The 210,519-nt window shown below is 53.1% G+C and overlaps 10 protein-coding genes and 1 long non-coding RNA gene across 21 annotated transcripts; 5 read left to right on the top strand and 6 right to left on the bottom strand.

Annotated features, from left to right (window-relative positions):
* Window positions 1–2,995: 2,995 nt before the first annotated feature.
* On the bottom strand, window positions 2,996–29,799 carry FKBP15 (FKBP prolyl isomerase family member 15). Of its 5 annotated transcripts, none has more exons than XM_080355934.1 (29): window positions 29,691–29,799; window positions 28,221–28,330; window positions 27,850–27,940; window positions 27,139–27,208; window positions 25,820–25,894; window positions 24,644–24,742; window positions 23,599–23,748; window positions 22,583–22,651; window positions 21,190–21,333; window positions 20,584–20,729; window positions 20,054–20,102; window positions 19,292–19,411; window positions 18,938–19,037; window positions 17,825–17,928; window positions 16,318–16,411; window positions 15,400–15,509; window positions 14,655–14,765; window positions 13,927–14,021; window positions 13,155–13,257; window positions 9,958–10,129; window positions 9,388–9,524; window positions 8,899–9,054; window positions 8,075–8,227; window positions 7,746–7,838; window positions 7,213–7,323; window positions 6,631–6,738; window positions 5,677–6,422; window positions 5,195–5,285; window positions 2,996–4,740 (listed from the first exon to the last, which is right to left on the bottom strand). In XM_080355934.1, the coding sequence occupies exons 1-29, from the start codon at window positions 29,744–29,746 to the stop codon at window positions 4,666–4,668; spliced, it is 3,738 nt and encodes a 1,245-aa protein (XP_080212060.1). In that variant the 5' UTR covers window positions 29,747–29,799; the 3' UTR covers window positions 2,996–4,665. The 5 variants fall into 5 exon arrangements, with proteins under 5 accessions (XP_080212060.1, XP_080212061.1, XP_080212063.1 ...); XM_080355935.1 differs by having other exon boundaries at window positions 27,850–27,937; XM_080355937.1 differs by lacking the exon at window positions 7,213–7,323.
* A 161-nt stretch (window positions 29,800–29,960) lies between these two features.
* Window positions 29,961–57,231, top strand: SLC31A1 (solute carrier family 31 member 1). Of its 2 annotated transcripts, XM_080355882.1 has the most exons (5): window positions 29,961–30,017; window positions 50,309–50,451; window positions 52,400–52,472; window positions 52,868–53,036; window positions 53,689–57,231. In XM_080355882.1, the coding sequence occupies exons 2-5, from the start codon at window positions 50,350–50,352 to the stop codon at window positions 53,888–53,890; spliced, it is 546 nt and encodes a 181-aa protein (XP_080212008.1). In that variant the 5' UTR covers window positions 29,961–30,017; window positions 50,309–50,349; the 3' UTR covers window positions 53,891–57,231. The 2 variants fall into 2 exon arrangements, with proteins under 2 accessions (XP_080212008.1, XP_080212009.1); XM_080355883.1 differs by lacking the exons at window positions 29,961–30,017; window positions 50,309–50,451 and adding an exon at window positions 51,423–51,654.
* Window positions 30,687–33,376, top strand: LOC308047422. 2 transcript variants are annotated; one of them, XR_013923014.1, is made up of 3 exons: window positions 30,687–30,811; window positions 31,400–31,530; window positions 32,858–33,376. It is a non-coding gene; the product is annotated as an uncharacterized lncRNA (long non-coding RNA). The 2 variants fall into 2 exon arrangements; XR_013923015.1 differs by having other exon boundaries at window positions 30,802–30,906.
* A 1,458-nt stretch (window positions 57,232–58,689) lies between the features above and the next one.
* CDC26 (cell division cycle 26) lies at window positions 58,690–59,265 on the bottom strand. The gene is made up of 2 exons (XM_080355687.1): window positions 59,106–59,265; window positions 58,690–59,029 (listed from the first exon to the last, which is right to left on the bottom strand). Exons 1-2 carry the CDS (start codon window positions 59,184–59,186, stop codon window positions 58,853–58,855), a joined length of 258 nt encoding a protein of 85 aa, XP_080211813.1. The 5' UTR covers window positions 59,187–59,265; the 3' UTR covers window positions 58,690–58,852.
* A 179-nt stretch (window positions 59,266–59,444) lies between these two features.
* Window positions 59,445–67,571, top strand: PRPF4 (pre-mRNA splicing tri-snRNP complex factor PRPF4). The gene is made up of 14 exons (XM_080356155.1): window positions 59,445–59,687; window positions 60,363–60,540; window positions 60,885–61,071; window positions 61,286–61,373; window positions 62,155–62,234; window positions 62,498–62,591; window positions 63,290–63,384; window positions 63,689–63,747; window positions 64,346–64,469; window positions 65,606–65,695; window positions 66,508–66,630; window positions 66,748–66,855; window positions 66,944–67,062; window positions 67,231–67,571. The coding sequence occupies exons 1-14, from the start codon at window positions 59,616–59,618 to the stop codon at window positions 67,422–67,424; spliced, it is 1,611 nt and encodes a 536-aa protein (XP_080212281.1). The 5' UTR covers window positions 59,445–59,615; the 3' UTR covers window positions 67,425–67,571.
* A 1,334-nt stretch (window positions 67,572–68,905) lies between these two features.
* WDR31 (WD repeat domain 31) lies at window positions 68,906–75,237 on the bottom strand (the record flags this gene model as incomplete). Its single annotated transcript, XM_080355891.1, has 9 exons — window positions 68,906–69,066; window positions 69,722–69,884; window positions 70,749–70,890; window positions 71,702–71,769; window positions 72,307–72,407; window positions 72,491–72,635; window positions 73,518–73,592; window positions 74,479–74,599; window positions 75,191–75,237. 9 exons carry the CDS (start codon window positions 75,235–75,237, stop codon window positions 68,906–68,908), a joined length of 1,023 nt encoding a protein of 340 aa, XP_080212017.1.
* Window positions 75,238–78,112: 2,875 nt separating this feature from the next.
* BSPRY (B-box and SPRY domain containing) lies at window positions 78,113–87,883 on the top strand (the record flags this gene model as incomplete). Its single annotated transcript, XM_080356177.1, has 6 exons — window positions 78,113–78,166; window positions 78,930–79,028; window positions 79,610–79,840; window positions 81,246–81,271; window positions 82,433–82,557; window positions 87,357–87,883. The coding sequence occupies 6 exons, from the start codon at window positions 78,113–78,115 to the stop codon at window positions 87,881–87,883; spliced, it is 1,062 nt and encodes a 353-aa protein (XP_080212303.1).
* A 1,477-nt stretch (window positions 87,884–89,360) lies between these two features.
* Window positions 89,361–90,302, bottom strand: HDHD3 (haloacid dehalogenase like hydrolase domain containing 3). The gene has a single exon (XM_080356129.1). It carries the CDS (start codon window positions 90,296–90,298, stop codon window positions 89,582–89,584), a length of 717 nt encoding a protein of 238 aa, XP_080212255.1. The 5' UTR covers window positions 90,299–90,302; the 3' UTR covers window positions 89,361–89,581.
* Window positions 90,303–90,623: 321 nt separating this feature from the next.
* Window positions 90,624–99,012, bottom strand: ALAD (aminolevulinate dehydratase). Its single transcript, XM_080356128.1, has 12 exons — window positions 98,975–99,012; window positions 95,572–95,704; window positions 95,370–95,420; window positions 94,501–94,597; window positions 93,997–94,132; window positions 93,461–93,544; window positions 93,109–93,197; window positions 92,738–92,793; window positions 91,980–92,067; window positions 91,202–91,288; window positions 90,862–90,991; window positions 90,624–90,753 (listed from the first exon to the last, which is right to left on the bottom strand). The coding sequence occupies exons 2-12, from the start codon at window positions 95,682–95,684 to the stop codon at window positions 90,677–90,679; spliced, it is 1,008 nt and encodes a 335-aa protein (XP_080212254.1). The 5' UTR covers window positions 95,685–95,704; window positions 98,975–99,012; the 3' UTR covers window positions 90,624–90,676.
* Window positions 99,013–100,037: 1,025 nt separating this feature from the next.
* On the bottom strand, window positions 100,038–104,307 carry POLE3 (DNA polymerase epsilon 3, accessory subunit). 2 transcript variants are annotated; one of them, XM_080356070.1, is made up of 5 exons: window positions 104,234–104,307; window positions 104,039–104,114; window positions 103,073–103,158; window positions 102,254–102,372; window positions 100,038–101,775 (listed from the first exon to the last, which is right to left on the bottom strand). In XM_080356070.1, the coding sequence occupies exons 2-5, from the start codon at window positions 104,102–104,104 to the stop codon at window positions 101,615–101,617; spliced, it is 432 nt and encodes a 143-aa protein (XP_080212196.1). In that variant the 5' UTR covers window positions 104,105–104,114; window positions 104,234–104,307; the 3' UTR covers window positions 100,038–101,614. The 2 variants fall into 2 exon arrangements, with proteins under 2 accessions (XP_080212196.1, XP_080212195.1); XM_080356069.1 differs by having other exon boundaries at window positions 100,039–101,775; window positions 104,183–104,302.
* Window positions 104,308–115,621: 11,314 nt separating this feature from the next.
* On the top strand, window positions 115,622–190,063 carry RGS3 (regulator of G protein signaling 3; the record flags this gene model as incomplete). Of its 4 annotated transcripts, XM_080355996.1 has the most annotated exons (22): window positions 115,622–115,706; window positions 122,310–122,360; window positions 123,550–123,608; window positions 124,576–124,670; window positions 125,523–125,591; window positions 126,434–126,494; window positions 128,366–128,530; window positions 133,448–133,529; window positions 134,196–134,301; window positions 134,573–134,912; window positions 135,153–135,192; window positions 139,508–139,698; window positions 141,173–141,256; window positions 147,659–147,770; window positions 153,895–153,935; window positions 166,250–166,372; window positions 179,407–180,060; window positions 184,039–184,112; window positions 188,129–188,230; window positions 188,942–189,003; window positions 189,623–189,789; window positions 189,878–190,063. In XM_080355996.1, the coding sequence occupies 22 exons, from the start codon at window positions 115,622–115,624 to the stop codon at window positions 190,061–190,063; spliced, it is 2,949 nt and encodes a 982-aa protein (XP_080212122.1). The 4 variants fall into 4 exon arrangements, with proteins under 4 accessions (XP_080212122.1, XP_080212123.1, XP_080212125.1 ...); XM_080355997.1 differs by lacking the exons at window positions 115,622–115,706; window positions 122,310–122,360; window positions 123,550–123,608; ... (2 more) ...; window positions 126,434–126,494; window positions 128,366–128,530 and adding an exon at window positions 131,085–131,138; XM_080355999.1 differs by lacking the exons at window positions 115,622–115,706; window positions 122,310–122,360; window positions 123,550–123,608; ... (13 more) ...; window positions 179,407–180,060; window positions 184,039–184,112 and adding an exon at window positions 185,347–185,378.
* Window positions 190,064–210,519: the final 20,456 nt, after the last annotated feature.

Raw genomic sequence — 210,519 nt, 5'->3', positions numbered from 1 at the left:
GCGCAGCGCTGTGCTGGTTTGCAGCCGCCCTTTGCACAGCACAAGCACCTGATGCCATCGGCGCGTCCCTGCCCGTCCGGCTGACCCCAACACCGGGTGGTTGTCCCAGCTCTGGTGTGAAATGGGTGCACGGGGGCTGCTGTTCCCCACTGGTGAGCTAGTCCTAAAGAAAAAAACATAATAACACACGCATTGTGCTTGGAAAATATTAACATAATGGATTTGTAAGGGGAAAGGGGAGGAACAGCAGGATTTGGGGCAGCACGTTTCGTCGGGCACTGGAGGAGAACGGCGCCAGCCCAGCGCCCAGCGGGCACCCTGGGGCCAGGCTGAAGTTCAGTGGGAGGGCGGCCCCTGGTCCCCCCCACGGCCACCGCCCGCCTCCCGCTTTCAAAAGCCGCACGGCCGCGCTGGGTCCCAGCCATGGCGGTGGCGCCGGAGGCCGGCGGGGAGTGCGGGATCTGCTACGAGGCGTACCGGGGCGCCGGGGGGGTCAGAGCCCCCCAGCAGCTGCCCTGCCGCCATTCCCTGTGCCTGAGCTGCCTGCGCAAGCTGGTGTGCCACGTCGCCGCCATCGCCTTCGTCAGCTGCCCCTTCTGCAGGATGGTGACGCTGGTGCCTGAGCTGGCACTGGGGGATCCTGGTGCAACGCCAGCCTCGGGGACCCCACACAGGGAGGAGGAGGAGGAGGAAGGCAGCAGTGTCCCCCCAGACACCCATCAAGGCTCGGTGCGCTCTGTGGCCATGGAGGTGGCGTGCGCGGCTCACGCCCCCGTCTTCGCGGTGAGCGGGATGGTGTCCCCGTGCGGGCTCCGCCATGGCCCTGAGCCACCGGGCGCCTTCGTGCTGGGGCTGCCGCGGCGGGGGCTGCTGCTGGACGCACAGCCCCCCATTGCCTCCATGGAGAACCTGCGCCTCGGCTTCGCCGCCGGCATCCTCGTCCTCATCGTCTCCACCTTCTTCCTGCTCGTCTTCCTCAAGTAGGTGCAGATGGGGTGAGGGGCTCCTGTCCCCCCCGGGGCAGCCAGGACGGACCCAGCGGCGGCTCAGGGACGTCTCAGCCCACGGACACTCAGCCCCAGTTTGGGCAGCAGGAGAAGTCAAGGCTGGGGCTCAGCACCCCCAGGGTCCAGCCCAGGTGTGTGGGGGCTGCAGGACACTCGAGACCCAGCAGACAAGCCCTGGAGCATCAGGCTCCTTAAACATTAACTGACTGCAGAGCTTTTCTTCACCCCTGGGGTCTGGCTGCGCTCGTGCCGTGTTTATCGTATTCCTCGTGCCGTGTTTGTCACGCTGGCAGCTCAGCGGGAGTCGCAGCGTGGGGCCGGGCACCGTTCCTGCTGTCGCAATCCCGGAGACTGGAAAATGCTCCTGGCTGCGCTTCAGTCCGTCGATGGCAACAGGCGGCTGGGACGTGGTGGAATGGGAAGGGTCCCGAATTGCTTTTCCATGGGTGAAACTGTTGAAAAGCAACTAAACCAGCCCTTTCTCCAGAGAAGTGAGCCTGGTGCGGTGCCCACAGAGGGATGTGGCAGCTGGGAAGGGCACAGCCCCGCAGGGACACGAGACATTAAAGATGGACGTTGGCCCAGCACTGTCTCCGGTTGTTTTCCTGTGCTCTCGTGGCAGGGCCAGTTTTGCAGAGAACAAGGTGCCACTGTCACTCTGGGCAGGGGGTGACAAGCAGGACCCAGGTGTGGGGGTCCCCTCCTCCCCCAGCCCCGGGGGGAAGCAGCTGCACCCAGCAATGGCCGCTCGGGCACACCCTCAGGGTCCCTCCCTCCGTGGTGTCCCCGTGCTGGCACCTGCCCCCTCCTCAGGACGGGCCAAATCCTCTGCTCCCAGAACCCCTGTCCCCCTGGGAGCCCAGAGCTTTTCCAGCTTCACCCGTCCTGCACCCACATGGGCACAGAGGAAAAACGTGGTTTATTTTAGGTCCTTAGACAGATAAAATCTGGGTGCTACAGGCCTGGCTGAGGGGAATGGGTCATGAGAGAGGTTCTCCTGCCCCTCTGCTCTGCCCTGGGGAGACCACACCTGGAATCTTGTGTCCAGCTGTGGCCCCTCAGTTCCAGCAGGACAGGGAACTGCTGCAGAGAGTCCAGCGCAGCCACCAAGATGCTGCAGGGAGTGGAGCATCTCCCGTGTGAGGCAAGGCTGAGGGAGCTGGGGCTCTGGAGCTGGACAAGAGGAGACTGAGGGGGGACTCATTCCTGGGGATCAATATGGAAAGGGGGAGTGTCAGGAGGATGGAGCCAGGCTCTGCTGGTGACAACCAGTGACAGGACAAGGGGCAATGGGTTCAAACTGGAACACAGGAGGTTCCACTTGGAGAAGAAACTTGTTCCTGGTGAGGGTGTCAGAGCCTGGCCCAGGCTGCCCAGGGGGGTTATGGAGTCTCCTTCTGTGCAGACATTCCAACCCGCCTGGACACCTTCCTGTGTAACCTCATCTGGGTGTTCCTGCTCCATGGGGGGATTGCACTGGATGAGCTTTCCAGGGCCCTTCAACCCCTGACATTCTGGGATTCTGTGTCCTGCTGTGAGAGGGACAAGTTTCCCATCTCAGCTCCCGCACCCCAAACCCTGCCCGGAGCCGAGCTGGGACCGTCCTGCATGCAGGAGGAGCTGAGGAGGGACCTGACAGCTGCAAACCCCAGTGAGATGCCCCATGTCCCACTACTCTAAAGTGCAAGGCAGGACCAGGCAAGCAACCCCCATACCTCAAGTATCTTTTGTATTTTGGCTTCTCACAGTGACACAGGACCATGCGAGAGGTTGAGGAGCCACAACACAGAGACTTCCCCCCCTTCCCCAGGACAAGGGTTGAACAGAACAGTTTCTAGATAAAATTATTCCTGATTTGAGGCAGGGCTAAGTCAGTTTTCAAGTGCATAGAAAGGGATCGGGCCAGACTAGAGTAAAACCCATGCAAGCAAAGAGCATAGGTTTAATTGCACTTTATTTTTCAAAAAGTGAAATGCAAACCCCTCAGTTGTCCATCTGTGGCAAGAAGTGGAATTTGTTGGTATTAGCAAGGACCTCAATGGGACACAAGCAGAGCCGGGGTCCCATGGCCAGGCCAGGGCCCCATGGCCAGGCCAGGGCACCCACGCTCAGAGCAGCCCCGGAAAACCCGAGTTTCACCCACAGCACAGCCAGCACTGAGTAACTATCTGGGGCTTCGAGCTCTGGAGCTTCCCCAGGCAAGCCCGGCTGAGCTCCCGCTGCGAGGCAGCGTCTGCCCGGCCCCGGCGCAGCTGCTGCACAGGCACTGGCCTCTCCCACCGTTTTGGGTGCGTTTGGCGATTTACTGCACTGAGGACACAGTGCAGGGAGCCCCTGCAGCGCCGGAGCATCCACTGCTCTCCCACACCACGAAACTGCAGCGAGCAGGACACAGATAAAAGTGTTCAGAGATGGTACGAGTCAGTTGTAGAAACTAAGCTAGGGTGGAATTATTTAAGCGCTTCTGTTTTATTAAGTTAAGGGGGGGTTTATTGGTTTTGAAGATACTAAGACCTGCTCCTACTTTTAAGCTGCATTAGTGCCGGTGGGTGTAGAAGCAAAAGTGCCATGAGAGATCCATCTGTTTGCCCAGCTGTCCATCCTCACCCCCTTCCCCTCTTGCTCCTCTTAGACTGAAAACTTCCACTGTGCCCCCCTCGGCAGATCCTGGGGAGGTTGAGTTACAGCTTCTGTCTGACCATCGCCAAGTTTTCACTCGTGCCATGATCATCACACTTTAAACAGCAGCAGAGAAAAAGGCACAGGAGTGGGCTCGGCTGCCTGCAGCGCCGCACTCGCGGGCCAAGCAGCACATCACGCATCCGTACCGCTGCTGCCAGCGCCGGCGAAACACAACCCCGCACAAAAACCTCTCAGTTCTGCACAGGAGCAGAGGAGGGGAGCTGCCTGCACCCCAAATCATTCCCATGAGGCCTCTGCGAGCCTCGGGGCCTCCATAAAACACCAGCGATCGCTGGGTGTCTGTGCTGGCAGCGCTGGTGTGACGGAGCCCTGAGCCTCAGTACTGCTGACGGGCGCCCCTGCTCTGCGGGTGAGCGAGCACCCCATGTGCCGCAGCTCCGAACGTACAACCGTGCCGAGCTGAACCGGCTCCCCACGCCACCCCGGTCACAGGAAACACCATCTGGGGGGTCTCATGGCCGAATCTCACACCACATGCTGCTAATACCTGGTGATAAACCAGCACAGAGTCCCCAAGAACTAAGAGGAATCTCCCAAGGAGATCTCCACTGGCGAAGGAGGAGAGATTGTAGTCTGTTGTTTTAAGAAGTAGTCACCTGCTGCAGGGTCCTGCCAGGCTTGTTCTTCTGAAGCACTTGAGGAAGTTCATATTTGCATAAAGGTTCAGATTAATGAATCAACGGTTCACAGAAGGACAGCGATACAAACGTGCAGTAAGACCGGTCGGTTCCTTCAGCTCATCCCCAACCTCTGCGCAAGTCTGTCAGGTCAGAGCGACAGGTCTGAGCGCCCAAGAGCGCAACAAGAGCCTCGCGCTCTCAGGCCCCATCAATCTGCAGCACAAGAGCCTGGGAAGTCCCTGGTTGTCCCCAACTGTCCCACGTACGCAGCTCGTTAAGTGCCAAGTGCACAGGAAGAGGCTGTGCCCAGAGGAACAGGCTCGCCCGCCAGCTCTTCATCCCAGCCAGTCCAGATCATCATCGTCATCATCACCGAAGAGCGGAGCGGGAGGGGGACGCCCCTTCATGCTCTGGAAGTAAAACCAGAGGGAAACTTCTCAGTCTGAGCAGCTTCCCAGTATTTAGGAATCGCTACACAGTTCTGGCTGCGAAATCTCCATCAGCTTTAAGGAGGCGATATCAAGCAGCCTCGTTACTGTTGTTTTTGTACTTCTCATACAATGACTTAACACTCCAGGAGAGACGCCACAGGCTCCAAGGGGCAGGAGAGGATAAGACACTGAAACCCTTCCGTTAACCTGGCAAGTCTCACCCACTTCATGCCAGCAGGAGTTTGTCATCACAACCTCAGCTCAGATGACCCCTCCAAGCACGAGAAGCAAACCCAGATACTCCTGATTCACACAGAGAATGTATGGGAAGCTTCAAGCCAGGTACCCCCACAGCCATGGGAGGGTTTCAGACAAGCTACAGGTTAATGCCCAAACCAGTTTAGGAGTGGAGAGATATTAAACAAACACGTACCACTTCCTCCTCGTCCTCCTCTTCAGAGGGAACCTGTGGCCTCAGTGGTTTATGAGATGCTGTTTCAAAGAAGTTGTCATCCTCAAAGAGGCTGGAAGAAGATAAAGAATTAACAGAGGATGGGATTTTGGTTTCATAAATTCTATTGAAGAGCGATGGAAACATTTTGTCACCAAGGCAAATTTTTAAGGCACGCACTGTTCACCAGCGCAGAACATTTCAGCAACAAGACCTGGCAGCTGCTGATATCAGAGCCCAGAGATGGCACACGCTCCTCTGAGCTCAGCAGGGAGCTGTGCCCGGGGGTAATGGCACCAGAGCCCCCACCCAGACACTGGGCTCACGCTGTCCCAGGTCGCCACTGAATGGAGCTGTGGCTCTGCACGCATCCTGCCCGCGGCAGCACGGCTGTACGGGACGCGCTGCTGGAGCGGGCTGAGCTGAGCAGTGGGGCTGCGGCTGCCCCCACGCTCACACCTCACCTGGAATCTTTTCTCTTGGGGCTGGAGCTCCCATCCTGCTGTCCTGGGGATGCTCTGGTGACAGTCGAGCTCTGCTCCGCTGTGCTGGGTATCGGCACAGGTTCCTTCTCAGAGCTACTTCCATTTGGGGGGTCAGCGCAGTTCCCCCCCTCACCATTCAGGGGAGGGGGCTCTAAACCTTTGACAGCCTCTGCTGCCTTTTGCTCCTCGGCTGGCTCTTCCGGAAGCGCTGCCACATCCGCCGCTGCTGGTTTGGCTTCTTCAACAGAAGGTTCTGCAGCTTCTGTCTGCAAAGATATTCTGGAGGGACTGCGCTCAGTCTCAGCTTTCCTGGTGCGACTGCTCTCCTGCCTCGGCTCAGCTGGGACAAGGTGCTTGTCCACCGCAGGAACGGGCTCTCCTGCACGCGCAGGACCCGGGCAGGATTCAGGAGAGAGATGCTCCTCCTGGACCTTCTCATCTTCCGACACCACGTTCCTGTGCGTCACCTGCTCGTCCCCGGGAGCTCTGGGCTCGGCAGGCACAGGAGCAGACTCGCCTTCCCGCTCGGACACCGAGGAGCCTGCGGTCGCATCCCCCAGTCCGGCTGGGAACGCAGTGCCCTGCGCTGGGCTGTGCTGCACCGGCCCAGCGCCGTTTTCCTGCGCTCCACGCGATCCCTCCTGCCTCGCTGCTCCAGGTTCCTCCTTGTGACTGTCACCATCTGCTCCCTCCTGCTGCTTGCTGAGCAGCTGCAGTGTCACTGTCTAAAAAATTGAGCAGAGAAAGCACAGGTTGCACGCTAAACATAAACCATCACAGGTCCCTGTATCATCTGCCACTACTGGGCTGCTTTTGTCACCCTCAGCGAATTTCTGCTTCACAGTTATTTCAGACTCACGATGCAAATCTGTGGTTTAGCCCAAGACTCATCCTCTCACACCAATCACCTTTTCTCTCTTACCACTATCATACCTTAATAGTGTTCATGACAACACCCAGCACTGTCCTGCCACTGTAGGTCTCCTCCAGCTCAAATTCACCCCGAAGAGATTGAAATACACCATTCATTATCTTCTTTACCTGGAAAAGAGCAAGACAGGAAACAAAGACGTGATTCATTAACATGTGAAGCACTGGATTCAAGATCAGATACTTCTCCGGGTGAAGAAACAATAAAACCAAACATACAGTTTTCAAATTACCCACTTTTCTAATGAGAAATTCCAGTAACGAAGCAGAACACATCACACCATTTTAATTAAGAATGAATATAGATGCACCAAACACATCTCTTCAAAACTGAGGCAGGTTGCAAGACTACACTTACTACTTATTCTTTCAATTTATAAATTAAAACTTCAAATGTTAAATTGAATCTAAAATCAAGCAAGCAGCAGGAACCTTTTCTTCCTCTGTAGATCCTGCTACTAGAAACACAGCACTTCTATGCAGAACACGACTCTTTTCCTTCTTATCTCTGCTCAGAGAGAAGTAATTAAAGGCAAACACAATAGATTTGCTTAGTAAGGGGAAATATTGGATAGTCAAGCTCACTTCTTCCGTGAAGCCTGCAGGTGAAGGTCTGTCCTGATCCCTCTGCAGTTCTCGGATGCGTTCTTCATAGCGAGCCTTCAGCGCCCCGAGATCAGACTGCAGGGCTGAATACTGCCAAAGGGAAATCAGAACTCAGAGCAGCCCCACAGACACCTCCACATCGAACCCGCCGTGAGGGGGTATCTGTAAACAGGTTTTTAGTGAGGGGGGTCAATTGCCGAGTGGAGTTTTGATCAGGGCTTTGATAGGGAGTTGCAAAAGATTTGGTTGAAAGTAACAGCACCAACATAAAGATACCTGACCCAGACAAAGCCTTGGAGACCTAGAACTGTGTCATTAGTTCAAGTGACACCAGGAATGGGCACAGCATGACTGAGATCCCAGTGAACTGAGGGCTGGGTCTCGTCACTAGACCTGCTCAACGTGGAGTTATTCCTTCCCTCCCATGCTCTGGAACTCATGTTCTCATTACTCTGGACACAGGTAGTTATCACACTCCAGTTCACATTCAGCTGCCGCATTATCCCCTTTACCTTATCTTTGATAGGCTCTAGTTGCTCCAAACGTTGCTGAAACTCAGACGACTTTTGCTCCTCTGCTTTTTTCGAGTGTTTTGCAGCTGCGAGCTGAAATACAAGAACCCGACCATCAGTTTACAGCCCCTTTCAGCATCACCCGCTTCACTCAGGACAGCACAGACAAGCAGAAGAGATTGTCGCTGTTGCTTTAGTCTGAGACAGGACCAAATTCCATAACAGTCAAGCAATTAAAAAGTCAAATCACACAGAGGCAGGAGAGGACTGCTGGCTACAGTTTCTGGATATTTAGCGTTACGCTACAGCAATATGGAACAGCCCTTTACCTTCTCTTCCAGCTGGGACACCTGCTGCTGCAGGGAATCTCTCTGCTCACACACCTCCTGGTACTGCCTGACGTGCTGCTCCTTGGCCGAGGCCAGCGCACGGTCACATTTGGCTTCCCACTGCGATTCCAGCTCTGCCTGGATGAGTGACAGCTGTCCATCACACAAGAGAGATCATTAGGAACACACACACACAATCTGTGTTTGCATAACAAGTGCCTGGGGCTGGACAACGTCCCCTGCCCTGGGCTGGGATACCCACTCTGCAGTTGTCACCAGCTCCTGCCCACACCCCCCCAGTTCAATTCCAGCCACAATCCCTCAAGCTGGGCTGAGGCTCTGGCTCAGATTTTGGGTCTCTTGGCAGATCTCTGAGCAGCCTTTCACTATCAGCAGCACTGGATGCTTCTCTGTGCTACAAACTCCTTTCGGAGCCTTTCCTTTCCTCAGGCTGACACTGTTTTTAACAGTGTGAATCTGATGCCACGTGCCAGTGTTCACCAAAACTCCACAGCCACACCAGTGCTGTGGGATCTGAGTCGGAGAACGACTAGAACATCATGGGCCCACTGCCTGCTCAAACCACCCACTTCCTTAGAGACATCTGTGTAAATCCTGAAGTCAGAAGCAAGGCCAACAAACACCAAAGATATTAAAAAAAACACACCCCAAAAAGCGAACCATGTGTTAAAGTGAACCCCTAAGAGCAAGTGGGTAATGTTTTCATTTTTTCACTACCTGAATGGTTTCAATCACTATTTTTTAACTCTAGGTTCCTCCAAGTCCTCCTGACACCTGCTGGAGAAGCTCCTGTGACTCCTCACCTGCTCTGCCGCCGCCTGGTCTGTTGAAGTCCGGGCCTTTTTCAGCAACTGTCGAAGCTTGTCCAGCTCCTGCTGATACGACCTGCGTATTTCTTCCATCTCTTCCTCTGCCTGAGCTCTCTCCGAGAGGGATTTCTTCTTCCTCTCCGCAAGATTCTGCAACACAGAGCAGGACTTAGAATAGGCCAGACCGCACCAAAGTAGCTCGTCTTCCTTGTGCACAAAGAGCTTCCATGAGCAGAGAATCATATCACTCAACTCAAGCTGAGATTTCTTTCATAGGCAGAAAGGTTACCATATTACTGCTTAAGATATTAAAAAAAATAATAGAAAAAAACAGATGAGCACAAAGGATCTACCAGCACAGGGATTCCTGCCTGCAGATAAGTCAAGTTCACCCAACTTGCATATTTACAACAAGAAAGGTGGGTTAAATTTCAGCAATAGCTGGAACCCTGCACCTCTCTGCAGCGCTAGCACCGGCCTTACCCTTTCCAGAGTCTCCTTCTCCACTCTTAGGTCCGTCAGCTCCTCTTCCAACGCTGTGATCTTCATGTCCAGCTGTTTGCGGCTCTGCTTCTCAGCTTTGAATCTGGTCTGAGTGTCCTCAGAGGCTTCTTGGAGCTCTGCAAAAACACACTTTACTGTAGGTTTCAGTGCTACATATTTCGGATGAGCGTGCTTGGGGGTTGACAGGAATAAACAGTGTTTGATGCACAATGATACCAACCACACTGCTCGCACCTACAGTGGCAACTAAAATTTATCAAGAGCTTCTTCAATGCTTGTATCTCAACTTTTAACTTTTCAACCACTGGATAATCTCTGGCTTCTCTACAAGATGTTAGACAGTAACGCCAAGAGCTTGTTTCTACAGAAGGCATCCCTGCGACAGCACGATTTTGTCGATTGATTCAGTCTGCTTTCAGTGTCAATGCATTGCTATCCCTCTTTGATACCCTTGTGACCAACCCTAGGGAAAGCAGGGATACTCCAGAAGGAAGGAAAAACCCGTGAGGGGAAAAAAAGGACATAAAAGAGCTCTTGTGGAACACAAACCTGCCAACTGTGCCTGCAGTTTGCTGACTTGCGCCTCGTGTCGCTCTGCATCCTGCGCGGCAGCAGCGAGCTGTTTCCGCAGGTCCATCTCCTTCTTCTGCTGGGCAGTCAGCTCCAGCTGCAGCTGGGAAACCTGCGCCGTGGCGGCTGCCAGCTCCTCCGTCACCTTGGCCTGGAGCACAGAACCGAGTGCGGAAAAAGGGGAAAGGGACACGTGAGTGCGAGGAGGCACCAGAACTGTTCTTACAGAAGAACTGAGAAGGTGATGCAGACCTTGCAGGGGAAGTGCTGGGATCCAGCACCTCACACATATCTCTAGAAGTAACGATAATTTTTTTGCCACATTACTGTGAGTTGTTTGGCTGTACCCTGCCCGGACTGACTAGAAAGCTGCACAAGGCCAACAACCTCCTCACCGCTTCAATTCACCTCACTAAGTTTTCCTGAAAAGCTTAAATGTGTTTTTAAGACTGGTACCAGAACCTGGTGACTCTGCTCAGAGTTTTCAGACTATATTAGTATCTACTCAAGTAAAAGCTTGGGCTCAGACATCTAATTATCTTCAATAAGCTTACAAATCACTGAAAAGCCACACAAACACAGGCCTGTTCCAGCCAGAAGAGCATCCTCCCTCCAGAGCACGCAACACATCATCACCCTGAGGTGCCCGCGCAGGTAAGCCCGTCACTGGAGCACCGTTCTCATTGTAATTTGTTGGCCTGTTAAGACCTGGAGCAACACTAACCCATGGAAAACCAGGTACTAATAGAGCTTGTCAGACAAGTTGTAACCAATATGTCAGGAGAGGCTCAAGGCATCAAGACAAAGACATAAAGTCACATTCTCTTCTGACTACGACCACCATCTTCTGGCTGCGAGCAAAATTGTTCCAGCTGTGGTGAGAATGAATATGTGCCGACCTTGAGCGCTGGGATATTACACTGTTAATTTTAAAAGGAGGCAGCATTTTGACAGAGACTGGCTAAACCCAGATCTGCTTTCCTCTTAGGTTTCTGTAAATACCTCATTGCAGTTCAAGATAATAGCTCCTAGCATGCCGCAATAAAAACAAAACCCATGGCGCAGCTAAGGGTTATTTAACACTTGCCTTTGTCTTTAATAGCACATAAAGTGAAAAGGAAATCCTATGCCAGGAAATGTTACTAGAACTAAGTTTCTGCAGTGAACGTTTCATGTCTACACTGGCTCAGCTCCAGCCTCCAGCTTTCAGGTACCAAGAATCTTATGTGATCTGTATCTTCTGACAATTATACAATGATGTCTAATTTCCCCCATGGGGGAGGTGAAATGAGGAGCAATGCGACAAAGTTCTCTGAAAGGGCTCCCCAAGAAAGAGGGAGCCAATGGCTGCACTGCCACTTGTAAAGCCCTTTGCCAAGCGGAAGATTTGTGCTAATTCGAGATCTGAGGCAACTCTTTGAAGGTCAATGAGCTGGTTGAGGAGGAAGCTGGGCTGGCACTGTCTTGGGGACACCGCTGTGTCACCTGCAGTCAGACACACTGCCTCACCTGGTCCCAGCCCCGATCCGCTGGCAGCGTGTGCTGGGAGGAGAAAGCGGCGACAGGAAACAGGAACGGTTAAGAACACAACTTGAAAGGCAGAGGCATTCATCATCATCAGAAAAGCAATTATAGGAGCCTACGGCATGCAAGAGAAGCCCTTCAATTATTCCAAGAACTCTAAAAGCTTAGGTAGAAAGACGTAGCGAAGCTCAGCTCAAAAAGAAAGAGGCTAAATGTGTTTTTACAGGTACACCGCGCACACAGATGGAGGAACGGTCCTACACCTGACGACAGTTCCACTGCACTGGTTATGGAACACGAGCTGTGATGAGCTCTGCCAGGGCTGCAGATCTATAACCCAAAGCTGCGGGCTACTAACGTCTCTTCTCAGTGATCCTGGGTACGGATGCCTGGCCTGTATCACAAAATGAATGGTGAATCTCAATTTTTAAGTAAAGAATACATAAAATAGCTTAAAATTCTCTTCCCTGGTTCTGTCTGTCACTATCTCAGCCATTGCAGTCACAGAGCAAGCTGGGTGAGATAAAAGGAAGGAATATCAGCCTTCATATTTACAGTCAATACTCTCACAAAATGAGGGGAAATCTTCCAGAGCAAGTGACGGCTTTTCTGGTCTAGCCCTGAAGAGGAGGCCCAAAAGACTCCTGAAGATCCTATCTTGTACTTCCAAGAGATGCTTCTTCCTCAAGTTACTTATTGCACAAGCTGGATGTTTTGTTCACTGACAGACGGAAATTGTATAAATTATTTCAGTCTGACTTATTCCTGGTCAGAATCTCTCACACTCCCTACATATTATGGGTATGTGACCCAGGCACTCACTGGAAAAATACAGTCCCTGCTTTACTGTCTGTTTACACCAGCATGAATTATAGAATCGTTTTGGTTGGAAGAGACCCTTAAGATCATTGAGTCCAACCACAGCCTAAATCTAGCACTAAACTATGTCCCTAAGAACCTCATCTATACGTCTTTTATCAGCTGTATATTGCTCTATTCTTTAGCATACTTTGGAAAGCTGCAGGTTCCCTTATTTTTAGGTGTGCCAAGTTATGGTTACGAAACAGAGCAAGGTTTTATTATCTCACATTTGAATTAGAGAGATACACGACTTGGCAGGGGAGCATGAGACTGAACGTGGTGTAATTGAAGAAGCCAGTGCTTGAGGAAGCAGAGAAGACACGAGTGCAGAGCTCAGAGCTGGCCTTAGCTAGGTCAGGCTCTCACAAGTGAACATTATAGCCACATGTAAGCGCTTTTACCGGCTTTGAAAGCTATTTGCCAATAGGCTCTTTCACAAAAGCACAATACGTTATTAGTAGAAACAATGAGCTTTGGACTAGTATTTAAAAAAAAAAGTGTAAAGAAAGTGCAATGAAGAAACTCTAGTCCAGGGGTGTCAAACTCATTTTCACCAGGGGCCACATCAGCCTCACGGTTGCCTTCAAAGAGCCAAATGTAATTTTAGGACTGTATAAATGTAACTACTCCATTTACAGATTCCTAAAATTACATTACCATTTCTTTCCCAAAACACCTTCCAAAACATGAGTTCAGGACTACAATTGTCTTGTAAGAAATGGCTTAAGGCTTCAGTGTGTTTTAGTGCTACAAGCAGCCCCTTCCCTGGCTCTGCTCATCATCACCATTACCTTCTCCTGCTCTGCATGCAGCACTCTTGCCTGTGTGTTCTCATTTGTTGTTTGCAGCGAGTGGTTCCTCTGCTCCATCAGCAAGTTACTTTGTTCGACGTACCTGTGAACGGGGAAGACCGCGTGAGCACTTGTGTGAACACACGACCCAGAGCGAAACGCTGACAGAAAAGGTGATGCTTCAAAGCAGTTCTCATCACGACAAGCCCCAGACAATTTTCTGTGATGTCCTGCACTAAGGGCCTGATCTCCAAAGCGTGGCAGGGCTGTGCCTGGCACAGCACATTCTGGCAGTTTGGATAAGCACTTTACCTTTGCAACAACTCTAACGTTCCTATCACGTGGTTAAGAGTTTTGATAAAGTGATACCCACTGATTTTTGCCATTTCCCTAAACAAGTTATTCCCCTTCTTAGACTGAATGGAACACACACCCAACAGTGAAACTGGGGACACCACATCCCCTACAGTTTCTTCCACCTTACTAAAAAGCCAGCACAAGTACAGTAACTCCCAGAAGCAGAGCAAGATAGCTCAAAGATTGCATGAGGTTTTTTTTCCCCTTTTACACATTCATGTTTACTGTAAAACAGTTTGAGACAGGCCCTGCAGAGAGAGGGGGAGAAAATCCCAGCCTTTTAATGCCTTAAGAAAAAACACAATACCAGGACATGTCTCTGTCCTACAGAACACCCCTCCTAGTTGTGCCCAACCAAGTGTAAGCTAGAAAGGCTCCACGGATGCAGTCAGCCTGTATCCTCCCCACTCCTTACCTCTGGTTCCGCTCAATCAGCTCGCTGATCTTCTCATTCTGCTCCTCAATCCGACTGCTCTTCTCAAATATCTCTTGCTTCAGTCTCTCATTCTCCTAAAACACAGCCCAGCATGAACAGTCATCTTATTCGGGCTTCCCTGAGGCTGTGCCTAAACCTTTGTTTTGCACAGACACAGTACAGCAGTGACTTATCACCTGCTGTGGTATAATAACATCACAGGAGGGTGTCACGCTACATTTAGCAGGAATCCTGGCACAGTACAGTAGTTACCAAACCACATTCTAGAGAATATTGTGTCTGGTTGGCATTTTCACCCACAAACCCCAAGATCGTAAGGCTGCTGCCTAGATAAACTACAAAGCATAAGACTAAGTGGTGAAAACCAGAAGTGGTTTTTTGCAACATGGTACTTCAGCTGTGAATCTGCTCTACAGAACACTGTGAGTTAAGTCCATAAATGCTTTAAGAAAAAGCTGAATTTCTCTCACATGACCCTTTTGTCAAGACTTATTAAATACCAATAGACCAACTCTTGGAAAGTACCCAAACCACAAAATCACTGTATGTCTCATGCTCTTACCCAGGCATCTGGTTTTGGCCACACAAAAATAGAACCCATGGGCAGATGGACACTTGGGCCAAGCTAGTAGAGTTGTCCTCACTAGTAAAAACACAGGGGGCTCCAGTTCCTAGAGAAGCAGTCAAGCAAGGCTGGCCACGCTCACCTGGATTATGCGCTGGATGTTGCTCATGATCATGGAGGCTTCCATAGTGACAGAGGAGATACCAGGCAGCAGGGAGCTGTTGCCAGCGTTCTGTTTCTTCAACTCCTCCACCTGTGGGGATAAAGCCATTCTTGAGCCAAATGAAATGAATGTATGGCTGTAGGGAAGAGTCAGATATCTGCAAAGATCTGGTTTGCTGTTCCATCTGACCAATTGTAGGTATATGCTACTGTATCAGCTGTGACACCTCTCGACAGGCACAACACACAACATATGATATTTAGGACACTAAGAGGCAGCACCTTCCCCCAAGGCCAGTGGTTTTTTAGAGTAGCTGAACTGCTACCACTTCAAGGTCTGATAACAGCTGAATTTTCACTAAGTTAGTATAGAATCATAGAACGTCCTGAGCTGGAAGGACCCAAACAGATTGTGGAGTCCAACTGCTGTCCCTGCACAGGACACCCCACAGGTCACCCCGTGTGTCTGAGGACGTTGTCCAGTCTCTTCTTGAACACTGTCAGGTTGGGGCCGTGACACCTCCCTGGGGAGCCTGTTCAGTGTCCAGCACCTCTGGGTGAAGAACCTTTTCCTCATGTCCCACTGACCCTCCCTGGCACATCTTCTCATTCCCTCAGGTACATCACTTACAAACTTACTGCTGCCATTTAGAGCCAACTCCTCAGACTACATTTGGTGAACAAATAGCAGCAATGTCATTAACAAACCTTAACATTAACATTACCTTGGCAGCTAGATGATCCATTTTATCTACTACTTTGCTAACGGCCATTCGGATCTCGGTGTTATGCTGCCGAGCTTCTGTCATCAAGAAGGAAGTAACATCCCCGGGTGCTTGAATGGAAAGAAGAGAGATCTCTAGTCATAAGGGGAAAATTCCTGCACACAGACATACCAGAAGTGATGCTTTGCAGTTTGAAGCCTGTCAAACAGGACAGACATTCTCTCCCCAGAATAAAAAGGGACATGGTATCTGGAAAACTAATAATGTAGGTATTTCCCAAATAACATGAATAGGCAGGTTTATGACTACAGGAAATTCCTGAACCACATGACAGCACACAGGTCACCAGGAGGGAAGCCCCAGACAGAACAGCAGAACGCAATGAGGTCCAACCTAACAGCAGGAACCAGGGTTGGCTTCTGAAACTGAACTGAAAAAAAATGCTCCAAGAAAGGTTTGGCTGTACTCGGTCTTCACCAAGAGGTATTATTACTTAAATGGTTCTTTAAATGCCTTTGGTCCTTCCTAGGTTATACATTTTCTTTGGTTATGTCCTCTCACTTAGCAAAGTCCCCTCTACGTACACGTCAGTTCCCTCCCTGGCTGGTAGGACACCTGCTTACTATTACAGTTATATTTATAACTGGAAGCACTAGCTATAAAATGCCTTTAACAATATACAGCCTTGGGAACACACCTAGAAATTCCATCCATTTACACACTGCACAAAGTTCCTTGAGAAAAACACAGATATTTATTGGGAAGTGTTTGCCCTCATTTGGCATTAAAAGGTAAGAATTTGTGAAAGAGTGTGGCGTTTCAGACAGAATAAATGTGTGCATGCTACTTTTGCTACCTAAATCATCATTATGAAGTTTATTGCAGCCTCCTGAAAAGTAGATACTTGTTTAAACATACCTTGGTAAGGAGCAGGATACATCTGTCCTACAGGCTGGAGCTGAGAAGCAGACGCAGCAGTTTGTGGATAAGCAAATGCCACACCTGGGTACGCCTTGGAAAACAAGTTCCATAGGTTAGAATATGTTTCGATACTTCCCCGCGCTCACACTTAAGTGGTTTTCATGTTTTTTAAGCTCAAGAGCTTACTTTGGAAAGTAAAAAAACACAAACAGAATTAGGGAGCAGGAGGTCAAACTACACAACAGTCATAGTAGAGGGATAAAACCACAAATCCACCTTTCTTTCAAGGCTTAGATACGTGTTCAAGTTACAGCAGCTTAATAAGTTACCTTCTTCACTGAAGTTGAAGCAAAAGTGTGTTTGCTGGAGGCAGAGGTCAGCGTGTGAGCAGCTCACAGCAGCTCATTGCGTTTCCAGTTACGGAGTCATGCTGACTTGAACAAAAAGCTACTCCTAGAAACGGCTCAGAAAATGCAACTCGACTGACTCAATTGCAACTTTACTGCTCTGTGCCCATCAGAAGCAGTTAAACATCTTGGTGAGTGCATTAAATGCTACGAGTACCTCACTCAATTTAATTCTCTCAGGCAAGGACAAAAAAAAATTACAATTCAACTTGGGTCAAGTTTCTAGAAGAATTCAGAACATCAGGGTACAGCTTTCAGAAAAAAACATTATGTCCAAATCACTGTCAGATTAAAACTTCAGTTTAATGACTAATTTGTATTCCATCAAACAGAACAGCCTATGTTTATCTCATTACTTGCCACAACTTCCTCATTCTCAACACAAAGAGAACGCAGAGTCAAAGTAATTCACCAGTTGTGGGTTTTTCATCCATAGTGTTTGTACTTATTATCAAATATTTTCTTCCTCTGCCTGGACCCTTTAAAAAAAACATTGACCGGCATAAGCCACTGTTTGATTTCCAGACTCTCCAGAAAATACGTTAAATGAAAATAACTATAGAAACCATAAGATAATAAGCTTGGGTTTAGATTTCTTGGAACTGTTCGTATGACAGCTTTGCACTACGTCTTCACTACCTGATGTGGCAAAACCACTGTGTGTTAAGCCCCCAAAGCTCCCTTGTTAGCAAGTAGATTACATCGCATTACAGGAGCAGCACCACTAACTTTTGAAAAGGATTATTCTTTTGCTGGATGAAAAACCACAACCCGCAAACACACCAAGTGTGCAAATGAGCTCTTGGAAAAAAAGACCGAGAAAAACCTCAACTAAAATGCTTTTGTTTTTACCTGCTCTCGTTAATTATTACTTCAGCTTGAAGGAGCCATCAGCTGGCAGAAAATTAGCCCTGTTTGATTAACTTCTAAGAGGCATGCAATAGAAAGGTGAGAATGCCAAAGAGTCCCAAGAAGGAGCCTGGAATTCCCATCCTCACATGTTGCTACAGAGTCCTTGCTCCCAGCCATGGAGAAGACAGTAAAACATCCGAGAAAGGACAGAATTGTCAATATTCTCCTCAATTTGGTTTTGGTACCTGAAAGCCTTGTGCTCCTCCAGGCAGAGCTGAGTGGGGCTGGATCGTTGCAGGTATTAAAGCAGCAGAAGATACAGAGGGTGTAGAACCAGATGCCTGAGGTACTGAAAAGGAAGACAGACATTCGGCATGCCATAAAGCAGCTAGAAATAATTTAACTCCGTCAGAAATGGCCAAAAGGTCACTAAATGGAGAAAAATTTACCACCAGCCTGTCTGCAGCCTTGTGAAAATCAAATCCAGCCAAGTGAGTGGTAAAAGGTCAAGTAAAAAGTCACAGAAATGTCAATTCTAGCTACATTTAGACAAGCGCTTTTCATTCAAACAAAGGCGGCTCTGAAGATACTGACACGAGATGTTACTCAGGCTGAGTCTAAAGCTCAGCTGATCCACTGCTGACATTACTGTTCCATCACGGGGGGACAGCTCAGGCCCACTTCAGAGCTGCCAGCCCTTTGATGTCCTTTGCCATTATTTCCATCATTTTCAAACTAAAATAAAATCTGTTCAGTGGGCAAGGATTTGTAACAGTTACATTTACAAATCACACGTCCTAGATATCTTAGTGCCACCCCAGCACCCACAACGACAGAGCAGCTCGGGCACTGCAGCACCTTGTCCTCAAGCAGTAATTGTGTGCACAAGATCACAATGAAGACACACGCCAAGGGAAAGGTTCTTCACCCAGAGGTGCTGGACACTGAACAGGCTCCCCAGGGAGGTGTCACGGCCCCAACCTGACAGTGTCCAAGAAGAGACTGGACAACGTCCTCAGACACATGGGGTGACCTGTGGGGTATCCTGTGCAGAGACAGGAGTTGGAACCAATGAGCTTTGTGGGTCCTCCCAGCTCTGGACATTCTGCGAGTCTATTACTTCAGCCTTGTGCTTTCTGAATTACTCTACCTACAGAGCTTTGGATCAGCAAGACTTATCATTTTGGTTGGAAAAGACCTTTAGGATCATTAAGTCCAACCATTAACCCTTCCAAGTCCACATCTAAACCATGTTCTATCTATCAGTTCCTGCGAGGAATCCTCAATTCCTACAGCCCTTGAAGCCTGCAAATAAGTGAAACTTCTCTACACCAGCCCCAGGCTCAGCCCCGTATTACCTTGTGTAGACACTGTGGGCAGCACTGCGTGAGCTGGCTGCGATGGCCTTCCTGAAGATGAAGCCACTGGTTGCGCCGTCCCTCTCAGTGTATTTGGATCCTAAAAACATTTCCACATATTACAAGGAATGCTAAAGAACGAGTGAACAATTTGAAACCAAGATCACTTGAGAGTAGGTGTTATCCAATAAACTAGCTGAACTAGACAGAAACAATGGAATCATTAAATGCTTTTCTGTACAGAGCACGCTTTCCCTGCACAAAGGGAGAGTTATTGCTATAGACTTCACTTTAAGGGATTCACACTGTAGAAAAAGCATCAAAGAAGCCACACTTTTGCAATGGGTGATGTACCTCTATTTCCGAGTCGCTGGAGTCGAGCTGGCTGCTGGCTGTCCCGGCAAGGAAGGGCAGCATGGGCTGCCCCATCTTGGCCATCCGAGAAATGAGTTTTGCCTTTGCTACGTCTGGATTCTGAAAGAAATGTCTGCAGTTACTCTTTGTCTCTCAGCACAGGCTTTTCAGACATTAGAGACATCTCCCAAGATTAGACTCTTCCATGACTGCATGAAAAACTGATTTTCAAGCACACAAGATAACACTGTGGATTTGTTAGTGCGGTTTGCTTTATATACTCTATCTCTTTATACATCTCTTTATGTATCTATCCCTTTATGTATCTATCCCTGAACAAAACACAGCAACAAGAAGAAAATGTGTTACTTAAAGAAGCTGCTTAGCAGCTTCTTCTACCTTGAGGCACACACAAAAAGTCTTGTTCTCAGGTAGCTATATAAACTTCCGCTGAATGTCCCAATTACTCTTTGTTATCCATTTTAAATTTATTCACATATTCAAGAAGACAACTAGCCTTCTGAGTACCCATACGGTCACGGTAACCTCACATTTAAGAGCGGGAATTGGCACTGAGGTTCCTCATGTTCTGTTAATCCCTTCCAAAAGAAGACCCTGATCTGCTATTAGTAAAGTGAACATTTGAGAGTGTCTTGCTTGCACAATGCTCACTTTATCTTCAGCAACACCGAATGCAGAGGTGAACCCAGCCAAGCTTTCCTACTTCAGGCTTCAAATGAGTTGGGAAAAAACAGCACTTACTGCAAGCTGTTCACTGATGGAGTTTGACTTGGCCCGAACAGCTGGTTCCCTGAAAAGCCAAACAGTTGTATGTTGATATCGGAGGTTAACAAAGATGAAATTGCACTCCCTAAAGAGTCTGACTGATCCTTTTCATTAATTTAAGCAACAAATGACAATGTAAAATTTGCAATTAAACAAATGAGCCATTACCCAAGACCAACTTATGACTCCACTGCCACCTGAGATGTGAAAGCTGTTGTAGCAGTACGCACACAGCTTAATCATGTTAGGCCTCAGCAATGCTGAGAGAAATGACTTCTTTCATCTGTGCCCGCTTCACTGTCTCTAAATCTGAAAGTCAGCATTCAAAGAGAAAATTTCCTGCACGTCTCGTTAGCGAGCACTCCCTTCCCACACCAACGGCCCCGAGCTGGCACACAGAGAACCCCCATCTGCCAAATGATGTGTTCACACAGCATCGTGCCAGATGTTAATGAGCGTTGCCACCTTTTAATCCAGCAAGTTGTTTTAACCGCGCTGCTTCTTACCCAGGCTTCGGAGGTATCGTAGATGGGGGCAATAAACCAGTGTCTGTAGAGAAGCCATCGGAACTGGGTACCGGAGAAGGTGCAGGAGAATCCCTTGAGCTGACGCTCTGTCCATCCGAACCAGAGCTTTCCTTTACCAGCTTCACCTTAAAAAGTATGTAACAAAAAGGATTATTTTTCTGGGTTCCCAAAAATGTTTTCAGCAACTTGTTTACTGCTGATGGCTACTCCTTTGTCAAGACCAGGCACTTCAAGGAAGACCATACACCTGATTGCAAACTGGAGAAGCTGAGTCTTTAGATCCTGTCATTCCTCACTATAGGTATTTGGTTTTCCCAAGTGACTCACAAATAAGACATGGAAAAGACCCCAAGACAGTTAGAACAGACTCATCTTAGTAAACAGCCTAGAGGGATTTTCTAGGTTTAGGGTTTTGTGTTTACTTTCTTTTTTAATTAAAGATATGTATCTTCCTGAGGTGTTCAGCTTATAACAGTTTGAGCCGCAGTTCCCATGCCTACAGCAGGTTTTCACCTTGCAGACAGACGCTGCCACCCAACAGCCACAAAGTGGATGGAAAACAAACAGCTGGCAGGAGACACTCACCCGCCGAACTTCCACCTCAAACACTAAAGTAGAGTCTGGAGGGACACGAGCAGCCACTCCCTGAGCCCCATAGGCCCATGCTGGAGGAATGATGAGATATCTTCGGCCTCCTTTCTTCATCCCCATCATTCCTTCTTCCCAGCCCTTTGGTTTTCAGAGATACAACAAAAGAGAAAGTTTAATCAGTGACACTATGGTTTCTCTTAATTACATTGCTTCAGGCGCCAGTTATAGAAGATTACAGAACACATATAGAGAGGTTCTTGTGAAATCCTCTTCATTTTGAGTCTGCACCACTAAACCTTTGTCTTACAACAAGTCACAATGGCAAATTATAAATTGCAACATTAATTTAAGAATAAAGATGCAGCTCCCAACATGTTAATACTGAAATAAAACACATACAGCAATCTCTAGCGTGAAGGCTGAAGGCTTCCAGATCTCTGTATAGTTACAGATACCAGGTTCAAGTTTTACGTTTCATAACTTAAGAGGCTGCACAGATCACACTGATATCCTGGAGAACAGGACTGCGTGCTGTGCTGCACACACAAATTCAGCAGTTGTAGGTGGCTTGCAGGCTGCCAACTTGTCTCAGCATTCTGGGAACTCCACATCATCGAGAGATCACTTTCGAATTGCTACGGTTACATTTACAAAGCGCCCACAGAGAAGAGGTGCAGCCAAGGAGATTTAGAAATCAGAGCAATGCAAACTGTCAAATGGATGCCAGTGTGGAACAGGATGGCTACTACACCCAGGCAACGTTAATAAGAAGATCCACATTAAAAAGAAATAAAGTAGAAAACCAGCACATCTTCAGTAAAGGACAACCTGTAACAGGTCACCTATCAATTACTCAGGTAAAGGAAGCGACCTGAACAAAACCATCTCCAATTCACAACCTGTTTTTATAGAATAACATAAGGGAGCACCACACCACTTGGACTAAAGAATTATTACAGTCAAAACCCTACGATTTGACCACTCCAAGCAGTATCTTTTACTAGACCATCCAGTCAGTTGGCTTCACCCTCCCCTGCCCTTCTCCCAGGTGCTGTGTCGGAGTTATCTGACGACAGAGAGAGGGTTCCCTGAGAACAAGGTAATCCATCAAGTGACTTCCAGAAAAACACCCCAAAGCCCCAGCTCTTGAAAACAGGAAGGTTCCTATTTACCAAACAGGACAACTTCATTCTCACACTGCCAATGAGAAGGAGACTTGACTGTACAGTGCAAATTAAGAAGAAACAGTTTGAGTGAGTCACTGTTACAGTGTTTTCTATCAACTGAAACATGCAACAGAAATAGCATATATAAATCCTGAAGATCTTCAGTAATTCAAAGCTTTGATACTTCAATTATATTACAATGAAAGTGCTAGAAGTTCTACCTTGATGACTTTTCCGGATCCCAGCTTTAGGCGCAACAGCTTGTCTTTGTTAACATTTGAGTCAAACACCTGGAAAGTCAAACAAAACCACAAAATACACAAATTTTCCAACTATTGCAAGATTCCAAACACAACTTTACACATTCCATAAACACAATCTCCCATTTGCTACTTCCAAAATTAATTCTCAGACCTAAGACAGAGCACGGCTAGAGATTCTAGTCCATTGCACAGTACAATTCCTTAAACTGAATAATAGCTCAGACTTTAAAACAGGTTTGAGCTTAATGGATTGGACAAGTAGAACACTACACAACAAGATGTATCAAGCAGCAAACAACTGTCTAGAAGTTTTGTATATTAAACTAAGACATAAAGCTGAACAACTCTTTCAGGAGACTAGAAATAACTCTGCTTTGTACCACTGGTACATAGAGAGAAATGTGCTGGGCAGACCAACCCCTCGAGATGAAAACCAGAAAGCCATTTTTTTACAGCAAAAAGATTCAAATGCAGATGGATGCAAATGCAAAACCCTTTGCCATTCATTTTGCAAACAGTTAAACCTGCAGAAGTGTTTTAAAGGTAATGTTTGGAAACAACAAAGCATTTCTTTTGCTTATCGGCACACTGGATTTGACACAGCTGCAGAGGATGTAAAAGTCATCTTATCCTGATAACATTTGGTGATGTGGTTAGAAGGGTCCTGTCTGACACAAAGCAGTTCCTCGAGGCATTTCCAAAGGAGCACAGTGAGCTTCATTGTCCCTTCTCACCATTTCCATTGACATTAACACGAGTGCCCATGGAAGTTAAAAGCATCTCAATCACCTCCTCCTGAACAGTAATGGAAACTCTTACTGTTCTCCAGGTAACACATATGACCTCACTCATGGTGCCATAAGTGACTGAGAAAATACCTTTACATCAGCACAAATACTATCCTGGATGTGGCTGGTTCCTTCCTGGGACTATCATGCTTACTCAGTACTAGGAGGTGGCGGAAATGTCTTTACCTGTCCAAGCCCGTTGTTCTGGAACAGCCAACCCGTGTAGGCGACCTCCAGGGAGTCTCCTCCTTCTGCTCCCTGCCCTTCCCCGAGCAGCAGATCCTGGCAGAGGACAGAATCGAGCAGAGGGGAGCTGTTCCATTTGGCGATGCACACCTGCAGCCGGAGAGCAGAGCAATGTTCTGGCCATTAAAACAGAGCAGCAAGTTCCACTATGACAGATTTGACCCATTCACTAATGTACTGATCAAGCCCAGGTTACAGAGGCACTTCAGAGACGTTCTGTGTTTCCTTGTGCTGAATTTTGCTGAGCTATAGAAGTTAGAATCACAGAATCATTTCCATTGGAAGAGACCCTCAGGATCATCGAGTCCTACCATAAACCAACTCTAGCACTATACCATGTCCCTGAAAACCTCGTCTAAATGCCTTTTAAACCCCTCCAGGGATGGTGACTCCAGCACTGCCCTGGGCAGCCTGTTCCAATGCCCCACAGCCCTTTGGGGAAGAAATTGTTCCCCAGATTCAACCTCAACCTCCCCTGGTGCAACTTGAGGCTGTTTCCTTTCATCCTCTCACTTGCTACTTGGGAGAAGAGACCAATACCCTCCATGCTCAAACCTCCTTTCAGGTAGTTGTAGACAGCAATAAGGTCTCCCCTCAGCCTCCTTTTCTCCAAGCTGAACAGCCCCAGATCCCTCAGCCGCTCCTCATCAGACTTGTGAGCACAAGTTATTCTCTGCTCTACAGAATCATTGGTCTCACAATACTTGAGCATCTCATTTAGAAATCCCACCAGAAGTAACAAGCTCCCCATCTCGAAGATGCCTGTATGGAATGAACAAAACTCAGCCAGGCTCATTTTGTAACCTCATCTGGGTGTTCCTGCTCCATGGGGGGATTGCACTGGATGAGCTTTCCAGGTCCCTTCCAACCCCTGACATTCTGGGATCACAGATGCTCAGTCACCATCACGCAGATACTCAAGATACACCTCGATGTGACTGTTGTTCTGAACAGTCAGCAGGTCACACCTGGCACAAACTGTTACCTGTTTACTGAAATCCATTGCTGCCTTTTCTGACTCAAACATGATGGACCAGTTTTGCCTCTGATCATCATAGAACGTACTGTAATTGTTGGGTTGAACCTGTGGGAGAGGAAATCAGTCCTATGTTAGACATGAAAAGATGCATTCAAGTCAGAAATCCACATCCAAAACAAGTTTAAAGAGCTACTGAAATTCAGCAGAGGCAGAATCCTGCTGTATTACTACTCAAGTTCAGAATGTGCAAATTAGGATTTATTTATGTGCTTGTTGTTGTGGAAGATTTATTGTAACTCAAATACTTGAGCAAATATTAAGTTCTTCATAGATGTTGCAGCTTTCACAAGATGGTGAAAACTTTCACAAGCTAGGTTCTATAATATATAGGGAATTTTTTAGTCTAAGTAATCTCCTTTTTCAAAAGTATTGATTATATGTAGACTTCCAGAGTAGACTGGGGGATCACTCTTTCTTCACTTTCTGAAAATCCACGTCACCACTAGCTGAGTACATAACCCACCAATCTTTCAAAACGCACTTATAAAACTCAAGAACAAACCAGAATCCTGGTCAGAAATTTGGACTGAAATACTATTTCAGAGTAGGATTTTGACCTATCAAATCAAGACGTTTTATGTCACCTGATGACAAGCTGAGAGCAGCAAATCAACACACCAATTTTCTGTGAAACTGGCAGAAATCAGAACTTCCTGAGAGATCCCATTTTAGGACTTACAATGCTTCACATTGTTCTTATCAGCAGGAAAATGCTGATTGTCCCATTTCTGAGAGAAAACATTTCCTTGCTATCATTTCCTTCTGCTTGCTCAGTTGTTTTGTCTCAGTCACTTAGCTACAAATTATTAGCGAGAGCAATTTTGTTCTCTTCCCATCCATCGCAGGGCTGCAAAACTCAAAACATCTCCCCTGTGACCCAGAGGTAATAACACACCTCCCGCAGTGCATAACGCGCGTTACGAAACCTGCTGCCGCGGTTCTCTGCCAAGGGCAGGTGCAACATCCCTTGTGCAACAGGAGGAGGAGCAGAACAGCTCAGTCTCTCGGTAGATGTTTGATGGCAAAAGCTATAACCCAACACTTCAGAAAGCATTTCAGGGTCACTTCCTATCTGCTGTGAGCACCACAGATCACCGGATAGTTTCTCATCCAGGGTCTTACCGTGAGTACGAAGCCCGGATGGATCCTTGCAGTTGTGATCTGCTGCTGCTGACTGATGTAGAGGATGATCCTGTACTGGATTCCACAAGGAATTGGGCAGGGAAGAGGAACAAACAGCAGAAACTCAAAATATCTTCAATTCTAACGTGCTTTGCCAAACTACGAGCCTAAGGCTACAGGGTTTATTTGCAAAAAAGACCTTGCAGCATTTTTCACAGCAAAAAATACCGTACTTAACACAATTTTATAACACCTATTAAAAGCCTGTGAAAACATGCAAGTGTTATTTAGCGAAAGGAATCAAGCAATTAAAAGTAATTATTTTGCAATAAGCAAGATGCCCTAACTAATTCCACATTTTTCAGTTACTGCGTGAGAAGTTGGTGTGCTAACCCTTCAATACATCAAACTCACAATACATGGTGTACAGGCATAAACTAGCGTTATGGATGGGGTAATAACTTGGAGGGAGCTTTCCAACTACTAAACAACATGGATATAACATTATATTGACATATTGGCTGTACTAGACATGATCTACTAAGGCAAAGTGCTTCCCTTTGTGCACTTGCACTCAGCACAGTTATTTGGTGAACTGGGAGTGACTCACTAACTGGTGCCGGTGGTGCAGGTTGTGATATTGTACAGACAGCCTGAGAATGGCTTTAGTAGCTTCTTTCTGTGAGCCCTGTTCTTCCCAGCTTCCCCACAAATGCCACACTTGAACACTTCTCAGATCAGAGACTCGGGATTTAGTTTACTAAATTACTATTTCTTTTGTTCTTGCTAGAGCAGAAGTAACTTAGTGAGACAACCTGACTTGGGGGATAGGAAACACCATAAATACCAACATCAAGGACAGATCAGAGTATCTAAAGTATCTTTTAAACACAATCTAATGGGCACCCCTGTGCTGCATTCTTAGAGGAATAATTGGGAAGGAGAGACACTTGTGAAAGCAAAATAACAAAACTTAAGCAAAGCGTTTCTGTACTACTGGACAAAAGTTTGCTTTATATTGATTTCCACGGCACAGATGTCAAAGAGATTCTGAACCATCATCAGAATCACTTCCACAAACATTAGAAAAGGTGCAGTGCCCGAAACATCGCAAAATAAGTTGTAAGAGATCTTACAGAGTCATGGACCATGGAAAAGAAAGTTGCTACCAGGGTACATAGCTGAGCCATAAGAAAAGCCAGGATGGCAGGAAAGCACAAGCATCAAATGCAAAGATCTTCTGGTGAGCTCAGAGAAATGCAGCTGCACACCAGCGTGCTCACAGAATGAAAATGTTAAAGAAGTGAAGTGTTTCTCACCTCTTTAGTAGTGTGGTTCCCCACGACAGCTGCTCCATACTTGCCTTGCTTCACGTACTGCCCATTGGTACTGGAAGACAAGCGAGACATTCAGCTGCAGAACCTCTCCTGCCTCAGATGTCTCTACTGTGGCTGAGCTTTTCTTCTTTAGCCTTCAGGTCCCTTTCCTCATGCCTAAAACGTCAGGCAGTCTTTCTTAGCTTGAAGACACTACAACTTTCTTGCCTCCCACTGACTGCAGGGCCACACATTATGCACTTTGGGTTGTAAAGAACTCTTTTCACAGATCCAAAGCAACTGGGTTTTCAGATGACGGCAGTGTCAAACGGACAGAGAATTGTACTGCCAGTACTCTGCGCTCATGCCTCAGTTCTCCAGGAGGAAACATATGAGACATAAGCATCTGACATTGCTGCCTGGAAAAAGGGTCAATGTCAGGCCAGCACCCTAGGATGGAATTCCCTGTAACAGCCAAATCCAGAACTTGCTAATTTTTTTACAATCATGTAACCCCAAACTGCAGCACAATAACCAAAACTTTTTTTGAGCAGAAACTTCCATCAACTTGTGGCATTTGTACCATGCAGACACACGTCTATGAGCAACGGTCTCTTCCCACTCATCCAAAACAACCTTCCCTCTGTGATTAAGTCTTAAGCTCCCAGAGACACAGACTCGAGCAGGTCGCGCAGGAACCCCCGCCATACTTACTATCGATAAGCATGAACCGCAGTGGCCACAAACACCGAGGGTGCTCCCGAAGCTGCGGGGGCCACAGGGGCCTTCGGGGCTGCCGGACCTGCTGGGGAATAAAGAGCAGGAGAACTTCTCCGTGATACAGAAATGCCACAACACATTCTTTCCCTCAAGGGAAAAATAACTCCAGAAGAAGATTAAAATATAAAGAATGATATTCCAAAGTCACTGAAGGCCTCTAGAATAATGAGGGCACCAAAGGAAGGGAATATCATTAAAGGAAAGCCAGGTTAATTATTTGCGCTGCTGTTCTTCACAACAGCCTTCGTTCTCCCAGCCAGACACACGTTGCAAAGTTTGTTCCCCACACTCAAACAGTTACTTACCAGCTGCCGTCTGACCCTTCTTAGGCTGCTTCGGTGCTGTGTACTGGAAGAATTCATTGCCGTGGCTTGAGACTGTTTGATCCAGACCAAAGAGAGAGGCCAGCCTAGCGCTAGAAAGAGAAACTCATCAATTCACCTTGTTCAACACGGGCTTTATAATAAGGAATATAATTAACCAGAAGTTATATCAAATATGAAGTGCTTACCGGCACTTCAGATAAAAACAAATGGAGGAGTGTTAAGAAGCTCTATACTTAGCCACTTAATTTTGAATAAGCAGAACCTTTAGATTAAGAGGTTGGGGTGAGTAGTACAGTTGTGTTTCATTTCCTCAAAAGCGACTGTAAAGAACATACTAAGACTGAAACTACAGCGAAAAAAAGAAGTAACTTCAAAGCAACGACTAGCAACACCCTTATATGAAATAGTTGATACCAAAAAAGCATGTGACAACAAAACAGCCACTATTCAGCACTAGGATTTTTTGTCTTGAAACGCCCAGGAAACACATTGTGCCATTAATTTTTAAAATGGCAGATGCTCTCCTGTCAAAGGGCGGAAGGTTTAATGCTGCAGGTTATTCCTGCCAGATATTTCATTTATAGTTTTACTGCTTCAAGCCCATTTCAGCTCACCTATTCTTGGTATCATGGGACAAGCAAATAATTCAAAGTACGAAGGAGAATCCACAAAGGGCAGCACACTGTCAGCAGAACCGTAGCATCTTACATGAGATGCTTTTAAAAAAATAATCATTTGCTAAAAAGAGAGAGGGTTCATTTATGAGACTCTTTAGAGAGAAGCTCACTGAGGACAGGTGAGCACAGCTGGAATCACAGCTGGAGTCACAGCTGCCCAGGAACCTTCGGGGGCCACAAGTGACACAATGTAAGAAAAACTGACCATGCTACACATTGAAATGGTGTCAACAGAAGTTGTAAACTGTTGAACCTGCTTGAAGTGTTTAAAAAAAATTTTTAAAATGCCCCAATCCGGCATTTTCAGGAATTTGTGCTTATGCTCGAAGTGAAAGCACCTCATTTCCCATCTCGCCAGCCCGTCCGCTCCTCAGGCAGCAAAGCCCGAGCGGCTGCTCCTTCGGAAAACCCCGCCCGGGGTCCAGGAGCCCCCGGTCCCAGCGAGGGGCTGCCCCGGGGCCCTTCCCGGGACACAGACCGGGGCTAAAGCCGCTCACGGCCGCGCAGCTCCCGCCCCGGGCCCGACCCCGCCGGGCGGACCCTCCGCCCGGAGCCGCCCCCGCGGAGCCAGTGGTCGGGAGGGCCCCGCAGGCCCCGGGCCCGCCCGCCGCTCCCCGGGCCGGGCAGGAGCAGCCCCAGCCCCGGGCTGCGCAGGGGGCGGCCGCCTCGTCCGACCCCTCCCCACCCCAATGGGGCTCCCCCGGGGCCGCTGCCCCACGGCCCGTCCGGCGACGGGGAGCGGGGACCCGACTGCGCCCCGCCGGCTGCTCACCCGCTGGCGGGGGACAGAAAGTCCGCGTCGTCCTCCTCCGCTGCCGCCCCGAACATGGTCTCGGAGCCCCCGCCGCCCCGCGGTGTCGTAAACGCGCCGCCCGGCAGCGCAGCGCTTTCCGGCCGCGGCGGGACGGGACGGGACCGGCACAGGGAGGGACGCGGAAAGCGGAAGAGGAGCCGCGCGGGGGCGGGGCTTAGCGGGCACGGCGGAGGGGGCGGGGCTTAGCGGGCACGGCGGAGGGGGCGGGGCTGGGGAGGGGGCGGGGCTGGCGGCGCGGGGCTGGCAGGCGAAGCGGCGAAGCGGCGCTCTCGTGGCGGTCGCGCGGTGAGTGACGTGCCGAGTCCGGGTGGCCGCGCGCCCCCCCTCCCCCCCCCCCCACCTCCCGGCGCCTGACGGACCCGCGGCCGCCGCCCCCGCTGCTCCTGGCGGGACGCGGGACTCGGGCCGGGCGGGGGCGGCCGGGCAGCGGCGGGGGCACCGCGGGGATGCCTGAGGGAGCAGCGGCCTGTCCGTGGCCTGGGGGCGGCCGGCCGGGCTGCGGAGCCCGCTGAGGCGCTGAGGGGCGCGGGAGGCGAGACCCCGGGGCGCAGGGAGACGCTCCCGGCGGAGCTGCCGGCCTGGCTGTGCGAGCGGGAGCGAGTGTTCCCAAGGTGACAGCCGGGTCGCCACGTCCCTGCCCTACCCGTGCGCTCGGGTGCCGCCTCAGGGCCGGAGTAGCCCCCTCTGGCTCCAGGGGCAGGTTCGATTTCGTTCCTCTGCTTGTGCGGCTTCGTGGCGACCCCGCGGCCCCGGGGGCGGGAAGGTTCGGGCACACGGGCTGCACGTTGTGCTCCGGATTTCAGCTTCTCGTAGCTCTGAGTTACCCAGGGCGGACTGTCACTGTGTTATGCATTTTCTTTTAGCACTCAGAAGAGTTTCTTGGCTTTAAAAACATCTGAGCTGGCCCTTGTTAAAGCAGTTTTGCACCTTTGCCTTATAGCTTGAGAAATACACCTTTTATTTCCTGTGGAGCAGCTGGTATCTCCGGGTGCTTTGTGAGACCTTGTCTTTGAATTCAGGACTTTAGAACCGGCTGGTGTTGAAATGCAGCAAAACTGAATGCAAGGGAGCGCAAAATGGTAATAAGGGCTGAATGATTTCCTGGCTTTGGATGTTTTCTGGCACTGATTGGAAATTTTTTTAGGACGTTGGAGTCTGGGAACAAAATTCCGAGGTCTGTGTTTGCGATAATATGGGGGTTTGATTGCAATACAGCATGATTGGGGTACCGGTGATTTCACTTCTAAAGGGAAAAAGTGGAGCATTAAGTAGCTTTTCCATTGTGCAATGTGTTATTTTTTTAGAATGAAACCTGCAAAGGGTCAAAAGCCTTGTTTCTGTTTAAAAAAAAACACATAAGAGTGCACACACACAATAGTTGTACAAGAATTTGATGTAAATTCCTAATGGGAGCAGATTGTCCCTGGCTCAGTACAGCATATGGACATGAATGCGAAACAGGAGGTGTGGTTCCTGTGTTCCTTAGATGAAGAAATAAGTTGTTGCTTTTCCTCCTGTATTTCTGTCCAATTGGCAGTCAAGATACGTATTTTAAGCGGTAAAGACCTATGTGGTTACGTCCCAGTGTTGCATTCAAATTTAGGGGGTTTTTTTAGGCAGAGGTAATGCTATGTCTGTACAACCTTTTCCTTATTTTTACTACAAAGTTTAAATTGGAAACAAAAACTGAGCAGTCCTGACACAATCCAGGATTCCCGTCCCGTGAAGAACCTCTGAGCTGAGCACCCATCGTGCTTCCCCACTGACAAGTCTCAGCATCAGTGAAGTGCCGGTACAAGTACGTACTGCAGTGCTATGGAAAGCATCACCTCTCAGCCACTTCGCATGTTTTTGTTTAAGCTTGGTTTTGATTTAAGCCATCTTTTGCATTGGAGTTTGCACTGAGCTTCCGGCTCCACAGGACTTCGCAGTCACAGACCAATTTTTCCTGTTTGTGCTCAAATTCTAAGCTTCGGAGTGCTTAATAGTGTGGCGTTTTGTGCAAAGGTGGATTCAGCTCTCTTCACAGGTATTTATTTAATTTACTTTTAATCTATTTGATCTTGACTTGCCTCTGCTTGAGCCTGAGGTAGATAAAGCTTTTGCAGTATTCTTCACGAGTAACAATATGTGATCTTACAGGGTAAGCTGGCGTTCAGTTTAATGGTCCCAATTCATATAATTTATGATGTAATATTTCCCGAGGCTTTCATCAAGCTTTGGATTCTGCATTACTTTTTTTCCCACTCTTTATTAAAAAGGGGGCACTGGAAAGAATGTGTAAATATTGCCATTTAAATGCATGTTGGCTGCCTAACAGTGTGGATGTGTCGGTGAAGCTCTGGCTGCCGTGCTGCACAGTACAAAATTAACGTGTCTCTTTTTGCTACAAACACAAAAGGTTCTGCAGTGAGCAGGTTTGTTCTTCTCTTTCCCTCCCTCACAAACAAACAAGAAGTTTGAAAAGAATAAAACTAGCAGGAGTTGCAGCCTCCCACAAAACTTCGTATTGAGAATGGAGGATTTTTGTATGGCTGCTTTCTGCTGAGTGTTTGCTGCCCGTTGGAAGCTGTATAGCGTTATTTTAATTTCATATCAGATTTCTAATCTAGACCAGCCTTTTAACTAGGCTGAGCATTAGAATAATTTCTGCCAGTAGAGAGGAGGAATTAAATTAGCTTTCCAGGTCACGTTTGCATTTTTGCATTTTTGGTTTAAAGGTGTAGTCCTTGCCTCATACTCTGACTTGCAGTGCTACGAGGACAAGGTTTGTGTTTTCTTTGTTTTAGCTTTTAATTGTTTTTTTCCTTTTTGGGAGAGAGGTCTGGGAGGATTCTTCTCTAACACTTTGCATTGTAACCTCACGTTTTGGATTAGTGAGACTATCCCTGAACAAAACGTTAATGTTCGAGAAGGGAAGGTGTTGAGAATACTAATCTTTAGCAGTCTTTTGGTACAAATAGATGAGAAGATCTGCCATATTCACACCGTGAGTTTTGAGTCGGGGTCCTAAGAGCTTCCTTTCAGCTGCCTTGTTTTCCAGCCAGAGCAAAGACTTTTTGTTCTTCGGACTAAAACGTGATATTTTCTCCTTTTCCATTTGGCTTTCTGTGTTTGCTATAAAGACCCCCGTACCCAGGAAGAAAATTTCATGGCTCTGTCTTCTCCACACGTGACCGAAGGTCGCCCTGAAGTTCGCAGTAATCTGCATCAGAATTGAGTGGAGCTGAAGCCAACTGCCAGCATCAACCTCTCCAGAGCTCTGCCAGGAAATCACTGGGAGTCTCGTCAGTGTTTTTTCTTGGAGAAGGATGAAAAAGGCTCAGTCTAGTTTATGTTGCTTTTCTCTGGGAAATCCAATCTTAGTTAATCTATTCCATTGCCTTTTGTTTCAATCTAATTTTCTGGAAATGTTCCCAATCAAGTCCCGGGGACTCGAGACCAATGATTTTTTTTTTTTTTTTAGGTGAAATCTGCTAATGAGGAGAATAACGGGACTAGTTATTGTCAATAAATTAAATTCCTATTTTGCTGCACTACAAATTAACTTTCTAAAACCCTTCATTTGTTGGTCCTGGAAATAGTGTTCTGGTTTAAAAGCCAATCTAGAAGAACGGGGCTATGCCAAAATACCCCCTTTTTATCCTTCTCTGTTTCCACAGCCTTTGATATCACCTTCCCAATGCCTCATTTCTTCCCTCTGTCTCACCAGTCCTTATTTCCTATGGTTCTGTTGATTTCCAGTAGCCGGTGAGTACCTGCAATCACCGACTAGAGCAATTGCTTGTGTGGAAAATAGTTTACAATTTACTTTTTTGCTCATTCGCTCTGCATGTATATAATATTAGAAAATCCCACAGGCATTGTTGTACCGCAGATGCGAATGTCATTTATAATCTGTTTAAAAAGCTGTACACGCATTTAATCTGTTCACTTGAATGTTTACCTAAATTAATATAGCAGGCCATGGTAGCTCTAGATCACAGGCCAAAATGTTTTAAGTGATTGGACGTCTTCTCACTGGATGTCTCGCACATCCTGATATCAAGCCTGAGAAACTGGGACAGAACTAGGGAAAGAATACAGCTATTTTACCATGAAAGTAACAGCAAGCACACTGAGTTCTCTCCTGACACTTTGTGAGAGCCACGTCACTTCACCTTCTTTTTCCACACATGCTCATTGCTTATCAAGGATTCAAATCTTGTTCCTCTGATGAAGGTACATGCACTTGCACTATGAGCTTTGTGATATCTTTAGCTGGTCTTTTGGCTAACCTAGCTAGGAGAATGCTTGACAGTTGGCCTTTATTTTCTTTTTTAAACACTTAATGCGTCTCTTCCTGGTGGAAGGAGGGTGTATGGTAAACAGACTTTCAGGTGCTTTTTTCATGTTAGAGGAAATTTGATTGGAATTGGATTTGTCAGATTAAAAAGCACTTTCAGGCCACCTCCAAGATGCAGCGCACACTGAGCGTAGGAGCTGCAGCCTGTTCCTGTGTGAGCCTGCAAAGCTGCTGTTTGGAAGGTGTGTAGCCTCCTGAGATGTGAGTCCTTGGGACCTGACCTGCTCCTGGTTTGGTTTCTTTCAAATGATGAATGTGCTCCGCGTGGATCCCGGAACAGCTCTGTGTGGATCCCGGAGCAGCTCCGTGTGGATCCCAGAGCAGCTCTGTGCCATCGCAGGCCCACCGTGTGCCTGGCTGTGGTGCAGCTTGCCAGCTCCCCGCGGCTCCTGGCTGTGTTCCTCTGCATTGTGTCTGGACGGAACGCACTGCGAGCCAGGGATCCGATTAATCAGTTAGTGCCTAAGTTCACTTTTCCTGCTCCGAAAGGCGTTGTACTAAAGAGACTCGACACTGTGTTGTCACAGCTTGACTGCGTTTTCAAGCTTGCATCCTTTACTTGGGAAAGAAAAACACTAACAGACGTGGAGCAGGCTCAAAGCCGATGCTCCCAGCAGGCAGGTGATCCAGTTCGTTCTCCCCCAGCCCTCGGGAAGCGACCGCAGCAGCCGCTGTTGCTCAGTGAGAGGGCAGTGAGGTACCTGTACCTTTCCGATATCGCACGTCAACCCTTGTACATCAAAGTGATAAGGGAAGTAGGAGCACAAGCTCCTGAGGAACACACCCAGCCCTGGAATACTGTGGGTTCAGAGTGCTGGTCTGGTTTTCTCAGTTGCCTTTTTTTATGGTCCCCTTGTTTATCTAAGCTCCTGGTCTAATGGATTTGGCAAGAGACTGAGTCGTGATTTCATGGTTCTCTGCCAGGAGAGTTCTACACAAATCAAGTTACCGTTGGCTTTGGTGCCCTTCATTGACTTGGGATAAGATGTTATCTCACAGGACATACGGAACCTTAATGTTTAAAGTGGTGTCAGGTGAGACTGAAGGATGCTGGAGGAAAATGTTACTGGTACAGTCACATTGAAGCCTAAACAATCTAAAAGGAAGATAGTTGGGAGTTTTACAGCTTCCCTCATGTTCCTGCTACAGGTTTAGTTGAACTTGTTAAGCTATTTTTGTGTTGCTCTTTCATATAGAGCATAAACAGAGTAGCATCCTTGGCTATAAGATGTCCTGCTACATGGATAATAGAGCCTAATATGCTTTATTCCAGCTATTTTGCTTCTTTGGTAGGACATAGTAGTTTAAAAAACCTTTTGGCAGTAGCATGACTTTCCTTCATGGGCTGAATTCCTTAGTAAAACCCTCCAGTACCTCACGATAGTAGGATCATGTGTAGTTGGTCCCTTTTTGTGCAGCTCTAGCTTTTGTTCCTGCTTGGAACCACTGCCCTTACGATGACACTGGGCTTGCAGAGCACGGTACCTCAATACTTCCTGCACTTTTTCTCCTTTCTCATGGTTTTTTCTTCTATAGCAATTTTTGATGCATCTTTCCCATCAGAGAGGTCAGAGAGCCAGCTACCCCAATGGGGTTTGTCTTGTACACATTGTGGAAGAATCTCTGCACAATTTATAATATCTATGCCTCATTATTTTTTACCACTCTGCCAGCTTCTAAAAACTGGCCTATAGCTGTGAAAATGTCACATTTCTTCATTATGGGGTAGATACTAAAGGAAACTCGACTTGCTTTGTTACAATATCCAAAAGCAAGCGGAACGCTAATTTCTCTGACAGAAATTAATGTTTGAAATCTTGTGAGGGAGACTCGGGAGTCACTTTTGCTATTATGTGGAGCTTTATGCGACCATTCCAATCCTTGGTCTGGTCCAAACATGACTGGCTTATCCCTTCAGTGGGCTACTTAGTCTGAGCAGTAAATATTTATCTTGCGTCAGATGAAATTTTTGGCTGTAACAATAGGGACTGACAATGTTTTGTGAGGGAATAGATGCAGAAATCCCTGCTGCTTCAGCCCTTCCTTGCGTTTTGTACAGCTCAGAGAAACTGAATTCAAATATTTTCCTACTGGCTGAATTGCAAGTAATGGGTCTGGTTTGAAATAGGCTGCAAGTCAGGCAATAAATAGGCTTAAAGTGGAGTAAAAGTGATCATAGCTAAATCCCAGCAGCGGTTAATGATTAGCCTTTGATAGAGATAATGATGCGCATTCTGCTTGTCAGCGTTATCTGAAAGTTTAGAAACTTTGATCCGTCTCAGACGTGTTGGCTGTTGGGACAAGGCTGCTCTCCTGGAGATGGAAAACCTGTCTCTGGAATAGTGAGTACTCAGCTTTTTTTAGCTCTGAATCATTTCTGCTCTGGGTTAACAGCTCCGTGGCGGTGCGAGGGTTTGAAAGCTTGCTGAAAAAGGCGGTGGTCAAAGCTTTTTCTCAGAATGGTTTATCGTCATTCATAACTACAATTAAAAATGTGCTGATTGCTATTTGTGGTAGCTTTCCATGCCTCAGACATAGTCCTGTCAGAAGAGCGTCATGAGGCTGAGGCTCTTCCAAAGGCAGATTCTTTCTCAGAGCCTGGCTTGATTTGATTGTCCTTTCCTTCTTCTGGATATCGCGGGAGGTCTTATACCTCGCCGAGCTGACAGAGAGCCAAGGTAGGATTGTATTTTTGCATTTCCACTAGTGAAAATGTAGAGGTGCTCTGTTCTCTGGGTTAGGGCTATGAGTTTCTTTGAATTCTTACAAGTATTTGCATTCCTACCTGGAAACCTTACTCCCATCTTCCATACCATTGCTGTTATCCAAGATCATGGAAAATGCCCCTGGTGATGTATATTATGATCTTATCCATCAGCCAAAACAGAGATTGACTTTCTGGGCTTAATTAAAAACACTGTGGAATGGATTTTGCTCATGGTGACCTATGTTCTACCTTGTATTTTGCTCAGAAACAGCTTTAGGCTTCTCAAAACAACAGGTGTTTTGAACAATTGAAGTACAAAAGAATTTAATTCTTGGCTGCGGTAGAACAAGCTTTTGTTTTGAGGGCCGTAGCTGGTGATGCAAAATTAAACGAACACGCATTCATTTCCCTTCTGCAAGCAGGGAAAATGTAAGTATTTTTCTAAAAGTCAGTCTTGCCAACTGTTGGGTGTTTACTGGACAGCCTACGTTTAACAGGTGACCCTGACACGCCAGAGCTGGAAGTGCCAGCGTGTTCCATAGGAGCTGACATCAACGCGCGGCGATTGCGGCAATGCCCGGCGCAGCCTGGGCCGGGACAGCTCCGGGGAAGGTGAATGGTTGCGTGGCCTCCTTAAAATGCTGTGTCTGCACGTGGACACACATCTAAGGAGTAGCTGTGGACAAACAACTACTTCAATATGAAAAGAAAGGAGTGAAACGTGCTCCTGGGGTTGTTACTCAAATAAGTTTTCGTGGGTGGTGGGAGCTGGTGCACAATGAAGATGGTTCCCTGTGATGGGTGTGTGGCGATACTGGAGATGGGAAAACTTACACAAATTGCTTAAACCGGTATGTCTCGTGTCATGTGTGTGGAATGGATTCCTAAACCTTAATTAATGAGGAGTTCTGGAAGGTGGTTTTCTTCCAGAATTTGTACAAATGGGCTAAGCCTGGTTATGATGTGTGAGGGGAAAAATGATCTTGTTTTCTGCACGTGCAGGTTTGTGTTCATGGCTGGGGTGTTATCAGCTGATCCATTAGCTTAAAACCACCTTTGTTAGCAGCACACTGCGGTGCCTCAGGCATTGCCCCAGTTCACCGCAGGGAAGGTTTCTCTGCCAAAGGATTCACGGGGTGAAATGTTGAAGAACAGGAGCTTTTTAGTGTGACTGCAGGACCTGGGTCTAGGTGCACACGTTACGGCCTCCAGAGCACACAGCAGCTCCTCACCATCCCTGCAGGAACTGGTGAGTCTGTGATGTGTGTGTGTTATCATCACGCTCAAGGGTAATGGGAGCTGACTGAGCACCTGCTCTAGCTGAGCCTGCAGGAGCGGGGAAGCTGGACCAGGTGATCTCAGGAGATCTAAACCTCAGTGGTTCTGTGGCTGAAAATTGAACCGCAGGTCATCCCGTGGTGACTCCTGGGACAAGGGCAAGTCGGGTGAGATCTTGGAATCTTCTGTGAGTCTTCTGAATCATCTGTGTTGATGCATTTCAGGCTCCTTTTTATGAGACCTCTAATAAACCGATGCCATCCATTTTACTACCCTCAGCATTGGTTTTATTTGCATGAGACAGAGGTATTTATGAGGTTGCCAGATAGCAGCTGTAATCTCGCACCTGTATTAAAGCCCAGGTAAAGCACTTTTAGGGCACATTGAGCCACATTGTATTTTTGATGAAACCCCTCCTTCCTTACTTGCTGACTCTGGTTTCTTTTCGTGTCTCCTGAGGTTATTTTACAATCTTACAGGGTTTAAAGCTGGAAGGCACCATTTGAAATAAATCTGGTCAGAGCTGTTTGTAGTTTTTAGCCTGGCGTGTATCCTTCCCACTTCAGCAAACCATGTAGCAATGGTTTATCAGATCTTAACTTGCAAGTAGTACCTTGGCTTGCATCCCAACATGTCTGGCGTTCCTTATAGGCTGAATACTTCTGTGGGTGTCACAAACATCAATCTCCTTACCCTCTGGACAGAGACAGCTTTTTTGTGTGAGACGGGCTGGCTCCTTTTCATACGTACCAGCGGTGCAGGTGGTGTGAACCTGCAGGAATTAGTGAGCACAGTGAAGAATCTTGTACACACAAGTTCAGTTTTCCCTTCATTTTAAAAAAAGTCTGTAGGTAGAACAATACATGCTAGAAGCTCTTCTTCATTAGGGCATGTAAAATAGGAACACAAATGCTTCACTAGGTATGGGTTTTCGAAGGAAGCGGAAGGTGTGTAATCTTGCAGGATATGTATCTTGCAAGATACTGCTCCAAATGCTCATTTCTTTTACTGCTCCAAGTGCTAATTTCTTTTTAGATGAAAAAAGATTCTGAAGAGTATCGCAAGGCTCAGGACTCTGTCCCTCTCGTTCCTCAGTGTATGGTGAGGCAGCTTTCTGGCTGTATGCATCATATCCACATGGATCACGTCTCCCTGGTCGCCGTTCCTGTGCTCGGTTGTGTAATGTCTCCGCACAAACTGCCACGGAGGATAAGGAAGTATCTATTTATTCAAGAAGTTACGTAATCTTGGAAAATACTAATCACATGGCACTTCTTTTCCATCTCCTCTTCCCCACTGCTGTCCTGTTTCCCTCCACTGCTAAGGAGGGTCAGGCAGGTTCTGCGGCCGACAAGCGAGCGCTCAGCGGTTTTTAGCGAGGGGGTCCTGGGGTGATTTCTGGGTGAGCGTTGTGCATGGTAAGCAGACGGTAAGCAGGCAGCATGTTCTTGCATCCCACCCAGCCTGCTGGGCCACTGGGATTTAAGCTGTTCTGCTTTATCTCTGTTTAAACACAGCCCCGTCCCTGGGGGAAGGGAAGGCCCTCAGGTTCCTCCTCCCTGAATGCTGGGAGGGTATTCTGTGAGTTCAGTATGTATTATGTGTTAGTGTTTCATACCCTTGATGATTTGGGGAAGATGAAGCTGTGATAAAGTGACATGTCAGACCGCGGTCCTGGGAGAATTGCTTCAGAAGTCTTTGACATGCACGGGGAGTGCTGAGGTTCTTCTCTAGATGCCTCCCGGGAATTGCCTTTGATGGAAACTTGTTAGTACTAGCTCTGAATTCATGCTGATGATGGCTATAAGGAAAACTGGTGTCTGACGTGGTTTTGTAGGAGCCCTTTCACCCTGGATGTTTTATAAAGACATGGTAATGTAGCATTCTCTGTCAGTTGTGGCAGCTCCAAGGCCGTGCCTTTCCCTCCAGATGTGTGCCTGAGTCAGCTTCGGTGTGGCAGCTTCTCTGCTTTGGGAGCCGTGGGACTGGTGTTCGCTCCCCAGATCTTGGATATTCTGACGTGCTTCAGTTCTGCTGCTCTCCAGAAAATTCTGTGCTGTTGGGTGAGAGGAAAGGGGGATGACTGTATCGTATCATCCATCCAGACACAAAGGAGCACAATAAACAGTGCAGAGCAGATATAAGATCTGAAGGGCTTGTGGCAGAAGAAATAGAGAAATGAAAACAAGGAGGGGGAGAATACTGTGTGTGTACAGAGTGGAAGAAATTGTGCTCGTGATGGGCTTGAGCATGTCAAGTTGCTACTTCAACCTTATTAATGTTTACAAATATGTAAAGGGTGAGTGTCAGGAGGATGGAGCCAGGCTCTTCTGGTGACAACCAGCAGTAGGACAAGGGGCAGTGGGTTCAAATTGGAACACAAGAGGTTCCATTTAAATTTGAGAAGAAACTTCTTCTCAGTGAGGGTAACAGAACACTGGCCCAGGCTGCCCAGGGGGGTTGTGGAGTCTCCTTCTGTGCAGACATTCCAACCCGCCTGGACACCTTCCTGTGTAACCTCATCTGGGTGTTCCTGCTCCATGGAGGGATTGCACTGGATGAGCTTTCCAGGGCCCTTCAACCCCTGACATTCTGGGGATTCTGTGATTCTGAGTGCAGATGTCAGGTCTGTAGAGCTGATCTGCTCTGGCCTTGGCACTTGCAGGTCCGTGTTGTCTGTGCCTGGTGAGAGGAGCTGGCTGGGGGTTCGTGCTGTTCTGCTGGAGGTGATGTGAAAAAGGGGGAAGTTTTGTGATGCTCAGGGGTGAACAGGCAAACTTTGAACTATTCTTGAAGAGATCCCGGTATCACCCTTGTCACAGTTCGAGTTCACTGTCTGCTGGTGTAGCATCTCACCTTTGTGCATACTGACTCTGTTTATTGGCGTTTGTTAGCAGTAAAAAACCAAACCAAACCAAACCAATTTGCTGTTAACATGTCTGTTCCTGGCCTTCTGCTTCTGGTCAGCAGGTGGGCGGCTCTGGGCCAGGCGAGCTGCGCTTTGTTCCCTCAACTGCACTTTTGATTTGCTCAGCTTATAATCGTCTCTCCAACTGGGGTTGTCAAAGACAGCCGGGGTAGGATATGCTCAGATCCTTTGAAAGTGTCCCACTGGGGACTTCAGGTTAATTTGGGATCAATCAGGTTGAAAGCATTCGTGTTTTATCAGGATGGTAGCAGGTTATTGCTGGTGCTTCAGTTCACATCATTTCTGATGTGGGTTTCTCCAAAACTTGTTTGCTCTGTCCCGCCTGGCCATTCTTCATGTGGATAAGAGCCCTGCACACATAGTTCACCGACCATCGTTGGCTTCATGACAGCTTTCAGCATCTGTCTGTCATTCAAAACTAAGTCCCTGGGGCCACCCTCTGTGACAGGCGTGTGCTCAGCAGTGCTGCGGAATGGGAGCACTGGGCTCGTTGTGCAAGCCTGTGCCTGGGGTGTTCGCAGGAGCTGCCAGCTCCGGTTCCCGTGTCATTCCTGCTATTGTGCCCTTCCCGCCGCTTTGTCAGGGGGAGGCCTGTGTTGGATTTGCAACGGCATGAAATGATCTAGTCAGATGTACCCGCTGCGTTCTGAGCACGAAAGCCGACTGCACACCTCCAAAAACCTTTTCACGTGTAGCACTGTACAGGGAAAGCTAAGAAGCAGCTTGTTGCTGCGGTGCTGAAGAGATGGTGATATTGTCTCATGTCCTGCCAAGAGCAGGGCAGCCTGGAGAGCGTGTGGAGGTGGGGACTCCAAGATTTGGCCCAATGAATCAGTCTCTAAAATTGCTATTCTTCTTTCAAGGGAAAGCTCGATGTTCACTAGTCAGCGTGGGAGCGTGTCCAGGATTCTCTTGTAGGTGAGGGGAGTTTCTGCTGGTTCCTGTGCTGATGTTGTCCCTGCTGCATCACTGACTTAGAATTTGTGAGAAAAAGAGGCAAACCAAGGAGCGACGTGTTGGTTCTGTCACCTCTTGCTAAAGGTCGATGTGGTCATTGTGGAAGTGATCTTACCTGCTCTACTGAGGCAGGGATGGAGATGTGCCAGCACAAGCAGAGAAACTATTAGAATAAGAATAGAACAGAATAGAATTAGAATAGAATACTTAAATTGGAAGGGCCCTACAACAATTGTCCAGTCTAACTGCCAGGTGAATGGAGTTGGGGACCCTTGGGGAGACATTAGCTGGATCTCAATGTGAAGCTTCGTGTGCGTTCCAGGTGCTTGTCCCTGAGCTGTACATGTCAGGCGTCTCCCACAGAAATGAGGTTCCAGCCAGGAAGACGTTGGCAAGGACTCCTCAGTTTTGCCAAGTTTCTCAGGAGCGTCCTTTACTTACTCCTGTAGTTTCATTGTCGCTGAGCTTGGCTGGAGAGGACTCCGCTTGTTGCTCAGCCTGCCTACCTCACCATTATTTCCTCCATCCGTACAAATCTCTTGCCAGCATTTCTCAGCCCGTCCTCCGATGTTCTCAGTCTCGCAGTCTGAGGTTTTTTGCTCTGCAGGATTGTTTTCTGCTGCCTGTTGCTTCATTTTGCGCGTTAGTAACGACACGGGCTGGCGTGATGCTCCGCTTCATGAAGTTCAGCGCATTGTCCTGTAAAGAACAGCCTGTCCTTCGTTATTGTGTTGTTGTTCAAAGATCTAGAGATTTCCTGTGGAGTCTGCAGAAGCTGGAAGATTAGGAATGACCGTCCGCTTCTAGGGAAGCAGATCAAGCAGGGTCTCTAACAGTGGGTGACCAGACAAGTTTGCTATGAAAATAAACTCCATCAAAGGGACGCGATTGTGGCCGTGCTGAGAGGAAGAGCTCCAGCCCCTCTGGTAACAGGGACTGAGCTCGGGGAGGGTGACCAGCTTTGCCTTCGGTGTGTAGCTGAGCGTTGCTTTGGTTCAGAGCAAAGGACAGGACCTTCAGGGTTGAACCAGCCTTCAATACTTCCTCAACTTCTTTTAATCTTCATTTTAATTAAAAGTTGATTGATGTATATAATTGCACCGAGCTGCCAGATCAAGACGCGCAGCTCCAGGAAGCCTGTGTGAGCCAGCAACCCACAGCCTGAAATTAGACCCATTTTCTTTTTCATTATTTTTGTTCCGTGTTGGTGAGTGCTGTGCGATAGTCACAGGGGGGGTGCAGCCTGGCTCCTGGGGACAGAGCAGCCCTATCATGAGAAGGACAAATGTGTGTTGGTACAAGTCTGGAACGTGGGAAAGAAACACAAAGATTTAGTAAGAATGAAATAAGCAGACAGCGGCAGCCAGGAGCCCTGAAGGACAGAGCTTTGCAGCTCAGATAAGACAGAATAATGACTCCACTTGGTGAAGATCTGGTCTCCACATGCTGCCAGCCTGGCTGTGCCTCTGTCTGACATCCCTGCTGGCTGATTCCATCTCTGCGTGTCTGTCTGCCCGGACATCATCCTCTTTTGAGCCGGACACAGAGCAGCCCTGCTCAGCTCTTTTCTTGCCCATCATTCTCCACTCTCTGGCATCTCAAGCTGCACATCGCCCAGAGTACCTGTCTTCTTCCTTCAAAAGCCTCTACAACCCACCTGTGTAAATAGCTCAGCCGTGTCCCTTCTGCTCACAGGCGGAGAGGAAGATGTACCCACTGTCACACTGTGTGTTTTTCTGCTTGACTCCGCTGATCTGCTTTGAGTCGATTTGCAAGCTTCTCTGGTCACGGACAAAACCCAGGAAATACAAACTAATGCAGCCTGACAACCCTCAGAGTGCACTGGAGCTCCTCTCCTGAGCTGCCCCTTCTCCTTCTGGCTCTTTATCTGAGCCCCTTTTAGTGTGTTGAGCTTTTAGGAAGCCTTAAACTTCTGGTAAAGGCTTTTGGTTGGGACTCTGAGGTGGTGACGCAGTACCAGGCCAAGCCAGACAGTTCTGGGACCTTGCAAACATCCCTTAAATTCTTAATATAGCACTAAGAGTTCTTTCTTTGGAGTTGCGCAAGGGAAAAATAGAGGTGTGCTGGGCACAGCGCAGTGTCTGAGTTCAGCCCTGGGGCTGCTGAGGCTGCTCGAAGGAGCTCCGAGGGGAATTTTGACATTGGAGAACAACAGTGTATCTGTAAAACACGTTATATTGCATTACTGAAGAATGATCTATTTGTTCCCTGTATCTTTAAAATGTGTCTATATAGCTTGACCCTGGGAGGGCTCTGGCTGCTGTTGCAGGTTACTCCTAGAGATGAGCAGGTAGATGAGCCGTCCCTGGGCTGTGTGTTTGGGCAGCTCTGGAGCTGAGCCTGGCATCCCGGAGGAGCCGCCCCAAGTCCACGCGTTTGGAAAGGAAGCGGTTAAAGTTGTCCAGTTTGCCAGGAAACTGAAGAAACCAGCAGCAGTGCTTAGGTCTCATGATGAGCAGCCCAGCCCGGTGAGCGGCCGCAGCTCCAGGCAGGAACAGAGCTGCAGTGTCTGCAGGCGCCCGGCTCCCCCTCCCACTGCACTTTTTTAAAAAAGAAAAGGATTGGGCTTGAGACCACAAGCTCAGAGCCAGCGGAGCTCACAGTCTGCCAGCTGGACTGCTGTAAGTAGAGCACTGATCCCTTTTGGTTGCCTGTTGCATTAATTATGTATTTTATATGTAGCATTCCTTTGTGTCACGCAAGACTCAGACATAGCTGATGTGCAAGCCTTTCCAACTTGCTCTTTTAAATCTTTTTCCCTTGGATTTCTCTCAGGAGCTTTCTCTTGAATTCTTAGTAAATCTTACCAGATCTTTTTCAGTTCTTCAGGAGAAGAGAGGGACCGGTTCTTGCTGCCCAAAGTGCTGGTGGAGGGACCCTGGGTAAGGATCGCTCCAGCTGTGCGAGACAGAAATGTGGAGCAGGATCTGTCCCCGTGGAACTAATGTAAAAGAGGCTGAAGAGGTGTTTTGTAAAGCTCCGGTCCTTTTGGGCAGAGCCAGTGAAATTAATTTCATTTCTTGCTTTTTCAGAACTGGCATGGGAAAGGTGAGGCACCGTTTTGAAAGGAAGAGTTTGCTGCTCTAATGGGCATTGATTTAGGGTTCCATTGTTAATCCTGTTAGATTTTGGATTTGGGAAGAGGCTTCATTCCTTTTGAGTGTGACTATGAAGCTCTGTTTGCACACGGTGTTTCAGACCAAGCTGATTTGTAAAGTACTTTCTGGGAGCTTGGCAGATCCTTCCCATAGCCCGTTGTGTTTCTGCATTAAAGGTGTATCTCCCCTGGGTGTCTGGCAGGCTGTTTGCCACAGCAAAAAACGTGATTTGCTGTGGAGTGGCAGGATTCTGGATTAACGGGAGAAGCAGTAGGTTGGGAAACTGCTGGAGGTTTTGGCAAGCGTGGCCGAGACCTGCTTGAGAAAGCGGCTTTCCCTTGTTTCTGCCGTGCGCTGGCATGAGATACCTGTTCTTCCTCCACTTCTCCGTGCCCTGGAGTTGCAAACGTGGCTGCCTTGTGTGTGTGAGATGGGGCAGCGCTGGTGAACATTGGTGGAGGGTGTAAGTGCTAACAGAGAAGCTGAGCTAACAGTTTGTTGTTGTCGGATCCCGCTCCTGGCTGCATCTCCCTGACGCCAGTTGGTTTGCTGAGCGGCCAAGGTGGCACTGCGGGGACAGAAGCCTCTGAGCAGAGCCGGCTGCCTGCTGGCCCGGCCCCGCTCCGGCATGACGGCTCCAAGTGAGCAGTCCTGTGGCGGCTCTGAGTCCTGCTGCTTTCCTTGGGAGTCTGAGGGGTTGTGGAACGGGGGCTGTGGTGACAGCCAGTGGGGACTGGGGTGACAGCAAACAGAGGGGGAGGGAGGGAGGAAGGAAGAAAAAAGGAAGAAAGGAGGGAGGGAAGGAAGGAAGAAAAAAGAAAGAAAGGAAGGAAGAAAAAAGGAAGAAAGGAAGGAAGGAAAGAAGAAAAAAGGAAGAAAGGAAGGAAGAAGAAAGGAAGGAAGGAAGGAAGGAAAGAAGAAAAAAGGAAGGAAGAGAGGAAAGAAGAAAAAAGGAAGAAAGGAAGGAAGGAAGAAAAAAGGAAGGAAGGAAAAAGGAAGGAAGGAAGAAAAAAGGAAGAAAGGAGGACAGGAAGAAAGGAGGACAGAAGGAAGGAAAGGAAGAGAGAAGGAAAGGAAGAGAGAAAGAGAGAAGGAAAGAAAGAGAGAAAGAGAGAGAGAAAGAAAATAAAGAAAGAAGGAAAGAAAGAAAGGAAGAAAGAAAAAGAAAAGCCCTGGGGAGAGTTTCCTCATTCGTCTCTCCTGTCCCACCCTGTTTGTTTTCTTACACCGTAATCTGTCACAGAGTACAAAAAATCCCAGGGTTGTGCTCAGGAATCCACCCCAGTGCCTCCTGTGCAAACCTGCGGAGCGGGCAGCACTCGAGAGGTCAGGCCGCCCATTCAGACAAAAATACCTGCTGCTGGAGTGCAGGGTTTGTACAAGGCTAAACCTAAATTCTTTAAAGAATTTGCGATAATAGAAGCTTGTGTGTGTGGATTTTTTCTGCCAGGTATAGAGTCTGACTTGTTGAAAACAGTGCCCTTCTTCTCACAGTATGGACAGCTGCGGGCCAGTCAACTTGTCTCTGCATAAAAAAGAGTCTGCAAAAGCAAACCAGAGATTTGCAGCTTGAAATATTAAGGTTACGCAGCCACTAACCTGCTGCTGCCCCAGATTCTGTTTTTTACCCACAGGCACAGGTAGAGGCCTCCAAAGTTGTAACTGATTGTTCTAGGCTGTTCTACTGGAAGTGATTTATTTTTAAACAGAAGTTCCTCCATGTGTTGTTACCTTTAGCAACACAAAAAGCTGAAATTGCTCGCTATTGGTTATTTTGTCTTGTGCTGCTTAATTTCCCATCCTTTTCAGGATCTCAGAAACGTCTTTCAGCGCTGGGTAGCGGCAGCAGGGGTCGGATTTGGCGTTGGAGCGCTGGTGTGACAGGGTCCTACACGTGGGAGCACCAAACGTGCTCTTCATAACCTGTACCGAACCTGTACCAAATCCAGCCATTAGTGAATACTTGACCTTGTTTGCTCATACACTGTAAATATCTAGAGAACACATGGGCTGTTTCTCCCTTTCTGCAGACCAGTGATGGTAAATTACCAAGATGGACACAAGAAGAGCAACACAACTGGTGAAGGGACTTGAACACAAGCCCTATGGGGAGAGGCTGAGGGAGCTGGGCTTGTTTAGTCTGGAGAAGAGGAGGCTCAGAGCTGAGCTCAGCACTCTCTAGAACTACCTGAAGGGCAGTTCTAGCCAGGTGGGGATTGGGCTCTTCTCCCAGGCATCAGCAATAGGACAAGGGGCCATGGGCTTCAACTCTGCCAGGGGAAATTTAGTCTGGGTATTAGAAAGCAATTCTGTGCAGAGAGTGGTCAGGCATTGGAATGGCTGCCCAGGGAGGTGCTGGACTCACCAGCCCTGGAGGTTTTTAAACTGAGATTGGGCATGGCACTTAGTGCCATGATCTAGTAAACAGACTGGAGTTGGACCAAGGGTTGGACTGGATGATCTCTGAGGTCTTTTCCAACCCAGTCGATTCTGTGATTCTGTGATTTTAAGCCAGTGAACAGCCAGGGCTTCTGTGGAGCGTATTGGAACCTGCAGTTTGACAGGAGCATGAGATCCTAAAATGAATGAATCATGGCACTGGGCAGTAGTCGCTCGGGAGAATGTTGCATCCAAAGCAAAAGCAATGGGTCAGTCAACTGAAAGAAGAAGAGGGAGGAGACGAGGTTTTGGTTTTGGTGGGGGAGAGGGGCGGTTCTCCCCTCACGTCTTTCCTCTTGCAGCACATCTCTTTGATCCCGGGGTGCAAAGCTCTCCGGCTGTTCTTCCTTCCCCGCTGCAAAGGATGATTTGAAGTTTGTGTGTCTTGGCAGAGGATTCTTTTCCCGAGTGTTTTTATTTTAAGACTTCAGTTCTAGGGCTTGAACTTTTAATCTCTGAAACAGTATAATCTTAAAAGCACATGAAAGTCCCGCTGTTGGTTCTGCAGGTGCCCTCTGGCAATGCTTTTCTGTGTCATAGGAGCTGCTTCTTGCATTAGTCTCTTCTTTCTTCCCCCTCAACATTTTTCTAGAGCTGTTTTTCTGGTCTTAATTTTTAAGCACAGTTTGGAGACAGGGAGAGCTAAATAACAGTAGGAGAAATACGGACAGGGAGTATGAACTGCTTTTAGCCGGTGCCCTTACAAGTTAATTTTCCAGGGGGGTTACTGTGAAGTTGTCTAATGCATTAAGTGGCTACGAACTTCACCTGCACGGAGATGCAGAAAATACCTTTGCTGTGTGCAGCTGACTTGGGTGCACACAGGTGCGTACTTGCATTGATTAACTCCCGTGTTTGCAAGGAGCGTTAATTCCTTCTCTTGAGTTCCTGCCCAGCACCGCTGACTTGCTTTCCTCCTTATCATCCCAAATCTTTAACTTCTCTCACTGCTCTTTTTAAATTGACCTCCGAAGCCTTTTGAGATCACCCCTGTCACTGATGCTGTCACTGTCACTGACAAAGGCTGCATGTCCGAGGCCACCGGCGATTCCTGCACAGCTGTGACAGAAGGCCACTGTCACAAACTGAACCAGCTCCAGCATCACCTGGCTGCCATTTGGGGTTTTGTTTGTACTATTTCAGGTTGGAAAGCTCTTCTAGAGTTTCAGTTCCCCTCTCCAATCTAAATATACTCCTGCCTATCTCTTCAAACACCAAATTGTCTTTTAGCTTAAAAAACATTTGTCCAAGTTGTAAACACTCCTGATGATTTATCTGGAAGGACGTACGTCTCTTCTCTTTTTTTAAAAATAATTTAATTGGATAAGTGTCTGTACTTTGTTTTTTATTTCATTTGGTTTTGAGTGCGAGACTAGACTGGGAGGTTACACAGTATTGCAGGCAGGGTCTAGTACAGCAGTGTCGGTACTTACTTATCTTTCATAGACTAATAGAATCATTTTGGTTGGAAAAGACCTTGCGGATCATCAAGTCCAACCATAACCCACCCCTGGCACTGCCCCGTGTCCTGAGAACCTCATCTAAATGCCTTTGAAAGCCCTCCAGGGCTGGTGACTCCAGCACTGCCCTGGGCAGCCTGTTCCAATGCCCCACAGCCCTTTGGGGAAGAAATTGTTCCCCAGATCCAACCTCAGCCTCCCCTGGCGCAACTTGAGGCCGTTTCCTCTGCTCCTGGCGCTTGTTCCTGGGGAGCAGAGCCCGACCCCCCTGGCTCCAAGCTCCTTTCAGGCAGTTCAGAGATCAGAAGGTCTCCCCTCAGCTCCTGTTCTCCAGCTGAACCCCCCAGGTCCCTCAGCCGCTCCATCACACTTGTGCTCCAGCCCCTCACCAGCTCCGTTCCCTTCTCTCAACCCGCTCCAGCACCTCAAGGCCTTTCTTGTCGCGAGGGACTTGGTCTGTTCCAGGGTTGCCTTTGCCCGGCTCCATCATGCTGACAGACGCTCTTGCTTCAGAACTGTCTGGTGTTCCCAAGTTGTTCTTTCTCCTGTTGCTGTTTCTACCGGGTAACTTTTCATTTCACACCAGAAATTGTCCCCGGTTCCATCCCGAGTCCTGCTGGGTGCAGAGCACAGAAGCCATGGCCACATGGGGTGTATTTTTATTTTTAATGAGCGTATCCAGACATACCTGATTTGCAGTAACCAGATTAGGCATTTCGACCGGCAACCTTTTGAGTGTTTCTCATTGTGTGTAATGTGATTAGAGGGGAAGATGTGACAATGTAAAGCTCATGGAAATGAAATGGGCTTGCCTGGGGCTATTGCAGACCTTTGCCTGGTGATACGTTTTGTACCACCTAACATAATTTCTTCATTAAACATGTTCCCAATAAAATGCATAACTGTCAATTAGGAGAAATACTGTAATCTGATCCTTTAGTATATGCAATTTAAAATGGGGCTTGAGATACTTTTGTCATGACTGTGATTGAGAAGAGACTTGGTTTATTTCCTCTTAGAGATAAGAAATGTTCCTTTATACTGAGCACTTGTCCCCATGTGCTGTGGCAATCGGATTAGGCTGCCTTTCTGGCGAGAATGTTTAGGATGGTGCGGCAATACGATGATGTAAAGCTCAGGGACACAGCTCCTTTAAACCGTCCCGCTCGCTTTGCTGCGCGTTCTCTGGCGTCGGAGCGCGGGACCGTGAGGGCGCTGCAGGAGTTTATCCAGAAGCAGTTCTCAGTGGCTTAGAGTATTTTCTCTTGCAGTAGCAGCAGGGGAACTATCTCCTGTTTAAAATAGTGCTGCTGTTTATTTTGTTTTTCATTTATTTTTTCAGGGTCTCTTCTACGTGCCTTTTTGAATATCTCCGTTGCAAAGATGTCTCACCACGGGAACGGCTCCATGTCGCCAACCACGCATCCTCCCGCACATCACCACTCAACGGCAGCCCCGGGGTCTGGTCACGACATGATGATGATGGTAAGTGGAAAAGTCGTCATTAAAGAGAGAGATTCGCCTTGTCTGTGGTTCAGAGTACTTGTCGTCTTGAAGAACATGGTCTTGAGGACTGGAAATTAAACTTAGCTTTGGAAGGCAGGAATCAATCCAGTTAAAACACAGACCCCATCGTGGCTCTTCTGAAATGAGCGGCATGAAGTGATGCGCGACACTAAACGTATTTCAGAGCTGGAGATCCTTTGGCAAAATGGTATTTCCTTGCAGAAACCTTCCTAGCAGCCAGGCTGGTATCTGCTCTCCAGCCAGCTAAAGGCAGAAATGAAAAGTAAGCATTTTCCTGCAAGAAACGGAGATGGCCAGAGTTTTCCAGGCTGTTAATGTTAGAAAGACCCTTAATGGACACTGAGAGGGTTGCACAGTAGTGGGGTGGATTGTGCTGACCTGCAGGGACCAATCTCTGAGCCCTTTCCCTCCTGAACTTTAAGTACATGCTTCATTTGGGGACCACGGTGCTACCAGGGCCCATTGCCACAGTGTTAGGGCCGTGTTGGTCTGAATTCCTGCTGCTCCGGCTAACTCAGATTTAAACAAGTTCAGACTTGTGCATGTTGGCATCACCGGCGCTTTGCAGAGATCCTGGCCAGAGTTGCCATGGAGATGACCGTAGGATCTGTGTTTGTGTGTAGCCAGTTCTAGGGAATTTATTTTCAGCTTTTTCTCCCTTTTCTAAATACTTTTGAGTGAGTTTCAGGTTATTAAAACATGGCTCTTCATGGTTGAATTTTGAAAGGAGAGGAGAGAGTGTACATTTCAGTTGAAAAGGAGCAGATTTTGCAAGGCTTCAGTTGAAGTTTCCTGCCAGCCCTGTGCCCCAAGGAAGGAATTGAGAATCGCTGCTTCTACTTATGTTGCGAACAGTGTCAGAGCAAGAGGGGACTAGAACAGCCCTTCCCCTTTGTGAACGTAGTGAGTAGTGCTGGTGGAACCTGCGGTCCAGCATTGTCACCCATGTCCTTGTGAAGCTCTTCATACAATCTAACAGCTCAGTGTGGGCATTCTCTGATCTCTTAATTTCCATATAAATGCTGTTTCTTTACAAGTGACAAGTGCTCTTACCATCAATGGACAGCTTAAAGGACGCTGCCTTACCCTGGAACTGGAAATGGTTATAAATTGCACAGGATTTGGAATTAGCATTGCACTGTCAGGGAAGGAAGTAAATAGGTACATTTTGATATGTGCATATTCCCATTCCTTGCTTGCACCACGTAACAGGCTCTGTTTCACCTGTGGTTTATGGAACTAGGCTATAACGCTCTTTGGTTTGTGCAGTTTTTGTTTGAAATGTAAGAATGTTAAATTTATTAAAGAAATGGAAGCACTGTCTAAAAGATATTTTATAGTAATTTCTGCTCTGGGGCTAATGAACGTCTGCTGATTCTTAGGGATGCTGAAATTAATCATAATCCTGATCTTTAGCAAATAACTGTAATTAAGCAAAGTGCAGAGTTCAAAGAGAAGTTCCTCTAGCTCGGTGAGCACTTTACGTGTGAAACCGCCGTACGCAGCTGAGCTCAAGACACGCTGAACTGCGCCTTGTTCACCTGGGTGGGAAGATGATGTGAACCCCAATGGGCCGGGGATCACTGACATCTCCTCCCACCGCATTCCCTGTGTAGGTTCAGGAGCAGGGGAAGCTGTGGTCCTGCTTATATGGAATAGTCCTTCTTGTACCTGAATTTAGGCTTCTGTTTCCCGTAGGAAAGAGCTGCCCAGCCAAACAGGAACCCGGAGCAGCTTTAGCCATGTCTCGTGTGTGTGTTACACTACATTTACTGAAGAGTTTCTTCGAGTCTATCTAGTGACCAGCTGATGTCGCAGTACAAAAGCCTTTGTTAACTCTCGCTGTGAACTCCCTCTCGTGATGAGCTATTTGGGCTCATCTTGGTGTTCTTTGTGTTTTGGGCAGGCTATGACCTTCCACTTCAGCTATGAGAATGTGCCATTGCTGTTTTCTGGACTTAAAATCAATTCTCCTGGAGGTTAGTAAAACTGTCTTGTCCAGTCCAAATAAAACATTTGAAATTGATGAATATTTCAGGAATAACCTTGCTATTTATGCCAGACATATGCAGGCATGCTGCGTTGAGTCTCTTTCAAATGGCATCTGTGGGGTGAAAGAAAAAGGGAGATGTTTGTATAATTGGAGAATTTGACTGGTCGTATTAACAAAAGTGATGGCTGGTTTCACTTCATGGGTGAAATTCCAATTAGTGTGGGTGAAAATCACATTTACCATCTGTAGATGTGCGCGCACAGCCCGGCCACAGCTTGTGCGGTGTGAGGCGCTTGTTGAATGACACGGTGTCTCTTCTGACGTGTTTTGAAGCAAACGTCTTTTGCCGCACAGATACAATGATGTTTCCTCTTTTGTCAGAAATGGCTGGTGCTTTTGTGGCCGTCTTCTTCCTGGCCATGTTTTATGAAGGCCTTAAAATCGCCCGAGAGTGTCTGCTCCGGAAATCCCAAGTCAGCATCCGCTACAACTCCATGCCAGTGCCGGGTCCCAATGGCACGATCTTGATGGAGACACACAAAACCGTTGGGTAAGAATTTTGCTTCATTCTAAGACAGATTTCTTCAGCAGGTGACAAAGGCAAAAACGGAGACAGAAAAGACTTTATTCAGCCAATGTTACTCTCTGCAAAGTGCATTGGCTCCAGATTGGGACACTGCTTGACGCTGGAGGACACCGTGCTTGAGTCACTTGGCCGCTGCGTAGGATGGGGGACAAAAGGAAGAAAGCAGCAAGGAGTCAGATAAACTTTTTGTTTCTTCGCTAGAGCAGTAACAAACACATTTGGGGAGTTCTCAGGAACAGAATTTGGGTGTTACAGCGAGCAAGCCTGATAGAAAATATTTAGGATCCTTCTGTTGATGGGTAGTCAAAGTCTCTACTCAGAAAAGCAGCCATTCTGTGTTTGAGTGCCGGGTAAAACACACTTGTAGAAGTCTGCTGCTCAGCTGAAAGCTTTGTCCTCCAGCGAGTACCGCGCTTGCTTGGTTATCGGTCAGCTCAGTGGGGAAAAGCCCAGTTCCAAGTGACAGCCGCGTGCAGAATCCTGTGCCCAGCCTGCTGGGTTATCCCCTGCTGTTTCACACGCACCTTGGCATCCTGGCAGTCCAAGAGCTGAGTTTTCTCTTTGGAAACGTGCGTTTTCCCGCCTGCTGACCGTTCTCTGGGTTTTGTGTTCTCAGACAGCAGATGCTGAGCTTCCCTCACCTCCTGCAGACCGTGCTGCACGTCATCCAGGTCGTGGTCAGTTACTTCCTCATGCTCATCTTCATGACGTACAACGGGTACCTCTGCATCGCGGTGGCCGCAGGGGCAGGGACGGGCTATTTCTTCTTCAGCTGGAAAAAGGCCGTTGTGGTGGATATCACGGAGCACTGCCATTAGCGCCGGCGCTGCCCAGGAGCCTCTGCACCCCGCTGCTCTCTCGAGGCGCGGCCGTCACCAGGACTGGATCATTCCTAAGCGGAAAGAGAAACAATAGAAAGAAAATCAGCTGGAGTTCACAAGTTCCTCGCTGGGCTGCAGGGATGGGAGCGGCTGGGGACGCTGCTGCCCCTTGCTGCGGGCTGGCAGCAGGGTTGGCTCCCCAGGCTCCCGTCGTGGCCATTCTTGGCTAGGATTTGCTTTATTCTTAGATTATGCCGTGATTGAAATTAGTTGGCTGACAGAAATGTAGACATTATTCTTTTATGAAACGAAACATTTTATTTTTAAATTGTAAATGCTCATCTCTGAGGGTTTTATGAACTGTAGGTAGAGAGCAAAGTTGCCAACAGAGCCTATGTGTGCGAATGGCTATTTGAATTTCCATTATTTTTTCAATATGTACATAATGCCGGGGAAGGGATCTCCTGGCATTGTGGCTTTTGGGGCCAATGACGCCTTCTGTTGCAGAAGGACTCAGCCTCTGAGGAAGACTTGGTGCTGCACATCAGACACGCTCAGGTGTGTCCTGGCAAGGAAATTAGTGTGTGACCCTTGTGCTTCGGGGAGTCCAGATGAATCTGTCCCCAAGCCCGTGAATCTGTCCCAAGCCCATCAGAGTACCGTGAGTGTTGTTAATCCTCTGGTGTATCCAGCAGCTTTTCTCAGCTTCAAGTGATAACATTTGGGTTTGGCTGCTTTCACTTCCCAATCATGGAAATACACAGAGCAGATGCAGGACAATTGGGTATTTACAGGGCAAAAAGACTTTAAATAAACCATTGAACCCGAATTTATGTCACGTTGAATCACACCTGGATGGATCTAGAGCTAGAATTTGATTTGCTACAACTAGTTCTATAAATGAGGCAAGAACTAACTAATGACTTCACGACACTGAAGGCCGAAATGTCTGAAGAGGGTGTTCCGTGGTTGAGATGAAGTAAAACAACCATGTTCCTGTAAAGGAGAGACTTGGGGAAGAGAAGGAAGAGCAGATTAGACTACAGCAGCCTTTGGTCTCAGGTGGGATTTGGAGTAGCTTGGGCTGATTAAAAAGTGTTCCTAACCCAAGTGCCTCCTCTTTGTCCTGATAGTCTTGCTCTGACCTTGTTAACTCAGAGGTGTGAGGGTGATTGGTACCAGAGGTGGACAAGTGGTGTAGAACAAACACCTTCCCACTCTGTGCTGTCAGCTCTGCACATTTCACAGGGAGAACAGGCTGTGAGATGGGGACAACCAGTGTCCTGCGCCTGTGATGCCCAGAACGTGCTTAGTTTTCTAGGGTTCAGCAATTCTGCTTCTTGCTGTAGGGAAGGCGGTGCAGAGCGCTGTGCAGAGCTGCAGTCTTCGTTACGCCCGGGATGCCCCGTTTGTGCCAGCGACTGGCCGAAAGGGAGCACAGTGGGGTTTTCCAAAGGGCTCAGACTGGGACTGACGTGTGGGATGTGCCGTGAAAACAGGGAATCCTTTTGAGATTAAAGTATCTGGGCACATGTAGCAGCATTTTTTTTCTCCGAAGATGCTACCTGGATCTGGAATTGCACCACATAAAGCTGCCCATCCCGGGCTGATGCCAGGTATTTATCTGGACATCTTGTTTTCTTTGGGCAGGGCAAATACGGAATAAAAGGAGACAAAGCAGGCTTGGGTTTCTAAAGAGTTTCTTTTGGTAGCAAATTTGCATCTGGGTGACAGAAGCGAAGGTTTTTTCATGGGAAACAGCCAGCTCCTGATGAGGGAGAGGAAGAGGTCTTCCCCAGTCTGATCTCTGCAGGGCGGGATGTCTGACAGGCTGCAGAAGGACAGACTGGTACCCTCTCTCTGCATCTGTTGTGAAGGTAAAATCTGTGCCCTCTGTGCAATGGTGCCTCTCTGAGAGCAGAAAACAGACCCTTCCGACCCCTGTGTGAGAGCGGTGAGGAAATGTTGGTGTTTTTCAGAGAAAATTGAAGCAGTTAAGCACTGGAGATGGTTGGTTGTGTTTTGAAAGCTTCCACTGCAGGGGCTCAATCGCTGACAGAGTTCAGAGCCCACATTGCAGACACCGCTTTGATCGGTCTCTTCAACGAGTTAGAGGTGTTGCTGTTCTGGGATGTCTGGTTATAGGGTATGGACACGAGTGGCTTTGCGTGGTGACACTAGTTACTTTACAGACCTCTTGCTGTGTCTTACTCTGAAATAGAACCTCTGCTCGGACTGATCTTGCTGTTCCCTTGTAGCCACTTTTCTTGTATTGAAGTGACCAGACTTGAATTCTTGGATTGAAGTACTCAGAGATGGATGACTTGACAATCAGGCTTTTACGATATAAATTCGGTTCTCGTGTTAGTTTTTCTGCATTGTTCTGTGTGTAGCATCTGTGCCCTTGAGATGGTTCCCTGAGGACGAACACCTCTGCCTTCAAAGGCTTCTCCTGCCCGCGCTCACACAGGAGGGCACGGAGGTTCCTCCAGCGTGACGCTGACCTGGCACTTGTCACCTGGGGAGCAGGAGTCGGGCAGAGGTCCCCAAGTATCTCCCATGCACCTCAGTGACCTTCCAAAGCCTGTCAGGGTGACAGGTTGAGCACTGGGGAGCAGCCCAGTTAGAATTGGGAGCCCAGGCTGGGCGCTGGGGAGGTCTGAGGGAAAGATAGTTAAGGATACAGCATGGAGGGCTGTGACCTCTGAGCTGAGTGACACAGCGAGGCACAGCTGACACGGGGATGTGTCCTGGCCGTGTCTTGGCTTTTCAGCTTCTTTTGCTTCAGCGGTGACAATCCAGAGAAGCCACCAGCCTCCCCTGGTCCACCCGATGCCACCGGTTGCCACGTTCCTGGCCCAGGTTGCTGTTCGCTTTGCCAGAGTCTCAGCAAAACCTGCGCTCCCTCCTGCCGACGGCTTCTGGGGCAGTGTTGCCTTCCTGCTGGCCGGGTTTGAACTGCTCCTGATAACACTAAACCCGCATTGTGGTGCCTGGGGGGAGGCGAGGGCTGTAAGGGTTTTGAGACTTGAGTACATTAAATTCCTATGTCAACACACATGTAGCATGCTTGGAATGTGACGTCCTGTGTCTGTACTCTGATGTTTATTCTCCACGCGCTGTGCCTCGGGATTATCATCTTGGAAGAAGTGCACAAAGCATCCGGGCTGCGTTCAGCTGTTGTTGTTTTCCTTCGAGTGCCTTTTCAGTTCATCTGGAGCCAGTCCCACCAAATCCAGCAGGATTTCTAGTTTTGTTTACAGTGGACTTGTCATTTTGGTTTTTACTCTTGCTCTTTGTGGAGGTAACTTGTCTGATATTACTGTGAATATCAAAGAATCTCCTGTATATAATTAACCAATAAACTCGATTGGATTTTACTGTGGTGGGTGTGTTTTTGAAACAATCCTCAGTGCAGAGACTGCAGCTGAAGGGCAGGCTGGGGAGGTGATGGAACGGATCCTGCTAAAAGCTGCACTGAGGCCCATGGGGGACAGGGAGGTGATTTGGGACAGGCAGCATGGCTTCACCAAGGGCACCCTTGTGGCCTTCTGTGATGGAGCAACTACCTCAATGGACGAGGGAAGAGTCAGGGATGTCATCTGGACTCCTGTAAAGCCTTTGACACATTCCCCCACAACATCCCTCTCTGCACTGGAGAGATATGGATCTGATGGGTGGGCTGTACAGTGGGTGAGTCAGTCTGGACGGTCACACCCAGAGAGTCGTGGTCAGTGGCTCCATGTCTGGATGGACACCGGTGACACATGGTGTCCCTCAGGGGTCTGTCCTGGGACCAGCACTGTTTAACATCTTCATCAATGACACAGTGGGATCGAATGCACCCTCAGCATGTTTGTGGTGACACACCTGAGGGATGGGAGCCAGCAGGTCATGGGGGCAATTCTGCCCCTCTGCTCCGGTGAGACCCCCTGCAGTGCTGGTCCAGCTCTGTGTGCTCAGCACAGGACACACATGGACCTGCTGGAGAGGGGCCAGAGGAGCCACAGGAATGATCCGAGGCTGGAACAGCTCTGCTGGGGACAGGCTGAGAGAGCTGGGGGGTTCAGCTGGAGAAGAGAAGCTCTGGGGAGACCTTATTATGGCCTTTCCATAGTTAAAAGGGGCCAATAAGAAAGATGGGTATGGACTTTTGAGCCTGTTGTGATAGGACAAGGGGTGATGGTTTTAAACTAAAGGAGGGAGATTCAAGCCGGACATGAGGAAGAAATTGTTGTCCCTGAGGGTGGTGAGAGCCTGGCCCAGGCTGGCCAGAGAGGTGGTGGATGAACCATCCCTGGAGACATCCCAGGCCAGGCTGAGAGAGCTGGGGTGTTCAGCTGGAGAAGAGAAGCTCCGGAGAGACCTTAGTGCGGCCTTTCTGGACTTCAAAAGGGCTGATAAGAAAGATGGGGACAGACTTTTGAGCAGGGCCTGTTGTGATAGGACCAGGGGTGATGGTTTAAACTAAAGGAGGGAGATTCAGGCTGGACATGAGCAGAACAGGCATCGCCTGTTGTGCCGAGTCATTATTCACAGACTGGTATAATGCTCCTCATGCTCCCCAGCATCGCCCGAGCGGGTCCACCAGCTTGTGGGGTAAACGTTTAAATGTGCATTCCCCAGCCCCCATTTGCCAGGTTACTAAATCAAAAGGTCCCAGGGCAGAGGAGGCGTTTTACCTCCTCGCTGTACCCGAGCACACGCGGGTGAAGGAATCCCCACTGTTCTCGGTGTTCCAGCCCTGCCCGCATGGTCTCCACGACCACTTAAAGCAGCTCCTGTGATTATTTTTACTTTTTTTTTAAAAAAGACGTATTTATTTAAAACAAAACACTTGGCCAAGGGGCATTCCCAGACGTGTTAACCAGACAAACTCAGGAAAACAAGCAGACGGGGAGCGGAGGGGGTGAGGCGGGCCCGGGGTGGGGGCGGCCCCCCCCCCGTGTCCCGCCGCCATCAGAACTCGAAGGTGCCGAAGTGGGCGGCGCGGCCGCCGGCCTTGGGCTGCGGCTTGTACCCGATGCGGTCGTTGATGAGCTGCTCCCGGCTCTTGTGCTCGCTGCCCAGCGCGACGGGCGCCGGCTCCTCCGCGGCCGCCGCCACCTCCGCGTCCTCCCGCTGCTTCTTGCGGCTCTGCGGGGCGAGACGCCGCGTCAGGCCGCGCGGAGACAAACCCCCCGGGGGCCGCCGCGCCCGGCCCCGCTCGCACCTCCAGGTCCTTGCGGATGCTTTCGAACTCCTCGATGTCGTCCAGCTTCAGCTCCAGACGCGTCGGCTTCCGCCGCAGCATCGCGGCCCGTCCCGCCGGCCAGCGCCGAGCGCGCCCCCTCAGCGAGCCACACCTCCCGGCGTGCCCCGCGCGGCCTGCCGCTGCCGGGAACCGCGCTTCCCGGCATGCCCCGCTCCACGGGCCACACCTCCCGGCATGCTCCTCTCCCTGAGCCACACCTCCCGGCGTGCCCCGCGCGTCGCGCCGCCGACAGGCACCGCGCCTCCCGGCATGCCCCGCGCCCGCCTGCCCAGCCACACTTCCCGGCGTGCCCCGCATGTCCCGGCGGTAACGGAAACTGCGCCTCCCGGTATGCCTCGCGCCCCCCGGAAGTGGTCGTGAGGCGCCGGGTTCCGTTTGTGGCGCGTCGGGTCTCCTCACGTCTCGTCTCGTCCCGTCTCGTCCCGTCTCCTCACGTCTCGTCCCGTCTCCGGTCCCTGCGCGGCCGCTATGGCCTCCGTGCGGCCACCGGCAGCGCGCGGCGGCGCCCGCCCCCCCGTGAAGCCGCCCGCGCCCCCGGAGGTGGGTGTTTGGGGCTGGGGCAGCTCCGGGCCCGGTGCCGCCCGGGCGGGTGAGGAGAGGCCGCGGCCCGGCCGGGGCTCGAGTTCGCTCCGGGGCTGGCGGGGAGAGGCCGCTCGGGGACACCCGGGCCCTTCACGGCGCCGCGGCCGCAGCGCTCGCGGGATTTGGGGCGTTTTCACGGGTCCCGTTGGTTTTAATTGGAGGTTTGTGCTGACGCGGCTCTCCGGGAGGCCGGAGCCGTTCGCATTCCCGGGAGGGCACCAGGGGCTGGCGGGCGGGGTCGGTGCTGCCAGCCCGGGGCTTGTTCAGCGCCAGCAGGAGAAGCTGCATGGCCTAAAGTTGTTTGTTTGTTTGTTTGTTTCAAAATAAAAACAAAACAGGACCAAAAAAACCCACAAACAAACGAAAACAACAAAACCCCAAATCTCAGAGCCTTAAAACCCAGGTCCAAATAGATAATAAACAAAAAACAAAGTATAATTTTAAGCCAGTTACTTAAAATGGCATTTTCCTTTTGATCTCTGCACTTGGGGCGCAGCTGCTAGTCCAGATGCAGTTTCAGGCATTCCTTGTGGTGCACACACTCTAACACAGCAGCTCTTTCTTGCACAAACAAGCTATTTGTTGTGTCCTTTTCAGCCAAAATGTACTTAAAATTTAGCCTTTACCTTCCAGGCCACGAAGAGCAAGCCCGCAGAAGAGAGCGATGCTCCCCCCGCCAAGAGAGCCCCCATCTTCTACGGCAGCTTGGAAGAGAAGGAGAAGGAGCGTCTGGCAAAGGGAGAGTCGGGGCTGCTGGGCAAAGAAGGGATGAAAGCTGCCATGGAGGCTGGGAACATCAACATCAGCAGCGGTGAGGATATTTCGTCATTTTGCCCCCTCTTGCTCTGAAATCAAAGAATCATTTTGGTTGGAAGAGACTCTTAAGATCGTCAAGTCCAACCATAACCTAAATCTTCCAACCATAATGTAAATCTAACACTAAACCACGTCCTTAAGAGCCTCATCTCTGCATCTCTTAAGCTTCTCCAGGGACGTGAAACTTTCAACAGTCTCTGATCAACTTTGAGTGTAATTTAAAATATAAAACATGAACCCTTTGCCTGGAGCGTTGGCTCTTTGTTCAGATCTTCCTCTTTAAGAGAGATCTCCCGTCCGATTGTTGTTTTCACCCTGACGGTTCCTTGTCTCGCCCAGGCGAGGTGTTTGACCTCGAGGACCACATGAGCGAGCGGCAGGCGGAGGTGCTGGCCGAGTTCGAGCGCAGGAAGAGAGCGCGGCAGATCAACGTCTCCACCGATGACTCGGAAGTCAAAGCGTGTCTGCGAGCGCTGGGGGAGCCCATCACGCTCTTTGGGGAAGGGCCCGCGGAGAGGAGGGAGAGGTGGGTGCTGTGGCTGCCCCGAGTCCTGCAAACGGGGAATTTATCCAATTCCTGATGTTTTCATTGTAGTCGGGGTGCAGCGAGTGCCTCCAGTCAGTAACACCATGTTCCAGCGCAGCGGGAACACTGCAGAAGGAACAGCAGACAATGGTTATTTGTCAGGTTAGGCGAGAATTCACTGGGCGAACATGACTTGTTGTGATTTTTTTTCCAGATTAAGAAACATCCTTTCCGTGGTTGGCACAGATGCATTAAAAAAGACCAGGAAAGATGACGACAGGTCTAAAAAGTCCAAAGAGGAGGTAACGGTCTGTCTTGTTCTCTGGTGCTGTGGGGTACATGTGCCTTTGAAGTGCCTTATTTTGATGGTCTTTGCTGTGTCCGGGGCTCGTGGTTTGGGTCAGTCTGTGGGTTCTCATGTCACCCCTTTGTGCTCCTTCTGTTTTGCCCATTTTAGCAGAACTGCACAATGTTTTATCTAAATCAGGAGCATTAAGCCTGGCTTGTACTTTCAGGCCAAATACCATGTGGCATACGGTGTGTAAAACAGACAAGCAGAGGTTTGGGCTGTTACTTAGCAAGTCCTCTGTTGTTGTTTATCTTCATACTTGGAAAGAAAAACAACCTGTTCCTGCTACTGCATCTATTTCTGCCTTTGATTCTTCTTTCTTTCTGCTTCTCCTGTCTCTTTTATGAGCCCATTTTTTCCTTATTATTTCTGAGGGTTGCTGTGAGAAATAAGGACAATTTCTGCAGCTCTGGGCTTTATTTTTACTGGGGGATGTGTAGGGAAGGAGGGAGCTGGACATCATTAAGTAAAAATGAGTTTGTGTTCAGCTGGAATATTCTGGAGTGAAATGGCAGCAGGTCAGGATCTGATCCGTAGGGCAGAGAGTTTGACCTGTCCCTCTTAATCCCTTTATTTTAGGGATTATTGTTATGCAAAATGCCTTTAAAAGAGGCCTTAACACAGCAAGATTTAAGAGCTGATGTGGTGGCACTTATGTCCTAAGAGGGGCTCATCTAAGGTGGAAGAGCAGTATCACATTGTCTTTTTCTTCCGTTTTGTTCTTTTTCGGACAGTATCAGCAAACCTGGTACCACGAGGGGCCGCGCAGCCTGAAAACAGCGAGGCTGTGGCTTGCTAACTACTCGCTGCCCAGGTGAGAGAAAACACACAATGAAGGACAGAAATGAAACCGTTTGTGAAATGTAGCTGCTAATCCCCCTGTGGGTATTTCAGGAAATTTGAGACCAAAGGAATGGGGAGCATTGTTGTGGGCAAGTCCCATGAGCTTAGAGCTTGAGTTCTCCGTGACTGGATGTAGCATTAGCCCAGTTTGGGGGAAGAAGAGGGAAGAGAGAGTTTCCAGCAGCAGCGCAAGGAAAATGTAGGGGTTTGTTACTCCATGTCTCCTCTTTGCAGGGCAGCAAAGCGGCTGGAAGAAGCCCGGCTGCTCAAAGAGATTCCAGAGGCGACCAGGACGTCGCAGAGACAGGAGCTACACAAATCCCTGCGGGTAGGTTTGGCATCTGCTCAGTTTTACAACTCTGTGCTGATTCCCCAAAGAGCTGGGAGGCGATGGGCTGCCTGGAGTTGCTGCCCAGCCACGGGGAGTTTTCTGCACCGTCTTGGAAAGCTTAGCTTTTCTTCTCTTTCCCTGCAGTATTTATAAAGTGTTTTCTAACTCTTCAGTGATTCAGAGATGTACTTTAGTTGTCGTCTTGCATGGCAGAGCGATGAAGAGATGCCCCTGCTTGGCACTGCTGATTGTGCAGCTAAAGGCCAAGTGCAAGGTCCTGCACCTGCGATGGGGCAGCCCTGGTGTCAATCCAGACTGGGGATGAAGGGATGGAGAGCAGCCCTGCGTGGGGGATGAATGTTTGGCCATGAGCTGGCAACATGCACTTGCAGCCCAGAAACCACCCGTGTCCTGGGCTGCACCCCCAGCCCCATGGGCAGCAGGTGGAGGGAGGGGATTGTCCCCTCTGCCCCGCTCTGTGAGACCCCCTGCAGTGCTGGTCCAGCTCTGGGTGCTCAGCACAGGACACACATGGAGCTGCTGGAGAGGGGCCAGAGGAGCCACAGGAATGACCCGAGGCTGGAACAGCTCTGCTGGGGACAGGCTGAGAGAGCTGGGGTGTTCAGCTGGAGAGGAGAAGCTCTGGGGACACCTTATTGCGGCCTTTCATTTATTTTCTTTGTGTTTGGTTACAGTCCTTGAATAACTTCTGCAGTCAGATTGGAGACGATCGCCCGCTGTCCTACTGCCACTTCAGCCCCAACTCCAAACTCCTCGCTACCGCCTGCTGGTGGGTTTTCTGGCACAACAGTGGCTGTGGGGCTAGGGGAGCACAGCAGGAGTGAGGAGGGGGATGTTACTGGGGGCTTGTGGGTCATGAGAGTTCAGAAACGCTTTTTCTTCCTGCTCTGAACACTCTCTTCATTTTAGAGCCTGGCAGAGATTTCAGTCTGAGTCCATTAGTTCCTGTGGCTGGTTGTGCGAAGTGTGTTGGTGTTTCAGCCATTGCTGAACCCCCCCGGGTGGTTTTGCAGCTCTGATCCATTCTTTGATGTTCCTGTCTATGCTTGACACTGATTTCTTGTCTTCCACAGGAGCGGATTGTGCAAGCTCTGGTCTGTGCCTGACTGCAACCTGGTTCACACCTTACGAGGTAGAGAGCGACTTCCATTGAGACTCTTTGGTTCTTTTGTTCCTCTCTGGGTTGAGTTCCCATATCTGAACTACTTTGTGACTCAAAATGTTACGTTCTTTGGGCAGATGTCAGTCTAATGAGAGCATTGCTCAGGCTTGCAGAGCATGGGCACCTGTCAGGCAATTAAGAGGAAGTCCTGGCCTTTCTCTTGGAGCTGAGACTCGAGTTGGTTGTTTCAGAAGGATGTTTTGTTTTGTTTCAAAACCTCATTTGAGTTATTTTGAGCCAAATATCAGCATTTTTGGCCAGGTCACTTAACAGCAGTGAGGTTCTTACAACGGTGGTCACAATTTTGACTGAAATACAAATGTGAGGCCAAACCTCTTTGATTCATATGTTGAACTTTCACTACATTTTAGGGTTGCAAACCTTGGATACTCCTAAATTTGCTATGGGAGGTGCAGTTCAGCTGTTTATGGGTTTCACCATTGTGGGAGAACACAGTGAACGTGTTCACTGGTACCTGTATAATTAGTGACAACGAAATGCTGTTCTCCTGAAGAACTGGCCGAGATCACATGGCAGATGATCAATTTTTATTTTCCTTTCTCTTCAGGACATAGCACCAACGTTGGAGCAATCGTTTTCCATCCCAAATCCACCGTCTCCGTGGACAAGAAGGATGTTAACCTGGCATCTTGTGCGGCTGATGGCTCCGTCAAACTCTGGAGCTTGGAAAGGTCAGAACAACACACACACCTGCAGCCTCGTTGGTTTGGGGGTTATTTTGTGTTACTAAACACTGGACATTGACCATCCTCCTGCAAATATAACCTTTTCTTGTAGTTATACCAGTGCAATTCCTGTGCCACCTCCTTCAGCAGGAAAAGGGATCACCCTGATTAGGGGAATCAAGGTGAGGGGAAACAGTCTGAAAAAAGTCAGAATTGCTGCTGGGCGTTGGTAAACGGCTTTGGGCGATGGATGGAAGATTTGGAGGTTGTTTCATTATGACCTTTACTTTAGGAGAAAATTTCCCCTCTTGGATATTAAGCAATGAACTTTTGAGTTATTGGAAAGCAGCAGTATTGGGAGAGGCACTAACCAAGTCCATGACTCTGCACAAAAGCTTCAGCCTGTGCTGAGCACAAGTGTCTCTGTTGTTGCATGGGGTAGGTTTGGAAGATGGGCGGCAGCTCAAGCCTGTGAGGAAGAGGACGGTGTGGCTCCTGAGCCCTGGCACGGGCTGCGTGTGAGAAGTGGGGCCCTGCGGTGCACCCCAGGAAGAGTCAGGCAGCTCTGAGATCCTCACTTGTTTATCCTGAGCTCAAAGTCACTGTTTCTAATTGCAGAAGCGTAACTATGCAAAGGGATGGGTTGTTCATTGGTCCCATGGGACCATGTCTCTTTAATTGGCCTGTTGGAAAGAGCTAAATGCTGTTCAGCTCTTCTGCTGAAGGAGAATAAATATTCACTTTATCCTGCCCCCCTGCAATTCTTCAGAGCAGCTGGACTTGCCATAGTTCAGGATCTGTTCTGTGTAGTCACACTAAAACTGTGAGTCGGGGACTCCGTGTTCTGTTTCTGAACTTTCAAAGTGCTAATGACAAAGGGCTTTGTTAATTCAGGAATAATAATAATCATCATTATTATCCCAGGAGAACTTTATAACCAACGTGAGTGTGGATAAAGGGGATTCACTTAGAGCTTTAGCTGTGTGAACAACAGGCAGAATTTGGAGTGATTAGTTAAAACACTGATGTTCCTGTCTGGCTTACATTTAATTAGCAGATCTTCATGTGATCAGAATGTTTACAAAGGCCTGGCTGGAGCCAGCACCTCTCCCCAGTGCTGATGATTTGTTTCTGTTTTGCAGTGATGAACCGGTGGCAGATATTGAAGGACACAGCATGAGAGTGGCCCGTGTGATGTGGCACCCGTCGGGGAGGTTCCTGGGTACCACCTGGTAGGAACATGAGGTTCTTGGCTGTGAGATGTGACCCTGAGCTGTCCCATGGGCACCAGGGCTTGTCCTGCAGAACTCAGCACAGGCGAGGGTGGCGATTCTTGGCAAAGGCCGGGCTATTGCAAAAGAAATTAAAAGCAAGTCAGGACTAGAGAAGTGATTGTCCCCTTGTACTGGGCACTGGGGAGGCCAAACCTCAAATGCTGAGGTCAGTTTCAGGCCCCTCATGCCAAGAAAGGCCTTGAGGTGCTGGAGCGAGTGGAGAGAAGGGAACGGAGCTGGTGAGGGGCTGGAGCACAAGTGTGATGGAGCGGCTGAGGGACCTGGGGGGTTCAGCTGGAGAACAAGAGCTGAGGGGAGACCTGATCTCTGAACTGCCTGAAAGGAGCTTGGAGCCAGGGGGGTCGGGCTCTGCTCCCCAGGAACAAGCGCCAGGAGCAGAGGAAACGGCCTCAAGTTGCGCCAGGGGAGGTTGAGGTTGGATGTGGGGAACAATTTCTTCCCCAAAGGGCTGTGGGGCATTGGAACAGGCTGCCCAGGGCAGTGCTGGAGTCACCATCCCTGGAGGGTTGGACAGATGGACATGAGGTTCTCAGGGACATGGGGCAGTGCCAGGGGTGGGGGAATGGTTGGACTCAATGATCTTCCAACCAAAATCATTCTATGATTCGAAGTCACTGGGATTCCTTTCTCTGCCCCTCACGTGAGAGCTGTTGGTCTCCAGCTGGAAATAAAATGCCCACAGAGTCAGTGGAATATCCCATATTCTTCTTGGAGATACATTCAGTTGGACAAATTCTTTGTTTTTACAGCTACGATCACTCATGGCGCTTGTGGGACTTGGAAGCTCAGGAGGAGATTCTCCATCAGGAGGGGCACAGCAAAGGGGTGTACGACATCGCCTTCCACACGGACGGGTCCCTCGCGGGGACGGGGTGAGTTTGCTTTGCTGGATGAGAAATGTTCTTGAGGTTTTGTTGCCAACTGCTCCAGAGATTCGTGCTGGTGAGGCTGAGTGTGCTGTGGGTGACGCTCGGGTTCTCTCTTCCCAGAGGTCTGGATGCGTTTGGCCGGGTGTGGGACCTGCGCACAGGACGCTGTATCATGTTTCTAGAAGGCCACCTGAAGGAGATTTACGGGATTAACTTCTCCCCCAATGGGTAAGAAAGGAGCTTGTGTGGTTTACATGGGAACTCCAAGTACAAACTGCAGCTTCCAACGACATGTTCTTCCTCCGCCCTCTGGCAGGTACCACGTCGCAACCGGCAGCGGTGACAATACCTGCAAGGTCTGGGACCTCCGCCAGAGGAAGTGCATCTACACCATTCCTGCCCACCAGAACCTGGTGACCGGCGTGAAATTTGAACGTAAGTGTCTCCCCCGTGATGTTCCTTATCCCCGTCTCGCCTGAGCTGTTGTGCCAGGGGATGGGGCAGCTCAAAAACACATATTCAGGCCTGTACCGGTCAGGAGTAGATTTGTTATGTTTTCACTTGCAAATCTCACTTCTCCCTTTGTCTCGTCCTCTGCCGCAGCCAATCACGGGAACTTCCTGCTCACGGGCGCGTACGACAACACGGCCAAGATCTGGACTCACCCCGGCTGGTCCCCGCTGAAGACGCTGGCGGGGCACGAGGGGAAGGTGATGGGACTGGACATCTCCCTGGACGGGCAGCTCATCGCCACCTGCTCCTACGACAGAACCTTCAAGCTGTGGACAGCCGAGTAGCTCAGAGGTGCTGCTGGTGGACTAGAACCAAGACATCAATGGCTTTGGACTTAAACTTGCTTTTTTTATATGAAAGAAAAAAGAAATCAGCTATTGCAGCAGCAGCCTGGTCTCGGGTTGAGGTGGTTTTGGAGCATCTGTGTTTGCCAGGGCTTAGAGTCACATCTTGGGTGATGTTTTTCCCACTTTTTAGGACTATTTTTTTTTTATACTACAGATAGATACTGCTTTGTGCTGCCATTTGGAAATGATCCATATGCCTCCCCCTTCTCCACGTCAGGCTCACAGGTTTTCTCTGTTCTGTGTCTGTAGCTGCCCAGCACCTCAGCACTGCTAACACCCTTCGTACCTTCCCTTTTCCAGGAGCCTTTGCTGGGACTCTGCAGCTTCAAACTTCATTTGCATTTAAAGAAATTAAAACAAGCTGTCAGAGGAGGTTCCCCTGGGTCAGCAAAGGTTGTCTCTGAATGAGGAGGTTAGTGCCCCCTCTGTGTTCACTCACAGTGGATGTTAAAGGCCAGGGGAATTTTTCCTTTCCATGTAGCATCTCTTGACCTCGAGCTGTTTCATGAACTGGGTGTTTCAAATCCACGCAGGCATCTCCTGGTTCAGTGTTTGCTGTGTCTCACCTGAGATGATGTGAAGGCGGCGGTTTCAGTGTAGGATTGTCACGTTCTAACACCATTGGGAGTTTTCTTATTTGTTGTTGAAATTCAGGTTTTGCAAATGTGTTCTGGAAAATCAAATCATGTTTTGAACGTGCCTCTGGCTCTGCCTAAGGAATGGAGAAATTCCCGGTACTTGCCAACACAGTTTGTTTGTCTGCTGTCATAAAAACCTCCAGGAGAACAGCGAAGACCGATTCCTCTCCCCACTGTTCCTTGGGCATGCGAACATGATTCTGTTTGAACATCTGCAGTGCAGTTGGGGATTGTGTTTTAAGAAAACAAACAAACAAATGTGCTTACAAGTTACTGTTCTCTAGCAGAGCATCGGGGCCTTTCTCCTTCCTCCCAAGTAGCGCAGTGGCTCTTTCTTACTCACAAGGAAAATACTCTGGGCTGAGAGGTCAGCGAGTAACAGAGAAAAATCTCAACCACCACAGAAAGCTCTTTAATTGCAGTCTCTTCTTGAAGCCAATACCTGACTGTGTGTGCTTGGGTTGGTTCTGGATGGCCTGAGCCTGGTGGCTTTGCAGCCAGGACAAGCTCCCCAGGGTGTTTCTCAAGTGGGGGTCAGTCCCGGCCCAGCCATCCCCCCGCGGCCCCCACAGCTCTGCCTGGCTCGGTCAGGAGCGAGAACAGGTCTCGAACGCATCCAGGATTTGTCCTCTAGACGGCTCTTGTGCCTTCCCATGAACAATAAATCCCCCGCCCCGCTGCCCGCACATCCCTGCTCTACGGGCACCGGGTCCCCCGGTGCTGGCAGTGGGGGCAGCTCTGGGGCGGTGTCCCCTTGCAGGGCGCTCTCTGTCACCGCGGTCAGAACGCTGCCACCTCCTCCAGCGCCGGGTCTGCGCGGTCGCTCACCCGCAGCACGTGGATCCCCGAGTTGAGGCCGGCGCAGAGCAGCGTGGAGCTGGCGCAGGCGGCCAGCGAGGCCAGCGGGCCCGAGCCCGGCGGGCAGGAGGTGGCCAGGCAGGCTGGGAGGGAGAGAGGGGACAATGGGGACACTGGGTTTGCTGAGATGAGACCACCCCAAGCTCCTGCCTCTGCCCGCGCACGTCCATCTGCTTGCGGGTGAGCTGCGCTCTGCGCTATCCCAGAGCCCCGCACCCAAAGGCATCGGGAGGTGCTGAGGGCAGGACAGAGCCGTCCCTGCGTCCCCCAGCACGGAGGGTGAACCCCAAACGCCCATGATTCCCCTGCAAGAGCACGAGCAAAGTGCGGGCGGCTGCTGACCAGCCCTGTCCTGCTGCACAGCTTCTGCTCTTTACGGCTTCTCGCTTGTATCTGCAGAAAGCCTGGCACTTCCCCTGGTCTTTTCCATTTTTATCATTTGTCCTTTCACTGCTGAACTTGGATATATCTCTAAAAGCCACCTCACCTTTGCTTGCTTTAATTTAGGAAGGACACATCATTGATGTTACGCACCCAAAAAAACCTCCTTGGCTGGAAGACAAGTAGAAACCCCTGGGTTTACTCTGGGACAAATTTCCTCCCTGCCCTACAGCTGGATTAGGGTAAAACCAAGAGGTTTCAGGCTTCATCGTGCCCATCATCACCGGGATACAGTCCCAAAGGAAGCAGTTTTGTGACCCCAGGGTAAGGCCCACTCGGGGCAGGACCCTCCCCTACCTCCAGTGTCTCGGTCCCAGACCTTCACGGTGCCGTCACACAAGGCCGTGGCAACGCTGGGGGTGAACGCTGGGCTCTGGGGCAGGAAGACGCATGAGGTCGTGGTCTGGAAATGCCCTTTGTACTCACACACCTGGTTCCGCGTCTGCCGTAGGTCCCACAGCTGCAAGACAAGGGGCAGCGTTCAGAGCTCGGGCTCTACTACTGTCCCCTGCCAACACGGAGCTGTTTTACAATGGAAGAAAGACCGTTTGGTTAAAGAGCCTTTGTCCCCTGCTCATGCTCACAGTCCTGGATGACTACAGACTCCGAAGGATTTTCACTGTCAGTGGCTATTTGAGCACATTCCTGCACCATCAGAGCTGCTGAGCAGATAACCACGCCTCCAGGCTGCCCCGTCCCCAGCCCTGCTCGCCCTGGCTTGGGTGGACTCAGCCTCTCTATGCTCCCGCATGGGGCTGGGACCTCGCAGGGCTGAACCCCTGGTTTGGAAACACATCAAGCCAGGGCTCCCTCACAGCCCTTCTGCCAGAGCCTCGTGCTCCTCCATGCCATCGCTGCAATACAACCCCAGTGCTTTCATCAGGAAGAACATCTGCTTAGATATTCTCTGAGCAGAAGAGTCACCAAAGGGGAAGCAGGAAGAATCACAGACCCCCAGCCTGGTTGGGGTTGCAGGACCTCTGCAGATCCCCAGCCCAGCCCTGTTCACGCAGGGTCACAGAGCAGGTCACACAGGTGGGTCCAGGGGGTTTGAATGTCTCAGAGCAGGAGACTCCACACCCGCTCTGGGCAGCCTGGGCCAGGCTCTGGCACCTCCCAGCAAACAAGTTTCTGCTCATGTTCACATGGAGCCTCCTGTGTTTCAGTCCATGACACCAACCTCTGGCCCTGCCCGGTGACACCAGCATAAGGCCAATGTGGTGGGAGCAAGCAGATCCTTGGAGTACTGACCTGCCCTGTGCTGAGTGCTGTGAACACTGGGGAAAAAACAGAAAAAGCAGAACTTGCAGCCCAGTGAACTCACGGTGGCCTCGCCGCCCTCCCCGCCGGAGCCGCTGCTGCTGCTGAGGCAGAACCGCCCGTCCTGGCTCACGTCACAGCACGTCTGGATGTGCCGCTTGGCTGGGAACGTGTGTGCCACCCGCAGCTCCCGGCTGTCCCAGACCCTGCAGGCAACGAGGGTGGGGAACTCAAACAACATCACTGCTGCAATGGGCTCCCCCTGTGCCCTCCCGCACACCCTCAGCTTTGCCCCTGCTGCCATCCCTTATGGAATCATAGAATCACAGATGGTTTGGGTTGAAGGGACCTCCCCAGCTCCCCAGTGCCCCCCTGCCATGACAGGGACATCTTCACCAGCTCAGGGTGCTCAGAGCCCCGTCCAGGCTGGCCTGGGATGTCTCCAGGGATGGTTCATCCACCACCTCTCTGGCCAACCTGGGCCAGGCTCTCACCACCCTCAGGGCAACAATTTCTTCCTCATGTCCAGCCTGAATCTCCCTCCTTTAGTTTAAAACCATCACCCTTTGTCCTGTCACAACAGGCCCTGCTAAACGTCTGTCCCCACCTCTCTTACAGGCTCCTGCTCAGGATGCCCCTACAGGGCCATTCCTCTCCTTCCTCCCTGCACACAGAGCTCCCAGAGCCCTCACCACATCCTTGCCTTTATCTGTTCCAGATCAATCTCTACCCAGAGCAGCTGTGCTGACCTTTCTTTTGTTATGAAGTCTCCTTTTTACCTCCAGTCGATGCCCAGTGCTGCTGACAGCCACAGGTGTCCCCATACCATCCTGCCCTGGCACCAGACCAGGCTCCAAGACCTGCCGAGCTGGACGGTGCCTTCCAGCCACCCAGCAGGGTGCAGGACACCAGCTGCTCATGACAACCAAAGAAACAGCCCCTTGTGCACGGGCATCTTCCACAATCCCTGTGCCCCGGGCTGTAACTCCCATCTCTGTGGCCACATGTAGAATTTACCTGATGGTTTTATCCTCGGAGGTCTGGATGACATAAGGCTCCCCAGGAACCCAGCACAGATGTGTCACCTGTGGAGAGGGAAGGATGAGCAGCAGCCTGGCCCATGTCTGCCCCCGAGTTCTCCCTCCTTGTGCTGGGTGGTGAGCAGGAAACACTGGATGAAGGTTTTTTCTGCTCCTGACCAGCGCTGCAGGTTCAATCCCAGTGTGGTTACTGGGGGTTATTTGCGGGCAGGGAGGTGCCAACAGCTCAACGGGACACGGAGCCATGGGAACAGAGGAACCACGGCAGCAGAGATGGTACCTGTACAGCTCCACCGGCACAGAGGCAACGCGGCCCCCACTGCACAATGTGCTTCCTAACAGCTCAGCCCTGAGTTAGAGCATTAATTAATTGCTGTGTGTCTCTTGGGGTCTTTGTGCTGGCGGATTTGCTGTTACCTGGAGAACAGAGTAAGCAGCCTGAACCTTTAATCTCGCTGAGTGCACAGCGGCTTCTTGCAGCACCAGGCTCAGGGCAAATTCACTCTACACGGCTTCACATGCAAAATAACCAAGTAAGCAATGAGGTACCAAGATGGGATGCAAGGAACCAACAGCTCCTACCAGATTCCTGGAGATAGCGGCTCTGCCCAGACACTCTCCGGTCTCAATGTCCCACTTGCACACGGTGTTGTCTCGTGAACCCGTGCACAGCTGGGACACATCTGCAACCACAAGGTAATGTGAAAAAAAGGTCAAGAAAAGTTGCCAAGAAGCCCCTGGAGAACAGGAGCGTGTTGTTCCTCACCCGGGCTCACTGCCAGGCCAGTAACAACCAGGTTGTGTCCTGGGAAGCGCTGCCTTGGCCCCGGAGTCCCGTGGAGCTCCCACATCATCACTGTCTTGTCCCGGGACGCGCTGAAGATTCTGTTGGAGTCAAGGGCGCAGGTGACCTGCCAGGGACAAGACAGGAGAGGCCGGTTCATCTCCCCGGCACGGGGAGAGCACAACACTCCTGTGTCATGTCAAAGCCCAAGATGTGTGGAAATGAGACTGGGGAGAGCGGGACCTTCCAACTGGATGTGCAGCTGCTGTGCTGCTGTCCTGCTGTGCCGGACCCCGACACGGGGCACTGGGGGAACCAGCCAGCCCCAGCGCGACCGCTGCAGCCCGTGCTGCGGCCGGGGGGATCTGTCCTCAGAAACCTTGGATTTTATGGGAAAAACTGCCTTCAAAACTCAGATGAGCCCAGTGTGCAGTTGCTTTGAGCACTGGGATGGAGGAAGCCCCTTCATCCTGCCAAAACTCACAGCCCAGGGGCCCTGGGGACAGTCTCAGCCGGAGGGGCTCCAGCCACGCTGTGCACACAGCAACAACCCCCACACGTTTGCTCTCCCACTGGTGTGTTTGGCTTTGTAATCAGGATGCCAGAAGGGAAACTGAAGCCCTGCTGTTCCCACACATGGCTGATTTGTAGAATAATGACGAGTCTAGTGGAATGAGACCTGAAGGAAATGAATGGCATCTCTGAATGAAAAACTTGACCTAGGTTTTGCTGAGTTTTTGCTACACAGTCTCTTGGAGGGGAAGAGGAGCACATGTCCAAGCCTCTTGGAGCCCTGTTTGGTCTGGATGCAACTTCGTGCTGCTTTCCTGGACACCAAATATCAGCTGTGACCTTGGGAAAAACTAACGCATCCTAACACCCCGGTCCCTCTTTCTGACGGAGCACGGCGAACCCTCTGCTTTGACAAACTCCTGCTCCGCCATTCCCGGTTCCCCAGTTCCCGACAGGACACAGCAGACCCCACCGCACCCCATCCCTTGTCACCCACCTTGGTGACCTCCCGCTCGTGCCCGAGGAACCTCCGCAGCACAGCCCCGGATCTCCAGCTGCAAACAGCCACGCTCTGCGGGGCGGGGGGACAGGGATCAGCGGGGGGGCAGCTGAAGGAGGGACAACTATGCACCGTCTTGGTTACATTACATCAAGACCCCTGCACAGTCCAAGCTTGAAGAGGGAGCAGATTCCTCTGGTTTTGAGCTGACACAATTTGCTATTTTGAGCAAATACAACTGTCTTTAGAGCCTGTTGGTTGTCAGATAACAAAAGAAAAGGATCAGTCCAGTGATGCACCAGTGACCGGTGAGGGGCTGGAGCACAAGTGTGATGGAGCGGCTGAGGGACCTGGGGGGTTCAGCTGGAGAACAGGAGCTGAGGGGAGACCTTCTGATCTCTGAACTGCCTGAAAGGAGCTTGGAGCCAGGGGGGTCGGGCTCTGCTCCCCAGGAACAAGCGCCAGGAGCAGAGGAAACGGCCTCAAGTTGCGCCAGGGGAGGTTGAGGTTGGATGTGGGAACAATTTCTTCCCCAAAGGGCTGTGGGGCATTGGAACAGGCTGCCCAGGGCAGTGCTGGAGTCACCATCCCTGGAGGGCTGGACAGACGGACATGAGGTTCTCAGGACATGGGGCAGTGCCAGGGGTGGGTTATGGTTGGACTCGATGAACTTGAGGGGCTCTTCCAAACAAAATGATTCTATAATTCTATGATCCCAAGCCTGGGTGAAAGCATTTGATGTGATCTGAGGTCTGGAGACACTTTTTTTGATTCAATGTGCTTCGGTGTGTGCCCTCACCCTAAGCTCTTTTCTTTCTAAATTCAAGACCTGACAAAGCATTTACCATTCACAGACATGTTTAGAGCTCACATTTAAACCACATCAACTTATTTTCTCCGTGTCAATACATTCTCCTGCCTGTGACGTGCTCTGTGCCCCATGGCGGGGGTACCTCACCTTGTCCCCTCCTCCTGACACGCACAGGTCTGGTTCGAGAGCAGCCACAGAGGTGACGCCGTCGGTGTGCACGGGGCCGAGCTGCCCCACGGGTCCTGTCCCTTCCCCGGAGCCATCGGCCCTGCGGCAGGCACAGAGACGCTGACAGGAGCTGCACGGCGCTTTACGGCAAAGCCAGGGTGACATTGCCCAGAGCCCGAGGTCTGGGAGGCGGCACCACCGGCTGGGCTGGAGGACAATGTGTTAGAAAGCCAAAGAGAAGCTTCGAATGGACAAACACATCTCCTGGAGCAGGTGGGACGGCACTCACAGCTGATCTCTGGGCAGAGATCGCCCACCTCGCTGCCAGAGAACCAGCTGTTGCCTCCCGCCGATCAAAGGTGATAACTCTGAAGAGACAATGGTTTGGATATTTGGGCCAAACAGCTGCCCTGGAGCTGTCAGCCTTCAGAGCTCTGCCTAAGCCATCACACAGCATGACCACCGGCCACATTTACAAACTCAGCCCCTCCTGCAAGCTATAGTTTGGATTTCAGTCCCCCAAGAAGCTGAACAGACTTTATATATGAGCCAAAAATCAAAATCTGATTCATACATTCAATAATGAAACTAAACCCACGTGCTTGCTATATTCTCTGTTCATTCGCTGTTCTCTATTCACTCTCATAACTGGTTTATGAACATAAGACATGATCACCTGGGGCTGCTTTACCTGTATTTGGCGGTGTGGAGGCTGATTTTACTGTGCAGTTTCCCCATGGCCCTGCTGACCAGCACGGCTCCCACCGCGACCGGCAGCGCTCAGCATCACACCAGCACCTCGGGACACGACCTGTGCAGGAGGAGACACTGCGCTGCTGGGAATCCAGGGGTGTTTCTGCTTGTTACACATATGGGATGAAGTACTGATAACATGTTATCTACACCTTAACTTCATTTAGAATAAGAGAACGGGACATTATTGTGGCCTTTCCATACTTAAAAGGGGCCCATAAGAAAGATGAGGACAGACTTTTGAGCAGGGCCTGTTGCGATAGGACAAGGGGTGATGGTTTTAAACTAAAGGAGGAAGATTCAGGCCGGACACGAGGAAGAAATTGTTGCCCTGAGGGTGGTGAGAGCCTGGCCCAGGTTGGCCAGAGAGGTGGTGGATGAACCATCCCTGGAGACATCCCAGGCCAGGCTGGACGGGGCTCTGAGCAACCTGAGCTGGTGCAGATGTCCCTGTCATGGCAGGAGGGGCACTGGGGAGCTGGGAAGGTCCCTTCACCCCAAACCATTCTGTGGTTCTATGATTCTAGATGACATCTAGAGCTCCCTAGTCAAACTTCTCATTCCGAGCAGAACCAGCTTCAATGATGAGGTTACTGGGCCCTAACAGCTGAGATTAAACCACCTTGCTAACCCAGATGCCTTTAGCAAAACCCCACCTGCTGTCCAGGCTGGACCAGCCTGCCCCGTCCCAGGGCGTCCCTCGCGAGCAGCAGCTCATCTGCGTCCTCACGGGTCACAGACCGGGCACAAACCAGTTTCAGTTGCAGTGAATTGCCACGTGCAGTAATCGGCTTCTTCTTATCTCAAGATGCACTAATGGGATTTAGCGTGTGCTGAGTGTATGTTAACATTCCCATCTTCTGGGTCAGTAGGATTTTGTTAATAAAAATTAGAAAAAATACCCCACCTGCTTGTTCCAGCAACAAAAAATGTGCTTCAAAGCTCTGCCCATGAAAACTTGAAAACCAAGTACTGGAAGCACTAAGATGGGTTGGGTTTCTACAAAACATTCCCTTTCTAATTTTACCCTCACAGCCTTTGTAATTAGCAATTAGTAATACCCGGTTAATCTCTGCCTGTTCCATCCAGGAGTTTGCAGGTTCAACAGATGTGAAGAACAATAATTCTCACAGCTGAGGGGCAGTGATAGTTCAGCAATTTAGTTCTATCAGGTGCCAAACTGTTTCAGTACATTAGGAACAAACATGATTTTTCTTTGACAATGGGAAAACTCTGGAAGCTGTTTCTCCTGCAAAATAAGATTCTAGGAAAAAACATAGGCTTATATTCTGACTTTCTAATTACAATGATTACTCCGTTTCCCAACCAGCAGTTAGTTTCCCCACTTATGTGGTTAACGTACACGTGCAACCGTCCCTACCTGCACGTCAGCTCAAGCCGAGCCGGGTCAAGCGGAGAGCGGCCGGTGCCTGCGTGAGGCTGCCAGCACAGCCGGGGGTGCTTCTCGTGTCCAACCACGTTCTCCTGCCTCCTGCCCACTGGAAAAAAGAGTAGATGTTTCTGAATGGTGAACAAGAACAGTAGTTGCTAGGGCAGAATGTTCATGTGAGGTTTTGCTGCCTGGCAGGCTTCCCTGCACAGATTTACCACGAGCCGGGGCTCTGTAATAACACAGGGATTGTGCAGCGACCGGTCCACACGGAGCTGCACCCCCAGATGTCTGAATGTCACACTGCAGGGTCCCCTGTCCTCCCTTCCCCTCAAATGTGTTGCTGAACAGAAATCCTGTTGTTTTACCAAATCCTTTTTAAAAAATAACCCACACTGCTGCCTAAGCCTGTGCAGGCACTGCAGGGAAATCCATACCCTGGAATAAAGAAACGACAATATCCACAGCAGCGCCGCATCAACCCCAGCAGAGCCCTCTGCTCACTGCCGCGGGGTGTTGAACATCCCTTAGAAAAGGGGCGTTTGACTGTCTTTGGGGAGGACACAGGGACAGCCTCGAGTCCCTATAGCTTGGGGTGACCCCATGGCAATGATGTGGGTCCCTATAGCTGGGAATGACCCCATGGCAATGATGTGGGGACCTATCACCGGGGGTGACACCTTGGGTGCATCCCAGGTCCCTGTAGATAGGGGGAACCCCACAAGTGGGATGTGGTGCAGCATGGGTGCATTGCGGGTCCTTATAGCCGGGGCAGCCCCTGGGAGGGACATGGGAACAACATGGATCCCTATAGCTGGGGCAGCCCCTGGGAAGGACATGGGGACAACATGAGTCCCTCCCTATAGCTGGGGCAACCCCATAGGAAGGCTGTAGGGCAGCGCCTGGGAGGGACATGGGGACAACATGGGTCCCTATAGCTGGGGCAGCCCCATAGGACGGCTGTAGGGCAGCCCCTGGGAGGGACATGGGGACAACATGGATCCCTATAGCCGGGGCAGCCCCTGGGAAGGACATGGGGACAACATGGGTCCCTATAGCTGGGGCAGCCCCTGGGAGGGACATGGGGACAACATGGGTCCCTATAGCCGGGGCAGCCCCTGGGAGGGACATGGGGACAACATGGGTCCCTATAGCTGGGGCAACCCCATAGGAAGGCTGTAGGGCAGCCCCTGGGAGGGACATGGGGACAACATGGATCCCTATAGCCGGGGCAGCCCCTGGGAAGGACATGGGGACAACACGGGTCCCTATAGCTGGGGCAGCCCCACAGTGAGGTTACGGGGCGCCCAGCCCAGCCCCAGGCACCCGCCGTGCGGAGCCGCCCCCGCCGCGCACTCACCGGGGCCGGCCCGTCCCGCCGCGTCCCGCCCGGCCGGCGGCGCGGGGCGGAGCGATGAGCAGGGCCGGGCGGGGCCGCCGCCGCCCCCGCGGCAGGTGCCGGGGCGCAGCATGGCCCAGCGGGGCGGGGGGCGGCCGCTGCCGGAGCGGGCGGCGGATCTGCGGGTGAGCTGCGACGGGGGACCGGGAAGCGGGACCGGGACCGGGACCGGGACCCTGACCCTGCCCCTGACCCTGACCCTGCCCCGGGGGCGCCGGGGCCGTTCCGCGCTGCCCGCCGGTGTGCGGGGCTGCCTGCGGCGGGGGGGCTGGGGCTGAGGCGGACCACGTGTGGGTCCGGGGTGGTCGGGGAGCTCCCGTGGGGAGCCGCGGGGTCGTGGGGATCCTCTGGAGGGTGCGGGATGTGTGAGCGATTCCCGCGGGGAGGTGGGTTCTTTGAGGGTCTCCTGGTGGGGTGTGGAGCCACGCAAGGGGTCCCCCGTGGGGATGGGGGCTGGGTGTGGGGCTCCTGGCGGGGTCTAGGGAGGGGCCCGGTGGGGCGTGGAGCCTCGTGAGGGGTGCCCCGTGGGGAGGGAGTCTCTCTATGGGGTTCCTGGCTGAGTGTGGGGCTGTGTGAGGGGTCCCCCGTGGGGCTCAGGGCTCTCTGTAGGGAACCTGGCAGGGTGTGGGGTCATGTGGGGCTCTTGGTGGGGTGTGGGGCCACATGAGTGGTCCCCCGTGGGGATGGGGGCTGTCTGCGGGGGTCCTGGCAGGCTGTGGGGCTGTGTGGGGTCTGTGTTGGGGTGTGGGGCTGTGTGAGGGTCCCCCCTGGGGATGGGGCTCTCTCTGGGTGCTGTGTGAGGTCCCCAGGTGCTGTGGGGGTTGGTGGGGGTCCAGTGGGGTCTGGCTGGGCTGAGTGGGGGGCTCGGGGCCACCATCTGTGTTCCAGAACAAGATCGTGGACCGGTGCGAGCGGCTCCAGCTGCAGAGTGCGGCCATCGCCCGGCACCTGGACGCAGTGCTGCCCGCCAAGGACCAGGGTGTGCTGGTATGTCCCTGTCCCCTCTCCCCGCATGGAGCTCAGCTGGCTCCATGTGCTCCCATGCATGCTGAGCTCTTGGGGGGCTTGTCACTGTGCAGGGGTTGTCCCCCTTGCACCCCACAGCTTGTGCAGCACCAGCCTGTGCCTACTATTCCTGCTTCATCTACCTAAAAATGTACACAAATGATGAATTTCTTGGTGTTAGCATGCAGCCATCAAACATCCCACTAGGACCAGGGTCTTACTGATTCCTGATCTTATTTGTGCCCCTGTCACTGAGGACAACAGACAGTCCTCAAGGTGGCTGTTTCTCGCCCATAGCAAACCCTGGAAGATCTGCTGAGGAATGGGACTCTGATCCCTCGCAGGTTGTCACATAAGCACCAGGGTTAGGCCAGGAGGCAGCAGGCAGGTTTGAGAATGATTCTCACATTTATCTCGGCTGGCATCATGATGATTACCACGGCTTGGGCTCAATTAACAGGGTTAATTAGCAGCTGAGCCCTCAGAAAGCTGGCAGAAGTGGTCGGTGCTCTCACTGGGGTTGAAGCAAGGCTGATGGTTCTTCCCTGTCCTTGCCCTGGCAGAGCGCGGCCAACGCGGCGCGGGAGCTGGTGATCCAGAGGCTGCTCTTCGTGGGGAACGCGTGCGAAAACGAGGAGCAGCGGCTGCTGGAGAAGGTGCACGCGGAGGAGGAGCGGGCGCACCAGAGCATCCTGACCCAGCGGGTGCACTGGGCTGAGGCTTTGCAGAAGCTGGGTGCCCTCCGAACATACCTGGTGGACATGATCACCAACCTGGACGACCAGGCGTTGGTGGTGAGTGCTACTCCTTGTGCCAACAGACAAGTTAGTCAGCCCAGAAGTGACCTAGACTTTTCATCATGGATATTATGGGACTTAAATATGGTGTTCAGCAGCTTGCTGCACTGACAGCAAGGAGGCAGAGTTGGACAGTACTACATTTGGAGGTCTAGCTCAAGGAACCTCCTTCACCTGGCCCCTGTGGTTTTTTGGTGGTTCCTGGAGCATCTACTCTGCCCAATTCTGCTTTTGCTTGCAGTGAGGTTCAAACACCCAGGCTCAGGACAGCTGTGGCTTGAGAGCTGCTTTTGTAGCAGTTATCTGGGCTACCAGTTTTCTAGTGTTTAGCCCTCCTCTTGCCACGTGTAACTTTGTGAAGAGGGGGCAGCAGCTCTGCTTGAAAACCGGAAGCGATCCCGGGGCAGAAGGTGGATGGTTGTTCCTTTGGTGGGAAACGCAGCATCTGTCCTGCCCCAGCATCTCCCCTGGGCGGGCTGTAGAGAGTAGAGGCTGGAAAGCAAGATCCATCAGATGCCTGTGGCAGAAACCATCCAGACCCTCAATTTCTGCTTTTGCCACATAGTGGCGGGGAAATAGGAGAAATACATTCTCCACCCTGGGTTGTTGGTGTTGGTATTTGTGTCTATCAGGAACCGATAACGTGTCATGTCACGGGAAGGTGAAAAAGGCATGCAGAGCACCCTGCAGCTCATATTTGAGCCCGGCTCAAGTGTTTTTCTACCACTTTGTTAACTGGGCTGTACCTTGAGAACACACCATTACCAGCAGGTACAGGAACAAGAGGAACACGAGGTTATTTAACCCTTGGTTGTGTCCTCTGCAGCATCGCCCCTCACCGAAAGCTTTGGCGGTGTTTGCTGCAAGCACGCGTTGTTCCTGCAGCGTGTCCCGGCGGGGTGGGGAGGAGGAGGGTTTCACGCTCTGACCAGAGCTCCCAAATATGGACAGCTCGGAGTCTGCCAGAGGGTACGGAGTCAGAGCTGGTTCTTTGTGGGTCCAGAGACTTTCCTACCCCAGCTCTCCCACGTGTTTCCCTTGCACCAGGTGATCCAGCTGTACTTGCTCTGCTTGCACGTGGAGCAGTGACAGGCTCCATCTGGATGCCCCATGGCCCTGTTTGTCCCCCAGCCACCCCGTCTCACTGGTGCAGCAGACACTGCCCCTAGCCAGATGTAGAAGCTGTATCACCCACAGCCATTCCCATTTGTTTTCTGAATCAAGGAGTGGAAAGTGCTGCAGCTGAAGATGGATGTTGGGTGTTCCCCTGACTCCTCAGGGGTTCCTCTGGGTCAGGAAGAACAGTGCTCCCTGGGTGCTGGGTTTGCTGTGTGCTGGCTCGTGTTTGGGATTTATCTGCAGGGATTTCAGCTCTGATGACTCTTTCTCTCCTTGTCCCCAGTGTGCAGAACAGGAGATCTTCGAGAGGTGAGTCCCTGGTCCTTCCCCTGACCCTGCTCTGTGGCTCCCGCTGTCAGCAGCGTGTCCTTGCTTGAGCAGCAGGTGACACCCTCTCTTTCCTCTGTCACGCTGCTTCGTGGAGGACAAGGACAGGGCAAAAAGATGCCGATGTGGCCTCTTGTCTCGGCTTCACATGCTACTCAAGACAAAGCAGTCTGGCACCTGGTGATGCTCCGTGTGCGCGGTCTCCCCAGAGGCATTGCCAGATGTGCTGGCGCTTGCTGGAGACCGTCTCCAGCTCCTTGGAAAGCTCCCAGGGAGGTGGGACGAGCCTGTCCCTGGCCTGTTGGCAGGAGGTGGGGTGGTTCACCTGGAAATCTGGCGTGCTCCGTGCCAAGGGCTGCTGGCACAGCATCGCCAGAGGGACAGCGCGCCCAGGCTGCCCCCAGGCAGGCAGGCTGCATGGGCGAGAACTGAGCACGGATTTTGGCATTGCTGATGGTCGCCATCAGTTGCATTGGGCTGCCCTTCCTTGTGAATGTGGCTGCGTTTGTACAGACGTTTATTTCCGTAGCTCTACAAGGTGCTGGCTGGACTCTGCTGCCCAAAGGACTTTCAGGAGTGTTTTCCTGGAACCTGCCTGTAGCGAGTAAGAAATGTGCCACGGCACAGCACCAGCAGCCAGGAGCAGAGCTGTTACCCAGAGCCAGTTCCCATGTGTGCTGCAGCCACAGGAACACAGCAAACCCTCAGTGTCCTCGCTGTGCTCTGTGAAACCCCGAGTCCCGCTTGCTCTCCCATTGCACCCCGCTTTGCTCAGGTGTTGTTGATAAAGAGGGAAATCTGATTCTCTCTCTGCAGCCCGTTCTTTGTGCTCCTCTTGTGCTCTGACATCCGCTCCCAGCCGCGTTTACTCTGCGCCTGCTGAGCTGTTGGCTCAGGCTGCTGGGATTGTGTTTTGAAACACTGAAAGTCCTTTCAGAAAGGACTGGAATCAAAGCCAACCGAAAGTATCACATAGGACAAGAGCTTGTCTAGAAACCCCCACTGTAGTTTCTCCGCACTGCTCCTCTTGCAGCCGCTCCAGCTCATCTTTCTGCCCTACCTCCTGGCGATCTTTATAAACACTTCCCCGCACTGGTCAATAAATCATTGTATTTCCAAATAACTCTTGTTTTCCTTTGCTAGGACGGAGCTGGCGGAGGGAATCTTGGAGCCGCAGGAGTCCCTGAAGTTAAACTTTAACCAGACGTGTGTCCAGAGTCCGCTGCTGCACCGGCTCTGGGCCTCTGCTGTCCTGTGCTGTGTGGCAGGTCGGTGTCCCGCTCGGGCCTCGCGCTCTCCGGGGATTCCTGCGCGCCTGTTCGTGTTGTGCCCAAAGAAACACCGCGATGCTGTATCAAAACATCCCGGTGCCGTGTCCTGTCCCCTCTGCTGTCCCAGCCCCTGCTAGTTGCGTGGAGCCCCAAGCCAGGGGGGCAGCAGCAGCTCTAGGAGGTTTTTTAGGAGCGGGGGCGGGAGCTCGAAGCAGCTGGTTGTGGCTTGGAGCAGAACTGGGGTTTGAGCAGACTGTGTCTTTTATCAGCTCTGTTTCTGAGCCTCATTTGGTTTCATTTGTTGTTTCCTGGGTCACTTGGTGACCGCAGTGAAGCTGCTGCAGGAATCTCTGTCCCAGAAATCCCTCCTCACCGTGTTTAGCTTTGGCCTGACGGTGATTTTAAAAGCAGGTGAGCTGCCCATGTGGCATCTGTACAGTGCTCTGGTGCGCTGGAATGAGAACTGAGTAGATGCAGGAGCTTTCTGATCATAAGCTGAGATTATGGCCGCGCACGAGCGGTGGTCGGTTGGGGACGTTTGTCACCTGGCTCAGCTCCTGCCGCACAGCTGGGGTTGCACCAGAGGCGTTTGTTGGGCAGTGACGTGCGCTGGGGAGGGTGTTGCCAGGTTGGTGCCGGCTCTGTTGAGCAGGGAAGAGATGGCTTTCTTCCGGCTCTGATCTGCTTGAGTTGCTGGTTGTGAAATGTTAGTTTTATTCTTGCATCATTAGAGTGTTTCAAATATAGCTTTTGTCCCGCAAAGGTGGCACTATCCTTCACAATTTGAAAACATTTGTCCTGTGTGTCACCTCATGAAAAATCCCTGGGGTCATCTTTCCAAAGCTTTTGCATTGACATTTGATTTTTGCTCATCTCACTCTTGATGCTGATGGGCAGTTCGCAGGTTTTCCCTGTTCCAGGTCCCTCTCCAAGGTGTGCGCTTCTGGCTTTTATTGCTCTTGTGTTTTCTGGGATTAGCTTGAGAGCCTGTGTGTACCAGCCAACACCATCATTTGTTTCTTCTGGAAGCTCTGGTGTTGCCTCCTTTTGTGATGAATTTCCCTCTGTTTTGAGTCTTTGAGTGCTGACAGTCACGCAGACCCCTGCAGTTGTACATTGTCAAAGTCCAGCAGGTTCTCAGCAGATATTCATGCAGGAAACCTTTCTCTAATTCTCTTTGTTGTGACATGGTTCATTTATAGATTCCTTTCCCAATAGCACCCTTGTCTAAGGCGTTCAGTCCTAGTAACGGGTCTGTTGGTGCATTCAGTACACTCTGGTTTGGGTTTTTGTCTTTATTTGTGGTTACATTTAACATGTCCTTGTTGCTTGCTGAGAATCCCTGCCATATCTGTACTCATCTCACTGAGTCTCACCCAGGACCCAGCCGTAGGGATTTAATATTAACTGCAGTGGTCCTAGCTTTTGTTAAGATGCGTTAATATTATGTTCCACTTGGTGGTCCCTCCTCCCAAACTGCTTGAAACCAGTGAATTCCTAGTCTTGATGGTTTCACAGACTCCCAGCCTGGTTGGGTTGCAGGGACCTTTGCAGATCCCCAGCCCCACCTGCTCACGCAGGGTCACAGAGCAGATCACACAGGTGGGTCCAGGGGGTTTGAATGTCTCAGAGCAGGAGACTCCACACCCGCTCTGGGCAGCCTGGGCCAGGCTCTGGCACCTCCCAGCAAACAAGTTTCTGCTCATGTTCACATGGAGCCTCCTGTGTTTCAGTCTGTGCCCGTTGCCCCTCACCCTGGCGTTGGGCACCATGAACAGAGTCTGGTCCATCCTCTTGCCCCATAGCCTGTGAAAAACTTGGAAAGCAGCAGGTGAAAGAACCTGCATTTCACTCCCCAAAATAAACACAATCCTTTGGATGCCTTCACTTGGCATCCAGGCTTCTGTATCGCTTATGTTTGGGGTTGGCAGCTTCTTCCCTAACTGGGAGGTGATGTCGATCTCCTGGCACCGTTCCGGGGGGGCTCTCGGTTCGTGGCCACCCCTGTGAGTGCTGGGGGGGCAGGTGCTGGCTGGAGGCCCCACGCAGGAGCCTCTGCAGAGGTGACACACACTGAAGCTGTCCCAGCCGGCTGGGACGTTGGGCTGCTCCGTGGTGACCTTCTGCCCCAGGGACCAGGCTGGGTCTGGATCCCAGCTCAGTGCCTAGATCTAGCTACGAGGACTTTCATTGCAGATGTGTGAGTTTGGAAATGGGAATTTGGGATTTTTAAAAGTAGTAAAATGTGTTGCTGGTAGCATATACGTAATTAACAGAGCGGTTAACCATGTTAACTTACCTGCTCAGCATCCCTCGTCTCTCGGAAGTGGCAAGACCACTCTGACGGGTTCTGTACACAGAGAAAATAGGTTTGGGGATGGGATGAATTCCCAGTGGAATTGTTCATCAGAATATATGGGAATATCCAGAGGGCAGATGTAATAATTACAAAACACTTGTCTGTGTGGGAAAATTTCCTGATCTGAATTACTCGGCCAGCGCTTCCCCTCCCTCGGGTGCTCCCATGGAACCGCGATTCCACAAGGAAGCTACATGGGTGTCACCAGGGTGGTATTTCCTCGCATGGTTGATCCCTGTGTATGAACACCAGCATGCAGCCCTGTACCTGGGTTAGATGGCTGTTGCACAATATGAGGTTTAATGTCAGAGGAAGACAAAGTCTTGTACTGCTCCATTTTCTATGAATTCGTAGCAGCATTTGGCTTCCTGGAAAGTCAACCTACAAATAGGCAGCGTGGGTGAACACAGATGTGCAGGCCTGCGGGGGGCAGGCACCCTGCAAAGCGTTTGGTTGCTGCTCAATGAAATCAGCCATCAAAGAATGGGGCTGTCTGCTTCGGCTGGAAGGGGAAGGTGTCTTCAGCTCCTCTCTCTGCTCGCTGCTGCATGTGCATGCGGCACTTCCATGTTGTGCAAACCGAGATTTCAGCCTTGCTTTTCTCCTGCCAGGGAGCCGCAGGGCAGGTGCCGCCCTCGGAACCCACTGGCCAGCGCTGCTGCAGCCGGGTGCTGGTCGGAGGGATGCTGGCCAGGGTCTGTGTAGGTGCTGGGTCAGGTCGGGCTCTGGGCTGTCCCCATTCAGGCTGCAGTGTCATGGTGTGAAGGCAAATGGTACCTGCGGTGCATGAGGAAGAGTGTGACCAGCAGGTCAAGGGAGGTTTATCCTCCTGCTCTGCATTTGGGGTTGTGTCCAATTCTGGGCTCCCCAGTTGAAGAAGGACCAGGAATCACTGGAGAGAGTCCATTGGAGGGACACAAAGATGCTGAGGGGTCTGGAGCATCTTCCTGATGAGGAGACACTGAGAGAGCTGGGGCTGTTCAGCTGGAGAAGCTGAGAGGGATCTGATCAATGGGATCAATATCTCAGGGTGGGTGTCAGAGGGTGGACCAGACTCTGCTCAGTGGTGCCCAGCGCCAGGGTGAGGGGCAACAGGCACAGACTGAAACACAGGAGGCTCTATGTGAACATGAGCAGAAACTTGTTTGCTGGGAGGTGCCAGAGCCTGGCCCAGGCTGCCCAGAGCGGGTGTGGAGTCTCCTGCTCTGAGACATTCAAACCCCCTGGACCCACCTGTGTGATCTGCTCTGTGACCCTGCGTGAGCAGGGCTGGGCTGGGGATCTGCAGAGGTCCCTGCAACCCAACCAGGCTGGGATTCTGTGACTCTTTAAGGGCCTCATCCTGCCAGGCGCTGGGTGCTGAGCAGAGCGTGGTAGGTCAATGGCCAGAGCAGGGCTGATATGGTAGAGCTGGCAACAGGGCTGGGAGATTAAGTGACTCACCTGCTCCAGCCTTGTTTCCGTGTCAGCTTAAGACCCAAAATGAACGAGGGGAGGGTGGGGGAAGGCAGGGCAGGGAGGGGCACCCGCAGGTAGAAACCTGGTCACCCCAGGAGCAGGTGAGTCAACTGCCATCAGCCTCATTTGTCTCTTTGCTTAGAGAATTTACAGAGTGAGGGGAGCACTCGTGCAGTTCTTCAGCACTTGCACCGCTCTGCGTGCTGGGTGCTGTGGCCACGGGGCTGATGTGGAGCCGACCGCAGCGGGCGAGGGTCCTCGGCCAGCCCGGCTCGCACCCGGCTGCAGCTCACGGGGTTTGCGTTGCAGCACAAAGGCAACTGGGCAGCCCCTTATTTCGCAGCAAAACAAATCGAGTCCTGGCCATGCTCATCTCTCGTACCTGGTGCCACCTCCCTGTGCTGCTCCCAACCGCTCAGGGTGGGCTGATTACTGACCTTATAGAAGGAAAGGGATTTCCCCTGCCCAGGCCTCCCTGTTCCTCCTCATTCCTGTGTTACCGGCTTTGCAGGTTTTTCTGCAAACAGGCCTGTCCTTGCGCAGGCTCTCCTCTCGGGCTGGGGGAGAGGTCGGGTCATGCTGGCCCACAGTGGGGGTGGGAAGGGACAGGGCTCAGATTTGGGTCTTTCCCAAAGGTGGGATGAACCGAACCTGCCGAGTTCTGTTTTGTGGGGATTTGGGCTGGGCTCAGAGTGAGATGAGCAGCGTCTCCTCTGACTCTGCGGGACTTGTGCGAGGGTGCAGAGCTGTTGGGGAGGGCTGGGCTTTGAGTCTCTGCCTTGTTCTGGCCCTGGCTGGGGAGGGCCGGCTGCAGGGAGCCCCCAGCCCCACGTCACCCCGTGCGCGAAGATGTGTCCCCAGGAGCAATATGCGAGGAGATGGCCATTGTGATTGTGTTTCCAATGGCCGTAACTAGTTTGGGTAGTTCAGGCGGCGCCACCCCGTCGGTGCTCATCTCATCACGTGGCTTTTCTTGCAGGCTCCCAGGAGATTCACATCGATGAGAAAACCATCAGCCCCCACCTCAGCCTGTCAGAAGACAAGAGAACCCTGACCTTCAGCCCCAAGAAAGGAAAGGTGAACTTGGACTGCCCCGAGCGGTTTGACCACTGGCCCAACGCTTTGGCCACTCTGGCTTTCCGCTCAGGCATCTGCGCGTGGAAGGTCAGCGTGGAGCAGAGCTGCGCCTACAAGCTGGGGGTTTGCTACAGCTCCGTGCCCAGGAAGGGCTCTGCCAACGAAGGCCGCCTGGGCTTCAACGCTGTCTCCTGGGTCTTCTCGCGCTACGACAAGGAGTTCAGGTTCCTGCACGCCGGGCAGCCGCGCGCGGTGGAGCTGCTCAAGGCTCCAGCCGAGATCGGGGTGCTGGTTGACTTTGCGGGAGGGGAGGTGCTTTTTTATGACCCTGATTCCTGCGCCATCCTCTTCTCCCACAGGGAGAACTTCACAGAGCCCCTCTATCCCGTCTTTGCTGTGGCACACGAGAGCATCTCGCTTGTCCAGTGAACAAAACGTTGCACTCACTGGGGGGCTGAATATATCACTGTATGTACAGTGACTGTATATACACTATACAGTACATTTGTGGGGTGAAAGAAGCCCAGATAGGGTTGCTGGCTCATGTAAAGTGGTGTTCAGACAAGAGTTGCCTTCACAGAATCCCACCCTGGTTGGGTTGCAGGGACCTCTGCAGATCCCCAGCCCAGTCCTGCTCACGCAGGGTCACAGAGCAGATCACACAGGTGGGTCCAGGCGGTTTGAATGTCTCAGAGCAGGAGACTCCACACCCGCTCTGGGCAGCCTAGGCCAGGCTCTGGCACCTCCCAGCAAACAAGTTTCTGTTCATGTTCACATGGAGCCTCCTGTGTTTCAGTCTGTGCCCGTTGCCCCTCACCCTGGCGCTGGGCACCACTGAACAGAGTCTGGTCCACCCTCTGACACCCACCCTGAGGTATTGATCAGCATCAATGAGATCTCTCTCAGCTTCTCCAGCTGAACAGCCCCAGCTCTCTCAGTGTCTCCTCATCAGGAAGATGCTCCAGACCCCTCAGCATCTTTGTGTCCCTTCCTGGACTCTCTCCAGTGATTCCTTGTCCTTCTTCAACTGGGGAGCCCAGAGCTGGACACAGAACTGCAGATGGGGCCTCACCAGGGCAGAGCAGAGGGGGAGGATGAACCTCCTTTGACCTGCTGGTTACACTTTTCTTAATGCACCCCAGGTACCATTGGCCTCTTGGCCACAGGGCAAATTGCTGGCTCAAACTGTGCCTGTTCTTTGCATTTTATGGCAGTTTTCCTCTCCTGGAGGCTACACCCAGCCTGTGCCTCTGCGGTGAGGGCTCAGGGTAACAGCCGGCTCTACTGGCTGCTTCTGGGTGAATCATTTAACTCCTATCTGACCAGTGGCAGGTTTCCAGCCTGACTGTGGGCTTAGAAAACAGGAGACATGTTAAAGAGGCATGTTTGGAGAAACCGCACAGAGGTGGCACAGGGAAAGGGACATTGCTGGGACACAGCTGGGGACACACTTTTGGGAGGAGAGTCCCATGGCAGAGCAGGGACACTGTGGGGGGCTCTCACTTGGGGGGGACCCCACAGTGGGCAGGGGCCCCCGCGGGCTGTGGCCCATGGAGGAGCCCACCCTAGAGGAGAGGAGGGGGCAGCAGAGGGAAACCTCATCTGAGCGCCGCTCCGCACCTCGCCAAAGGGAGAGGAACGTGGCAGAAACACGTGGTGCTGATGTTGGGCAGGGAGGAAGGAGAGGTGTTGAGCCAGGGAGAAGGGCAAGGAAGGTGTTTCCTCAACTGTTTAAGATTTCTTTATTTCTCCATACCCAAATCAGTAATGCAAAGTTTATGTTAATTGACAATACGTTAAATTAAGTGAAACTCGCCCAAATCCAGACAGTTTTGCCCACAGCAGGAGGGCTGTGGATGCCTCCTGGCCACCGTTGGGGACAGGAGCATGTTACCTGTCCCTCCCATAGAACAAGCCTTCTGGAGGGCAGCTTGACCCTGTCCCCAGCTCTTCCATAGCATTTTTAGAGCAGTGAAAGACAGGAGCAGCAACACTGTGTCAGGTACATTTTATTGTAGGACCCCGCTCCTGCTCTGTGGCACCACTTGCTCTTTTCCCTGCTCACCCAGCAGCCAGAAATCCCACAGCAGAACCAGTTCCCCGCTCAGCGGCTCCTCCGAAACACGGCTACCCCTTCTCAATGAGAGCCAGGAGGTGGCTGAGTGTGGGCAGGACGTGCTCAGGGGGCACCGCCGGCTCCTCGCCCTGCCCGGCCGCCCGGAGCAGAAAGCTGTGCATGCCCACGGCCCGCGCTGCCCGGTAATCCCGGGTGTAGTCGTCCCCGACGTGAGCCGCCTGCCCCGGGGGGACCCCTCCAAGGCGCAGGGCTTCCTCAAAGATCCTCCTGTCGGGCTTGGCGAAGCCGGCGGCCTCGGAGGTGAGGACGAATTCAAAGTGGTGCCGCAGGTCGCAGCGGGAGAGGATTTTCTCCAGCCGGTTGTCGAAGTTGGAGACGACCCCCATGCGGAAGCCACGCTGGCGGCACCGGCTCAGCGTCTCGCCGGCTCCCGGCAGCACCTCCCAATTCTGGGCGCTGCAGTAGTCCCGGTAGAGGTTTTCAGCCATCAGCGTTACGATGCTGTCGTCCTGCACGCCTGCGAGCCTGAAGGTCTGTCCCACCACGTCGAGCCACCACCGCCGGGAGCTCAGCCCCTGGTCCCGGCCGTAGTTGGGGAAGCGCCGGCCGTGGGCCCCATACGCCTCCCGGAACGCCTGGCTCAGCGCCGGCGGCTGCAGCTGCAGCCCGTGAGCCCGGGCCTCGGCTGCGTAGCTCTCCCCCACCGGCCGCCGCAGCCGCAGCAGCGTGTCCTTCACGTCCCACGTCAGTAAGCGCAGCCTAAGCATGGCTCAGTAAGGCTCGGGACTAAGGGGAACTCGGGACAACAAGGAGGAGAGCCAGACGCCGGTTGTGTCAGCGGGGTTTGGGCACCAGCCCCTCGCCGCGTCCCCTCGGGGGGCTCAGGGGTCCGCACCGCGGTGTGGCGGGGGGGGGAAGGCCCGGGGTGCACAGTCCCCCTCGCCGCGGCAGCTGCCGCCCCCTGCGGGTGCTGCAGCGGGGCCGGACTGGGGCGCGTGCACGGGGGTTACCGGTGCGGGGGGGCGCTGCGGGGAACGGAGGTGCGGGGGGAGCCCCGGGCTCACCGGGCTGGGGGTGCGCGGCCCCGGAGTCCACGGGCGGCCCCGCCCCTCCCGGAAGCCCCGCCCCCGGAAGCCCCGCCCCGCTCAGGCCCGTCCCGCCGCCTCCTCCCTCAGCCAGCGCAGGAGCTGCGGCGCGAAGTACGTGATGATGACATCGGCCCCTGCGGAGAGAGCGGGCGCTGCAGCCGCCCCGCGGGCGGGCGGACACACGGGGACACACGGGGATGGGGTCGGGGCTTGGGGGGCGCGGGCCCGGCCGCCCGCCTCACCTGCGCGCCTGAAGGCCGTGACCGCCTCCCTGACAGCGGCCTCCAGGTCGAACGCCTTGGCCTCGGCCCCGTGCCACAGCATGGCGAACTCCCCCGAGACATGGTACACGGCCAGCGGGTGCGTGGGGTGCTGCGGGAGGGAGGTCAGCGGGGAGACAGGCGGGGGACACTCCTTCCCGTGCCCATTGTCCCGTCCTGCAGCCCCCAGGGTGCACCAGCACCCACCACAACATGTGAACCCAACAGTCACCGCCCCTCTGGCTTGGGCATCCAAACTGCCTCCCCCCCCCCCGCCCTCCTCAGGACACTGTACGCTCTCACTGGCACAGGAACTGCTTACTCGAGCCTTGACCTCCCTCACGACATCCAGGTAGGGCATCCCCGGCTTCACCATCAGCATGTCCGCTCCTTCACGCACATCCCGGTCCTGTCAGGGGAACACGTGCTTGACCCGAGCAACCCAAGGTATAGAATTGTAGAATCACAGACTCATTTGGGTTGGAAAAGACCTTTAAGGTCATTGAATCCAACTGTTAACACCAGCATTAACCCCTGTCCCTGAGAACCTCATCTAAACGCCTTTTAAACCCCTCCAGGGCTGGTGACTCCAGCACTGCCCTGGGCAGCCTGTTCCAATGCCCCACAGCCCTTTGGGGAAGAAATTGTTCCCAGATCCAACCTCAACCTCCCCTGGCGCAACTTGAGGCCGTTTCCTCTGCTCCTGGCGCTTGTTCCTGGGGAGCAGAGCCCGACCCCCCTGGCTCCAAGCTCCTTTCAGGCAGTTCAGAGATCAGAAGGTCTCCCCTCAGCTCCTGTTCTCCAGCTGAACCCCCCAGGTCCCTCAGCTGCTCCATCACACTTGTGCTCCAGCCCCTCACCAGCTCCATTCCCTTCTCTCAACTCGCTCCAGCACCTCAAGGCCTTTCTTGGTGTGAGGGGCCTGAAACAGTCCTTGTCCCCACACTGGGGACCAGTTCTTCAGCAGGCTGGTGGGCACCACAATTCTCCTTCTTGAGAAGGAAGAGCCTTGGCTATTTTGGCCGGCATGCCCCCTTCCACCTTCTGCCCCCAACCCCCCTGGGCTTGCTCTCCCATACCCACAGCCCCCCCCCACTCACCACGGCTCGCAGCGCCAGGCCACGGGCCCCCGGGGGCAGCTGGTAGCATCGTCTGTCTCCGAAGGCGGGTTTGGAGAGAGCAGCATCTCTGGTGATGGGCAGGGCAGAGGGCAAGGGGTGAGGATGAGCACAGCTCCCCATGCCTCTTGCCCTGCAAAGCTTCAAAAACATGAAGACAGACTAGGACAAGTGTCTGAGCCATTGGGGCCAGGAAAAGGGGGCTCTCCCGACTTGCCTCAGTGCCCCCAGGATCACTCTGAGAGATCCAACAGATCCAAGTTGGCCCTGGCAGCTGAGCTTCAACACCTGCTGCCGTCCCTGTGCCCAGAGTCTGGGGTATGATCGTATCACACATTTTCTTTTTGCTCTTTTCCCTCAGGGCTGCCCCATCAGGGTCAGGCCATTCTTGGGACGAGGTCTAACGGCTGCCTGAGCTGAGGTTTGTCCCCACAGCCACCCTGTTTGACAACAGTGGCTCCTGCGACTCCTCGCTGCTCCTGGCACCTACAGCTCCGGCCCCGCCTGCCTTCCCACCAGTGTCAGGACAAGCAGGTGACGGGCTGGGACGTGGATCAGCCGGTGATGTCCCCAGCAGCCGGCCTCTGCTGGGCAAGGTGCAGGTGTCTCCCTTTGCACCGGGAAGCGTGTGGAGGTTGCTCCACAGTGACCAGTGTGGCTCCAGCTGCAGCCCAGGCTCTGGCCGAGCCCCCTTCCCAATTAACAATCTGGGAACACTCCTGGCCAAGGGACAGACCCACCTGAAGGGGCCGTAGAAGCACGAAGCAAACTTGGCGCTGTAGCTCATCACGGAGACCTGTGGAGGAGAGTGGAGCTGTGAGGGCCAGAAGCTCGGTGCTGCATCTCGGCACCAGGGCAGCAGCGATTCCCTCCCACGGCTGTTTTATCCTCTGCCCCACATCCTCCTTCTCCTGCCAGAGGCCTGGCACCTTGCTGTCCCCACATCCAGCTGAGGACATTCTCCTGTAAGCAGCGGTGGAGGGAGATGCCTGCGGCACATCCTGCAATGTGGGGTTTGCTTCTCCCACTGCTTGCCTGGGTCTTGCATGGTGCAACCTTCCCAGGAACATCACTCCTGCCCTGGGCACACGCAGGGTGATCCTGAGCTCACCTTGTTGCCCAGGTCATTGGAGATCAGTGCGTTCTTTATGGCTGCGATGCGCCCGTCCATCATATCTGAGGGGGCAACGATGTGGCAGCCTGCAGGGAGAGACCAGAGGTGCTTAGATGTTCCTGAGGCTGTGACTCTGCCCATGGGAAGAGGTGACCCTAGGGACAGAGTGGCCCCGAGCACTTGCAGCGCTGCCAGGGCCAGCGTGGGAGGGCAGGGGCAGCTCGCCCGGCTCGGAGCAGAAGCTCTTGCAGCCAGAGCCCAGCCCTGTCAGCCTCTGGGCCCCCCAAAAGTGAGAGGGGAGGAGTCCACAAGAGTCAAATTCAGGTACTGGTGGCAAGAGGGTCCCCACCTGCTTTGGCATAGGCCAGTGCCACTTCTGCCAGCCGCTGGCAACTGAGCTCATTCTGGATGGTGCCGTCTTCACGCAGGATGCCTGGGAGACAAAGCCGGGGTCAGGAGAGGGTCCAGGCGGCCGGTTGCCTTGATCCCCAGAGTGGCTCTTGCTACACAGATGCTCAGAGCAACAGCAGGGAACATGTTAAAAGAACTGGATAAAGACCAGAAGGCAACAGCAGAGCCCTCCAGGGATTGGACACAACATGTTTGAGCTCCAGGGAAGAGAAGAGAGAGGGGGAGGACACAGCCAGGTGCTCAGATGGATTCAGATGGCCAAGGAGCGGGTGCCTGAACACCCTGCTGTCAAAACCCAAGAGAGGTCTGCCAAGCTCAGCTGCACCAGTACTGGGGAGCCAAGCCTTGGGGCAGGAGCTGCCCAGGCCCCAGCAGCACCTGCAGCTCCTCAGCTGAAAGCAGCAAATCCCCAGAGACTCCCAGTGCCTGGAAAACACCTGCAGAGCAGCCCGGGACCACAGGCTGTATGCTCACCGCAGTGCCCGTGGGAGGTGTACGGGCACAGACAGACATCGCAGGCTATGAGCAGCTCTGGGAAGGTGCAGTGGATCTTCTTGATCGCCTGGATGGCAGGCGTGTCCTCCGCATCGGCAGCGGAGCCTCTCTCATCCTGTGAGAAGATAAATGCTTCAGCATGCAGAGCCGAGGGCTTCCCACCGGTTACTCCGTGGCAGCAGTTCTGCGCGGGAAGCATTTTCTAAACCATGAAACTCTGTGACACAGGGCGGTGTGACCACCACTGATGGAAATGTGCTTCTGAGCAGTGACTGCAGGTCTCAGGGCCGTCTGCAAGAGTTCTGGGAGCTTTCTGAGTGTCATCACCACCTCCCATTCCCATCCTGCTCTGCTGAGCAGGGTACAAGCACACACAGTGCCCCTTAACTGCTCCTGTTTGATCAGGAGCTCCCCAGGCCCTGCACTGCTCTCCCACATGCCTGCGGCTGCCGCAAGCCCCCTGACACCTCCCCGCACACCGACCTTATGGACCTTGCTGGGCACTCCGAAGATTAGCACACATTTCAGACCATCCTTGACGAGGGGACGCAGCATCCCCTCCAGCTTGTTCACACCATACCTGAGAAAAGCAAAGCAAAGGGGCTGCCAGGGACCCAGACCTTCACCATGGGGTGAGCCGCTCTGTGATATGGGTGCTGGTCTGTGAGCGATCGAGCATCCACAAGCACCCCCATCAAGTCAAGCAGCAACTGGAGGTACAGGGGAGGTGTTGCCTGAACAATGGGAGGAACAATCCAGGACCTTATCTGGGGCTCCAGCAGCATTATCTCCCCAGCATGGACACTCTCTGCTCTGAAGGAACGTGCATGCCCTGCCCTTGGATCCCTTATCTCGGTGTCCCTGTTGCAGATGTCCCAGCTCCCCAGGGGACCACCCCTGGGCTCTCTGAGCACACCCAATGCCGCAAGCAGATGAATACAGGAGCTGCCAGCCTTGCAAGATCCAACGTAGGCCCCGAGCCCGTGTCCTTGCACAGCGTTTCCAGCTGCTGCTGGAAAGCCCGTTCACTTCCAGCTTCCCCACGTGCCCAGGCCACACAACATGTGAGTGCTCTGGGACATTGTGGGATCCTGGCACTGTCCCTGCCAGCGCTGGTACTTTCCCAACATCCCCAGTATGATTCCCACCACTCCTTTAGGGGATGAATACTCCTGCCCTGCCTGATGCTGGGGGATCCCCAAGCAGGGACCACACAGGGCTGTAAGTGTCACCTTTGGTCCACGTTCACCTCAGGACATACATCAGCCCTGCTCAGGCATGGGGCAGGTAGCAAGTGCAGGCAGCAAGCACATGCAGCGAGCACGGGCAGCATGGAGGGGCCGGGTTCTTACCTGGCTTGTCCCGGCAGGCTGGGGATCAACTCCACCACATCGGGGCTGTCACTGCAGGAGGGAATGGGACACAGACATGAGGACTCGGTGTGAGAAAGAGGCCCCTACCCCAGGCTCATCCATGGGGAATCTGAACCTCTCAACTAAACCTGTCAACCTGAGCGTGATCCATCCCTAACCCAGAGAGCCGGGGCTCACTCACGTCACAAAAATGGGGTAGATGAGGTTGGAGGCATCGAAGGTGGTTGCCGTACACTGCCAGGAGCGCAGCACCGGGTGGAAGTAGCCGCTGTGAAGAAGGGAGTCTGCTTGCATCGTGGGCTGTGGAGGACACTCTGAAACACCAGAACAAGCGGCAGGCTGGTTAGCGGTGGTGTCCGGGTGAGCCACCGCTATCGGAACATGTGAGGAGGGGGCTGAGATCCAGGCAGCTGCCATGGCACTGTCCCTGTCCTGCTCCGGACACGCACAGGGAGCATGAGCTGCAGCCCAGCAGCTTCATCCCAACCCTCCTGGGCACTGCAGGACCCACCACAGCACGGCCCTTCCCATGAACAGGGACGATACCAATGCCTCCTCACGAAACCTCCCAATTCTGTGTGTAAACCCACCGATTTACAGCTACCAGCGTCCTCCGGCAGCAGAAACACATTTACACGGTTCAACCACCCTCCTCAGGATCCCTCTGGTTTAGCTTTTGTAACCGAACCAGCAGTTATCTAATGATGAGACAGTCATTACTTAGTTCATTTTACTTTTGCATAACGCTGTGTAACTGTGTGATAGAGCTTTTCTATAGAGAGCAGTGAAAAGCTGCTCTGCGTAGCACCAAGTATGTATGGCCACGGTGTAACGGTGCAGTTACAGAAGCGTGCGGGCATTGGAGGAGAGAGGGGCAGGATGAGCCTTAAGTCACCAGGGCTTTAAACTCCACAGTCACACAACTTACTGCTGGATACAGAATATGGGCAAAACTGATGCCAGGGGTAACAAAGAACAGTTACTCAACATACATAAATCAATCATTAGCTGTGTTACTGTTGAAACTTCTTCTGTACCAATATTTTTTTTCTGTAACAGATCTAAGTAATAATTCTGCAATTAGACTGTTAAGATTTAAATTTCCATTAGCACTGAACTCTCCCCAACATGTGGAAGGGGCCGGGGGAAGGCAGCTGCCCCGGGACGAGGCATTTGGCTGCAGCACAAACGAGAGCAGCTGTTACAGCCCTGGGAAACGCGACCTGAACAACAAACTGTTTGTACAGAGCGGCCTCAAGGACTTTGCTGGCTGCGCACACAGGGCAGCGTCCCACAAACACCCTGAGCAGAGGGTGCGATCCCCTCCTGCTGCCCCAGGAGACAAACTGCAAAGTCCGTACTGGAGACCACAGATATTGGTTCGAGGGAGGGAGGAGCTGGAGGCTCCAGTGAGCACGGGGGGATTCCTGCGCTGCAGCCCTGGGCAGCACGTCCCTGGGGAGACAGAGTGGGCACGAGGACGGGACCTGGCTTGGGGAGCACCCCAGTTCCCAGTCCCATCCCAGGAGGGATTCCCCAGGCAATAAACCTCATGAGCCCCCCTGGAGAACAGACACAGAACATCTCAGGACACAGTTTGGGGGACAAAGTTTTATACCAGCATCCACAATGCCAGTCAGCAACAGAGCTGGGCAGGAGATGGCCACATTCTTCTGCAAAACCTTTAACTGGAGGTGTTCACCTGTTTGAAGAGCATTCAGACATTCCAGTGCTGAGCCAAACTCTCTATCAGGCCACCCCAGTGCACAGACACTTGTGCTAAAGCAGCACTGCATTCAGGCCAGGACTCCTGCATCCCTAGCAATTGTCTCTGCCTGCGGATGGGGGAAAAGCTCCTCTCAGTTACCAACTGGCTTACAGGTACAAAAACTGTATAAGAAAATTGGACAGTGCTTGTGGGGGATGCAGAGCAGCCGACAGGCACGCTGGCAGTGCCACCACATCACTTGGCAAGTCATTTTTAGCTCTGGAAAGTGGCCGCTAGAGCCCTTAGTGACAGGAAGGGGTGAACTGGGGCTGGCAGCTCCAGCACAGGGGCTGGGCGGTGCGGGCAGGGGTGCGGGCAGGGGGGCAGCCATCGAGAACAAAAGGCTCAGTGAACAAAACGCACCTCGAGAATCCAAAAAATGCTTTAAGCAGTTAATCCCCCAGGAGGGAAGGGAGCAGGGCCAGGGTGGGACCAGGGGCACCTGACTCTGCCTGGGACAGATAGAGGCCACAGCTCCAGAAACTGCCCTGTCCTGGGAAGGAGGTGATGGGCACCCGCGGAATGGCAGAGCGGAGATAACCGCCAGGACGGGTGGGCCCGGCACAGCACCTGTGTGGCTGGGGAGCCGGGGCCTCCGTACGAGCTTCACGTGCCGGAGAAGCTGCCGGCTCCCCTGCCAATGCAGGGCACCTGCTCGGGTGAGGGCACTGGGGTTCTACATCTGCAGAGCCCTTGTGTGCCCCACGGCTGCCCCACAGCAGAGCAAGGGCTGCAAGAGTGCGGTGATAAGGGGATGCCGCACATTTGTTACACCCCAGAACAGGGCTGTTTCCCCCTCAGGGCTCCCAGCAGAGCACATGTGCCTCTTTCTCTGATATTAAATGCCCAAATCTGTATTTCTATAGCAATTTGCTTCACGGGCACCTCAGCATCAGCAGGGGCGTTCAGACCAGCCCTGCAGCTCCCTCCCGACCACAGCAGAGCGGTTTCACCTTTGCTCCTTCCCACCGGGACTGCTGGAGGAGCAGCCTAACCGTGCAGCACCCAAACCTGCACCTTCGCCCAGCCCGGGCCCGGGGTGCTGACCCGGCTGCCTCGTTGCATTCGAGGAGAGACGAGTGACTGCAGAATGAGAGAACCACGCACGGGCCGTCCTCCCGTTTGCACCAGCACAATTTAAACAAACTTAGTGGAAGGGGTGAAGCCAGACACGGCACATGCCAAGGGTGAGCTGCAAAGCTCTGCTCCAGCTGCTGACAGCACGGCCCAGCTGGCAGCTGCCTGTTCGCTGTCAGGACACGGGGAAGCTGCTTTCCAGCATTTTGGGATGCAGGAATGGATGCAGCCCCGTCTTTCCCTGTGCAACTATTCACCTGAAGTCCTGGAGAGATACAAGCCCCCAGGTGGGAGCAGGGATGGACTACAGGGTACCAGGAAAGCAGAGCTCCCCAGGGAGATAACAGAGCTGCAGGTTAATTAACAGCCACTAACAAAGGTCAAGCCGTTAATGAAGATTTGCTCCTCGAGGTACGATCTGGAAATGGGGATTCTTGGGGATACTCGGGAGGGTCTGTAATTACACCACAGCATGAGCGGGGGCTCAGGACCGACACCAACCCGCTGCATTGCCCCCCTGGGAACGCGGGTTTCCGAGCAAAACGCGGGTTGTCCTCGCTGTGCGGTACCGAGCGCTGCCCTTCCTGCCCGCACCCACCCGGTGCCTCCTTCCCCGGCCGGGCCCTGTCCTTGGAGCCGGCCCGGCCTCCGGGCAGCCCTAGTAGAGGCCAGAGTCAAGGACCGGGGCAACCGCCCCGTCTCCAGCGCCCCGATCTCCGACCCCAGCCCCCGCACTCACCTCCCGCCGCCGCCGCGTCCCGCTCCGGCCGTGCAAGTCTTCCCCGAAGCCCTCCGATTTGCATAACCCCGCCCCTTTGATTAGCATACCCCCCTCCCCCCTCGCGGGAAGACGGCGGGAAGTCTCGCGCGGCGGAACGCGGGAAAGGGCTGGAGGTGGGATGTGCTGGGGCGAGGGGGAGCGTTTGGGTGCTCTGGGGTATGGAGCAGGGGTGCGGGGGCCTGGAGCAGCGCTTTGGGGTGCTAAGGGGGCTGGAGTACCCCTGAGCGTGCCGTACCGTGCGGTGCTGGGAGGGCATAGAGCAGAGCTTTAGGTTGCTGGAGCAGGACTTTGGGGTGCTGGGGGTGCATGGAACAGGGTTTTGAGACACGGTGGGGGCCAAAAGCAGGGCCGAGTGTGATATGGGGCCATGCAGATCGGTTTGTGGTGCTGCAGGGGGACTTGAAGCTGCGTTTTAGGGGGCTGGAGCAGGGTTTTGGGGTGCTGTGGGCATCTGGGGCAGGGTTTGGGGGTGCTATGGGGGCATAGAGCATGGCTGAGTGTGCTGTGAGGCCAAGCAGATGGCTTTTTGGGGTGCTGTGGGGGAATCTGGACCAAGGGTTTGGGGGGCTGAGAGAGGTGGAGCAGGGTTTGAGGTGCTGGAGTGTTTTGGGGTGCTGAGGGAGCATGGCACATGGTTTTGGGGGGCTGGAGCGTTTCTTTGGGGTGCTGCAGAGGGTTGCCAAGCCGAGGGAGGCTGGAGCCACACTGCGGCCCCGCAGCACGCACACAGCACCTGCAGTTTTCTGCAGCTCCTCAGAGCACGGGATACGCACAGACCAGGTTTATTAGTCTTGAGGAAGATCAGTCAAATTATAAAGCATTTTTTTAAAAAAAGGCGGCTTATTCTAACAAATCTTTTCTCCTGCTGTTCTGCAGCTCCCCCATGATAACCTCATTTCCGTGGTGCACTGCAGTGCATAAGCCCCCAAATCTCTCCTCTTTTCCCCCACCCTCGTGCCTCTCACCAGGAGTGAGGGTGACCTGGAGGCTCCTTCCACTGGGGTCACGAACATCACACCCAAACTGGTTCTCCCACAGCTGGAAAGCTGGTTCTTCTGAGTCTCCTCTCACACCGGCTGGATTGCAGCAGCCTCATCCCTTCATCCTCCTCGCAGCTCCTCGCTGTCAGCAGCTTCGTAAGCAGTGACACAGTTTGCTTGTCTTCACTGCGCGCTCAGACGCGTGCTGCTGCAAACCCAACCAGCTCGTTTTATTACGGACAGAAATAAGAGACTCTGTTAAAAAAAAAATCTGGCTTTTATTTAGATATTGTTCCCTTCCCAGATATGTCTCAAAGAGGAAAAAGAAACAAAACAAGAGGAAAAAGAGCTAACAGACGGGCCTTTTTTGTTGGAGATCTTGGGAAGGCATCATCAACTTGGTCTTTTCATGTGTTACTGACTGCACGCCAGTAGAAATTAGGCAGCAGAAAATCTTTGTTGATGCAGCTCTTTACAGAGCTGGGCATCTGCGTGAGAAAAGCCGTCGTGCCATGAAAGCACAAAGGGCAGCTCTGGTGGGCAGCTCTGTGCCAAGCGTTGGGTGGAAAGGACATGCTGTTCCTCACAAGTGCTATTGTAAAACTGCACATCGGCAAAACTCATGGGTTTCACTTAAATATACCCAAAACTTTCCTCAAATTTCCTTCACCAGACCTCGGTTTAGTCCAAATATTAGGGTTATTAGTCTTCAAAAAGATCAACTAACAAAGCATTTTTTCCCAAAAAGCTTATCCTAATAGATACTTTCTCAAAGAAGAGAAAGAAAAGGCATCAAAACTAAGAATTCAAGTATAAAACAACAAACCTATGTGAGTACCAGGAATACAAACACCCCATTTTTCTTGAAGGAGGTATTTTGTCACCCCGATACACCTTTTAGGTGTTCATTTTGCTTCAGATTTGTAACAAAATTCCTCTTGGTCCCCCAGGGCTTTAAAGACACAAAAGAAGCACTTTCAGTACTTAGATGACATCCTAAGTGCTGTGAAATTTGTCAGTTTAGGTTGATTTGGGGTGAGCTGGGGGGACCATGGGTCACTGTACACTTGTGCTGTATCGCTGTGACCGGTGAGGCTGAAAGGCTCATCGCTGTCACACCTATGGCAGGAAGAGAAGGCACAGCCAGAATGCAAGAAAATGAAGGAAAAAAACAAGCCACTTGGATAAAAAGCTTAAATTGTTCAGCTTCTACACCCCTTGACATCATCACATAGATTCTAAACCCCAAAGGGTTAATGATCCATTTGATTCAGCTCCGGACTTGGGTTTAATGAGCTTATGCAACAGTCTCTCAGGTTGTCCTGGCCAGCTTCTGTACTGAGCATCTGACGGTTCTTTTCTCCTTTATTTCAGAGCCAACCCAGCACAAAAGGCCCAGTCCCGTGTGGCTGCTCAGAACCGGGCGGGAGCCAAGCCCCCGCGCACGGGAAAAGCTTCACAAAGTCCTTTATGTACAAGTTAAAGCCCAAAAGGGATGGGCTGCAGAGGAACAGTACAAAGCTCGTCTGGAAACAAGAGGGGACACAGCGAGGTTGATTTGGAGCGTTTATATCCCTCTGAACAAACCCCGGCCCCTGCGCACGTCTCATCAGCGAGCTCAGTTGTCCACCTCTTCCTCATCGTTTTGCTCTTCTTCCTCCATCCTTTCGTCATCATCATCGTTCTCTTCCTCTCGGCTCTTATCTTGCTCCTCCGAGTCTGCCTTCTTGTCTTTATCTTTCCTGGCTTCTTTCTTTCCTTTCTGTTCACGCCTGTAAACTAAAAACGAAAGAGAACACTAAGAAATTGCAAGGCAGTGTTTCCAGAGCATGAACAGCCCCATAGCCGCAGTCCAGCATCCACGTGCTCTCTAGGGGAGCAGCGAACTTGCAGCAGCAACTCACAACAGTATTTGAGCTGTGCTGGCCAGCCCCATAGGAATCGAGTTAAGTTTCAGCAGAAAAATGCTGAGAAGGACACAGGAGTTCACATTTACAGGCAGCACCTAAGGCTTCCTTTAAAAACATGTAATAAGGGAGTGACAGCAGCTGAGACTTTCTCAATCCTCATCAGTTGTGAAATAATGATGTTATCCCAGTCCTGTTAAGGTGCACATTATTTATTGCCCAGGCAAACTGCAGCGCAGGACGCTGGGCAAAGAGGAACAAGATGGGCAAGTGAGTGCTCCTTGTCCAGCACTCGAGGAAAGCGGGACTTGGTGCTGCTTAGAACCGCTGCCATGAACTGCAGACGCTACCTTCCAGGGATTCCTTCAACGGGGCTACAAATCGCTGAAACTCCATCTCCTCCATGGCTGAGAGAACATCGCCAGCGTTCAGCGTCTTCCTCTTCCCCTTCATGGCAAAGTTATTTGCACTGGTCAAAAACAAGGAGGAAAACAGAATTAACTGACACCGTCATCAATTTAGCCTTGCTTATTAAAGTCACAAGGAATTTAAAAAAACCAACATCCTCAACATTCAGGAGTTTTCTAACCACTTAGTTTAAGGTATAGTTTCACATTGGCTGTTTGTACTTTCACCTCATTGCACGGCTTTCCCACAACATTAGTTTGCTGCTTACATGGATCTTTTCTACAACCCGGGTAAGAAGGTCTGAACTTTGGCTGTAAAGTGACAGCTCCACAAAATCACGCGAGTACTGACCCCCAGAGAAGTGACTGCTGCACAGCGTCTTCTGAGCCACCCCAAAGACGTCCCCGTGTCCCCTGTGACCAGCACCAGGGCTGGCGGGGTTGGTCCATGCTTGCCCTAATGGGGTGTGAGCAGAGGGCTCCCGCCTTTGCCAGGAGAAGCCGTGCACCATATTCTAAGGTAACAGTGGTTTGTGAGCCCTCTGGGCCCTGGTGGCGTTGGGGCATCTCTGTGGTTCACAACTCTCTTCCCGACAGGTTGTTACGGGCCGCCCAGACCCAGCTGCTGGGCTCTGGCAGACTACACTGGAAATTGTTTCATTTCTATACACAGATAAAACCGAAATAAAAACTCCAGGACTGCCAGCAGAGAGTGGAATGATAAAACAACTGCACTGGTTATCTGCTGCAACAAATTCTTACCACGATGTCGCATAAAGCACAAACACGCTTGCTGCACGAGATATTGCGCTCCGGGCTTCTTTGGAGATATTTACTCCATCAGGAAGCTGAAAAAGAGATTCAACTTTTATCAGCAGCTGCTATAAATGGCTTCAACGTGCACAATTCACATGTTGGCTCTGCTATGGCATTCAGAGGGCTCCGCACAACGGGAAACTAAACGTTGATCTCGCAGAAACTTTGGTGCCAGCTGGAAGCCACGCGCAGTTTCACTGTGTTCTCTCCAGTGCAATAAGCCACAGAGAGAACAAGTAACCTGGGGATCAGCGGTGGGTCTGGCAATTCACCTCGTGACTATTGAATTCCTGACACAGACACATCACCTGGATATCTATAGAGTCATTTTGGTTGGAAAAGACCCTTAAGATCATCGAGTCCAACCATAACCCAACTCCAGCACTGCCCCATGTCCCTGAGAACCTCATCTAAACGCCTTTTAACCCCCTCCAGGGACGGTGACTCCAGCACTGCCCTGGGCAGCCTGTTCAGTGCCCCACAGCCCTTTGGGGAACGGATCCAGACTCATTCATCGGTTCTCGTGGCTCAGTACCAACCATCTCATTAAATTAACTACTGGGGATTAATCGAGACGTTTAAATGGGTAGGGAACCGCTTCTGCTCCGGTGTGGGGAGCTGGTTCAGGCACTCAGCCCCGCTGCAGCTCCCCGCCTCTGAACGGCACATCCGGCCGGTCCGTCCCGGCCCCGCACCGGGGACTGCGCTCCCCGGGACACCCGCGCGGCAGCGGCACCGCGACGCTCCCGGGAGGCTCCTCCGGCACCTGCGGGCAGCGACAGCGGGCACAGCCAGGCCTCTGCGGGGCTGCCGGGACCCGCCCGGGGATCTTCCCGGGGCTCTTCCCGGGGCTCTTCCCGGGGAAGCTGTGCCCGCCCGCAGCCGCCCGGGAGCGCCGGGCCCGGCACCCACCGCCTCCTTGATGATGCGTGTGATAACGGCGTTGGGCAGGTTCAGATCCTCCGGTCTCTCCGCCATCCTGGGCCTCCTGCAAGGCAAACGGGCGTCACGGGCCGCGGTGCGGGCGGGGGAGCGGGGTCCCGGCCCGCCCGGTACCTCGCGCGGAGCCGCCGCACCGGAGCGCGCGCTCAGACGCTGCCCTCTCACCCCTGACCCCTCCCGGCGTGCAGCGCGTGCGGCCCGGCCCGCCGGGGCCTGGAGACGGGGAGGGGGCGTGGCCGGCAAGGAGGGGGCGTGGCCGGCAAAGGAGGGGGCGTGGCCGGCAAGGAGGGGGCGTGGCCGGCGAGGCCGGAAAAGCGGCGGGAAGGCGGCGGGGCCGCTGGGAGCGTGGGGGGCGGTTTGTGGGGAGTTCGGGGCCTGTGAGGAGAACGAGGCGGCTTGTGAGGGAGTGAGGCCTGTGCGGGGGAAAAGGCCTGTGAGGGGGAAAGGGTCTGTGAGGCCTGCGGGGTGTGTAGTGGCTGGAAATGGGAGCTTGCAGCATGTCCATGTGTGGGAGATGCAGGCAGCGGTGTATTGGGGTGACTGGGTTAGACTGGGGAGAGTTAATGGGAGCCCTGAGTGCAGAAGGCTGGTGTCCATGGGGTGGGTGCTTCACAGAATGTCAGGGGTTGAAGGGCCCTGGAAAGCTCATCCAGTGCAATCCCCCCATGGAGCAGGAACACCCAGATGAGGTTACACAGGAAGGTGTCCAGGCGAGTTGGAATGTCTGCACAGGAAACCTTCACTTCGCCCCCCTAATGGCTGGTGGGCAATCTCTGCGGTGCTGTGTGAGGGCACAATCTGACTGTCTGTCTGTACCTTCAGCAAAGTCATCCCTGACCCAAACTTCACCAGCCTTTATCCCTGTTAATAACCTGACAAGGTAATTAAAGCAAGCTCAGAGTGCAAGAAGGTGGGTTGGATTAGCTGATCCCCAGAGGTCCCTTCCAACCCCACCCATTCTGTGTGTGATATTTGAAATTAAGAATAGTCGTTGACAGTGCAGCTTTTACCTGTAGAAAGTGCGTATCTTCCAGTAGCCAGGGCAGTGTTATTGTAGTGGGGATAGTTTACAGGCGAGTGAGACAAGGTAATTGATTGTATTAGACATAACAGTCTGCTGGGCCAAGTATATGGTGTTTTGAGTGCACAAAGGTCAGACCCAAAGAAGAGCTTGTGTGTGGGGGATCTTGGCGACTTTTCATAGTGATTGGATTAATAAAACCTGTCACTGCGTCTACAAATCTTGTCTCCTTTTTAGCAGACTTTAGTGGATTCTGTTGCGGACCCTGTGGTCCTTCGTGGCTCTCAGAGGTGAGATGCTGCCATGGGCATTGCGTTATTTTTTTAATGAGGCCACAAGTGACTGTGTGGGATCATTTCTGGAAGCATATGGACATCTATGCAGTGACCAAGACTGAATCGAGCTGATCTAGGCTCTATTTTCCCCCAACCATTCTTCAAGGAGGTACAATAGATGTTCCAAGTGACTCTGTCCACCTCTGCCCCACCTTCTCGACTGAGCTTTCTTGAATCACAGAATGCAGAAGAAGATACTGATGTCAGGAGAATGACACCAAAAGCCTATCTGAGTTTTAAGCCTACAATAAGGGTGGGCACTCTGATACCCTGCTTGTTTTTCTCCCAGTTTCACAGAAATGTTCCATTTGTGGCCACAGAGCTTACCAGGTGGTGTTTGTGCTGTGCAGAATGTGCTGTTAGTACAGCTGGGTTTGAATCTTTACTTCTGTGAAAATGATACTTCACCACTGCAATGGCCAAAGAAATAATAACAACAACAGGTTATTCCTGTATAGAGTAGTGACTGTGGAGCACTTATATTGTTTCCCTCATTCTTGAAGATGTATCACAATAGGTGCAATGCAAGTCCTGTAATGAAGAGGTTACTGCAGTAAATTAACCCCTTCCTCTTAGGAAAACGGAGGGAGTGTGCCAGAGGGTACTACACGTGCAAGTTGGTGTTTTGATCTGCAAAACCTTTGCTCTGGGCACTCAAACCAATCCTGTTGGGGCTGCTGGGAATGTGCTGGGAGTTGCAAGGTTGCATGCAGACATAGCTCTGGGAAGTCTTGAGCCTACAAATGGTTGAGCAAGTTACTAAGTTCTTCACAGCTTTTCCCCCTCATTAGTGCCACCTGGATCCACCCTCAGCGGCTCTGGAGAGCAAGTTGCCAGCACAGGTGAGTCAGAGGGGCAGCAGGTGCTCCAGGGCAGGGTGAAGTGCTGCCCTATAGCTACTGGTGTTGGTAACAAACCAGGTGCAGACCTGGTGTTCACAAAACTGAAGGCAGGGATAGGGACCACATTGTAAATTGGAGTGGCTGTGGTGTGGGATGTTGTTACAGGTATTTGTGTTTTCTAGTTTAAATTTGTCTGGGAGACTGCCTATAACTGCCTTTTTTTTAATTATAGAAGAAGAATGAATTTTAGACACTTGGTGGTATCCTTTTTTTAAAAGAAAACAAACTTTTACTTTGTGTTTTCTAAATTTTCAGTCCTCAGACTTAGCTCTGATGCCTGGATTCATTGCCTCTTCCCTTTCCCTGCAGACAGAGCAGTCAGTGCAGCGAGGAGCCCCGTTCCCAGAGGAGAGCGCTGCTGTGTAGATGTCACTTGTGCACCACCTGCCTCGGGTCTTCTAAGGTAAGATCATCTCTGACAAATGGTCTCCAAATACAGCAGTCGCATCCTGAAATATCTTCCTGACATCCTTTTTTTTTTTACTGTAAACTAATTCAGCAGTTTTTACTATCAAAAAATTGCCAACCTGAACTTCTGCTGATTGACTGGACTTTCCTGTCTGACCTAAGAACCATATTTTGCACAAATTGTGTATATGAGTTAAGGAGCTATTTTCAGCTACAGAGACCGACTATGACATTAAAGCTAACTTAGTTAACTCACTTTGGAAAGTGCTTTGGAAATGAAACCTGCAGGGTAACCTCTGATTTACCTTTCATACTGTTCATTTGCATTTGTTTCTGCATGAATCTTGCTTCTATTTGTGTTGTGGTTCAGAAAGACCTATTTTTCCAGGCCTGAGGTCTGCAGCAGGGTCAGGCATTGTCTCACCTCATATTCTTTAATAACCTTGTCAAAGGGAGCGCTTTCAGCTTGGAGGGAGGGAAACGCCTTTCTGACTGCAGGGCATATAATAATTGTCAAACAATATGTGCCATAATCGGGCTAATTGATTTAGAACGCAAATTAATCTGCAGAGGTGGCCTAAAGTGGCCTCATGAAGGCTGAACTAATGGTGTGCCACCATCCAAATGGGATCCGACGCCTTCTGTGGCTGCAAAATGTGCAGTGAAGTCAAGTTGACCCTATTGTAGTGGGAAGTCTTTGAACTGGAAATTGTTATGGGCTGATCAACTACTATTTTGGGGACCTGTCTGTCTCACGTGCCTGCTGTATTCTTGTGTTCTCCCCTCGGCATCGCCCCCAGACTGCTGCCAGCAACGGGAGGTTGAGCTACACAGCCCTGTGTCTGACCAGCAGGTCTGCTCTTATGTTCTTAACTTCTGAAATTCCATTAGGAAAAGGCTCTTCAGCGAGAGGGCGGTTGGTCACTGCAACGGGCTCCCCAGGGGGTGGTCACGGCACCAAGCCTGGCAGAATTCAAGGAGTGTCTGGATGATGCTCTTAGTAATATGATTTAATTTTAGGTAGTCTTGTGAGGAACAGGGAGTTGACCCCAATGATCCGTATGGGTCCCATCCAACTCAAGAGATTCTGTGGTTCTATGTGCCCGTTCCCACTCTTGAGCAAAACAGGAGAGTTGGGATCATACACTTACGGGGAGAGAGAGAAGGCAGCTGCCCTTTCAGCAGCAGCCATCAATTAAACTACTTTAAAATGAACATGAAGGTGTAGGGGAACTTCAGTACATTTTACTTTTCATTGTGCAGGCTAGAAGTGGGCCTTCACCAGATGATAAAGGACATCTCTGCCAACAAAAAGGGCAGCTTACCCATTTCCATTGTGCCATTTCCTGCGTTTGATCTGTCTGCCCTCGTCACGTACCTTGGCCAATTCAGTTTGCTATGCCGATGCCAGAAATAGTTTATTTTTTTATGAAATTAGTGAGCTAAACTGGCTCACTAGAGACGGAATGGCGCTGGAGCCTGGGTGAAGGCCTGGAAAGCAGCCATTTCATGTAGATGTCGCTTCAGACTGTGCACACAATTCAGCTCAGGTGATGTGCAATAACTTTTAAAGCTGTTTTAACTTAATTACTTTAATCCCTGTGACCATACTAAAGCGAAACAATCATTATTCCCAAGAGATCTTTTGCTATCTTGAAACTTATCTGTTTTATGAGTAATGTCACTAAATTTTTTAAAGACTTAGCTTATTATATTATTTTTATTGCATCAAAATAAGTTAACAGTGACTTCCTACTTAGCATTTGTCAAAATCCAGTAATGCACAGCAGCACTGTGGGCTCACAAAGAATGTCCCTCTTGAAGTGTCTAATTGCACCCTCTCTGTGTGTGAGCTTGGAGTGTTCAGTTTTCCTGAGGCAGCTGCTTCGAGGCAGCGTTACTGTTCAGACAGTGGAAACCTGGTTGTCAAGTTGGTCCAAAATAGATGTAAAAAATATCAAAAGCCTGACTTTTACACAGGAAGCGGTGCCGGGGTAACGGCGGCACAGAGCTGGGTCGCAGCTCCGCGCGAGGGGCTGGGAGCCGAGACTCGGCATCGCAGACCCGGAGATCAGGAAACCCCACTGTCTGCAGAGGAGCTTCCAGGTGGCAGCAGCTGCACCAGTGACCTGTGGCACTGGGTTGTCCTTGTCCAGGATTGCTGCACCCCACTGCTTGCTCTTGAAGTTTTTGCTGTGCTTCCGGTATATTTATTTTTCGCGTACGTCGCTGCTTGGCCTAGTTTGCTTTGTTGAGCTGTTCAACCCCACAGCTGCTGCAGAACTGGATGCTGAGGTCAGATGTTCCCCAAGAGACCTAGAATCACAGTATCACAGTATGTTTGGGATTGGAAGGGACCTCAAAAGATCATCTAGTCCAATCCCCCTGCTGGAGCAGGAACGCCTGGGTGAGGTTGCACAGGAACATGTCCAGGTGGGTTTTGAATGTCTGCAGAGAAGGAGACTCCACAACCCCCCTGGGCAGCCTGTTCCAGGCTCTGTCACCCTTACTGAGAAGAAGTTTCTTCCCAAATTTAAGTGGAACCTCTTGTGTTCCAGCTTGATCCCATTACCCCTTGTCCTATCATTGTTTGCCACTGAGAAGAGCCTGGCTCCATCCTCATGGCACTCACCCTTTATATATTTATAAACATTAATAAGGTCACCCCTCAGCCTCCTCTTCTCCAAACTAAAGAGACCCAGCTCCCTCAGCCTTTCTTCATAAGGGAGATGCTCCACTCCCTTAATCATCTTTGTTGTCCTACGCTGGACCCTCTCCAGCAGTTCCCTGTCCTACTGGAACTGAGGGGCCCAGAACTGGACACTGGTCACTGGACACTGGTCCCATGGTGCTACTTTTTGCTGATGTAATTGAGGATTCAGAATGTATGGGGCAGGATGGTGCTGTGAAGTTATGTACTGTTGTAATTAGCTGGCTTTTTATCCACATTAAGGCTGGAGGACGAGTATGTGTTAAACATCTCAGTTGTGAAAGTCCCACCGCTTCAAAGAAGTGCCGAGCCTCGGCGTGGTAAGATTGTGCAGTGTTTGTGTAATGTTCCTAAATGAGGTGTGTGCCTAACCTACTGCTATTCTGCAGGCTAAAAATGGCAAATGGGAAAAAGAATTAGAAATATAAGAATAGTTTCTGGTGAGCTGTTGTGCTGTGGGTCAGGATCTCCTCTCAGCACAGGCCGATCCACACCAGGAGGCTGTGTTCCCGATGAGCCCGCAGGTTGCTCTGATCACCGATATCTCTGTCTGCTGTTCCACGCTGGGAAGGGAGGCAGTGGGAGGTTTTGTACTGGAAGCACTGGTGTGCTTCAGAGGGATCCCTCGGAATTAACCTGGGGTGTCTCCCTTACCAGCTGCAGGGCAGCGGGGGGAGCACTGGGGCAGTTTCTGTGGCCTCAGGGTGTTCCAGTCAGGTGAAAATCTTTGAGATCTGAAAATAAAAGAAGAGCTTCTGGCTCTCAGCAGTTTCCCTGTGTTCTGTCTCCCGGAGAGGGGCTGATTTATGGAGTAACTAACACAAACCACAGCTGAGCTGTAGCTGCCTTTAGTCTGAACAATTTCAGCCAATTTAGCCTTAGCAATAGAAAGGGGTGAGGGACAAGATGAACCTTTTTCAGAGTCCAGCAAGCTTGGCCCTACTGAAAGATGGGATTGGCACAGCAACAAGTAGCTGTGCACACAGGCTGTTCTGTGCTTGCATTCCTTGTGGGCAGCTGGGGAGGTTTGTAACAGCTCCTGCTCACATGGAATTTGTTGTGGATCCTCTGCTTTCGCTGCAAGTACTTGCTGTGCCTCAAGCCACCTGCATCTTGAGTCCTTATGGCAATGCCTCACCAGTGTAAAGTGTGGATTAGTCCCTTTGCATGTTCAAACTGTTTATTTTGCTGAGGAAGGAGCAGTGAGAGCTGGGTTTAGAAAAGTGCTCGACCAAAGGAGTTTGTTACCCAAAGCTATGGGTGAAAAATATGAAACACGTTGGGTCCTGGAAAAGCGAAAATGTGAGGTTCTTATAAAACCTGGAACACTGCAGGGACTCTGCTGAGCTGAGTGCTGGGTTGGGATCCTGTGCTGGCTGCGGGAGATGCTGAGGAGCGAATGGATGGCTTTGTGCTTTGGGCAGGAGCAGCTCACGAGGCATTTGCCAGCATTGGGTCAGTGCCGGTTCAGTGACACAGAATCACATCCAGTGCAGCATTCGTTCCCTGCTGGGAGGTGCGATTTTGCAGGAGCACTAAGTCTCAAGTGCATCTGTCTTGACAGGTTGTGCCGCGAGCAGCCAGCGCTGCAGCAGCGAGGGACGTGCTGCTGCGGGTGCAGCCACGGGTGTCCCACAGGTTTGGGCTGTGACAGGCTGCGCAGACTCTGGGATGCGAGCAGAGCAGATGTGACGTTTCCAAAGATACCCTTGGAGCAGAGAAAACCTTTCTTGGGTCCCAGAGTGTAAAATACTTCGTTAATCAGCCCATTTGTGTCTCTGTTGGGTTCCTCACTGGTGTTTTCAGGGAACTGCTCAGCTGTGCTTGCTGCAGGGGTGGTGTTGGGGACAGGAGCTCGATGCTGCTGTAGACCCTGGGGATGAGAGGCTGCAGCAGCCCCACTGCTGGGGAAGTGCTGGGGTTTGTGTGTCTGCCCTGTGTGTCAGGCTTTGCTAATCCCAGAAATCTGCCTGCAGGATTGCCCAGAAATAGCACTAACCCTTTCTGTTCCAATCCTCTTACCATCAAAGTAATTTTCCCCCGTCTGATTTAATTTCTCTAATTTCAAAGCCAGCTTCAATCTCATGGATTTTCTGTTTATGTGTTACCCTTTTGCCTGGAATAACTGTCTAAGCACGTGTTTAGATTTGGATACCCAGCCAAAGGCAGATCCTAGTGCTGGCAAACTGAGATTTGTGGTGGAGAACTGTGTTAAATTTTAAAAGAAAGTCATTAACTCCTGAGCCAACCAGCTGAATGTGCAGTTTGCTGGAGACTCTAATAGAAATGCAGGTTAAGGTCAGTCCCCGGGGGTTTGAATGTTAAGAGGGAAGTCAGAAAGAGTTGGCACCTCGCTGTTGGGAGCCAGTAGAGAAAGAGGCTGTTGCATGCATCACCACTATCTCTTCCCGGCATGCAATTTAATTTGTAACTTCCCAGTAGTGGAGCTCTGCTTGCTTGGAACATTTATATACTGTTTTTTGGGGGTTTTTCCCTCCTACTTTACAGTGGTGCCAAGGTCAGAGGCTCGTGGCAGCTGAATCGCAGCTTGAGCACAGGACGCTGGTGGTTGACATTGCTGGAGAGAGTGCCCGTCCCGCGTGGGAGCCATGGAGCAGCTGGGGCTCACACAGGAGCGCTCAGGTGATTCTCCGCTTGGTTTGCAGTGCTGCTCTGTCTGCTGGGTCTGATGGATCGTGCCTGTGCAGGTGCCTGGTTGTCACCCCTGAACCAGGTGGCATTTGAGGAGTTGAGGGGCTGTGCCTCCTGCATGCCCGTTGCGGGATGCTGGTGATGCCCAGCTCCTGCGGGATCGTGATTGACCTCGGGGTTCCCCACTGGTGCATTGTGCTGCAGGGTGCAGCAGACGTGCTTCTGCTGGGTTTGAGAGTTAAGAGTGATTTTTACAAACAGTGAGACTCTGGGAGGAGGATGTGGGGGAGTCCCAGAGTCCCACAGAGATTCTTCTTTACCTTTTCTGTTAGTATTAGTATTATTTTTAATTTTTAAAAACCCTGCCTAGTGGGATTCTTTTACGCAAACCTGTGAGACCGCCTGCTTTAGAGAGACAGTACTTTTTGCTGCTGTCCTGTTTGTCTTTCCTTTTCCCTCTTAAGAGCATTTTGCAATACAGACCTGGAGAGGGGAGGCTTTGTGTGAGCCTGGGGAGCTCCTAAGAGATGAGGTGACATATAAACACCACTCACCACTGCTGTGTGTGCTGGGGAGAGCTGCAGGCTCAGCAGTGCCAGAGAGAAACAGCACAAGTCATGGTCTCAATGGTGTTGTGGGATGAGTGGTGAAGGAGGGAAGGACATGGCAAGACTGGGTTGTGCACGCTCTGCTCGTGTTAACAGAGGTTCTGCAGAGCTGGGACTGCAGGGTGAGTTGTTTGCGTGTTCCCTCAGTAGAACTGCTTGGTTTTGCGTGTCCTGTGGTGTGGGATGTGCTGCATAGCTGGGGATGCTGTGCACTGAAACATGCAGTCCTAGGCTGTATTTTACTTCAGGGGCAAGTAAATTGACTGGGATAAAGCTTTAATTTTGATGGGTGGCAAGGTGAAGGTCACTGAGAATGTCAGCAAATGGATTCAACTGAATAAATGACAAGAAGAGTTTTTTCTAAGCCTGGAGGGAGGAACATTTTGAAGTGCCTTAGAAATGACCGTGTATCCCTGGGCAGTGCCCACCCCACCTGTGTGCTGGTTCCTGGTTGTCCAGGACTGTGATTTGACACCATTTACCTGTGGTGCTCAGGCATCACCAGGGCTTCTGGGGCTGTGGCGAGGGATAGATGGATGATTAGGATGTTGGTTCATAGTTAACTCATCCCTGATCTCACCTGGTGCGACAGGATGTGCTGGAAGAAGCCTGGCCAGATATTTCTGACCCTGAAGAGTTACTGGACCGTGCTGGTTCCCTCACTGTGTGCTGTGGCTGGGAGATGTCTCTCCCTCCAGGCTCCCGTTTCTGGGTCTGTGCGCTTTTTTCTCCATCAGTGAGGGATCCTGTTGCAGGTTCCTGGGTGGTGGTTTGGCTGTGAGCAAGGAGGGGCTGGTGTGCTGGGTGCTGGTCACAAGGAAACTGTCCTGTTCCTCCCTGTGCAGATCATCCCTGCTGCCCTGAGCCTGAGCGCTTCAGGTTGTGGACTGGAAGCTGGATCTGAGCCTTGCAAGACTGTCCTGAACACCCGGCAGGAGCTGGGCGGCATCTCCAGTGTCCTGGAAAGCTGCTCATGGGCTCATTAAACCCTGAAGGGGCTGGTTGACTGTTTTAAATACAGTAAAATATAACGGTGCTGAGCAGAGGATGCACTTGGTGCTGGTGTGTAAAGGGCCAAGGTGCAGCTGAGACACGTGCCAGGGGTGACTCCCTCTGACTGAGGGTCTGTGTTCTGCTGTGACACTGGCCCCGGTGACTCGCCATCGCTCCTCTGCCTTCTGCACCCAGATGGGGCTGGGCAGGGGGCACTGGGGGACAGAATGGCCTTGTTTGTGCAGAGCTGGCCAGGGGAAGCTCGGAGCGGAGACCTGGCAGCGTGGCCTTCTGGGGAAGGCTGGGACGGGGTGGGGACGTACCCTTGTGGCAGGTAAAAACCATGGGTGCTGCAGAGCCTCTGGTGTCCCCCATGTCCCAGCTCCCTGTCCTGCTGTGTCCTGTCCTCATCTCCTTTTTCCTCTGGCAGGGACAGGCCAGAGTTCCCGGTTGCTGGAGCTGGAGCGTCTGCCAGCCCTGCCGAAGGGGAGATGTGGGGCTGTACAACCCTCCCTGCAGATGTCAAAGGGACCATTGGGGAGCAGGAGGAAGATCAGCCACGCGCGAGTGAAGGGGAAAGGTATGTGTTGGGAGTGTGAGCGGGGCTGTGGGGCAGCCAGGGACTCGGTGCTGGCCAGGAGCGTGTGGAGGGATGATCATGGGGAGGAATGGCAGAGGTGTGTGTCCCCTGGACTCTACAGATCTTGTCCTTTTCCATCCCAAAGATGTCAGTATATTTAGTATTACTTCAGCCGGCTGGGAAATGGAGGTGCCTGTGCAGCACTGACAGCAGCTGTCTGCAGTGGCAGCGTGGCCCTGTGCTGGGCTGCACCCGTGTCTCTCCCAGCCTTCACTTGTCAAGGCTGAGCTCTCCCGTTACCCAACTCTGCCTGGGCCCAGGGCAGCGGGATCTGTGAATCAGCTGCTCTCAACCACAAAGCCCGCACAGGTCTGATCCAGACCCCCCTGTGCTGCTGTGGACCCCGCAGCCTCGCAGCAGTGCCACGAGGAACAGACCTCGCTGAGTGTGGCGTTTCCCGCAGCATGGGGAGTGTGGGGACAGATCTGCTGTGCCAGGGGTCAGTCCCCTGTGGGGTCCTGCGCAGTGGGGAGCAGGGCTGCAGGGATCCTGCGACAGCCCAGCCTATGGGGAGGGGTTTCATGGCAAAACCATCTCCATCATTCCTCCCCACTCTCCGGACTTGTGCTCAGCTCTGGGTGCTCCCGCTGAGCTGTGGGGCACTGTCTGGAGCTGATGGGTGCATTGTTACCCTTTAGGGTATGGGAAGGTCTGCTTGGGGTCTTGCAGAGTGACCCCACGAGCCTGGGGGGCTGTGTGCTTCTTTCTTTGTCACATGAGAGCCAAGCAGGTAACCCTTATCTGGCCATCTCTCCCTTTCTTGCCTCACCCCCACAGACCAACTCTTACAGCCTTTCCTTGCCTGCAATAATTTCCCCAGAGCTGCTTCATGCTGCTGTCCCCTTCTGCTCTGGGGGGGCAGTTCCCCAAGCAGCCGAGATTTTGCTGGCAAACCTGGTCGCACAGTCACGGGGTTACTTACAGCCTGCCGTACTGCAAGGGAGAGGAAACGCTGCAAAGTTTTCCACTTTTCCCGGGAACTCATTCCTGGTGCATCAGCAGGGTGGCTGTGGGACGGTGCCGGTGCGGATCTGGGGTTTGCGGAGCGCTGCCTGTGTCCTTGCACATGGCTGCGGCGCGGGGCTCGGCCTGTTTGCTCAGGCAGGTGCGGTCCCTGTTCAAATCCGCGGGGCCAATGGGAGCCGCGCCGTTCAAACGTGCGGCGGTTGGACGCATGTCCCATGGAAACCCGGCTGCCTGTCACTCCCGGCTTAAACGGCTGTTTGGCTTTCCCGGGCTAGGCTGGGAAAGCTCCAATTACTGGCTAATTAGGAGTGTCCTGCCATGGAGCCCGGCAACATCCACAGAGTCTCGCTCTGCACCCGCCAGGCTGATCCCCTGGGAACTTCTTTCTACCTCACCACGTTTGGTAAGCGTTGAGCCCGCAGCTCCGGTGAGCAGGGGGTGCCCGGGGGATGTGGCCAGTGCAGCATGGGGAGCCGTGGCAGGTCATGGCCAGCGCCTGGCTGGTAGGAACGGGCTGGAGAGCTGTTCCACAAAGGCATTAACACTGAGCAGCAGCCTGCTTGCATCTGCCTCGCTGAGCTGGAATAATATGTGGCTCCATCGAGCTGGCAAACTGGAGAGCACCCTGAAATCAAGCTGCTGCGGCCAAGGCGTGCTGCTGTGGTCAGCCGGGTGTCGAATACCCAGGTGGTTTTGCACCCCTGGATGGGCAGGAGCTGGGATTCCTGTGCAGAGCCCAAACACCCCTTAGGGCAGAGTCCCAGTTCCCTTCTCTGCTCCTCGTGGGTTTTCCTGGGGCTGCCTCAGTTTTGCTGTGAGTGCTTGAAGAAGCCCATGGGTGGTGGTGACTTGGCTCTGCGGGCTGGGCTGCAAGCCCTGCACACCCACCTGCGAGCTGGTGAGTTTGGCAGCAAATGTTGTAGAATCTTAGAATCATTTTGGTTGGAAAAGACCTTTAAGATCATTGACTCCAACTGTTAACACTGGCCATTGGTTGTGGTTGTCAGCAGCCGTCCTGCGCAGAGGGAAGCTGGGTGCCCTTCCTGGGTGTCACTTATGCAGCCATTTTCTTTCAAAAACTCTTTCAAAAAGCTCTTGCTTGTTTTAGTGAGCAGGGTGGGCAATTGTGCAATGGGCTGTTGAAGAGGCTGCAGGGCAGCAGAGAGTGGAGCAGGACATCCCTTCCCTGGGCAGCCAGGGATGCTGCTCCCTCTGCCTTTTGACTTGTTAACATCAAACTGTTCAGGACAGCCTGGAAGATGAAATCCTCCTATCTTTGCAGGACTTATTTGTGCCAAATATTGTGAGGTTTGTGATGCCTCTTGGATCGGTAACCAAGCATCACCTCTGCAGCTGCAGTTCCCTTCATGGGCTGACCATCGCTGACAAGACCTGGTGTTGGGTGCTCTGAGCAGGAGGGAAGAGCAGTGGCAGGGCCAGCAGCTCTGTGGGTGACCCAGGTCCTGGGAAAGGCTGGTGCCAGGGCCCCAAGTTGTCCATGGTGATCTCGGGGTGCTCTGCCTCATGCCATGGGGACCTCTCATCCAGGCACTTACCTGACATTACTTTCCTCTGGTCAGAATTCCCCTTGCCATGTACGCTGATGGCTCTTGGGTGTCCCAGCCAGGGTGAAACCTGCATTTTTCCTGCAATAAAACAGAAAAGCATTTAAGGAGAACATCCTCAAATTTTCCATTTGTCAGCGATGATCAGTAAGGGACAGATTTTCCTGCCTGCTGGGTTTGCTCCCAAAGGACACCACCATTCATGTGTCCCCTCCCTTGGCCTGGCAGACTTCTCTCATGGGTGGGAACCTGTTTACTTACCAGCTGGTGCTTGTTTGTACCCGGATTTTCCCTGTTCTCCTGGTGCCAGCTTTGTTCAGCGGCTCAAATTGCCTCTCCTGCCCTGTGGGGTCCAGATGGACAGGGTCTGGGTGCTGAGCCCTGCCAGCCCCGCTGAGCCTGCTCCCTGTGAAGGGGGTTATGGGTCCTGTTGTGAGAGGAGCTGTCTTCTCTTTTGTCTCCCTCTGGCCTTTCTCTGCTCCTATTTTCATTTACATGAACCTTCATGGAACACAGGTGACCTGGAGAAGCTGTGTCAGGCACCTCTGCTGACACTGTTTCCCTTAGTTCATGTTAAGGATGTGTAGAAAGAGGTAAATCTAGGGAATAACATTTAGAATCACAGAATCATTTCAGTTGGAAGAGACCCTCAGGATCATAGAGTCCAACAGTAACCTAACTAGCATTAAACCATGTGCCTGAGAACCTCATCTAAGTGCCTTTTAAACCCCTCCAGGGATGGTGACTCCAGCACTGCCCTGGGCAGCCTGTTCCAATGCCCCACGGCCCTTTGGGGAAGAAATTGTTCCCAGATCCAACCTCAGCCTCCCCTGGCGCAACTTGAGGCCGTTTCCTCTGCTCCTGGCGCTTGTTCCTGGGGAGCAGAGCCCGACCCCCCTGGCTCCAAGCTCCTTTCAGGCAGTTCAGAGATCAGAAGGTCTCCCCTCAGCTCCTGTTCTCCAGCTGAACCCCCCAGGTCCCTCAGCCGCTCCCATCACACTTGTGCTCCAGCCCCTCACCAGCTCCTCTGCTCTCTCTCTCTAGTACCTCTAGTTTCTCTGACTCTCTGCTTCAGAATAAGGTGAAAATGCAGCCCAAGAACTTGTCTTGATATAGGGGTTGTGTTTCAGCCCCTGCGGTCTGAGAAGGTGTGACTGCTGCTCTTGAGCCTGTCCATGTGCAGATGCTGGGACAGCACATCCCTCCCACCAGCTCCTGCTGGGTCAGCTCTTTCTGACAGCAGCTTTCCTCTCTGTTCCCAGCCCCACGCAGGCTCTGGAATTGCTCCAAAGCTGCTGAGCGCTCCCCTGGCATGAGCCGGCTGGGAGCCCTTTGGGATCAGACGGGCTGGCTGGGGTGTCCTGGGGTGGGTGGTTTGTCACTTCATGTGCTTTGGAGATCATGGGAGCTAACGCATTGACAGGGATGTCACCTGTTCCCCACAGGAAGGAGAGGCTCGTTCCCACTGATACTCCCAAATCCTTTCTACTGGGGCCAATTTGTGATATTTCTGAAAAAGGCCAAAATGCCCATTTTCTCCCTGCTCTCCTCTGGTGTCACCTGTGACACAGGTGCCAGAGCAGCAGCGCTGCACGCGATGCACGAGGCCACAGCTCGTCTGACCTGATCCCTCCTTGTGCAGGAGCCTTGTCCCCGTGTGTCCCCCAGGAGTGGCCCCAGCCATCCCCAGGGCTGAGCACAGAGCTTCCTCCCCTCGAATTTCCCAGCACAAAAGCTTCTTTCTCCTCCCCAGAGCCCATTCATTACCGGGCTGACTCCTTGTCACGCTTGGTTAGATGGGGACATTTTGCTTTTGTGTTGTAACGGTTGTTACATGCTAATAGTGGAGCAGCGCAAAGGTTCCCACAGTGTCAGCGATCTGGAGATAGCGGAAGGGTTAAAGTCTTGGTCCAAAAGGCTGGGGTGGCATGATGGCACCAGGGGACAATATTGTCCCTGTTGTAAATCAGTGTTGGCTTCAGTAGCGCTGTTCTGATTTACCTCACCTGGATTGTCTTTGCTTTCTCACCTTGCACATGTGCCCATGCAGATAAAGACTTGCATTTCCACATCTGCACAGATGTGTGCTCCCAAACACGCAGATGCACACATGGACACACACTTGAGCTGGAGCGAGATTTAAAAATTCTGTGGGTTTTTTGAGTGAAAAATGAGTTCTCTGAGCTGTTTCAGGTTAAACAATCCCTTAAGATATCCACACCCCAGCAAACCTAAGCCCTTGGGTGCATCTTCTGCAAAATGAAATGTTGGTTTTGAATTTGGAAGATGTTTAGGTGTCCATAAATGGTGTTTACAAGCCTTTGTTTTGTTTTGTTTTTTTTTTTGTGAGCTGGAAAACAAGTCAAACTGGGATATTTTGCTTTGGACTGAATGAAATGTTGTGCTAATGCTTTTGGACTTTTGATTCTCGCAGAACATAGGGAAACGTTTAGTTTTGGGTTGGTCTGGAGCAATTACACAGATTTCAGACCCTGCGTCACCCTGAAAATCTGCACATCGTATCCCAGCTGGCAGGCGGCAGCTCCTTGGACCCCCTTGGGAAGGTGATCAGAGGGGCTGCACACCCCAGCGTGTCACCGCCACCCTGGAAGATGCTGTCGGCTGAGTCTTCGTGCCAGCCTGAGCATTGTGGATGGATTTTCGGGCTGATGCAGAGTCGCTAGTGCATGGGAAAGCGAGTGTATAGCTGTGAGTGAGCTGGCAGGGCTGAGCTGCTGCCCAGTGACCCGTCCCCGTCCCTCGCTCAGCGGGTTCACACGTGCGGCTCTCCCGGGTGCTGAGCTCCCGCGCAGGGTCTGCAACCACTTGGGTTTCCAGTGCTGCGAGTTGGTTGCTGGTAGGTGGGTCCAGGCAGCGCTGAAAATCGCAACTCGCAGCTCCAGATGAGAGGAGGGAGCTTAGGGATCTGGCACAGCTGTTTGAAAAAGCAGCAGGACCTGCAGGATTTGTTTGGAGCTGTGCAAGCGCTGGGTTTGATTCCCAGCTCTGCTGAAGGGCTCTCACCTCTGCACAGAGCGTGAGTTCTTCTGCAGTTGAGGGCGCTGTGTTTTCAGGTGGTGGCTTTACGTGTCACCTGCCAAAGGTGTGTTTGGGATGCTCCTTCCTTTGTTCTTTCTTTATAAATAATCCTGCTTTTTGTCCTTGCACCTCTTCGAGGGGTTTCTGGACTCAGAGGCCTGCCTAAGCAGGGTTTCAGCTGAGCCTGTCCCAAGTTCATGAACACAGAGGTTGAATCTGCCTGCATAGTCCACACTGAGAGCAATTCCCCAGGAGGATGCTCCAGCTGAACTGACTTACTCTGGTTTGATGCTTCTCTGGCTTCATCCCTCCCACCTCCTCTCTCTGTTCTGAGCTCTCCCTTCCCCTTTCACTTCTGTGAGCTGCAAAGGCTCTGACGGGTGGAAGTGTTGCCTGCTGAGCTGCACAGGGCTCCGCAGCACCCGCCAGGCACTGCTGGGTCCCACGGTGAGCTCTTGCTGCTGTGCTCTACCAGTCCATGTGCGGAGAAGTGTTCTCCTTCATGGCTGTCTGTGGTCCTGTAACAACTCAGATCAACCTCCTGCTCCAAGGAAGATCCCATCATTTGCTCCAAGCACCAGGTCTTGGCGCCTTGAAATCTCTCTCTCTCCTGTGTTCTCTGCCCTTTTGAGGGACAGAGCCCCTGTGCTCTCATTAAGATCTGGTCTTTTGGCCTCCTAATGACTGCCTTTGATCTCAACTGCGCTCCTCACTCTGCTCACGATGCCGATGGGGAGCCGGGCACCCAGGCAGGTCCTGACTCAGTGGGCGGCTATGGGTAAGGCAGAACACCGGGAGTGGGGGGATCTCCATCCACACCTGCTCCAAAGTTGGGTTTCTTCCACGTAGCTACTCCCAGCTCTCCCCTACCACCTTCTCCTCCATCAGGAGCTCTCAGTGCTGTTACACTGGGAGCCAGGCAGTTCCCCGGGGGCTGCGTCACCAGGAGCCAGGTTCTGTTTGGTCCCAGTCCCCCCGGGTCTGCGACAGAGGGATTGCAGGACGATGAGCGTTGCTGTTCCCTGGGGTTTGGCTGCTTCTGGCCTTGTTGGCCACCTGACAATTATTCAGTGTCAAAACACATGACTGAAACCATTCTTGTTTAATCCCAGATTAAAGCAAATATTGACTCCTGGTTTTAGGGGATGACCTGTCTGCTCAGCAGCCCGTCCCATCTGGGGTCCTCAGGAAATGCAGGAGGCTGCAACGTGGGAGCTCTTGCCGTGCTCCCATTCCTGGGGGGTAGATTTGTGCTGTGTTAGTCCTTGTCACTGCATCTTCTCTGCTCGACAGTGCTGGTGATGGGTGACAGTGATGGAGGCAGCGGGGAAGCTGGGTCTGGGCTGGGGGGAGGATTTGAACAGCTGCATCCCCCTGTTACACTGGGGTTAATTCATCCCACAGCAACTCTTCATCCTGCTGCTCTGACTTCCCTCTGCCATGGGCTTGTGCCTTATGCCGGTGGAATTTACTGTGTGCTGAAGAAAACAGTATTGGGGTATTCCTGGGATGTTTTTACATTTTTTCCAGTATAAGTTGGGGAATGACCTGTTGGAGAGCAGTGTAGGGGAAAGGGACCTGGGGGTCCTGGGGACAGCAGGGTGACCATGAGCCAGCACTGGGCCCTTGTGGCCAGGAAGCCAATGGGACCTGGGGTGGGTTAGAAGGGGGTGGTCAGTAGGTCAGAGAGGTTCTCCTGCCCCTCTGCTCTGCCCTGGGGAGACCACACCTGGAATCTTGTGTCCAGCTGTGGCCCCTCAGTTCCAGCAGGACAGGGAACTGCTGCAGAGAGTCCAGCGCAGCCACCAAGATGCTGCAGGGAGTGGAGCATCTCCCGTGTGAGGAAAGGCTGAGGGAGCTGGGGCTCTGGAGCTGGACAAGAGGACACTGAGGGGGGACTCATTCCTGGGGATCAATATGGAAAGGGGCAGTGTCAGGAGGATGGAGCCAGGCTCTTCTGGTGACAACCAGTGACAGGACAAGGGGCAATGGGTGCAAACTGGAACACAGGAGGTTCCACTGAAATATGAGAAGAAACTTGTTCCTGGTGAGGGTGGCAGAGCCTGGCCCAGGCTGCCCAGGGGGTTGTGGAGTCTCCTTCTGTGCAGACATTCCAACCCGCCTGGACACCTTCCTGTGTAACCTCATCTGGGTGTTCCTGCTCCATGGGGGGATTGCACTGGATGAGCTTTCCAGGGCCCTTCAACCCCTGACATTCTGGGATTCTGTGACTTGCTTGGTAGCAGAAAATGTTTTCTCCCTGATTTTCCCCTTGGCCCCTGAGTGATGCCCGTGCCTGGGGTGGGGACCAGGATGGGTTTGGGGCCTCAGGGATGTGGGGGGAGCTGTGCCAGCCCTGCCTCCTTCATTTCTCCTTCACCATCCCTCCTCTCCTTCCCCAGGCCAGCTGAAGCTGTCTGTCGAGGTGCGGGACCGGACCCTGGTGCTGCACAGTGAGTGTCTCTGTGGGACATGTGGGGAGGTGGCCCCAGTGTCATGCTGGGCTGGTGATGGGGACAGCACAGTGGTGCCTGTTCTTCAAACTCTTTGGAGCTTTGTGAAAGCTGTTGGGAGCAGCTCTGTGATGGAGCAGCATGATGGGGGCTCGTTGATGTACAGGCTAAACTGAGATTTCTAGAGATGTTCATTTGCAGATGATCATGGTGTCTTTTGCATCCATGTGTATAAATTCTTTTTCTTTAACTCTATGTGAAAAGAAGGAAAAGCAAATATAATTTGGAAAAGAAAATCTGAAGTGCTTTATCTCCTCTGAAACATCTTTTACATTGGCCAATACCATTTGTGACATTTGTCAGGACTTCTAAATCATTCAGTTACCTCCAAACACTGCAATTTTTTAAGACCAGCATTATTTCTTCAATAGAAGTATTTCACCTGGTCCAGGCCAGGGTTGCTGTCCCTTACACCATGGCACGTTTCCTGGGGGACAAAAGATGCTTCTCCTTCTTTGGGGACTCAGGCCTGGCTGCCGCTGCTGGGTACCGGAGAGTGATGCACCTGGGATGGTGGCTTCTTCACAGCCTTGAGGCAGGTCCTGGGGAACTGTTGCACTGCAGCTTTAGTGGTGTGTGTTAGAAAGGGCACTGCTGCCTTGCTGGGCTTGTTAGGACGGAGCTCAGCCTTGTTCTCACAGCCTGTCCTGGGCAATCGCGACTCTGCTGCGCATCTGTTGCCTCCAGCCGTGGGGCTGGGAACCCACTGTTCCCCACCATGGGGCAATGGTGAGTCTCTGCTGGCAGAGCTGCCATCAGGATGTGCCCGTTGATATTTAATTTGATGATACATTTGGCTCCGGGGCAGGGAGCCCAGAACTGTGTCAAGTCAGGCAAACAAAATGCCATTTGCCAGCCGGATGCTGAACTGCATCTGCTGCCAACCTCACCCATAGATTCTTGTATTTATAGCACAGTTGTATTAAAGGCAAAAAACATGATAAATCGCTTCACCTGGCTGTGGGTGCCCAGTGAGACCAGGCTGCTGGGGAGCTGCGTGCGGATCCTGATGGAGTAGGAGGCGTGTTCGGCCCCACGAGGACAGGACACCCCATTGAACAGAGCACTGCGGTGTTTGAAGATGCTTTCCCTGCCGCTTTGGGGCTTGATTGATTTGTTTCCTTTCCAGTCATGGAAGCAAAAGGGCTGATGGGCAAGGAGTGCCGGACATGCGACTCCTACGTGAAGGTGGGTTTTCCTGGGGCTTTGCTCAGGGAGCTTTGGCTTTCTTGGGTTTTGGGTTTGGCTCTTCCAAGCATGTTCTGGGCTGCCTGTCTCTTCCCCTTCCTCCTCTGTCCTCATCTGGCTCAGCATCCCCAGCATGCAGGGAGGCAGCTGCTCTCTTGCCCAGTGCTGGTTTGGTTGGCACAGTGTCTGTGTGGACCCAGAAAAGTGCAGGATGGGACCTTGCTAAGGGCTGTGTCAACCCAGTGGGATGCATCCCAATGGGAGGCAAGAGCAATAATACATTTAACTTTCCATTTAGCCGTAGCTTCTATTCAGCATGACTGTGGATAAAAGTAGCAGCAAACAATCAGAAAGGGCTGTGAGGCATTGGAACAGGCTGCCCAGGGCAGTGCTGGAGTCACCATCCCTGGAGGGGTTTAAAACACATATAGCTGAGGCTCTTAGGGACATGGGTTAGTGCCAGAGTTAGGTTATGGCTGGACTCAGTGATCTTCAGGGTCTCCTCCAACCAAAATGCACCTATGAATCATTGAAGCTTAAAGAACATTTAAAAATAAGTACCAAGGCCTCATGTATATTCTGAAACTGACTTCTGTTTAATTTAATTGTGCAAGAGCATCCCCCTGGCTGCCAAGGGCTGGTGGTGTGCACCATGCAGGAAGCATCTCCCCTACCAGGGGACTGCAAGTCAGAGACCAGCCAGCAGCGTTTGTGTGCATCAGTCCTTGATTTTTCTGCTCTTTTCCTTCCCTCCCCTGCCCCAGGGGGTGTTGTAATGCAATGACTTGACGTACATAGGGTGAAATGATCTAAAGCACGCATTAGCACGGGCTCCACTGGATCTCCAAGGCTCAACCATCCATAACAGTGGCCATGCTGGTCTCCGGCCACCACAGCGGCTGAGGTGGCAGCTGGGTGCCAGCGCTTGCTTTGAGTGCTAACATGCTGCTTGTTTTCCTCTGTAAAGACGTCGATCGTGCCAGATGCTGACTGGAAGTGCAGGCAAAAGACGAAGACTGTGCCAGACAGCAAAAATCCTGTGTTCCACGAGCACTTTGTTTTGTGAGTATGACAGGGCAGGGGAGGCTCTGGCCCATCTGTCAGCGCTGTGTTCACGTTGGGGGACACACACGACCGCTGTCCGGGGATTCCCTCTCGAAGCCAAGACCCTGTGTTTGCTTTAGCATTATGGTCTATAACAAACACACATCATGCATGAGCAGGTCTGCTGCTGAGATGAGGAGTGACAGACATTATTCTACTGTTTTTTATAGCTGAAATGCCTTGAACTTTTGGGCAGAGCTCTGCGGAGGCTCACAAAGCTGTCAGCACGCAGCATGGCAGTGGCGCTCCTGCACACTTGGACTTTCTTGCTGGGCAGGAGTTGGGCAAACACGCTCCATTTCCTAGACCTTACACCTGCAATAGTATGGGCATCAGTGTGAATGAGGAAGGTAAAAGGATTTCCTATAGCTACAGCATGATCCTGCATGGGAAAGGAGCTATTGTGTTTTGGTAAAGCTTGTTTCGCTGGCTAATCAGCCTGTGTCAGACCTCTGTCCCCCTATGGCATTTAATTTGGCACAGGATGGTTGTTTCAGAGTGTGAACTGTGGCACATTCCTTGCATTTTACCCTTTGATATTGGAAGTGTGTCTTTCTGCAAAATTTTGTTCCCATTAAACCACCTGAGCGATGTCCCCAGCACTTGCCCCAGAGATGTCACATCCCTGTGCAGCTTTCTGTGAGGAACGAGAGAATTAGTGCAAGGGTGGCTCCTTTGAGAAGGTGACCATTTGGGGTGAGAAAACCTGGCTCTGAGGAGGATGAGGAGGCCCTGGCTGCGAGGGCAGCCCTTGCTGAGCGCTGCTGGGGAAGATGCGTGCTCACGAGCTGTCTCCTCTGCTTGTTACAGCCCAGTGCAAGAGGAGGATGAGCAGAAACGCCTCCTGATCACAGTCTGGAACAGAGAGAGAAATTCCAGGTAAGGGGCTGCCAGCCTGCCATACCATCTGTTTCAAATGGGCCTGATGCGGCAGCAAACCTGCTGTCTGCTCTGGCCACCCCACGTGAGCTCCCCAAGGGAGCTGCCCTGAACAGAGGCTGTGGCTGGTGACATTGGGGAGCTGAGCAACAGGACTGTGACCTGCTGGTGGGATGCCTCAGCCAGGGTCGTTCCCCAGGGCGGCCTGTGCTGGTGAGCACCTACTGAGCTGTGTGGTTACACCAGGATTGCTCCTGCCTGGAGAGGGAGGCAGAGCCTGGGCACTGCCTGGCTCCCAGCATGGGCAGAGGTCACAGAATCACAGAATAGTTTGGGTTGAAGGGACCTTCCCAGCTCCCCCAGTGCCCCCCCTGCCATGAGCAGGAACATCTTCACCAGCTCAGGGTGCTCAGAGCCCCGTCCAGCCTGGCCTGGGATGTCTCCAGGGATGGTTCATCCACCACCTCTCTGGCCAACCTGGGCCAGGCTCTCACCACCCTCAGGGTCAAGAATCTCTTCCTCATGTCCAGCCCAAATCTCCCTCCTTTAGTTTAAAACCATCACCCCTTGTCCTATCACAACAGGCCCTGCTAAAAGTCTGTCCCCATCTTTCTTATCGGCCCCTTATCCAGCCCCATATTTCTTATTGGCCCTTATCTGGAAGGGCCACACTAAGGTCTCCCCAGAGCTTCTCTTCTCCAGCTGAACACCCCAACTCTCTCAGCCTGTCCTCCCAGCAGAGGGGGATATTTGGGGTGTTCTGGGAAAGGGCTGCATGTGGGGAGCTGGTCCCCTGGGAGTTGTGAACAAGCACGTGCTGATGGTCTCTGGCTCTCCCGCAGACAGAGCGAACTGATCGGCTGCATGAGCTTCGGTGTCAAGTCCCTCCTGACCCTGGACAAGGTACCTCTGTGCTGGGGCGCAGTGTGTGGAATGGGTGCCTTTTTCGGGTCGGTGTGTGGATGTTGTCACCCTCAGGGCAGGAGCAGGCTTCTTGCACCATGGGACAAAGATGCTCTGAAGGTGCCCAGGGAGTTCCCTGATCCCATTCCCAGTATGGATGGCCACTGGGAGACTGGTGTTGGTGTGACTATGGGAGACAGAGATGAAGAAGGATCTTGGGACATGGGACCATCACTCCCTTCTGCAGGGACACAAAGAGAAAAGCAGCAGTTGGGGGTGCAGAGAGGCAGCCCCAGCGAGTGCTGCCTGGGGACAGGAGATGGAGTCAACCTCACTGGCACGTGTCACATCTAACAAGTGGCTGCTGGGTGGTGGAGACACACTCCTCTGAGGGCTCTGCCCGATTCTCTGCGCTCAGCAGCTGGGGGTTCAGCTGAGGTGATGGGCAGAGTGCACACGCAGAGACATTGGGCTGTTCCCAGGGACAGCAGTGCTGCCAGGCTGTGCCCCAGCCACAATCTGTGTCCCCACTGCTGCAGGTTTGGTCACAGTACTGCTGCCCCAGCCTGGCTGCTGCCTGGTAATACACATCAGCAGGGTTTGCTGTTCTAACGAAGCCTGCAAGGCTGCTGCTGAAATAGCTGACGCCCATCAACCCACTGAAACGCAGAAATGTTCATCCCAGCTGCCAGGGGTTGGGGATTTCATCCCTGACAGCCCTGCTCTGTTGTCAGCACAGAAGCATCAGAGCATCTTAGCAAGCGAAGCGGTTTGTGTTAATACATCACCTGAGATGTGGAAATTTGCTCCCTAGCAAAAAGGTAAAAATGAGTTATTTGTAGCAGTGACCTGAGAAGAGGCCAAGAGGTAGTTTGAGCATGGCCTCCTCTGGAATCTGCACAAGCGAGATCCAGCTTTGTTAGAACAGTGAAGAGATCTGGGCAGAGCAGCTCTAAACTGCAGCTCTCCCCAGGAAGACACTCTGCTCTGGTCATGTTTGTTCTCCACAAAGATGTCCCCTCCTTGTCAGGCTTCGGCAGTGAGCTTTGGGAGATGTTGTTGTGTGCAGAGGGATGGAGTCCATGGTGTCGATGTGCACAACGCCCTGCTCTGGCAGGAGGATGCTGGGGGTGCGTGGGACCTCAGCTGGGGCTGAGATGAGCTGGCCCTGTTTCCTGGGTGCTGTGTGATGCTGCTGGAGTATCCTTCCCTCTCCTCAGTTTCCTCACTGTGGATTTAAAACACTCATTTTAAAGTGGGTCCCTTCCTCTGGCCGCTGGGAACGTGGTTCCTGCAGGCCCAACTGACTCCTGGTCTTGGTCCAGGTGGTTGGTCCCCCAGCTCCTGTCAGCTGCCTGGGGAGCGCGGGGAGATCCCGGCCGCTGCCTGGGAGGGAGGCGAGGGATGGCCCAGGTCACCTCTGTCCCCTGCGCTGTCCTGGCCCATGGGTATGGGACAGGGCAAGGGGAGCCCCTGAGGAGCGCCCAGCACTGCTGGAGGCAGGTTTGGGTGTACTCCTCTGGGGATGAGGCTGGAGCTATGTCTCCCTGCGAGACCGCCAGCTGCTCAAACACAGTATGGGCAGTTTTACTGGAGACTTGCTGTTTTTCTGCACCTTGTATTTCTCTACAAACCTAGAAGCTTGTTACTTCAGTGGATCTTGGTCCCTCCTTGCAGGAGGGATGGCATTTTAGCTGGTGCCGTATCCCAAGAGAAGGACTCCAGGCTGTGCCTCTGTGTGCAAATACATCTGGGCAGCCTCTACATATGGGCCTGGGGCAGCTCCTGCAGTGGGGTTATGGGCAACCAGACTGGCTTAAATGGGGGTGAGGATCTGCCCCTCCATCCACAGCTGCTTTCCTCCCACGCAGGAGATCAGCGACTGGTACTACCTCCTCGGGGAGGACCTGGGCAGGACCAAGCACTTGAAGGTGGCCACGCGGCGGCTGAAGCAGAGCAGAGGTGTGTGTGTCCCCTGGGATGTCCCAGGGAAAGCTGGCAAGGTTCAGATGAGGAGTCACCTCGTGTCGGCTCATGTGCTGGTGGGGAGCAGCCCCCAGCATGAGGCAGCTCTCCCCTGTGGGCACTTTCCATCTCTGCGACAGCACCGGGGTCCCAAAGGATCAGCGTCGGGGAGATCCTGGCCAGTTCAGTGGGCACTGCCCAGGCACTGAGCTCTGCCCTTCAGCCCTCACTCCTGCTCACCTGCGGCTGTCTGGGGCTCTGGGGGCACCCCAGCTTTGCAGCCATGTCTCTCCCTCTTGCTGGGCCTTTCATTGTGCTGATTCCTGCATCTCAGGCCTGGGGCTGATCCCGCAGCTGGACTGTGGCTCCTGGGGTCTGTGCAGGATGGTGGGAGCTGCTCCTCCTTCCCTGGTCTCCTTGCTGTGCTGCCAGGGTGAGGAGGACAGAGTCCCAGAATGTCAGGGGTTGGAAGGGACCTGGAAAGCTCATCCAGTGCAATCCCCCCATGGAGCAGGAACACCCAGATGAGGTTACACAGGAAGGTGTCCAGGCGGGTTGGAATGTCTGCAGAGAAGGAGACTCCACAACCCCCTGGGCAGCCTGGGCCAGGCTCTGCCACCCTCACCAGGAACAAGTTGCTTCTTGTATTTAAGTGGAACCTCCTGTGTTCCAGGCTGGCACAGAGCAGGGTGGGACAGCGGTGCCTGGCCCAGGTGTGCAGCCACCCGCAGCCTGGAAGAGATGTGCCCATGCCATGGAAAGATCTCATATATAAGTGTGTAGATGCAGTGTGGGGGGAGAGGGGTTGTCAGGAGATATGCTGTTGGGCTCATATGGCCTTTACCATTTTATTTATCTTCCAGAGATGGTGCCGGGGAGCCAGGGTGCAGCGCAGGAGAGCGAGGATGCTGCGAGCATGGAGCAGCTGAAGGTGGGTGTGACAGGGCTGGGACCCACCAGGCTGTGGAGACGTGTGGTTGGGGGCTGGCTGGCAGCACGCAGGGGCTTCAAACGAGCCGAGGGACAGAGTGTTGGTGCGGGTGATGCTGAGGTGGGAGCTGTGTCAGTCTCCTTGTCAACACCGTGGCTTTTATAGGCAATTAGTTACTCTCATCAAGGACCAAATGATGGAGGTGGGTGATGTGGGTAGTAACCCCACGCTCGCTCCCCCTTGCCATTCAGGGCCCACCTGTTTTTGTAGTGTATTGCCACAGAGACAAAGCAGCAGCCGTTGTCTGGGAGCGATGGGGACTGGACGTGATGGGGACGGGGCTGGCCGGCTGCCTGCCGCACAGCATCAGTCCTGGCCGGCTCCGTGTCTCCGTGGACGGGTGCGTCTGCTCCCCTCCTCCTTCCAGGGCCCTTTGCTCTGGGAAGAAAAAGGCCCATAGTGGAGCTTCAGTGATTTATGGGAAAGGCGAGGGTGGGAAATGGGAACACAAACACATGGCCTGCATCGGAAATGGGGCTCAGCCGGCCCCGTGATTTATCTGTGCCGAATTCCGCTTTGCTGCTTCCCTCAGCTGCATTTTCAGTTATTTGTTTTAAAGTGTAGAATTGAGCAAGACAAACAAAGCCAGCGCCCCTCTCCTCCCTTCCTCTCCGACAGTCGCCACGGACTTGAAAGATGGTGGCTGGGAAGGAAGACGGATCCTCCTTCCAGCCCTGGCCCGGCGCTGCGGCAGGCGGGGACCGTGCGGAGCAGCCCTGGCCGGCCCTACCGGCTCCCGCGGGAGCACTGGGGCTCCTCGCGCTCGTCCCCAGCACCCCTGGCCCTGCCACCCCTGCTGCCGCGTGAGGGAGCCGGGGCTTTGGTTCCCTTGAGCCTTTCCTCTCTTTTCCATCCCCGTGCTGGAGTGTGGAAGGTACTTTCTTCTGCATTGCAACCTCATCTCCAAGGGGTTTTGCCACAGCGCTGGCAGCCGGGGCTGCACGGTGCGGACGCGCCGAGTCCTGCTTTTTGCCCTCTTGCTGGCTGGGTTAAGAGTGTGTCTTTCATTCCAAAATTACACCATGAGTGCAATTCAGTTGACCTCTCAGCTTCCCCCCCTGTGACTTTGTGAGCACAAAGCGCTGGGATGCGCGTATCCTCTGGGTCTGTGCTTTCAAAAACAAACTCTGCTTTTTCTTTTTTTAAAATCTCTCTTACCCTTTATGAGCGTAATGAGTGCAGGCGTCTTTTTAATGAAGTGAAGCTCGCATAGCCGGTGCCTGTGAAACGCCGCTTAAACATCTTCACAGTGTTTGTGAGAACGTTGCAATAACAAAGTGCTCTGTGCGGCTGAAGAATGCCGCGGGAACAAAAGCCACATCAACAGAGCAGGGACTAGGGAATACTAAATAGTTGACAGGAATTTTAATATAAAAACTCTCTCTCTTCCTTGTCTGTCAGGGTTCTCAGGAAGCCCTCTGGCTTATCGTAGAGCGGCATACGGCACAGACAGGGGCCGGGGAGGTGAAAGGTGGTTTCCTGCCATTCTTCTGCGGAGCTGGGTTCCCATGGGCGGTCATGCCAGTTTGACTGGGGTTTGTTCCACACTCGTGTGATACGAGGAGATCGGGATCACGGCTGCTTCGGGAGACGGGGCTTTCATGGGCTAACGGCGAGTTTAGGGTTTTCCAGCCATGAACCGCTTCAATGGACTCTGCAAGGTGTGCTCGGAGCGGAGATACAGGCAGGTCTGTATCTCCCGTGGAAAACAACCTCTGTGCCAGCATGTGTGTGGATTGCAAGGCTGGGTTAAGTTTGGAGTGTCTGTGGGCTTTCTTACCATTTTGGGGCTGTGTGTGTTCAGTTTCTAGGGTTTCAATTTGCTTTCATTACGATTTGTAGATGATAATATTGGGAATATAAGGAAAGCATCTCCAGATAGGTGTTTCTGGCTGATCTCTGCCTGGTGCTGCAGGGTGTAGATGGGAATAGAGGGGAGAATTTACTGTGCAGCTTGAGTGGAGCGTGTTGATGATGAAAACTGCAAGGCGTTGTCTCAATTTACCGCTCATTAGAGGAGAGGCAGGCTGCTACTATCTCTTTTTAAAGTTGTTTTAATGTGAATGTATTTGGGAATCAGGTGTTGCTTGAGGCTGGTCACGACCGACAGCCGCTGTGCTCTGTCAAAGCCGGTGCAAGTTCTTTTGGCCCCACTCAGTGCACGCTGCTGGGCGCTGGTTTTGCTTGTGCAGGTCCCAGTCTCCTGCACTTTTGAACACAATTTTCCCTCCTCGGTTTAGATTTGGGCTCTCTGCTCGTGTTCAACTTCTCTCTGTGCTCCTGTGCTCATCTCTAGTGTCTGCTAAAGCCGCTGCAGGGGACAGTGTGCGCTGGGAACTGCACCAAGAACCAGCTGAACTGAAACTGCCCGCTTCTCCTCAGGGCTGCAGTGACCGTCCCATGCAGGAATGCTGCTCGGCTTTGTATTAGCGCCAACTGACTGCAATTTGTGCCTTAGACCTCCTCAGTTTTCTATTTTGACCACTTCTTCTGCATTTTTTGACAAAGTTATGGGCACAGTGAGCCTCCACCATGCTGGAGTCCCACACCATCTGCCACCCATATGTCACGTTCTTGTGTTTCTTTCATGCCCAGTGGCAAAAAAGGATGTTCAGCTCCCTGTGGTGGGAGCTGAGGGAAGGGAACCATCAGCAGCCAGAAGCTGCTATTTAGTGGCAGAGGAAGGTGTCTCTGGTGGCAGACAGGAGCCAGCCAGCTCGGGGAAGAGGAATGAGAGAGCTCTGGGTGCGGGGAGCTGTGGGCTGGGAAGGGACCAGGGAGTCTCCGTGGTGGCAGAGATGCTGGGCTGGCTCCGAGCTGCCACTGGTGACACTTGTGGACTTGGGTCCACTGTGCTTTATAGAATCATTTTGGTTGGAAGAGACCCTCAAGATTGTTGAGTCCAACCGTTCCCCACCCCTGGCACTGCCTCGTGTCCCTGAGAACCTCATCTCCGTCTGTCCAGCCCTCCAGGGATGGTGACTCCAGCACTGCCCTGGGCAGCCTGTTCCAATGCCCAACAACTATATTGAGTGTAGTGGGACTGGAGCTGCTTTCTGATCCTTCCAAGGAGAGGCAGTTTCTCTTTCTCAGCCTGATTTTATGCTGAGCAATCAAGCCGAGTCAAGGTGCAGAGAAATGAAAGCTTGCTGCGTTTGCCCTCCCGTGGCAGAGGAACGAGGAACCGCTTCTCCTCTTTGGCAGCTTCTGCTCAATTCCTCTCTGTTCTCAAAATAATACAGGTCAGATGTTGGACTTTTTTTTTTTTCATTTCTCTGCCAGTAAAACAAGGATCTTGGCAAATCTCTTGGGGGAATAATCAGGTATTTACAAGAACTGTCATGCTGAGCTGCTGCTGGAAGCCAACATCAAAAAATAAACATCATTTTATTAATAAGCCAAATGCTTCATGAATCAGGAGGAAAAATGAGCCTAAATCAACACAGCATCCATCCTGTCCGAACTCAGCAAGGGGAACACGCTCAGCCCAGCTGAGGGGTGACGCTCACAGCTTCTGCGTAGACAGGAGCGCGCGGGTCCTCGCCGCTCCACTGGAGCACAGGAGAGCTGCTGGTTTTGTTACTCAACTGGAAAGGAAATGTTTAAGAGATTTGCTTAGAGAAACCGTGTTAGAAATCAGTGTCAGAGCCAGAGTGCCAGGTTTAAGTTTTTGTTTCTAATGGCTTATCAGACCTTTTCTTATATTTGCAAGAATTGCAATTGGAGGTTTATGTATGTGTATTCCGTTTTGCAGAATTCCTCTCTGTTGATCCTCAGCTCCATTTCATGCTGCTTTTTAGCCCCCTTTCCATCCCACTTTGGCCTCAGCAGAGACCTGTTGTCTGTGGGGTTCATGGTGATGGATCCTTTGGGCTCCGTGACTGTGCCTAGAAGTGCCGTGTGTCTGCGTTCGCAGGGGCGATGGGGGATGCTCGCTGCTCGCACACAGCGGCTGCGTTCCCACTGGGCAGCCTGACTCCGCTGTCTCTCTCTCCAGATTACGATCCCTCGAGGAAGCGATGGCTTTGGCTTCACAATCTGCTGCGACTCCCCAGTCCGTGTGCAGGCTGTGGACTCCGGTAAGAGATCGGATTGTTTTTATCCCTCTTGGTTTGAGTGAGTGACCCTGTTCCTTTTGCATCTCAATGCATGTTGTGATTCAGAAAGTCCCACACCTTTCAGGACTCCGGTTACCGCCAAGAAACTTCGCTTAATGAATTCTCTGCTGCCTCTGATGAGGTCAGAGGCCCCTGGGTTAGCACTGTGTCACTGTTTTTGCAGTTTTTGGCAGTAATTTGCAGAGATTTTGTTCCCTGGAACTCTTATGGATGGGAGACCTCTGGAAAGCATCCATGGGCTGTGTCAGACAGGGACACAGCGAGGAGAAGCATCACAGGGGCCCTTGATGGCCTGAGTAAATCCTGTTGGTGTGGACCTGCAGGAGGCACTTGGTGTCTGTGTGACCTGGTGCTCCGCACTGCACACCGGGGAACACGGGAGGTTCCTGCAATAGCTCTGAGAGAGCATTCGTGGCTTTGTCACAGGCGCTGTGTGTGCGTGTTGGAAAGTGAAGCTCCAGGCTAGCTGGCCCCACTTGACTTCCAGGTGTGGATGTCAGAGGAAACAGACGGAGTTTGGAGGAGTGGTGCAAGCTTTGGAGCTGTTTTGGTGTCTCCTGGCCCTGGGGCTTCTTCTCCCCCTTGTACTCTCAGCAGGTGACTGGCATTTGTCTCTTCTTTCTGCAGGTGGCCCAGCAGAAAAGGCGGGTCTGCAGCAGCTCGACACGGTGCTGCAGCTGAACGAGCAGCCTGTGGAACACTGGAAATGTGTGGAGCTGGCACACGAAATCCGGTGAGTGTTCACCCAAAGCATCAGCACGGGCTCTGCGAGAGATGGTCTGAGGGAGCCCAGGGCAGCAGCAGCTTTGGGTGGCTACGGGAAGGATTTCAGGGATGCAGGAGACTGGGAAAGGATTCTCTGGAGTAGAAGAAAGGGCTGGGGAGGGGAGGAGAGGGGCAGAGGTGTTAGAGGGAGGAAGGAGTGCAGGTCTTATGGCTGAACAATGCGGGTGCCATGTTCCCTTCTACTCCATCTCTGACTTGCCCCGTGCTGCATCTTTCAGGAACTGTCCCACCGAGATCATCCTGCTGGTCTGGAGGCTCGTCCCGCAGGTCAAGTCAGGGCACGAAGGCATGATCCGCAGATCGTCCTGCAAGTCTGCCTACGACCTCCAGTCACCGCCCAACAAGCGGGAGAAGAACAGCACCGTGCCCCCGCGGCCCGAGCAGCGCCGGAGCTGCCACGTTCTGTATGACGGGAGCGACGGGCTGATGCTGAACGGCTGGGAGAGGTACACAGAGATCGGCAAGCTTGGCCAGAACACCATGCCAGCCCTGTCGCGGGTGCCCTCTACTGCAGACCAGAACTACATCATCTTGGCGCCGTTGAACCCCGGGAGCCAGGTAGGGCTGGTCTCCAGCCCCGCGCCCGCGTTGGTGTGGGTGGCTGTTGGCTCTGCTGCCTGGATCCTCTCTTGGCCTGTGCTTCAGCCTTATTGACCTCATCTCTATATATAGAGCAAAAATGATTTTTAGTTCTCTGGAGCGCTTGGGCTTTGCTGACGTTGGCATGCCAAAATTTGCAGTTGGTTGTTGGAAAGTCTGTCTGAGGTGACTGTGTCCTGTCTGGGTTGTGTCTTACAGCTGCTGAGGCCTGTCTATCAGGAGAACAACACTACCGGGGGTAAGTTGTTGATCTGCTGAAAACACAGCTCGGAGCACCTCACAGAGCTGAACATGGTTTTTCTAGGACTCACGAATCCTTGTTCTTAGGCCTGCAATGGAGTTCCTCGCATTTTAAGGACAGTGTCAGAACTCTGGGGCTTCTGGGTGGTATAATCTTCCGACTTTCTGTGTCAAACATAGAAGTGAGAACCCTGCTCCACAACCCCGAGCAGAGCACAGCTGCTGGTCCTGGCTGAGCCTCCTGGTGAGCAGGTGTGGGGGAGCAGGGACACCCCACCAGGGACTTGATGAAAGCACAAAGTGTGACAGGGCTGAGCATTATTGACGTGGCTATTGCCCAGATGTGTCTGGGGCCTCTCTGTGACGTGTTCAGCTTTTCACACCTCATGCTGGGGGTGCTAATTGTATGGTCCCTGCTTTGAGTTTGATTACTGAGAGAGTGAGGATGGGCACGACTCAGATTTGTACAGACATCAGTGCAGGTTGAAGTGCCAGGTTTGGGAATACTCATTTCCTGGTCTCTGACTGTCTCTGGATCAACTTCTTCTCAGTAAGGGTGACAGAGCACTGGAACAGGCTGCCCAGGGGGGTTGTGGAGTCTCCTTCTCTGGAGACATTCAAGACCCACCTGGACATGTTCCTGTGCGACCTCACCTGGGTGTTCCTGCTCCAGCAGGGGGATTGGACTGGATGATCTTTTGAGGTCACTTCCAATCCCAAACATACTGTGATACTGTGTGTGACCAGCTCTTCTCGAAACCCCTTTGAAGCATAAACTCATTTTCTGCAGCTCGGTGTTCCTGGAGAACCATGTATGGATGGTTTGCAGGAGGAGTGGGGTGAGGCGTGTGCCAGGGCACCGGTGAATCCTGGCCTGAACGAGGGGCTGACACAAGCTCTCCCTGAACAGATATCACCAGGTGACTGTCACTGCCAGTGGGAAACTGGGGACAGAAACAACCCAAGAACACTGAGTGCTCCCTGGGGTGTTCACTGGGTGCTGTTGAACTTGCAGTTACAATTCCACCGTGCTCAGCTCTACGCACAACCCCTTGTTGCCAGTTCATTGGTGCTTTTGGAGACCCCGCGAGCACCCTGCTCTGCTGGGACACCCTTAGGATGAGCTGTGTGTCTGTCTGTCCTGGGCCTGATCTCACAGGAGTTTCTTTAGTCCCTCCCTGGTGTGGGCAGAGCTATCAGCACAATTCCCAGCTAGAAAATCTTGTGCTGCCTGCAAAGGTGGGACAGTGTCCATGGAAGGTGAAATGTGGGGCAGACGAAGTTGCAGTGGGAATGCCGAGAGCAGCACAGGTCAGAGGTCCCCGTGCCTCGAATGCTCCCAGTGCTGAAGCCCTGTGGACTCAAGAGTTTTCCGCATCTCAACTGCCGGGGATGTTTTGTACCATGGATAATTGCAACTCCTTCCTGCTGTCCTTGGCTCCTGTGAAAAGATGAGCTGGACCATAGGGATTTGTTCTTGCAGCAGGGTGGAATTTGAAAGGTTCTGGCGTCTTCCCATGATAAATCTTAGTGACCGTTTTCAGTGGTTTAATATTCAGGCTTCAGAGGGAAGAACGCACTCATTAACCTGAGCGATGATTAAGCGTGGCGATGCAGAGCTGACCTCCTGTCACACAGTGACACTTCGGGCAGGCTCGATGCTTTTCTGTGCCAGTGTGCAGCAAACAGGCCTCGTGCAAGTGATGAATTCCTCTGATAAAATGAGGTGATTTAGGGACAAGAAGAAAAGCAGAACCCGAACAGTCCCAACAGATCGTATCTGTCCTTTGTTGAGCTGTCACTCATGTTTTGATTTTATCTGGCAGTGCAACCATGAGAAAGGGAAAAGAGAAAATATCAGGATTATTACACTTAGGGGCGGAAACATTTTATTTCAGGAGGCCCCCCTGCTTTGCAGAGGGAGGCTGTTAGGCCAGCGGTAAACAGCAGCTCTGTGTTGCCAACAGAGCCCGGTCTGGCTCTGCCAGCACTTATCTGAAAGTAAATGTGCTATTTCCTAATACTTAATGGAATATGTAATGTTGGGTAGGTTTGTATGTTTGCTTTGGATGAGACCTTATCTGCTCTGAGCCACGGTCAGAAGTGTTTTGGCTGGTTCCTGCGTGGGAAGGCTGTGTGGACCCGTTACAGAAGCTGCTGTGCAGGGAGCAGGAACGCCCGGGCTGCAGGAGGGTTTGCTCATGTATGTTCCTGAGATGTTGCTGTGCAGGAGGATCCTGGGCTAATGCTCCAGTTTCTCACCTGGATGCATTAAAATCTAAGTGGAGAGTCCTGCCCACTGGACCCAAGCTGGTTTGGTTAGAATAACAGAATCATTTTGGTTGGAAGAGACCCTCAAGATCGAGTCCAACCATTAACCCACCCCTGGCACTGCACCGTGTCCCTGAGAACCTCATCTCCGTCTGTTCAATCACTTCAGGGACTGAGAAAGTCTCCCCTCAGCTCCTGTTCTCCAGCTGAACCCCCCAGGTCCCTCAGCCGCTCCATCACACTTGTGCTCCAGCCCCTCACCAGCTCCGTTCCCTTCTCTCAACCTGTTCCAGCACCTCAAGGGCTTTCTTGGCATGAGGGGCCCAAAAGTGACCCCAGGATTAGACGTTTGGCCTCCCCAGTGCCCAGTGTGGGGGACGGTCACTGCCCTGGGCCTGCTGGCCACACCACTGCTGATTCATTTCTTGTTCATTGACTTCAAGGTGGAGGGAGAAAATACTTCAGTTTTTCAGTGGGACTTCTTTTGAAGAAGGGATGAATTTTTTGTTAGAGACATGCTCAGCATCTGTTGGAGTTACTGCCTGCAGGATGTAAGACAGAGCCCAGGTTGCTGGTGCCCATCAGGACATGGTCTGGGGTTGAGGGCTCCTGGGGAAAATGAACCTGTCCCACCTTCTGTCCCCAGCCTGGCAGGTCCTGCTGCTGGGATGGGAGTTTGCGTGTGGCAGGAGGGACGAGCACCGTGGGCCTGGGACATCAAGGGTGGCCAAAACTCACTCACCTACACAGCAGCTACCAGGGAAAAATGATGGTTATCGATAATTATCAATTATGCTTTTAAACACAGGATTAACAGTTACATTAGAGACTCTGGGGCTGGTTTGCTGTTCCACCTGATGTCCCCTGGCCTCCAGCGGTGCAGGCTGGGCGGTGTGGAGCGGCCACAGGAGCTGCTGTTGGCTCACTGGGGAAAGTCCCAGCTCTGCTTGGCCAGCTGAGGCGGCAGCAGTGAGTAAAGTAAAGCTTTGGTGTCATCCCTCCTTTGAACGAGGATCACGGCTTTCTGCCCTGGGGAGGGACAGAGCGAAAACCCAGTCAGGCTGCTCGGACTTAGTCCAGCGCTGAAATGTAATTCTGGGAAGCAGTGGATGATGTTGTGCCAGCCTCATGCAGAATGAGGTCATCCTTGAGAAATACACCCCCGTGTCTGAGTAACCATCACATCCCCGGGAGCGACTTGGAAAGGCACAGATTCATCCCGTGTGCAGGAATACGTTTATCACTTTTGTCCTTTTCTCCAACACCTCCAATCTTAGTATCTCCTAAAAACTCTGATTAACCTACCACCCAGCACCGCATGATGTGAAATTCCCACACTTTGCCAACTCCCATGCCCAGAATCCAGAGCAGGCTGGACTTGTGTGGATAAAAATGTCCCAAGCTTTAAATTTCCAGTGTTTTTTTTTCCCTACCCGAGTTAGTCCCAGATGGTTTTCCCCTCCTTGGAAAGGGAGGGGTCAGGGCTTGGTGCCACAGGCAGGTGTTCCCCAATGGTGGGAACCTCCTTGATGCTCCTGTGATACAAGAATGACCATTTAAAGTCATGTTTGGGGTTGTTCTCTATTTCTTATTTCCTAGTACTGCACGGGGAGGTGTGTATAATAGCACCACATCTCTTCCTCCACACCACTGTATTCAGAACTGGCACGGAAGGCAGCGTGCACCCATCCAGGCAGATGTGCTGGCCGGCAGCTGTGCTTGCGGTGGCTTCTTTGGCTTGTTATTTGTACATAAATAAATGTTGTTGTGCTGCTGGTGTGATCCAGCTCAGTCCTTGGTCCGGCAAGCGAGTAGCTCTTGAGTGAGCAGAAGTGTCAAGGGACATCTTGCTTTGCGTTACAAAAAACGAAGTTGTTGCTGTTATTTCCTGACTCTGGGGAGTTTTGACAGCAGAGGGCTGGGTGTCCCTGCAGCGCTCGGCTCCGGCTGTTCCCCTCGGGCTCTGTGTGCCCGGAGCGCAGCAGCTCTGCGGGAGCTCTCTCCTCATTCTGCATTTCTTCCTGCTTCCTCTGCCCACCCAGGAAATGCGAGTAAAGGGAAATCACACGTGGGGTCTGGGAGAAAATCCAGGCTGATGAAGACTGTGCAGACGATGAAGAGCTACGGGAACTACCAGAACCTCACCATAGTGAGGCCGCACATCCCGCACTCCAGCTACGGCACCTACGTGACGCTGGCTCCCAAAGTGCTGGTGTTCCCTGTCTTTGTTCAGGTGAGTGCAGACAAGGATCCAGAGCAGTAATGGTTTGACAGAGGATGTTCTCACTCCCCACTTCTTTCTTAAAATGTAGCCCTGCATTTAGTGGTAGTAGCTCTAACTACCTCTGTGTCTTCCCTTTTGTGCTTCATATGGCCAGAATGGCAGAAAACCTCACCTGATCCTTTATATTTAAGTACATGACTGATGAACACCATCCCTGGGGCTCTGGAACCATCTGTCCTCGGTACTCATGTCAGCTTGGACTGGTGATTTCCTTTGGACCCAAACCCATGATCCACGTCTGTCACTCTGGCCTCAGCCAGACGACTTGGGGACAAATGTGAGGCTGGGGGACATGCCTTATGTCCTCCCCAACAGCACCTGGGTGGCCGTTCACACTGGCACCAGTGCATTCAGCAGCCAATTTGCTTTTTGGTAGGGACACAACTGGCACTTCTGTCCTTCAGCTCCCCAAATTTGTATTTGGGTTGAGCTTCTGGCACTTCAGGAGCTGGTTTTTATACTTTGCGCTAACACTGCAAGGCCCTGTGCGGGTGCCCTCAGGTGTTTGCTGGCCATGCTGCTCGGGAGCATCATCCTGGGCTGGTTTTACAGGGTTTGTTCTGCAGCCATAACACTGTAGAATCATTTTGCTTGGAAGAGACCCTCAAGATCATTGAGTCCAACTGTTCCCCCACCCCTGGCACTGTCCCATGTCCTGAGAACCTCATGTCCGTCTGTCCAACCCTCCAGGGCTGGTGACTCCAGCACTGCCCTGGGCAGCCTGTTCCAATGCCCCACAGCCCTTTGGGGAAGAAATTGTTCCCCAGACCCAACCTCAACCTCCCCTGGTGCAACTTGAGGCCGTTCCCTTTGCTCCTGGCGCTTGTTCCTGGGGAGCAGAGCCCGACCCCCCTGGCTCCAAGCTCCTTTCAGGCAGTTCAGAGATCAGAAGGTCTCTCTTATCTGAACTTCACTGATACTGGATCTCACCGTTAGAGAAGGTGCTGACTGGGGAGCTGAGCGTGCAGCGTGGCATGAGAAAGGGCAGCTGCTTTAAAGTTGCTGTAACTTACTGTGAGAGTAATCCATAAAATAATGCAGCAAATACTCTTGTCTGAGGGACGTGAGAACCTGCCGTGCCACCGCTGTGGTCGTATTTCCTGCTAAAAAGCGCCCATAATGAAGCCCACGCTGTGCAGAACAGTTAACGTGCAAAGAGGCGAGCGGCTGATTGTCTTTTTATAGCTGGGGCTGACGTGGGTGTGAAGCGTGAGACTCACTTTGTGCCGTGGGGCTGGACTGCAGCTTTCCGTCCCTCTGAGCGCAGTGCAGGGCAGCCTCTCCCTCAGCGACTTACACCTTCAAGGGAGGACAAAGTGGGTTTGGTGGGTGGAAAGTTGTTCTGGTGAACCGCAAACCACAATTCCAGTGGAAGGTCTGACTGTTTCTTTCTTTTTCTCTTTTTTTCCCATTTCAAACGTAGCCCCTAGATCTTTGCAACCCAGCCCGGACTCTGCTTCTGTCAGAGGAGCTGCTGCTTCATGAGAGCAGAAGCCGGACTATGCAGGTGAGACTTTCCGTGCTCTCTGAGCCTCCTAAACACCCTCTTCTGCAGTCCTGTATAGTTGATTGAGAAGGGGAATGTTTTATTTTGCAATACTTATATTAAAAGCAACAGGACTGGTGAAGGGACTTGAACATAAGCCCTATGGGGAGAGGCTGAGGGAGCTGGGCTTGTTCAGTCTGGAGAAGAGGAGGCTTAGAGCTGAGCTCAGCACTCTCTAGAACTACCTGAAGGGCAGTTCTAGCCAGGTGGGGATTGGGCTCTTCTCCCAGGCATCAGCAATAGGACAAGGGGCCATGGGCTTCAACTCTGCCAGGAGAAATTGAGGCTGGAGATTAGAAAGCAATTCTGTGCAGAGAGAGTGGTCAGGCATTGGAATGGCTGCCCAGGGAGGGGCTGGACTCACCGGCCCTGGAGGTTTTTAAACTGAGATTGGGCATGGCACTTAGTGCCATGATCTAATAAACGAACTGGAGTTGGACCAAGGGTTGGACTCGATGATCTCTGAGGTCTTTTCCAGCCCAGTCAATTCTGTGATTCTGTAATATGATATTTAGAAAAACTCGTCAGTTTATCATGGGATAAACTAAATATCAAATCTCTTCTCTGCTAGAAATCCCCTTTTTTCCTCTTCCTTCCTGCTCACAAAGCAGCAGCTGCGCATGGCAAATCCCTGCCGGTTACAGCCCAGCAGCTGAGGCCACGGGCAGACTGGGAAAGATGAGTTCAAGAATATTTTGTGCCAGGTTAGAGAACTAGACCGAGAACTTGTTACGGGGGTTTTCAGAAACTTAGTTCCTGTATCAGGTCACATGTCCAAATTCCTCTTTTTCAGCTTCTTATCTGTAATATTATCACAGAGTTGTTAAAAATCTGGGGAAGGAACTAAGCTTTGGCTCCATGCTGTACCGTGTATGCGACACCTTTCAACACCCAAACTGGCAGAGCCGAGGTGTTGATTACATTTGCTGCTGCCTTCCCTTGCACACAACTGTAAAATCAGCAAAGCCCTGGAATTTGGGACAGGGAGCGGCAACTGGGAGAGCCCACACATGCGTTGAGTTTCTGCTGTTCCTTTTGAGGCATTTTCAGCGAATCTCACCACTGTACAGAATGATTTGGTAGTGAATTTAGCTGGAATGAGCGACGCGTCATCTTCACAGAGCCATGAAGGAATTTTTGGTTGACGCATTTTAGTTTCTAGGTGACGCTTTCAGAGACACGTCATGTCACTGCCCTGTACAAAACAGCACAAGATTGTGTTAACTGAATCCTCTCTCTGGTTTTCAACGTGGAATTCGTCCCTTGCTTTGACTTGAGTCATGTTTGTTTTGTTAAATATACAAAAAATTGCATGACCCGTCAGGAAACTTGTCACTGATTTATAAATCAAGCTCTTCCCCGCATGTCCTGCTGCTCCTGGGGACCTGTGTGAGTGAGGAGCAGGTGGGCTCGTGGCTGTGCGGCACAGCTGGGCTGCGATGGCTCCAATACGGTGGCCAGTGTGAGGTCGGGTGCTTCTGCCGGCCGTTTTGGAGCTGTTTGCTTTCAGCTCAGACTCAGAGGACTCAGCCAAATGTGCAGTAATTACGCATAATTAATGCTGTGTGGAGCATGTGTGTGTTCAGGGTGTTCGTATTTAGAGGATGGAGAGCCTTGGGATGTGTTTGGAGAAGTGCTGCTCTGTCTCCAAACAGCAACATTGGCCATTTCAGAGATGCAGCTTTGGGCAGATCAGAAGGATGGGACGTCTTGCAGAAAGGACTCTGCTTTCTTACGATGCCCTAAGGATGAGCGTGAGGCTGGAAGAGGATTTCCCAGCTGGAACTGGCCAGGAATGAGGCAGCGTTTTGGAGCAGCAGTGCGTTGGGGCCGCGATGTCTGTGCGAGCCTGGCAGAGGGACAAGGCCAGAGATGGTGACTCAGCGTAGACAACAAACAGAAGCAGGGAATGGGGAAGGCAGGAGGGTTTCCCTTGGTGTGAACCCCGGCGTGGCGCTGAGCCCCCTTCTGTGGGAGCTGATGTTGCAGGTAGTAACACCAGGACATGAACCATGACCCTGGGGAAGGGCTTTCTCATGCCTGCCCTGTGTCACCGGGTCCCTGCAGGCTCTGCAGAGCTTCAAGAGACTGGTGCAGGTCTCTCTGGAAAGCCAGAGACTCCTCCTCTCCAGTGGAGTGTCTGCTTTGGTCCTGAGATAACAGAACCTACAATTCCAAAGCCAGCAAGACCTAGAATGGCCTGGACGCAGTGGTACATCGGGCTCTGACTTCTCTTCTTGCTGGACTTCAGCTCACTCCCTCTCCAGCCTTCTCCGCTGCCCAAACCACGGCTCTTGTTTCCGATCGGTCTTTTCTTCCTTGCTCCGTGTGCTGTTTCCATTTTCCTACTGTGCATCTCGTCCAGCCTCTCTCAAACCGGACCACTGCCCCATGGTTTGCAGGGCTGGTTTTGGGATGTTATTCTGCTTTGGCAAAGTGGGTCAAGAGAGGAGAGCCTGGGTGCTAGGGCTAGAAATGGAGGAGGTCCTGTTTCTGTTTTGGTTTGTGTGTTTGTTTGGTGGTTGGTTTTGTGGTTTGGTTTTGTTTTATTTTTCTTTTTCTAAAAAATTATTATTATTATTATTTAAACCCAGAATCTTTTTCCTTTAGCAGTTCCCACACCAGGCACTGCGTCCTCATCACTAATCAAACTCTCTCCCATCTCCTGAAGGATCAACCTGTCTCTCTGGAGGCTCGCCAGCATCTGTCCTTTCCCTGACCTCACCTCTGGGGCAATCCTTATTCAGCCCTTAATCATATCCTGTCTAGACTTTGCAATTCCCGCTTTTATGATCTTCTGAAGTCCTTCTCGCCTGCGGAGTGCCAGAAGAACCAGCGTGATCCAGGCGATTGTGCAACAGGTGTCGAACATGAGCCTTGTCCTTTTTTGGTCTGTTTCTAATGTACCCGGAGGCAACTTCCCAAAGCCCTGAGGTACCTTCGCAGTGTGGGTTGTATTCGCTCCCTTCTCACCCCTCAGGTTTGCCCTGACCCATCCTGTGTCGCTGGTGCTCCACTGCAGGTGACAATTGCAAACTCCTGCTGTGACCCCAATGGGGTGCATGGGTGAGCAGGAGAGGACGGGCTTAAGAGGAGAGGTGACTATTCTTAATATTGAATGTGAAGGTACTTTGGCTGCAAGGTTTAATTTCTGGGCACCTTTTCACATTTTAGTGACCACATTTTGCTTTCCAAGGTGTGGTTATCGCTTCCCTGTCCCTGCCGTTGGGGCTCTGCAGCTGTCTCAGTGTTGATCTCCCGATCCTGGGGGAGCACACTGACCCACTGCTCTCCACCTTCCCTCCTGGCCCTCGTTTTCTCTTGTTTTCTTTTAGGAAACACTTTAAACATTCCCCTTCCTTGTGTAACAGTGTTTTTCCAGTCATATTCTGTAGTTAGTCAAATCTATGAGTGTGAGAGGCTTTGCTGTTTGCTGTGGTGAAGAGCACGCCCAGGTGAACAGTGTCCAAGACATCCGTGTTGCTTCTCTAAACACTTTTTTACCCCTGTAAAATCCATCCCCCCCCAAAATGTCTGTGTGACAACGGCCCGGTGGCCCTGGGCACTCTGGTGCTCACACCAGTGTGCCTGTCTCTGTCTGCATAGGAGTCCTTCCATCAGGCCGCTTGTTCTATTTCTGATTTTGGGGTAGGAAATCAGTTCTGGGAAACACACAAAGATACTCTAGTTCTCCAAGGAGCAACTCTGGTGGATTCTCTATCGTGCCTGGATGAATTCAGACGCCGGGTTTTCTTTTTTGTTTGCTCTTTTGCTTTTATGAGCCTTGTGAGTTTTCACGGTTGGTACCAGATCTGTTTGCCAAGGGCTGTTAGAGGCGTGTTGCAGCTTGTCCGCAGTGCAATGGCAACTTGAGCTCTGGGTTTCTCTCTCCAGCCCTCCCTGGGCTTCATGGCGCTGGGCTGCTCTTATAGAATCACAGAATCATTTTGGTTGGAATTGAATCTCAAGATCACCGAGTCCAACCAGAACCCACCCTGGCACTACCTCATGTCCCTGAGAACCTCATGTCCGTCTGTCCAACCCTCCAGGGATGGTGACTCCAGCACTGCCCTGGGCAGCCTGTTCCAATGCCCCACAGCCCTTTGGGGAAGAAATTGTTCCCCACATCCAACCTCAACCTCCCCTGGCACAACTTGAGGCCGTTTCCTCTTGTTCTAAGGCCCTGGCTGTGCAGGTGGAAGGGACACCCTCTTTTTCTTCCCCCATCAGCAGAGGAACCTCTATAAACACTGTGTGGAGCTGCTCTGGAATCAAGAGTCTTTCTGGAAGCAGCATCTAACAGATGCTCTTACAAAACCTGCACTGGCTGCGCTTTTATGTTCTCTCCATCATGAACTCAATCAGTCCCATCTTCCCATAAAAGCACAATGTTACAGAATCCTGGACTGGTTGGCGTTGAAGGGACCTCTGGAGATCACCTAATCCATCCCACCTGCTAAATACTCTGTATATACTCTCTAAATTCCCTGCAAATACTCTTTGTGTGTTTCTGTTTCCATAATTCCCTAATTAAATCTACTTGCTTTTGAATTGATATTTTATTTCCTGCTGATCCTTCTAATCTTTTTTCTACCCTTTAAACTTCCATGTGTATTAGGTCTTCTCTTTCCTCCATTTCCAGCATGACCACTTGCTGATCGTGCTTTGATCTCCTTCACTTTGCTGACTTGTTATTCTCAAAATCCATGAATGTCCCTCCTTTAAAGCTGAGAGACTTACGATGGCACCAGACATGTCCCAGAAAAGGTACCTTTTGGAACAAGATGGGCATGGAGGAAACTTTATTGTACAGTTTGTACTTCATTATTATTTGTATTAATAATAGGGTCAGAAGTAATGTAGAGGATGAATGTGGGTACTAGGTAAACAGTCTGTTGTGAGCCAAAGAGGGGATTTTCCAAATAATATAGAGAAAAACAGACACTCCCTGCTTTCATTGTCAATTAAATCTACCCTGGTAGCTCTGTGCTTATTAAAAATCCCACAAAAATGAATTTGCACAGCAGGGAGAAATCTTGTGGCAAGGGCTTGATTGTGGTTTCCAAACCAGACACTGCTGCCCTGACATGAGACTCCCCACCCTGCGATAAACTCTTACCCCAACATGTGTCCATCGGCTGCTGGGCATGGGGACAAACTGCCCTGGCAGCGCGTCCCCATGAGCGGTGACTCAGTCCGTCCTGAGCAAAGTCACCTCCCCGAGTGTGACTCGGTGGCGGCAGCAGTGCCAGCTCCCAGTGAGCCCCTGGGATGCTGGGCTGTTCTCTGACTTTTGCGGAAGGGCTGCTAAAAGGCCATGAAAACCTTTGTTGCTGTTGCTTAGTGTTGCAAAGCGGCTTTCCCTCCGCTGAGGGAGGCTTTTGGGAGCATCCCGAGGAGTGGTGGGAAGCAGCCCCGTGCTCACATGCCGCTCCTGCGCTGAGAGCGGCGCGTGGTTTGGCAGTGGTGCAGAACATCCACCATCTGCCGTGCCCACCGCTGTGGGGCAGCCCCTTCCTGGCATCTCCTGAGCATCCCCTCCTGACTCCTGCCGGGCTCAGCCCTCGGCCGCTGGCACAGCGATTGCGCTGGACTGCAACCCCCGACAGGCTGCTGGGTCAGGAACTGCCTCTTCTTGTTTTAAAGATTGCACTGATCTGTTCTGATTGAACCAGGGACCTCGGGCAAGAGGCAGAAGTGGAACAAAACCTACATTTTGAGTTGTGAGCGCTCGCCTCTGCCCCGGAGAAGCTCCCGGCTGCCGTGACACTCGGGTCACGGCTCGAGCACAAAGCTGGGCAGGCACTCGGTTCGGATTTTGCATTTCCCCCATCAGTGTGGTTTAAAGGTGTCAAGCTTGTTCCCTGCAGCTGCCCTTGTGGGTTCTGCTGCTGTAAAAGCCAAACTGTTGTTTTCTCAAGGGAGCACTGAGAACAGTGAGAAGCTCCTGAGTGAGTTCAGGGAGATCACGTTTGCCTTTAGGCTGCGACTTCTCCAGTGTGCTGGGATTAGTTGGCAACTTATTCCCTCCTCCCAGTCCTCTGATTTATAATTTATGTAAATGGGAAGTGACATGAGAGAGCAGAGGGTGTGTTTGCGTGGCGTTAAACTGTCAGGCAGGTTTATCCCTCTTGTCACGGGACTCCACAAGCCTCAGCAAGTGAAGGAAACCTTGTCCGGAGGTGCTGGGAGCACCCTGCGGGGTGTAGCAGCACCCAGCCCCTTGGGGAAGAGGTGCCTGGGCTGCCTGGCACAGCTGGTGCATCTCCCTGGGGTAAAGGACCTTTCCAGGACACTGTCTTGGTGCCAAGAGGTGAATTCCTTAAATTCCTCACAGCTTCTTCGCTGCTCTTGTGCTTCCAGGTGACTCTCTTTGTCTACTCTGACCTGCTGCTTTTCACCAAGGAGGACGAGCCCGGGCGCTGCAATGTGCTGAGGAACCCTCTGTACCTGCAGAGCGTCCAGCTCCAGGACGGTGAGTGTCTGCAGCAGCACCTGGAGACATTTGGGGCATTTTTGGGGCCTCTGGCCATAAGGGTTTCTGGCCAGCAGCAGGAGAGCACCCCACTATCCCATTGTGTGTAACAGCACTGTCCAGCTGGTGCTGCCACATCATCCTTCCTTGGGGTACAGGGCCAGCATCACCTTTCCCATCCTTGTCTTAACAGCTTTGTCCCCTGGGACACCTCGGGGTGCTCAGCATCGCTTTCCAGGGATTTTTGGGTGCATCTCGGGGATTTTGGGCTGGTGTTCCCCAGGGTCTTGCTGCGCCAGGCTGTTCCTGTTGCTGGTGTCACTGTGCCCACCGCAGGGGCTGGTTGAGACTGAGAAAAGGAAGTGAAGTCTTGAGGTTTCTTGCCTTGAGAGTTCAGAGGTTGTCTTCGAGGCTGAGCCCTACCGACCTTTACTTTGCTATTTCTCCCTTCAGCCGCCCACAGTTTCCCCCCACGCACACCCCGAGCGAACAGTGGCTGTGAGGGGAGGCTGAGGACCGTCCCTTGCTCTCTGCAGCTTGCCTGGATTTTCACATCAGGGAGGGCTCCCAGGGCAGCGGGATGATTGATTATAAAATCAGTTATTTCAAGTTGAAATGCGGATGCTGTATGAGAGATGGCCTTCAGCTACTCAGGGTCAAAAGAGGAATGAACGAATTGCTCTGCACATCCTATTTGCTACGGTGGAGCCACTTCAGGGCCCTGGTCCCAGTCCCACCTTGTTCTTTCTTTGGTGAGGACGCTTTTTGGCTACAGGCTTGTTCTGTGCAGTTGCCCGACTGTGTGAGCATGGGGCTGGTGTCCTGGCTGCTTCTGGAGCTCAGTGGTGGATGTTGCTGGACTGGGACCCTGCCTGGGAAACTGTGATTAGATAGAAGGAAAAGCTTTTCTGTGGTGAGGTTGGTCAAATGTTATGTTGCCCAGAGAGGCTGTGGGATCTCCATCCCTGGAGGTATCCAGGACTCGGCTGGGCACGGTCCTGAGCACCCTGGTCTGGGTGCTGTGAGTCAGAGCTTGGACTAGGGACCACCAGAGCCCCTCCAATATGAATTACTCTGTAGCTGTATCAACTGACATCTTTATGCAGTCCCATGGCCCTGACCAAAAGGGATGAATCCAGATCTGGGCTGCTTCTCCAAAGGGATCATTTTCTGGATGAACTTTGCCACATCCCATGACTTTTCCCAGCTGAGCTCTGTGGATGAGCTGCATCTTTCCACGTGCCCCACATTGTTGCGAGCCTCAGGGCTGGGGATCTGCAGTGCTGTGCTGGACACCACAGGCTGCCTGTCAGTTGGTATTTCCCATTTCCAACAACATTTCTGCTCCCAGATCAATTCACTGACCTATTTGGTGGGTGGGGAAACACGGCGAGGCAGACGAGGTGCCAGGGCACGACCCGTGCAGAGACCCCTTTGAAGCTTCCCTGGGGTTTGTTGAGTTTGTTCTCAGGGCTGCTCATTTCTAAGAAACGGACAAAATAAGTTGTTCCTCATTGAAGTGCTCGCTGGTCGGTGCTCGCTCCGGGAACACGCAGGCGTGTGCCGCCCCGGCTGCTCTCCAAGGCTGTCGGATAAGCCTGCGCAAAGGTCTGTTTGCAGCTCAGCTCAGGAATGTTCCTCATAACCTCGGGCAGAGCAGTTGGGTTTTGTGAGCGGTTTTCTGCCGCTTATTTCCTTGTTGCCATAATGACTCGCCTGGCTCACATCTGGAACAGCTTAACAAGCCTGTCCGAAGGGGATATTTGTCTCTGCGGTGCTGAATCGCCCCCATACACCGGGAATCCAGCGCAGGGGGTTTGCAGGCAGCTTACCCTGCTGGGCTGGGCAGAGCTGCTTCAAAGGTGGGTGGAACGAGCGAAAAGATGTCTGTCCCTTTTGGCAAAGAGTTTCGTTTGGTCTCTGAAAGAACTGAATGGCACATTAATAGGAACAGGCGTATTGCTGAGTATAACAATTGAGACATCTCCGGTACACTGAAGACCATTGTGATGTTTCCTGTTTCTGCCGCTCACCGCACTGTGCAAAAGCAAATCAGTATAATCTGCTTTACAATGCTCTGTCTTCCTGCTTTAGAAGCCCGGCATGGCTGATGAGCAGCACGCCAGCCAGCGTTTCCAGCGTGGCAGGGCTGGCTTCCTCACTCAATACTGTGGGAATTTCCAGGCGGAGGTCGGCGCCGCGCTGGGATCCTGCCCCTGGGTGGGTGTGAAAAGCTTTGGGACAGGGACGAGCACTCTGCTCCTGTTTTGCAGCTGGGATGAGGATCCAGGGGCTGTGAACCCCTGTGTCCCCAGCCAGTATCCTGCAGACAAGCACTTTTCATGTGCTGTTTCTTGCAGCAATTGGCCCTGAGATAATCAGGTGCCCAGAGTGTGATTTATGGGGCTTCTGCCCCACAATGGCTTCTCCCCACTGCCCCAGGGGTGCTGGGAGGTACCCTGGGCTCGCACCCTCCCTGGGGACATGTGCCACAGAGGGTGACAGCCTTGTCCCTGCTCAGGAGCCATGTCTGGATGTGCAAAAGTGGCTTTTTCTGTCCCTGTGCACCCAGGTCCTGCAGCACCCTGCACTGTGAACTCCTCTTTGGGTGCCCAAAGCAGTTGCATCCTTGCTGAGCAGATGCGAGGGGCTGGGGATGAAGGTACCTGCCCTCACCATGGGCTTTGTCACTGTCCGCTGGGCAGTGCAAGGAGACACTGGAAAGAAGCAGGACCATCTCTCTTTTCCCATCTTTTTGACCCAACACCCAGGGTGCACCACCCAAATCCTGCAAGCAGTGGGTGTTCTGGGGTGACCTGGGGAATGGACAAAGCTGGGGCAGTGCTAAAAACTGCTGTTGTGCCGGGAGCTGTGCAAGCACCGGCCCCATGTGTCAGTGTGGGTGTGCAGGATGAGGCTTGGCCAACATGGGGGACGTGTCCCCACAAAACTCACACTCTCCTCCTGTCTGTGCCAACGGGTCAAGTTACGCTGAAAGAGAAGCCAGTCCCCATCGCAACACATCAGGAAGAATTTAGATATCTTAAAGTGAGGTTTTTTTTTACTCCTGCTTATTTCCTTTCAGCGTTTCGCTCAGTTTGGCTGGGAGTGTGTGCTGTTCAGCTGTCAGGAGAGGTGCAGGTGAGGAACGGAGCTCTGGGTTAGCGCGGGCGGCTGCTGCTTTCGCTGTGCGAGGTTGTGCCTCTCCCCTGGCCGTTGGTCACTTGTGGCCCCTGGTCCGCGGTGCAGGAGGTGCGCAGCACGCTCTGGAACACAGCGTGCTGACCCTCTGGAGACTGGAAAAAGCTCCAGGGGAAGAAATCCCGTCAAACCTGGTTAGTGCTGAAATCTGCACTCAGGTCTGTCTGTTCTGGCTCTGCCATGGCTCTCCTGCCTCACTGGAGACCGGCACTGGCCAAACATGCTGCTGGGCTGGGCAGCCAGGCTCTTGTTTTCTCTCTGCGGGCAGTTATGGGTAGAAAATGGGATTTCAGCGGTTCCTTAGCCTGGGTTGGCTCCCTGTTTGTGCATCCCACGGGCACTGGGCTGCTTGGCCATGCGCAGCAGTGAGCCCTGTGGTGCACAGGAGCTGCCAGTGGTGGAGGCTGCCAATGCCAACATTTGTAGCTCAATGGAGAGGAATTTGGAAGGGAACTTAATTCTGATGGTTTTAGGCTTTGTCAGGATCACAAAAGGAATAAAGAGAGGCCCAAGAGAACCGGGGTCATTCCCAGAGCCGTCACACTGTGATGTCACCTTTCTTTGCTGAGGGTACATGTCTCTAGAGGGTGATGTGTTCAGCTTGGGAACATTGGATTAAAGTTGGATTGCTGGAGCAAAAGTGACTGAGACCTGTTGGTTGTCTGCAGTTTGCTTTGCAAGGCAGCCTGGAGAGCTTTGCTCCTGGTGCAGGGAGGAGCGGAGAACCCAGTTGAGAGGATGAGGTGGTTTTTGTACCGCTGACTCTGTGGGACATAGAAGCAGCAGAAGGGGATTGGACACTCATGGTTTGCTGGCGGCAGGACTAGATCCTGCCCCCAAAACCTCCCTCGAGGGGAGAAGCACCGATCGAGGGGCTCCCATGGGAGGCTTTGGCGACTCAAGGAAAACGTTCTGTGCTGGTCCTGCTGGGATTTACAGATGCGTGTGCTGGAGAGCTCGGGCAGAGCCGTGGAGAGCGATGGATGGTTGCTCTGGTGCAGAGGTGGGACACAGGCTCCCAGACGGGCGGCTCAGTGAGTGCTCTCGGGGTCCAGCACCACTCCTGTGCCGGAAGGGGACATTTGGGAGCAGCGCTGGAGCCCCGGGGCCAGGCTGCTTCCCAAGCCTCATGTTGCTCAGGGTGGAGTAGAGCGAAGCTCCTGAAAATAGAGGGCTCCTGATCCATGACGTCTGCAGGAACGCTCCTGCTGGGGCTGGGCTGCAGCACCCTGGTGTGTCCCGTGTCCCCATGGTGATGTTCCAACCCGTTTTCTGCAACGTACGCTAAAAATGAAGCTGGCAGTGGGGGCCTGTGCTCCCCGAAAGGGCAGCGGGAAGGGGACATCCTGCAAGTGGCTCCAGGCCATTGCGCTTCTTTCCTGGGTTTCACATTACCATGCAGTGACTCAAGAGGCATCCCAGGCCCTCAATGGGTCACAGCTCTTATCTCGACATTTGGGCTGCTGCCTGCGGCAGAAGAATTGCAGTCCCCTGGGGAACAGGGTGTTTCCACCGCTGCACAGAGCCTGTTCGCATCGTTAGCGCGGCTCCGGCTGTTGAAGTGAAGCAGAGCTTGTGCTGACACCACCTTGAATAGGATCTGCGGCTGTGCCCAGGCTGCAGGGCTGATCTCATGGCAGAGATAATGACATTAAAAGGGTTATGAAAGCTGCCTGCTACCAAGGGCAAAGCTGGTGCAGGGCATGCTTGTGTGAAGGAGTGAGCTGGTTCCAGGAGATGGCGTGTGAGTTGGAGTGACCCTGTGGCAGCTTCATAGAGTCACAGAATGGTTTGGGTTGCAGTGCCCTTCCCAGCTCCCCCAGTGCCACCCTGCCATGACAGGGACATCTTCACCAGCTCAGGGTGCTCAGAGCCCCGTCCAGCCTGGCCTGGGATGTCTCCGGGGATGGTTCATCTACCACCTCTCTGGCCAACCTGGGCCAGGTTCTCACCACCCTTGTGTCCTCCTGCGAGGCTGATCTGTGCCAGGAGCTGGCTTCCCTTGTGGCTGGGGACAATTATGTCTCGCCAGCAGGGATCGAAGATGAGGACAGATCTTCAGGAATGCCTTTTTGTTGGGCACAGGGAATGCCAGGCCTGCAGTAACCAGCCTGGTGGGGCAGCTGGAGGGTACCACATCCCCTGGGACAGCTGGCAGCAGGATAGTGAGCTGACCTGGGCTGCTCCATGACTTAGCAAGACATGGGTCGCAGTGTTGGTCATTCCTTTGCCTCCATCAAGTGCAGGTCCCTTGGCCAGGTCTCCAGAGCGGTGCCAGGCTGGTGGGAGCTTGGGGGGTTTGTCCTCAGCCCAACAGAGCCGGATGAGCTCTACCCTGTGTCAGCTGCTCCACAGCACCCTGGGATGCAACTCCATCTTCCTGGAGAGACACTGACCCCAAATGTGACCCCGGCCGTGGGCACTGATGGAGGCTGGGACAGACGGCCCTAGACAGAGCTACCACTAGCCCTACCAAAGGCTGGGAGGGACCGAGGACGCCGGGACGGGAGCTGCTCTGCTCAGAGCTCAGCATCCGCAGAGCTGCAATGTGCAGAGACCCAGCCCTGTGCCCAGGATGGCTGGTTGGATTCTGCGGGGCCCCCGCCGCTCCCAGGAAGGAATCGGGGTTCACATACCAAGGCAGGTCGGGCAGAAGAGCCCGTGTGAGGCCTCTGGATGAAACAAACCTTCGTGCGAAAGGACAGACCCAAAGGAGAACCCGCGGTGGCGCAGCAAGCCCACGCAGGACGCCGGGGCCCTGCAGATGCGGCACACAGCACTGCCTGGTCACAGCCTGGTACTGCGCGATGACAACAATAAATAGTCATTAATCGCTGCCTCTCGGTCAGTTCCTCTGCCAGTGTCTTTCCTTGCAGGAATGCACTTGTAGCTTAATTTTTATGCTGTTTTTTCTTCTTTATAGGTTCAGAAGATCGGAAGTTCTGCATCCTTTACCTCGCAGAGGTGAGTGCTGCTGTTTTGCAAAATAACTTTCTAGTGGGAGCTGAACATGTGCTGACAACTCTGATCCTTTCTGCTGGGGCAAGGACCACTGAACAGCCTGATTTTAACTGCCTTTTTAACTAATTTGCTAGAGGTCTGGAAAGGACTGCAGCCAGAATTCTGTCTGTAGCCAGAATGTATTAAGAAGCTGCTGAAAGGGGCTGATGAAAAGAGAGGCTGAGCAGCACGGAGCCAGGTTCGCTTTTCCTCCTCGCCACCCCCGGCGCAGTAGGTGGATCTTCCTCCCTACATCTCATTTTCGATTCATCTTGGGGTTCTTTCACCTGGGGGCAAATTTCCTTGCTGCCTGTTTAGTCTTTATGTTTTAGGCATCTTGCTTTTCTTGTATTCAAGCACCCAGGCTTGAAGCCCTCAAATAAAATCAGGAAGCTCAATTTAAAAGACATATAATTGTAGCTCTAAAAACACACGTGGCCGGTGCGTGGCTAAATGCTCTAAACAGATTTGTGATCACTTAGACATTGGCACAGTTACTTTTGTGTCATGAAGCAGCCAAGGAGACTGCAAAATTGGTTTGTGGTGACTGGACCTCCTTAATCATTGAATGCTGCAGCTTTCTTTTCCTTTTCCAGTGACTTTATGGTGTTCCTGGTTTCAAGGCCTTGTATTCTCAGGGTGGAAATTTGGATTTGTGAAAGATTCCCCAGGGCACAGAGGAGAGAGGCAAACGTTGCTCAGCAGCACCGCGAAATAATAAGCTATTGTGAAAGTTGGATGCAAACGTTCAGAATAAGAAAGTTATTCACCTTGAGTGGCTGGGATTGGGGCCAAGGCACGACTCGCTGCGTACCCATGGGCCGAGGAGTTCCCTCTCACCTTTCCCTCTTGTTCCTTCCTTGTCTCCTGTGTTTCTTGCCAGGGCGGTGGGGCAGGAGCTGCATCACGTCAGACTCGCGTGATCTCTCCCTGCCCGGCTGATCCTGTGCCGTCACTCGGAGACGCTGTGATGGGTGTTGGGCAGCGGGGTGAGGCATTCCGGCATTTTCTCTCGCATTTGGACCCTGACATTGAATTTAGAAGCTTTGGGCTGAGTAGAAGTGACTGAAAGAGAACTGGCTGTGATTCATGAGATCTTGAGAAGTGAAGACTTGTCTTTGTCAAGATGAAGTGCTGACCGTTCTTCTGATGGGCTTAAATGGCTCTTACAGCTCTGGTGACCGAAATCTGTGGCATCCACTGCAGCTGGAGTGTAGTAGTTGTATAGAAAATGTGAAACATTTGCTTTACAATGCGTATGCTCCCCCATAGAGGACAGTAGGTCTGGACTGGCCACACTTCCAGGCTTCTGCAAACCCCTTTTTGTTCCGTCTGTCCGCCCAGGGTGTTTTGGAGCAGGTTGCAAGTGGAGAAGGAGCTTCCCGTGTGTCTGCCGCAGCCCTGTGCCCCAGGAGCAGCTGCTCACACGCTGCTGTGCCAGCCCGTGGCTTTCAGGTGCCATCAGGGCAGCCCCCCACTCAAATGCAGTGTCCAGCCCAGCAGGATATTCCCTCCTGCACCCTCCAGAACTGCTGGTGCCGCTGTCTGCGCTGAGCTGGGGAGATCAGGCCGATGGGAGATTCTGCCTGCGGGTAGGAGGTGATTCCCCAGCTGGGTTTTTGTTGCAATGAAAGGAGAAAGCGGCTTTTCTGTGAGTATGTAGCACAGGTAGAAACAGCTTCGGGGGCAAGGGGACAGTTGCACTTGGAGCCATAAGTCTTGTCAGACTGTCCAGCAATGGGCAATTTTGGTTCAGAAGGGGAAGCTGAGGCACAGAGAGGGGGACATGGCTGAGTCAGCAGCGAGGACGGTGCTTCCCGACTTCCCCACGGCTCTTCTGGGAAACAGTGACCTGCAAGTCCCAGTCCTGAGTGGGGACCAGGCTGCAGGGACACAGGCTGGTGGTTAAAGCGCGAGAGCAGATATGTCTGACTTTTGCAGTGCAGGGTTTGTGTGGCTTAATGACCTGTCCACGGTGGAGACTGACCTCAAGTGAGCAGCGATAGGCTCTGAGATGCTGGGATGCTGCCATGGGTGCCAGCCTGGGAGCTTTTAAGCATCTTTTTCCTGCAGGGAAGCTCAGAAGAGAGTTGCCTTCAGGTCATATCTCTTTTATTCTTTGTGTTTACTTTTTGGGAGTGAAGCTTTAGTTACAGGGTTGTGGGGGTGTCACCAGGAGGTTTTAAGCCCTGGTAGTCTGTCCCTCTCAAGCCATTGTTGCATGTTGACTGCACACAGGGATGTTGTGGGGGCTTAGATGCGGGAGCATCCATTGGGGGTGTTTGGGTTATATTTGCAGCGGGGTATATTCAAGGCATGGCCTGCTGTCAAGTGACAGCTGGGATTTGGGCCCACTGAAATGGAATTCTTGTGTTTCAATGGGGCTGTTGGGGGTCTCTGGGCCAGCCCAGCGTGACTCTCCCCATTGCTTGATGGACGTGATGTCCCAGCTGTGTCACCTCCTGCCCGGGTACAAGGCTCATCCTTCTTCCCGGCTGTGGGAACCAGAGGGTTTCCCCTCAAGGATGGCTTCCCAGACAGGGGCTGGCTGTGCTTTGGGGCTGAGCTCAGGCTCGGGGGGTTGGGGGACACCCCTGGTGGGGTGCTGGCCTGGGGACACTCCTGGTGCCATTGGGGTTCTACTGGCAGCTGTGACTGTCCCACTGCTTGCTCCCCAGTTGAAGAAGGACAAGGAATCACTGGAGAGAGTCCATTGGAGGGACACAAAGATGCTGAGGGGTCTGGAGCATCTTCCTGATGAGGAGACACTGAGAGAGCTGGGGCTGTTCAGCTGGAGAAGCTGAGAGGGATCTCATCAATGGATCAGTATCTGAGGGTGGGTGTCAGAGGATGGACCAGACTCTCCTCAGTGGTGCCCAGCGCCAGGGTGAGGGGCAACGGGCACAGACTGAAACACAGGAGGCTCCATGTGAACATGAGCAGAAACTTGTTTGCTGGGAGGTGCCAGAGCCTGGCCCAGGCTGCCCAGAGCGGGTGTGGAGTCTCCTGCTCTGAGACATTCGAACCCCCTGGACCCACCTGTGTGATCTGCTCTGTGACCCTGCGTGAGCAGGTGGGGCTGGGGATCTGCAGAGGTCCTGCAACCCAACCAGGCTGGGAGTCTGTCTGCTGTGGCAGCTAAGAAAGCTTTGTGTAAGGATGCATTAGGGAGGGATGAGCATGTGGACGTGGCTCTTTTTCTCCTGTGTCACCCTGAGAGGTCTCTCCCCTGTCCTGCTCTATCCCTGGCTTTGTCACTGGCAGTTTACCCCACTGGGAGCCTTTTCTGGCTCAGCTCCACCGCTTGGTCCTCTCTGGTGTGGAGACAATGGGTCTGGGGGTGTTTAGTGGTCATTGTCCGAGCTCTTCTGTCCCCATGACATGGGCAGACACATCCCTTGTGCTGCCGTGATGGGGCTGGGAGGTTGGTAGAAGCTCTTGTACCGCGGTCTCTTACCCACAAATCATCTGCTATGAGCAGTTAATGTATTTAGAGCTGCTGCAAGTTGAAAGGGAGCCCACGGGGCCGGGCTGACTGCGTTTGCTGCAGGAACAGCTCTTTGCCAAAGCCTTCAGCTGCCGTCTCCTGCTCCTGCTCATCTGGAAGGTTTGTGAGTAACGTTCTGACCCATAAGGTCGCATTTTTGTGTTTGGATCTGGCATGATCCTACATAGAAGTGTGTTTCAATGACTGTGAGTTGCTTAATTTATTTTAAACAAGAAAGAAAATTCCAACCTTCAGGGAAACTGGGGTGTCATAAAAAAGCTACTGCTGGTCATCCTGTTTAATCACGTGGAAATAAATCACTCCACAGAGTTTAAGTCCTGTGCATTCTGGTTATTTACAGCTGGAGAGCAAACAGTAATCTTTATAGCCTGGTGTAGCAGAAGGGACGTTTATTTTACAGGCTCTTCAGAACATGAAATGCACTGTTTGGAGGTCCTGAGTGGATGTGGCCCCGATCCTGATGGGACATGTGGCCTCCTGGAAGGAAAGAGGTAGATCAAGGTTGGTGTTGGAAAGAATGCAGCAATAGTGAAGGTTCCCCACCGAGGTGTCTGTTCCTTATGGTGGTCATGGGGTAACTGCGATGGTCACAGTGCATAAACCAGCCAGGATTTTGGAAGTGAAGGTGCAACGTTTTGATCTGAGGAATGTGTGTGTTCCTGGGACCTTGTCTCATCTGTGTGTTTGCCACCTGGAATGGGAAAAAGCGCTACCAATGCTTGCAAACCTGGTTTAGTCTGTTCCACTTCAGTATCTCAAATCCAAATGAAACAGTTTAAAGTCAGTTGTTCAGGCCTCACCTGTGAAAGCTTTGGGCCGATTCAGCGTGAACCTGTGTTTCTGCACCCCAGGGAATATGGGGTGTGGGGGTTTGGCCACGTTTCCCCCCACCCATTCCCTGCAGGGCACAGACACTCCTGTGAGGTAAAACTTTTGCTGTGTGGTGGGAATCGGTGGCCTCACCAGGAACCAGCCGGGCGACAGAATGTGGCCCAGGGCTGAATTCACACCCTCCCGGCTCCGGAAATATCCTACTGATAGGAAACTGCAGATCAGTGGTTTATTGCATTGTTAGAAGTTTGTGATTCCAACCCAACATCTTCAGATTGAATTGACTTAAGAATCAAATAGCGCAGTAAGTTTTTCATTTGAAAAACACTAGAAACCTTGATCTTACTCTCTGGCAGTTTTAATCTGCAGACATGGGAGTTTCTTTGGGGAACTGTTCCAACAGAAAATGTTTCCAGTAGCAACTCCTTGGCCTGCTGTGATGGGAACGCTTGCAGACCCTAGTGAATTGATGCTTTCCCTTGGAGATGTGCATCTGAACTCTGTGTGGGAGATCCTCCAGACAGGCGTCAGAGAAGTGACACTGTCCCCCGTTGTCCCCCCTTGTCCCATGCCCTGGCTCTCTGCAGACCCATCCCTGCATCCTTGAGCTGTGTCCTGGCTGTTGCTAAGGCTGTGATTTGAACAAATGCTCTTTAAAATGCACCATTGCTGTAGTGAGGGACGATATTGTAGCTTGTATAAATGTGCTTAACTCCATAGTCTTCACTTGGTCCGTAACAGAATTAATTGCCTGAAGTGTTGTCACTCCCAGGGCTGTGACTAATTTAATGCTCTTAGCAATGTGACATTGCCCATTTCTGTTCTGCAGGAAAAGAGGGAGGAGAACCGAGGTTCCCATCTCCGTACAGGGGATGTGAGTGCTGGAAAATCAGTTTACAGAGGATGTTAAGGCTCAGGGACACGCTGTGGCTTGGTGGATATTGTGCATCTAGGTAATTTTTGAAGTCAGCTGTTCTGGATGTGTCATCTGAAGAGTTTGCAAGGAGCTTTTTTGGGGCACTGTCCTGGCAGATCTAGAGGACACTGGGGTGGATGGTTTGATGATATGAAACAGGGCAAAAGGACAGAGCAGGAGCTGACATCAAACCTGCCCAACCAAGCGAACACCGAAGGTGAATTTCTTTAGTAAAGACCTTAAAGTAATTATTAATAAAGAGTACAGATGGAGCACAGCTAGAGGAAATGTCCTCCCAGCCACTTGGCTTGATGTGACACAACATTTGGCCTGAAAACCTAGAAAGATAGGAAATTGCTGTGGTGCTTAATAAAGAGTTAAAAGCTCTGGTCTGAAACCTCAACATCATCATTTGTGAGTATCGCTCTGCTTGGGAAGCCTTGGCTCTTGCTTAATTGCAAAACCATCATTGACATGGTAGAAAACAGCAACTTGTGGCTGATTAAGTGTGCATATGACTTGAAAATGGGAGAAGTAGGAGATAAGGAGGGTAGGTCAGTGACAGAGCTGTGAGGGTTAGTTGGTAAGGTGGGTGAGAGCTGATGATGTGTTTTCATGTGATGGTGGGGAAAAGAGAAATGATACGCACAGCCCTGCGAGGGTCAGAAGTGACTGATAAAACCTTGTTGTGGGAAGGAAGATCAGCAGCCATGAGCTCCTGCGGCAGGAAGATGCCATCAGTGATGACAGAAGTGTGGGATTCAGTCAACTTTCCCATTCCTTTGTTCTCTGACCTCACAGTGACAGCCAGCAGACTTGCATTTTGTGTTGGATTTGTTTCCAGCAGAAATGGGATGGTTTTGGCAGGGGACCAAAGCAAAGGAAGTTGTTCCCTTTTCCCATTTCCCAGCATTCAGGAAGATCTGCTGCCCTGGGCCGGGCTCTGCTGTTGTGGTTTCCTGACCCCATCCCGCTTACTCCGCTCCCTGTGAGATGTCTGATCCCTCCTTTGCAAATGCTCCATCGATATTTTGGTTCTTAAGCACAGGAGAATACACACAAAATGCAGTGATAAGAAGGCCAGTTTAGAGACATGAGCTTAGAAAAACCTCAAGGCTGGGAATGAGATGTGGAGCCATGAGTTGTGCCCAGATCTGGCCCCAAAGCCAGGAGGGTTTAGCTGCAAAAAAAGTGGTGATTTAGGAGTCCCCCAACCTCACTCTGACACAAAATCCTGGATTTTGTGCTCTGACAGTCCCTGTGGATGCCAGAGCACTGTAGGGTGGAGGTGCAGGGGGTTTGGAACCCCTGGTAAGAGAAAATCAAGCGTCAGCTGCATCGGGCGCTGTGTGCGAGTGGGAGGAGGTGGGAGAAGCGTGTGTCTGTGAAGTGGACTGCGTGCTGTGTTGAAATGGTACCTCAATTTCTTCTAATGCGTAATAGGGAAATAGATAATATTTGTCGGATCTGTGGGCTGTTAGTTGTCAGATGGGCTCATCCTGCCGCAGCAGGTGAAAGATCCTCTGGGCTGTGGTGGAGACGGCACCGCAGACAAGGTTGGAAGTGTGGGGATCGGTCAAGTAGAGCAAAATCCAGACACAGCCCTGGCTGCTGCTCTCACCAGTTTCATCACCTGGATTTGAAGGTCACAGTGACCACGAAGTCTGTTCCTCTGCTTTCCTCTTGCTGCTCCCGCTCCTGTCCAGCCTGGGTGCTCCTTCTCCCCGAGCTGTGCCACTGGTGCTGCTCGGGAGATGTCACCAAATGAAAAATCCTTTCCTGCTCTCTGATATTTGCTTTGCTTCCTGTGTGTCTTGCCAGCAGTGGCTTATTTCTGCGATGCTGAGAGGTTCCCTGGGCAGGGCTGTGTCGGGTGCACCGCTGTGGGTCACCCAGCTCAGGTAAAAGCTGGATGCTCCATCTGCACAAACCGAATCCCTCTGCCATCACACCTGCAGCAATAGCTTTGCTCTTTCCTGAAGAGAGGTTTCCATTTTCCTCCATCCAAAGAATGCTTGGTTCCAGGCCCTGGATTTCTCTGTGTGTGATGTCAAGAACTCTGAGCTGCAGCCTGTGCAGCCTGTTGCCAGATGAACCACTTAAGGACAGCCTGCAGCCTTGCAAAACCAGCCTGTGTCCTCCTTGGCTGCTCCAAAGCAGGTAGAATTGGTTCTTCAGGCTGGCTTTTCCTCCTGGAGGCTCAGCACCCTCCAGGCTGTGATGTGATGCTCCCATGTAACCACTCCTTCTCCTTCTCTCTCCTTAGCAGCAGCATCAAAGTGCAACAGGGGCAACCGGCCTGGGGTGAGCTGGAGTCACTGGTGTCTCCACACCCCAAAGTGGCAGCTCCGCTTTGCTGTCTTGGTGCTTCTCCCAGTCCATGGGTGTCTGTAGGACAATGAAAACCCATTTCCAAAGAGCCAGCCGTGGGTGTCTCAAGGAAGGATGGGCACATCTGTCCTTCACCTTCATCTAAAGAGTCTCCCTGGTCTGAAAGCAACCCAGCCAGCAAGGATCTGTGCTTCTCCATGGAGGTTGCTGTGCCCTGCAAAAGGCAGCTCTGTGCACAGCATCAACCACCCATGAGATCCCGTCACCTTTTGGCCATCCCAGCTTTCAATGGGACCCCTGCTGGTACTGCCAGGGTTTGCTTTTTGAGCACCACCAGCGTGCCCAGCCATCCAAAATCCACAGGAAGAGCTGTGGTGCCCATGGCCCCCCCAGCACAGCTTCACACAGGAGCAAACAACTTTCTCATCAGACCTTGCTCTGTGGGTTATGAAATAACCAGCCAGTGGTTGCCTGTTTTGTGCACAGGATATTCCCAGGGCTTGCTGTTTCGCCGGTGGAAGGTTTGCTCTGCGATTTAAAAGCTATTGTAGTCTGGAGCCCGTTTCCGAGGTACTTCCCCTCTGGGATCTCTGTGGGGTTTGGCCACGGACCAACGCTCTGAATGTTGGAGGCCGGGGCAGAGCTGGGCTGTGAGTCCTGGCCCTGAACCGCTTCCCGAGAAACCCTGCGGAGGAAAATGTGAATATCTCCAGGGTGGGTGTCTACACAGGAGGCTCCATGTGAACATGAGCAGAAACTTGTTTGCTGGGAGGTGCCAGAGCCTGGCCCAGGCTGCCCAGAGCGGGTGTGGAGTCTCCTGCTCTGAGACATTCAAACCCCCTGGACCCACCTGTGTGATCTGCTCTGTGACCCTGCGTGAGCAGGTGGGGCTGGGGATCTGCAGAGGTCCCTGCAACCCAACCAGGCTGTGAAAGGAGCAGAAGTGCAGCCCCTGGTCTGCAGGGGGAACATCCACCCAAGGACCTGCCCACCCCTGGGCACACGCCTGTGAGGACGAGCTGGGGAGGTGGCAGCGAGACGAGAGCAACCCCAGGCTGGGCAGGTCACTGAGCTCAAGGCTTTGGAGGCGTCAGGCTGAGTTTGGCTCATTGTTATTGCTATGTCTTGGCTTTGCAGTGGCGTGTGAAGCCACACTTGTGTGCCAGATGCTGTGGTGCTGGGTCCTGCACAGCAGGACGTGGCTGCAGCGTTGGGTGTTGGTATGTGGGGTTATGGTCCCTCCTGCACTGTGGTGCCGTTCTCCAGGAGCTCCCTGGCTGACTGATGGGCTACAGACCCAACAGTCCCTCTTGTGCTGGTGTCTGTTGGGGTGACCAGGAGCTCTCCCTGCCCTGTCACCCGCCCATGGGTGCTGTTGGGCTTGGGTCTCACCCTGGGGGAGCATCTGCAGAGCTGAGCTTTTCCCATGGAGCAAAAGGGACCTTTTCCTGCGGATAAACCCGGGCTGTACCAGGGCCCATTAGGGGCTCGTATTGGCGTTTTGGGCCTCCTCTGCGACACACACTCTGTTTTTTCCTCCTGCCAGCATGGGTCATAAGTGTCATAGAATGTCACAGGCAGCCCCCGCCTAGGGTCTCGTGCTGCTGCAGGGTCCGGCGTGGAGCCGCAGGCTCGCCAGGGCATCCCGTGCCAGCCGGCACCCGACACCTGCAATAACATGTTGTTCCAAGCGCTGGGTGAAGGCAGTCAGAAAGCAACTGGCAGCCACTTCAGTCGCTCGCTTTATCTGGTCGCAAACGCCCCCTTCACGCCATCTGCATCCTCCTTTCCCAGCACTGCGAGATTAAGCCCTGTTTTCTCTTTGTAAATATTGGCAGGCGAAGCGGCAGCCTCCCTGAAGGAAAACAATAGCGGGGAGGCCGGTTCCCAGAGCGATTCCAAGCGAGGAGCGTGCGCAGGGCCCGGCGTCCACCGGCTGCTGCTGCAGCCCTGGTGCTCGGTCCCCTGGCCAGGACTGGGCTCGGGGGACACGTGTCACCAGTGGAGCTTTATCCCATGTATCAGTCTGTCCTTCCCCCATCTGCCCTCTGTCTGTCTGCATCCCGAAGGGCTTTGCAAACAAGAGCCTGTGCTGTACCGGCAACTGGTGTGCGCTCAGCACACAACACACAGTTGCACGTTATTTGCGGGGAGCAGGTTGATGGAAAAGGGAGAAACAGAGCTTTTCCATTGGGAAATGTGTTGGAGAGGTTGAATGTCACTGTGAAGGAAAAAAATGCTGAGATCCCCGCTGCTGTAGCACAGAAAGGATAGTAAAATATGTACAGATTGGATAAATGCAATTTTGGCTGTTCATGTGCCCCCTCAGCCTTGCCCACAATAGCCAGGACACACATAGGGGTGGTGACTTTCTCCTCTGCCGTTGGACCAGAGGGCAATCTCCTCTCCTGGCTTTAATATTGCCAGGGAGTGGGGGCCGGGCAGCCTCACCAGCTGAGCCTGGGCGGGAGGGAGGGGGCACTTTGCTCTCAATAGCATCGCTTGATGCTCAATTCAATCAAAGAGATGGGGACTGTAATCGAATCAGCAAGGGGCTGCAGAGTGGGGGTAGGTGAGCTGTGCATCCATCACGAGCCAAGGGGATATGAGACGCCCTTGGAATTGTTTTCAGCATCGCTCACGGGAGCTGCAGCAGCTCGGAGCGGCAGCGTGTGCGGCGGTCACGGCACTGGGCTCCTCGCAGCTGCGCTGGGATCTTTTAGGCTCTGGGGAAATGGCAGTGTGGATTTCCAGCCCAGCACATCGGTACTCATCCTCTCCTCCCAAAGCAAAAACGCTGAGGTCCCTTTGCAGGGACCGGTGGGTATCGCAGTGGTACAGGCTGGAGATCTGCTGGCATGGGGCTGGGGGAGACCGAGACGTCTGTGGTGGGGAACAGCCCTGTGACGCTCCGGGGGATGCTCAGAGCATCACTGCAGCTCAGAGTCTGGGGGTGAGGGGGAGCCCCATTGCCTTGTGTCCCTGAATCACAAACCCCTGTTCCATTTTGATAGGGATCTGTAAGCCTGAGCCTGCAGTTTCATAGAACCGTCATTCTTGTTGGAAAAGACCCTCAGGATCATAGAGTCCAACTGTTAACCCAGCCCTGGCACTGCCCCATATCCTGAGAACCTCATGTCCATCTGTCCAGCCCTCCAGGAATGGTGACTCCAGCACTGCCCTGGGCAGCCTGTTCCAATGCCCCACAGCCCTTTGGGGAAGAAATTGTTCCCATATCCAACCTCAACCTCCCCTGGCGCAACTTGAGGCCGTTTCCTCTGCTCCTGGCGCTTGTTCCTGGGGAGCAGAGCCCGACCCCCCCTGGCTCCAAGCTCCTTTCAGGCAGTTCAGAGATCAGAAGGTCTCCCCTCAGCTCCTGTTCTCCAGCTGAACCCCCCAGTTGGATGCTTAAGCCTGATTCTGCTGTGGGAATAGATGTGATGATGTCCAGACATCAGAAAGATCAAACCTTCTCGTTCCTTGGAGGGTCAAAGATCTGAAGTGAAGATCTCTTTTTCTAGAGGTGACGTGGGAGGTTAGTTTATTTACTGCTTTAATAGGGATTTTGGATTAAATGTGAATGAATTAGCATCCAATGAAAACAGTGGTTTAAATGGTGTGATGAAAAAGCATTTCCCTTTTTGGTTGTATTGTGACTTTGGAGTCACAAAGCTGCAAGTTCCTTAGTTCTTTCTGACCTTTCTGGGAAAAACATGCTCTGGGAGACCTGCCCTTCTGGAAGGAAATCCTAGGGGGAAATGAAAGGCCTTTGTCATGCCCTTTAGTGGAAGAGTCTTTTTTTTCTTTGCACTTCTGTCCTAAAGCTCTGCTTGCCTTTTATTTTAATTTCCTATCTGGCCACAGAAGGAGATGATCCAGTCACAGGCGTTTTAGACTTTTTCTGAAGCAAAACCTGCAAAATCACAGTAGGCAGCAAATGTTACTAATGCTTAATTTATAGCACAAGAGATGAGCGGTTTAAGGACTGGGAGACACAGAGAACTTGGTCAGAAGGCTTCTTAAATTAAGGGGATTTGGCCCAAAGAAAACCGGTCCAAGAGGAGCAGGTCCATGTCACAAGGGTGTGTGCAGGGACGGGCTGGGGCTCTGCTGGGTGAATTCCCATTGTTTCTCTGAATTCCTTCCTCACCACACGTTGCTCACAATGTGTGACCAGCGCTGGAGCATCACCCTCGGAACAGCCCCGGATGCTCTAAGTGAGGAGCAGCAGAGCCAAGGGCAGGCTGGGGCTTCTCCTGAGCTCTGCCTTGTCCCACCCCCCAGCCCAAAGGTGCTTATTTGCATCGGTTCATGCTCCGGCGCCTCGTTACTGTTTGCATACAGCAAAGAGCAATTTCCATCCTCTAAATTAGCTTAATAGACACGTTTCCGTTTCCACTGTGGTGGCAGAGGGTGCAGAACTGCTGGTGCTCTGCCTGCGCCTCGCTGCTTGTTAAACCAAAACTCAGCTGCTCTGCACCGCAGCCGCCTCTCGCCCTCTGCCACTCTGTTCCTGATTTCCCATCTATTTTGCTTTCTCATACCCGGAGCGCAGGACACCGGTGTGATCTCTCCCGTCCTACTGACATTCATCTGATACAGCGTGTTGGAAGCAAGTAGTTTGCAAACAAAGCCGGGGCCTGCGACACACAGCTAATGACCTTCTCTCTGCCTGTGTTTCCTTTACGTCAGAAGTCGGAGTGCTTATTAAGTTTGGAGGCTTACTCCCAGGAGCAGAAGAAGAGGATCTGCTGGTGTCTAGCTGAGAACATCACCAAGCAGCAACATCCGGCACCGGCTCCTACAGAGAACAAGGTAAGGGACGTGCGGGAGCTCAAAAACCCCGCTCAGAGTCCTGCAAGGCTCTGCTTGCAGCAAGGGCTTTGCTCTGGTGATGCTCCTGCTGTGTGAGCTGCTCCAGAGGCTGGTTTTTTGCCGGGTGACGAGCGAGTTTGTATTTGGGCGCTGCTGTGTCTGCAGCTTCCTGCCCTGCTCGGGGAAGCAGTTATTGCGTTTGCATCCCAGAGCCCAGGCAGACTCCAGAGAGCCGCTTCTGACGCCTCCCAGCATCTGTATTTGGATAGCTGAGGCCACCAGCCCAGTGCACAGCCCTCCCGAGAGCGCGGCTCTGGGGCAGGACAAGATGCAGGACAAGAGGTTTGGACCGTGATCTCTGGGTCTTGAGTGAAAGGCCAAGGTCATGGGAGCAGCGGTGCGAAGATTTGCCCCTTCTGTGCACTCAGATGGGCTCAGGTGTTTGATCTGGACCCCACACATGGCCTGAAGCACAGCAAGGTTGTCTCAGGAGTGCTGCTTTTTGCACCTAGCGAAGCAGCACCAGCATTTGTCCCATGCTGAAGAGCTTCAGCCTGGCCCAAAGCACAGTTTCAGCAGCACTGGCAGGAGAAATGTGCGCATGGAGCGGGTTTGGAGGGCTGTCGGGTGCATCTACACTGCGTGGATGTGGTTAATACCTCCTGTCTGCCTGGCTTTGGGGCTGGGGCTGCCACCACCGAGCTGTTTGGGATGGTGGAATGTGTGCTGGAGTCATCCTGTCCCCCAGGGGTTGGGTTTGGACCGTCCGCTCTGGGATGAGAGAGAAACACTGTGCTGAGTGTGGAAGGAGCTTTAAGTGAGGCACGTGGGGGTCACGGGGATAAAACCACCCAGCTACGTGCCCTCGGCTGGTGCGTGGTGGTGGAGCAGCTCCTGCCCCGGTCGCTATTGGGTTTGGCCTCGGTGCAGTGGGGTCTGGCGGGATGCAGGTGACAGTCACTGTACGCGTGGCAGGAGCAGGCGGCTGCACTGCGACGTGGCTTTTGCTCTGCACGTCCCAAACTGGGTCAGCGCAAACATCTCCGCAGGAGACAGAGCCTCCAGATTCCTTTTGCTGCACGTTTCAGACAAACTAAAATAGCAACAAGATACAAAGCCTGAGAAGCAACCCAGCCTCTGGAAATGCAAATAGCCCAGGGCAGCGCATTCAATGAAGGGACAAGACTCTGCCATGTCTCCTGTTATCCTGTGATGCATCTTGCTGGCAGGACACAGTGCCGGGGCAGGGGGTCCTGGACAGCTCAGCATGGGGGCGTGCCATGGGGCTTGGTGGGGCTCTGCTCTCAGTGGGGGCATCCTCTGGGACAAAGCTTTGCAGGGCCACGTTCAAATCTGAGCACCTAAAGCCTTAAAGGGGAGATCTTGGCAGCTCCCCATCACGACAGGTGCTGTGGTTTGGGTTTTTGCGTGGTGTTGCTGTTTGCCCTCCTCACCCCAGACTCATTGTTCATGGTGTGGGATTCTGGCTCTTTGCTGACTTACAAACCCTATGGCTCAAAGCAAAGCCCTGAAGAGTGTCTGCTCCCTGTGCTGTTGCAGGTACTGGCCACTGGACATGTGAAAAAAACACTCTAGAAGCCAGCACAGACCTTTTGAAGGCTTTTCTGTGCCTCGGTATCAAGGGGGTGCTCCTTGGGTGCAGCAGAGCCAGCATGGGCCCTCCAAGGCTGTGATAAGTGGCTTTTGTCTCAGCTTGCCCAAGCTGGCAGAGATCCTACTGGTGGGATATGGGACTGAGAGGGGGACAAAAGGAGCATTAAAGCAGCCACCAGGCACTTAACTGAGTTTATAGCACCATTTCCCATCCCACCAAGGAATAAACTGCCCAGGATGCAGTTTTAAAGGCGAGGATGCTGGGGGCAGGGTGGGCGGCTGCCCCTGGGGCTGCCGGGACCCGTCTGCGCCGCAGCTGGTGTGTCGGGGCAGACATCCCTGGGGATGCCAGTGCGGCGGGAGCTGGGAAAATCAGTGGCTTTTTGTAAGGGAGAAGTGATCCATTAGCTTCGCTTGTTGCTTACAAGTCATTTGATACTGGGGCTATTTGAGGAAACAGAACAGTGTCTGTGCTCTGCGAACAGGCAAATTAAGCTCAAAATACCAGTCTCGGCATGGCCAATTTCTGCTCCAAACAAGAATTTGTTTTGCAAAGCCTTCAGAACTGCTCCAGCTTGGCAAGACAGCTCATCGCCCTGCGACGGGCGCCCAGCCGAGGGTCTGCGCGCTTTGCCGTGTGACGGGAGCAAAGGGCCGGTGCAGCCACAGTGCCAGGCACAGATGTGCCATGTGCCAGCTGTGCGCTGGAGCTGGAAAAAGGGACAATGTCTGAGCAGAGAGCAGCTCCTTCTGCCAGCTGGGAATGGCTCTGCCTTCCACACGCTAACGCTGCTGTTAATGCCTTCCCCGAGTCCTTCCCAGAACAAGTGGCCTGCGATGGGGCAGAGGATCCCCAGTGGGGATTGTGTCTGGAAAGGAGGGGCTGAACTGGCCGCTCTGGAGCTTGTGTGGTGCCAGCTTGTTGGAGCTGTTGGAAATCAGTCGAATTTGTGGCTTTGGGATGGCACCTCTTGCTTTCCGCTCCCGCTGGGCCGTGCCCGGGTAGGGCGGCGCTCGGGGACGTGGCTCTGCAGAGCGGTCGCTGCCACCGGCAGCAGCTCCTGGGAGGACAGTGACACGGCTGCTGCTTCCAGAGCAACTGGTGTTAGAGCAAAGCTGCTGGTTTCTGGGAGACGCAAGCATATGGTGCGTGTAGCATCAACTTCAGGGGCGCAGGAGGAGAAAGTTCTGAGGGATACGGCTGTGATGGTCCAGATGTGCTTCCAGTGGGATTTTCCTGCCAGGGTCAGCGCAGGAGGAGCTCTGGGATCACCGTGGTCCAGCTCTGCAGCCCGGTTGTCCCACAGACACGGTGGCAGCGGGGCTCTGGTGGCTTCCTTGCTGCCACTGTAAGACTTGCCTGAACTTCACGGAGTGACAAACCCGTCCTGCCCGCAGCAGCAGGTCACAGGAGCCGATCTGTGGCTGTTTTCTCCATCTGCAGAGCCGTTCCCACTCTCATCTTCAGGTCTGGGTCTGCCCTAGGAAGCTGCTCCTGAGCAAGAATCTGTAAAACACATCACAAGGGTGACCCAGCCTGGTGACAAACATCCCCAAATGAGGAGGCGTGGAGCCTGGAGGTGGGCTGGGCTGCTGAGGAACCGCAGCGGCAGCAATGTGATTATAGCGAGAGCAGCTTTATGAATTAATTGAGTTAGTGAGGCTGCCTCCTTGGGCAAATAATGACCATTTGTGCAGAGCACGGTGCTTTTTTTAACCTTGCATCGCTGCACTGGTCCTGTTACCAGCCCGGCTCCGCGATGAATTGCATTAGCAGTATTGAAGAGATGGCAAGTGCAGAGCAGGGAAGGACGCGGCTCCGGAGGCTGGAGCTGCTCCAGCTGGTTCGGCTGCCCAGCAGAAATTAGCAGCACGACACCCTGATTGTAACGAACCTGCCACCACCATCTGATTCTCACTGCTTGTTTCTTTGTGTCTTCCACACTCAGAACGGCTGATTGCTCTTCCTTCTGCCTCCGTGACCTGAGATCACTGCGGGGATGATGGCTGGCTGTGTCTGAAAGATGTAGAATATCTTTAAGCTAAAGAACGATGGACACTTTGTGGCGCGGACTTTGGGCCGTGGGAGTCCAGGACGGGCGCTCCTCTTGTTTCCCAAGGGAGGTGGTGGATCCTCAGCACTTTCAAAGCCGGTGTCGCTCCCGTGGCTGCTGATGGTGCGAGCGTGGGCCGATCCTGCCCCAGCCCTTCCCGGCAGCGCTGGCTCCGGTGCTGGGAACGAGCTGCTGGGGGGGCCTGACCGGCCCCTTCCTGCCCATTCCCCTGCTCAGGAAGGGCAGGGCTGTTTTTCTCACTATTTACAGCGTGCTTGACAAGTGCAAGTAAATGTGCTGTCGACAAAAGCAAACACGGTGTAATCGAGGGATGATTGAAACCAGGGCTGGAGCGGTGGTGCGGGGAGGCTGGAGGAGGAGGTGGCCGCGCTCCCCCAGGCACCTGCGGCGTGGGGGGAGGCGATCGGGGACAACCCCTCTCCTGTGCCATGTTCTGCCTCCTCTTGCTCACCCTGAGCAACCTGGTGTGCCCCAGGCACCCCCTGCCGTGTCCCCCTGTTCCCCAATATCTCTGTTCCTGTCCCTGGGCACCCCCTGCTCCCCCACATCTCACTGCCTTCAGCAGCACCTTTCACTTTGCTCTGGGTCATGTCCCGTCGGGATGGTGGCCGTGTCCACCAAGGGGCCACTGGAAGTGCGGTGACTGTGACAAGTTGGGGATGAGTGGGGTGAACTTCCCTCTCTCTGACCCAGCGTTCAGGGGGAGTGTAGTCAGAGGGCGATCGGCTGTTTGATGGGGAAGGAGGGGAGGAATTTGCACCTGGTCACTTTCTTTTTGGCTCAAAGTCCTTCCATTTTGTGCTGGGAACCTGCTGCCCTGTCTGTGCCAGCTCTGTCACCTCCTCCCGGGGCACAGACCGGGCAGGACATGGCCATGGGTACATCAGAACTTGCTTTTCTTAAGGGGATCATATCTTAGGGGATCTAATCAATGCTGATAAATATCTCCAGGGTGGGTGTCGGAGGGTGCACCAGACTCTGTTCAGTGATGCCCAGCGCCGGGGTGAGGGGCAACGGGCACAGACTGAAACACAGGAGGCTCCATCTGAGCATGAGCAGAAACTTGTTTGCTGGGAGGTGCCAGAGCCTGGCCCAGGCTGCCCAGAGCGGGTGTGGAGTCTCCTGCTCTGAGACATTCAAACCCCCTGGACCCACCTGTGTGATCTGCTCTGTGACCCTGCGTGAGCAGGGCTGGGCTGGGGATCTGCAGAGGTCCTGCAACCCAACCAGGCTGGGAGTCTATAATTCTTCCATGGTGCCAACATGGGAGGCTGGGCAGGGCCGAGCACATCACTAAAGCATCTGAGGACCAGCCTGACTGAGCCACACACCCCCAGCGCCTCCCTGGTGCTCTCAGGGTGCTCAAAATGGGGAGAAAACCTTGAGGTTTGTTCCGCCCCCATAAGGGTTAAAGTGTCAGCTGGCAGTACTGATGAGCCAGGTTACAAAAGTAAAGCAAATAAGTGTGTTATTCCACACCAGTGAGCAGAGCCCGGCTCTTGCCTTGGGCTGGAAAAACTCGTTACTGAGGATGGCCAAAGGCAGCTTTGGTAACGCCACGAACTTGGTGGCTGTGGCACTGGAGACACTGTCCCTGTGTGAGAAAGGCCCCAGTTCAGCTCCATCCACCGAAGTATCTGGAGAAGACTGTCCCTGCCAGGGGTCTGTGTCCCCTCAGAGTGAATGGGACCCTTGAGTCCACGTCGGTGACCTTGATGTGTGGTGGCACATGGATCTCACCCTCGTCACCTGACAGACCAAGAGAAGGAGAATGTGTTGACTTGAATTCAATGGGGACAGGTGTTGCAGAGACAGCAGTAGGTGTGAAGAAGGCTGCAAACATAAAAGGAGATGCAGTTTGAGCTGCCCTGGACCGATCCATTCTGAGCCCTGTTCTTACTGGGGTTGTAGCCCTCTTTCACGGGAACAAGTCTCACATGTGGTGGGGTCACCCAAGGTTATGTGTGGGGATTTTACAGCTCCCTGTGAGGCTCCATGGCGTGTCTCAAATGTCCCTTTATGAACGTAAGGAGCCTCTTATGCAGCAGCCCGTCCATTCCCTGCAGGTGAGCCTGGCTGGGTGCTGAGTGTCCTGGGCTGATCTTCCACCCCATCACTCCCTTTGTGCACATCGCTTGGGTTCCGGACACAGCACAAAGCCTGGCAGGGAGGTGAATTCGCCTGATTGTTCGCATGGGGCTAGCCGGGGTGCTGGGCTACGGGGATTTTCTCCCCTGGCACGAGCCCTGGCTCCCTCTCGCTGGGCTCCCAGCCCCGCCGGCTCTCTGGCACGGCGGTGCCTGGGGCTGCCAGCCCAGGACAGCTGCTGGCTCGGCCCCGGTGCCGCTGGCTCACGGCTCCCAAGGGACGTTGTGCCGGGAGCAAGCGGGGAGGGATGGAGCGGATGGGCAGCTGAGAGCCGCAGCTCCGGCTTTGTTTGTTCGCTTGCTCAGCTGGACTCCAAAGCCATTAGCAAAGCAGACCTGTCCCCTCGGGCAGACACCCGTTCCTGTTCTCTGGCACCGTGCGATGTTCTCCAGCTGTGTCCAGCGGCACCAGTGATCCTATTGCACTACCCCCCACCAGGTGGTGTAGTGGGGGTGCAAGCGGCCGCTGGCACTTTCACCATGGCCAGAGGCATTTTTAAACCCTTGAAGGTCTGTTTCTTGTGAATCCCCAGAAGGGCTGGTAAGAGCGAGCATCACGCTGCAGAGCATCTCCCACTTCCTTTTCCATAGAAAACAGTTTGGGGAAAAAACTCAACCACGAACCTGCAGCAGAGTTTCTTTAGCAGGAAGCGCCGGAATCGGTCTGTGCTCAGTGTCGCTTGGGGGCAGGACAGGGCAGGAGAAGGGGAGCTGTAAAAGCCAACACGGCAGGTTCCAGGGTGATACATCACAGCTCTTCCTCAAGGCAGAGCGGCCATGGACTGTTACCAGCAGGTAATGGTGCCTCCAGGGATTGCTGGCAGAGCCGTAAATAGCACGAGGGGCACGAGGGAGCGGTGGCTGGGAGAGGCTGGGGCGGCTTCGGCTGCCACTTGACACAGACATTAATAACGGCAGCGGCAGAGCCGGCGCAGCACTCGCGGCTGCGGAGCTGCGGCTGCGGGCACACGCCGGGGCCGGGGCCGCTCGGGAAATGCTGCTCGCTCGGCCCATGCAGCTGAGATGGAACCGGGAGCCCAGATTTGGTAGGTTTTGCTTTCCAAGATTGCAACCTGGGGCTCTACCCGTCGCTAGCAGGATCTGGCCACAGGTGGAGGGCACAGCACCATTGGGAGCACATTTAGATCCCTTTAGGTCACAGATATCTGCTCCGCTCCCTGTGCTGGGCTGGTCCCTGCTGTCCCCTGGGGAACCTGTGGCTTCGTTCACTGCCAGGCTGGGTTGGAAGGGTTGGTATGAACAGTATTGGGGAGAGCAAAGGGGCGTTTGTGGTGACGGGGACTTTTTGAGGTTCCCTTGCAAATCTGGGCTGTGGGTGGCTGTGCCGGCTCTTGCTGCGGGAGCCGCATTGCAGCGTGCTGACAGCGCGGGCTTTCTGCTTTTACAGCCTTTGGGAAACTTTTTGTTTACTGGCAATAGGGAAGAACCAGCAAATTCAGCTGTTGCCACTGAAATCAGAGCTGTGTGTGCGGGGTGGGGACGGAGGGCACCAGGGAGGGGATGGGGGAAGTCTGAGCTGGAACTGCCAGAGCGGCTGCAGTTCGGGGCTGGCAGATCGGTGCTGCGGCGGCAGCGAGTCTGTGTGAACTCCAGCTGCTCGGCGTGGATGAGCTTCTTAGGGATGTGGTTTAGGGACAGCGTTGGGTTAACAGTTGGACTTGATGATCTTAAAGGTCTTTTCCAGCCAAAATGATTCTATGATTTTAAGTGCACAGCATGGGGAGGTTTTGCCCCAGGTTGTTTGCTGACACCTTCAGCAGCTGCACCCAAACCGCGGGGCGCACGCAGCGCCTGCAGACCGCGCTCCCTCCTGCACACCCTGTGCTGCAGACGAGGTTGTTGTCTCGATTCAGCATCGGCCCCTGTTCACCGCTGTGTCTCGGGCTGGAGCAGCTCCGGGAGAGACACAGATGTGGCTGCTGCAGCGCCGGGGCTGGTGATGCCCCATCTGGCCCCGTTTAAATGATCACCTGGGGGTGACTGTAACGGGCTGATGGGATCAGCACAGGCTGCTGGCACAGGGTCATTCCCTCCCACAGTGGAGGATTTCTCCTTCCAGGGCTTCGAGATATTCCAAGCCCTGGGTTTTTTTGGGCGGTATGAACATTCACACCCCCACAGGTGTCTCATTGAGGTGTAAATCCACCCTGACTGCCCCGCCACGGTGCACCGTGCAATCCTGCTGTTGAGGTTTTTACACCCACGCTTGCTTTTGCTGTTACAGTAATTGGTGTGTATCAATTATTCATTGATGCAGTAATGAAGCAGGGAATGGGTAGAAAACGCTGTTGCATGGTGATCCCTTGGCTCCTGCTGTCCCGCAGAGCCGCCGCGGCTGAGGAGGGCGAGAGCGGAGCTGCCCGGGGATGCTCCTCCCATGCACTTTCAAAATGACTCCCGTGAACATTTCCTCAAGTTCTGGTAGTTCTGCTTTGCATTCTTGCTTCGTTTTCTTCCTCTCAGCCCCGTGCTGTGTATTAGATGCCGCTTTCCTGTAGCCATGTGCTTACTTGGTTCTTAGCAGTCACTTTTTAAATCTCAGGGTGCTCATCATGAATGGTTTTGGTAGCATTTCACAAGGCCAGTTAGAAGTTTCTATCTGATGGATCTGGGCACAGTTTGTCCTATGTTATGAACCGAAATTTAAATTCCACCTTAGGAAAAACCTGCTTTAGAAATGTTGATGTTTCCCGTGTTGATGTAGGCACTGATTTCCCTGCATCCCATCTGCCCTGGGGAGGGATGTTACACGGTGCCAGGTGTGAAACCAGCTGCATCCTCCTCAAAATCCCTCTGGAGAGGGACTTGGTCTCGTTCTCACTGAGTTAAATGATTTTGGGGTCAGATGAGACACCTTTGAGCAAAGGTGGATTTAAGGGCAGCAGGAGCCAGAGAGGTTTCTCCATGGAACCAACGAAGGATGATGCTGCCATGGCCTGGGGACAACCTGTGAGAGCAGCTGCTCCAGTGGGACCTTGGGAGGTCCATCAGCTCCTCCAGTAACACCTTGGGAGGTCCATCAGCTCCTCTAGCAACACCTTGGGAGGTCCATCAGCTCCTCCAGTGGGACCTCAGGAGGTGCATCAACATCTCCTGTGGCGAGGGCACGGTTGGAGCAGCGCGTCCTGCTCGGCTCCACGTCCAACAGTCTGTTACCTTCTCCCAATCCCAGATTTTGGCTGAGAAGCTGCCTGGGAGCAGGTGCTGCAGTTCTGGGTGTGTTTAACCTCCTCTTCCCCAGTATCGCCGCACGTCAGGAGTCTGAAAAGCCTGAATCCCATTTTCTTGTGTCCAGGCTTTCCTCGAGCCACAGCGGTTCCATAACTGTGAGCAGAGGTTTTGAAATGTTATAAGAAGCTGGAAGCCTCAAAAAATTGCCTGACCTGCCAGAGCTGGGGATGGCAGGAGGTGCCACATGTCCCGGCGCTGCTGGCAGCACCGGGGAAGGCCAGTGCTGACTTTGGCTCACAGCTGGGCCGTCTCTGTGGCCGGTGTTTTCCCAGCTGGAAGTCCCGGCCGTGGCCACCAGAAAGGGCACATTATTTATAGAAATGCTGGAGAAGTCGAGGCCACACTGACAAACCCACAAATGTTCCTTGAAATTTGCTTTGCTGGCGTAGCAACCAGAAAAACACTGATCAAATTATAGACTGAAGAGCAGAGGGTTTGTGGTCCTTCTCCCCCATCCCGGTTTCAAGAAAACATTTGAATGAGCAAATGATGCCTGGAGGCAGCAGGAGTCCAAGCAGAGGGATACAGCTGTGGAGACTGGGGATGCTGAAGCAGACAGAGCAGTGTTTGTCTTTTTTTGGGGATATGTTGAAGCTTGTTCAATGGGGAAATCGATATTAGGGACTTTGTTGTTGTTGTTCTGGTCTTAGATCAATGATCCTCTGTCCCTGAAATGGCCCCTGGGAACCATCCTGGGGCTTGGAGGCAGCTCGCTCTTCTGCTTTCTCTTCCTCTTCTTGGAACATGCTGCCTTGGGCACTTAGTCTGAGACAGAAACTGAACTGTGAGTGTGAGGTTGTCAGGGAGGATGGAGTGAAACCCCTGGGCCATCCCGGCTCGGGACAGGGAATCCCAGATGTTGAGAATGGGGAGAGCAACATGTTGAGGATGGGGAGACCCAGATGTTGAGGATGGGAAGGTGTGTTATGACAGGTCAAGGGGTGATGGTTTAAACTAAAGAAGGGAGATTCAGGCTGGACATGAGGAAGGAATTGTTGTCCCTGAGGGTGGTGAGAGCCTGGCCCAGGTTGGCCAGAGAGGTGGTGGCTGAACCATCCCTGGAGACATCCCAGGCCAGGCTGGACGGGGCTCTGAGCACCCTGAGCTGGTGAAGATGTCCCTGCTCATGGCAGGGGGGGCACTGGGGAGCTGGGAAGGTCCCTTCAACCCAAACCATCTGTGATTCTATGAAAATGCTGAGAACAGGGAAACCTGCACATTGAGGATAGGGACACCCAGATGTTTAGAGCAGTGACATCCAGATGTTGATGATGGAGACATCTAGATGTTGACCTCTGACTCCCAAATTACTGCTGCTGGCCAAGGAAGATGGACCTGTGCTGCAGTGAGGCCATGGGGTGCTTCGGCTGAGTCCTTGCGGTGGAAGGACAGATGTCCCCTTCCTCTCCCTGCTGAGCCAGCGTCGGCACTGCCTCCAGCTGCTGCCTCCTCCAGCAGCCCCTTGGCCACCATGATGCTGGAAAGGCCACCTGGCCACAGCCCTGTCCTTGCTGGCCCAAATCAGCTTTGCCCAGCGAGGTGGCTCTTGGCTTCTTGCTGTCAAAGTCCCTGGTGCCTCCAGCCGTGCTGATGTCCCTGCCACGTCCTTCCCGGTTGTTCCCCCACCACCAGGACATGTCCCCAGAGCTCAGCCCTGTCCTTTCTGTGAGGACGGGATTTCACAGCCCTGGTGACTCTTTCAACCCCAGATGGAAACCTTGCTCGGTGGAGAGGCTCCTGCTCACATCCTTCGTGCCACTGAAGAGCAACAGAGTCTCTGATTCAATTAGCGCTGGGATTTAATTTAATCCCCAAATGCTTCCCATTTTAAAGGAGCCTGTTCATTTCCTTCTAGGGCCTTATCTGATGTGGGCAGCCAGCAATATTAAGCAGAAGGACTGAACAGATAGGGAGCTGCTGGGGAGGGGAGGGCTTTGTGGGGACTGGCTTGAGAGCTGCATGGGTTTTTCCTCTAATTATTTCATGAAGTAATGATGACAGTGATTGCCATACAAATAAGACACAAGCAGCATCATTAAAACACATGCTGGTGCAAATAGCATCCTTGCACGGCAGGTCTGGAAGCATTCCCTTTTTACAAGGAGCGACTGTGGAGGGGGTGAAACAGCCCCAAGGACGGGGCAAACTGAGCGTTCGCTTTGTGCCTCCCACCAAATCCAGCTGCTTTGGGGCTGGGGCAGGGGGTGCAGATGGGGCTGAGGACACGGCAGTCTCTGAATTTTAGTCTTCAGGCTCGTTTGGGCAGTTGAGGTGAAGATGCTGAGTTGCTGCTGGCAGCAGGTCAGGCTGGAAGGGGACAGAGCGGGTCCCCTCTGTGCTTCTCAGTGCAAAGGGGCTCTTTTGGGTGTGATAAACAAGAACAAGGCACAGTGGGACATGGGCGAGCTCCTCCACGTGCTGCCCAGGCTGCAGCACTGAACCCAAGCGGCTCTTTGGAAATCTGTGCCGCTTTTTGGACCCGTTGGCTCAGGCGGTGCCTGCGGATGCTGCTGGTGCCACACGGTCTCTGCGCCGTCCCCTCTGTGCAGGGCAGCTTGTGCCCAAACCCCTGCAGGATAGTTTTTGGAGATGACAGCATCTTTTGCAACCCAATATCTGCGTGAAGCTCCCTCCTGATACCCAGCGGTGGGTTATAACCCCTCATGCCAGCTCTGGTGTTCAGCAGCAGCTTGGCTGTCCCTGGGACCAGGTCGTGGGCTCTGCTGGTACAAGCCAGGGCCACGCGGGGATGGAGCCCCTGTCCCCTCTGTGACTGCTGCTCTACACCCTGGGGTGCGATGGATGGACTAATTCCCAGGGCCGTGGATCTTTTTGAAGCTGAATTCAACCTCATTTATACAGGGGTGGTGACTTTGTTGGCTCCAGCTTTCTGGTTGCCATCGGGCTTGTGAAAATCCTTGGGTCTTAATTGGGAATACAGTGACATTTTGTGCTGGGTGACTTGTTACCTGGGCTGGGCCTGTACAATAACCCCCACCGTGCTGCGGTTTGTGCAGGTGGGAAATGCTTCCTGGGGTGCGGGTTTCTCTCTGCTTTGGTCTCTCTCCCCTGCTGAGCTGTTTTTACCCCTTTGGCTCAGACGGGCTCTGTGCAAAGGGAAGATCACATGGAAGAGAGAATACCGCTCTGTCAGAGCAGGGGCTCATTGCGGGCATCCCCTGCTCACAAAAATGCCTTGGAGGTTTTTTCCCTTGGCTTTTCCCTTTGAAAGGGCAGATCTTGCTCCGGCCTTTCCCAGCTGCAGAGGAAAGCTGGCAAAAACCAGCCCCAAAGGCTTAAAAAACCAAAATGGGCTGGTGGGAGCGGTTGTGATTTTCCAGGACATGACGGGGCGGCCATGGGGAGCCCCATAGCCGGGGCACCTGCTTGGGGATGCTGAGCTGAGCTGCTGGGCTGAGCTTGGCCGAGCTGAGCTGAGCAGAGCCCAGTGCTTCCCTCCTGCATCTAATGATGCGGTGCAGGAGGGGCTGGAGCTGCGGGATGAGAGCTGCTGGTTTTCTCTGCTGACCTCGGGGAGGATTTCTGCAGGGCTGAGACCTCCTGGCAGCTCACGGGGGTACGGGGGAGCCAGTGGGGTGAGGATGATGGTACCAACTGAGCCACCAGCCCCCGGCTTCCAAAAACACCAGTGCAGGAGATGGGAGCTGAGCGGCCCCATCCCCCTCCAGTTTACTGCCGGTTTGGGGACCTGGTGCTTTGGGAGTCAGGACCAGCACTGGGTGCTGTGGGAGCGATGGGTGATCTGCCACCACTCGGGGACCTGGGGATGATGCTGTTGCCCCACCGGCGCACCGTCAGGGCTTTATGAATTGGAGCCAGCCTTGTGGTTGGGGTGTTAGGAGTCAGAGGCTCCCAGGAAAGTAGCCAGTGAGATTTGGGGTGCTCCTGCCTTCATCTATCTTTTTTTATCTTCTCTTCCGGGCAGATGCTGGAGACGGATGCTGAGAAGCCGGGACCAATGCACTCAGAGGATGGGAAGGCGGTGATGGGTGATGCTCCTCCAGCTGCAAAGGCATCAGCTCCATGTGAGCCCCAGGAATCTCTGAGAGCCACCCGGGGTCCTCTCCTGGTGGAAAAGCAGCCGGTGGCCACCGAGAAGAGAGAGGAGCAGCCCAGCTCCCTGCCAGCCTTCATCATCCCCGAGCTGCGGCTCGACAGCACCTTCAGCCAGAGCGCGGCGGGCACGGCGGGTGGTACCACGGATGGTGAGGATGAGGAGGAGGAGGATGAGGAGGAGGAAGATGAGGATGAGGAAGATGATGAGGGGGAGGACAGCGACGAGCACTACTTGGAGAGGAGTGACGCGAAGCGCAGCAGCATGATTGAGACATCGGGCTGTCAGCCCGTCTACACGCTGAGTGTGCAGAGCTCCCTGCGGCGCCGCACCCACAGCGAGGGCAGCCTGCTGCAGGAGGCCAAGAGCCACTGCTTCACCTCCGACACCACCCTCAACTGCTCCGACAGCCAGGCCGCCACGGGCCACTGGGCCCTGCCCTCCCCCAGGACCCTCAAGAAGGAGCTCGTCAAAAATGGTGGCTCCATCCACCAGCTCTCGCTGCTGTTCTCGGGCCACAGGAAGGTACGTGAGCTGACAGCTCTGCGGGGTGGTGGGGTCCTGCTTGGCCGTGGGGATGGGGGAGCTCCTGGGGTGGTGGTGTCCTGGTGTCTGTCCCCTCTGGCCATGGCAAAGGTGGCATTTGTGGGTGTCAGAGGATGGACCAGACTCTTCTCAGTGGCACCCGATGACAGGATGAGGGGCAGCGGGTACAGACTGAAACACAGGAGGTTCCATCTGGACATGAGCAGAAACTTGTTTGCTGGGAGGTGCCAGAGCCTGGCCCAGGCTGCCCAGAGCGGGTGTGGAGTCTCCTGCTCTGAGACATTCAAACCCCCTGGACCCACCTGTGTGATCTGCTCTGTGACCTGCGTGAGCAGGGCTGGGCTGGGGATCTGCAGAGGTCCCTGCAACCCAGCCAGGCTGGGATTCTGTGTGTGAGGGCTTGGGAAGGTCCCTCTCACTGAAAGTCAGCTCTGGGGTGTTCTCAGCACCCAGGGGATGTCACCCATCACCTGTGGGTGCTGTGTTGGGCATCTCCCACCAGCACCCCAGACCCTGCAGGGTCCCTTGTCCTGCTGTCTGCTGAGACCGACGGAAGGAGAGATGCACCCGCGTGTCTGCACTTGCAAAGAGCTGCTGGCAGCAGTGAGGACAGGGACAGTCCAGGCTCCAGAGAGTCTGTGCTGAAATAGTCGCTGGTGTGCTTGAGCTTGCCAGGAGCAGCGTGGCTCTCTGCCCTGGCCAGCCTCTTGCAGGGCTTTCACTATGCGGAGGGTGATTCTCAGAAAAAGGTTGAGATCAGCAGCGATTTCTGACCCTGACACACAGAGAGGAGCAGCAGAGGGATGCACAGCCGGAGGGGCTGGATGCGGCCCCTGGTGCAGAGCTTGCCTTGGCCGTGCTTGTCATCACAAATATTTACAGAAACAATGTGCCATTGCAGACACTGTGTGAGAAAAGCGCTGCTTGCCACATTCATGTGCCAGTGTTGGGTTAATGGTTGGACTTTGATCTTGAGGGTCTCTTCCAACCAAAATGATTTGATGATTCTGTTGTGCAGCTCAGGACTGTGTTATGTGCCTCAGGACCACATTATGCTGCTCAGCACCACCTTGTGGTGCTCAGGACCATGTTCCATGCTGCTCTTGGGCAGGAGAACCTGGTACAGAGCCCTGCACACCAGCAAGCAGGGTAGCACAGCAGTGGTGGGGTTAAAGCTTTGATGGGGTTAACCCTCTGCATGCCAGGCTCATGCTGCTTGAGAAGCCACCTCTAATGCTGTTTCCTGAAGCACCTTTTTGTCTCAGAGTCCCCCAGCCAGCTGGTGAGAGCCCTTAAAAGTCTCACAAGCCGATCAAATGGGGCTGCTGTGCCAAAGGGGAGCCCAAACCCACCTGGAGGCTGATCCCAGCAATTGTGGGCTGGAGGGTTCTGTCCCTGTCCCAGATCCCATCCAGAGGGGTCACCTTTGTGGCAGGGACACCCGCTGCCTGGCGTGGATGCAAAGGAGGTGGTGGCAGCGGCGGTGCCTGGTGCGAGTGTCCCGTCAGGGCTGGCGGTGCCGAGGCTGCTGGAAAGAGGTTGCACAGTGCCGCTGTGCGAGCAGCCAGGAGCACGCAGCTCCGCAGCCCGGCTGCTGCAGCGCTGCGAGACACGGCGAGCTGTCCCCTGGCTGCTGGGGGACAGCACAGCAGGGACAGACCCTCCTCCTGCCCCGCAGAGCCCCTCCTGGCGCTGCTGGGCTGGGGGATGTTTTTCAGCGGGGGCAAACAGAGCTCCTGGATTAAACCACTCCGGTGCGGACGAGATCGGGTGGTTTTGGAGCAGGGAGCGGGGCAGCTGGTGCCGATGGGGAGAGCCCCGGTTCCAGCCCTGCAGCAGCTCTGGCTCTGCACGGACAGTGCCATAACCCCCTGGACATAACCCCCTGGGGCATTACCTGCCTGCTCCCCTTCCCTGCCACTCTGGCTGCCTGTGGTCCTTAGTGGGCAGGGCAGCCGGCATGATGCTGGGCCACAGGGATTTGGGGGCTGCTGTCACCCCTCTGCCTACACTTTGGAGTGACTTTTGTCAGGTTCTGCCTCTTGACTCGTTCAATGAAACTCTCCAAGGTTTCTGGAGCAGGACACTGATGTCCAGTTCCCCAATGGATCACCTCCTGCACCAGTGATATCTGCGCCTGGTGGCCTCAGTCACAGCGCTACAACATTCGTCAAGGTGCTTGGGATTTTTCCCCTCTGGCAGCATTTCAGAGGGGTTCATTTTATTGGCCTTTTTAACACTGTCATGCCCAGTGTGCCTCCCTGCTCCCTTCCTGCCTGCGATCAGAGCTGGGAGGTGGTTGTTTTAAGAGTGCATTGTGGCCGGGAGCGCTGGGACTCCTCGGGCGATCTCCACGGCTGCCTTTTGTCCCCCAGCGTGGCGGAGCACGGACAATGGCAGGAAACGTCCTCCGGCTGCGCGTCGCCCCGGCCAGCCCGCCTGCCGGGCCCGATCTGCCTGGGGAAGGTGCTTTGCAGGGACCGCATTGTTTGGGGCCGATAAACTCCGGAAACCCGGGTGCAGAATGGAAGGAAGTGTCCAAAGCCTCGAGCTCGGGGCTGCGGGGCTGCGCAGCGGGTTCCCACGGCACAGCCGCGGGGCAGCGATCCTGGAAAGTGCCCCTTGGCCCCCGCCAGCGTGGGGATGAGCTGGGTGTGGGTCAGCTGCGAGCATCTTCTGGTCTTGTTTGGGAATGGATGAACTGCTAAAGCCCCCGAGCTGTGGTGGTCCCAGGAGTCCCCTCGCCTGGCCCCGGGCTTTGTGGCTTAGAGGCTGCGCTGTTGCTGCCCTGAGCTTGAGGTGCATCTGTGGTCCCCTTGGTTTGCCCAGGTCACTTCAGGGTGACAATCGGGGAGTGGAGCCCTCTGGGTACTCCTTGGGCTTGAAACCTGCCCTGATTGAGAGCAGCCCTGGGGAGGAGGGCTGGGGGGTACTGGGGGATGAAAGGTGGGTCGTGAGCCGGCAGTGTGCGCTTGCAGCCCAGAAACCACCCGTGTCCTGAGCTATGTCACCAGCAGTGTGAGCAGCAGGTGCAGGGAGGGGATTCTGCCCCTCTGCAGCATCACCCTGCTCTGGTGAGACCCCCCTACAGTGCTGGTCCAGCTCTGGGTCCTCAGCACAGGACACACGGACCTGCTGGAGAGGGGCCAGAGGAGCCACAGGAATGACCCGAGGCTGGAACAGCTCTGCTGGGGACAGGCTGAGAGAGCTGGGGTGTTCAGCTGGAGAAGAGAAGCTCCGGGGAGACCTTATTATGGCCTTTCCATAGTTAAAAGGGGCCGATAAGAAAGATGGGTATGGACTTTTGAGCAGGACCTGTTGCGATAGGACAAGGGGTGATGGTTTTAAACTGAAGGAAGGAGATTCAAGCCGGACATGAGGAAGAAATTGTTGTCCCTGAGGGTGGTGAGAGCCTGGCCCAGGTTGGCCAGAGAGGTGGTGGATGAACCATCCCTGGAGACATCCCAGGCCAGGCTGGACGGGGCTCTGAGCACCCTGAGCTGGTGAAGATGTCCCTGCTCATGGCAGGGGGGGCACTGGGGAGCTGGGAAGGGCCCTTTAACCCAAACTGTTCTGTGATTCTATGGCTTTTCCTGCCTGGGTGCTGCTGCAGGACCCCTGATTGAGGGATGTGAGTGTCTTCCCCATAGGAGGTACCACTGTCAGTGTCTTGAACCAGGAAGGTACCCGGGCCACTGGCCATGGCATCTCCTGAGATGCTCCAGGAACACCTTGGACTGGGGCCAGCACAGGCCAGGCAGGTTCTCATGCTGGAGGGGAGAGAAGCTTCTCCCATTGTGGCAGCTGTGGCGGTGGGGAAGGAGCCCTGTGGATGACGTGGCTCTGGGCTGTGGGTACCACAGGGGACACTGGCAGGGCTGGTTGGTGACACTTGCAGTGCCACCATGGGCATGCACCAGCACAGTGATGCGGACACTGTTTTTCTGTTCCCCCCAGCTGAGCGGAGCTGAGCCCGAGTGCAGCTGCGACGAAGGGGACGAGACCTCCCGCAAGAAACGAAGCAAGAACCTGTAAGTGTCATACTGTGGTGGCATCAGAGCATGCGAGGGCTGTTTGCTGTTTGTAAACATCTTGGTTGAGCCTCGCTGGTCCAGGCATCCCTCAGGGCTCCTCATCTTGTACCCCTGAGCTTTACTGGGACAAAAGCAGCAAATACCCACGTGAACTAAGGTCTGACTTCAGATGGGGAGTCGTGATTTTCGGCCAGGAGGTTGGGACACGCGCTGGGGACACTGCACGGCCCAGCTGGGAGCAGCTCTCGGTTTGCCTTGCTTTGACACTCAGGATGAAGGAGTCGGCTCTTGCTGGTGTCATGGGGAAAACAGCTTCTCCAATGCCAGCAGAGCTGCGTTCTGACAGTGCCAGGTTCAGGGAGGGGACGTGCAAGCGGTGAAATGTGAGCTGGGGCCTCTTCCCACTGGCCCCCGTTGGAGGAGCCATGGGAGATTTGCCACCATGGGATGGGTTCCAAGCCCTGGCAGCGCATCCAGGGAGCACCCAGCACTGGGGCCACCGAGTGACGCTCACAGCCCCACCACCTGTCCTGGTCAGGCTTTGGGGCTGCCAAAAAGTGGGTCTGGGCAAGGACGAGGCAGCCGTGGCCTTTGCTCCCCACGAGCGCAGCTGCAGCTGGGGGACAGGCATGTTTTGGAATCAGCCAGCTCTGGTTTTGCAAGGCGGGGTCCAGCCGGGTGTCACGGCCGCAGGGAGCCTGGGGATGGGTCTGTCCCCGCTCCACGTGGCTGGGGGCAGGCGGAGAAGCCGCACGTGGCTTGAGCAGCTCAGGTGTGCGAGGGGCCGAGCGCGGGCTCCGCGCTTCGCCTCTGTGCTGCTGCCAGCGAGCGGCACTGTCGGCCCACGTGCTTCCCCGCTGCAGCTGCCTATTTTTAGCTGTTTTCATTATTTCCCCCCACCCAACGCTTGAAATGAAAATGAATCTCTCTCAGGCTGCAGCAGGGACGTCCCCCCATCCATGTGTCCCTGCTGCGCCGGGGGAATTGGGCTGGGGGGGAGGCTCAGCGGGGTCAGGGGCGGTTGCAGAGGGTTTGCTGCTCACCTTGAGACGCCGGCGGATGCGCTGGGAGCCTCTCGGCATCACACCGGCCGGCTATTGGCTGCGCAGCGCAGTTGCCGACCGGCTGCGGGGAGTATTTATGGTGCCAGTGGCTGCTGGGGTCTGGCACTCACCACCCGGCGCCGCTGCCGGCCCCGCTCACCTGCCGGCACCCCCAGATGTACCACGCCATGGTGGACTTTTCCGAAAAATACCTGGAAAGGTAGGACTCAGGCTTTCTGCGGGAAAGGTGACGCTCTGTGCAGGGGAGCGTTTGCATGTGGTGCAGGGCGATGGGGTTGGACGTGGCCTCGCTGCAGATCACTTTGTAACGGTGACTCCCAACTAGGACTTAAGAAATGTTATTTTTGATTTGACGTTTTACACCGCAGACTGGCCGCAACTGGGGGCTGTGTGTGCCCGTGGTACTGTGGACTGGTTTCGTGCTGCTTGCTATTTATCTACAAGCAGGTGCAAGAGGAGCAGCGGGTTTTAAGTTGGGAAACTTCCTCGGGTGGTGCTTGCTGGTGTATCGCAGCTGGTAAAACTGCCCATGAGCCACGATCGCCTGTGAGCCCCAGAGCCTGGTGTGGGGCAGAGGCCCCGGCTGCAGCGGGTGCTGTGCAGGGGGTGGCACAGCTGGGGCGCACACAGGGGCTGCTCAGAGCTCTGCCAGCCCCGCCGGGCACTGGGGCCACACACAGGGGCTACTCAGAGCTCTGCCAGCCCTGCTGGGTGCTGGGGACACACACAGGGGCTGCTGCGTGCTGGGGACACACATAGGGGCTGCTCAGAGCTGGGGACACACACAGGGGCTGCTCAGAGCTCTGAAAGCCCCATCAGGTGCTGGGGACACACACAGGGGCTGCTCAGAGCTCTGAAAGCCCCATCAGATGCTGGGGACACACATAGGGGCTGCTCCTTAGAGCTCTGACAGCCCTGCCAGGCACTGGGGACACACACAGGGGCTGCTCAGAGCTGTGACAGCCCTGCCGGGTGCTGGAGACACACACAGGGGCTGCTCAGAGCTCTGAAAGCTCCATCAGGCACTGGGGACACACACATGGGATGCTCAGAGCTGTGACAGCCCCGCCGGGCGCTGGGGACACACACAGGGGCTGCTCAGAGCTGTGACAGCCACACCGGGCACTGGGCTGTGGTTGCCTTGCTAAACTGGGAGTGCTGCTCCAAGTGCTGCTCGGGCTGTGTGGAACAGCCCAGCCCGGTGGCACCTGGTCCTCATGCTGAAATGGGAGCGGGAGGCAGATGGTGTTTGGAGCAGGAGGCTCCGTGTTTGGAGACGCTTTTCCTGCATTGGTGCTGAGTTGGTGCCTGGCAGCTGACAGCAGTGGGACACGTGTCCTGCTGAGCCCTGCAAGCGCACAGGCTGCACCACGGAGCAGGTGGCGATTGCTTGGAGGAGTTAAAAAGATGCATGGGTGAGGTTCTTTAGGGACATGGTTTAGAGGTGGACTTGGCAGCGTTGCGTTAACGATTGGACTCGATGATCTTAAAGGTCTTTTCCAAGTAAAACAATTCAATGATTCTATGGTTCTGTACTGCTCTGGCTCTGGGTGCTCAGCACCTTGCAGGACTGAGCCCTGGGGTTGTTGCAGCTGTTTAATTCTGTATGCTGCTGTGTTTTCCCCTCCTGGGACTGGAGTGACTGTGGGTCTGGATGGCATCACTCAGGGTTGGGTACACTCGTGTCCCCAGCCAGCCCTGGGTATGGCCTGGCCAGGCAGAGTTGGCATCTCTGAGTGTCCCTGCACAGACCCCCCGGTGTGGGACCCGTGGGGGGCTGCAGGGGGTAGCCTGGTCTTGTCACCCTCGGGCCATGTCCCCCGGAGTGGTACCGCCAGCACTGGTTCAGGATGAGCGTCCCATGCCACCTGCGTGTCCCCTTCATGCCGTGGTGTCATGCAGGGGCTGTGCCACGAGGGGACAGCATTGTCTGCGCTTGTCCCCATCCGTCACCTCTTCCACCTTCTGCTCCCCCATTGTGGCCCCTGGGGAGCCCTCGCTGGGGCTGGGATGGGGGTCCCACTTTCCTGTGGCATTTGCCAAAAATCTTTGTCACAGTTTGTCCTGGTGGCAGTTTCCTGGGGGAACTGGGAGCCCTGTGTCTGGCTGGATGTCAGTCTGTCTGGGTGCACATCAGTCTGTCTGTTTAGGAGGGCCAGAGCAGAGTCCCATGCCCAGTGGCAGTGTGGGCTGTCTGTGCACCCCACTGTGCCACACATGCCTGTCCCAGCCACCCCTTACGGAGATGTCCCCGTGTCCGTGCCTGTCCTGGGCTGGCACCAGGGAAACGTGAGCACCAGGGGGTCACACGTGGGCTCCCAGCCCTGTCCCCACGGGGCGGACACAGCGAATCGCTGCTGTCCCCGCTCAGCCCCACCACCGGCCCCACGGCTTCCCCGGGACGCCTGCGCTCTATAAATAACCTCATAAATCCCTGCCGTGATTATTTTCCCCGCCGTCTCTTGAAAGGCCCCACTATCCACCCTTGGCGTTGATTTTTCCACCTTTCCTTGAGTTTCCCCAGCAACGGCGGAGCGGCCGAAATAGCAGCGGGGCTGACACAGCCCTTACTCACTCCCGCTCGCTCGCCCCACGCCGCATTTAAAGCTCCTCCGGGCTGGGCCCTCCCACTTCCGCGCTGGCCGCCCCGGTTGGGACGCGGCACCGAGCCGGCGGCAGAGCCAGCCAGCGTCTGGCCGCGCCGGGAGCTGCTGCGCAGGCCGTCCCAGCAGCCATGCCCTTTTTCCGCGACCTTTCCAAGCCCCAGCCGCTGGAGTTCCACGCCGAGATGCTGCTGGGCATGCAGAGACCCCACACCGGCAGCCTGCAGCGCCGGCACACCATGAAGGAGTAGGTGGTGGGCACGGGACGAGGCTGCCGGCGGGTGCCCTGGGTGCTGGGTGTCCCCCCAACACTCACCCGCCTGCTAAAACTTGCTCTTTCTTCTAGAGCCAAAGACATGAAGAACCGGTTGGGGATTTTTCGGCGGCGAAACGAGTCCCCGGGGGCCAACCCCTCTGGCAAGCTGGACAAAGTGCTCAAGTCGCTCAAGTAGGTGCCGCAAGCGGGTGGCGCGGGGATCGGGGACCGTGGGGTCTGGGGATGAACTGTGGCCAGTCTGAGCATCACGTCCAGGCAGGCTGGGGTCGCCCCACTTGGGGAAGCTGCGGACAAACAATTTTTGTATCTGCAGGAGCATTAAAAACATTTGTCGGCTGAAAATTCCCCCCGAGGCGGGTGGGAGGTCTGTGCCTGGGGGTGGCGGAGCAGCGGCTCAGGCTGGAAATTTCCCTTACGGCTGCTTTCTCCCAGTGCCTCTACATGAAACTTTAACTGGCTGGAGCTTGGTTTGAAAAACCACGTTGCTCTGGAGATGCTCCAGCAGCCAGAGACAAGCTCTCCTTGCTCTCACACCTGATGGCTTATCTGACTGCAACTGAAATCCCCACCATCCCGCAGCCCCCTGGGCTTTGTCTGGAGATTTCCCAGTTCTAGACACCCCAAGTGGCACAGCTGCCTGCACACACCTCTGTACAGCAGATTTTCTTCCTGCCAATCTAAACACAGAGTTTTTCTTCTGGCAAAGCCACCCCGGCGCTGCCCAGTGCAAAGCCCGGCTGTGCTGGTGCCGCTGCAGGACCTGGGACACGCAGCTGTGCTTTATCAGCTGGAGGTGTTTTTTTTGCTCATGCTGTGTTGTGACAGGCAGCAAACGCAACTTTCGCGGCTTCTCTTTGCCAACACTCTGTCCTTCTTCTGCAGGCCCACTCCCGAGGAAGCTCTCAAGTGGGGTGACTCCCTGGAGAAGCTGCTGCTGCACAAATGTAAGTGTTTACCCGACTCTTCCGCCTCTGTTTGCCACTGGGAAATATCCAGGCACGTGCAGGGATAAAGCTGGGATTTCCTCTGCTAATCCCTTCCTGTGTTTGGGGGCCGACAAAGAGAAATGAGGCTGCCCTTTGCCTGCACCCCTTCTGTTCCTGCCTGTGACGGGGACCAGGGGCAGCCACGGTTTGGGGCTGCAGCCCCACTCCAGTGTGGGGGGAAACGACAGCGATTTGTGTCTGAGCCCGACTCAGAGCTGTGCAGTGGGTCTGTGGAGCAGGAGCTGCTTTGGGCCATTCCCTTTCTTGTGTGTCACTGCTGGGACACCCACGTCGTGGCCGTGTCCTGCACCCGTCCCCATAGCGATGGCCGGGATCCTCTCCCCAGTGCTGCCCCATCTCCAAGCGCAGCCCCTTGGCTCTCCGTGCAGCCGGGCTGAGGACGGCACATTCAGCGCAGGGATAGATGGCGTTCCATCGCCTGCTTTGCATGGGGCTCAGGACGGGGTTTCAGGGGAGGTAGTTTAGGTTGCACCTTTCCGAGGTTGCTGGGCTGAGGGTCTTTTGGGGCCATTCCCACCTGCGAGCCGGGAGTAGAGACGTGTCCCTGTCCCCACAGACGGACTCGCTGCCTTCAGGGCTTTCCTGCGCACCGAGTTCAGCGAGGAGAACCTGGAGTTCTGGCTGGCCTGCGAGGAGTTCAAGAAGATCAAATCCCAGTCCAAGATGGTCTCCAAAGCCAAGAAGATCTTTGCCGAGTACATCGCCATCCAGTCCTGCAAGGAGGTGAGGGCTGGTTCCCGCGCTGGTGCGTGGCTCCGCGGCCCCGAGCTGCCCGGGAGCTGCTCACCAGCGCTGGTGTCTCTGTCCACAGGTCAACCTGGACTCCTACACGCGGGAGCACACCAAGGAGAACCTGCAGAACATCAGCCGCAGCTGCTTCGACCTCGCGCAGAAGAGGATTTACGGGCTCATGGAGAAGGACTCGTACCCTCGCTTCCTGCGCTCTGACTTGTACTTAGACATAATTAACCAGAAGAAAAGCAGCTCCCCACTGTAGACCCAAGGGCTCTTTCGGGGCAGGCTGGGAGCTATGTGTTTACATGGAATGGAGTGGCAGAGGCCTTTCTGGGGACGGCAGGAGCGTGCCTCCCGCTGCCGTTCGTGCCCCCAAGCCTTATTCCTGCAGCGGACACGTGTGGGGCAGCTGGAGGCACCAAGCACGAGGCTGAGGGGACCAACAAGCCAAGCAGTCTGGTACTGCTGCATCGCCCCGTCTCACCAGCGCTGGTACGACGCCTTCGGGGTGACTCCGATGGGGATTTTAGCCAGGAGGGAAGCTCCCACTAGACTACTGTGAAGCACGTGCCTGAGCTGCGCGTTGCTGGAAGGTCACGAGTGATCCCGACTTGGTGAGGAGGGACTTTTGTGCAGTGCTCCGGCAAGGGGACAACAGCACCCACACGAACATCCTCCCTGGATAACAGGCTTCAGAACTGGACCAGCCCCACGATGCTGCTGTGCTTCCCGTGCCGGCGATGCGCCCCCCAAGCAGCTACATGGCAGGAGCCCCCGGCGCTTCCTTCGCTCGTGGCAGGTCCCCCAGGAGCAGCGAGCGCCGCGTCCCTCCCCGCGCCGGAGGCGTGTGAGCAACCGCCTCCCGCCCCCACCCCTGGTTTATTTATTGACCTCCTATAGCTGGACGCGTTGCTGTGTAATAGGAAATCCTCGTGTCCTTTCCTCTTCTGAAATTACAAGTGCAATATTTGTGTGTGTCGCGGCGGAATTCTCCGGTGGAGCGGATGCCTTTTTGTTTTTTTGTGGGTTTTTTTCTGAGTGCGTACAACATTTTCTAAGTTAGCAGGTTTTATTCGACAAAGCGCGTTCCCTGGCAGCGGGCCGCTGGGGGAGCCTGGGTGTATATATCATACCCTGACGACGGAGGGTTTCGTGATGGAGAAAAGCAGCTCTGTGAATCAGACGCTCTCCGTACTCTGGATAACTATGTTGTATTTTGAGACGCAGGGGTTATTGCTGAACGTGACGGAGCTGGACGGACTGCCTGCCTCCAGGCACCCAGTTTGCAGGGCGCAGCATCTCTGCAGCTAGCAAAAGTACATTGTCATGGTCATAGGTAAATAAAAGAAGAATATAATTTCTCGTAGCTGCCTTTTCTTCATGGCATGTTTCCCAGCGCTGGGTGTCCCCCGCCTCACCGAGGGGCGTAAAATCCTGTTACTGCGTGGCTAAAGATGGGAAAATCTGGTTGCTCGAATACTGGTTGCTTGAATGTCTGAGCTGTTTTCTCTGATGGAGCAGCTGCTGGATGCTCCTCAGGCCGGGCCCAGTGGAGCCCTGCAGGAACACAGAAGGTTTTGCCCAAAATGAGACCGTTCCCAGGGACAACGTTTGCTGTTTAAACACTGTGGGGCACGAACCTCTGAATGTGGAAATGCCCAGAAATGTAAGTGACCTGGTGTAGCTCTCAGTCCCTTAGGGACACACCAAAAGAAGCAACACAAACCCCAACAGGGCTATTTTGGGTCCAGGCTTGGCAGGGCTGCTCCCCGGCAAAGGCAGCGCTTTAACAGCTCTGATGGATGATGAGATGTTTTGTAAAGGCTGTTCACGTTGTGTTTGGTAGTTGAAATATCCCGTGCCCGTCACCTGCCTGTGGTCAGCCGGGGGGGGCTCAGGGGTGTGTTTTTGGTGTGACAGGGCCGTGCTGTGCCGTGGCACAGAGGTGCTGCGGGTGATGCCCGGGGACGGGGGTGCAGTTCCAGCCCAGCTCCCCCAGCAGACACCGTCTGTTCCCTCCTTAAGCAACCAGCAGCTGATGGCCAGGTGGGGAAACTGAGGCAGAGCTGAGGGTTCCCCGCAGGGGTGGGCTGGAGGCAGCAGGGTTGGTGAGTCGCCTGTGTGGATCCTGGGGACGCTTTTGGCCCCTCGGGGCTGAGACCCAAGGGCTGGTGTCCCAGCTGTGACCCGGTCACCAGCCCCGGAGCTGCCGGGACCCAGCGAGTGATTCAGCCTCCCCGTGAGCTTTGCCCCAGCTGGCTCCTCCACACCAGACTCTCTACCTCCCAGCGATGCTGAGAACTTTCATCTCTCCTTCCCAGCCAGGAGGGTTTCTCTTCATATCTGGCCTCAACGCAGATTTTCTTGCCCTTTCCCCCTCTCTCCATCACCGATGTGTTCTTGATCTCCCCTCGCTCTGTTCCAAACCACCAGCGCTAGGAAACTGTTATCACAGGGTGACTTTGTTGGCCCCACTTCCCCACGTCCCCAGGCTCCCACGTGAGGGGACTCGGCTCAGGGGACTCTGTGGGTACCGGGCAGGTCGGTACCTGCCGTCACCTTCCTGAACGCTGCGACCAGCGAACCCTCCCATGGCTACTGCTGATACCCGGGAGTATCCGACCCACGTAACCACACCTGGTTGTGAGCCCAGAACCTGCCTTGGTGACAGGAGTGACCCGAGCCCACGCGGTGGGACAGGCAGCGAGGGCTGGGGCTGCTGTGGGACGGGCGGTGTGGGAATCTGGTGCATGACTTTGAATAAACGCCACTGACCTGCCCATGGAGAGTCCCTGTGGGGGACAGAGGCACCGGTGTGTGCAGAATGTGGAGAAATGGGGTCTTGGGGACCTGGAGAAATGGGGACCCTGGAGGAAATGGAAGTAGCCCCGTGTCAGCGGTAGAAATTTGCTTGTTGCTGTAGCAGGATTTATTGCCGCCCGGGTTTGCATAAGTTGCTCTGCAAACACCGTCCCCATGCACTTGGGAAGTGCTGGATTTCTGGGAGAGGAAGGGCTGGGGCGGGAGGTGGGAATGCCGGGTGCCTGTCCCATGTGTTCCCAGGACAGGTCTCACCACGGGCTCTGCAGTGACAGCAAAGCCACAGCTTTGTCCCCTCCGTGCTGCAGGAGCAGAGCTGTGCCAGCTTCTCCAGGACTTCGTGCCATGGTGAAGGCTCTGAGAAACCTGGAGCATTGGGGGGGATGCTGGGTCACTAAGGGGGTTTGTTCTGGGGGCACATTGGTGGGGATGGTCCTGCAGCCCCCCCTCAGCAGCTCCTTTTGCAGGGGGATCAGGGGACCGGGAGCTGCTGAGGTTGTTGTGGGGTCACGGAGCTCACAGCACAAACAGAAGTGGGACAGAAATGTCCTTATTTAGCACAAAATAAGATATCCAAGGCAAAATACAATCAGTCTGCATGGGCTGTGAAGAAATGATTGAGTTGTTGATGCCAATGCCATGAGCTTGGGCAATGAAAATGGGAATTAGTTATTCCTAATTCCTAATTTGAGGTGTGACCTCAAACCGCCCAGTATTGCAGACAGTGGGAGGGATGTTCCCAGGGCAGCAATGCTGAAATCACGGGGGTCACCTGGCTGGGGGTGGCCCTGGGGAGGGACAAGTGGCCTTTTGTGGAGACAAAGCCGTTACCTGTGCCCAAGCCAGTGCTGCCGTGGGGGTGGCCGGTGACATGGGTGGTGACAGCAAAAGCCGCCGCGTGTCTCGGGCCGTTTCGCACAGTGACCAAAGGCGATTTCCCAACGCGGAAACCGGCGCCTTCCAAAACGAGGAGGACGCTGCAGCGGGTCTTATCTCAGCAGATAACAAGGAGTTATCTTGGGGCTAAAAATTAGCGGTTGCTGAGTTGCAAGTAGTCACAACTCCCTGTGTTTGTCATGCGCAAACAGGGTAAAGTCCAGCGGGGCGCGGGTGCTCTCGGTTCGGCCGTGGGATGAAGTTCACCAAGCTGAGGGCAGGCACGAGGCAGAGCGCCCCGGGGAAGGACTGAAACGGGAATGAGCACCAGAAAGTGCTGAAGGCTTTGTTAGGTTCAAAAAAAATGCCATGACCCTGTAGGTGCAAAAGGTTGAAACCAGTGGGAAAAATGTCCTCAGGTCCTGGGTTTAATACCATGATTTCCCTGCACCCTCAGGGATGAGGAGGTTGGGATGAACCAAAAGGTCTTGGAGAGGCTGGTAAATCACTTACCTGGCGCAGGTGATGACCCAGTGTCCCTCAGCTCAGTATTTCATCAGCTCTAACCAAGTATTTCATCAGCACCCTAGCGAAGCAGCCAGAGATGGGTGCTGGGGGCATCTGGGATTTCCAAAACCAAGTGAAGTTCTGAAAATAGCAGCTGCTTGAAAGTACAGTTCAAGTTGCCAAGTGCCTCTTACATAAAGACTAGTTGGGAGAAGCTCACGAGCAGCGTGGGTGTCCCACGCGGGGATCTGTCCCTCGTGCACACGGATGAGTGTCCGGGGAGCTGCGAGGCTGTCCAGCCAGCAGTGCTTGGGTTGCAAGGGGGTCTCATTTTGGAGCTGTCTGGCATCTGGGGGTGTAAAGCCTTTCTCTCATTTCTGCAAAATGAAGTCTGCCTGTTTTACAGGTGTGCGCCCGTCCCCGAGACACTCAGAGATGCGCAGCTTCTCTTGGGCTTTTCCAAGGGAGTATAAACTTACCCAAATAAACATAACTTTCTACTGACCAAATAATTCCTTAGACCCCTGATTAGACAAATATTCCCAGAATAGAAACGAGGCTCCTTTCTAGCCCTAGACTAAACATAGCTCAACAGCGAGATATTAAAACTGCAGACACAAGAATTCCTCTGCCCTGGTGAAACAGCTGACTCGCTGGGCGAGTCCCTTAACCCCGCACAGAGACCTTTGGAGGCTTATCAGGAGCACAGCAAACTGATTTGTGCCCAGGAGCCGACGGGAGACCTGTGCGGGAACACCCGTCTTGGGTTGTCTGCATGGCAGGGGTGGAAATTGGGGTTGGTTTGGGTTTGTTTGGGCACTTTTTGCTCCAGTGGGTCTGATAAGGGCCGGGGGTGCAGAGCTGTATTCGAGGGTTCTTGTCCTTGCAGACAGTGACCCCGGGCTGGGCTCAGAAAAGCCGACGGGGCAGTTAAAGGGGTGATGGGGGTACCGGCTCAGCGCTGCCGGGTGTGGGGAGCAGCGATGCCCTTCGGGTGCATCCTCGAACTGAGGCGGCGAGGACAAGTGTCACCAGCTTCTGTGCCTGGCGTTAGCAATGTCACTTCTCAACAATGCAAGGGAGCAGAGAAGAAGAAAATAGAATGCTTCTGAAGCAAGAATAAAAATAGTCAGCCTCAGACGCTGTCTTTCAAGGAAATAAAATAAGCTGAGCTGGGCTGCTGCCAGGACAGGAAATCCAGCAATGGTGAGAGTCCCCCGAGTGCCACTAACTCATTCGAGAAGCATTGTCATGACCCTCTCGTTGCTCATTTTCTGATTCTTCTCCTCATTAGGTAGTTTTTACTCCGCTCATCCAGCTCACACGTTCCTCGGTGCTGGGGAAGGAAGGTGAATAATGCTGATGCTGGGCCTGGTGTGCGGCGCTGGGAAACACTGAAGAAAAGGACGGGGAACAACCCTTTGTTGCTGAGCAGACCTGCTGGGTCTCACAGGGAGGACAAGCGGGACTTTGTCCCCGTGGTGACCCCCTGCAGCATCCCCCACCCTGCTCTGGTACCACTGGGCTGTGCTGAGCTGGAGGTGATGGGCTGGATCCTCGCCTTGGAAAGATCCAGGAACCCCCCTTCCCTGCCTTCATCCCTTGGCCGAGGGTGAGGAGGAGGGAGGTGGGGGAGAGGGAGGAGAGCCAAGCAGGAGCAGGTGGGAGCCTGGGATGGGGTGTTTGCTTGGGAGCCATTTGCAAGTAATTTCTTGTCCCTTCCTGAACTAATAGGGTAATTATTTCAGGAGGACACACATGTTTCTCATGGAAAGTTCCACCCGGCCCGTGCGTCAGTTCACCGTGTAGCAGCCCTGTTCTCCCTAACGTGATCACAGTGTTTCTAGACAAAGACAAGTGGGTGAAACCTCCTGCCTCTGGGACTGGGGACAGCGGTGACAGGTCACACAGCACCAGACAAACCTCCCGGTCCAGGGCAAATCAACAGCTCAGCAGCAAATGGGCTCATGTGTTGAAAGCTGATCCGCACAGCCGAGCAAACACCGCTCCGCTCTTTGATATAACTCCCGTGCTTGACATTAGGTGTTTGGATGAGTGCATCTGATTTTGTACCCTGTTCCCTCCATCCAGCTCAAGAGATATGGAGAAATTGGAGGGGTCCTGGAGGGGCTACTAAGGTGGTGATGGACCACAGACATGGGACCTATGTGGAGAGATGGAGAGAGATGGGGTCTAACAGCATCCCACAACTTTGGGAAGCACAGCTACAAAGGTGATGGAGCCCAGCTCTTGGTAGCACCAGGTGACAAAATAAGCGGCAAGAGCCACAATGGGTGACAACTTTCAGACCTGAGACAACAGGAAAAATACTTTTGTTGTAAGGCTGGTACAGTAGAAACCCCCAGAGAAGTGGGGTGTCTGTCGTTGGAAGTGGTCGAGACTTGGCCAAAGTCACAGCTGCCCACACCAGGTGCTGGTGATTCCCCTGGTCTGACCTGACCCCTGGGGATGCACCCTTGGCACACCGAGGAGTCTGGCCCTTGTTTTAGTGGTGGACATGAGCAATGCCCTCCAGGACGCAGGCACGGAGCCCACGGGAGATGTGGGACAGAGGTCCAGCAGGCCAAAGTCCTCATGGGAACAGTGGACAAGAGTCCTGTGTTTTTCTATAGGGAAAAAAGTGATGTGTGTTGGCGACAGGCCCATCGTGTTAGTGTTGGAGCTGAGGGAAGAGCTCCTCCCTTTTGCCCTCTGACCAGCTCTGGAACAGTTTGATTCTGGGTAAAAGATGAGAGCTGAGTGCCAAAAATCGGGGTGGGATGGCCTGTGGGATGGTGATGTGGAGCCCAGGGTGACATTCTGCTGCTCCCAGCTGCCCTGTCCCCCGATCGGACAAGCTCATCTCCCTAAATGATGTGACTAGAAGACTTTGATCTCTGGTTTGCTTTTTTTTGGCCCCACAAACATGCCAACCACCCAACGCCCTTTCCCCGATAACTGTGCGGGGATCACGCGTGGGATGGGGATACTGGATGGCTCCTGAAGCTGCTGCCCAGCATATTTCATTTAATTTGCCATGTGAATGCAAATAGTTGACTTGAAGAACTAGATGATCTTTCAGGCAAACAAAGTGTTGCTACAGGTAGGAAGTCTGATAAGTTAATACAGCCAATCTTTCCTTTTCTAAAATAAATGGAGAGGAAGGAAGTCGGATGGAAGTCCCTGCAAACCACGTTTTAACAGAGTGTCAACTTTTATGGCTCAGCCATAAACCAGCAGTTCCTGAAGCACCAGCACAGCGTTAATGAGATGAGAATTCTGCATTACTGCAGCTTCATTACAGCCCAGGAATCGACTCCGGGAATGAGCATAGTGGGTTGTGCTGTGCCCGCGCTTGTTTGCTGCCAGGGAAGCCATTGCCCAGGAGCGTGTCCCACCAGCTGAGGGTCTAGCTGGACCAGCCACAGGATGGACAATGTTCTGGGTCCCTGTGGGTGATTTGGGGATGCACGGCCCTGCAGACCCAGCACAGCGGCTTGGAACGTGGCTGCAGACTGATCTCGCGTGGAACAATCCTCTTTCTCTCCTCTGCAGCAAGAAGCCTGAGCAGCAGGTTTAGGGCCACCACTTGAAGACCCAGAGGGGTCCCAGTTTGGACCTGCCCATCCATCGCTGCAGCTGAAAAGGCTTCAAGGGCACTGGCCCCTCTGTCGAGGAGCGTTTTAGAGGGATGAAGGTTTGCTGGGAAATGTAGTGGCTCCTCATTCAGACACACTCCTGCTGTCCAGAGCATGCAGGTCTCCGTCTGAGCTGGTCCATCAGAGACCTCTGCAATCTGCTGAGAGACACAGACCTCATGAAAGAGTTATTTAGTCACTCCCCTGCAAGGACCTGTGTAAGAAGAGATGACTACAAAGGACAACGAAGAAGGTGGAACAAAGAGGAAGGGAATGGAGCTGGTGAGGGGCTGGAGCACAAGTGTGATGGAGCGGCTGAGGGACCTGGGGGGTTCAGCTGGAGAACAGGAGCTGAGGGGAGACCTTCTGATCTCTGAACTGCCTGAAAGGAGCTTGGAGCCAGGGGGGTCGGGCTCTGCTCCCCAGGAACAAGCGCCAGGAGCAGAGGAAACGGCCTCAAGTTGCGCCAGGGGAGGTTGAGGTTGGATCCGGGGAACAATTTCTTCCCCAAAGGGCTGTGGAGCATTGGAACAGGCTGCCCAGGGCAGTGCTGGAGTCACCAGCCCTGGAGGGCTGGACAGACGGACATGAGGGTCCCAGAACAAGGGTTAGTGCCAGGTTAATGGTTGGACTCAATGATCTTGAGGGGCTCTTCTAACCAAAATGATTCTATGACTCTGTGATTCGATGACTAATGTCTTCATGTACTGCTTGGCCACCACAGAGGACAAGAGCTTTGAGTTCTCCTGGATCTGGAGAGGCAAAGCCCCCATGGAATGGCACATGCCTGAGCCATTTTGGGGGCTTTCAGGGTCTTTCCATGGAGCTGTGGCCCCGTCCCACAGCTCCATGGAAGGTGGGAAGATGCTTTTCTGCTGATGTCACTGGCCACACAGGTTTGTGGAAGTGATCGTGTCAGACACTGTGGGTATTTTCCAGGCTCTAGTTTTCGACACTCAGGGTTGGTCTCTTTTCTGGGTCCATCCTCTCGGTTTGCTCATCTCCACCATTTCTGGGGATGGCTGAAGCTCCTGCTGCTGGGTGAAGACAGGCATGGGAAATGAATCCGCTTTTTCAACCCAAGGGTCCTGTCTCCCCCACCATGCTTTCCTTTCTTGGGTGAGATTTTTGAATCTGTTGTATATGTGTTGCGGTCCTTGGTCTGAAATCCTCTCTGCCCTGTGCTGTGTGTCTCTGGTTGAGGTTCTCTGGATGGGCATCCTCACCCCCAGGCTCAGCCTGGGCTCCTCTCCACCGCTCGTCTTGGTTGTTGCTCCTCATCCCGTCTCTGCAGGGTCTTCACCCCCTTCTCCATATCTGCCCATACGTGGGCTCCAAACCTCCAACCCGCCTGTGATAAAGGGAAGAGCTGGTGAATCCAGGGGAGACGTGGGGGCTTCTCACTTTTGTGATGCTGCAAGACCCTCCCAACGTGGCTCTGCATCTGGCCGCCACATCTGGGCAGGCTGGGGATGCTGCTGGGCCTGAGCCACCAGCTTTGTGCCTGCACAGGTTTGTCTTTAGTGCATCATGGCCAAATTTCAGGTGGGGCTCAACAAAAACAACAAGTGCCTGGGTCCTGGTCTGGGACCAACCTCCACCCCCAGCACTGCCCCACACGGCCCGAGTTCAGAGTCCTCTGCTGCCAGGCTTCCTGTTTGCTCTGCTCCAAGACCATCCTCCTCCTGTCCCCACCTTTCCATGGCTGCGCGGAGTCATTAATAAACGTCAGACTCCTGCAGCGCCAGGAGAGAGTGCTGGAAACCCCCGGGTTTGCCCAGAGCCCTCCCGGCTGCCCCGCTGGCTCCTGCCGCGCTGCGCTCCGTTATTTCCAGCTGTGGCTTTTGGAAACCTTCGGTGCTTTTGCCACTTTTAGCTCTGGCAGCCCAGTAACTGCTCCTGGCAGAGCCGCTGCTCCTCATTTTTATGGAAAAACCTTAAAACGCTCCAGAGTGTCAGAGGAATGGTCAGCTAAGGAAAAACAAAAAGCCTGAAAAACAAACCCCAGGTTTTTTCCAATCAAGCTACAGCGTTATTTTTTTGTTTTTAAAAAAAGCCATAGCTGTTTTTTTCCTGGAGCAGACTGGCCCCTGCAAATGCACTCCTTATTGTGCTGAGCTCCTAAAAGAACTGCAGTTGTTAACGGAAATAAAGCCCTGGGAGAACCACTCGTTCCCATCTCACCAGCCAGCCTGGGTGATGTGCTGCAGACCCCTGTGCGGGGTTATGAATCCGTGGGACTCGGTGGCAGCATCCCTGTGTGAGCGGCACACCGCGCTGTTCATCCCCAGAGACGGGTGTAGACAGACACGGCAAGCACTGGCCAGATGGGTTTGTTGGTGTGTCCCAGCAGCATTTAACCTCTTCATCTGCAGGAGGTGAGAGTGCCCCAGCCTTGGCCAGGGTGTTACATAGCCCGGGGGCTGCCCTTGGGTGTGGGGTATTTCCCGGGCTCCAACCCGTCCTACCACATGCAGCACAGGGACATACAGCCCTTGGCTGAGCCAGTGGTGCCCCGACTAATTTGTTTGGACATGGGAGCGCAGAAGATCTGCGTGTTCCAGGTCAGGCAAACAAACAGTCACAGCACTATTCATCTGTTTGAAATCTTGCAAATAGTTGTTTGATCAACTTTCACGAAATATCTCTTAAGTTGGTGCTGTTTCCCTAAAGGGATGAGCTGCAAGGCTGGGGGCTGGGAGGGGGCAGAGCCACGGCTGGTGGGTCTGGAGGTCTGGTCTGCAGTGGGGTACCGGGATTTGGGATGAGCTATCTCCCAGAGAGGAGGGCAGAGGAGAGGGAGGGTTGTCCCACTGATGGATGGTGACTCCTGCCTTGCACAGACCCTCCTGAGAAATGCCCTTTTCACAGTGGCACAGCTCTGCCGTCCTGCCGTCTGTTTTCTGGAGATGTGGAGATGTGCCCTGCTGCTCCATCCTGGCACTGCCCCGAGCACTGGTCACTGCGTGGATCCTCCACGAAGGGCTGGGGGAGCCCTGCCTGCAGCTGCCTGTGCCATTTTGGGGGCTTTCAGGGTCTTTCCATGGAGCTGTGGCCCCGTCCCACAGCGGCACTGAGTGTGTTTGGGCTCTGCTGTCACCTCAGCTCCTGACCGGTCCATGTGGGACCCCCAAGCCCCAGGCAGGGGATGGCTCAGACCTGACCCTCTGCCGCGGGGATGGCCCTGCTGCCTGCTCTCGCACAGGCACGCTGACGGGGTGCTATTTAAGACTATTTTTCCAATAAACTACAGAAATCCTCCAAAAGTGCAGAGTCAAGACCAGCCTCTGCTGAACTCCCTGGGGAGGGAGGGCCATGGGAGCTGTGGTTGCCTGTGGCAGGGTGAGCTCTGCCAGGGCGTTTGCGACCAGAGCAGCCGCTATCAGAGCGCTGAGATGGGGCTGCTCCCACCACCGCTGCCTCCTGCTTCCATGGCCCGATCAGTGCTCGAGCTTCATCCAATCTCAGCTCATCCCATCCTCTGTCTCATAGCCTCCCTTCCCCGTGAGATGGGAGGGCAGCTTGGCATGGTGCTAGCTTTGGGGGTAGCGTGGTCCATGGGTGGAGGGGCTGGGAACAAGCATTGTCCCTACTCAGCCTTCAGAAAACAGAGTGCAGCTCCCCAGAGCATCAAATTGCTGAGTTTTCTGCAGGGGCTGGTTTAATTTTGAGGGTTTATGGGTCACCTTTCCACCACTTCCTGCTAACCCAGGTGACTGGGGACCGGGCAGGAGCCGACATTCCTGCTCCAAATGCTGGGGGAACTCACAGAAGTGCTGGGAGGTGGTGTGGAGAGAGGTGGCTTTGCCCCAGGCTGACCTAGGTACACGTGGTTGTGATGCATTGTCATGGAGAATTCTGCCTCCCAGGTGAGGTGAAAGCCAAGGACAGTCTTGCCTCCAGGCTGTGGCATGTGCCACCATCCTGTGCCATGGGCACCAGCAAGGTCTTCACACCTTGCCCTGGAGCGGTGGGGCTGGCTCTTTCCTGGTGAACTGGCGTGATGAGTTTGGAAGTTCTGGAGTCTGTGTCACTCAAACCCAGAGGTCTCATCACAGCCAGGGCTGAAGCCTTGAGCATATGTCCACCAGGAGAAGGTTTTGTGCAGGCCACCCATGTCTCTTCTTGTCCTTCAGCCAAAGTCTTTGGAGAACAAGGTGGTTGGCCAAGGGCTGGAGCTGCTCCTGGGGCACATGTGGCCAAGGGCTGTGGACCTGTAGGAGCAGCTTCTGGTGAGTTCACTTCTCTGACAGTTGTATTTCTCAATGCAAGAGGTAGAAAGAACAGCTGTGCAGAGAGTGGGGAGGCTGTTTTCAGCACAGCTGCCTGTCTTCTGAGGATGGGCCCAGGGGAGAGACCCGGGTGGCTCTGTTACCCATGAAAACCCAGACGGAGCAAGGACATGGCTCCTCTACCCTTCCATTCATGCCCTGACCCTTCTGAAGCAGCCATGGTCTTCCTGGCAGCAGTTTCAGGTTTGGGGCTGGATTCAGTCCATTGCAGCACATTTCTTAGAGATCACCGCAGCTTCTGGTTTAGTCGTTTCCCTGCTGTGTCGCTCCTGCCTCCTGGCTCATCTCCTGCTGCCGGGGCTGTGTTCACCTCACACACTCTCATTTCTGCAGCCCGGGATCGCTTCTGCTCCTGCAACGGCCACACCGTGGGCTGGTGTGGGGGTGGGGAAGATAACGACGTGGCTTTGGCTGGGAGTGCGCAAAGGCGAAGGGCTGAATGCGCCGGGTCGCCTCCCGCGCCCCTGTCCCCAGGTGACGAGGCTCCTCCTGGACATGACGGAAGGTGACGCCACTCTGAATGCCCAAACCCTCGCCATCCTTTGCCCGTGCCCCCGGGGCGGCTGGCCTGCAGCAGGATTCCTCCAGAGGTAGAAAAAAGCATGAGTCAATATTGGCTTGAGGTGTAGCTGCTGTCACCCAGGGCTGGGCAGGGAAGGGAGTGGCAGTCCTGTCACATCCTATGTGGTGACACCGTGGCATGAGTCACACATGGCATGGCATGCCCAGGTTCACAGGAATTCAGTGATTCAGCTCCATGAGCTTCTATTGCACTGTCTCCTGCCACATGGCCCAGTGCTGGGACAGGACATGGAGGTGTCCCTTGATCTGCAGAAGACCTTTAGTGAACCCACAGGCAGACCAGCATGGTGGTGGTGGCAGGATGGAGGTCAAAGACTTGCACCAGCCTCACAGCAGGAATGCTGATTACTCCCAGAGAACCCCATTGGAGGTGATCTCCGGACCACCCTTGAGTGGAAAGCACCTGTTGGGTGCTGTTTCTCCTTAAAATGATGGGTGGTAAAGTGAGGCGATGCAGCAGCTGCCTGGCAGCAGGGTAGTGTAGAGGCCAAGGACAGGGATCAGACCCATGAGGACCCAGTGTCCTGGTGGGTCCATCCTGAGTGGGGGCTTGCCAGCATCTCCTTCTGTGGCATGGCTGAGGGGAGCCTCTTTTGATCGGCATGTGGAGGCACTTGGTGGGGTTTGGAAGATCAGGTCCTTGACTGACTGAGGAGGCTTTGTGGACCATGCACAGAGCAGCACCTTGGCTGGTGAGATGGAAGAAAAGGGGATGAGGTTTTCAGCTGGATGTTGCACCAGCAGGAGCCTGAGTGAGCCTCAAGTTGCAGCAGGGAGAGGAGAGTTGTGGTCCCTGCTGCAGGGACTTCCAGCGCTGTGTGTGCAGCTGACAGCGTGCTGGCCCAGCTCTGCGTGGGGCTGCTCTGCGTGTCCTTCTTGTGGTTCTGTGCCCCAGGAGGAGCAGCTGAAAGCGACCACTCCAAACATGAGTGACTCTTGGCCATTTGATGCAGCACTGTGGGCAGGAGACAGCGCTATGTTGTACAAATGTCCCCATGTTGGACCTGCACCCCATAGAGGTAACAAGTCTGAGAAATGCAGCTGCTGCTGGGGTCCACGTGTGGTGTAACCCCAGAAGACCCTTCCCAAGCAGCAGGATGTGGCAGTGGTGTCAGCTGTGCTGGAGTGCAGACATGGATCTGAGGTAATTCTGACTGACATACCTTAGCTTGAGTGAGACCTGAGCACATCTCTGGTGACAACGTTCTCCTACCACCATCCATCCTTCCATCTGCTTTCTCCTCCACCTTCAACTTGCTGCTGGGGATGCTGGTGCCTCTGTCCTCTCTAATCCCTCTCCTGCAGCCCATGGGCTTCTTGTGCTGCGGCTGTTCCTGCAGCCTGCTCTCCTGCTGCTTTGTTTCTCAGCTTTTTCTGGAAATGTGAACCAGGCTGGTGGCTTCTGGGGGTTTCTGCAGAGAGTAGACTTCATCACATCATTTTCTCATATTCTGCTGATGGCAAGTCTCAAACTTTTGGAGGTGAGGTTTGTGTTTGAGTGTTACCAAAGCAACCCCTGGCAGGCTGAGGAGCACTGCTCGTCTGCGGCTACATCTGTCCAACATCTGTTTCCAGGCGGGCTGTACCTGCAGGTTTGATTTCTGCCAGAGCACAGGGCTCTGCTCTGCAGGTCCCTTCTTCAGAGGGGAGGTACCTGCATGGGAAGCCAACAAACAGCCTTTGCAACTGATTCCCTGTTGCCTTAAGGATTGGACCAGATTCTGGAAAGTGAATTTACAGAAAAAGGCTGAACTCAACATAACAAACCTGGGTACAGGCGAAGGGAATGGGACCATGCTGGTCCGCATGGCTGGGTGCAAACACTGCCCACAGCAGAGCTGCTGTGCCCAGAAATTGCATGCAATCAACTCGGAGACTTGTACCAGGCATCTGGGTTTCCATGTCGATCCTTTGCTGGGACCCCAGAGCTCCCTTTGCAGCACTTTCCAAAAGAAATAGCCTCGAGCTTTGCAGCTATGCTCCAACTAGGCACAAAATTAAAGTCATGCTTGGGCGAGAGGCCAGCACAAGGCTCCAGAGCATCCTCTGATGTTAACCCAGCGCATGCAGGGGAGATGACTGGAAAGAGCCCTGGGAGTTCGGGTCTGTTTGTGGCTGGGACCTTGTGGGAAAGTTCCCTGGAGTTGCCTGACTCAGCAGTTTTCCAAAAGCTCTTGCGAGCAGCACATGCCATTGTGCACATGCAGGGGCCAAATAAAGCCTGGTCCTGTGTCTGCAGGGGAGGAAACAGCCCCATTCCTCTCGCTGTGTCAGTTCCCAACAGGAAGGGAGTGATTTAAAGCATATGCCAAGAGCTGCCAATGCAGACTGCTGCGGGAGCTGGGGGGGTGCTGCTCCTGCACCCAGGAGTCTGAACAAACAAGGATGTGAAATCCATGTTGGCCAGGTGAGAAAACAGCTCTGGGCTGGATGTCTGTGTGCTGCAGAACCCAGCAGGGCTGCAGGCAGGAGGAGCTGCCTGGCCTGCCTGCCCTGCTCCTCCTTGCTGCGGCTGCTCCAGAGAAATGTGCTGCTTGGTCATGTTGGGTCCCTGGGATGTGGTCACAATTCATGCTGGCTTTGCAAGAGCAACAGTTCTGGTGGCAAACAAGCTTTCAGCTACGTGAACCTGCCCCAGACTGCAAACTGGATTTACCGCGAGGGATGCAGAGGAAAGGACTTTTATCGATGGCTCCTGGGAGGAATGAAGGTGTTATTCACAGTCACTTTCAGAGGATTCCTCAGATACTTTGCAGGGGTGGAAATTTTCTAATAGCTACATTTCAAAGAGGTGCTTGTCTGTGACGTGAGTCTGTGTTTGAACAGGAGCAGCAGAACCACCATGAATGAATAATTATAGATTTTTAATGCTAGAAACTTGGAGAATGGAAAAAAAAATTACCCTCAGTTTCTCTGGGCTCTGTCCCAACTCGTGAGGATTCACTGGAACAAGCCGGGACAATTAATTCTACATTTCTCCTGAACACACTGGATGTTCCCTCCTTCTGCAAAGGCTGCAGAAGATAAGAACCATGACCTGGCACCAGCTCTGGGAGCAGAGGAATTTCTAACCTCCTTTTCTGATAAAAGCGCTGACAAAGTCTTCCCTGGGATGGTTTGATGGTCTTGTTTTCATGGGTGCTATGCAAGGTCAAATTATTCAGCAAGGACCACCCCATACTTCTGCTGAGCAGACCAAAATGATGACTGGAAACAAGGCTGTGGCATTGCAGAGCCAGGGAACAGGCGCCCTCCTTGCAGTTTAAGCAACATACAGGTCCTGCTCACCCAGGAGAAGCAGAGGGAAGGATGGTCATCAGAAGGGGTAAAACTGCAGTATGAGACACACACAATGTCCCCGTGCAGGGGGAAGGCACTGCTACCCCATGGGTTGATGTCACCCACCGTGGCCAGCAGAAATGGGCTCCTGTGTGTCTGCAACAGAGCAATATTTGTTGGCTTTAGGCTTGATTAGAACCAGGAAACTTCAGAGTAACCGTCCCTTTCCCCCAGATTTTGTGCACAAATCCAACATTTGCATGTTCACAAGGGGAACACGGCTGCTCCCCTGAGCAGGGCAAGGAATGGGAGTCGTCTGGCCAAGGAGAGCTGTCCGTGTGTCTTCCGCTGCAGATTGACAACCTGACTTCCAGCCTCCCGTGTGTGCTGCATCAGTGCTGGTGTGATTCAGCTCAGTTCCATGAACTGACTCGATTATTTATTGCTTAAAATGGCATCTTTAAAGATGCCCTTTCTGCACACAGCTCTGTTGCACTGCTGCTCTGTGCTCTCTTTGCTGGATTTCTGGGGACAGACGTCTCGTGCCGAGTGGTGCAGTGACCCCGATGTCAGGACGTGTCGTGTGCTGAGTGGCAAGTGATGCCTGGTCTGGTGTCAGGGGAGAATCCTTCCTGCTGCAAGATGCAGGAGGGAGAAGCTGGAGTGGGCAGGAACAGGAGGACACACCAGGGTCATGCATGGCCTCTTGTGCTGTGGTACCATTAAAAGGTGGTGGAAAAATACCACTGGCCGATAACTATCCAGCAGCTAGAGCTGTTGTATCCTGGAAAGTGTGGTTTCCACCCATTTGTTCCTGCCCATCCAGCTGAAAAAGTTCTTTGTGTCTCCAAGGGACTGGCTGTGTAGTGGGGAGTCATGCACAAGAGGACAGGGAGTCACCCCCTTTCAGAGGCCTCGGTGTGTTTGTTAAAGGAGCAAGGGGAGAACATACGTGCCTCGACTGGCTAAACAAACAGGCACTCATAGGACAGGCCACAAGGTCCGGGTCTCACCCTGCCCTGTGCTGGCTGGTGACAACTGCAAGGAGCAACATGCAGCAGGACACCCGGGTCCCCTGGGTCCCAACCTGGGAGGGTGGCAAAAGGGGCTTTGGGACCGGCAGTGCTTTCTGCTGCACACAGGCTGCTTATTTAGGAGCTGAACCAGTAAAACACTTGAGCACAGAGGTACGATTGAGTTCAGAGGGACTGTGCGCCTCCTTGAAGGAGGTGCTTGTGTGTTTGAGGCTGCAGACCAGTGAAGGTTTGCTGGAGCAAGGGCTCAGGGTGTAACACGGACTGCAGGATACTGAAATGCTTCAGCGCTGAGATCACTCTTGGCCCTGTGAAGTGACTGCAGAAGATTTATTGACATTTATCTTCACTGCTGCAGAAAAATGAGTGGTGTGTTTGGGCCAGAAAGTGAAAATCAGGCTCTTGGAAAAGCAACACCAAGTATTTCCAGGGCTGCTGTGCACTTTAACAAAGAGTTTCCCCCACCCCGACCCATGTGATGTTCCTGCTGCAGCTGGGTAGCGGGTGGGCAGGACCACGGGAGCAGAGGCTGCAGTCGGGGATGCTCAGTGGACCTGAGGCTGCCTCTGATGTGCTGCTTTCCCAGAGGCTGCCGTGGGGCATGGAGACCTGGTGAGACCCTTCCCCTGCAGAGGAGAGTCCAGGACACCCCAGCGGAGGCTGCCCTGGGAGGAAGAAGGCACACCTGGCATCCCAGGTTGCTATGAAGACTTCCTGTCTTGCCCTTCTGGGGGATGCAGCTGGGCAGAGCATCACCAGCACCATGTCCTGGGCAACCTCTGTCCTCCAGTGCCACAGTTCAGAGCAGCCCAAGGGCTTGGCTTTTGGCAACGTGAAGTGACGGCCTTAAATTCTAGACAGACAGTGTAAAGGAACAGCTGAGAAGTAGGAATGGAGTGGTCCACAGGGCTTTAGTTGATGGGAAGCCACCACTGTCATGTGCACTATTTGTAGGATGCTCCTGAGCTGGAGAGGGGATGAAGGGCATCTCTGAGACCTGCTTGGGCATGGCTGATGCTGATCCCCTGCCATTGGCGGTGGGATGGCTGAGGGCTGGTGCCGAGGTTGGGCTGGTGGTGAGGAGATGCTGGACCTCATGCTGGAAGGCTCTCTGGGGAGCAGCAAGTACCCCAAGGTTGGGTGCTATGGTGGATGGGGGAGTTGTTACAAGGAGGGTGACTGTGCATGTCCTACCTAACCACTTTGAGCTCCACAGGCCCATCCTGCATCAGCAGAAAAGGCATCTGGGGTATTCAGGAGGCACAAAGTTTTGTCTGGGTGCTCTGAGATGGCCAAGAAAACTGAAGCAGCTGATGGATCGTGCAGCCTGCTTGGCTGGAGGCCGTTCATACCATGTGGCTCTGTTTCCTTGGGCTTTCCTCCCTGTCTGCAGGGAGCTCTGAACAAACCCCACCACAGATACTGCTGAACACCAGGCTCTGAGGAGATTCCATGCTGACCCTTTTGGTGGCTCCCTGGTAGGGCCCAGCAGTGCCCATTAGTGCCTGCCCTCTGCTCCATCTGTGCCAATTGCAAGGGGAACATCTGGTGACCACCCTCAGGGGAGCAGAAATGTGCTGCTGAGGAGGGAATCTGTCCCTCAGAAGCGAGGGGGCGAAGGGGACTCTTCTCTATAGACACACCACCCCAGGCCTGACATCCTTCACAAACATCTGGAGATGCTCTTGGAGTGTGGTCTGGTGCTTTTGCATGTCTGAGTGCTTTGCTAATGCCCTTTGCTGCTCTTGCGACGTCTCGTTGCTTCTTGCTCCAAGGCATATTTTTAGCATGGAGCTGCATCTGGTCTGGCCGCAGCTCTTCTTGTGAGTCCTCCAGCGCAGATAAGGAAGCAGGGAGGAAACAATCGTGTCCTCAGTTATTTTTGGCTATGAGAAGATCCTTATTAACAGCATGACTTTTTAATAAACAAAATAGTCCTTCATTCAAGGCGAAGGGGAAACAATCGCTCCATTTATCCCCTGCACTAATGAGGTTATGGAGAAGAAGCTAATGGGAGCTCAGTTGACGAAGCAGACAAGGGGCTGCAGAACAACAGGGCTATTCTGGGGAGGGCAGGAAAGGCTGCTGGGCTGGGATTCTGAGTTTCCTCTCCATCCCCGGGTCTGTTCCCATCTGCCAGCGCTGCCTCCATGGCCAACTGGGAGAGAGCAGAGCCATGGATGCCCATGGGTTGGAGCCTACCCACCCTACAGGGTCTAATTTGTTGCTCTAAGAGGTTCTGGTGACGTGAAGTCCCTCTGAGTCTCCTCCCCACCCCAACACAGCATGGGCTGGGACCACCAGCACTATTGCTGGTGGCTGTGTGGGTCTGCAGGGATCTCCACACACTGCAGGGTCTTGGCCACCCCATGCTTCACCCAGAGATGGCTGTTGGCACAAAGAGCCTCTTAGAGCCTCTCACCTGTGATCCCAGAACCAGTCCCCCCAGTACACGCCACAGACTGGGAGTGACTGACTGACCCATGGGGTCAAGCAGAGCTTGACTCTGCCATCTGCAGTTCCATCCTGGCTTGGCCATACCTCACTCCCTGCCCCCGTGTCCAGACACTTACCCCTGAGATGTCTTGCAGTAACCTGCGGTGGGAGGCAAAAGGACTCAAAATGCAGCAAAAGTCCAAATCCCAAGCCTGGTGCTGAGCCAGAAGTGAGGGAATGGTGATTTTTTGGAGACTGCTGAGCACAAACTGCTCCTTTGCTGTCCCACAAGTGCTGCAGGAGGTGGCTGATGTGACCTGGCAGGCTTTCCTGGTCCTTCTAAACCCAGTATCCCACCATGTCTGTGCTGGAGGACTGGAATTTGGAGCCCTTCAGGCTCTTCCTTTCTTGCCAAAGTCTCTTTGGGCAGAGTTCTGCAGTGGATGCACAGGACGTAGTGGCGTGTGCGCTGGCAAAGGCAGCTGGAGGTGCCCTCTGGTGACAGCACGCCATGTCGGGGACCTGCATCTGGAGCGAGGTGCGGGAGCTGTGGCTGCAATGCCAGCCGGCGGTGATGATGTGGCTGGAGGGGTAGCAGGTTGGTGTTCTGCACCTTGTGCTACCTGGGACTCGGTCTGTGATTTCAGATCTCTGGTTTGGACCCTGTGTGCTGGCACAGTGGGGAAAGAACCACTTCCCATGTATCCCAAAGGGCTTAGAGGGCAGACTCATTACTTCCCCGAGCCCTTCTGCTGGGTGGGCCTTTCCATAGGGCAGCAGAAACTGCCTCTTGTACAGCACTGCAGGAGTGTCCCCAGGATGTGATCTGGGGAGATTTTGGCTCTGCAGGAAGAGCAGCCAAAGGAGGCTGGGTGGCTGCCGTGGGTGGCACAGGGACATCGGCCAGGAGAGGGCCGGCTGAGGACAGGACTGTGCCACTGCACCCACGGGGCTGTTCAGCTCCCACACTTGTCGTGCCCTTGAACACTGGGCCGGCTGAAAATTATGCAGCCACGTTCAGGGCAGGCGAAATCACCGTATTGCTGTGCTTGCTTCCTTGGTTGTCTGGAGATTTTAGGATACCCTGTGGTTTTCTTGCCTGTGCTCCACAAGGGAGGCTGGGTCCCTGGGAATGGCTTGTGAGGGAAACACAAGATGAGGACATCTGATTAATGTGTTTAATGGTGAGGAACACCAGTTTCTGGGACCGGGCTGTGTGGTCCCTGTTAAAGTTCTCAGGAGACGCCCTTTTTG

The sequence above is a fragment of the Nesoenas mayeri genome (genome assembly GCF_963082525.1).
Source record: "Nesoenas mayeri genome assembly, chromosome: 18".
NCBI classification, from domain to species: Eukaryota; Metazoa; Chordata; class Aves; order Columbiformes; family Columbidae; genus Nesoenas; species Nesoenas mayeri.
This window is presented reverse-complemented; position numbering and strand designations above follow the sequence as displayed.

Excerpts from the sequence above, each read along its gene's own strand:
- POLE3 (XM_080356070.1), bottom strand. The coding sequence starts at position 104,104 with ATGGCGGAGAGACCGGAGGATCTGAACCTGCCCAACGCCGTTATCACA. Across the intron at positions 103,159-104,038 it reads CACGCATCATCAAGGAGGCG|CTTCCTGATGGAGTAAATAT; the intron begins GTGGGTGCCGGG and ends TCTCTTTTTCAG. Across the intron at positions 101,776-102,253 it reads GTTGAAGGAATCCCTGGAAG|TTTACAGGCGTGAACAGAAA; the intron begins GTAGCGTCTGCA and ends TTTCGTTTTTAG.
- SLC31A1 (XM_080355882.1), top strand. The coding sequence starts at position 50,350 with ATGTCTCACCACGGGAACGGCTCCATGTCGCCAACCACGCATCCTCCC. Across the intron at positions 50,452-52,399 it reads GTCACGACATGATGATGATG|GCTATGACCTTCCACTTCAG; the intron begins GTAAGTGGAAAA and ends TGTTTTGGGCAG. Across the intron at positions 53,037-53,688 it reads GAGACACACAAAACCGTTGG|ACAGCAGATGCTGAGCTTCC; the intron begins GTAAGAATTTTG and ends TTGTGTTCTCAG.
- FKBP15 (XM_080355934.1), bottom strand. The coding sequence starts at position 29,746 with ATGTTCGGGGCGGCAGCGGAGGAGGACGACGCGGACTTTCTGTCCCCC. Across the intron at positions 14,766-15,399 it reads TGGATCATCTAGCTGCCAAG|GTGGAGGAGTTGAAGAAACA; the intron begins GTAATGTTAATG and ends TTATCCCCACAG. Across the intron at positions 4,741-5,194 it reads AGGAGGACGAGGAGGAAGTG|AGCATGAAGGGGCGTCCCCC; the intron begins GTACGTGTTTGT and ends TTTTACTTCCAG.
- PRPF4 (XM_080356155.1), top strand. The coding sequence starts at position 59,616 with ATGGCCTCCGTGCGGCCACCGGCAGCGCGCGGCGGCGCCCGCCCCCCC. Across the intron at positions 59,688-60,362 it reads AGCCGCCCGCGCCCCCGGAG|GCCACGAAGAGCAAGCCCGC; the intron begins GTGGGTGTTTGG and ends TTTACCTTCCAG. Across the intron at positions 61,374-62,154 it reads CTAAAAAGTCCAAAGAGGAG|TATCAGCAAACCTGGTACCA; the intron begins GTAACGGTCTGT and ends TTTTTCGGACAG.
- CDC26 (XM_080355687.1), bottom strand. The coding sequence starts at position 59,186 with ATGCTGCGGCGGAAGCCGACGCGTCTGGAGCTGAAGCTGGACGACATC. Across the intron at positions 59,030-59,105 it reads GCATCCGCAAGGACCTGGAG|AGCCGCAAGAAGCAGCGGGA; the intron begins GTGCGAGCGGGG and ends CTCGCCCCGCAG.
- ALAD (XM_080356128.1), bottom strand. The coding sequence starts at position 95,684 with ATGCAAGCAGACTCCCTTCTTCACAGCGGCTACTTCCACCCGGTGCTG. Across the intron at positions 92,068-92,737 it reads TGCTTCTACGGCCCCTTCAG|AGATGCTGCTCTCTCCAAAC; the intron begins GTGGGTCTGTCC and ends GCCCATCACCAG. Across the intron at positions 90,992-91,201 it reads TGAGGGAGGTCAAGGCTCGA|CACCCCACGCACCCGCTGGC; the intron begins GTAAGCAGTTCC and ends TCCCTCCCGCAG.
- HDHD3 (XM_080356129.1), bottom strand. The coding sequence starts at position 90,298 with ATGCTTAGGCTGCGCTTACTGACGTGGGACGTGAAGGACACGCTGCTG.